The following is a 288358-nucleotide window of genomic DNA, read 5'->3' as shown; positions in this document are numbered from 1 at the left end:
TCATTGGTAAAAAGATAGATAAACATATCTGTCATCAAAACATGAGGTTGGGAACACAAAGAAGTTCCTTTCTGGGAAATAAATTTTCTTGTTGGCCATTACCTGAGAAATTGAGGCTTGGGATATAGGGCAGATGGATAACATGCCTATTTCAGTGGGATTTGGAGGGGCTTAAAACCCATCACTGAAGTACAAATGTCAGCACCACTGACAATTCCTGCCTGTTCCAGAAAGTCAGCTGTTTCTTCTCCATTTGCTCTCAGGATCTATACCACACAGTGCCCAACATTGTGGCTGCTCCAGAGCACCGTGCTTTGGTGTGCCTTTCTCAAAATGCCAGTAAACTGAAGAATAGTATTTATGCTAATTAACTTCTGTTTTCTAAATCAACTAGCAAGGTACCACCATAGAAGAAAAATGATACCGCACTTCTTGGACTGGAGCCCAGATGCTTTTTGTGATGGTAAATCAATCGAAATGCACCAACGTTGAAATTACAGTGGAAAACATCTCTAAATTCTTTGTGTGATACTGAATCATAATTCTGTAAATGAGTCCTATTAGCAATAATTTTGCCAATTCAGTTTTAAAGGTCAAAATCAAAACGTTGCTCTAGATTGTGATATTTGGAAGACAGGATCCAGAGAAACAGGTATTTTAGATGTATTCAGCAAAAAAGTAAGCAAGAGTTTCTAGATCCCTATGAACACAGAAGGGCCTTTTCTCATCAAAAAAACCCTTCCTGTTTCAATGGTGTCATAAAATGCAGTGTTATACTGGCTGCCCAAGACTGCTTTCTGGTTGGCATTTAATTTCTGTCCATAAGAAATATGACTTTACACGTGTGGCATATCCATAGGCCAGTTAACAGTTTGATCCAAATACCATGAAATTCAGAAAGAACTAGGCCAGGTCCTGGAATGGCAAAAGGAAAGAGGGGGAAAAAAAATGGTTCTTCAACTCTGCCAGCTGAGAGACAGCGGCATGAGTAACACAAATTGCATCCTTCCCCTCCGAGCCCGTACGTGTACGCAAGCGCCAGGAGCAAGGACGCTGGCGTGCCCAGCCTCACGGCCGAGAGGGCTGGTGCTGGGCCTTGCGGCACCATGGGTGGCTGGGACAAAGCCATTGCCACCCTTACCTCGACAGATGAGGGACAGCTCACGTGTTGCCTCCCTGCAGAAGGTACGAGCGGTTCGGCCCTGAGCAGGTCTCCACTGGGACCTGCCGGCATCTGCCCTGCCAAGAAGAAATCCCCGGGAGCGCTCACGCTCTCCTCCTGGTCACTGCAGCTTTGCAGGCCCAGCCCTCACCCTCCCTCGGCAACAAAAGGCAGTATTTACCCCTACCGCTCCCATCTGGCCCTCAGCAATTAATCTCTGCGCCTCGAGCGGCAGCGCATTGTGTGATAACTCTTTATGTTAATCCCATGTGTCAGTGAGCCACTTAAAGGCTTCCTTGGATGCAATTCCCTGCTTCTCTTCGGGAATAAAACCTAAGTTTTCCAGTGATACATATTAAGAAGCCACTAAATTCTCTAGCTTTCATATACGCAAGATTAAAGCCTGGTTGTTCCTGTGCCTGTAGCACAGTGTTCTCACCTAATTTCATATTTGGAATAATAAAATCAGGGGGACCTGACTACACGTTTGAATCCGCAGGCTCCCCTTCCTCTTTTAAATGCAAATCCCTAGGGCAGAAGCACTAAGGAATTAAACATATTTACAATATTACAAGCCATTCTGTGAGCAGCAGAACTAATGAAGCTTAGTTTTGTCCTATCTCTTCCCAGCTGCTGATCCTTCTGAATCTTTTAGGAACACCTTTGAGACCATTACTGCTTTCAGTGGTGTTTAAAATCGTCCAGTAGGCTAAAAGATTGTTAGGGGGTGGGACAGAGAGACAGACAAAACGGGAGGCAGTGAAATCAATTATGCATCCTTCTCTCTGGAAACCAAGCTGGAAGCCCTCTCGCTAGGTGTAAATTCGGTCCCTTTGCATTAACCAACCTGGGTTCAGCTTCCCTTCCACTTTCCTTTCCCATTTAATGGGATCGCAGCAAGGCTAAAGGCAGATGGTGAGACAATGTGTTCTGGTTTTGGGGGTCAGAGAGATTCGGGAAGCATAAACCGGTAGGGTCTGAAATGCAGCTGTGTTCTGGCACTGATGGAAAGAGCTTGAAGAGCTTGTTGCTGCTCTTGGCACGCTGCCCAAGCAGGCGAGGCCTCGGTCTCCTGCTGAGTCACAGCAGAGGAAGAGGGCATGGAGGCACCGACCCACCTCATGAGCACACATGGATTTGAAGAAGGAGGGGAGGGAGGGGGTCCTGGATGTAGAGAATAGCCTGTACTCCATTTCAGGAGACAGTCCCTCCAGGGCAGAGATACACGGCCTGAGAGGGAAGTAGCTTGAGGTGCTGCTGTCCTACGGCCACTGAGGCCTTCTGCTGATCCTTGGGCAATTTCCCTAAGCGCTCAGCCCCTTGGAGGTGCTCATAAGCTTCAGCAGCTCTTATGTGACTGAGAACCACTAAGGATCTGGAGTAAAATACACACAGTGCCTCTCCTAGTGTTAAAACATGCTCTCCAGAGGCCTGCACCAAGTCATGGACGTCATTTTGTTGTGTCACGGTGGCTGCAGGTCATAACTAACAGCGATTTTCTTTGGTTCTCAGGGTAGCTGGATCTCATACCGCTCAGGTCCCTGACTGAATGAAAATAATGGAGGAAAATAATGAAGCTAATCCAGACAATTATTTTTCCTTCAAAAATGTTTTTAAAAATTCAACTTGGCTACAATTCAGCTTAAAACAAACTGGAAACATTTGAACATTGAAATGATGGCTCAATTTTTCTCCTCTTCTTTCAACTAGATTAGGTGCGACACATTCTGCCTGAGCTGGCAAATGCGTTCAGGTGCCCCAAACTTGCTCTTTTTCTTCTTTTTAACTGAAGGTAATATTTCTCTGGCATAGTGTTATCTGACTGTAGCTAAGGAATACAGCACTGCATTTCACTTGTTTCAGCTAGCCACTGGCATAAAGACACAGTTAAAGATCTCTGTGAAACTGCCTTTGTGTTTTTTGTTTTTAAATTAAGGCTTTCTCTTTAGGGCTATTGTAGCATTGATATTCCACAGACAGAATTACACATAAGACTACAAAAAAATGAGAAATTGCAGGAAAAGCAGTGGGCTGAATAATATGCTCCAGATATGCTCTGTAATATCATGAGGCTAGCATATTTCCAATGCAGAATGAGGAATGGGTTTTCCAAAAGCACTAAGCTCGGGCCCAAAAGCTGAACCCCAGACAAAATTAAAATAATGAGGCTCCGAGCAATACTGCAATCAGCCAGCAGCTTCAACTCTTGCTGCTTTTAGCTTAATGTCAGGCTTCCCCACCACCTGTTTACATGTGACTCTGCTAATCAGAAAAGCACGGAGCCTGCAGATGAAAGAGCAGCATCCCTGCTATCATTGTCTAGCACAACAGATCTGGTCTGTCCACTTCCCATGGCTCTAGGTCTGCTTTTCCAGCCTTCTTCCTTGCCTCCCCTGCCACGCTTCTCAACCTTCATGCAAAAGCAATAACGGCCTATTACTTAAGGCATGCTTCCTTAGCATATCATCCCTCCCAACCAAAACACTGCTTCCCCAGCCTTGTTTTTAAACCGGCAATAGCTGAGGGAACACAAGGGCTCGTTAACCCCAGGGAGAGGCTGCGTGCCCAGCAGGGATACAGACTGAGCTCAGTGAGCTCCCCAGCCAGCCTCGCTGGGAGGCATCCAAGATCAAGAGTCCACCGACACAAGCTGGGGGCCTTCTGCTCCCTAGGGTCAGAAGGAGACGTAGCTTCAAGGCCTTGACAGCTCACAGGGCTCAGCTGCCTTCGACTGGCAGACCAGGGAGGGAGTTGAAAGGGAAGCTTGCTTGGGGCCACTGAAGCGCAAGGTGCAAGAAGGCTTCATGAACCACATTTCCTCTGAGCTCTTTCATGTTAAAGGAGGAAGGCTGATAAAACAGAGGTGGAAGACAAGCGGAACTCAGAGCACTCACCAGTGTTTCCCTGAGCACGTCTAACTGCTTGGGTAAGCACAGGTTTGAGTACCATCCTGGCTGAGACTTTTCCCACCACTTTATGGGGTGGCACCAAGGCTAACACTGGTGCCTTCCAGCAGGAACCAGCAGGGATGAGGCTCAGCCTGCTGCCTCCTAGACCCTGAGCACGCACATCTGTCCTAAGCCAAGCTTTGTAACTCTACTCTGAACAGCTATGGAGGCATGCACCTTGTTGGGAAAGCAGTGCTCCCTTCTGTGCAGGGGGCAGCAATGCCCAAAGGGTGGATAGAGACCATTGGTGCTCTGCTCCACTGTGCTTGGATCTGGGCTTGCCCGTGTTACAGGGATGGGCAGACAGATTGCTTAGTTAGGTCTGAAAATCATTAATGAAAGCCGTGGACTTGATGATGGAAAAGAGAGTTTTCTTATGTTTCTTGCAAGAAACAGACATCACCAAAACATTTCAGCACATGCTTTTAGAAGACCTACACAAGCCCTTTGTGGGTTTCTTGGTGTCCAGCACTTGCAAATACTGCTGACCATCCATCCATCATCTGATTTATGAAGAAATCCAAGATAGATGTTTTGGCATTCTATGATATCTAGAGTTTCCTGGCTTTCATGCATGAGAAATTGAAGTCTTGGATCAAAATTCCAAGAGGTCAGCAAAAAGCCATAAACCTACACATATCAATAGATGGGAATGAAGTCGTAATTTGTAGTGATGCTGAGTATTGTGAGATCTTCCAGTCAACAGCTAAAAGAGTGTGCTGGAAGGAAGGGATGTTATGGAGAGGAATCCTGTGATGGGAACACAGATGGAAACCTCACTTCCAGGAGAATGAAAATGTTTTTCTGCTAGGAACTTAGTCCTGACCAACCTTTCTGGTTCGCCTTTTCCCCCATATCATGATTTCATTGCTTTTATGGAACAGATTTCTGAGTCTGTCACTCTCTCATTGAGAAAGCAGGAAGATTTATGCTGAGATTATTGCAGGCAGCCGTTATGATTTCATTACAGAACACTAAGATCGTAATTTAGTGTGCTTATGCAGAATGTTTAATGCACACATTAAGCTCGATGTGCTTTATTTCAGTTTGTATAGCAGCCTAAATGGCATAACAGTATGATACGCTTGTTTATTTGGCATTAAAGCTTGGATTCAGTGCTTAAGCATCTTGCTCAACTGGAGGTCCATGCTGTGCTTTAATGATTCATATAAGAGTCTAGTTAGTGATCAAAACTCCTGGATCTGTGAGCTCAGAAGATTTTCAAACTAGTGAGAAATAGTGTAGTGCCAACACAGTAACCTTGCTGGCCTTTCCTATCCAAAAGACAGTAATTTTAATGAGGCCTGTAGGAAGTATCACACCCTTCACATGTCGGGTCACTCTGAGGACCGGCAATGTGAAGGTTTTAGGGTGAACTGTACAATTTTTATGGTGGAGTTTACTGTTGCAAACATGAACTGATTCAGAAAACTTATATTTCTCCTACTTTTTGATAAAAGTTTGATAACTTTTCTTTTTCCCTTCATATTGCTTTAAAATGTATTCCTCCCCTTTTAAAATTGATTGAATGCACAAAGTAGATATTCAACCTGTGTTACTTCATTCCAAAGCTTACTAAGATATCTGAGCCGATGTGGGTTTGGAAATGCTAGGACTGTATTGCTCTACTTATTAATAACACAACTACTATTTGGGCTCAGGAAATATAGCTGTTTAAGCACAAAAAAAAATAAAAAATAAAAAAAAATTCGCTGTTGATGGCTTCTAATTCCATAACCTACTAAGGTAAGATGTGATATGGTATCTTTCATAATGTTGAGTTTGTGTCTAAAAAAGATCCTTGCATTGGAAAGATCTCAGTTTTAAGAAAACAAGTTCATTTAGTGTTATGGGAAAAGCACATAATAGGCAGAGCAGATTCTTGCTGTGCATTGGCTGTGTGTTTAAACACCAAGGTTACTGAAATCCCGCAGCTGAAGGCTCAGCTCTCTTCCCTTCCCCCTAGCTATGCAGTGGTAAAGGACAGTACTGACTGTCATAAATTCAAATTAAAAAAGGTTGGACAAGGCACCCTTCTACCCTTTCTGCTTTAGACTGGCTGCCGTGAAGGATCAGTAGAAAATTCAGCAACCGAGGACTACAGGACTTTAACTATGTAAGGGGTAGCACTGTTTCAATCCAGTGACTCCAGCAGGGTCAAACTGATTTAGCTGAAAGAAAATATTAGGAGTTTGGGCAACAGCCAAGCTTTCTTTTTTCCCTGTGTCAGTAGTATTGCAAACAATTGTTGACATCTGCTTCTCCCTGAAGAATGCACTTCAGAACGTAATGGAAGTGCCTCTTCTAGCTTTGAAACCTACGGTTTAAGTAAGGCTTCACTGTTCTTCCAGCTGCTTCAGATAGGTGTGCTTCCTTTTTTAAACAGCAAGGTTGGTGTTACTTTAATATCTTGCACATATATTTTCCCCTTGCTTACCTTTAGGCTGATTTCGCCATTGCTGAAAACCTGTGACTGATGCTCAACAGCCACCTGCAAGATGCAGAGAATTACCAACTTAACAAAGATTTTCTGATTTGTTTTAAAACCTAGGCACTGCTTATTTAGGCTGTGAGACACTTCCAGATCTGTAAAACATTACGTGATAGCTCTCCGTAGACTGCTGACTGTTCTTGTCCAGGCTATGCTTGCTTCGTACAACAGCTCTGTGTCTGCAAAGGGCCGTTGTCAGGACAGCTGCTTCTGCCTTGTTGTGCTTCTGACCCTCAAAACTCCCATCCAGCCCTATTTTTTGTGTCAGTGGGTCTGAAACTTGAAGGAGTGGTTGCCTATTGCCTTGAGCAGCAGTGGGGATGCTGGGAAAATACTTGGGATGCCCAAAGAGCTCTTCTCCCCTCGACCCTGCTGTGTATGGGAAGGGAGGAGACGTGCAACTTGTTCTACAGGACCTTCCTACTCTGCTGTCAGGAGGTGCCTGCAGGCTTTTCCCCTCTGGATGAGATCAGGATAGAAAGATTTAGGTGACACTACTGAATTGACGATGAATTTTCTAACTTCCCCACAACCTCCTTTCCCCTTTGAGGGGAGAGTGGCATTCAGCAGCCTGGTTCCCAGGACAAACAGCTCTACTTATTAGGGCACAGGCTGGTTACTTCAGGACAGACTTCCAGCCTTGTGTCCCCACCGCTTCACCTGCCCCCCACCCCTCAGCTGGCCAGCTTAGGAAAAGGAGGTGACACAGGTACAGAGGGCAGATGGTACCCAAGGCGTGCACTCCATGCGGTGTCAGGATGTCAGGATGTTATCTGTGCCCAGAGCTCAGCTCCCCCAGTTGCTGTGGAGCCTGGACCACCACAGCAACATGGGTTTTCTCCTGTGATTCAGACTGTGACTTATGGCTTCTCAGCGGTTTCAGCTCCCTCAGCCACTCTTGTATCATGCAGCATATGTGTCCCTTACCTTAATGCGGTGGAGTTACTGGGTAACTATTTATTTTTGTGATTAGCTTTTACACTCATTCACAAGCTTTTAATTACTGAATTCCCCACATAGTTCTTTAATTCGGTTTGTTTTGACCTGTTAATCTGTTTTTCAATTATCAGGGAAATAAAAGAAAGGTGAAATCTGGGTTACACCGCTGTATTCTGGCATTTACAGCCGGGAGAGAGGCCCTGGGGCAGTGAGGAGGGGCACATGGGTTGAGCCGGGAGAGTGTGGTAGGAAACGAGGAAGAGTATTTTAGGAGCATTTTGTCTGCCCTGTGCATGCAGAGGAGAAGGGTTTGTCACATCTGCTGCCCGTCCTATGAAAGGTTGATACATTTGCCCAAGTGACCTGTTGTTTGCACTTTTTCCCCAGAAAGCAGAGGATTGATGCTGAAGTTTTTTCCACTCACTGTCCGCAAGGTCAACCCAGGCAGCTCTGTCGGTGCTCTCTCTGCCAGCACGTGCCCCACGAGCACAGCCCCGTGCAAACCTGCCCCGCCAGCCCGAGCCGTGGGACAAGGGACCGCAGGCAGAAGAGGCCCCTGAGGCATGGAGAGCTCGACAAGGTCACCGATGTTATACAATAACCATCCCCGGCTGTTTGGGGAGCTGATATGTGGCTTTCCCCTGAGGACAGCCCATGTGCCAGTCCAGCAGTGCCTGCGCAGGTGGATGTTTGGGATTCCACAAGGGATATTTGATCCTTGTCCAGCCAACCCTGATGGCTACGCGTCGGCTTGGAGTATTTGCATTCCAAGGTGCCAGATGAATGAATGATCAGAGAGATTAAAATCTGCAGGTGCAGCCTGGGTCGTCCCAGCAAAATCTCCACCTGGCTCTGCTAGGGGACTTGAACATGAGCCCAAAGGACCCCGCTTAAAGGTCCAGCTGCTGGCCTGGCCTGCAGGTTGTTCAGCGCCTGGCTTTTCCATGGAGATTAGCAACAGGATAGCTCTTGGCATTTGTCAGATGGATGGCCTTGGGCTCTGTCTTAGTTATGGTCCGGTTATGCCAACTTAACTTTCATAGACTCCTGATGCCAGAAAAAGTTAGGGTGAGATGGGAGGAGAGTTTGTTTTTTTGTGCACGTCCTTAATGTGAAAACAAAAACAGCCAAACAGCCTTAATTTTATTACATAATTTTTCTGTCCCAGCTTTGGCAAAGGGCTGATGAGCACAGAACAGACCAAGGGTAATTGGCCCCTGGGGGTGAGCTAGAAGACACGACTTGACCATTGTCCCAACCGCTGGGGACAGCCATGGGGAATTGGCTGTGTGGTCAGTCACAGCTGCTCAGGGAGGTGATGATCGCTTTCTGGCTGGTTCTGCTGGGATCTTGTTTGCTTTGCACTGGTGATTCACCAGAATGCAATTGCAATGAGCCTGATAATGAGTCCAACAGGCACTGATAGAAGCGGAGGAGCTATTATGTTGATTCCTAGGGAGATTTTCTGAAATTAGTTGTGTAAACAGGAATGGTCAGCATTCACATGGCTACATCTCATTTAAGGTCAATAAGGATTGACACGAATTCCTCCCTTGCTGTACAAGGACCCCCTATTATTAACAGGCTTTTGCATGTTATTTCTTTCCTAAGAAATTCAAACCCAGCAAGTTACTTTAAGTGGGTTTGAGACAGGTGACGTCAGATCCATTCTAAATGAATGGGTCTAAACCATAAAGTTTCAGTCTAAATCTGTTTTAAAACATGAACTGTTCCTTTTTCCAGATAGTACCATCAGAGTCCAGATTTGTTTCCGTTCTTCCTTGTTATTCTTATGAATTCTGAATATCTGAAATAATTTCAATATGTACTATAACTTAGTTCTGTTTTTATACAGGCATACAATGTATGAATAATGAATTGAAACAATTGGAAAGAAAGATTCTTAAAATTGTTATTAACTCTGGTTTCTCAAATATTGTCCTAAGTCTTCCCCTAAGGAACAGAGAAAAGATTCCAACTCCGCATGATGGAAAAGCTTTAATGCAGAGAGCTCTCCACAGGAATGTTTTCATTTTGCAGTGTATTTTAAACATATGGACAGGGCAGACTCTTAATTATTTCTTCTCCTTTTGGCTCAGTTCCATGTACAACTCAGCGAATGCGGAGCTCTACAGACTATTCAATGGACAATAAATGGCTCTGCATTTGCTGAGTGCTAAATAAAAAAGATGAAAGGGTGTTGTGACTAGCTCTCAAGGCACTTGTTGGCCCACAAAAAAACATCCTTGCCCTTTCTTCCTCCAGCTGCTCTGTCTTGACGTGACTAGAAGGGCATCCATGGCTTCTGAGGGACACGTGCAGGAGGATCCAGTCTCAACATCTTGAGACGTTGCAGCCCATGGCTGTGTGCAGGGCCCTTTGCTGGTGGCTCTCCAGCAGCAGCAACAGCAGACCCGCACCGCTGCTTCTGCTGCCTCCAGCTGCTCTCCTGCTGCTGCCGCGACGCAGTGCAGTCGGCAGGCACAAACCCGGGGGCTGCAGAAGTAGCTAACGTCCCTGCCTGCTGCCTGACTTAGGCTACGCAGTGCCGTCTCTGCAGTGAATGGTGGTAATGTCAAACAGCAATGATATCTGTAGTGGAAGGGGTGATAGGTGAGCTCCTCTGGCTCTGAGGGTGCCCTTGCCCATGGGTCAGTGGCCTCCCACAAAGGAGCAGAGTTTGTGGCAGTCTTTCACAGCTTTCCTCCCCACAGCGTCTTTCTGGCAATCGCTTTTACCCTCTCTGCTCCCCAGCAGTGCATGCTGTGTGGTGCAGAAGGCTGGTGCTTATCTTTGTCTCTGGGGACTGGCTAATGCATCTACACTTACCAGTGGGTCCTAAAATTCAATGAATACTTAATTACTGCAACGTTTGTTCTGTAAGAACACTTTTATTCTGTTGGAAAAAAACATTTTTCAAATACAATGAGGATGAGGTCCCTGCCTGATATCATTTGTAGTCTGAACATGTAGCAATAACCTGGAGAAAAAGAATGAACAGAAATAAACTGTTAGAGCAGTGGTTTTAGATGACATAAAGGAATGCTTGTGTTTTTTTGTGCTCGTTACTAGGATAACACATGGGGAAGGAGGGGAGACCCACAGATTACAGAGGCATTATTCATTATTAATTGTCTATTTTACATCATTACAACTGCTCTGAGATCTAGTTGTAGCTTGTATCCAGTAACAAATTAAGCTGCACAACAGCCCTTTGAAGTTAATTATGGAAGACCGAGGGTTATACACCCCTGGCGAGGATAGTAGGCTTTGTTTTGCATTCAAAGAAATGTGGGGAAGGTTTACACAAAGTCTAAATTTATTGTCCAAATTAGATGCATTCTCAGGATGGTGATAAGCATGAGTCACGACACTTAGATCTGCATCTCAGATACCCTCCCTTCTCTCAGTTTTGTTTCAGGACAGAAAGAAGTGGTAGCCATATCAGCTCCAAATCTTTCAGGAGTAGCTAGGGCTCTGAAAAATATTTGTATTCTCTTTGTGTTTCCTTGCCAAGAAACTGAATGCAACCTTAAATTAAGCAGATGGAGGCCCTTCCCTGTCCTCCTTTCAGCTGATCTAGTCATTTTTTTCTAGACAGAACCCCTGCTGATGTGCCTATACCCGGTGCTGCTGCCTGCTGGACACCCTGGCACTGCCAGCGGGTTTCCAAGGACGTGCCCAGCAGGACAGCATCATGTCCGAGAGATGTTATCTCCCTAGGTCTTCTGTGCCACCCCACATTGCATTGCATGTGGTCAGTGGGCACCGTGACCCACTGGGAGCAAAGGGCTGAGCCCCGGAACAACCCCAAGCCTGCTGAGAGGGAAGGAGCTCCTGGGGCCCTTTCCCGATGCAGCTTACTGGCTGCTGACAAGATGCCATGAGAAAGACAGTGAAAAAAGAATCTGAAGTGCAGAGGCCTCAGTCCTGCGGCCATGTCCAGGAGTCTTCTACACCACACATCAGCGGCAGTCTGTCCACCTCAGCAGGGTGATGGACATGCATCTCACACGTATGTGTAAATGCCCATTATTTGCATGCCTAACCAGCTTTCCCAAAGCTTTCCAGGCTTCAGGAAAGGTTCATGTGTTTATTCTGCTTTGCGTCTGAGTCAGACGTAACTCCTGAGCATTCAGTAGGGTGGCTCCTTTCAGTCCCCTGGGATGTGCTCTGCGGGATGCGCTGGCTGGGATGTTCTCCTGCCACCGGGCAGAATGAGCAGGTTGTTTCCAGCTGTGGTGATTCACCAGCTTTTGCTTTAGAAATGTATACCCTACTTTGCCCAGGGATCTTGGAAAGCACACAGGGTATTTCCCAACTGGGATTGTGTCAATGCCAACGGGATTTACTGAACCTGTCCATCTTGCCTCCCCTTCCTTTTCCTGCAGGATTTCAATGTGAAACAGCAAGTGAGCAGGAATTAGGACTGGGTCTCCCTTCCTCTCCGTGTCAGGGCATGGATACAAGGCAGGCTGTGCCTTCCCTGTACCAGGAGCAGGCCCAACCGCCCCACAGCATGGCTCAGCACAGCACAGCACAGCACAGTACGCACGGCACAGCATGGCTGGGGAGCCTGCTGGAGGCGAATGCAGATGGAGAAGCACTTGCAGCATCATGCCCTCGATCATTACAGCCAGGCAGGCTCGTGATTTGCAGGCCATTTTTTTTCACTGCGCTTTAGCTTCTCACCCCTCATGAGATTTTGAAAGGAAATGAAAACGTAAAGCCAGAGCACTGGCAAGCCAAGCTGGCAGCAGTGAGCAGCTGCCCGGCAGTCTGCAGTGCCATCCCTGCCCCCAGCCTCCACCAGCCCATGTGCCAGGCTCATTCTGATATAGCCTGTGTTCTGATTGTGATTTTATTTTCCCCCAGTTTTCTACCCATAGGCAAAATTCAGCTCTCATGCCCACATGGCACTTCTCTTTCCCCCAGCCCAGGGCTCCCACTGATGGGGTGCAGCAGCCAGCCCCAGGACGGCTGTCACCATCCTTGCCGAGGGACAAGCAGAGTGGCTTCCAGAAATGCAGAACAAGATATTTGGAACAGATACAAAAATGTAGAAATGCAAGACAGCGTGCATATTAGTTTGGAATACTGATTAGATCCAGAAATAAAGGGGTAGAGGAGCCAAATGTGCTGGGAAGCCAGCGTTTTGTCATTTATTATTCTTCAGCTAGCTTGAGTTGGAAGATGAACTGACCGAATGCTTAAGCATCGTGTTGTCACATACTGGTGCTGCTTGTGTCAGAGGTTTTGGCTGAGGACCTACACAGGAGGAGTCAGTGGGGAGCAGGCGTGCCTGATGCAGACCTGTGGGAGCAGGGCAGGGGACCAAGGACACCAGTAATAGCCCACGTGCTGGAGGCACCCTCAGGCATCTGCCAGGAAGGACCCTCACCCCTGTAGGGCTCTGAACTACAAACACATGCCTGCCAGTATAGCACTAGGTCAGAAAAAGCGGTCATGATCAATGGAGAAAGATGTCCATGGAAATATTTTTCTGCTAGGAAAGTGGGACATGGAAAGGTAACACCTGAAAAGGCCCAGACTTGATAAAAGGTTGCTCAGGGGTGATCTTGCCCTGGGCTTTGTCCTTCCTCTCCCTCCCTGCCCAGTTACCCGTGCGCACTTGGACGCTCACCAGGTGTTTCTCAGGGCTACCGTTTAATCCGCCTCTTCACCAGCTTCTGCAGTGTCCACCCAGAGCAAGGCTGGCATGTTAGTTGTTATTATCACCCGCTGGAAGCAAGGGGCCCAGGGGACTTTGCTATTTTTATCCAGAGTTTCTCACTCTGCAGACAGCTTTCTCACCTCTCATGAAGTGTCACTGGATGAGCACCAGTGTCACCGTGACACGGGGCATTCTCAGTGTGTCAGCCCTAAACTCACAGGAAGTCCTGCCTAGAAAAATGGGTGACTGCACACAGCAGGGCCGGGTTTGCAGTACTGCAGTGTATGTCACTGGAGAAAAAACTACTGCTAGCTTCCTTTTTAATTTATTTCCTCTGAAAAAAAAAAAAAAAAAAAAAAAAGTGGCAAATTGAAGGAGACACCTGAGTAGAAGGGCGTAGTGGCAGAGAAAGCAAGCAGCAGAGCTCCTTGCTATGTATGAAGGTAAAAAATATATTGTGTAACCTCTTCAACAGTTCTTTAAATGTTTTTTTCTAAAAACATACGCATTTAATTTGCTGTGCTTAGAATAGTTTGACATTATACTCTGGTCCAGTTTCTCTTAACAGTATAGTACTGGTGCATAAGACAGGGCAGAACAGTGTAGTTAAAAGGAAAAAGAATACTTTTCCTGGCATCCTTGGCAAACAGTGGGCTTGCAGAAAAGGCGGAATACCGTGGAGGGAATTCTAGTGCAGTTATGCACCTAAAGTCTTTGAGCAGCACATGGGAGTTGTCTCACTGATCCTTCAGCTATGCCAATGTAGTAACAATATTTATCATCAGAGATTATGAAGTCTCCTCTATTTAGAAGAGTCACTTTTGACAATAGACATTAGGTAGAAGGGTGTAAAATCAGTCTTAGGAGAAGATTTTTATCAATATATAATTAACGATACAGACTCATGATCACCTGGGGACTGGGTGCTTAAAGCACCGTGTGCATGCAGCTCGCATTACAAAACTCTGCAAGAGGGATTGAGGTGAGTGGGATGGACGGATATATATCCTCTTTGCCTGGCAGCAGGACTGGTCTAGGAATGAGTTTCAAACTCTGTAATCGTATCTACATCTTTCATTCCTACAGAAGGCTGACAGATTAAGGGATGTGATATAAACTCTTCTGTCATAATAGAAAAGGGCTTATATGGGTTTTGCAATGAAGATATGATAAAGCTCTAAGAGGGCTGTACAATTTTATGCTAATCCTTGGGAAACAGATCAATATCAAGGTAAAAGGCATAATGTTTTTGCAAAAGGAGGGATCAACACAGATGTACTCAGATGAAAGGCAAGGCTACAATCAAGTTGCCAGGTGATGCTTGTAGTACAAATCAAATAAGAAATGATTTCCTTTTGCATGCATGGTAAGCTTGTTTCTGTTCTTCAAAAACCATAAATGTTAAAGCTGGAAAAGTCACATTTGATCGTCTGACCTATCTGGATTGTTTAGTACATCAGATCTTTGAATTGCTTATTGCTCAGTGTCGGTGCATGGAAATTTATATAGCCTGGAGACCACTCATATACATTTATGGACATCATTAAAAAATTAAGTAACTTTTAATTATGCATCTCATGAAGAATTCATCAATGACAGTGGATATTTCAAACAAGAGTAGGTCTTCCCCTGCTGTAAATCCGTACACAGCAGTAGAATAAAAAATAAGACGAAAAAGTATGAGTATCTAATTTGGAGTGAGCACAGTAATGGAAAATGATGGTTCCTTGACTGAAAACAATTGGATTTTGCAGACATGCCCGGAATCTCTTATATATTTGTGTCCTTGAAAAACATATTTACTGAGTTACTGACTAGTAACAGCTTGTAAATTAAGAATATTTCTGATCTATTTTACAGGGAAGAAGAGGGAGCAGAAGGGGGGCCTAGAGGGAGGACCTGGTTTGGTGGAGGCACTCCGTGTGTTGTGCGATTGCGTAGCCTCATTTGGCGAACACAATGAAAAGAAGAATAGGGGTAGAAGTTAATACTGGCCTTGCCACAACAGATTAATTCCACAGACACAACAGATTATTTTCTTATAGCCCTGGGCTACTCCTCTCCTTCCCTCCGAGTCCTCCTGCCAGGGCCGGCTGCCCTCACCGGCCCACGCGCGCCCCGTTCTCCTCAGGCTTGGGGATGTCGACCAGAGGAGCATGAGGAGAAGAAATACCCGGCACCCCCAGCACCCCAACTGAGCAGAGATGAGGGGAAATGCCGTGGAGCAGCGGGCAGGGAGAAGGAGGAGGCCCGACAGCAGGTTGGGTGGGCAGGGTGAGGAGAGGACCTGGGAGCTGGGCCTTGAGCGGAGGGAAGGGAGCTGTGGCAATCTTCGCCCCGGGGGCACGGCAGGGCTGTGTGCTCACTGTCTGTCAGGGATTCCCACATCAGATATGCTCGCTTGACAAGTCAAAAGGCATCTCTGAAAATCTCCCCCAACAGCCACAGCCCTGCAAACACTACAAGGTCGCTGAATATGCAGCAGGTAATGCAGCTATCTCCATCACTATCAAGTCTGAGACAGGTCTGAAGTGCTGTTTTCCCAAGCTCGCCCTGCGGAGCCAAGTCAGCTGAAGGGGAGTGGGCTGGGTGCTGCTCCTTTTGTTCACAAACAAATGCTTCTAAGATCCTGTCAGATACACATCTGCACACACAATTACACATCCATCACCGGCAACTTAATTTGAGGAGAGCAGCACAGGTGTGAGCGAAGCACCTGTAGCCTGCCCAATATTATTTTTTACGAGCTTCGGAAAATAAAGTGTTCCATATTCCATGGGAACAGCTGGGTCGAGGTACTAAAATGTCCCCCGCCGCGCCATACAAGCACTTTCAGGAGGGTTAAATACTTTGAATTTAGGGACCCATAATTCTGGGTTTAAGTGAGCATGTCCTCTTTTTCAGCCTACAAATTTTGTACAAGCAGAGAAAAAAACATGGGAATTTGGACTTTTTCCAGGATTTGCAGATGCCAAATAAATTTTCTCTCATCAGGTAGCTTCACACTGGCTAAAGTCATTATACACCCCCCCATACACACACAGTCTTACAGCAACCATGCTCATGGCAAACCCTCTGTGTCTGTGCTGCCCAGCTGACCTGCAGTTCCTAGGCAAGTCCCACATGTTGCTGACACCCCTGATTTACAGCACTTAGCTGTACAGCACACATTTTATAAGCTCAGTTTGTCCCAGATTCCACAGTTATTATATATTGGTGTGGGATAAGTGCTACAGGTCTGGGATATCTAATTGACCCAGCACATGTATTTCATACCCTTATTTCCACTCAGGATTCCCTACCTGGAGAAATAGGAGCCATTGGAGAATAGCCTGACGAAATTATAGGCACCACTGGCATTCCACACATCCTGTCCAATGCAACCCTAATTTAGCTGGGGGCAGGTGGAGCTGGCAATGCAATCCTGAAGCCTCCACTGGCTCACGCAGAGATGCACTGCAGGGGATTCCTGGTAAATCGGCAATTGATGCTGCCGGTTATCGCAGAGCGCTCATTTCCTGAGATCCGTGAAGTGAAGACGGTAACTGCTAATAAACAGAATGTTTACTTAATTTCATCCACCCTTTTAGTTTAAAAGGAAAGGCAAGAGCAAAACAAACAGTGCTAAATGCATTATGATGGGGTTAGCTAATTGAACTCTTTGGCAATTTCAGAGGTACGTAACTGCACAGCCTTGCTGGTGGCATATAATTGCATGTTTGCTCAACTGCGTGAGGCAGCAGAAAGCTGCATGGGCTGGAGTTTAGTCAAGGGTTTCATCCTGTGAGTGAGAAACATGTTTGGTAATCCTTCATAACTCTGGGATTTTAAATTACATATCCCAAACTCATTCTTCTTTTCAGGGAGCCCTTCTGGTGCCACCAATGTGTTTTTCAGTGAGGTTTTGCCCCCCAAAATTCTTGAACAGTTGCTGCATTCACAAGCAAAAGAATGGGGATACGTTGTTCCTGCTGCTCAGTAGTGACTATACTAAATTAGACCCTGCTTTGGTGACTGCCCCAGCACAGCTGGATCTCTAAGGCTCCAGAAGGACCAGAGCATATATTTTGCCCAGCTAAATCACTGACATGACTGGGGCTTCCAAATCCAACAACACACCAACCTATCTTACAAAAAAAAAAAAAAGAAAAAAAAATCCCTCCCCTGATAAAAGTAAAATGCGCTTTGCGTATTTTTTCTCCTAGTAAGTCAGAAGGCATGAAGTTCTTGCAATGTTAACCCCCAGACCTTCCCTGCTGGCTGCAAATTTCCACACTCAGCTTTTAGGAGGAGGACATATTTTTTGCCCAGAGTGTGATGGGTGAGCAAAGCCAAGATACTTCGGAGGAAGTACATGTTGCCATTTTAAATATAAGGGCTATTGTGGTGAAAGCTATAAATTAGATTTACAACAGAAACAAAACTTGTACTGGCAGGAGATGGCAAATTCCAGTACTTGACAATGAAAAATTCTCGCACTAGGGGGAATCCAGCATTTCTCCCTAGTGAAGCTGTGTTCAAAATCTGAGCCATCCCTTGTTTTAATCTCTGGAAGCAGACACTATTTGCATCACCAGCTTTAAAAAGAATGTGGGTCTGAACAGCACTGGAGCATCCAAATGTCAGGGTTAACCTCAAGATTTCTGTTAGTCTTAGCTGGACTTCATCTTCTTCAGAGAAGAGATATTTTGGCCCAGTGTATTTCTGCTCTTGAGAAACTCAGTCATATCTCCTATGAACTAGACACAGTTCCCCTCTGACCAGATGATAAAGTTGCAGACAACAAACCTCCTTCGGATGTCTTCAGGGAAGTAGTCTACATAAGGCTGAGCTCAAGGGTTCGGGTGGGCCTTCCAGGCCTTGCCATTCTCTGAAACAAATGGGAAGCATGAAGCCAACCTTGTCCCCAGGTACCTGGGGGCCACAGAGGTGGCTGGTGGGGGGACATTTGCCCCTGCTTTGCCACAGGTGTCCAGAGGCACTGAGGGGTTTCAGGCGTGGGACAGGGCTGCACCATGCGTCTTGATCCCCTGACACAAACCGGGACCAGGCTTTGAGTCACTAAGGAGCAGTTTTGTTCAGATCTTAGCATAATGTATCACCATTCTCGAGCTCCTTGACCAGCCTGAGAATTACCATGGCCTTGTTGATCTTCCTCTGTAGACTCTGTTTTGGAAAAACAAGAGTAATAGCCAGGTTTCAGAACCACTGTTCCCCTAAGCATTCAGTCTGCTTTTGCCCTTCACACAGGGTGTATAGGTCACAAGTTGTATTATTATTGTTATTTCTAAATTAGCTCTTCTAGGTGTGTCTCCTGCCTTTTATAAATGGGAGTGTTATGTCTTGCAACTGAGCAGCTGTCTAGATTTTAGGATTTTTTTCTGGTTGCTCATGCCTGTGGCATCTCCGCCTGCACACAAGGCTCAGGCAGAGAGAACGAACTCCCCACTGCTCACTGCCCCTGCAATGCCTCCCGTGGGCTTGAAGCTAGTCCGAAAATGGTAAATGAAGGATGAAAATGGAGGGAATGGATAAAACTGGAACCAAGGAGCAGGAGCTTAGCTGATAATACAGAAGATAAAGGAGAAAAGGCTCAGCTCTCTTTCGAGGCTGTAAGGCGTTGGATTTTTTAGTCTGTCTCCGGCCTCTGAGAGATAAAGGGCTTCTCATCAGCGTGGGCAGGATCCCCCACGAGAAGAGCCCTTCCTGCTGCCTTCTGGGCAGGCTGCGGCTCTCCTGGCGGGGAAGGCAGAGGCAGCTCCCAGCGCACCCTGTGACTCTGCCTGTTGTCATCCGCCCGCTGCCCGGGGACTGGCCCGGCGAGTTCATCAGCTCCTGCTGCTGGCCAGTAGATACTGGTTAATTGCTGCTGGATTGTCGTGTGATGAGCAAGCTAGATAAGAGAACTATTAAGCACTGTTTCATCGCCACCCCCAAACCAGTACACCAGATACATCCTCAAAAAGTACTGTTTCATCCCAAATCTAATAAATGTGTCTATTTTAAACCCCGTCTGCTGTTATAGTGTTCCCTTTAATCAATGGGAATAAATGGTCAGTGTTAGATTTGATAGCTCGAGTGTAAGTTACCCTGTAGTAATATCTGGTAATTACCTGGAAAAAAAGGAAGAGGTAAGCACTTTTTTTGTATATTCAGTGCGATCAGATACAATAATGATTTTTCTAAGCCTTCAAGCCAATTTCCTTAATGCGTTCCCCATAATGCATTAAGACTCCCATTCAGCAAGAAACATAAACACATGCATAATCCCAGCGTAACAATCGGCAGCTGCCTGTGTTAACCATAAAATTAATGCCTTGCTGAAAAAGGGCCTCAGAGACCCAGGAGCAGTGATGCTCAGTAGACTCAGTAGCAGCACACTACTTCAGACCGCAGGTGAAATCCCACCCACTGAAGGCGGTGAGCAGCTTCAGCTTATGTTGTGTGTTCACTATAGGCTTAAATGTTGGTTGGCTAAAATGGTAATGTCCTCAATGGGTACGAAAGCTGTTTCTGCCCTGCAAATGATGCATGTGTCCTCCCAGTTCCCAGACCTGCAGATTCATGGGGCTAACTCCCAGGAACACGTGATTGCCCATACATCCTTGTCATTCCTATATCACTGAGGATAACAGGCATTGATTTGCACCATTTCAAAGCCAGTTTTCAGGTACAGTCCCCAGCATCCTTCTGTGTATTCTGGAAGACCAGACAGAGGAAACAAAAGGGAGTTATGGGGAGATCACCTCAGCGGCAGCCAGAGAGGTTACTGTCAGCACCCCCTGGCTGCTTGCCCGGGGCCAACGCCATCGGATCCACGTCTCCCTTTGGTGTGCCACCCTGCAGCATCCAGAGCAGGACTTCCTAGCAGTGATCAACGTGGCATGGGAGGTGCCGCCTCCATGGGTGGGGGTCATGTTTTGCAGGGCAGAAGATGCCGCCCTGCTGTGCGATACCCACCCTGCCACGGCGGTTGCACCCATGCCCGAATGCTGGGCAGGAGGAGCATTAGGGCAGCAGACTCCGTCACTATTTGTTGTCTGCAAAATTGCTGGCAAGGTGACGAAGGGATTATTACGGGCTTGGATAAAGTACATAGGCCACCAAGATCATCGTGATTAGTCCATACCCTCTGACAAGCGCATCCTCACAGCACAGCTAGCCAAAGGACTGGAAAGTCATTGTTTGACTTGGGGAAATCATAGAAACATCTGGGACGTGATCCATCTCTAAGTTTTGTCAGCAGTGTGGGAAGTCCGCAGTGATAGCTGCTGCAACTCTGTTAGCTGGTGCTCCATGGCACTTTGCTGAGGGGAAGTATTTCTGTTGTTGTGGTTCATTTCATCAGGGGCCTTGCAAGAGAACTTTGCTATGTGTCCCTAATTTAGACTGTAAAAAAAACAAACAAACAAAAAAAAAAAAAACAAAAAAAAAAAACAGCATCCACCTTTCAAGGGCAAAAATGACTCCATGAGACATTTTAATCTCAGTGTAGGTCTGCTGGATTATTATCACTTATAATTAGTTCTCTAAATGCTGTGACATGCCCCGCTTTTTCATCTGTAAAAATACTGGAGATTTGTAAGAATGAGGAGGGTTTGCCAAGACATCTGTATCAAGATTTGCAGTGTAGACAAGGAATAGGTATCCGACCTGGGAGGTTTGCTGTGTTTAAGCCAAGCCACTCTATCTGCACTGTATCCTCTATGGCTATAGCAGAGTTCAGTTTCAGCACTAGCTTTAACACTTCATTTTTTTTTTTAATATAATAACATACATTTTGAACCCTAATGTATTTTAACTTTGAGTTGGTGACAAATTAACTGACAGAGAAAAAGGACTTTGAATTCATTCCTGTAAGTATTTTTGCTGTTTAATGGTTTGTCCCACTTCTCTTTATACAAATCTAAACACCTTGGAGTCTGGACAAGCTTGTTGCTTCCTGTGTCCCAACACCCAGAGCATCAGTTGTACTGAGCTTTTTGTACCAGCTGAGCCTACGAGCCAGCATATGCCTTGTTCTGAGCCAGCTGAATGTAACTGTTATGATAAACAAGCTGACATATAAATGCCATCGCTTGCCAAATACCCCACTAGCCTAGAGAAAAGCTCTCTGGGCTGCAGAAGGGAAGAGCAGAGTCTGAGAGCTACTTAAATTCCTGTGCAGTTCTTCACTCTCTCCACGGGCTTATGGCACACACCCCACCCAGACAACAGCTTCAGAAGAGCTGTGCTCCTTGCTTTAACAGCTGCCTTGGTGGAATTGTTCGTTTTGCTGCCTAAAATAGAAATTAAACTAATGTTGGCTACCTTTTTCTAGTAGTTTAAATAGCAGCCTACCTCCTTATAATGCAGATGTTTTCGTCCCTCTCTGCTGCTCCCTAAAGGCAGTGGTGGTGTTCTACCTACACAGTTCTGCTGTTAGCAGGATGAGCCTGGACCTGCTGAGGTATCTTTGCAGGTTTCTAACGGCATATGCATGAAACTTGGCACTTTTTAATCAGACTTATGCAGAAAAGCAAAGTCTTCACTTTTTAAGGGCAGAGCAAATTCTCCAAGGCATTTTAATGTCAAGGCAGGTCATTCAGAATAGTATTAGCTCTAATAACCGCTCTGGCTGTTCTTATCTTCCTTACCTGCAGCCCCTTTCTTGACTGAAACGGTATGAATAATAGTTTTCTATCTCATCGCGTCAGTTTACTGAGTAGCATAATCAGGGACACAGCAGCAGCAGTAATATATGGGCTTGGAGTGCAGAGTTTGACCCAGGTATTGTTCACTGGATCTGTGATTCAGCATTCATTAATACCAGCTCTGTATCTACCACACCGTCTGGCAGCAGAGGTTTAATCCAGATCAGAAGCAAGCCCTCAGCTACATTTCTCTCAGGTTAGTAATTGTGTACTTTAGGGAGCCCGTGTCAGTTTGCCAGGCCATCATGACCTGGCCGCCCTGGTGTTGCAGTTGCTCTCTCTTTCTCTTCTCTCTTCTCTTTTCTGTGACTGGAGAGCACTGTCCCAGCTGCGTTGAGGGGATCTTTGGAGGTGGCACCTCCAGGGACCAGCCTCCCAGTTTTAAGGCCAGCACATGTGTTTCCACTGGTTACCTGCAAAAGGTCTATGGAAGAAGCTGAGCACTGTGTCCAGCAAGATATTTCCAAATCACGTCAAGTAACAGGATGAATCTACACCTCACTGCATCCCTACACCTGTCAGAGATGATTCACACAGCTCCTGCTGATTAAGCTAAATTTCCTGATGCCTTGCCTTGCCTGTAAAGGACTAAAGCCAGTCTAAGTATTAAGGGACGAGTTATCCACCACACACTGCTACTCTGCTTTAGTGTGGAAACTGGACAGCCAGCAAGACAACTCAGAGCTGCTTTATACTATCCAGAAGATTCTCCACTCGTTCTTCAGGGGATGAGCAAGTGGACAATGTGGCAGGCCTTGCTCATATGGGTGTCTCTAGGGTTGGGACTGCTGAGAAGAGGCAGATGCCTATCCTTTGCCTCTCTCTGTTCTCCTCTGTTCTGTGCCAGGACCTTGTGAATCACCATGAGTGACAATTGCTAGTTCGTTCTGCTGGTCTGGCAGGCTACACAACAGTCGGGTTTTCACATCTCTTGCCTGGCCGAAGCATCACAGCAAGTGTGCTCCTGTGATGGGGAGCAGTGAGGTAAATTGAGACAGTGTACGGCTGGTGGTTTTTCATGCTCCTATCTCTCCATCCTTTTCGGAAGAGATCAACTGCCTCCGAACAAAGGGGGTGAAAAATGCTCCCACAAAGGTTCTGTGATGATTTCAAGGGCTATACTTATGTCCCAGCTTGTAATGCAGTCCAATTCCTTTGCGCCAAGAGGACCAAAATACTTGGTAGCACCCATTGTTGCTGTGGGTTTTTGTTTTGTTTTGTTTTGTTTTTGTAGGGCCACCTGAGTAGGTTAATCTGAAAGACTCTACAAAAAGTGTTTAAGTTATCCCTGCGGGACAGTATGGCAAATGGTATTTTTCCACAGGTTTTGCAGTGACAGCCAAGCGTGTGGACATGTCTGTTGGCTCCATTGAGGCATGTAGTTGTATTTGGGTCCACTGGGATGCAGGTAGGACACATGGAAGGTGATTTCTGCCTGCAGACACAGAGAGAACAGTGGAGCCACACTCCCCATAGTATGCATTGGACACAACTGGAAACTGAGGCGTGTTGGCAGCAGACAGGGTGTAGGTAACAAGAAAAGACCATGAGATTTCCAGTCAAAGGCCTACAGACAATAACTCCTGCAGATCTGCTGGGAAAATGTTATCAGCCATTAGCACATCTGAATCAGCAGAGTCTAGTCAGACTGACAAACGTCCTGTGGCTGTCAGGTTTTTGACACAGTGCCAGGTGCCAAAAATTCCATTTCTCTACTCATGGAGCCATGGCCCAGGGGGAATCCAAAGTAACTGATTTTGGCCTTTTCCATGTAAGTAAACTTCTGTTTTATAGGAAGCGACCAGGAAAAAAAAAAAAAAAAAAGAGAGACAAAAAGAAAGAAAGAAAGAAAAGCAGTAATATAAATGTTAGCAGTGAAACGGATGATTAATCTAAATGCTAAGACTAGGGGATTCAATATTAATACGGAATCTAGGAGATAAAAAGTTGCTACAGCTGATTAGTAGGAAGAAACAAGTGTCTTCTCACCATCCTTTTTATTTTGGGTATGGTTCAGAAATAACTCACAAGCTCATGTATTTAAATGTCAGGAGAAGGCTTCACATCATTCCTCCCACCTCATAACAAGGAAGATGGACAAGGAGGAGAGGTGCTGGTAGGATCTGCAGGTTCAGCCCTGCACTGTCCCTGTATAGTGTCACCATTGTGCTGAATGCTGAAGGCTGAATCACCAATAAATACATGGCCCTTGCCAAGAACTGCAAATATTTAGCTGCTGCAAGAACAAAAGTACACAACAAAAGTTCACTTCCAACATTTTGGGTAATGACATGTCTTGAAAGGAGAGAAGGGGGCTTAAGAAGTGATTTTTCTTCCATGGGTTTTCCACTGAGGGCTATTAAATATTAATGCACCTCCTCTTTCTCATACAAACCCTGAGCCAAGAATCACTGGAAGCTGGGAAAATATTCCAGGAAAATACCACTGCATGCAAGCCCTGCTCTTGCACTTCCCCTGGGCACCTGCCACTGACTCCTGTCCAAGGCAACGTGCTGAGCTACAGGGCCCCTTGGTCTGATCCACTGTGCCTTCTCTAATATTTCTGAAGTAAGGAAATCCAATTAATTTCAATTTGAGGCTTTTTTTCTTGACCTTTATCCTATTAGGGGGTGTGGGTCTCATTTATTGTCTCTGAAACAAGGGAGACACCTTGCACTTCAGCCTAGCTGGTAGCCCAAAGCCTGACAGAAATCAAGAACATTTGGGCTAGCCAGCAACACATGTGGTTTTCAAATGCAGCACAAAATAAATCAGCATTTGCTGGATTTCACGTTGACATTCACCTACACATTTCTGGGTATTCTTTGCTGGCCTGATTATCCTCAGAACTTGTATCCTCATACATGTGCACAAAAGATGAGGCCAGGTTGCTCCCAGAAGGTTGCCATCCTACCAGATGCAGAAAGCATCAGGAGCAGAAAAACAACGGGCACACCTGCCATTACCAGGAGCTTCTGTGGTTTTAAATAAAACAAAAGGACTAGATGTGCACCCTTAATAAATAAATAATTTAAAAAAATTAAAAAGGAAAATTGGAAAGCTGGTATTGAATAATAAAACCAAATCACCCTCTGGAAAAACAAGTGTTCAGAAATCTACGTGTATATTCCATTTGGGGAACAATGACGTTTGAATTGAAGAAAGTAGTTAACTTTAAGCTAATAAAACAGAGGTAGGAAAGAATTTAAAAATAAAAAACAGAGAAGGAGGACAGGGACAGCTTGCCAGCATCCAGTTAGGCTAGTCTGTCTTGCTAGCTATCTGAAAAAAATTCAGCAGGGCATCCAGAATCTGAGGTAAAAATCTGGTATTTGCCTTTTTGATGCACAGGGTGTTGGCAGTCTTATTCTGCATACATCAAACGAGCTTTCGTTGGATATCTTTTTATATATATAGTTCTCCTTAAAGCTTTCTCTAAAGTAGCTTCATTGTACCTTCATTATCACTGTTCTAATCGACATGTAATTAATTCTTGTGCTGCCTACCTTAGTACATATAAACTAGAAAGGTGTTAGCACGCAAGGTCTTTGTAATCATCTCCATTTACCCTGGCCACTGTAAACGATATGTCTCAGCCAAGACAACAACAAAATAGCATCCTGTAGATCAAACAGTGAGCAAGATATAATATGTCAAGAGCTTTAGGGTTTTAACAGCTGGAAAAGGGACATTTCAGAGCTGACTGCCTCTCTCTAAAAGGCCACGTGAGGGTTGCTGCCTGGCATTCTTTCATTGGGATGGGATGTGCCAGCTGGGATTTTTACCGGGAACAACTTTTTTTTTGAAGAAGGTGTAAGAGAGAAAATTAGCCTAAAAACTGACATTAACTATGGAGCAGCTTCTGCCATTCTAATGTTTTGTCCATGTATCCTAGAGCAAACAATAAATCAGCTGCTGGAAGAAAACACAAAAACAAGTCAACGAATCTAGTTATAGCCACTTTCTTTTGCAAATTGTTTCTTCCTCTTTTCTTCCATATCCAGTTGTCTGAGAATGAATTCTGAAATCCCTGAATTTGTTTAGAGCAGATTCCTACAACTACCTAAGAAATATTTGTTTCAGAAGATGTCTTAGTGACCAGCTCAACTGCACCATAATGTCCCCTGCAATGTCTTTCATGTTTCCATGCAAAGCTTGGTTTTGAAGTCACTTCATGTATGTGTGTGTACATATTCAAAAAAGATTTTTCTATTTTGGCATTTTCTGGACTGCCTAAAAAATTTAATCACCAGCACATTTCAGAGAGTGGTCCTGCCCGTTGGTCCTGCAAAGCTTGTGCCTATTCAGAGAAGGCAGGGGCTAAGAGTTAAAATATGCAGAATGCCCTCAGGGGCTAGCTGCCAGCCATAATTCATCCAGTTTTCTGCAAGCAGAAATATGAGTAACATTTCCCATCTTTTCGCCACCCCAGAGAGCAATGACTTTGTCTTCATTCTGTGTTTTGGACACTGGGAGAACTGAGGAAGGTTTCATTTAACAAGCTCCCTGTTCATGTGATGGTTTTGGAAAACAGTCCCTTCACCAAAAAATAAGTTTGTTTGTCTTTTTCTAAGTTGGTTAGACCAAACTTGGGACACAACCCGAAGTCTGAATGATTTCACATCCTTTCTTAGAGAATGTATTTTCTGTCATAATTTAACAATTTTCAAAATTAATAAATATGCTGAGGAAGAGTAGGTGACCCTTCTACATCATGTGAATTTACATGGATGTGTATAGATATGCATGTATATATGCACTATATATATATATATAAAAATCCAAGATGGGTAATAAGCATGGCATTATACAGCAGACTGCATAAAACCCCAGCTATTACATCAGAAATATAAAACATAACAAAGCCAAGTTTGCATAGTAATTTATATCAAAGAGTGCAGTTAAAAATCATATTTGCTTCCCATCTCTTATAAGAGACTGTTAGTAAAAGCGATTAATAAAAGTAGTATTTCATCAGTCAGATCTGAATTGTTATGTATTTGTAAAGTAATATTGGAGAAAAAAAGAAAGGCATGTCTTCTGAAGAAGACTCAAAGGTGAACATCATTCTGCAGTCAAGCAAAATTGTCAGTGCAGGCTTTTCCTTCATTCCCAAAACAAGCGAGGTATTTGTAAAATTCCAGTTCACGCAAGGTCATAATGATTTCTCCCTCCACAAATTACACACCAATTTCAAAAGGAAAAATAATCTGAGCCCTCCTCTTGACTGTGCTGGAAGTAATAACACAGCCTCGCGGATGCTGGGCGTTTAGGAGGCAGATAATCACAAACGGTAAGCAGGTTTTCACTGGCTCAGTGAGACAGCCAGAGATCATGGAGCAGAAAGTTGAACTGCAGATTATGACAAGACTGGAGGAAAATAACCAGCTAGCTGCTCTCAACTTGATCCCGCAGCTTGGATAATTTAGTGCTAAAAGAAATAGGCTGCTTTATTTTCTCATCCAGACTTTGTGTCCATTGCAAGCTTTGTCATCATTGCAAATTTAAGATTCAAAAATCAGTGTCTTTATTTCACTTGAAGACCTAGTATCCCGCTGGCCCCCATTTGCTTTATGCCTTGGTCTGACTAGTCCCTGCAGCAAACTGCTGGTAAAATATTGATAAACCGACTGTGGAAAGTGTGCAACATGCAAATAGGTGCAGGTGAGATTGCCTTGATAATTGCATATCATAGGAAAGATGCAATCCTATACAATTTAATGTGATAAGCACATAAGTCCTAATTTTCTTAACAATTGCTCATCCGGTGTTTCAAATTTTCTTTTCTTCTTTTAATGAAGAAAATGAACTTTTTACCTGTAGGAATGTAGATAAAAAGTTATTTCTAGCAGATCCACAGTGGGTGGATGAGATCCATAAAACATACATACAAAAGTGCTAGGATTTACTTTTATTGGAAAAAGTAGTAGTGATATGCAATGAAAGGAGTCCTGCCTTTGTGGAGGTGGAGAACAGCTCATAACATTCCGAAGGCCTCTTTTTTTTTTTTTTCAGTACTCTTCCTGCATTTTTAAGAGGAGATCACATGCGTTCTTGTTTGCTTTTCAGTTTTGACTGAAGCCAAAAGACACAGGCAAGAATTCAGACCTGCATAAATCTCATTCTGCATTGCAAGGTTTGTGTATGTCCTCGGCTTCTCACTAAGACAGGGAAGCTGTGCCTGAATAAGAATTTGGTCTTGTAAATAGTCAGCATCACATATTTCAGTCAGCTTTGAGCATATTTATTATGTTTTATTTACTGGATGCTCTTTATCAATTGTTATTTATTTATTTATTTAATGCTATAAAATTTGTTAGTCATATAGCACGGTCACATAAACATTCCTGAAATGATCCTACCTTTTAGAAGCTCTTGTTTCTACAGTGCTGGCCCCAGTACCCTAGCGCTATTTTCTTCGACATTTTTTTTTTCCATTTTAACTAAACCTCAGCTGCTCTCTCTTGTCCTGGAGCCAGCATCTCTGAGGTCTCTCCACACCTGGCAAGCAGGTTTTCACACTCAATAACCAGGCTGCAGCTAGACATGAATCTCCTTCACCTGCTCAGCATGTCGGGGTGGGTGGGTGATGCTCTGAGGTTTGTTCTGCAGTGCATCCCTTCTGGCTGCACCCAGGTTACAGCTTCCACAACCAACATGTCCATGGGTTTTGTGCAATTATTCCAGCCCAAATGTATCCCATTTGGCAGATTTCTTAAAGGCACATCCAGGAAGCATTATATTTAAGCCAAAAAGCACTGATGAGGAAGGAAATTAAGAAGAAAACAGAGGAAAATTCATGGCCCATCAGTATAGCCACCCTTGGCTCCTGCCCTTCCCTAGCTCAGCTCAGGCAAGACTATTCATTTTTGTTTGCATGACAGTGAAAAGTGTGCCTGTGCCAGGGGTCAGCACAAGGCCTGTAGATCATATAAGACCTTGGGCTGGCCTTCTGGGCAGAGGTGAATTTTGCTCAGCCAACATCTTTACTGTCTTGAAGTAATCTCCCACCTCTTGGGTCTGGTGCCAGGTGGAAAAATACCTCTGCTGAAAAGTAAAAAAAAAAAAAAAAAAAAAGGAACAAACAAAAAAAAACTTCCCTGTTTATTTGAAAGGTCTAGACTGGATGGAATTTTCTTAAAATTGTTCAGATGATATATGTAACATTGTGATTTTGATCTATGTCTGTTAAGGATATACTCCTGCTTCCACCAGTGTCTGTGGCTAATGCTCCCTCGATTGCAGGGAAAGAAAAGCCCTCAAGCCGGAGGACGTTAGACCTCCATAGAAAGAAATGCAGTTAGAAGAAAATTCTAGCTTCATATCTGTGGTAATAAAAGAGAACAGCTCAGATAAAAATGAATTAAGGAAACATGAAAGCTTCAGGTTTTCAGGCAGTTTTATGGAGAAGGAATACAAAGTGTCTCTAACACGCTCTTCCTTAAACGTTAGACTAAGAAATCAAAGTTTGATCCAACAGTAAATCAGCTGGTTTGTATGAAATCTGATGCATTTAAAATCTGGCTTCATAAATATGTCATTTACTGATGCTGTGCAGAGAGACTGAATAGGCTGTCAAACACCTTCAAGTAGGTCATCTTTTAGGGATTAGTCTAAGTTGCTATCTGTTGACATTTCACATGTGACATCATAAGCTTCTTAAAATGAATGAAATTCTGTTTCTTTCTTTTTTTTTTTTTTTTTTTTTTTTCCCTTTTCTTTTGGGGGGGAGAGGCGGGGCTAAAGGCAAATGGTAGCTAAAATCTTGCAAGGTGGAAAGACTTGCAAAACTGGCTAGTGATTTGAGCTGCCTCTTATTTTGGCTTCCTACTTCAACAGAATCTGAAAAGCCTGTTTGTCAGTAAGTGCCTTTTTTTTTTTTTTCTGAAAACTGGACCCTTTTTCTCAAACTGGGACTCAGATCATGAAATATGACAGGAATGAATAGCATACTCTGAAAATCCTTAGATGTCATCTTCCAGTTAATGATGTATTGCTCTATTATTTGTCAGAAGTCCAGTTAAGAAGACTGATGTGAACTTGATCCTGCCACTTTCAGTATCAATCCCACTACTGATTTCTTTGTGACCTTGAGCAAGTCACCTGTGCTAGGATGATCAGAGGTGAATTATAACGCTCATCCTCTGGGCGTTATAACCCCCTTTGAAATGGTCCACAAAACTCTCTGTGCCTCAGTGCTACTGCCTGCATGACTGATGCTCCTACGGCAGAGGAGAAATGTTGGCACAATGTTCATGGGTATGGTACCATCCACATGCAAAATAGACCAGTGAGACCTACAAACTGGATCTACAGAGCATTGTTACGAGCAGATGCTTATTTTCCAGACTGTATTTCATTACCAGACAACATGGCAGGAACGTCTTTGAGTGGGACTTCGTAATGGGGCAGCGGAAGAGCATGGAGGAGCTGCAGCTTCTTCTGGTTGTTCCTTTCCTCTTTACCCCCCACAGTAAATGTGGGCCGTGGTGTTCAGGACAGGAAGACACACACCCCTACTCTTCAACCTGACATTGCTCCCTGCTACTAGTAAGGGGAAAACAGGATTAAACAAATTATTGGATTATCATGAATGAGACTAATAACTCAACTGAATGCAGTAAATTAAAATGAGAGACATCATACAACAGTGTTTATTTTTATTGTGTTGAAGCAGCATCATTTTATTGTGTGCTATGAATACTTAAAGCCTTTGTGTTGGCCAACATGAATGCACTTAAGGAAAACATCCTTATGAAACAACTTTCTTTTAAACCTTAACTGAAGAAAAAAGAACTAGTATGAATAATGGTATGCTGAGCATACTATTTATAAATGTCATTTATTTATACATCCTTTGTATATTTGTGTATTCATTGAGACCTTTATTTCTCAAGAAACTTATCTCTGTATCTTATTTACTTGTCTGCAGTGGCTTCCCCTTTTGGACCAGTAAACCAAACATGTAATTGTTTAGAAACTCTGCAGACTTGCCAAAATATGAACTCATGCACATGGAAGGGGGCAGGAGTTCAGATTTCAATCTGGCCATTTAGGGCGGCACGTGCTGTCCTAAGCCGCTCCAGTCAAGTTGTTCATCTTAGTTGCTCTCCAGAGGCTGCTTTACTGGGAGAGAAAAAAGAGCTGGCTGCCAAGAAGGAGAATGATGCTGTCTGCTGAGATGTATCAAGGCTCTAATAGGGAAAACAGAGTATTTCTTTTTTTATTCTTTCTCCCCCTGTTCTGAGGGACTGGGGAAGAGAATACAATCCGAGAAGTGGTAACTCCGTGCAGGGACATACCTTCACCCTCTGGGCCATGCTCTGGCCTTTCAGCTCACTGTGCTGGATGACCGGCTGCCCCTTTTTATTTTCTCTCTTTTCTATTCTAAAAGAGCCCCTAATTCCTGGGCCACAGCCTTCTGCTTGTCTTCTGTCCTCCTGTCTCCCGCTGACCCAGCAGCCCAATCCACTTTCCCACCTCCGTGAACTGATAAAACAGAGCCACTGTTTTTCCTCCATCTGTGGCAGGGATACAGCACATCCCACGAGGGATATGGCAAGGCAGCCTCCAGGAATGCTCTGCCTCATCCCCCGTCCCAGTTCCTTACGGGGAACTGCCAGCACCAAGAAGCTTGTGGCCACATCTTCAGCCAGCTCGCATTTCCCAGGGGTTAAAATATTTCAATCTCTCCACATCTGCATTCTTCACCCTGGGCTCTTGCTGTTTCACTGCTAAGGGGAGGGAAAAGAAAGTGCACAACATAAAGCATAGTTTGACCTCAAAAAAACAAACAACAAAAAAAAAACAGCACATTTAAATGATGGGACTCCTAGTAGCAGGTATAATCAGATACTTACCGTACTACTTATTACTTACTGTAATAAGATTGTCTATGTTTTTAAGTGTGTTTGGTCCAGACAAAGTTAGAAAAGGTGCAGCTATAGTTGGGTCTCATTAACTGTTCTGCCAAAGCACGTATTCAGTTTGGTGCCCAGTACCTGAATTTTCACTCTTCAAGGTACCCAGAGAATGAAGGGAGCATTTTTCCAGGGAAGAGGAAGAGAAGCAGAAGGAGGAACTTAAGTCCTTGTCCTGCGCATGCACTGCCCTTGCCAATTTTGGGTTACATGGGAAGTGGCATCTACCAAGCATCTATAATCAGAATCTCAGTCTGTTTTAGTGACACACAAGGATCTTCCAGCATCTTTAATGTAACTCAGGAGCAGTAAAACAATGGGCCAGCATGCAGCTCCAGAGTGGAACAGGACAAAAAAACTCCACTTCTCTTTCCTTGCACACACATTCAAAGGGCTGGTCACCAGCAGAATAAATTATGGATTCAAGGAGAAATAAAGTCTTTCACCTTTCCCCAAATGCAAGCAGAATGTTAATTATCAGCTGTACGGAGCAGAGAAAAAGGATCTGCTCTTCTTGGTTGTAATTACTCACTAACTGTGTGAAATCCAGATGATGAGAGAGCACCGTATAGGGCTCCTGTGCTGTTCAGTGCTTGGGAGGACCAGGCTTGGGAGAACCAGACATGGAGACCACTTTTTCTCCCAGGATTACACTTTTAGTGTGGTGAATCCGACGGGTTTTGGGTCTGCCATCTAACATGGGTCTGATGTCCCTCCAGATGTACTTAGCCCTATAGCTGGAGGAGGTCGATGGGCTGCTGGAAGACCCAGCCCAGCAGGCAAACTGCATGCCATGAAATGGCTGGCTGGGAGGAGGGCAGGATGGTGCAGGAGGCAGGGGTGCCATTGGCATGTTCTTTAAAAAGTCTTTTTGACACATTTTGGGAGATAGCGCAGCAGACACGCATATGCCACCTAGCACACTTCTGGTGGCATGGCAGGGATCCAGTGGAGTTGCAGACTACAGCTAAAATGGGAGCGGATGTCATCGCTCATTTCAGAGGTGTGCATCAGGCACTCGGGTCAAGTCCTCTGGGTACAATCTGTGACTAAAAAAAATCTCTGTGGGTGATTTTGTCATTTTTCTGGTATTAACGATGACCTGTATTTTATCTTGAACTGCAGATATTTCATCTCAGACTAATCACATCCTCCCTGTGTGCTACGAGGGGGCCTTAGATCCAAACTCGGAAGGAGTCCTGGAGAACATGTGGCAGCACTTTTAGGGAAGAAATCGGGGGATGATGTGGTCACAGAGAAACCTAGGTAACACTTTCTTGACCGGTGTCAGTTTCATTGATTTTATATGAAAGATCAGAACATTTCTGTGTGCCAGAGTGGTAAAAAAAAGGTAGTTGTTACTCGCTGCAGAGGTACTGGGGCTGGGAGGAGTCTCTAAATTGCAGTCACAATCCAGCCGTTTATCAGAGCTACCTGTCTGCCACAAAACACTCCAGCCTCTCCCCCGACAGTATCTTCTGAAGAAAGACAACTCTGTGAGCACCTCTGCCTTCCTCCTCAAGGTGTGGCATGGAGTCAAAACGCATCTGAAATCTGATGCAGGATTTCTGTTGGGGTTCTGGCAACCAGCCCACTTCTACACCTCTCTGATGTGCAGAAGTACCCCGTCAGCTTCCTCTCCTTGTGCAGCCCTGGCTTCCAAACATGTGCAGGTCTGTAGTCTTTCTAGGAGCATCCCACCAAGAGGCCAGCACATATCTTATCTCTCTGCTATTAGTATTATTCCCCATCTTCCAATTCTGCATTGCTATTGATTGATTATGTGCTGTCTGACTCTAATAGATAGCTTGTTCACTGCCTTTAATTGATTGCAAGTTCATCATCCTTCACCCACTATCCTAAGCTACTAGCAAGTTGCTATTAATTGCCATTTACTGATTTCACATCACTATTTATTGCCATCGTCCTTCACATTGGCTCTTCTCTCCCCCTGCCCTCCCACCCCCAGGGTCTCCCAGGGGGAGGAACAGGGAATTGACTTGAGCGACACAGGGCCCTGAGCCCTTCCTCAGGGGCTGCACATGAACTGCACAAGTCACAGTGCTCCTCGTGATGGAGGTGAGAACGAGAAAAGGCAAGAGGATAAAAACAGGCTTTCCTGCAGTACAAGGAATAAGGCAGCAAGACTGTTTTGGAGTGGGAGTATTTTCAACCCCTTGGCTGATCTACACTGCGGATACCAGCGTAGGGAGAGAAGCCCCAGAGAAAGTTTCTTGGAGGAAAAACTATGGATGAGCAGAAGTCTTGTCTCTTGGGTATTGACCCTCTTGCTGCTATGTGCGAGCAGTCTTTGATGCGGCAGTAGTGCAACCTCAGTAGGTGACAGTGGGAGAGTGGGTGCAGCATGCTGGTGGGCACCCATTACAACCTGTCGATAGCAGTAAGTCTTCCTAGCCATGTGTTCTGCCACACTGAATGCAAGTCCTGATAGAGCACAGCATGAAAAAACAGCACACTCGTCTTGAGTACAGTTCATCAGCATGTGCAAAGAGGCACCTCCACACAGCAGGGTGCAGCAATCGAGAGCCGAAGCCTGAGAGGGAGATGCCATGAAGAGTGAGTTCAGATATAACTCAGGACTTGACACCTTCCTCTATGTGCTTCCTCTCCTGCCTTCCCCCCGCCTTGGTGGTCTGGTCAGCAGGAGTGCGGCCTTGTCCCAGGCAGAGGCCAGCACAGCAGGCAGGAGGTTGGGCAACGGGCTGAGGTGCCCGCAGTGCTCCCCTCTGCCTCCTGCCCAGGCCGGTCAGGGGAAGGCTGAAGTCAGAGGAAGGCTTCACAGGCCACAGAGGCAGGCTACGGGAGACATTCAGAAGGCTCAAGCAAAATGTGGAAAAAAACACTCATTTTAAAAACTCCAAGTCTTGAGCTCCTGCATGTCTTCGAGGAGCTCTATTGCTCTCCCAGCCAAACCTTCGAAAACAGTCTGTGTTTTGAAATTATCGTGGTGCAGATAATCCTTCACTGGAGCACTGATAGCAAGGTGTGAAAAAAAGAGCAGACATGGATCTGGAATCAAAGGCGGGGAAGCTCTTTGAGATGTGTCGCTAAGAAGTGCTGTATAGATGCCACATCAAAAGGACTGGCAGACTTCTGTCTAAGCTGTTCCTCCTCCTGGATGCATTTTCTTTTGACATGAGCATTTCTCCGTCCACACAGTCCCTGTGACTGTGATGGTGTATTCCCAGAAGACCACATTTCAACCAGAGGTACGCAGATCTGGCCGACTTCCCTGTTCACACGTCCTTCTCTGAAGCCAGCAAGGTCAGCGCTCTGGTCCCTGACTTGTGCAGTGGGGCAGCCGGCAGACTCCACGTGGAGTGTCAGTAGGACAAATTAACACATATTTCGCTCCTCCTTTTGATCCAGGATCAAACAGAGCAGTTCAAAATCTACTTCCACCGATCCAAGTGGAGATGTTGATGTGGGTGGCTGCTGGCCGGGGTCCGTGGCTGCTCACTGGCCCTACGGAGCGAATCCAGCAGGCGTGCCAGCACATCGCTGCTGGGTTGGGTGGTCATCCCTTCGTGGGCAGCAGGCAAAGAGTGATAAAGGAACCCAAAACCTGTCTTTTAAGCTAAGCTCAGAAGATACCAATACACAAATTTCATTTTCAGACTCTTCACTCTGACAAAGCAGACTCGATCAAAACACAAATCACCGTTCTTATTATTTGACATTAGGGAGGAGAGGCAAAATTCTCCAGAGACAGCAAAGACATATGTCTGAGTTCCAGTGCAATATAAAGGTGCTTTAAAGTACTCTTCCTTAATCTTCATTTTTATCTTCCTTTAAATGAAAATAAAATTAAAAAAAAAAAAGATTTTTTTTTTAAATCAGACTGGCAGACATTAGGATTTGAACAGGAGAGAAGACACGTCCACCGTAAACAAATGACGGTTTGTGGACATTGGTATTTGACAGCTGTCTTCCAACAGGCAATCAGATGAAATAAATGTCGTGCCAGCTACCCACTATAACAGAGCTAACAATTGCACACAGGAAGATGTGACTGTTGGTTTTGATGGTTTCCCCTGTGGTTTTCACTTCCCTTTTTGGTGAAAGTGATGCAACTGTGATTTTTCTCATTTCCACCCTTTTCAGAATTTGTGAAAGTGCCCTGCTTGTGCTTCTTTTTATATCGGCATCTTCATTTTGCTGTCAATTCAGAAGCAAATCCAGTTGCTTGAACAGATTAAGGCTAAAATGGAACATAGCTGGAAAACAGCATTCCTCTGAATTGGTATTTTACCCATAAAATCACAGAGCCACAGAATCAGAGAGCCGCTGAGGCTGGAAGGGACTTCTGGGAACCTTCTGGTTCACCCGTTCTGCCCAAAGCAGCTGACATATGGGGACCAAAAAGTAGGAGTGTGCTCTGCCTGTCACTTCAGTGAAATGCATGCAACAATCTCTATAAAATGCTAACACTTTTTTAGCGTATCTAATGAGCACTCCCTGCTTAGATATTTTGGAATGCAGATGGTACTCAGAATACATAAAGCAGGCCAGAAGCACACCCCTTGTCTTCATCCCAGAAATTAGGAATAAAGAAATAAAATCGAAATAATACTTGTATACTCTGTTCAAGCTCATTCACTTTAGGGACAGCCAGTCTGCAGCAAGGCTCCCTCTATGTACCAGGTCTTTCCCATCTAATCTGGCAGCTGCAGACTCACCTGCCAAGTCTTTCTTGAGGTTAAGATGTTCACAGCACAGTCTGCTGTGATGGTTCCTGACCTCTCTGCCAGCCACCACCATTCCCACAGCAGAGTCGGCACAAGGGGCCGAGTCTCTGGTTTATGGGGAACGATGCCTTAGATGTCTTCTCCATGCCGACCACACCTGGCTCTGTGACACTTATGAATCAGGTCTGAGTTTCCGTGATTTCCAGCTAGGCGGTGAAAAGCAAACCCTTAGTAATTTTTGTTTTCTCAAGGTCTCCCATTGTGAATGGCAGCAGCAGGACAGTTTCATGAGTGATTCAGGCATTTGTGTGGAAAACAGGACAGCAGAGGCAGTGAGGAAGAATCTTTGTGAGTCAAGCCATGCTAAGCAGCTAAACTAACCCCATCCATCCATGCTGGTCCCCAGTGATTGCAGTGCCACATCAAAGGACATATGAACGGGCAGCTAGGACATTACCTTCAAACACTCATGGGTTTGGCACATCTTGTCTTTGGTTCAGTTTCAGTCTGTTCCTAAGTGCTTTCGGCTAAAGAAAATTAGTCTTTATCTTAATGCAGAACATTTTAAATTGAAGTATTTTAAATCAGAGCTTTTTGCTGTTCCTGATCAGCTTTAAACCAATGACTAAGTTCAATCAGCGCAGTTCAGCAGTTGGGAAAGTCTCAAGAAATTGAATGGGGATCAGGAAAAAACATTAGGGAAAGGTGGTCAGGTGTTTAGGTTGACCAGCTAACAGCCTCATAGGTCCCTGTTGTGAGAAATGAAATCCAGTATCTACTCTATTACTTACTTCAAACACTTAAGCAAAAGATGAAATATTGTTAAAATCCAAGTAATATCAATATATTAAATTTAGAATGAATTTCAACTGTCATACCAAAGTCAGATGAGTCTCAATATTATATGGGAATTTAATCAAATTACTTCAAAAATTATCAGTCCTTATGCATTTTAAACAAATCTAAGACAGATGTCCTTTGTTTAGAAAGTACAACTGGAGAATTTTACCAAAGCCTGTCAAGTTGTGATTGAAAATGGTAACCTTCGTGCTGACATAAAACTGCCATCTGACAATCTGATTGTCTCAGGGATGATTATTAAAGCTTTCTTTTTAGGATTATGTTCTTAAATGGGTAAGCACTTAAGTAGACAGCCTACTCATGTGCTATTGAAAATCATACAGACAACCCAGAAATTCTAGTTGTTACCTTTCCCTGCCTCCACCCTTTGCAACATTTATTGATTTGATAAGAAGTTTGAAAACTTTATTCACCTAGCATAATTGGTCGATTCATGTCAAACTTTTCAACATACAACAAAGACTGAAAAACAATCTTATAGAACAGTATTTGAACAGAAAAGCCATCTCCAGCTTGCTCCTACATGTGCTCATATGCATGCATTTGATATGCCTGCTTTAGATTAAGGAACATATAAAGACCAAGGCATTTCTGAGTGTAGAAGAGTAGGAAAAAACAATAATAATAATAATAAATTTCTAATGATATCTGAAGCCTGAAAACATAGCATCTCTTTCAGGCTTCTGGATTGTTTAAACGTAAGACCTAGGATTGCAGCCAATAAGCCAGATGGTGATCTGCTGGACATCACATCTCTTGAACAGACTTGGTTCAGTTCAGGATGACTAGTCATGTGCTGGTGGGGTGTGCTTTTTAGTCCTGTGACTTTTCTCTGTCCAAGGTGGATGGTCACAGAGATTTTGGAACATCAGTTTTTCCTTATCTCTTTTTCAGGGCTGGTTCTTTTTGCCTTCCAGAGCATCTTTCCAGTGTTTGGAAAAAATCTGGTATGAGACCTATCTCAAAGTTAGGCAAGTTATCACAAACTTTCAGGGCTACTCCCTAACCAATGTTGACTTTTAAGAGTTCTGCTTTAAAGCAATTTAAATATAGTCTATGTTTTGCTTCCCACAGTGCCTCCCTGCCCCAAATATATACAAAATTCATAGACAGAAGACCATTTTTGAGGAAACTGGCAGGGTCTTATCTGGCTAAAAGGTCTTGAGATAACATTGTGTCACCAATTTAGAGAAAGTTCAGCATAAAAATAGAAGTCACTACTTCAAAAGAACAAGTAACGTTGATAAACATTAGTTACTAAGCATTCACCCATCAGAGTAATTTTGCACAGTTATTCTAAAATATAAGTTTCATTACAGTGAGTTTTTTTCTCAGAAACGGCTGATACATAGTGTTTTCCTAACACACAAATGGGCTCCAAGTCAAGTTGTTTGTAAACCAGAAATTTCATTTTGTAAGGGAAAAGCTATTTTAAAATCAATCAGGAGTGAACTTCAGGTAAAGGAAAAAATGGTATATCAAGTTTGCATTCCTTAAATTGCTCTTCCCTTGCAGGAGGTCTAGGCTTCACGGGATCTCTGTTGCTGACTACCAGGAATCATTGCAGTATATAGCAAATACTGTAGAAGTTATTTACCTTGTGGTATTTCTACTGGGAACAGCATTCACAGGAACATTTCCTTCTCCCAGTACCACAGGTAGTAGAAGGCAGTATTTACATGAATCCACGGAGATGTTTACCTCATTCTCTGCTGGTGATACTGCCTTTGCATGCCATAGAGCAAGCCACCTTTTGTCCCAAGTCAGAACAAACAGAAGAAAACAAATACTGCGCTGGTGAATTTGCAAAACATCAAACATTACACCTGTGACAACTCTTAGATGTGAATAGAAGTAAAAATACCAGGTAATTCTTTGTGTGTCCTGAAAAAAAGAGCTAATCCATGCTGCTTGCAGTACTATTGTGATACATGTACTCTTACAGAGAAACTGTTCCCATGGCAGGCTCTCCACAAGGCAGATTTTGCCATTTATCTGCGATACGAAGAGCAAATCTGCTTGCTCACTTCCAAGACCAAGAAGGACCAAGGCTGCAGGCTGTAGGGGGACCCAGGGAAATTATCAGAGGGGCAGTGGTGAGAACCACAATTCAGAGATGTTTTCAGAGCTGTGATACCTGGATTTTGGTGGAAGGTTTCCCCTCCAATTGCTTAGAAACTATTTGTGTTTCTTTGGCCTCTGCCCTGACACAGTTTGGTGTCTCTCTCTCTTCCCGTGTCTTCTTTGCTTCTTAATCTTTCTACATGCTTTACCCTGCATTTCTTGTCTGCATTATTTCTCATCCTTCTCTCCCTCTCTTTTACTTCTCTATTCTTTACATTCATGTTTCTTCTTTCCTACTTTCTCTCATCTTTTGTGGTGTTCCCCCCTGTCCCAGCCACAACGGAAGGAGGCCTAGGCTGATGGGCCACTGCTGGGGCTGGCACTCATATCTATGTGAGCTGACACTGCTGGCTGAGCTACAAGTCCCATAACAATACAGAGGGAACATGAGTATTGTACAAACACCCACCTTTATCGGCAGATGCAGTGGCACCGTGAGCAGCACTTGTAAGGAATGAGTGGACTCTGGGTCGTTCAGTTGCATTCCTTTATATCAATCCCATGACAAACACTGGGGAGTGAAATGTATATTCATGCGTTTTAGTTACATAGCCACATGCATATGAGCTATAGCCAAATATCTAAATTCTTATGTATCCATGATTTCACACTGACTTTGCACTATATTTATGTCACTGCAAAAGAGCCTTTAAAACCTTACCAGATCTCCAGTTAGCATAAATCAGTGTAGCTCCACTGAAATGTGTGGCCTTGACTTTGGTGTGAATATATTTCAGACCTTGAATGACCTAAGCTGCACTTACATCTGAGTGCAAAACCATCATAAAACAACAAATGTATTTCCGTGTATCAAAACAACCTTAGGCAAAAGCAAGACAATGAGTCTATCTGAATATACTATTTTCTATGGGACTGACAATTTTTTGTTTGTTTGTTTGGAAGATGTGAATGACATATGAACTTTGCCATGGGAATCAAACATACAGCTGTTAAAATTGCCGCTCTGTTGCTAATGAATTCTTCCAGTTCTCATCCATACGACTAAGGTTTTTGCTTATCTGATTGCTAGAATCAGGGTATTATTATGCTTTGGTAAAGTAATTATTTTTATTGAATTTGGTAACAAAATAACAGGCTGATTTCTTCCAGTCTAAAGGACAGGTCAATTTGTATTGGATTTGTGTTGTTTCTCTTTAAAGCTCTTCTAAGAAATGCTATTTATTTATTTATTTAATGCATGCTTTTTGTAGGGAGCCATAAAGTAGATTTAAGATGATACTCACTGCCACTATGTAGAAGGCAAATTGCCAGCACTGCTGACATACATGAGTACATAATCTGAGTAACCCTTAAAACTCCCTCTGAGACCTGCAGTCTATTCCTTCTGGCATTGCTGTGTTGCGGATTTGGCTGCTAGCTCCTCTTCCAGACATCCCTCAGCACTCATTCATAAGGCGTAGCCTGAACTTTCAGGATCTCATTTCCACTCGGTGCCTAAACAGGAGCTTTTTTCTTTGATTTTAACTCAACTTGTTTCAGCCTTTTACTGAGTAAGTCACAAGAAGGTGGTGAAGTCCTGCCCGCAAGCAGTTGATCCGAGGACGGTGCAAGTCAGGATGCTGCTGCTGAGATCCAGACTCTTTCTTGGTGACTTCCCTTGCTAACAGATCCATCTATAACAAAACTCTTCACCTTCGAGTACTATGCCTCAGAAACAGATTGTGAGTGGGGAGATCCTCATTCAGAGTGCTTTTGGGAAGGATCTGAGAGCAGGCAGGCAGGTGGCATGCTGAGGCTGGTGCTGCTGCTGGGTATGGAAAATGTACTTGCACCTTCCCTCCTCTCCACCCGCTCTGTGGTTCCTCAGATATGGTGAGCCATTTGGACCAGCACTTACCTAAGTCCCTGGACACATCTAGGGTACATGACTTCAGCCCGGGGTGGCAACCACAGGTTCTGCCCAGGGACAGCTAAGAATAGGTCATTTACTAACACTTCTCACAAATGAGCGCCAAAAGCAGCATGATAGGTACCTACCAGCGGTGCAGTGGGTGAGCAGGTAAGGAGGAGAGAGAGGAGCCAGGAGCCTGCCTTCCCTTCCTGTTTCATTGATTCACTCTGCTTCTGCTTCCTCCTCTGTGAAAGCGGAGTTCCTAAGCTCACTCCCAGTTCTGATAGCTAGATGAAAAGAGGTAATGCACATTACGATTAATTTTCATACCCCAATTTTCATAAGCAACAATTAGGCTTGTTCATGATTTTGAAGAGCTCTGCCAAAGAGAAAGCCAGACTGAAATCATGATCTGACTTCTTACCCAGCTCTGGAGAGGCTCGGCAGTCAGTGAATACTGAACCTTCCCATGTGGCAGGCTTATAGCCCACTCTTTGAGGTATGGCAGTTTCAAAAAAGAAGGCGAACTCACCGGTTTGGCATGTTGGAGAAGAGGAGCATTCCCACAAGGGAACTTGTCTGCCCAACTTGGATATTCAAATTTCGTCAGACAGGATCTCCCTCTGAGGTAGACAAATTTCCTTCTATCTTGTCTAAGGAGCAGTGCAGGCATTTGTTTTAGGAAAACTGCTTCATTAGGTACTTAAGCACAGGAACAAGGCGGGAGCCAAAGCAGGGTGGATTGGAGCACACCCATGAAAAGGCCAAGCGATCGAGGATGCACCACAGCATGATGCAAGTCTCTAGCACAAACGGCTATTTTCTCCTCTTTCTCATTCCTCATGTATGTGTTTCCTGGTTCGATTCAGAACAAGTGCACCAGGACCCTGGGTCTCTCTTTCTTCCAACAGAGAAGCCACAGCTCCTCTGTGCTAAAGGCAGCCTTAGCTTCTCCTTATCATCTGAAGAAATCTTTGAAGATCCAAATTACAGCCTGACTTCACATAAACAGGAAAGATATTTAACTATATGCATAACTTAGCATGAGCTGAGTTACTTTCCTACTAAAAGGAAGTTAAATATTTAAATGCCTTCTACAATGAGAAAAAAGGAAGGGAAGGGAAGGGAAGGGAAGGGAAGGGAAGGGAAGGGAAGGGAAGGGAAGGGAAGGGAAGGGAAGGGAAGGGAAGGGAAGGGAAGGGAAGGGAAGGGAAGGGAAGGGAAGGGAAGGGAAGGGAAGGGAAGGGAAGGGAAGGGAAGGGAAGGGAAGGGAAGGGAAGGGAAGGGAAGGGAAGGGAAGGGAAGGGAAGGGAAGGGAAGGGAAGGGAAGGGAAGGGAAGGGAAGGGAAAGGGTAAAGAGGGAGGAAAATGAAAGAGGAAAAATGGAAGGGGGACTTCCTTCTGAAATTGACAGCTTTCTTTTTTATTCTACTCTTGTTCCTTCTCTGTGTACCTATTGCACATTCAATGCTGCTTTCATTTCATCACCGTGCAGTAACTATGCCAAATCCCTTTGCAAAAAGTCTTGAACCACAGATGAACCTCAATTTTATTCTTTCCACAGTCAATACCAAATACATTTACATCAGAGACTAAGGACTATGGCTTTGCTTGGAAAACATTAAATCAGCAGCAAGAAGGTCATTTTAACATGTTAGCCTGGATTCTTAACTGCTTAATTCAGTTTGGGTCTGGTGGTGTAATTTTATTTTTCTAGCACTGGTGCAAAACCTGGAACCCTTTTAAATCTTCTGTACAACTAATCCTACAGGCTGTTGAACAGATACCACAGCCACGCTGGGCAGCTGCAGTCTCTTTAAGATGTTACTTAAGGAAAACGATTATATTAAAAAGAACACTTTTTTTTTTTCCTTTCCCTCTGCTTTGTTATCACATCTATGTACAGTCTTGGGAGTCATTGCAAGCCATCTCTGGTCCACTGAAAAACACCAAAATTGCTTTCCTTAAGGATGCTTTAGCATTTTCTCTATAAGCAATCCATCAGATTATTAGGACTGAGCTTTAGACCATCGCTAATGTATATTAGCACATCACTTTTGGCCTAAAGGCAATACATGGAAAAAAAAATAGTAATACTGAGTAGACATTTATTTCTACAGGGAGACTTGTAAGTGTTTAGAAGCTCTGTTGCACTTCCAGATGTCAGAAAACCTTGTTTTAAAGAGCTAAATTAGCTGTAGTACTGCAGACAGAATTTAAATAGTTCCTCCTTAAACTATTTTACATTTGTTAATAAGATGCATGGCTAGAAGGACTACTACTGTGCACACAAAGGAATGTTTCCTTCATACATACTTTTTTATTGATCTGGTAATGCTCTGTACTCTGAGTTGAAACAGTGCAATTCAGCCAAGCAATTTGGGAGGCACCTGGCAGGAGATGTGCAGAGCTCACCTTTGTGCCCCCAAGGGCTTGAGGAGTGCTCCTGATCCCACAGCCAGAAAGACAAATGGGTGTTTTGCTGGGTACTACTATCCCCTTTCGGGAGAATCAAGAGACATGCCTGCAAGTGCAGTGAAGAGCCTCAGTACTTATTTCTGAGCTAGAAAGAGCACACTACACTGCAAGAGAGGGTTATCTGTTTAGCCAGTTAAAAAGAAGAAGATAAAGTGGTATCTTTATAAAACAGCAGGTAAGGTAGTGTGTTAAAAGGGAGAAAATATGAAATACCAAAGGGTTATTGAACGAAACAGAGAATGCGTGACAAGAGCTAGTGCCTGGAAGGTGAATTTGGACACAATCAACACGACACACCTTTTAGTGGCAAAGAAGATGAACCATCGGGATAACCCCCTTGAGGCCCTTTATCCCCGGTCTCTTGCCACCTCCAGTTCAACTCTTTTTGAAAGATGGGATTTCACCAAATGCAAGTCACTGAATTAATCCAAAGAACAGATGAATTAAATCCTACGGTTTGTATTAAACAACCAGAAGAGATCTGCTGTTCGTTCTGCCTCACAACCCATGGGTGTATCAAGGAGTCTTTCCATTACTCCATCTGCTCCAGGGCTTTTGTGTCACCACTCATGCCTGGTGCAGTGTTTTTTGTTCCATCTCTTCAGCGGGTGATGTTTCCTTCACCTGCTGTTGATCAAAAGCAGCAGTGGGAAGGAGCTGTAATATCATAAGGCTGTATTGCCTTGTGATGGTAACTGGTGGTCAGATTAGGGTCAGTAACTGCCAGGAAACCCGGAGCAGGCTGGGCATTTCAAAGCACCCTCCTTGAGCAGAGGTGCCTGTGCCATGGGAAGACCATCCTGGCCTTACAGCGCTGTTGGCGGTGTAACTGGAGGCCCACCAGCCTGACTTCTTGACTCCGCTTCATAAGGCTTGCTCACCCAGAGCAGTCATAAATACAAGGCAACAAATGCCAGGCAGGTAGGCCCAGCGTGGTTGGACTCCACCACGCACTGGAGGCAGGGCTGAGGAGCCAGGGAGGCCCAGAGAAGCTGTGGGTGCCCCATCCCTGGAGGTGTTCAAGGCCAGGCTGGATGGGGCTTTGGGCGACCTGACCCAGTGTGAGTGTTGGAAATGGATGATCTTTAAGGTCCCTTCCAACCCAAACCACTCTGTGATTCTGTGACCTGCAGCCTCACAGCACGTACCAAATGCCAGCATCGGAGCAGCACCCACAGACTCCAGGAACGTGTCACAGGACGCAGTTTACATCCACCCACCACAGCCGTTTCGGACAGGGTGAAGTTCTTTTCACAGAACCTTCCTGTTGAATTCCCGTATTTGGGGAGACGCTGCTGGGAGACGACACGTTTTTCGTGCCTCGCGGTCTAAATTTGTGAGTGAAGATTTAAAGGTGCCTTTGATGACTGGGAATTTACAGCATTTTGGAAAACAGGTCATTAATCTAGGTGCCTATTTCTGTGCATATGTTTCTAACTTTAGGCAGAAAGAGGGAAAGTGATGATCCTCCTGTTTTGAAACGTAGAAGTACTGTGATTCAGAGGATCCTCTGCCTGGAGAGCTGTCCTTCTCCATAATCTTTGTCTTAATGATCTGCTAATTCTTAACTTCTCATTTGATTGACCTGCAGTGCTGGATGTGGATAACCTTCCATGAATATATATATGCCTTGGAAACAGTACTTTGTTAATGCCAAATCTACTTCCAAACTGCTTATGGTTTTTGTTTGTTTGTTGGTTTGGTTTGGTTTGGTTGGTTGGTAACTGCTAAGTGCTCTTTACAACGTGAGCACAACAGTCTGTAAGCAGAGAGTTTGCATTTAGAAGAACTGCATATGGGAAGGTTTGTATAAGAGGTGTTGACCCTGAAGGTGCATATAAGGTAGAGTACACGTGTTGGAGATTTGCTTAAATAGATCCCCCAATGCCTTGCTGGGTGAGAGCAAGGATGGACGCCCTTACACATCTCTTAAATTATCTGTGAGGTTGTGTTGTACATTGTGGGTTCATTAACAACAAGCTGTAGCTGCCATTGTGTCAGCCTTCCTGTACTGCCAGGAGATGGTCCGATTTTTCCATTCACTGTCGTTGTACTAAATTGCACTCCTGGGACAAAATGGTCCAGCTAAACATATAAAATGCTGATGATTATTGTACCAGCGCCTGGTAGTCACACTTGCTTTCGAGCAAGCTTTAATATTTATCATGTGGTGATGGCCCTAGTGCTTTGTGTGGTGCTACATGCTGCGCATGTGTGCAACGAGGAGATGATCCCTGCCTCAAAGCAACACACAAATCCCTGTGCATATTGAAACACAGTAAGGAGGAAAGGACTATAAGGACCAGACAGAAAGGGGAAAGACACAGAGAACGAGGTAAAAATGTGAGGCTTGTGGTTAAAGTAACAAGCAGAGGTCAAAGAACACAAAGTACCTTACCATAGGGTAGTAGTTCACCAGCTCCATGACTAGTGAGTTCAGAAGGATCTGAAGGAAGCACCTGTGTGATACTGGCTGCGTCTCTTCCCACAGCCAAGGAGTGGCATGGGATGAAAGGTGAGGGTGTTTGAGGAACAAATGCACAGCCTTATATTAAAGGTTGGCCTCACAGAGAAGAGTCAGGGCTTGGTTATTTCAAAGCATAATTACCAAGTATTCTTTGTGCTGGCAGATGCGGTGTTGAGTGCAGATACCCAAGCGAGCTGTCTAGGACGTGAGGCAGCAGAGAATTTCACATGGATGAGTTCAGCCAGCCAAAAAGGACGTGCTTTTAGATGTAGCCCATGTATCTCTATGTCATGTTCTGCAATGCAAATAAGCTTTCTAATGTGCTTCCCCCCACACTCCACTATTCCTTTCCTCACCCAGTTGCACAGGGCTGAGCTGTGATATCTGGAAAGTGAAAAATAGGTGCTTCATTGAGCTTGATGAAGTTTAATGCAGATGGAGGGATTCTCTGTCTTCGTATAAATGAGATGGATATAGCATGCCTGATACGAAATGGCATCATTGGCTAAAGCAAAGGTGGGCTTCAAAGTGAAGCACAAAGAAAAAATTGAAGATTTAAAGAAGCTGAGGGACAGAAGCATTATTCTCAAGGATTCACCTCACTTCTCTGCAGCTGTGTAAAAGTTCTGGTATGGAACTAAATTATGAGCTGATTAACCCTGTCACAGGGGCAGACATCTGAATTCCTTCCCGGAAACATCTGCTTCTCTCCACTACCTATAGAGGGAGTCTATGCTCACCTTCGCTGAATAATTTTTAAACAATTCAGGTTAGATAAAAGAAATCTCACTGCAGGTTTCTACACACAACATTCCCAATGCTTTCTATTACTTTTTACTCTTACACACAAGCCTGTTTCTATTCCATGCTTATTCTGGCCAAAGACCTCAGAGAAGGAGAAAGCATTACTAAAGAAAATTTGCTGAGGGAAGGATTGTTTTTTGTTTGTTTGTTTATTTGTTTTTTTGCTGAGCAGGCATTTTCTTTGCACAGGCTTACCCCTTGTTTTCACTTACAAGCTTCCTGAAGTGTTTTCTTTTGAGCTTTTTTTAAGCTCTCTGCAGCCAGGACTTACCCATGTTCTACGATTTAAAAGAACAGCATTTTGTTGGGGCAAATAATTCAATATCCACTACATTCTTAGGTTATTGGTAAGATAATTTAAAGTGAAAATCCCTTCAGTAATTTTGGATTATTTCTAAAAAAGTGCAATAAATGCAAAAAGCCAATGGGTCTGTGCATGCTGATCCAGGTTATTTCCAAATCAAATTTTTCTAATAAAAAATGCTCAGATTCAGCCAAATGACTTCTGCTTGTGAAATGTATGAATGAGTTATAATCATTGTGTGAGTGTAAAAACAGATTAAAATGAATGCTCTTTTAATGTTCTATACAATGTGTGCTTTGAATGGTGGTGTTTTTTTAGTCAAGTAATTACAGGGTGGAGAGAATGCGTGGCCAATGGCGGTGGGTTAATTACAAGACCCAACACCCACCACATCTTGCTCAAAGAGCCTTGAAATGATTATACATTGTTGTAACTAATAGCCTAGTTTGGACCAGCGATTGGAGAGCTACCTCAGTCTAAAACAAATGTGTAACTTCTACCCAAGCATCCTTACCATTTATACAAATAATGCTGTATAGCACAGGGAGAGGAGCTCAGCTTCTGGATAGGAGATGGTGGTTTATTTACACCGTCTACTTGGCAGCTTTACATAGACTCTCTTTCTTTCTTTCTCTTCTTAGGGTCAGGCAATTTCTGGTCTTCTTTCAGGACACAGCAGTTTGGAGGAAAATAATGCAAAATAGAGATCTGTGATAAACAAAAATAAAATAAAATAACCTAGCACACGGCTTTTGTTGTATCTACAGCTTCTCCGAACTTTAACTGATTGCTTTTTAAATTATTTGGGATAAGGGCAGGCAAGATCAACTGCTAATCTAATGTGTATACCAGCCATTAAATTTCTCCTAAATGCCTTTACGTACACTCCCTGGGTAAAAAGCATTTTCCAGAAAAGCATACAGCATCAATCTGAACATACCAGGAGGATTCCAGCATTAGACTGACACTGACTGCAGGCATCTCAGTGGGACCTGATCTTCTTCCTGTGAGACAGACTCACATGTGCTTCTGATTTCCAGGACTGGTTCATCTTAAGACAGACATACATCTTGCTGAAGTCGATGTGAATACTCACATGCTCCAAGCCAGTCAAACTCTTGTCCATCTTGTTGCATGCAGACCAAAGAGCACGCTTTCATACAGATTGCACCGAGGCCGTGCGTGCTCTGGCCCTCCACACACAGGTATGGCTGAGCACGCCGTCTGGGTACAGGTCCCTGCCTTGGAAGTCAGCTGAGCTGAACACCTTCCAGGCTCTCTCCCCACTGCTAAATCAAACGTTGTCAGCATCTGGACCCACTCCTTTGTGCCTGGCCGCGTCTACCTTATGTTGTCAGCATGGTCCAGCTAGGAACTCCGGGGCACAGACTAGGAGACAGCACGTGCCAGGGACCACTCCAGCAGGCAATCTGCATGCAGCCACCAGGTTTTTAGAGCTAAAACCATTTAAAAACATGGAAGTATCCAGGCTAGGCCTGTTGGTCTAGGACTAGTGAAAGTCCCTTACGCCTTTTAGTTTATCAGTACAAATATAACTTGAGGGGTCTTAAGCTAAGAAATGTTTACATTATCTGGAAAGATCTTTTTTATTAAAAAAAAAAAAGCATCTACCTTACGGGAATTCTTTTGACAGTTTTTGTAATTCATCCACATATCAAACAAAGGATAAATTTATAAAGATATTTGATTAGCTGCCATTTATACAGTTTTCTGCCTCCTGCCCCCTAAAAATAGAGCGAGGCTAATTGAACTGAAAAACTAAAGATTTCCAAAAAATAATTATGTAACTTGCCACACTTGCCCTGCTTTCCCTTCTACTATCCTCCCCCTTACTTATTTTTTAAAGAGGTCAAGGTTGTTAAACTCTTACATTCATAGAGTAAGAAAAGTGGGATCTAAACATAAAGATTTTTCATGCAGCATGAATTTGCCCACGTAGGCTTTTTGTAGTGTGTTTGTTTACCAATTAGGCTATGAAATTGATACTTTGATGTATACAGTGTGTGCAATTCATGCAGGTGAGATAATGGCGCAACAAAAGTTTTTTTCCTTCCCTGACTCATGTGTGTTTATACCGTCCCAGGCTGCAATCCTTATTCAGGCTAATTTATTTACCTCAGTGGGTGTGTTGTCTATGTAAGGACTGCAGCTTGATGACCCAGGTTTGCAATGTTAATGCAGCTCGACTGTAAGCTTTTGCATTGCGTTATGCAAAATTACAACTCCGATGCTTCTGCTCTAGAAACGTGTGCACACTCAGGAAGCCATGGGAAGGGTTACTTCAACAATTTCAGTCTTATCTATGAATTTACAACTTCCAACAGTGCGCTGATTTATACAGTGTGGCACTGTATTTCGGACGCATGCTGCCTCAGAAAATTAATGCTGCATTCTGGCAACCATATGGGCAGCTGGCGGGCGGCCAGCAGACCAGCAGAGCACAGCCCTACCTTCACGCAAACCTTCCCTGCGCAAGAGAACCTTGGCCATCCGTGGCATGGACTGCGCTGGCCAAGGAGCCAAAATACAGGGACCCTGTACATTCTTGTGACTTACAACCACCGGCTTCTCCTGGGACAGATGCACACCAATATGATTAACGAGCGAAGCTGGGCAGACAAGATCCCCTTGCGGCAGGTAACCACATGGGCACTGCACTTCCTGATGTCCCACGGAATGGAAAGGATTGCAAAGGCCTCCCCATATATCCATGTTTCTTCTTTATGGACCTCTTTTGCAGTTGTGGCTCTCATCTGTGACAAAATTTATCTCGCAAGGTCTATGGCAAAGGGCATTTATGTTATTTGTTCTGTAAAATGCATATTATTTATTCTCTGAGGACTGAGAACAAGTAATCACAAAAATGGCTGATGGTAGCTTAGGTATCTTAAGCGCCTTAGAAAAGAAAAAAAAAAGAAAAGAAAGAAAATTTACACTGTTCAGTAAGGAAAGAAGTAAAAATCATTTTTCCATTATCACTTGCAAATAAAGCAGTTTTTGTTCTCTGTTCTTGTGCTTCTCTCACACTATTATTTCTTATCAAATATGTGATTATTCATGGACTTAATCTAACTCTGCCGCCGGCTTCAGTGGGACTACCTACAGGAATGCTGGGCTGGACTGGGAAGTCCTCAAATAAGATTCTAATTTTGTCTTCTCACTAGGTGAATGATACAGATCTCAGAAAGAATGGAGAAGACAAATTTCATTTAATGGTTTCAAGTAACTTTATGCAATACCTTAAATGGAAGATGCCTTGATGATAGCTCAAACACACAACCTGTTTATAATGTATTTTATTTGCATAATGCTTTCCATTCATAAATAGCTCTGAGATTTTTTTTACAACTGTTCACAGGAATCATGTCACTTGCTAGGCTTTACAGCAGCTGTTCTACTTCCCATTGCAGTAACCCTATGAAAAGAATAGGGATTGAAAGCGAAGCAGCACACATTTTCCACTGTAAAGTAGCTGGTACACTGCAATTTCATGCTTTAGCTCTCTGCACACTAGTTTTTCCAAGGAGACCAGAGCTTACGCTTTATCTCAAACAGTACAATCTCCATATACATACTGTCCTGCTGGTTCATTCAGACAGCTAATTCTGTGTGTATATTATAATTTTTCTTAAACCTTGATGTTGTACTAAAGCTGCTGCAGTTAGGCTGTTGATGGCAGTGACTTGTTCTGCAGGACAAGTGGGCCTCTCTTCTTTTAATACTGTTTCAGCACTGTCCAGCTCAGGGCACAGTTTATTAGCAGAGTGGTTGCTGCTGCTATTTGATCACAAGGAGCATTTCCAGTGCTCCTGCCACTACTGAAATACTTTGTAGTGATTTGGGATTTCTGGGAAATGACATCCAAACGTTATTAGCCTGCTCCAGCTCTGCTCAGTTTGAAGGACTTGCTTGTATCCAGACTGGAGTCTAGCTACAGTATAGAGAAATACAGTATACAGAAATGCTGACTAGCTGCAGTTAAAAAAGAAATAAATTAATTCACAGCTGATTATAACACCACGTGGGTACAGCACAGCGATAAGTTTATTCCTGGTGCTCCTCAGCATTTGAGAACCCAGGCATGCCAGCAATGCTAATTTAACTACTTTGGGTAGCCAGTTTTCCCAGTGCAACCACCTCTTTTCCCCAGGAAAAACACTTTTATCTGTGTAGCCAGCAACAGCAAAATGGTGATCTATGCACAACCAGTACCTAGAAGTGTCCTTCCTGATCTTGAAGTAATGCAGCCCCTGTTTCTCACCCTGTGTCTTGAACAATCCAGTTTTACCAATATCTAGACGCAGCCAAGCATCCAAATCAAGAGACTGTTCTCCAAATGTTGTCCGCCAGTGGAGCATGCAGCTATCTGCCTGGGTTCTGGGCTACTGAATTGCAGATCCACGCCGGTTCTTGAGCTTTGTAGGCACTGCCAGAACAACCTACGTTATCCGGTGGCACGATCTACCTGGATATGGGAAAAAAGCATCCAGGATAATTTTATATAAAGAATCTTTTTTTTTTTTTTTTTTGGTTCTCCCTACACTTTCCTTTTAAAAGGAGTAAAAGATATTTTTAGGAGTCTGATGTTACTAGAAGTGCCCTCCCTCGTCCCCCCCAATTCTCTCAGGGCTCTCAGGAGGCCTTTGAACATCTCCCAGAGTTCGGGACCTGAGAAATAGGCTCTCTGGCGTCCTTGGGGCTGCAAAGCTCCCACACGGCACAGTTACAGATGTAGGGCAGAAGTGTAACTGACCTTCACCTGTAAAACCAGAACTGCTGGTACTTATACGGGAGCTATACTGCCGGATAAAAACAATAATTTAATTGCTTAATGTAGACAAGGCCTCTGAGGAATCTCCTTCTTCAAATAACCCAGCCAATCAAAACTCCATCAGCAAAACCCACTAATCTGAACCCCCTCGGCAAAGAGCAGCTCGGAACGCTTGGCCAGGCACACCAAGAAGAAGCAGGACTTCCCCCTTTCATTTAACCACCTGAACCCCCCCCCCCAACCCAAAGAGGTGCACGAGTGCTCAGGTAACCGAGCCCCGCGTTCAGAGGACGCCCGGAGCAAACCCAGCCGCGACACCAGGGCTGGCCGCCGAGCCCGGCAGGTGACGAACAAAGCCGGACCCAGACGCCGGATCCCACACGCTGAGGCCAGCAGCCGGCCCGCGGCAGGCACCAGCCGAGCGCCCGCGGCCCGCCCGGCGCCGGGGGCCGCCCCCCGCCGCCCCTCACGGACCGGCCGCGGAGGGGGCACCGACCCCGTGCGCGCCGCCGCGAGGTGGCGGCCGGCGGGAGCGAGCGCGCGCGCGCACGGCGAGCGGGAGGGAGGGGAGGAGGGCGCGCGGGCCGCCGGGCGGGGGCGCGCACGGGACGGTGTGCGCGGGGAGGGGACGGGAGGGGACGGCAGGGCGATACCGGGGCGGGGAGAGGCGGCGGCGCGGCTCGGGGCAGGCGGCAGGGGACGGGCGCTGCCGAGCCGGGAGACACCGCGGCGGCCGCCGCCGAGTCGGGGCATCCTTCCTCCTCCTCCTCCTTCCTCCTCCTCCTTCCTCCTCCTCCTCCTCCTCCCCTCCCCGCCCCCCGCCCTTCCCCCTTTTTCTTTCTCTCCTTCCCCGCCGTCCGCCGGGGCCGATCGCTATCGGCAGCCGCGACCCGGGGCGTTTCCGCGGCGGCCGCCACCACCGAGGGCAGAGCCGGCCCCTCCCTCCCCCCCTCCCCGGCCGGCACCGGGGGACCCCCCCCCTGCCCGCCCCCCGCCTCCGCCCCTCGCCCGGGGCTCGGCGGAGAGGGCCCGGCCGCGGCCCCGGCTCGGCTCGGCTCGGCTCGGCTCCCCGGCGGCGGCAGCACCGGGCTCGGCGAGGATGTCGGGCGGCGGCGGCAGCCGGGAGGAGGAGCGGCGCAAACTCGCCGACATCATCAACCACTGGAACGCGAACCGGCTGGACCTGTTCGAGATCAGCGCCCCCACCGAGGTGAGCGACCCCACCGGCGGCACCCCCGGGAGCGTGTGTGTGCCCCCCCCCCCCCCCCCCGGGTGGCCCCGGCACCGCCTCCGGGGCACGGCTCGGCCCGGCCCGCCCGGAGGTGAAGCACCGCGCCCGGGCCTGGCCGCGCCCGCCGCCGCCCCCCGGCCTCACGGGGGGGCTCCGCGGCCCCTGCCCCAGCCCGCGGGGGGGCGGAGCGGGGAGCCCGCAGCCGCCCGCGGGCACCTCCGGGGGGGCCCCGTGTGTGTGTGTGTGCCCGCAGCCCCCCGGCACGGGCAGGGCGGCCGGGCCCTTTGTGCTCGGTGCTGCCGCGGCTTTGTGCGGGCAGCCAGCCCCGGCCAGGGGACCTGCCCTGCCCAGCGCCGGGGGGGGGGGGCTTGCGGGAGCCCCCGGCACCGGCAGCAGGTCCCCGGTTCACGTGTGGCCGTACCGGAAAAACACAGCGGGTCATTTCTTCCCGGCGAGATGGGCGTTTCCAGGGGTTCAGGCAGGCTGAGTTTACTTTTTAAAGAAAATATATGGAAAATAACAGGCCGTGCCCCGCAGCGCAGCCCCCCTCCGGCGTGGGGGCCCGTCACGCGTGTGCCCACGGCAGGAGGAGGAGGAGGAGGAGGAGGAAATTCACACTTGCTCCTGGCCTGGCCCTGATCCGGGTTGTTTATTAACACAAGTCTCCGGTGAACCGTGGAGGCTTGGCCTCGCAGCCTACTCCTGCGCCCAGGCTGCTGGGCCGGCCACGGAAAAGTCTTGGGTGCGACTCCACGTTGTTGGTTTTTTTTTTTTTGTTTGTTTTGTTTTTTTCCAGTCACGATAGCTTGAAAACGAGTGCCCTGGATGTTTGCGGTGCTTGTCGCACGCCGCTTCCAGAAGGCTGGCTGAGGGCGGTGTGGGGGTTCTTGCCCCTTGCGCTGCTCCCCGTAGCACTGGTCGTGCTGCTCGGGTTTTACCGATACTGCTGTTAGCTGGCAGTCTCTTGTTCCTGGAACTGGGCTGATAGTAGCACAAAGGAGCCTCCAGGGTTGTGATAGAGGAGACAGTGTTGTTGTTGTGGAGCTGCAGGTTGGCAGCTGGCTGTCCGCAGCCGGCTTGTTGTCTGGGTCATGCATTTGTCCACTCCCCGTGCCTTCCAACTCCGACCTCTTTTTTCTTCTTTGTGAGAAGTTGTACTTACATCCCTTTGTAATAGCTGGCTTAAAAATGTTACCATGTCCTAGGTCAGCCTTGTGTGTTTGTCATACTGAACTAGATTTTGCACAAAAGCTCTCGGCCTCATTGTAGTTACTATGCAAAGAAACATCGATTTTTGGTTGCGCTAGCTCCACACTTCTGTGGTTTAAGCCTGTGAACCTGTGCAGGAACATACTTACTGCTGTCAGCGATGACATTTATTTCAGTTGAACTACTGATAGTAAAAATTAAGTGCAGGGATATCTCTGAACATCTGAGCTTTTTTAGAGCACTGCGTCTAACGACTTCTGATAAGACTGCAGGTGTCTACAGTAAAGTGACAGCGGGTAACAGTTTTGGAGTAAAGTATATTTTCCCTCCAGATAATTACGAGTACAAAAGCTCACGCTTGTCTCGCCATTACACTGAGCTGATGCAAGTTTGGCAATATTTTCAACCCAGATGACGGTGTGATTGACTTGCACGCTATTTATCGGCTCAGATAAAAGCCCTTTTACCAGACTGCTTGAGAGATGCCAGCCCTCTTGCTGTTTTCCGTGCTGTTTCTGGCTCGGCTTGGAAATAAGGCACACCGTACTTACCGTGGGGGCTGCAGCAGGTGCAGCTTCTGTAAAGGCACAGTGGCTTGGATGTGGCTTTTGCTCGGGTGTACCTGGTCCGGCTCCGGTTGTGTCGTTTCAAACTGTTCAGGCAGGGCTGTTGGCAGGCTGCGTTGAGGCGGCAGCGAGCACGTGCCAGCGCTGCGAGCTGTCACCCAGGAGCTCCCGATTGTATATATCATGTTCCGAATATCGAGACCTGCTGCCTCACAGTCATTCGCCAGGCATCCCTGCAGTGTAAACAGTCTGCCTTAAGTGACTTCTCCTTTGAGTTTCCTGCGTACGGACGGTAGGCATTTCCAGAGGAGCTAATCTCTTCCTTAACAGCAGGGTTTAAGGTAGCTTTTATTCCAGAAAGAGAAGTGAAATCTAATGTAAAATGCTCCCAGTCCGTTGGGTCCGTGCTGCTTCAATGAAAAGTGTAAAATGTGATTTGGTTTTGGATGCCCAGAGTAGGGTTCTGAACCTAGCTTAAATGTGTGATTGTTTTTCAGGGAAATACTTCATGAAATGAATCAGTCTGAATTCCTGTTAATATTTCATTGTGTGGACCGGCCCTCAGGGATTAGGTATCCACTTCTCTATTTGCCTCTCTTCAGAGTTAGGCATGAGTTGTTTCTTAGAGCATACTGCCGGTGAGATAGTGGGAAACAAGAGCCTTGGGTAGGGCGTAGAGTTGAGTTGTATTACTAATTTTCTCCTGGCTTGTTATGTGATATGAATAGTTAAGTAAGTCATTCAGTGCCACTTTTCCTTAGCAAGACAGGGAGCAGGGGAGCTTCTGTTCAGTGGTCAAAAGTAAGTATTTTTCTCTCTGTGAGAGAAGAAATGTGAGGAAGAAAAGTGAGTCTTCTTGGGAGCGAGGGTTTCCTATCTTTACCTACTGACGCTTTCACTGAAGTCACAAGTCACGTGTGGGCTCATGCTTGAGAGCAAGATAATTTTAATGTTGTTAGGCTTTTACCTATTTTAACACTTGTGCTGCTCTGAGAAATCTGTGAATAGTTTGCATTCTGTTCATTCTGAAGACTTTTTAATTCAGAAATTAGTTGAGAGCAGCTCTATGGCTTGAGGGGCTTGTAAATGAATAAAGTCAAAGTTTTGTTTTTGAAGTTTTAGCAGCTAATAATAGTTAAACTCTAGTGTTGTCCAGAGTGGTGCTAGGTGCAGATCCTTGCTAAAGGGCTGTGTAATGCTGAGTAATTTGAACTTCATTAAAGCAAGCTTTATTGTCTCCACTTTAAATGATGAGACAGCTACTCCAGCAAGTCTAAAAAAGATACAGCAGGTTTTTGGGAAATGTGGGCTGAATCATGTTTTTGTAGATAACGATCAGATTGGAAATGAAACAGTATGTTAATCATTTTCTTTAAATCTGTTTCCCCTTTCTGTTCCACTTTCCCCTTGCCTTTCTCTGCAGTATTACCAAGTTTTTGGATGCTTTTAATATTTGGCTTGCTTTTTCCCTTTTTTTGGCCAAGAATGGAAACACAGTAAGAAATCTTCAGACCTTTTGCAATAGGAAGTAAATTGAGGCTTTGATCTTGATTTAAGTCTTAGGTGATTATGGTAACCAAAGTTTCCAAATGGGAAAAGCTTTGAACTTGTGACTTGATAACAAGTGTATAATGTTCAGAAGCTCGTAGATCAAAAAAAAAAAAAAAAGGCATAAATGCAATTTTTTTCTTCAATGACGTTGCTTATTGGAATTATAGTGATTGATTATATAAAGTGTGTATGGAGGCTTTGGGTGAGAGTGAGGAAAGCAAAAGCATTGGAGACCAGTGCATTTGTCACTCTCAAATACAGTAAACGTAAATTTTCTGAAAGCATTTAAGATTTGTTGGTTTAAGATGCCATACGTCAGCTGGGCATTTTAACTGTTGTTGATCTTAATGGCAACATACAGTTTCATCTTTAATGTATGCTTTGATAACTGCATAAGAGAAAAAGAGAAGCACTAATTTTTTCTGAACGTGGTTTGTGGATTAGGAATGAGAGTAGTGTGTGTTGTTTTTTTTTTTTTTTTTTTTTTTTGAGAAGGATGCTTTTTAGAATGGCTGGGGTTTTTGTCATAATTGCCCGAGGGCTCAGGGGTTGTTGTCAGAAGCATTGATTTGTTGTTGTTTCATTTTCTGATGGAGAAAGCTTTTCTGAACTGATCTAATATACCTCTGTATTAACAAATGTAGAAAAGTCTAATAAAAAAAACTCAGAGAAGTAACAGGCTTTGTATTGAGAATAACTCGTAATAGTGTATTTAATTTTTAAATGGCCCTAGCTTAAAACAAGCCAGAAAGCCATAAATGAAGAATTTCAGTGATTATTTTTTTTTTAATTTTATCTTTTTTGTTGTTGTTGTTGCCAGAGAACAACTTGTGTAGGCACAGCAGCAAGGTACTAGGAATAACTCTCCAGCTCCTCAGTGCGGGGGTGTTTCTTGGGTGTTATTTGGTGTTTGTTTCTTTGTTTTGTTTTTGATACCGACTTCCCCCATCTACTGGTACTGTATATGTGTTTGGTCTAGTCAGTACATTTTAAATTCTTTTCACAGGCTTTAAATACAAATAAGTAATCTATTTAAGGAAGGTGTTTACACAGTGCAGCAGATAACAGGATATATTAAGGCTGATACAGTTTTTGTGTTTATTCTTTGGATTCAGATCTGATTCTGGTTCACAGAGTGTTGCAAATAATTATCATGGGGATGCCTGGTATATGCCCTGAGTTTGTAGTCTTTTCAGAATAGTTAATGCAAGCTGGTTGTTCAAATCCCATTAAAGCAATAAGAATTTGGGATCTTTTAAGTTTTAAAACCCCTGCAGATTCTTATCTGCATGGTTGCTCACCCATTCGCTTTTAAAAATCTGCCTCTGTGACTTTGAAAGAACTCATGTTTTAAGATAGAGATTACCAATGACTGCCTATTGCAGTGGGGGCGAGACTGGTAGTGGAAGTGCAAGTCTGAAACTAGGTAATCATCATATAAATGGGAAAGATGCTTGTGCTTTCTCCATGCTTCGGATCCCACAACTTCTAGTAGATTTTAGTGGAACTCTGCAAAGTGTATGGATACCAAGAAGCCGATGAACAGATCTGACAATGAGATCTACAGTGCTATCTTTTTAAGTATACCAAACCCATAATATGGAAAATAAATTGTCTTTGCTACAAATGTTTAAGGTAATATTTAGACAGTCTGGAAAGGTGTCCTGGAAATTTAAAAGGTTGATGCCCGCACTGTTTAGCGAGTAGAATATATTCTGATTATCACTAAACAGGCGCAGTTAAAGAGGAGGTTAAAACACTGAAGCATTAGTTATAGGTTAGCAATTTCTAATTGCAGCTTACTGAGATTGTTGGCTTCTGCATTAAAATGTCTGAAGAAAAGAAATCATGGACAGAGGTCTTCTCATTTGCATTAAAAGGACTGCTTGGAGATCAGTTCTGCTTTAACTGAGTAAAAGTGAATAGTCTGTCTTACAAATGAAATATAATTGCTGCTATCTAGAGGGTGATAATAAGTTTGGACTAAGATCTCGACTGCAATCTTACAGACAACAAACATAATAGCATGGAAATACTTTTCTTTTAGGAAGAAGCTTTGTGCTATGCTTTTAGTATTCCTTATGTAAGTTATTTCTTGACTTAGTAGCAAATTACCAGGGTAATATGGACCACTTCTAGGTCCATACGATTCAGACATACTGGCTTTAAGAATTCCCTCCCGATGTGTGAATTTGTTGCCTGAGTAAAATGCCATTGACAAGTGTAATTTTCCAATTGAAGAAAGCCTACCCCTCTGGAAATGCCAGGGATTTACTTTGTTTGTGTAAGTGTGCTATTTCTGACAAAACTCTCTCCCTTTCAGAAGGGTTAAAACAAAATAAATGGAACACACTTTAATGATGTTTGTGGACAAACTTGTTTTATAATTGACAAAATTTCACCTTTTTCCATAAGAAATATCCATCCGAGTGGCATAAGGAGAACTAGAACTTAAATGGAAGGTGTTAAAATTTGACATGAGCTGATGTTTGTGATAAGGTTGTGCATCGTGAGAAAGCATTCTGAATTGATCTTTGTTTGAAAAGCCGCTTTGTTATAAATGAAGGGAAATAGATTATGGCTATCCAAAATTCAGAGCATTCCATTAAAGAATAACTTCAGGTTTTGGCCAATGTCTCTGTTGAAGATGAAGTTGAAAATCACAGTATGAATTAATAGGCTCAATGTTATGATAAACTTAAGTGAAGTCAAACTTAGCAGATATTCCAGATAGGTCATGGGGTACTTGCTCTCTCTTTCAAAATCTAGAACTTCAAGCTAATGCAGGCCTCTTCTGAAGTACACTTGAGTAAAGCATTGCTTAGATAATTTAGGGGTTTGGGAGATTTGGGGCTAGAAAAAATATTTACATATAAAATACGTTTTGAGCAATGCTTATTTCAGTGAGTAAAGATGTATGGGGTTTTAGTTTGTGGAAAAGATCTGAACCTGTTAATTTCTGCTGTTAAGATTGTTGCATTGGTTTTGACCATCTTTTCTTCTTGCAGAATGATTTTTAACTTAAAATAGTTGCTAGTAGCTAAATGCTGTAGCATTTTAGGAGGATAGTTTTATAACTGAGTATAAAATATCAACATAGTGAATGATTTCAATAAGTGTCAAATAATATATTCCAATAACGTTAATTGCTTCAGTAATTAAGACGAAGACAAGTGGGCAACACATGTTGCAGTATGTGTAGCTCATAGAGTTACGTATTGCAGTATAACCAACTAGCATGGAGTTTCTGCTGTATAGTTTTGTACAAGACTTGAAATGATTAAATAATGTTGAACATGCGTTTCACTGCAAATTTCTTGAGGTTTGTGTAAGAATAGAGCACGATGCATTTCTCTTGCTGAATGAAGTGCAAGTTCATTAAAAGGGAAAGTACTCAAAGGCCAGTGTTTTTTCCGAATTTTTGGTTTTTCTTTTCTCTCTTTTCTCTCCATATGTTCATTTCCTCATCTCCTTCCATGTTCCTTTATTTCAAGGAAGGAAATGTAACCTTTCCCAATTTGCATCAAGATGCTACTTTTATTATTTGCTAAACAGTTAAGAATATGGTAACTGAAGCTGAAATTTACAAGACCAACGCAAGTGTTTGGTGTTTTCATTCAGTTCAGTGGCCTCTGTAAATCAAGTGTTCAGATCTTTTCCAAGTTGTTGGTAGTGTGTTTTCTGTAGCCAAGCTGTATATCAGAGCTGGCTCTTTTATTGTCTTAGCCCCGTAGTTGTAAAGATAAAATTAAGATTGAAATATTCTTTCAATCAAGATAAACCAAACTAAGTGTTAGGTGGCTTCTCTGGTTCTATACGTGACTTAGCTCATAAATCATGTTGCCAGAGTTTAAACACTGCATGTTTTTTTTCCCCCCTAATCTTTAATTGTGGATAAAGGACTGCTTTTTTGTGACTGTACCTATCCAGAAATTTGGTAATCCAAGATGAAGACGGGAGGCAACTGAGATAAAACTCTATTGATGACAAATACTTCAGGTCTAGCAGTAACACTGTCTTCATGAGCCATATCATTCCTTGTGAACTGCTGCATAATGAGCAAGTTTTGTATGTTCATAGCAACTTTTTGCAGTGGGAGGGTAGGTTTTTCCATGTGGTTAGTTGCCCTCGATCATCTAATTGCTCTGCCTTTCATGGCTGTCTAGTTTGATCCTTCAGTCTCACAAGAGAACCAGCTTTGACATGAAGTCCACACACATCATCGTCGTCTTTCTTTCAGTACTCACCTGGGTTGCTGACGCATAGGTGACTTCTTTCTGTGTTAGGGGTGTATAACTTGCTAAAAACATTTTGTGTAGTACTTCGGGATTATGGCCATCTACCTCAGTTTCAGGTTTTAGTCTTAAGGTGATCAGCTGTGAAATGCTTGGTGGGTGTTGTTATGATATATTTCTTGACCTTCTGTAGAGCTGCTCTCTTTCCTTGTGTGCTCACCTCAACATTAGGCCCTTAGCTCAGCTCCTCTTCAGATTGTCTTCTAGCCTGGCTATTTCTTACTGCTGCATTTCTGAAGTGCATTTCTTACTGGTTTTTGAATCTCTTCATACAAATTGAGAAGTCTGGTAGTAGAATTTATGAATGTCCTGATGAAGATTGCGTATTACTCATCTTGTATAAGTTTGTTGCTCTCATTTGTTCCAGTCACACTTTTGAGAGCAGAAATCACAAATAATCAACTTTTGCTTTTTTTTTTCTTTTTAATGGTACATCTCGGTATGTCTTAGGAGTCTTAGGAGTAATTATTGATGATTTTCTGATTTTACTTGTGTACTCTAAGAGTAGAAGATGCATTAGTCTTTAAAAAATATTTAGGAGCTATTGTAGTAATTATATTCGATGACATTAGAAAACCTTCTGGTTTGTATTTTGAAGCTGAGTGCATGTTTGAATACGTGATTGCTAATGCTGGGTCAACTCTTGGGTAAACGTTCTAGAAAAGGTTTTGTGAAGTACAGCCCTGGTTGCTATATAGTGCTGGCACGATGAAACAAAAATGATGTTGTGTGTCAGTGGCTTCAGGGTTTGGTTTGTTTGTTCACTGGTTAGCACAACTCGAGTTGTTGTTTTCATGTTCCTCAGCTAGAACTGAGCAATATGAAAACTCCTGCAATAACTTACTATCTGGTGCTAGATTTACAATTTATTGATAATTCTCTTAAGACTTGCCCTCGATGAATTGTGTCCCAGGGCATGGCTGTATTTCTGGTCTATTGCATACTGAAAGCACCTTTATAACAGGGAAAAAGTGAAAGAGTTGTTTGTCTATTGGCCAGAGAAATACTGTTGCCAAAGTATGTTGCCCATAGCAGTATCTATGAACTAAAGTTCCAATGCCCATTTTTTTCAAGCACTGGAGGGGTGGCTTAGCATAGCTTTCTCTTTGTCAGATGAGTTCCCTTGTCAGTCCACCTTCGGGTATTCTCTTACAGGCAGAGACACAACTTAATTGGAGTGTCATGCTTTTCCATATATGATCATTGTATTGCTGACAAAACGCAGTGGAAGATCAGAATCCCCCTTCTCAATGCAGATTAGCGGCTGCTGCATAGCCTGTGGTTGGGCAAAAGAGTTCAAACAACAAAGAAAGCCTCTCCTCCCCCAGTGGCTACAGCAACAAAAGGTCCCCTTCTCCCCCTGCCCTCCCAGAAGCTGCTCTGCTTTGAGCAATGCAGCAGTTTGAAATTAAAATCTAATAGTAATAAAAAGCTTTTAACCGTTTTGTTGTTGCTTTCGTTTTTAGTAAAAGCAATTATTCTAGGTGCTTCATTTCAAAAGCATCAGCACAGTGCTGTCTGTGATTTCCTGGACAGGAAAATGCGTGTGTAGAAACAGACCAGGTTGTACGAGGTTTTGTTTTGGAAAGTTTGCATTGATAAAATTTTCTTTATAATACAATTTCTTTTATGTTGAGAGATCTGGAGAAATCAGTCGTACATGCACCTTCTCTCACACACATACACACACACTTATATATATTAGTAATATTTACAGTGTTTGGATTATATCCAGACATTTCATACTACTTGTAGAATACTGGGGATTTTATTAGGAAACATGTAAGTTGCTTCCATGTGAAGTGTTAGTCTTACTGTATATGAGTACTGCTGATTTCCAATGTGGACAGATGGAAATGTAAAAAGATTTCTTTAACACTTACTGTATGTATTCTGACAATTCAAAGACTGAGATATTTTTCACATCTAGACAAGGAAAAGAATTCAATATTTGTGGTGGAAAGACAATGCTAACGAAAACATTGCTCAATCCTGCTAATTGGTTTTGGTTGATTGCTTATATATCTAGTGTTTGCTGTATAGTGGGGAAACTAAAAAGTGGAATTACGTAAGATTGTTGCATTTTGTGTTCTAAGTCCTTTGCTTTGTTGAAATCTTTGATGAAAGAAAACAGTTGTTTTTTATAAATTTTTTTTTTTGAGATGTTCTAACGAAGTCCTTCTTTCATTTGTAATAGAGAGATACTGGAATACTTTTGATAAAATCTCCAGAAATACCGAAATTGCATCTATTATTAACAGTGTTTTTGTTGTTGTTGTTGTGCATCAAGGATTATTCCAAGAAATTCAGCTTCAGTGCCCGTAACAAACTGTTTTCAGGCAGATAAGGATTGATACGTAGGCTATGAAAAAAAAGAGACCAATAAAGTAATGTTATGCAGACTATTGGCGTATTCACTGAAGCCGTTTAGAAGTATCTAGAGACCTAATCATCCCAAAGTGATGAAATTGTTACATTCCCAGTAAGTGTTCAAGATGTGAGCTGGATTTGAAATTTCTCAGGTGTTTTAGCCTTTTGATGGGAAAAAATGTGGAAGAAGAGAGAGATTGTTTTTATCCTTGAACTTTGTCAGGATTTACAGTGAGAAATTTTTTTGTTACGTTTTGATTTCTGTCTATATGTATGCAGTTTTTGAAGAAAGTTGGCCTGTAAGGTAGGATCTGTGATGATCTTAGAGTGTTCAAATTTTATAACGTTCAAAACTTTAGTAGAATTTTCCAAAGTAGTAATGAAGAAAATCCCTTAACAATATGATACCTTCTTGTATCTTCAGTATTAGTTTTGAAAGAGTTGCTAATTCTTGTTGTTTCCAAATAAGTTGTTTGTAGTCTACTACAAACTCCAGAATTCTTCTGTTTGATCGATTCTTCTCAAGTCTTCAACTCGGAAAACCAGTGCATCAAGTTTATTAAGATTAACCGACTTTGAAAACTTTGGCTGCCTTCTCAAAGAAATATTCATTCATCTTGAGTGACAAGTGTCAGGGAGCAGCACAAAACTTGGACAGCATTGTACTGACATGAAACAGTCGTGTGCTAAAGCGAAGTATTGTACAGCACTCTGATAATGAAGTCTGAGGTTTGCAGAAACCTACTGAAACTTGGCACTTACCTGAAGCGTCTGTTTTTGGTGTTCCATATTTGTCTCCAGCTCTTTGAGTATCCTTGTGTGCATTGGATGCTCATAGGTACCCGTGCACATTGTTACGAATGCACTGATCAGCTCTCTCAGTACCAGTCCGCTTAGGACCCTTCTCTTCCACGCTTCCCTCCGTGCTGCTGGGAAGAGAATTCTGCACCACTGGGAAAAGTTCTGTCCTAACCACCTCGAAGGTCTTCGGGGTCGTACTCACAGCAGTCGGGCTAGAGCTAGCTTTTGCCAAATCGTGAGGATAAGCAGGGTGGTTCTTTCTGGTGCAAAACGGCAAGGGCATTCGCTCTGATCCGTGACAGGCATGACTTTTTTCCAGGTTCCAGGTCCCTTATGAGGTAATACCGTGACTGTATCAGATAGAGTAGTCTATTCCTCAGCTAAACGTTACTCTGGATTGCATCTTGGGAAGTCTGCATGTAGAATGAAATACCAGAATATTTCTGATAGCTTTATACTCTTAATTTCTGAAGTAAAATACTGAAGAACACTGCTTTTTGGCATGGCTGATGGATGCTTAAGCAGTCTGAAGCCTTTTCTAACTTCAGCAGCTGTAAAAGAGGATGAGTAGTACTTATATATGTACATATTCTGTCTACAGCCCCTTCTTCACCCAACTCTCATAACTTCTGAGGTACAGAAAGAAAGATGGCAGTGTTTGTCACCTTCTTTCCATCACAGCCACCCGACTGCCATCAAATGGGTTGCTTTCTGCATCTCGGAGCTGTCCATCTCTTTCTCTTCCAGGTACGTGGTGATGGGGAAAGGCAGGGATGCTTTTTTTCTGCTGCTGTTCAGCAGTTGCTGAACCTCATTCTTACCACTTTTACAGAATTCAGAGATACTGAATAGTAGCAGTTAAATTTGTCTGCTGCTATTTCCTGTGGCTTTCAAAAACTTTGGCGAGCCTTTTCTCTTCATTATCTTCCACTCCCAATGTCTTGCTGGTGTTAAATGATGACATTTTAATTGGTGCTTAGTTTATTTCAAAAGTTCCTTTCCTTACATACGTGAAATCTAACTGAAATGAAAAAGACATTTGACAAGTTAAGATCCTGCCAAAGCTTACCCCATTTGTTGGGAAAAGATAATCACTTGCCGTATACAAATGTTTTTTTTTTTTTTTTTGTATTACCGAGCTTTCCTGTTCATCTGTGTCAGGACAAAACAACACACTGTAGTCTACTTCTTTCTATATGTTAAGTAATGATTTAAGTGTTTCATAGGTAGAATAGCTATGATGGTTATTTTTGTGGGGTGCATGTTTTTTTTTTGGGGGGGGGGTTGTTTTTGGTAATGAGGAATTTTGAGTCTGTAATTCAGGAGAAGAGGCAAACGATTGAAAATGTTTGAAAACCATTGATATTGCTGATTGTTTTGCTTAGAATGCTTCCGGAAGATGCTATTAAACAAGATGAGATTTAAATCATCCGTGACTTCTATTTGTGTGTAGATGTGGCCTTCTCTTAATCTGTCTTGTGTTTGTTTAAAAGACATCTAGCATTCTCACTTTGTTGTAATAGCTACAGGACAATAGGATGGGAAAATAGCAGTGCATATACATGAAGCAACATGTTGAAAATGATGTAGTAAATTTGGTTACTACAGAGCCAGAAATAGACGCCAGATTTTATTCATGTATGCAGTTTGCTATTTGCTAGGTCACACTAATTTGAGATTTCATCTTATAAAACGTGGCCAAAAAGAGCTATTCGCATCTAGCATGTCATTTGTCCCGTCCCAGTTAAGTCTTAAGTTGACTTGTATGGCATGGCTGAGAATGCCCCTCTTCTCCATTTGGTACCTGCAAACAGTGTGAAAAAGATCATGCATCTTCATAGAAAACTTGAATCATCTTTTTATTTCTTTCTTTCAAAAACACTGAAATATCAAGCTTACATGAGATGGTCTCACCTTGGTAAACTGGTAACTGTTAACTTTTGAACTTGCTGAGTAATTTCTCTTCTCCAGATGTGTAACTTCCTGGTATTCAAGATGCAGGGAAAATTATATATACTTGTCTTAATTAACAGTTGATATGTTTTATTAATGTTCTTAAAGCGATCCCAAATACAGAAGAAATTCAAAATCCCCAAGTGATTTGTAATTATAAAACAAAAAAAAATCAACACTTCTTGAACTAGTTACTCAAAGTACCTAATGTTAAAGATGGCGCGCTTCTCTTTGCGGATAATGGTTTAAAAAAAAAAAAGGCACGTACATTCTTAGTTAACACCATACTAAATAAAACATCAAATACAGATTTTTTTTTTGGTTTTGTATTGTACAAATAAGCCTGGAAAAATTTGCAGTCTGCAGAAATAGGAAAAAGAAACAGTAGTTAGCACAAACTGCACTGGGAGAGACTATTGATTGCTGTTTAAATAAGAGAAAAAGGGGCTAGAGGTGCCTCCTACTTTAAACACCCTTCCACTTCTGTCTACTGCAGTCTTTGTTTCTTTACAGACTCTTTTTTTTTTTTCAGGTCATCTTTTCATATTCTTGTGACACACTCAGTCACTAACAAGAGGTTAGACCTGTCTTTCAGCACAACTTCACAGTTGCGTTAATTCTGATTTGCTGCTAGGATTCTTTGGATAATATCTTAAGTTAAAGCCTAAATTGTTTCGCAGTGAGTCAGAAGATACTTGAAATCTTACAGGGTAGTATCGCCTACATTAACTATGTTTTAATATCTGAGTAAGCCAAACCAAGTTACTAAATGCTTTTGTAATCTGAGCCTGTTTAAACTCGAAATACTCCTGTTCACGGTTAATCATCTGCATTAATGTTTGTATTGTAACTTGTCCTTGGTTCATGTGCCGCTGAAATGACAGCCCTTTGATAAGAATTAAATAAAGGTTATTTAATAGAACTGTACTTTAGAGCAAGAAAATGCTTGAAAGTAAGCAAGCAATTCATTTTTAGTCTTTTTTTAGTCTTTGTAGTTTTTGCAATGAAAGGTGGGAGTTTCTTAGCTGAAATTAACTGGATGTCTAAGTCATGTAACTGACTGCAAAAATAGCTACTGGGCAGAAGTGCACCACTTACTGAGAATAGGAATTCATGTATAATAGCATTGGGAAACACTTCTGGTGACTCCTGATTAACGTGGCTGCAGAGACCGGTTTTGCTAATCCAGTGCTACGTGATAAAAACTGTAATTTGTCATCTTCTAGAATAAATCCTTAAAATAGAGCCAGTAGGGCTTTTTTTTTTTTTTTTTTTTTTTTTTAAAACACAGCTCCTTTGGTAATCAAATGTGCCATATAAAGGGTGAAATGTAAAGGGTGGATTCCCCAGTACAAAGTTACTTTCCTGGCTGGGGAAGTGTTTTTCACTTTATGTAATTTTAAAAAGCTTTTCAATCAAAATCACCTTTCAAAACCTCGTTGAAAGGTATACATTGTATGTTCAGATTGAAAAGTATTTCAAACTGTTTCTTCCCAAAGCTGAAGTGTATTTCGGAGCTTTTGAATTTTTGAAGTAGTGAAAAATAGTTGTCAAAAAAACTTACTTTGCCTTGTTTTAAAAAGAAATAAATTGGTTCTGGACTTGATTATTATCAAAACCTGCTTTCTGAGATCCATTTCTTCTAGGAACAGGCATGAAAATGTTCATTGCTTTGCAGTGTAAACTTCACTGATGATAAAGAATGGGTCCTTCATGACACAAGAAGAATGTGTGTGTCTGAGCTCAGTGTTTGTTGATCACAGCTTAAAAAATGTGGATGCTGAAATTCCTGTTTCTGACTCTGAGGTTGCAAAGTAATCCATCTGACTTTTCAGTATGGTTCTGTCCAAATGGGAGAGGTTGCAAAATGGAGACCTGTATCCTTACAGGGAAAATTGGACTTGCTTTTCTGTTGTTCTGTAGAACATCTGGAAAAAAAAATGGCTTTGGCAAAAAAGATGTTCTGTTTGCTTTTCTGTTTCCCTTTAGCAATTTGAGACATTAAATAGCTTAAAATTTCAGGCTGAAGGCCTTGTGGAGGTGCCATCATTGGAAGTTAACATCTTGAGGGGGAAGAATTTTTATAATTGGTCCAGACTTCTTTATCATTTGGTTGTGTGTTTGTGCTCTAAAGGCACAAACGTATTTTGTAATGTATGGCAGCTTGACTTCAGCACAGAAGACTCGAGATTCCTGTCTTCTAGAATCAGTTAAACTAATTAGTCAACTTCATTATTCCTGGCTTCTGCTGTATACAGTTTTGATCTTAAACAATAATAATAAATCTGGACCATAACTTTTGGGAGCTAAAACATATGCTATCTCTTGGATATGCATTTGAAAGGAATGAATCAAAAAGACGGATAAAAGAACTGTTCTCTTTTCTTGACATCCAAAAAAAAATAAATCCAAGCTAGTCGTCTTCTTCAGTGCTTGGTTAGCTTAATCAGGTAGAATCAAGAAAACCCTTCCTTTTTACATCACATTATTTGCAGAGAAACCGATACCAAAAACTGATCACCCACCTGCCTTCTGTGTTGAGAATTTCGACGCTTCTGACAGTGAAGACCATGTTTTTGTTTTGCTTGTGATTTTTGTGGACGTTACCTATCTTTCAGACATACAGTGATAACCCAGCGACAACTACTAAGTGTCAATTTGCTCTTAAAAGACAACAAGGTGATCAAGATGTGAAAAGTAGTGTCAGTGGCGTGATCTTCTATGTTCTCTGTGTATGAGCTGTCATCTCGAATGCTCTGGGTATCCAGTTTACAGTTTGGAAACAACTCCTTACTGACAGATGGAGAAATACCATATTGTTTTTTACAAGGAATCACTGTTGGTCTAGTATCAAATGCAAGGGTTAGTATTTACCTGAGAATTTTTTATCACGAAATTATTTAGAACAACTAGGAACATCTTCGTTGTTAGTGTAGTTGTTTTCTAGAACCAGTGCTGTGAAAAATTCACATGGTGCAGGACCTAGACCAGCGTATTCTGAACAGTATCTCCTTTGTCACACAGCTGTAATTATACAGTGGCAGGTAGAAAATAAAAGACCATGACGTTTTTTGATTGCATACAACTTATTAACTACGTACTGGTGTGCCAGCTAAACTCAGTTTGCAGAAGAGAAGTCTTACTTTCTGATTGTAATTTAAGGAGAGGTTTAAAGTTGAACTGGATGCCTAGTATTTTCCGATTGTTAAGGTCAACCACAAGCGTACTATATAATTTTCTCCTTAGAATAAGACTGTTATCTTCTTTCCAAATTATTTTTGCCTTTCTTCATTGTTTTTTAAAAAAGGAGGGTTTTTTCCTCAAAAAAGAGGAAAGTTGCTCATCTAACTCTTGTGGATTTGGGGCCTTTTGTTTCATTTTGTTCTCTTGTTTGTGAGAACCTGGAAAAAAAAGACATTCTTTTTAACGTCTGAAGTTCAGATACATTTTGGGCCTGTTTCCGTCCATGATGTATCCTTGTTTGAAGTGAACGAGTTGATAAGCTTGAAACCGGACTGTTAACGTAATTAGACTAATGTTTCTTCATTCTTCTTGTAATCTCTCCTGTCTTGCTTTGCTCCACTTTCCTTTTGTTCCTGCTTTCTTATATTTTTTTTTTCTTCTGATACTCTATTGCTTTGTGTGGTTCACCTTCAGAAGTTGTTCTGCTGTGATTAGCATGTGATTTTTATTTTTTAAATATAAATCTGTCTGAAATCCTCTGGTAAACAAGCATGTTCAGAAGTACCATATACAACATAAGGAAATCTCACCAGTTTGAGGATATGGGGCAGAATACTTCATATTTTGGTTTCTTTGAGCACCTCTGCTTCTGAATCTTTGCCTTAAATTTCTGGGTGTGTCTTGCTTTTTCTAATCTTTCATTGCTTTATGGTTGTATAATCTTTCTTGAAGAATGAACAGGACTTACCTGTTAAAAGAATCATCCTGACAGCTACTGACAAGCTATTTATGTGATAAAGTATAACTTTGTATCCTTAAAGGAAAAATGAGTTAGAGGCTAGTCTTAGTGCTGGTGAATAGAGTAGGCAAGCTTCTTTTAGAGCTGCTATGTGGTGTTTCACCTGATGATCTCTGAGATGATTTCATTTCCATCTGGTGTGGACTGCATTGCATTAGATGGAGAAATGACTTGGGATATGTAGCAGAACCACACATGTAGGTTTCAGTGGCTTTCACGTCTGTCAGTTGGACTCACACCTGAAGAGAAATTGGAAAACATGATACTGCTACTGAAACTACCATATTTATTTTTTTCATCCCTTGTGTCATGGCCCTTCCTGGGGCATACGTGTTGGGATATCTCACTATGAGTGCTCTCCTGCTGGTCTAGTCCTTGATTATCCTGTGCTTGGAGCTCAGCTTGTATTAACTAAGGATATCTACCTATCTGGCTAGTGTAATAATTGTTTTCTGTAGAAGAATAATTTTGGAAAATCAGTCCAAAACCCGTCCTCCATGGATGTTTAAATAAGATCATAGGATAGTTTGGGTTGGAAGAGACCTCAAGGAGATCTCTAATCCAATCTCCTGCTCAAAGCTGGGTTAGCCCTGAGGCCCCTGAGGGCTTTATCCAGTGAGGTCTTGAAAACCCCCCAAAACCTGGGTACTGTACAACCTCTCTGGGCATCCTCCTGCACTGCTTGACTATTGTCATGGGGAAAAAACTTCTCCTTACATCCTCTTCTGCTTCAGTTTATGTGCATTGTCTGTTGTCTTTCCACCATCCACTACTTGGTGAAGATCCTTACTGCACCTTCTTGATGGCTCCCTAGATATTGAGGGCTGCTTTGTAGGTCTGCCTAAAGCCATCTCTTTTTCAGGTGGAACAAACCCAGTTTTTTCCAACTCTGCTCATAAGACAGTTTTCCATCCTTCTGACCATCTTGTGGCCCTCTGAACTTGCTCCAGTTTCTCTCTTTTTCCTGTATCAGTGACACAAAACTAGACTGATGAATAGAGGGGAATAAGCATTTTACTTGATCTACAGACAGTAATCGTGTTAATGCAGCTCAGGATGCTGTTGGCCGCTTTTGCCAGAGCATGCTTCTGACTCACCTTTTGCTTGATGCCCACCAAGATCACCTGTTCCTTTTCAGCAGAGCTGCTCCCTGGCCAGTCATTCCTGAGTGTATTCTTGCAATACATTACACCTTTCAAGGGCAGGGCTTCTGTCCACATTGAACTCCATGGAATTCAGAAATGAAGGAGGAAAAAAAAAGGGGGGGGCAAAACAAACAAAAAACCTTAAGAGCTCCCCTCCAGAAAACCCAAAGCAGAGAAGGGCAGGGGGATGCTACCACCAAATCCACCGTGCCAGAACGTTCCTTTTTTGTGAAACACCTACCTGTGTGCTTGAGTGCTTTGGATATTGAAATGTTTAGATGCTTTGTTGAAGTTGAGTACTTAAAGTACAGCTTTCTGCTACCTCTACGCTGCCCACCTTCTATGACCGAAAGTATTTTAATGTTTCGGGATATACTGTATAGATCCTTCGATATAGGCATACGTCAAGGGAGCGTAACTTAAATGAGAGCTTTTGGGGGGAGAGATTGAACAAGATTCTAATATTGCAGGACATGGTTGCACATTGTCTAAATCCCACTCTGCTCTGTTACTGTTTTCTGCTCCTGTATTTTCTCTTCCTCAGGACTGGAAGCCTGTAGCAGTTACTGAAGTAGGTGCTTGTAGTGGATGAGTTATACTAGATTTTTTTTTTAATTGTTGTTGATATGTCCTTATTGTAATATTTGCTTTTACTCCTCATTACTGCTAGTTTTATAACTCTGTATTTTGTGCAGTACAGAGTGTTAACAAGCTATTTTTTTCATATTGAATCTCTTGTTCTTTGTTTTGAATTCTGCTGTTGTGATACAGATCTCTGCATGATGTCTAAGAAAGTCTTTAAATACCAGCGTGCATTGCTTGGGGCAAGCAGTAGCTGCTCAATGTTTCTTGCATTTGTGATCTTTAAAAACAGAAAGTTCTATCTATGAAACGTTAATTTTAACCACAGAAAGATCTTTTTTCATGGTATCAGAACTTCAAAATGTCTGGTATAGTTGGTTAGATATGGAGATTAGGTCAATTGCATGGAAAAACAGTTATGCTGATAGTGTAACATTTTTCATTGAAACTAGTTCTTTAGAATTTCTTCTAAGTAGACTATAATACTATCTGGCTGCAAATGTTTAATATTGCTATTTTTTGCTTCAATGAAATATTTTTACCATTAAAATTTAAACTTTGAAACTTGGGTTTTATGAATCTGTTAATTCTGTAAATGTTCCAAGGACAGTATTAACATAGCAAGAACATAGAATTGAAATAAGCCAAGCATGCAAAATCCCCCAAATTCAATATTAAATGTTACATGTTGGTATTAAATTTAAACAAAGCTTTAAATCACCTTTCCTTCTTGTTTTATTAGAACCTGTATTGATAGAAACTTGTTATCCATTCCATAAGTAGCTAAGTTTCTACTTCAGCTGATATCCCCCTGCTCTGGATGCTTGTTCTTAGATTTCTACCTATAAACCTGGTAAAAAAAAAAAAAAAAAAAAAAAGGTTTATTGCACACTCTGGAAAGTCACTAGGTCAGGACTGGTCTGTCTCAGAAGTTCAGTGACGACAATCTGGAGTTCATCAACAAAAATACTCTTCCAGAAGTCTCCTTTCATTGATGGAGACTGTTCATCTGAACACAGCTGCAGCTATGCGTGGTAGAGAGGCTGTCTATATTATGACAATATGAAACCTTAACATTGAATAAACAAATTTGTGAAGGAAGCATTGAGTTGTACTCTATAGGATCTGTAGCCATCTGTCCTCTCAGTTCGAGGAATGAAGCTGCAGAGCTGCAGCTTTGTGTAAGTTAAAATACAGAAATGTATTGCTTGTTATTAACAGCATTATTCCAGACCAGGTGTGCATAGGAAGGGTGAAGAAGAAAGCAGTAATGGGAAGGATGCTCATGTGATGATTAAATATCTGGATTTTTCAGTAGTCATTGTTCCTATCTCCTCCTAGCTCCATACAACAACTTGTGTAATTGATCTGCCTTAACTGCCCTCTGAAACGTCCTTGGTCTTCTGTAAGCAGCCAGTGGCAGCTCTTGGTGGAAAAAGGAGCAAAGAGCCACAAAATGATGGGGCAGTATGAATTCAGTTGCTGACTTGTTGGAGTGGATTTGTTCTGATATTTAAATGAAAGGTGAGCAAGTAAGTTACTGGCTATTTAAAACTTTGAGCACATAATCAAGCGAATCAATCACATACTCATCCTTCAAATCCTCATTGAGACTAGAAGTAAAGCCTGAGTTTTATCTTACCTCATATCACAACAGTGATGATTCAAAATGTTCTATGTATTTATAAAGAAGTATTAATAAGTGGGAAAAGAGAGATCTTGCTGTGGTTCAGAAACAGAAATTTTTCATAAAATGAGGATAGTCTTGAACAGAACACTAAATCTAGTTAGAGACATAACCCCAACATATTTAGGAGCATAAGATCAACAATTCTAAAATAGTACCAAAAATGTTTTTGAACATGGGCATATATCTCAGCTCTATTGTTTAAAAATTTAAGGGTGATTTCTGCCCAAGTTCATTGTGACAAAAAATCCACATCAGTCTTTCTGTACCACATGGTATTTTTTTCTAGGTTATTTACGCTATTATGAAGAGAATTGCACAGGAAATGAGGAGCTTCCTATGTAATCAAGTGGTCAACTGTTGTTTCCCCTATCGGGAATAGAGTTGGCCATTACTCACACTCACCAAACTTGCGTTGTTGTCCTGAACATGGAATAGAGACTCTGAAGCAGTAGGAGGGAGAGAAAATGCAGTGGCCATGGTTCTAGAAAGAGTAGGTTTTGACTCATACCGTTATGAAGTGCTTTGAAGTGCTTCTTTGTTTTAATGACTTACTTTGTGACACAACTAAAGGTTATTTTTAGCAGCTTTAATTGAACTTTTACAAACACGTTTAACCTACCGTGTCTCTGGACTGACTTTCTCAATTATGATGGCTTCCTCAAATGTTATTTTCTTCTAATAATTTTGATTACTTTCCTCTTCTGGCATGTTTTGTTGAAATGATGCTACTGTGATCTCTGCAGGAAGTCAGAGACTCTCAGAGGACCATAAAACACAATGTTTGTGCGTGGACAATAGCTGATGTAGTATTTTGCAGAAGGTATCTTGGCATCGCTGAGTAACTCCTCTGCTGTTTGTGGCATTCCTACATTAACTGAGTCCATGTCAGTATTGTATTTATACATCCAGGACATGAAAAATATTTCTGAGGCTAGTATTAGCAGGTGGTGACTGTGGCTCTAATGTACTCTGTGTACAGTGGTTCCAAAGGGTTTTGGGGAAAAGATATTTCCAGTAGAAAATAACACCACCTTGGTATTTGATAACATTAATTGAACTGTGAGATAAGAGGAAACTGTATTTATTTTATGCAATGTTACTGTTAGACGTTAGATGCTATGTCCTTCAGTATTATAAACAAAAATGCTTCTATTCTCTTAAGTGATTTACTAATTGAAATATAGCCAGATTATACTTTAATAGTCTTTCTGAGGGCCGTTATATTGAGTTTCAAGTACCGTATCACTTTCAAAATGTTCTGTTTGTGGAGGCTTAGGCTGGTGAAATAGATGTTTAGATAGGCATGATGAAGTACCTCAGTTCCCGTGCGTAACCGGGTTATTACCTTTATATACTGCTAGAGCTGGCCTCTGATACGCGTCCCAGTCAGCTGGCCTGCTGGGTCCGCAGAGGTATTCCTTGCTTCTGTGAAATATTGTTCTTGGCTTTATTTTGAATACCAGTAGCTACAGAGGGGAAAAGTACAAGCGTGAGTCCATGTTCAGTTCTTCAGGTAGTGAAATGGCTTCCTGGCAGCCAGAGCTCCTCTGTCCATAGGGCCTCCTGTAAGCCCTCTGTCACGCTGGCGTTGGGTCGGGCCGGGCCTTACGTGAGCGCGTGGTGAGGTTCTTCTGAAAGGGTTGGTTGTCTTTGAGCTGTTTCAGAGGTAAAAGCCCATCAGGGTTCAAAGAAATGCTTGGGTTGAAGGCAAGGTAATGACAGAGGAGGCAGGGCAGAAAGGGAGAGGGAAAGCCCCTGCAAATGTCCCCGCTGCTTGCCCTCCGGTTAGCTTAGTGTTGTGCTCTCCCTTGCTGCCACATGCCAACAGGACGTGCAGATTAATTTTTCTGTCCAGTAACTGGCACTTGAGGACTTCCAGGGAATTTATTTCCAGGTTTATGAGTATATTACATTCTGTATTCTGCTCTAACAGTAATAATGCAGGGGATACGTAAAAGAAGAAACAGCTGAGGTACAGAGATTTTCTTGGTAAATGAACCTGTTTACTGAGAAGGACCTTTCCGCCGATAAACTTGCTTCCAGTCTGGCAAAATAGACATTATTGGAGGTGGGAACGAATGTGGAACCTCCTAGGAGAAAAGCAAACTAGTAAATAGTTGTAAGATTAAATGGTTTCGGATGAGAAGAGGGGTACCAGCTCAAAACACATCAGTAAAGCATGTTATTACATTGATAGCTACCACTATATCATCTTTTTCAGATCTAAAAATAGATAGTGAGCAAGTTTCACAGTGAAATGGGAACGAAAAGAAATACTTTGGTTGAATAAGTATGTAAGTATGAAATCTGTTTAAATGTTTAGGGCTACTTTGAACTAGCTTTTGTGTTAGAACGGAGGAATTTATTTATAGCATGAAAAGTCAAAGGGAAGCTTCACAAAAGAGTGAGTGCGGAATCGCTATCAGTTTGAAGATAACAGAGATGGCATTACTGCAGAGAAAGCCCCTTTTTAACTTGTCAGCAAGTTGCATTGTTTTTGAATGCAGCTAACTGAAGCTGAATGTCACTCAGCCAGCACAGTGCCTGGTAAAAATGTTGCCAAAGATTATACAACAGGATTAAGTAGGATTTGCAGGGAGAAGGCCATCAACAGATAAACTTTACCAAGCTATTACAACTATTGTAAAGATTTTTCTGTACTATCTGTGTCCTTGGATAGTCTTGTCAGACTCCATTAGATAACTAATGGCATTAATAAGCTGCTTCTTAACTTTTAAGAGATGACCTGATTCCTTTAATTGAAACAAAACAAAACAAACCCCAAGCCATTCAAACTGATGACTCCTGTAGGGTATTGTGAGTGACAGAATTAAAAAGAAAACCCAGCCTTTTTGGACACCCTCTCTAGTATTTGAAAGTTGCAATGTGGATCCAATTTTTCTTTTAAATGTTCCAGAAAGGTTATAGTTAATGCTTTAATTGTGACTAAAACTGTGCATTGTTTTCATTTGGCTACTTGTTTTGTATCTGTAGTGAATGAATATCTATTTTTTGGATGTATGGCATAAGTAAATGGAAGGCTGTCTTAGCTTTTGTGTGTTTGTATGCTCCAGCTGAAGCAGTGTGTAAGCACTGTGGTTGCACATCTCTGAGTGAGATCAGCTAACTGTGTCAGAGCCACCGTCATTCAGCAGTGCAGGCCTTGGATTTTTTGGTGGGTTGTTGGTTTTGTTTTTCCATTTGTTTGGTGTTGTTGTTTTTGGCAGAAATAACATTGTAGATGTTGGCGATTTTATAAACCGAAGTCGTTTCTCTTTTCTGAGAGAGACAAGTGGGGAAGGTAAGTATTTCAGGTAGAAAGTAAAAACAGCAGTAGTTCAAAAAGAGGTTCTTTCTTCGTTTCTATCATGAGCATTTGTTAGAGCAAAGGTTGCATTCTAGGCTACATTTTGAAAGGGTATTATTCCCTCAAACCTGCTTGACTGACTTAATATACGTGGAAAATAACTTTTTGAAATCCAGTCAAGTGCTGGATTTGAACCAACGTTATCTGGAATGCATGAACTTAATGATCGTGGACCAAATTCCAAGACAGTGCAACAATGGTTGTACAACTGGAACGAATTTAAATGTTGCACATTAGTGTCTCTTGAGGTACTTGAACTGTTAATAAGGTTAATGAAGCTGGCAACTGTTCGGTGCAGTTCCTGTGCTATCACATTGCTTTTTGGCAAGATCTTGACCCGCTATAAAACCTTAAGCAATGTCAATTTGGCAGTGAGCTCTTAACAGTGCTGTAAACAAGAGAATACAGATTGAGAGTTTTTTCTGTTTAGGACCCCTTTCTCCCCAGATTTATGTACACAGTACTCCTTTGTAGGTCTGTATATTTTGTTTTGTCTGGTAGCATCCTCTTATGTTTTCTTTAGCTGTATAATTCTTCATAATTGCACTGAGGTCCCTCAAAAAAGAAGTAAATATTTTTCTCCTTTTAAACTGTTTTTAAAATGGGCCTGCCCAGTCTTGGTGGATAGGTGGGGAAATGTGGGGTCTGGGTCTAGTCAAGAGATTTTGTATTAAGGTAAGGATCTAAGTGCCTTCTTGTGTTATATGGTGTGCTTTGTTTTTAATTTTGCTTGTTTGTAAAGCCTTCAGTGTTTTTTTTTTTTTTTAAGTTGATTCCCTGCTGCAGTTTTGTCTACTCTGGGAGAATCAGGTGCTTGTTTCCCATTAGGTTTGTTAGCATTCCTACTTCAAACTCCTGACTAATTAGCCTGGTTGCCAGAGCACTTGCATGCGGAGTATCAGATAGCAGCCACGTTTTTCTAGTTCAGTCAGTGTAGCTGGATGTCTTAACCCTCTATAGCGCAGGCTGCAGCTTATCCAACAAGGGTGAGAAACTAATGAAATGCAACCGAGTTTATCAGTGCAGGGTAGAAATTGGGGAAGTCAGTCTTTCCTGGCTCTGTCAGCAGAAGAACAAATACAATACGCCCCCTGGTTGTATTATGCAAATTGACCCTATTTCATGTTCTCTCTTGATGCCCTGTTGCATCATACTGAAGCCGGATACTAAAATAGTAAAAATACGCTGCTGATTGCAAGAAATTAATCCAAACGTCTGTGGGTTTAAAGGATTGTTTATAACACATTTTTTGTAGTGCAGTGAGTTTGTTTTTTTTTTTCCCCACAGACTATATGCAGTGCAAGTAAATGAATACTGCGTCAGACGGTTGAAGTTGGGGTCCAGGCCCGTTGGTGGATACCAGCTGGTCAAATGGGGTTCTTCATCGGTCCACTAGTTGTTAGATTTAACCTTCAGCCTACCTCAGGAATGTGAAGTTACTGCCGTGAGTGGTCAGAGACGAGACATGACATTTAGTTTCCACAATGGGAGAGCAGCTATAGTGTGTGTACTAAAGGTTGGACTAGATGATCTTAGAGGTCTTCTCCAATCTGAATGATTGTATGATTCTAGATTCTTGGACACTGGATAATCTACACAGGGAGTGAATAATTTGACTTGTGCTACCTCTAATAAAACTACACAATCAACTTCAGGAAGGACAGCCACAAGAAGCTAAACTTCATGGGTTTGATTGCTGGTGAAAATGTATCTTTTAATAATGTAGCTTTCTGTGTTAGCTAACAGAAATGCTGATTTACCTGCATCTATTGCTGCTTGTGTTGTTTTCACCTCAAGACCTCAAAATTCTATTTTCAGTTTTTAGCAGTTTCACTGATTAACTTAAAAACTAGTTTTACTGACATTTTTTATGGATTTAAGATGATTCATAATGATAAGTTTCTCTACCAAAATTTATTTATGCAGGAAACAATTCAATAATATATAAATTATATTATGAAATATACCTTGCAATATGCCTGTTTTGGAAATGCCATTAAGATTAGAGTATTCTAAACTTTAGTTTGTGACTTTTTGAAAGTTATTTTCTTGAATTCCATGCGTTTGTGGAATGAGCCTTCAAAATATTTGAGAGAGATGTGCTGTTTCAGTATCAGGTCACGTTTCCACTTAGCTTATCAGCATTGTCAGTCTCTTCTCAGACACTGCTCCACCATATCAGCGTCAGCATGCTCAGGAGACCTTTTTTATTTTTGGTGCTGATGCCACTGTAGATGAGCTAGACCTACTTTTCCCTTGAAAAACCTCCATTCAGATCTTCCCTTATTACATGGAAGTTCAAAACATTCCTTTGAAAACCTGTTTGCCTCTAGCTTTAGAAATTGCGCTTTGAACATCGGATTGTCAGTGTACACAGAAACACCTTATTGCCGTGCTGTTAGCCTCTCAACTACCTTCAGAAATGTATAAACACTGTGTGAGAAAACAGAAGCACAATTAGGGGTTGCCTGGCTGCTGTCAAGTCAACCGGACGTCCTGATGATGATGATGGTGCCATGTGGTTGAGCAGGTGTGGAATGGAGAGCGGTCAGATGGGGCTGGATAGATGGGCTGCTACAGCACGGCTCCCTCCTTTGGTCTGAGCTGCAGCATGCCAAGCCAGCGCAGCCTGAAACGAAACCAAACAAAAAATGTCCCTGCTGGCTTGCAGTGCAGCTGACAGTGCCGTGAAGTCTCTGTGCAGGGTCAGGTGTGTGCTGATGCTACTGCAAGAGTGGGAATGAAGTGTCTAGCTTGGCCAAGGCTGCTGTTTCACAGTTCCTTCAGGCTGATACAAGGTGCCAGCAGAAGGACGGTTTCACCCAAGTGTTCGCACTAACAGCTTCCCTGACAGGGAGCAGAGGAAGAAGAGAAAAAAATCCCTTCTGGATGCCTAACGCTGACTCACGTTGCTGCTCAGCCGCAGGATGCGGTGGGGTCAGCGGCTCGGTATGGGGAAGGATGCTGTGCAGCAGCTAGGGGGGCTTGCTTTGCGGTGGCTGGCTGCGTGCACACGCTTGAGTGTTAACATGAGCTGAGGGCAGTCTTTGTTGTGGCCTGCCTGGTGCCCAAAGATGCTTAAGTACTGGGGCTGCATCTCTGCAGGTCATTGCTACTTGCTAATGTCCATGAAAAATAAGACTTCGAGTGCCTGAACTTTCATTCTCACCCTTACCATTTTCATTTTGTGATTTGGTTTGAGGTGGATGTACTGAAGAGTTCCTCTCCCTCCAAATCAAAGCATTTAAAAGGAACAGTCTATAACACAATAATTAATGAGAACCCTGACTTAATTCATCTATTCATCTGGGCTGCCCAGGGAGGTGGTTGAGTCGCCATCCCTGGAGGTCTTCAAAAGACGTTTAGATGTAGCCCTTAGTGATATGGTTTAGTGGAGGACTTGTTAGTGTTAGGGCAGAGGTTGGACTGGGTGATCTTGGAGGTCTCTTCCAACCTAGACGATTCTGTGATTCTGTGAAAGGGATGAGTTCTATTTTAAGACCTATGTGAAAGGTGCTATAGTGGATAGTCTGTGCTTCTAATTTCTCTTAAGTGTTTTGGAATAGCTTGTGAGCACTCTGTTCTTAGCTCTGCAATGGTGACAGGATGCAGGCAGATAGGAAAAAGGTAAGCAATGTATCCTTGAGACCTATCAATATTAATTTTTCTGCTTTTGCTCTTATGTCATGACTAATTCAGCATAGGCTTGGTTGTGTTTTTGACTTCTTACCTATTTTCAAATATCAATGAACTCTGCCTGGATCAATGTTTATCTGTTGGAGATTGTTTCAGAGTACTTTGGTAGACCAAACATGTACATCAATTACTTTCACTTTCTGTCATGTCACCTTCTTTAATCAATTTTCTAAATAATAAGTTTTGAGATTTGTGTTTTTTTTTTTTTTCAAAGTCTCTTTATGATTACTGCCTGGTCCTCAGTATTATGGTGTTAGGAAAGTCATAGAATGTCAGTGTTCTCCAGTAAACTGTATCAAATTTCATTTTGCAGAAAGAACAGTCTGCATTTTCTTCTGGTTAATTGTGAAAAGATAAATGATGCTGTACACCGCAGCGTAACAAAAAGTATCCTGCAGGTGGCAGACAGTTGCTGTGTGTTGCAAGTGCTGTTAAGATTTTCTTGATCATTTACCATAGACTGGGAAATTAGAGGGTTAAGCCTATAGTGCTTTTGGGGAGCACCCTTGGCACTTTTTTCTGTTTTGTTTTTTTACGGTAGCTGCTTCTGGAGCTGTAAGTCATGCTTGAAGACGCTTCGTGATGCTTTCACAACAATGTCCTTTGTAAAAGGTTGTGAAAACCCGAGTGTTTTCAGAATAAAGCATGGTTGATTGCTGCATGCTGAGTCTGGCCTTGGCAAAATACAATTCTGAACTGAAATGCGTTTTGTTGTTGGTTTGAAGTAGGTATGAAATATTCTGGTAGCTTACTTAGTGTGGATGGGTCAGTTACGGAGTTCAATTTTCTTGAACTACAAGGTGTATCTTGCCAGGAAAATATTCAGGATTACAATAATGTTTTTCGTTTAATCCCAATAATTATTATATTAATCATTCTTATTATGTAGGTAGTTTACTGATGGCAAGTAGGGAGAATGCTTACAAGATATACATGAGAATATTTGCATCAGTGATGATTTAGAGCTTGAATGGCCATGTGGACCTTATTTAAGAAAGTAAATCCTTTCCTAGAGTATGATTTAGTTGTATTTATAGAAATGTCTTTTGACCTTAGTTTAACATTTTATGTAGTATTTGTCATAGACTATAGTGATTTTTTTTTTGCATTGACTTAATTGAACTACATGTATATTATAAAAAACATTTGTACAAAAACCAAACCCTTGTGTTTTGATCCTGAGTTTTCATTTCAGTTTGTAGTGAGGCTGGTTCCTAGGGCGTAGTTTTCTTCAGGAAAATAAAAGGTGAATTCTTTTGGTTATCCACCTTCTGCTGTGGGCTATTGATAATTCTCTCTGATAGACAACTCTGTTGTTGGTCCTGCTTCTGTGACCATCACAGTGTGCGTAAATACAGCTGTGGCAGAATGAGTCAGTCTGTAGTGGAATATATTTCTGTTGATCCAGGTGTCAAAGGTTTGGAAAAGGAAATAAAGCTGTTTTTTCATCTGTAGTGTTTTTCCTCTCTTCTCTTGGAACCATTTAAGGTGTTCTACCATTAATCTCCAAACTGCGCTTCTTGAAGGTGTTTGAAAAGTTGTAGTTTAGCAAAAATTTTGCTTTTTCCACTAGATGGAAAACAGTTTATAACATTTAACAGTTTGATATTTTTTTTTGTATTAAGATCATGTGTAATTCTTTTTAATAGTTGATTGTAGAGCCTGTGTATGAGAATATCATCTATCCTTTAGTTTCAAGTAGGTGTAACTGCTGGGAACGCATACTACAGCTTTGTCTACTTTCAGTGCTTACTACTTTATTGTTTTAATGTTAGTTTGTTTTAAAAATATTGTAGGAATTCTTTTTTCATGTAAATACTTGTTGGAATTCTCCTAAAAGCCTGAAGTGTGCAAAGGAAGCGATTCCTTTTTTTCTCCGTAGACTTACTCTGGGTTAGTTACTAAGGCGTTACGTGAATGTTTCAGGATATCCTGTAGTGATAACGTTGTTATGTTGACCTGTTATATCAATATTGTGACCTGAATTCATTTAAAATCAGCTTGTATTTGCTTTAGTTCTAATTGTTGCACTGTGGATTGGTTTTATTTTGATTTATATTCTGGTAGCAAAACTCCTGAGCAACAAGTACGTGTATCTGAATAATAATTGCAGCTTAGTTAGGAGTTACTCTTCTGTAGATTTTTGCCTGTGGAATTTGAATGGGGCAGGAAGAAAGATGTGATGTTCTTAATGCCAGTTTTTGGTATTTTCTAGACCCAGTCATGCAGAATGCAGTTTGAAAGACACAGTGGTATTAATGCAGCTAAAAAACCAGCCTCAAAGATACGCTGTTGGGGGGGTTACAGGGGTTATGAGGATTTCTGAAGGGAAGCCTGCATATTCTCTACTGCTCAAGAGATCAAACGGTTTTCCAAATAGATAGCATGTAATGTATTTACACTTCAGTATTGAAGTGTGTATTGATTTTGTGATTGATACCGGTGGGATAGCAGTTTAAAAGCCCACTGGTATTGCTTGCTTAGCTTGTGGGGGCAGTGATCCTGACCCGCGTTCGTTGCTGCATCCTACGTATTGGAATAACACTTTGTCAGTGCCTTCTCTGACACTTGAAAGGAGGGGTTTCCTTTCTCACGCATGAGCACTGCTGCGGATTACTGCGTCTGGCTGTTATTGCTTTGTTTGCAGAAGCCTCTCTTTCATGCTTCGGGAAGTCCAGGTTTCCTTGCTGCAAGTCCCATTGTATCATGGGAGGCTTTTTCCAAACCTCACCTACAGTGCATTATTTTCATCTCTTTCCACTTGTTTTTCTTTCAGTCTTTCTTGACTATACTCTCCTATGGTAAAAAGACTGGGACAGCTGGAAGAAAATAGAGCTGATTTTGTACAGAGATTTCCAAATAACTGAGAATGTTAACAGTTACAGAAAATCACGGTATTAAATACTTCAGTAAATTATTTACCTGGTCTCAGTAATCACAGACCAAAGCTTGAGATACTCTTCTCTGCCTCTCTGGTTTATTTGTGCTTCTGTATGTAACTTTGAATGAGTGATTGTCTTGATTATTCCTGATTACTGCTAAAAGCAGAAATACCTACTTGATAGGAAGTAACTGGGAGCTGGATCTAAAGAGGGGAAAAAAAAACTTAGAAAACACTTTGTTGAAGCTTCATGGAGAACTTCAGATGATGGTGTTTGCTTTGAAAACTTAACTTATATGCCACACTTTCAGTTTTAAATGTTACTTTAGTGGTTGTGTGACTCTGTTATGTATTCAAGTTTGTTTCCTGCTTTTGTAGTGCTGTTTTTCAGCTGGTGATGGTCTGAGGTCAATGAGGATGTCAGAGGAGGGCCATAGCACTGGCAGTGCAGGTGTTCTCAAGGAATGTTTTGTCAAAGCTTTTCACAAGACTTTGGAGAATTTTGAAGGCTTCATATTGTGAAATTGTTTTTCAAGTGTGCCACTCTGGTGCTTTTCTATGTTTATTTTCTTTTTCTAAAGGCAGACTTCTGGAACACTTAGCCTGTTGGTTTTGAACCAGTTCTTGCGTAATGTCAATGACAGTAAGTTGTAACTAAGTAGTTGAAGCAAGGATGTGATGGCAGGCATTCTGATCAGCCCTCATCACACTGATCCATCAGTCCTCTTATGCAGCAAATAGCAAGAAATAGTGCAGCTGCACAGCATCTTTTCTTTTTTGTGCCTGATAAAGACACAATACCAACTCACTTCCATTTCTTTGTTTAAAAAAAAAAAAAAAAGAAAATGTCAGCTAACTGGTATTTTTTTATTAAGCAAACTTGAAACTTCTTTTGTATATACACACATGCACAGTGTGTATATATATATATGTATAGTGTATACTTTTGGAAATTACTCCACATTCTGATAGTGATAAAAAAGTACAGTTGGTCTCATTATTTAAGGAAAATGTTCTTTATGATTTGAAGAGCTTAAAAGGAGCTGACTTGTGCTAAGTGATTTAAAATGTACCTATTTCATTGTGGATGATGAGAGTTTAAATGTGGAAACTGACTGTATTTGTGCTGCCAAGGACTGTTCTGTATCCTCATGTTCCTATCTATGTAAGGAGCCATGGACTTGCACAAGAGATGCATATAATATTTAAAACGGGATTAGATGAGAAACCAAAACTGCTTATGATGCTTGTAAATTCCTGAGAGAAACTTAATAGAGTGTTCATATAGCTACGTAATCAGTCTCTTTTGAAATCCAGAAAACACTTTTGACTTCTTTTTTAGCAATTAATAAATGGCAGTTCCTTATCTTTAGAGAAAGATTTGTAAACATTTTGGGGAGATTTATTCGCTTACAAGTATACATTAGGTAGTAACATTTGGATATTTGGTATATCTATTTAATTTATGATATATTGTTTTCTTCTTTAGGCTTTCTTCTTGACACGAGTCCATGTTATAGATTGCAGTGAACCTAGCTAGCAGTTTTGCCAAAGAAATTAAGAAGTGAGCAGATTTGGAGGTGAAATGTACCTCTCAAACTCCTTAATGCAGATTTAAGAGTGGAGAGTGGAAACTGAAGTCTGGTGCCTACCTTACCTTATGTTGTCTTGTGGGTGGTGGCATCAGTCTTTGTACGGGTTTGTTATCGATGCTCTTAAGCACTTGGCCAGGATGCTAAATGTGCCTTAAACTGGACATAAATCCACACATGATATATAAATGTAATAATAAGTCTGGTGTGGTTTTTTGTAGTCTCCCACCTTCCTAATTTTTTGAAATGTGAAACCAGTTGTTTCAGTGTTACTTGAACACTTCTATTTAAACACTGTAATACTGCAGTAACGCCCAAAGGCAGGTTGGGGTTTACTTCAAATGGAACATAAAACGAGCTAGAGCTTTATATTGGAAAGATGTATCTATATTGTGGAGTGTTGTGATGCAGTTGTGCAGCCTATCTTATTTTTAACAGAAAACTTTGGAAAATTGGGTTGGGAGGCAGAGCTTGTGGGGATATAGATCGAGAAGCGGACATAAACGAGGATGGGGGGAAATGGGCAGCCAGTGGTCAGCGCATTCAATTATTTTCACACCCAGATAGTCAAAGCAAGGCAACAAAACTCGCGTGAGAGTTATTTAGAGGAACACATTACTGCTTTTCTGAAAGGAGAACAAAACTCCCTTTATACTTGCACTGTATCTTGAGTATTCACAATACAGTTTTGTTGTTGCATCTCTGTTTTGTTAGTGCCTGGAAGGAGAAGTAAGTTTTAGCAGCAAAACTTCAAAACATAGTAATAAAGAAACCCTTGATAGATTGGAGCGCTTCTTGAGCTGTTTTCTAGATCTTCTCTGAATGGATCTATGTTGCGTTCCTTTGCTCTTGAATCTCTGCCAGTCACTGCTACGCTGTAGTAGAGTACTAATAAAATCTATGGGATTAAACACATGGCTAATGGACAGTGGAACTTCTCAGTAAAGTGATCTTCTCTCTTCTAAAAAAGAATAAAAAAAATCAGCTGGCTCTTTATCTGTGTGTAGGAACTCGCACAATACTTAACTCCTGGAAAAAGAGGCCTGCAGTGTGCTTGTTTTCTCACTTAATTCTTGCTTCAGCAGTACCTTGGGGAAAACCTTGTGTAAAGGGAAATAAATGTCGTAAATGGGATATGGCTACGTTTCATGACACCTCTGCAGAAAGCTCATGTGTCTTCTCCTTTTTTAATGACCAAACAAGCGCAGCAAAACCTTAAGTTGGTGATAGGAAATGGTCATGGCTGCTTTGTAACGCATCATGGGTAAGGGGTGCTCACAGAAGAGGCGACCATTTAAATCGGTGCAAACAGGTGTGTAAGAGGTGACTCAAAACATTACTGTCAGAAGGAGCTGCAGAATTTTCCAGCCCAACTGAAAATCCAGCATAGCTGCACTGGGAAAACTTTTTAAAGCTAAAAGAGGCAACGGGTAGCTAAGTACTTGCCACCTGCAGAGAACTAAAGATGCCATGCAGGAGGTGCAGACCGAATTCATGCCAGCTGTCGAAGGAAGCGTGAAAAGAACCTGGCTTGGCAGAACATCAGGCAAAGGTAGCTGTTAGAAAGCAGAAGTAGTATCTCAATGAGGAAAATCGTAAGGATAGAAAATGTAGCAAGTAAAATACAAAAGCATAAGAAAAACGAAAGAATTTGCTGCATTACTTGTGAAGAGTCTTTAATAATAACTTTCCTTCAACAGATTAGTAGTAGCAAATTTACCACAAGCCCCAGGGCAATGGGATGGCCACTTCATAGAAGAAACTTTCAGAAGGTGATAGCAGAAAAAATTTGCTTCTGTGTTCACTGTTGAAAATCTTGGACAAGTTGCCATGCCAAGAACCTTCTTATGGTAACTCATCAGAGCAGCTCTTTCAAATCAGTGCTCGTTAAGAATTCAGAGAACAAAGCGACAACATGAGAGCAAGTTGCCAGAAGCGGGCAATATTCATCAAATAACTATACAAAGTGAGAGATGAAGTAACTGTAACTGCTGTGCGCTGATTCTTCCAGCTAGCCACCCCTAGGCCCTTGGATATAAATGCAGTGTGAAGCTGTAATTAAAAGGATGGTTACCAAGAATGTTGGCTGTGCTGATTAGAAGCTATAGTAACTTGCAGACTTACTGGACACGTGATAGTTCTAATAAATTGTGGAAGGGTCACAGAATCACAGAATTGTAGGGGTTGGAAGGGACCTCAAGAGATCATCGGGTCTAACCCCCCTGCCAAAGCAGGTTCCCTAGAGCAGGTTGGCCAGGTAGGCGTCCAGATGGGCCTTGAATATCTTCAGAGAAGGAGACTCTGGGTCAGCAGAGCTTTGTGAAAAGATGGTGATTCTCAAGCCTTGTAGAGCTTGTGGAAGGAATTAGCAAGAATATCAGACATTTTGGAAGAATTAATGGAGGGAGTGTCAGTGGTACAGACTCAAATGCTCTGGGAGGAGCAGCGCCTATGGTTGTAGAATTTGTCTTCTATGTGTACCTACGTGAGTGAGATGTTCATCTTACAGTGTAGGTTATAACACCCTTTTTTTTTTTCTTGGGTCCTCTGATAGAGTAGTGTCAGTAAATGTCTCCACTTTTTGCTGTTCAAAGATAGTATTTTTTATTTTTATGTGATCAGTTGCAGTACTGGAAAGGACTGTGCTTATGCAAAAGCTGGCATTGCACCCAGCACCAGAGGATATATCTACTAGAAAGAAAGTCCCTGTTAAGAGAAGACAGGAGTAGTAATTATCAAACTGTAGAAAAAACTTGGCAGCATCAGAGTGTGTAGGGAGCTGTACTGAAGACTATCCCTTCTGAACATATAAAACAAAACACAATTCAGATGATTTAGCTTTCCAATCAGGCTCTTTCTTGGACAAACAGATGCCAACATAAGACAGAAAAGCACATGGTGGGGTGAAGCGGAGGGAAAATATGGTGTTTAGGACTGTTGCGAGTAGAAAGCTGTTCTCTTTGAGACACACTGCACTTGGTCAAGTATGTTTACCTTGTGTTCTTACAGGCATGGGATACAGAGGCAGGCTGTGGGTAACAAAATAGATTGAGACTGGTCTCAAGATATATTTCTACGTAGGGAAAAATGTATATTAATTCTTATTCAGGTAAACCTGACAAGTTAAAAAGTTGAATACTTAAAGATTCAAATTTTAAGTATTTCAGTAATGTAGGATACTTGATTTCTTCTTATAGAAAATTTGTATGTTTTTTTCATGTTTATAGTGTCCAGGTCAGTAAACTGTAGTGTCCTCAAACTTTGGAAAACCACTGCAATATTTGAATGTCTTATGACTTCATAAAATATTCCTAACTAACAAACTGAACTATGAAACTTTGAACTGCTAGCCATCAATCATATTTTTACTTTTATTTTTCCAGGATTTGGAGTTTCATGGAGTAATGCGATTTTACTTTCAAGACAAAGCAGCTGGAAACTTTGCAACAAAATGTATCCGTGTCTCTAGTACTGCCACGACTCAAGATGTGATAGAAACGCTTGCAGAGAAGTTTCGACCAGACATGCGAATGTTGTCATCCCCTAAGTACTCACTTTATGAGGTGCATGTCAGTGGAGGTTAGTATTTTTTCACTATTTCCTGCAGCCACACCACTTTCCTATACACCCCTCGCCAAAGTATCTTAAATTTTACTCACAGATTCTGAGGCACCAGACTTGTGTTTTTTTTGTTATTGTTGATGTCAAATACATTGCTACTAATTGTAACGTGAGGGGAGTGGTATTTCAAAATGTCAGGCCTGTAGTTCATGTAAATTTTGATTATAATCTGTTAAATGCTGTGCTTGATGTCCTATTACTTGTTGACATTTGTGAGAGGGTTGCTATTTTTAGGGCTAGTCGGTAAAGGCTAGACTTCTAATGGGAGAATGGAGGTGTTAAATGGGAGCACTGAGTATGTCCTCAGTTCTGTGATGTTGTGGGCCTTTCATAGGTAGCCTTATGATGTATATGCTCTTACTGCTAAATTGGAGGAAGTTCAACATAGTATTATCTGAAGCTGCTGTGTTTCTTGAGTAGAACCTTTAGGATTACCTAGACTTCTAAATAGCCTTTTGATGTTGCTAGCATTTGATGTCATTCCTGTCCTGTCCCCTTGTCCCACCCCCCCAGGTTGGAAGGAGGTACAATGGAACATAGGTATGAGAAATCATATTTCTGTTTTCTTTTTCTTAATTTTGGAAGCTTACACAAAAGTGGCTTAACTACCTTAAATTCTATTTTTGAATAACTGAAACTAATATAATTTGAGATAGAGAATGGAAATTTATTGGGGTGTATGTCACTTCTCATGTGATGACGTGAGTTACAAGGGATTAGAAAAAAGTACATGTGTCATCAGTAATTAAAGCAATGAATACTATATGGGTTTTCTGCTTTAAGTTGTTTGTTTGTTTTTTTAAATCCCTTTGCACCGTACCTGTACTCAAAGTGAAATTGTTTCCTTCGCAGGGCAAGTTCCTGATTAAAACATGGCTCATAAGAGAGGCACTTCATTCCATATGAGTGTTTCACATTACATAAAATATAACTGCGAAGACATCATTGTCTTGCTATGTGTATATATTGTCTCCTACTTCCAGATGGAGATCAAATGGCAAAAGTAGTTTAATTTTTTAACCACCCTCTCAGATTTTTTTTTTGTGTACTTAAAATAGATACAACACACTAAATGCAGTTTGTCTAGTATATTTGCATAATGATTTTTTTATTTTATACTCTAATCTGTTTTTGTGCAGTCTTTCAAGAATAGTAGTTCTTGAGTCAAAGTCAGACTCATTAAATTTAAAATGAAAAAGGTGAATATTTTGGGGGTCTCACTAAGTTACAAAGCTTCAAGTATTTTGGCTGCAGAAATATCTTCTCCTGGTTTATAATCTTATATTTCAGACTTCAGTTCTGATAGTGCACAAAGCTGCTTCCTGCGGACCTTTATGTTATGTAGATAGAGGGAATTCACTTAGGCTGGTTGCTGCAAAGAAGACATACATCTCTGTCTCCGGACTCCCCCAGGCTTTCTGTCTCTCTACCTACAGGAAAGCATCAACTGATGGTTTACAGCTCAGCAAAACTGTAACTTTGTTTTTAAATCTCTTTGCTCTTGAGATGCCAAGTAACTTACCGCTTTTCACTTTTTTGAAGAAGAAAGAAGATTAGATGTAGATGAGAAGCCTCTTGTTGTACAATTAAACTGGAACAAAGATGATCGAGAAGGAAGATTTGTTCTCAAGAACGAAAATGATACACTTCCTCCTAAGGTGAGGCTTCAAGGAGTATGGTAGAGGTAACAGTATTTTTGCAATTTGTGGGACATGCTCATATAGTAAAACTTCTACTTTTCTAAATTCCTGAGAACAATTGATGATGGTGATGATCTTGTATACGTAGAGCAAGTCTATTCAAATCCTTAAAATGGATCTTCCCAACACGGCATTTTTCTGATCTTTCAGAGGACTTCTGATGCTTTGATTTATGCAGCTGTCTGGTACTGCAGCATGTAGTGCCCAGAAAACTTAGCTTGCTTTGCTCTAATAAGATGAAGTAAAAGTACCCTACAATAGTATGAGATGCCAAACACCTAAGAGGTAATCTCACCTCTTGCGGAGCCCTTAGAGGGGGATGCCAGAGAGAACTGAGTAACTAAGAAATGTTACCTGTCTTGGTAACGACCAGTTTGTTGATGAAACTGGTGAGAGACTTTCCTTTGGGGGATTTTTTTTTCCTTCCAATATACACAAAGTAGTTTTTGTATGACTGATGTTCCTCTTTTTTTTTTTTTTTTTGTATTAGTCATGAAGCATTTCATTAGTAACATGAAATTAGATCAGATTTTGGCTCCTGAAGTCATATAACTTTATATATAATTTCTAACTTGGGTATTTATAGTTATGGAAAATATGCTGTTTAGTGTGGGGATATCTATCTTCAGACAAGTTTTTCATCCTGGGGTGAGCACTGAATTTCATTTACTCCTGGAATTATAGCTTTTTGATTTTAAAGTTGCTATAAGTACATAAGCTATTTTTATGCTTACACTATGCTTTTAACTATAAGATACACCTGTCAGACATGGGGAAAGAAAATTAATGATGTCTTGCACTACATTTACTGGTCTTGCTTTACCTTTTCATTGAATTAAGTAATCCGCAGTCCTCCTTCTGCGTTCTTCGCTTTCTGATAGATGAGGGGGGGAAAAAAGGAAAAAACAACCTGCATCATTTTTTGCTCATCTTTATTATTTTCTCCACAGAAGGCAAATGAGCATAAGATTACAGGTATCTTGTGTATACAAGGAGCAGGATTTGGAGAAGAGAACACTGGAAGGACAACTCAGAAAAATACATCATAGGGGAAATGTTCTCTCTAATGTTTTTCCTTCTGCAGTTTATTCTTATCTGATGTTCCAACACAGTTGTCTTGAAAACAGATTAAATGTAGTGTTGTTTCGTGAAGCAGTTTTTACTGGGAGGCGGAAATTGGTTTTGCAGCCTTTGGTTAATCTTTAAGGCTGAGTAGATAGTAGGCATTATTCAAGTAAAATTCTGGTTTTCATTTGCTTGAGTACATTTCATGAGTACAGGGTACTTAAGCAGTTCATACCTTCTTTGGAATATGAGATTATTTTGGCCTTTTGTCTTATTCCTGAGAGTTTCAGTCCCATCCCTGTGTAATGGAGTATTGTTGCCAGGAGTACTGTTTTCATGTTAGTGATGCTGTGTCTTAATCAGACTTGCATGGAAAGTTAAAACCAATACTAAATCTTCATTAAACTAAAAATGATGGAAATTGTTTTAAACTGGTTCGTTTCAGAAGGCTCAGAGTAATGGCCCTGAAAAACAAGAAAAAGAGGGAGTAATTCAGAATTTCAAACGAACTCTCTCAAAAAAAGAAAAAAAGGAAAAGAAGAGGCGTGAAAAAGAGGCATTGCGACAAGCATCAGATAAAGATGATCGATTTCTTCATGGGGATGATATGTAAGTGTTCTAAACTTTGGTCAGTTCGTACAACCTACATCTTACTTCAAAGGATTCCTTCTCTCTTCAAAATAAGTCCTTTTTTCTTTTAGAAGTAAGTAGTTAACCTAAGTATGATACCATCATAAACCAAAACGTGATATTAAATTCTGTGGTTTGTATGTACGTTTTGCTGCAAAGCTTATTTTCAAACCATGAACCTTTTTTTCACCTCTTTATCCTTGTACAAAAATCAACACATGCTTGGTGACATGGACTTCCCTCACTATGGTTTTTCTTGAGCACTTACTCTAGTGTCGGTCTATTCGCTTCTCTGATTGTTTTGCCTATTGACAGAAAAAGTAGTCTGTGTAGGTGGCTGCAGTTGACTTACCACCTGACTATGAGCTTGTTTTTCTGGGAGGCATGTTTTGATAGCCAGTGTTCTAGGTTGTCCAAATCTTACTCCCAAATATGCTATTCCTAATTCATTGGGGCAGAGCATACATTAATTTTGTGACACAGAGTCAGGCATGAATAAATATATGTAAAACTAGAAAGATGCAAAAAGGTCTGCATTAAATTCAACTTTTTCTCAGTTCTGTAGGCTTCATATCTAGTAGACCAGAAAAAAAGTCATTAATGGTATTTTTTAACATAGAAAATGAACAATGAAAACTTACTAATTGTTAACAGATTCTCAGGAGTGTAAGAAATTAGTTGACTGCTTGACACAGCCTGTTTCTATTTTTTCATTTTCTTGAGATCAAGATTGATTTTCATTTGTGTAGTACTGTTATGCATGAATATGCTTGCACTGTTCTTCAGATGTCAGCATGGGCTTTCCAGTGTTCCATACAGTTATTTAGCTTGATCTTAATTTTTTTAAAAATTGAAGTAGAAATGTATTTTAAGTGCGTGAACTAAAGGAAAAGCACGAGCTGCAAGCACATGCAAATTCTGCTTCCACATGACTTGCAGTATTTGTAACTCACAACAAAGTTAAGAGTATAATGTAAGGTTCTGTAATGCCTCATCTATTTGTTTGTTTTTTGCCTAGGAGATAGAAGGCTTCTTTATTTCTTGAAAGGTAGCAATCATGAGTACTTAAATTGCTGACTATTTCAGGTGTACATGAACAGTGCTAGACCTTGCAAAAGTGCAATTCATATAAAAACCTTCTACCAATAACTTAACTGATCTCCTATATGTATGGTTTCTACTTGCCTTTTATGCTTTATGAAGTGATGAGGTGATGTATTTTAAGCTATTAATGGCAATTTTTTTCTCCTTGTTTAAATTATCATGGCAGTGAGAATTCTCGCCTTGCAGCTGAGGTTTACAAAGACATGCCTGAAACCAGCTTCACTCGCACAATATCTAATCCTGAGGTGGTTATGAAACGGCGGCGACAGCAAAAACTAGAGAAGAGAATGCAGGAATTTCGCAGTTCTGATGGCAGACCAGATTCAGGTACATTGATTTCTTTCGGTTAAGCTGATGTTGATTTGTTTACTGAGAGAGTATTTTTAAGGCCAGCAGCTCCTGTACATTTGACTTAAATTAATCTTGAAGGACAAAAAAAATACTGGAGAAAGAAAAAGTTATATATAGTGTAATTGAATGAAAGATTTGTGGAGGTAAGATTCCGTGGGAGTGTATTGTGTGATTAGTGAGAGTTACGGGCAAATTGATAGGAGAGAATACGCTTATCGATCTTGCTGACAGTGCTAAGCCGGGGAAGAAGGAAGGACAGAATTAGATTTATGAAAGTGACAAATGGGAGAAGTCTTCTGAAATAAATGTGGTTCATTTTACTAAGAACAAACTGAGTGATCAGCACGTAAAAATGCAATCAGTAGCACAAATACAAGGTGGCACAGAATAATTGTTCAGCTCTGCCCATACGCTTCTGGTAGATATGGTAGATCGCAGTGATCGAGTATTTCATGTTGTTGGGGTAGGTGTAAAGATCATCGTGCTTGTGTAAACGTTAGCATTGTGTAAGACAAATGGAACAGTTTCAGTACTGATGAAACATCAAATAACGTATTTTACCAATGAAAGAGTAGTGAAGAACGAGTACAAGCATAGAAAACATTGCCTGGGAGGAAAGTCTTAAGTGGGCTTTTTAAAGAGAGGAGAGAATCCTAAGGGTCAGCACGAGCTGGCTGTTGAGATGAGAAGAATCAGTTCTTCATCCAGTTGTTTTCACTGTTTCATTTTAACTTCACATAAGAATGGTAAAGAGGGTGAAGCATTGGGGGAAAAAGCTTGCTTATAGAATAAAGCATCAGCAATGGCAGAGACACATTTTGAGGATTTTATGTAACTTATCTTGTATTAGTGGATTGACTAAATGATTTCTAAAGGCATTCTTTCTTACATTCTGTTTAAAAAATATATATAATAAATGGCTTTTTATGTATATATATTCAGTGGTAGCAATGTTTATTAAATTTTGTTTCCAAGGTGGGACACTGAGAATTTATGCAGACAGTCTGAAACCAAATATACCATACAAGACAATCCTGCTGTCCACTACAGATACTGCAGACTTTGCAGTTATTGAAGCACTGGAGAAATATGGCCTGGAGAAGGAGAATCCCAAGGATTATTGTATTGCTCGTGTAAGTAGTGTTTAAGTTTTATAAGAACATAAATCTTCCCATCTTAAATTATTACTTGCTATGTAGATGAACACTGATAATGAACGGAACATATTTCTGGTCTTGGCACTGTGGCTTTATGCCACAAGAGTGTTTATGCTTCACAGACGTATAAACTAATGGTTAATCCTGCAGATTCTGAAATTTGTGCTGTTTGTGCACAAGCTATTCCCCTGAACTAAATGAGTCTGCTCAGAGGCAAAAGTGCTCAGTCCATACTCCATTATAAAAGGTGCCTTATGCCTTTCAGTGTTAGTTTATCCTCATTGCAAATCAGGAAAGATTAAACATTTAACTGAAACTGGCACTTACTTTCAGAATTTCATTATTTTAGGAGTTCTAAGTTCATTTTATAGAACCACTATTTCTGAGAGGTAAAGCTTTATCAAATAGGCCTATGGACAGTGCAGATTAAAAATTACAAACTTTTGTCCATATCATCTTCTGAAGGAGAACAGTGAGACTTGAAAATGTTTGATCCTCATTTGATTCCAATCTTTGATTACATTTCTGTCTGTTAGTTGTCTAATAAACTTGGATTTATGGCTCCTTAAAAGGATGAAAGAAAGGGAAAAATGTTTGTGTCGTTACATTGCTGTCTCTTCCTTCCCCTGCCTCTTCTCCAGTACCAAAAGTGCCACTGGAGAGCAGTAAGAAAACTTGCTGTTCCCCACACCTTCTGTCTACTCTAAAGGATGTGGATATTTTGTCTTTGGTCTTCACATTGCTTTCAGATTTGTTTTTTGATAGTCCGAGAAATCTTTGGTTCTGTTGTGCTTACAGCCTGTAATGGTAGAATTAGTGTGGAATTGACATGCTCTTCTAATGTCTAATTAGTAATAAGGAAACTGTAAGGTAGTGCTTTTGTAGTTTCATGGCAGTGAACTAATTCTAGTTTTTGGTGTGTAAAGTTTTTGTTTTAGTTCTAGGCACATCTTTAATGAAGTTCTTGACGTTTTATCCGTGTCTTCGTTAACTTGTAATTGTGATTCCAACTGTTAAAGTTAACTTCAGTAAAATTTTAAATAGTTCTTTTTTATAAGAGGGAATCACTTTTAAAGTAATAGTTACTGCATTTTTTTTAATGACACAGTACATTTTAAAAGTGATTTTCAGTTCTGGCTGTGAAGTATTTTCTATGTATAGTCTTAATCATGCTAATTATTTTTCACATTGTGTGTTCTATAAATGAAATCTACAATTTGCAGTCATCAATGTTATTAAACAGGCTGCTCATTTGACGTGCTAGTTTTTCTGCTGTTTTGAGAGAGTTGTGGATTGCAGCAGAAACACTGTGACCGTCTTCAGAATTTGAAAGATAGTTTTCCATTGGTCCATTTTGTTTGGAGTTAGAGCGTATTATGATGTATTGCAGAATACTTATATTTTAGAAAATCTATTGAACTGATTGCACACTCGTATACAAGGAAAAAATTTTTGCAAGTTACTGTTGTGATGGTGTTTCTCCTCTTATACCTCCCCTTGTTCTCCAGTTGTGTGGGAATGTTTAATGTAGAAAATAGTCCAATAGTATCGATTTTGAGAGATTAACAAAGTTTTTGCTATGAAGTAAATTGCTTTAACGTAGTTTTTAGGAAAGCACTGCTGGAAAACAGTTTGCCTTTTCTGAGCAGCACATCTTCTTGGTACAGTAAATTTCTATAATGAAATAAGTTCTGTGTTCACATTTTAAATATTTGAGTCGTATTCGTTAGCTAACTGCAAATCTTTCTTAAATACCTCTCAAGTGCAGAAGACCTGACTGTTTTGCTCATCAAAAGTCATTGTCAAAAATCTATTCAACTATTCTCAGTGACTCTGTTCCTACAATGTTTGGGTTTAAAATACAATAATCCTTCCTGTTTTACTGAAGATGAGTATTTTAAGATAAACTAACTTTAAAATCTAGTTTTTGCCAGATACGTTATGAAGTTGCTTTCATTGCTTGAAATATTTAAAATACCCTAGGTTTAGCCTGACATGTCTTTCAGTGTTGTTTCCTTGGTTGGAAACCAACAACAATATTGGTAAATAGGTTTCAGGGCAGCTTCACATAACTTCACTGAAGAACCATAGCTGTTCTTTACCTCTCTCAGCGTTTTCCCCCATACACACTCCTTATTTTCTGACAGTTTACAGTGTGGAAGACAGATCTGTCTTGTCTATGTTGATATTTTTTACTTCTTGTTGAGTTAAAAGCAGTGTACAGTATAACTGTAATTTCCTATTGGTTGGGATTTGTAAATATTTTGTTCTCTTTGGGTGGCAGGTGAAGTTTTTCAAAGAAGTCTTAAGCCAGTTGACATTTACTTAACTTTTAAAGTAGATCTTAAATTATATGACAAGACCTTTATACGGCTGCATGAGTACCTGTAATAAAGTTCACTCACTTCTGAAGTTTCAATTGAAACGTGAACACTAAGATTTCTTCCTCTCAGTGCTTAACATTGCTATTTACATTAAGAGTTGTCAGTTTCCTGTTACTTTCTTTCATATCCCATTTTGCCATGTATCATGCTGCATCTTTATGCCTGGTTCCAAAGTGCTTTTCCATGTAATCAAGTAAACACAGGTTTGTTCCAATATACATTGTGTTTGTTTCAGTTCACTTGGCTTGAGTCCCCTGCGTAGTACAAGGTTCACTGCACATCTCTCAAGATGTCAAATTAATTAGACAGTCTTCCAAGCTACCTGTGTAAGTTCGCTTCATTAGGGCATAAGACTTGAGGCATGCAGCAAAGCAGTAAAACTTTTAAAGTGGAATAGTTTTTATCCATCTCCAGTTCCTACTGCATTGCAGAAATCAGGGGAGTGTGCGCACCCCATTTACTTTAAACTGCATCTTCTGTTTTTTTGGTATGAAAGCAAATCCCTAGCTGTGAGCCAAGAAATGATCATAATATAAACCTATTCCATGTTTTTCCATTATTCTGAAATATGGGGAATTTGGCCTTGTGTGAGAGAGAGGCAGCATTCACCTAAAACATAAAGACGTCTTCTAAAACTGCTTCATCATGATTGCGAGCCTCCGGCCTGCATAAGCTGAGTTGTCGTGTTTTGTGCCTTTGCTTTGTTCAAGGTTAGGTCACATGCTTTTTTTTTTTTTTTTCCCTTTCTTTTTTAAGCGGTGTATGTCTGGGCTCATCAGCTCACGTCTCTTGTGAAACAGAAGTAATAGTAAGTGACTGGAAGAACGAAGGGATTAGTGCTTTTGTGGCTCTTCTGTAACTTCACCAGTTGGCCATGGCTGCTGCTAGTTAAGCCAAACACCAGTAGAGGCGTTCATCCATGTTCCAAGGCAAAAGTAACAGCAGGGTCATGTTGTAGTCCTTGTGTTTTTCTTAGTCATATGTCCTCTAATTTCAGTGCATCTGCGTTTACTTTGGGTTGCTCTCTAATCCAGCATTGGTCAGCCCTTCAAAAAGCATGCTTGTAGTATGTAGCTTTTGGTTTTTAACTATTTAAATTCAGTCTTGAGGGCTTTGCAATTTTAAAGTAATTACTTATTGTACAAGGCTTGAAACACAATGTTACTTTAATAGCAATTAAAAATTCTCCTGTAGGTATAATGGATTTTAAAATCTGAAATGTGAAGTAGGAAAGAGTGGTTTGGCAAGATAAGATTCGAGTTCAGATGTGTTTCTGTTTCCCTTTGGTTTTATAAATTTTAATATTTTCCTGAATTTTGTAATATGTTGTCTATTTGAAAATCTAATTAAAGATAATGTAATTAGACCTATGTTTAGCCAGGTTTTGCATAGAAGAGGTTTTAGGGAAAGGCCAATGACTCAATTAAATACTTTTGATCTTAAATGTACTTGTTTCCTGCTTGGAAGAAGATGAAAGGAAATTTGAGGTGGATCTGTGGGAACTTAGTTAACACTGCAATGGGTGTGGAGAGGAGGTGACAAGACTTAGAAGCCTCTTGAGGGCTGCAGCACTGTAGCATGCAGCAGCAAATACTTGCCTTACTCAGAAGGTGTTACTTAGGTCATAGTTCAGAGATTGAAATAATTTTAAGTAGTTTGGAATAGAGCTGTCTATGAATTTAAATAACATTGTTAGGATCACAAATGAGGTAGTAAAGTGTCTTTTAATTCAGCTTTGAGAAATCTATTTTTAATTTAGAAGCTAGTCATGCACTGTAATAATGGCTGTCACTGGTTTTATGCTTTATCACTGTAGGGAGCAGTAATGCAAATGTGTATGAAATAGCAGGTTGCGTCTCCTTTAGAGTCAAAACTAATGAATCAGGGTTTCCCTCTTCCTCTGCCTTGTAAGGATACGGCTATAAAACGTATTAACGCTGAGGTTTGTTTCCAAAGCACACTTATTTTTGGTTCTTCCTCGTAGCTAGACAGCATAATGCATTTGTCAACTGCTCTAGTCTTGCACTTGTTCTCTGTGTGGACCAGGTGAAGGTTAGGTACAACAGGATACGGGTAGTATCACAATTTCTAAGGGTTCTTGCATGTTGCTTTAGTGGAATGGCTTTAGCAAAAAGAAAGGCTGATTCCCATGTGTAAGATGATGAAAGAAACTTTAGTTCTGTTTTTTAACTATCCCCTCCATTGATGTTTCACTTTTTTTTTCTCTCTCTTGACCATTTAGAAATTATTCTAATTTTGTTACTGGAAGATGGCTTTGTGTAGCTTAAGTGTAACTAGCTTTCCTTTGTTTTTTACATATGTCTGGTGTTCTGGGAAACGTGGTTAACCGCAACAAAAGGCAAGAAAGAGTTAGAAGCAGCCTTGGAAAGCAAAATGCATTCCAAGTTACTTACTTAATTTGCTTTATCTCCTGATACAACCTGAATAAATAGGAAGGTGTACCCCTGAATAATCCCAGTGTCTAGTAACACCTCTGAAAAATGATAATTGTTCTTTTCTAGGTCATGTTGCCTCCTGGTGCTCAGCACTCTGATGATAAAGGTGCTAAAGAAAGTATTCTAGATGATGATGAGTGTCCACTTCAGATATTCAGGGAGTGGCCTAGTGATAAAGGTATGTCTGAACAGCTTTAAGAGATTTTTGTGTATTGGGTGCTGTAAGCCATGTCTGTGGACCCCTGTAAAGCAGGAAATGCGAACATGTATTTTTGAACTGATTTGTTTTCACATGCTTCTAAGGATTTTATTTATTGACTGTTTTATTCAGTACTGGCTATAGTAGTAAATCTTTAGACAGTTTTACATTTCATCCTAAAGTTGTAAAATTATCTGCTATAGAGAAGCATTAATCTTTTAAACAGTTTTAACTTCCAAATAACTACATAAATGAACTTCGTAAGCTGAAAGTAATCTTATAGGACACTTTAAAAATGAAAAATGTTTAGATGTGTTCATTGATAGTAAGACTCAAACGATGTTTAATATGTTTTAGGAATACTAGTATTTCAGTTGAAAAGGCGGCCTCCTGATTATGTCCCAAAGAAATCCAAGAAAACAGCTGATGGAAAGCCATTAAAGGGGAAGGACAGAGTTGACGGGTCTGGCTATGGCTCTTGCCTTCCTCCTGAGAAACTACCATACTTGGTAGAATTAAGCCCAGGTAAGAATTCTGCTTATCTGGTAATCTAAATTACAGTATTTTGTAGCCATTTAGACTTTCTGAAAACAAGACTTTCCTTGAAAGCAAAAGTCTGATGTTGCCAGTGTAAGTGAATGTCACTTCAGTTCTTCTCATGTCAGTTTCTGAATTTGAAAATCTAGAGGCAGAGCTGCATATTACTGTAATATTGAAGTACTAGTAAAAAAAAGTCTAGAGTAAAAAATATGAAAGGGGGGAAACATTTAACTAAGACTTTGTTAGCATTGTTTCAAACGCATATGAAGTTTTAAGCGTTTCAAAAAATAAACAAAAAAAAAAAACCAGTCCTTCAGTCCTCACCTTCCTTTGGATATGAGGGTTTAAAACTTGATAATTAGTAGAACAGTTTAGTACGTTGTCCTGGGATTTAAGATGAGTAAGATTCTACCTTACTGCTTTCTTGTATCCACCACTTCTTATGGAAGACGAAGTGCACAGAGGCTTTGCTTTTTGAAATTTTTACTTTAAAAAATATGCATATATGTACGATTTTCAAACGCTTAGAATCTGTCAGTCCCACTTTTTGTTGTAAATATGTCTTTTTGGAAGGGGAGGGACAGAAAAGCATTGCTTAACTGTGATTTATCTTATGTTCAGAAGTATACTGCAGCATACCTAATAAGTTATATCTGACAGTGCTATACATTAAAAATACATGTTTAGAAGGACAAGCACATGAATGTTTAAATGGAACACGTGCTAAATAAAATTGCCAGCCTATGTGAAATCTTCAAATCGCTAGCAAGTCTGTGCTTTATTTTAGACTTCATTACAACTCTTTTTGCTGCTTTGTAATTACAATTTTATGATCTAGGAACATCTAGAGGAGCTTGTTTATAACACAACAACATTTAAAAACACATACAACTTCTCTTAATTTCTACTGTCTTCATGTTTAAAGGTTGGACCTGGACTTTTACTTTTTTGTGATTTAGTTACTTGCAGCTCTTTTTTGTATCAGCTCTAACTTGGATACACTCGGGTGTATCCAAACAAGTGATTCACAGCTTTAAGTTTGGCTGCCTACCTTTCAGGAAGCAAGGTTGAAATTGTTTCTGAAAATAAGGTTGCTCTAACCTTTTGTTTGTAGTTCTGATTATAGTCAAATAGTAGGGGGGCTTTTTGTTTGTTTTGTTAACAGACAAAACTAGCAGTGCACAGTATTAAATGCAGTTTGTATTGTATTCTAGAGGCTGAAGTTAGATTCACATGTGAATATTGTGTTTTTTAATAATACTTTCTATTGATGTTGTTCTCTGTTCTCTTCATGGTCCTAGTTGCTTTAGTATTAAAACTCTGTGCCTTGGCAGTGGAGCAAGAAATCCATTCACTGAGAAAGGAAAAACAATCTGAAATGACACAGGTGGCAAGGCTATGCACTGAGCCTTTGCACATTGCCTGTGGGACTGACCTATTGTTCACATTTTTCTTCTAACAGCTTGTTGTCGCTCTTCTAAACAATAATAGAAATTGTTTCATCCAGTAGCTTTGTAGTACTGATGTCTTTATATGCTACGCAGTTTCTAAAGTTGAATGAGTTAAATGCACTTCATCCTTTTAAATTGAGTAAGTGTCTGGCTACAGTTTCACCCTTTCCTGTCTTTTCTTTTCCTGCCTTCTTCCGCATGTTCTGCATGGTATCTGTCCTGCTGGTGCTGCCTTCACCTGGGTCATCTGCATGTGTTTCTAACCCCAGGGAGAAGGAATCACTTTGCCTACTACAACTATCACACTTATGAAGGTAACTCTATATTTAATACTTTTCTCGCATTAGTCACTAAAAACATCACTGGCTTTAAATCTTTTGTTTCTTTTTGACAAACGAAAGGCTATCTTGCTTATCTTTTTTCTTTTTTTCCAAGGGACTGCTTCTGTGAGATAGTTACGTCTTGTCAGGTGCAATTTAATTATTCTGTTTGTGAACAAATATCAAGTAGATTATTAATGTGCTGCTATCCAAAGAGCTCAGCCTTCCAGTTAAGATTAACAAATTTCATAGAACATTCTACAAACAGTATCGTGGTAAAAGAAATGGTTCTTTGATCCATCTGCTTGCAGAATTCATAGTTAAAAAGTGAATTGGGTAAGTGGCATGGAACTGTGCTCTTCAGTGTTTGATATGCTGGTGATGTAATCAGTGATGATTTTTGTTATAGGAAGTGGTGTTTGAACCAATGGAAAATGCCCTCAATTTTCAATTTATTCTGTGGGGTTCCATAGCATCCTTTTGTATCTCTAACGTCTGTTTTGTAGTGTTGTCTAACAGCGTACATCAAAGAAATTTAGCCACACTAGACAGCTGTCTTGTTAAATTTTATCTGTAGCATTTGAAATTTATAAGCTAACCTACAAATCATCACAGATCTTTCATTCTCCTTATAGGTAAGTGTAATGTACAGATATATCCTGTTTTTGCCAAATAGACAAGAATACAAAGCCCCATTCTTCTTGCATTAGGAATCAAGATGGTGAAATTTCTACCAAAATACTATTTCCTTTAATTAGCTTTTTAGCATCAGTTTCATCTTTTTTATTGTAGACTGCTATAAAATATCGTATATCTGTTGATGTTTCTCATCATTTCATGGCTGTGGGGTACAATAATGGGCTTAAAGAACTCTTCTGTCCCTCCTACTCAGTGCTCAACTCTGAATTCAGACTTCTGTTGCATTAAAGTCGTTACTGCAGAGAGAGCAGAAAAGTTTTGGCAGTTTGCTGAACTAATGAACATAGGTTTCTTTGCAGGAACACCTGACCATTAAGTAGAAAGCCCGGCATTTAGTTGTATCTCACTGGAGGGGGAGAGAAAACAATTTATTTTGTCTTATTTTGAAATAAGACAAAAGACACCTTATTTTGAAAAAAAAGTTCTTGGTACTTTAGAGTCTCTTTCTTCAGAGCAGTGCATTTCAAGATATTTGTATTTATTAGAGAAATAACTCCTGTAGAAGTGTGCTCCCATCAAAACACTGGACATCTCTGTTCTTGTAGAAGAACCTGGCAAACTTCAGTTTCATACCCTGTGCTATTGTACTAATTCAGTGTGTTTGCTACTGGGAGTATATCCCGTTTTTCTACTTCCTCACAGCTGCTTATATTGCTGGTTGGTTTTATGACTGTTTTATAGGCTGAAGATCAAATTCTGCACAGTACAGCAGAGGATGCACTTCAGTAGCTTGTGTAAATATGGCAGTTGGCAATTGTCTCTTTGTCTTTCAAGTCTTGTAAATTAACCAAGAAACATGTCTGATAGTAACAGAAATAGACTGAAGTGAGCAGCACTTTGAATGCTGCACTTTGAATAGCTGATACTCTCTAAATTATCTGAATATGGCTGCTGATGATTTCAAGGATATTATTAACTGCAGTTGTTCAATTACAGTATTTTAAGGGTGAGAAAAATGACAAAAGCCTCGGACATACATCCTGCCAGCCTAAAATAAAAATTGTAAAGGATTTAAAAAAAATCCCAAACCTCTAAAACATTTTTCTCTCCCTCATCACAAAAAAAAAAAAACAGCTCTGAACTGTAGAACTGACAGCAATGGGAGATGCTGAGAACATGCAGGTATAACAACTAAGAAAGAAGATTTACAAGAAGTTGGCAAAGCTTGAAAGCCTTGGCCAGAGCAGTTTCCCCAGCCAAACCTTCTTTCTGAGAACAGAACTGCAATAACACTTTTCCACATTACTTTTAGTTGTCTGTCGCATTCCTCTCTGAATCTTCCTTTACCACAGATGTTGACTGTTGGCTCTTTCTGGTAGCAATGCACATCTTGTCTGAAATTCAATAGCGCTCTTTATATCCTGACTTTGGCAAGATACTTTAAATCTGCCAAACCAATCTTTTAAACTTCTTAGAAAGTGCTAAGAGTTTAGATAGTAATTTATGCAGTAAATCTCATACTTTTTAAATGCAATCTTAAACAAAGTTTTAAGTACAATCCCTGTGGAAGTATTTCTGCTCAACTTTGGGCTCGTTTATTTTCTGAGATCTGTTTCATCATTTCAGTTAGTCTGGTTTTAAGCAGTTACTTCTTTTCCTCAGCATTGTCTCAAGCACTGGATTAGCAAAATCAGTTTAAATCATCATCCGTGTAGCGTTCACCTTTTAGTGGTGAATTACTGCACCGTAAAAGCTATATCCATGAAGGGAGACCTGTATTGTACATTTCTGATCAACAGAAAAAGACATCTATGTTAAAAATCACTGAGCTGATGTACTTAACAGTGATTGCTCACTCCCATTCATTACATGTTTTTGTAGCATTGTTTGAGGTGTAGTGTTGAATCTTAACTACTTTGTCTTAGGTAACAAGTTCTCCTTTCCGATTGTGGATTACCTCTTGAAATAAAAGATTTCAACATGATACGCAGATGTGTATGTTTGTGTATCCATACTTCTGTCATGGCTGGGGGGGAACAACTTGTGAGACTTATTTCAAAGGCAAATTGTACCAAGTTAATTTGAAGCTTCGTGTCGTGTTACTAGGAAAGCTTTGTCAGGTGGATAGCTAAGTTTAATGTATGGCTAACTAAGTTTCTTGAATAATTGTCCTCAGCTTTTATTCGTGAGGCAGATGCTCCAATTCAATTTTCTGAGTTTCAAAACAAAAAACCAACCAACCAAGTGAAAACACTAGAATCTGGGAATCTGTCTTCACCTGTTTAGCTCTGCATATGTTGTTAAGTCATGGGTGTCAGAGAATACAGGTCATCCATGCCACATGTTTACTTATGTGTGCATATAAACTGAACAAGTTTGTATGGAATTCATACATTACCTTTATACCTTTTGCTGCTTCTTCTGTATTGTTTATTAATGCCCATCTTTCCTGAAGACTTTGACCTGAAAGTTTGAAAAACTTCTGAATTAAAATAAAATAATTAATTTGTCAGATACAAACTCTAGATGTATGTTTCCATTATCTTTTTAGCTCAAAAAAGTTACCTCCGAATTCTGGACCTTAAGACATATGACTGAGATAATATGTCTCCTTTCTGAACCAGCAGAAGTCTTGTAGTTTGTCCCTCAAAGGCTAAGAAAAGCTTACTTGGACTTTGATGGCTGGGGAGCATGGACATTCCTGCAGATATAGCAGAAGCTGTTGCCTGCTGTAATACCTTTCAAACATTTAGATGAGCTTCTAGCTGTTAAAAATCAGGAAATACAAGGCTTTACGCTGTTGTATAATAGTCTTCCTACCTGCATCTTTCCCCTCTCCCAGAGCAAAATGGCACTTTCTTAAAGACCTTTTATACTTTGTGTAACTAGTGGTAATGCTCTTCAAGATAACCTTTTACTGTAGAAATTGTTTTACTGATGGATGGTTACTTATGTGCTCCAGAAAGCTTTCAGTAACTCCTAGATTTTTTTTCTCATCATCCTGGGAAAAAAGAAAATGTTTGTATCTAGTGCTGTAGTTTCTAAAGTAAGGTGGTTTGTTTCATTTTCCTTTTGGAGTGGATGCTCCAGAGAAACAAGTCTTAATTTGCCTCAGCAGAAACATTGTGGTACTACGATGTATTTCATATGCAAAAACAAACATGCAACATGCATCTGTATTGAGGCTATATGGTGGTGTGAAATAAACATTTGTTAGAATGAATTTGGTATTGATTGATTATTCACAAGTGCTAAACTCTGGGATGAGATCCAGAAGTTATCTCAAATGAACACTGCCTTACATAACACTTGTCATGCTTTTAACAATATTTCAGAAATCTGTAGGAATACTTTAGAACTTACTGTTTTTTAAGATGCCAAAAATGAAATAATAAGAGGTGGGGGGAGAAGTATGTTTAGCTTAGGAGTCAAACCACTACTGTAAAGCCTGGCCTCTAATTGGTATATAAAGGGTTTACAAGAAAGTGTCATAAGAAATTAAGAACAAAATCCCTAGGTAACTAGCCCTGAATTTTGTGGCACTGACTTTGAAATTCTGGTATTTTTGCCTGTAGGATAAATGTCTTTTGATTCCAAACTGAATTTTCTATCTTCTGGGTGTCATTTCAGTTAAACTAGAATGCAGGAAGAAGGAGGAAATGTTTTGGATTATAAATAAATGAATGAAAGAGCCATTCTAGGCCTTGACATGTGAGTTTTGAAGAGAGAAACTAACAAGAGAATTGGGATTAAGTGGCCAAATACATTCAGTAACATATTGCATGTCTGCATTTGGTGATGTTGAAGGTGTAGGTATATAATTTCTGCGTAGCATTGTGAAGTATTTAAAAACCGTACACAATTGCTGCAGATACTGTTAGCATTACCATGTTTAGCGTACGGTGTTACTAGCTGTATGTTTCTAGAATCAAATACTGAGATTACTAATCTGTGGACTATCTCTGCCTGATGTCTTGATGGCCCATTAACATCACAACACCCACAGAAGAAGGTTATTGTTAGGAACACCCATTACACTTCTTCCTGTATTATAATTTAAAATCCTGTTGGTGATTCTGTCCCCCTCCTTTCGCTTTGTTCTGTTTTTTTATCCCGTTGCCTTTGTATATTCTACTTGTGATCAATGTAAAGTTCTTAACTGTTAATTCTTCTCTGTGCTGTTGACTCTTAATCCATTTAAACAGTTTTCATTGAAGGATGGATCAAGTGCTTCATAAATTAAGTGAAAACTTTTGATTAAATGCCATACATTCTGACTTTAGTAAAGAGGTCCTGGTAGTAACGCTGGGAGTTAAAAAACAGATTTACAGAGGTTCTCTTTATGTTGACTTTCATTTAAAATTGACTAGTTTAATTTTCAGTTGACTAGTTTCATTTAAAGTTGACTAGTATTCTACTGAAGACAGTATCATTATGTGGCTTTAGTAATACTCTCTAATACTTTTTTGGGGATGACTTTAAACCATTGCTCTTGTCCATAGCTAAGACAGTCTTTGCCTTGCAGCCTCCCTTTTTTTGCATCTTCCCTTTGGAGGAAAAATTTGGATGGAAGTGAGAAGTGACAGTATTAGTTTAGTGTCTGAAGTATTTTCTGGGAAGTGGGGAGGATTTTACATACATGCCAAAACCCATCTGTTTGAGCCTATGAAGATAACAGCTAAATCCTATGCTGCATCCTGTGTATATTGCTATATTTTATTTTATTTGGAGAATGTGTATGTCTGGGGAGAGGAGGAAGGTGAACTTTGACCACATTTTTGTGAGATGAAAATGTTGATCAGTGGGATTCTAAAGATAAGGCCAAGGGTGCTACAGTCTTGTATATCAAGACTAAAGCTCTGTCATAGGTAACTTTCTTATTTATTTACAATTCTAATTTTATATCATCCTACTTCAGTATCTGTTGAATAGGAAACAGTTTGGCATGTCAGTCACATGACGGTGGATGTTGCTGATACGTGCTTTTAGTGAAATCTATAAATACTGTTATTACAGAATTCAACATACCTTATTTTCAAAGTCATTTAAAACAGTATTTGAAAACAAAATCTTAAGAGGTTAACAAAAATTGTATTGCTTAAACTACCAAGGAAATAGTTTTTCAAGGTATATTCAGAATAGTACTTCCTGATTACTCTGTTCTTTGCACTTGCAGATAACAGCCCTCTGTTGCCCGGGCTCTGTTTACTTTCCATGTTTTTAAACTATGATGAACTACTTTGAACAACCCAATAAATCTTGAATGAATGTCATTCTTTTTGAATTTTTTGGTGCATATTTCTACTCTTCAGTAAGACAATATTATTACTCATTTGAGCTTTAATAACTTGCAAAATATTTGTTGTTTGCTCTACAGATGGTTCTGACTCCAGAGATAAACCAAAGCTTTATCGTCTACAATTAAGTGTCACTGCAGTTGGAACTGAAAAGTTTGATGAGAATTCCATTCAGGTATGGAGAAAAAGCAGACTCAAATGACAACTGATCTGACCTTCAGTCAATTCTGTGTAACTGTGGAAATAAGTTAAATATGCTGTGAACTTTGAATCATGTAGTTTTTTTGTTTTTGTTTTTTAACATTGATCAGGCTTTACTATAAGGTTCATATTAATGAAGAGCAGATCAAGTTACCCTTCAAGGGTTGGAGGGCAGATTATAGTTCCAGGTTCATGTTAATGGTCATAACTCTGTTGTATTTTATATCCTCTGGCTTGCTTGAGGAGGAAAATAAGGTTTCCATTATTTTAAATGGAATGTTTTTTTAATCACTGGATCAAATAGTACCAGTACTATTAGTATTATCCTAACTGCTTAATGGCTTTCAAGTCCTAGTCTGTCAATCCCTTTGAGTGAGGTAGGATTTACTAAATGTATGAAGCAAGCATAGTTATATGAAGTTGATGCCAGGGGGTCTGTTATAGCACCCTGCGTCCACATCAGTGTGGCTAGTTGACTTCTAAGTACTTACATCATGAGATTTTATGCTGAAATAGCAAATGAAGAAAAACATAGTTCTAAACAGCATATGGATAAAAAGGTGAAAAACTTCTTCCATTAAAGGATTCTTGCTGCACATTTTAGTTAAATGAAACTTGACTGATTTTTAGTACTAAATGTTCATGTTGAATTCATATGCAAGTGGAATTCTGTTACTAGTCTGCAAATAGATTAAGCTGCAGCTTAATCTTGTTTTAATTTCTGCTGCAGTTTAATTTAATTTATTCCGTGTTAATTGTTTCTGTTTCCAGTTATTTGGTCCAGGAATTCAGCCTCATCATTGTGACCTCACTAATATGGATGGAGTTGTTACTGTAACCCCAAGAAACATTGATGCTGAAACATATGTGGAAGGTCAGCGTATTTCAGAAACCACTATGCTGCAAAGTGGAATGAAGGTTCAGTTTGGGTCATCTCATGTATTTAAGTTTGTGGATCCCACTCAGGACCATATTATTCCTAAAAGACCTATTGATGCAAGTCTTATGGTCAAAGGTCCAAGACACAAAACTGGGTGAGTACAACAACTTATTTTCTTCCATCTAAGGTGAAGGGGAGAGCTTTGGAAAAATAGAGAATGACAGCATTATAAATGGCCTATGATTACAGCATGATTTTAAATGCGTTCCTAGTAGCTGCTTTTAAGTATTAAATATATAATAACTATTTTAATACTTGAGCTCCACCTTGTGAATTTTTTTAGAATTAGCAAGTGTCTGCTTCATTATGAAGTATTCAGATAAGTTTTCCTGAAGCTCACTTTTCTGTTAAAAACAATTGAACGCGTTGTGTTAATGTATTTCAAAGCAATTCATCCAATCTCCAGGAAAAGTAAAGAGTGTGCTGATTTTAGAAAACTGTTTTTAATTTTTTCTTAGAAGTTAATTTTTAAAACTCCAACCGTTTCTATAGCACGATTACTTGTCTTCTAGTTTCTGTGTTGCAAGGACTAACAGTCCAGAAGTCCATGCTATTGCTTCTCTGTATATACATCTCTTTAACAGATGCATAATGAAAATATTGATTATGGTTTCAGTGACTTATAGCAGCTCAGGTATTCTATTCAGTGGCTATAGAAATGCTTAGAAGAAACAATCTTAAAATCAGACTGGATGGCATGAAATAAAATATATCATATCGTCCATCCTATCAGGGTCCAAATAAAGCTATCATAGTACATAGTAGATTAGAAAAGGAAAAAAAATGGTTTGGAGGAGAATGAAAGTCTCTTCTGGTTAATCTGCTGAATTAACATAGATATCTATTTTAAATATTTTTTCTTCAATTTATTTTAATGTGGAATTTTATCATACGCTTCCTTTAAAAAACACTGGAGAATTTTAGAGAAGGTGTTTTTCCTGTTCTTCATTATGAGTAAAAGACAGCTCATTCATTCAAGTCATCCATAGGCTATAATTTTTCTTGTGTCAAAGAAAATTACTGTGAGTTTTTGGAAGTTAATACCTCTACTTAAACAGTGTAGAATGTACCAAGCATGCAAAGAGGCACTTGCCATTTGGAAATAACTTGCATTTTTTTTAAAAGCCGGAGGCTGGCATGTCCAGTGATTTGCTTCCTCCTTGCAACAGGAAGAAAGCCCTTTGCCTCAGCCATACTAAAACTTGACTAATGACAGGTGAAAAAGTCCGTCTAGATCTTCAATCAAACTTCGTGTGAAAGTTCTAACACCTCTTTAGCTACAAAATGAAGGAAGCTTTATGCAAACAGTCAAAAAGTGACAGAACTTGGAGAGGGTGACTTTTGGCTGATAAGCTTTAAAATTGCAAGACAGTATTTTGGACTATTGCAGTCTTTAAAAACTCACAAGTTGATGGTCTTCCACTGAGAGCGTCTACTCCTTTTTCGTCTCTCTGAACCCCTGACTACTTGCTCAGTCCTGGTAATGAGTAAAACGCTTATTTTTAATTACTGGATTTGTTGTCCAATTTGAATGAAATAGGTATAAATACACAGTTCCATTCTCGGTCTCAGCAGCGCTAGGCTTTTTGTTACAGGTTCTGGAAACCTAGAGTGGTAGGTTGAAATTCACTGTGCAGGAACTCCTTTATTTCTCTTCAGGGTGTCTGTAGACTTGCTTTCTGGTACCTAAAGTCAGAGGGTTAATGATCTGTAAAGGGGACTTCTGTGTTACCAGAAGTTTGGTTATCACTGATTTCGTGGCTCTGCTTCCATCCAAGAAATTCTGTGACTTGTGATTACTTGTCCATACACGTTTGGGTACTTCTGAACATGAACTGCTTATCTGTAACAGGATGTCTTACATGTGTGCAAGGTTGTGTTACACTGGATGTCCCATCCCTGACCCTCACCCTCTCACTTTTATTTAGCTTTATCCCCTTGTTTTCTGTTCAGCTTACTAATGGCTGTAGGCCACTAATATTCTTGGGTTTTATGCTAATTTCTTGCCCAAGACAGATGAAATATAGGATGTCATAGAACAACCCCCTGAAAATCCATGTGCAAGTTTTAGTTGCGTTTGTGAACTAAATCTCAGATCAGGGCTGGATGTAAGAGCTGTCTGCAGGCAGGCTTCCAGCCATTTAACTGTCGTATGATGCTTCTAAAATCTTCAGTTCAGTCTACATCTAGCCTGCAGATCAATAAACAGTTCCTTTTAGAGGTTCTTATAATCAATTGCAAAGCACTGTACTACTGCAGAGCTTTGCCTGGACAGTAAAATCTCTGGCGGAGGGGTATTGCAGCTTGAACAATCAAGTTTTAAAATATTCATTCTTTAGAATAAACAGATAATAAAATGCACTACTGTGATTTATAAATGATTTACAGTAACACAGTTGTTGTACATTTAATGTTGAAAACATGAGCAAAACCAGTGTCTACTACAGTGGATATAATACACTAAAAATACTTAAGTGATTTTGGTATTTTCTCACTTGATTAGTAAAAGATGTAACTAAGAATTTGTTTTGCCAAAGATGATAATTTCTTGTCGTGTTCTTACATAGAGAATTGATACAGTGTGTTAAAAGGTGCTATTAATAGGTATCGTGGTATATCCCGCTGAGTTTTTATTTACTAATTTTAGCTGCTCTGTCCCTTGTTTGTTAAATGTTTACCTATATAATTTCTAAAGAGTACTTCAAACGTTGTCTTCTAGAGCTGTTCAGGAAACCACATTTGATCTAGAGGGAGATGTTCACAGTGGAACAGCATTACCAGTAAGCAAGGTATTATATTATAAATTACCAGCTCCTACCAATAATGTAATTTTGAGCTAGTGTGTTCTTTATTATTTATTGCTAAAGTGCTTCCAGTTCATTGTTCTCCCTACCCCATTTACTGTTTATATGGGATTAGGTATGATGTGTATTTATTATTTTTATGTATTTATTTTTATATTCATTATGTACTTTTTCTTCACCACAAGCATATTCTGTTTAAATTCAAATTGGCATTTGGTACACTTTCTGTGTCAAGAGTAATAACTTTCCTTTTTTAAGAAAGGAAAACTGCTCAAGTCTGGAATAAAGTGCTAGGAGAAATGGATTAATCAGAGGCTAATTACATGTGAATAGAGGTTCATATTAGAAATGTTATATGAATATCTCATATGTAACCTATGGCTAGCATCTGTTATAGGGCATATATAAATATGAAAGGGTGTTCAATTTTAATCTTAACTGGTCTTTTAAAATTTAATGGATGTGACTGTTGACTTCAATAGAGCTCCTGTACCCATATTGGAAAAACAAACTGTCTCTGCAATCATAGTTGTGAACATTTTATGAGGTGATGATCTCTTCTTGCCTTTTCTGCTGTCTGTCAATAGATTCTGTGCCAAAGTTGCATTTTTCCAAGAGTAAACAAACTGAGTAAAATGACACAACAGTTAATGCCTTGCTCTGATCACATGCCTCAGATGAAATGAACGAATGAATTATTTCAGCACTTTGTAATGTAGCAGTCCTCCCAGAAATGCATTTTTTGTTTCATTACTACTATTAACAAATTGAAATACTTGTAAAGAAACTTCATGATGTGGCAATATATGTATTAGTAATGCTCTGATAGCTTTTAAATATACTTATCTTCAATTTTTTTTCTTGCCACAGACTTCTGATTCAGTTTTTCTCATATCTTTATATCTTTTTGTGATAATGCTTTCTTGCATCTTGGATGCATTTTTTAACTCTGATAAGAACTTGAGTGACATTTTGAAGAAAGGAAGGAAAAAAAACCTGAAATATTTTAATGTCTCAAAATTGCTTAGAATTGGAGTTTGACATTATAACATCATCAAATAGTGCACCCCATTCTTTTCAAATTCACTATAAAAATACTTCAGTGAACCTAGGGAAGATTGGACAGCTTTTTTTTTTGAGCTGTACAGTTGGAGAATCTTGTTAAATCACTGGTGCATCAACAGTTTTCTAACAATTGCTCTTAGGATTTTGCTGTTTGGAAAAGGGATTAACAGTCGCTTTCTTTAAAGTTTGCTGAGATCTAATGATGAACAGTGATTGATAGTTTGGCATGTCAGTACTGGAAAGAAATATTTTTTTTGAATTCTCACAGTTTTTGATAGGTTTACTTGTGTTGAAGCAAGTTACTTAGTTCTAGAAATTTCTTAGAAAATGTGGAAGCACTTCATACTTTACTCATGTTTTGTTTTCAACTGTTTTATAGTGGGGGAAAAAAAGAAATTCTGCTGCTTAGAGCAGCATGTTTCTTCCTCTTCATGGTAGAATTTGACGTGTAATTAGAAAGCAGAAATCAAAAGCTTGCTGAACGCTGAAGAAGAAAATCTTGTGCATAAAAATTTGCTTGGTTTGAGTTGTCCCTTATCCTGGAAGATTATGTACTGTCTCGGTGAGCAAGCCTTTTTTGTAAGGAAAGGATAAATTACAGCCTGGACCAGTAGAGTAAGCATTTGGATAAGATGTAAATCTAATTTAAATAGCTTTAAAATCTTTTTAAGCATAATTTTTAAATCTGTGAAACATATTTAACTTTGTTAATGAGAACTTCAGATAAGAGACAATTCATTCTTAGTTTGTGTTGGTATCTATGCAACTTCTAAATAAAGATACTCACAATTTTACTTATGTTCTGGCAACACGTAAACAAATACCTGCTTTAACTGACCATTGGGATCCTTTGAGTTGCAAGAGTACCCTTCAATGTTTTTGTGATGAAAACACCTGTTTGAGTTGCCATATTGTGTGCTGCACTCCTCTGTTTTGCCATCACTTTTCAAGCCTCAAATTGTCACTTCATTTTAATAGTGCCAAGCACAAATACTTGTTAATCCAATGTTTGAATACTAAACACCTGTCCTGCTGTTTTGAATTAGAGCACCAGCAGGCTTGATGGTGACAGAACATCATCAGCATCCAGCACAGCCGAACGAGGAATGGTGAAGCCGATGATTAGAATAGAACAGCAAGATTATCGCAGACAGGATAGCAGGTAGGAACCATGTAATCTGTTACTTCTCATAATGGGGGGAAAAATTGGTGCGTTTTTGTGAAAGATCAATCAGTGTTAAAATATTTTGGGCTACCTGACTTTCCCTATGGAAAATGATATTTCCTTTAAGATCTCACTCCAAATAAAACGTAGGAGAATGTTTAAAAAATTGTATTCTTTTGTTTCAGTATTCTGTTTATAGTTCTCTTTTTGTAAAGCTTAAGCTGATAGTCTTGTCACATCATTGTTGACTTGCAGTCAAGGATGTCATCTGGAATGCCATTAATAACAAAAATACAATGATTTGATTTTTTTTCACTTGTCAGTTGCATGGTGATGTGACTGATTCTGGATAGGGAAATAGCCAAGTCATTCCTATTTTGATAACAATGTAGTTAGCAAATTGTGTAAGCAAGAATTTTAGCTACCCCTGAGTGCTTGTTGTGCAACGTTATATAATTCATAAGAATGGATAGCATCTTGATTTGTTTTTTCTGTTATAGTAGTAGTTAGGCAGATGAATGCCATTCCATTTTGCTCACAGTTGTTTTTTTCAGGGGCAAAATGCCACTTTTCATGCACTGCATATTCAGTTTGTTTCCAAAGCCCTGGTGGAAAGCACTGACTTAAAATTGTACTCTATTTTCCTGCTATTTAGTCTCCATGTGTCATAATATCTTGTTCAAATGCAGTTTGTGTCCATCCATACAGATTCAACTCCTTTTTAGACAGAATCTTGTATTATCAGAAACAATTTTTGAAGCAATGCTATTTCCTGTCATAAATAGAAAGGACCTGATGAGATGCATCCAAAGATGCTAACAGTTGGCTGATGTCATTGCAAAGCTACCCATTCATCTTTGAAAGGTGGTAGGAGAAGTACCAAATGACCGGAAAAGGGCAAATAACATACCCATCTACAGAAAAGTCAAAATGGAAGATCCAGAAAATACAGTGCAGTCAGCCTCACTTCAAATCCCAGGAAAATTGTAGAACAAGTCCTTGTAGAAGCTATTCCAAGGCACACAAAGGGCATGAAATGCATTAGCAAAGCCACTATGGATTTACCGAGAATAAAACACGCTTGACGAACCTGACTGGCCTCTGTGATGAAACAACTTGCATAGTGAATGAGAATAGAGCTTTGGGCATCATACCGTTTACTTGGTTTTAGCAAGGCCTTGATAACAATTTCCCAGAACAACCTTGTTAAGACAAAAACTGGCCGAACTGTCAAGCTGAAAGCATGATGCTTAATGGCTCAAGTCTGAACTTGCCAAACGGTTGTAATTTGTGTTTCTTAAGGTAGATATTGGATCTGATACTATTTGGTATCTGTATAAATAATCTGGATGATAGGATTGAATGTATCTTCACCAAGTTTTTGGAAGATACCTGACTTGGAGAAGCGCAAATAAGCCAGAAAAAAGCACCGCTGTTCAGAGAAGACCTATGCAGCAAACACATCATGACGCTTACGCAAAATAAGTGTGAATTCTGGGCAGGAGATGGAAAAATGCCAAGCAGTAATACAGACTGATGTCTGACCCTTTGGATTGTATCTCTGCTGAAAAGAACCTGATGGAGTCCTGATATACAAGAAGCTAAACTCAGGTCAGAAAGTGTGTCCGTGCAGAAATGAAGGCAAGCTGTGTCCTGGGCTACATCAGCACCAATACAGCCAGCAGATCAAGGGATGCATTTATTACAATTTACATGACTTGTTAGTTCACACCTGGAAGTGACCAGTTTGGGTCCCCCAGTTCAAGAAAGAGAGTGAAAAATTGGTAAGAGTCTTGTGTAAGGACATTACCATCAAGATGATTAGAAGATTGAACAAATTTGTATGCGAAGAAAGGAGGGATCATCTTTTTCAGCCTAAAGAGGAGATGGCCTGGGATCAGTCTAATCAGTCTTCCAATACCAAAAAGGTAGTTACAGAGAAGATGGGGTAGCTGTCATCACAAAGATGCTGGGTGATAGGCAATGAGCAGAAGTTGCTTCAGGAAAAAAAAATTGTCTGACTGTAAGGCAGAAAAGACAAATTTTTACAGTGACACAGTGAATTTTGGAATATGTTGCCCGGAGAAGTGGTAGAATCGCCCTCACTAGAAGTTTTCAGGATTCACTTTGACAGGATCCTGGATAACCAAATACAAAGCCCTGCTTACAACAGGAGATTGGACCAAATGATCTCTAGAGGTCCCTTTTAAACTTAGGCTTCTGTGTTACTGGTTTTCTCTGGAGTCTCATTCTTTTTATCAGAACTGACCTAAATACGAAAAGAATGACTGGGGACGCTGAGTTGGAAATTCATAGCATAGAGAGAAGAGATCTGCTCAGGGCAGATCTTACTGGTGTGTGTGTGTGTGTATGTTTTTTATATATATATATATATATATGAATACCTGATGGGAGGAAGTAAAGAACGTGGAGACAGATTCTTCTTAGTGGCGCCTGTTGACAGGACAAGAGGTGATGGGCAGCAACTGATCTACAGGAAATCCCATTCAAACCTACAACTTTTTGTGTGTGTGTGTGTGTGTTTTTACTGTGAGGGTGATAAAAACACTGGAACAGGTTGCCCAGAGAGGTTGCGGAGTCTCCATCCTTGAAGATACTCAGAACCTAACTGGACAAGGTCCTGAGCCACCTGCTCAAGTTGCCACTACATTGAGCAGACCGGTTGATCTCCAGAGGTCCCCTCACACCTCAGTCATTCCATTGTTCTGTCAAAAGAATTTCTTTAAAATCTTAATAAAAAATACAGGATTGTATATGGATTTGCGTTAGATTAATCTGCTTTTAAATTGAGCTGCAACTGCTATGATAAATGGATGAAAGGTATGGTATATGTGGTGCAAGCACAGTGGTTCAAATTGTAAAGCTTCTAGTACGTCGAGATGGGTTGTTATTATTCCCTGGACAGAAAACAGTGTTTAGAGATGTGAGTGGTAAACCAAAACAGAAAATTGTGCTTCATTCTGAATGGCATTTCTGATGATAAAATGCTCTGTAGCAGGGGCATCTTTTAGATGCTTTCAGTGAAGTTATGGTAGAATACAGCTTGGTTCTGCTCTGTACTCTTGTCAGAGAGCCTGGGCATCTTGAGTGTATTTTTCAGAATGTTTTCTGTTAAAGTTGTTGAAGATTTAACACCTCTCTAGTACAGTAAGTTGAATTATTAATATTTCAACTAACTTTTCTCTTTCATGAAAGATCAACACAACTTCCCTGTGAACTTTTTATAACCTGACAGTTCTTGGAGCTTTTACTGTTAATGTTTCTTGAATCTTAGCTGTTCATTTGTATGTGCATTATGTATTCAATTTCTGTATGCCTGCCTTTCAGTAAGAGTACTTAAAATAAGAGGATTTTCCTGCAGTATAATCGTATATTGCAAATATACAGGGCCACCTATGAGCTCTATGTTGGCTTTATGTTATTGTTTTAAAATTTTAAAATTCCTTCCAAAGAGAATGCACATACTAGTCTTACCGTTACTACACATAGTTTTTCTTCTGGTACCTATGTGTAGAAATTTTTTACAGATTTCCAAATTACTTTTAGATTTGTGATAGCTACAACTGCAGAGATCTTTCTTGTCAGCACCAACAATGATATTGTATTTGTGTGTGCATAATATGCTCATATAGTATCACTTCTATATACATTTTGATAGGGATATAGTTATTTTATCTAAACAAAGCATTTCTGTTACATGTTCTCTCTAAAATGTACTCACTGTGTTGAGATTATCAAATTATGTCAAATGAGGAAATGCTAGGCACTGAGTTACCGAGGTAAATTGAATTCTTCCCTTTTGTGGGTATATTGTGTGAATCTTTATTTAGGATTCCCTCTACGAAATTCTTGTCATTTTGTTAACTGTAAGGACAGGAATTGTGGCGTAAAGTAACTGCTGTGTTGCTTCAGTGTGAGAAGGGGGGATACCTCTCCACTGTGCAGTTCAGCCAGGTTTTTGTTACTGAACAAGTAGTCAACCCGGGTAGTGAGTGTCCTTTCCATTCTTCTTGTGTGTGTTCATCACTGCTGGTTGAAAGTAAATAATAAGGCAAGGAAGACTTCCAGTCACTTACTGAATTGGTTGCAGAGCAAAAATTAGAACTTGATTGCCTTATTCATTCATCTCTAGTCTCCAGGAGGAAGAAAAAAAATTGTAGATAATGAGTATTGAGTTAAGGTTTATAGTATGACATCCTTGTTAGAAAACTGACTTCAATTAGCATGAGTAAGCATATTATCAAAAAGAAAAAAGATAATTTTTTGCCTCAGATACCCTTCAGGAGTTCTTGAAAATGTGTTTGATTGAAATGAGAATAGTGGTGTGAAAGTGGTGTTAATGGAATGCAGACACTTTTCTGTTTCCTGATTTTTAACATGCCTTACAAAATTTATACATAGTATGCTGGCTAAAACAACCACCCTAGGACAGAGAATTTTATTCCACTACACAGTTTGTCTTATACAGTTAATTTAGGAGAATACAGAAATATCTGGGAAGTGTGTTGCTGTACTTTTTAATGCAATTTTAAAGTGTAATATTACCTGACACCATACTTACTAGAGGAAGGAGCCCCTAATACTGTGTGGCCTTGCTAGATATACCCTAACTAGACTTTGAGACTGCTCTAGCTCTGTGAAATTCATTACTTTACAGATACTGTTTCTATAAAAGCAGTAGCACAAAGACAAAATATACCTGAAAAGTATCTGTTAACAAAGCAGGTTGGCTAGCTGCTCTTGTATCAGAAGCACAGAGTTATTTTAACTTAAATTTCCTCTTTGCAAAATTTCAAGTGTTTTGTCTGTACTAAGGGAATGCAGAAAATGGTACGTTAGTTGAAGGAAACTCTTACTAAGGTGGCTAAAAGTAAATGATTTAGTGCAAAAGTCAACTTCCAAAATTGTCTGTAAGCAATCCTACACCAATACGTACCAGTTCTCTTATCTTCTGCTGCTCCCTCTCCTGTTGGAGGGAAAACTGATAATCCCGTTCCCTTCCTTTTTGCTGAAAGGGATCTCTAGCTCTTCATTCTGAAGAAAATAAAATCAGCATATGAAATATGTGCTTTAGCAGCCATTTTGTTGAAACGTTTCTGTGTCTTATTCCTATAATGACAAATGAAAGATATCTCTAGAGTTATCACTATAGTGCTATTTTAATAGTAATTACTCCTTTATGGAAGTGATTAAATTCTCAGTGAAGATAATGCACTTTCAGTGCTTTGGAGATAGTGAGAAATTAGTTCAGTTTAAATTTATAGCAAAAAAAAAAAAAAAAAGGAGAAAATGCTACAACCTAAACTCTAGCAAAGTGCTCTTAATAAGGAGTCTGCTGTCACTGTGGAAATCATAGAATCGTAGAATATCCCGAGTTGGAAGGGACCCACAAGGATCATTGAGTCCAACTCCTGGGTCCCCAAAGGGCCACACAAAAACCAGACCATGTGTTTGAGAGCGTTGTCCAAATGCTTCTTGAACTCCAGCTGGCTTGGTGTTGTGACCACTGCCCTGGGGAGCCTGTTCCAGTGCCTGACCACCCTCTGGGTGAAGAACCTTTCCTTACTGCCCAGCCTGACCCTCCCCTGTCTCAGCTCCTTGCTGTTTCCTTGGGTTCTAATTTGCCCTGTTCACTTTTGGAAGAGAAGATGAAAACAAGTGCATGCCTAAAACCCGAAATTAGATTTGAATGTCATGGAGCACATTGCATTTACGTTGCAAATTATAGGAGATTGAAAAAGCAAATACGAGGAGTTGGAAAAGCAAAAATTATTCATTTTTAAGTTTAAAAACATGTCATATCTCCTGATCAAGAAAAGCTATGTATGATGACATTCAGTGTTATCACAGTATCCTGAATGATGGCAAGCAGAATGCTACTTTTTCCAAGTTGTGATGAAAAAATGAAATACTAATAAAGACTTGCAAACAAACAAAAAATGAGATTTCAGATAAGACTTAACCATTTGAGTATATATACTGTGTCTGGATGTGTCCTGCTGTGCCTGGACACCTGTACCTTAACTTTCAGCTCCCCAGAGCTTAGTTTCACTGAGCTTTTCTTTTTATAATGTCATTATTTAAATGATTTAATTAAATTCTCTGATTTAATTTTGGAGTGTCCTGTCATTGCTTTGTGGAATAACTAAAATCTTTGCTTGTTTAGACTGATTTCTTAGGACTGTGAGGCTTGTGTAATCACTCTATATCCTTTTATTTCTCAAAGTTGCTGGGGTAAGAAGAAAGCTGCCTATTGGGTTAAATATGGTTAAAAATGGCTACCACATGGCAAAGATGTTAAGCTTCTACATGTTTCCTGAAAGTAGGTGCCTGACTACAGAGAAGAGCCCAATTAATTCTTTTGCTTAAGGGAGAAATGAAGCATGTGCTTAACGTTTGAAGACACCAGAAAAATCAATTTTCTGTTCATTTTTTTCTCCTCTTTGAGTTCTCTGATAGGTGTTGGTAGAAAAGAACTCTGCGGTCAGTTTAAGTGAAGAAATAGTTCTGGGGCTCTTGGAATGACTTGTGTTTCTTAATGTCATATTTCAGCAACCACGTTAGGATAGGGGCTAGATTTTTCTTCCATTTCCCTGCCAGAAAAAAGGATGAATAAGTTGACCAAGTACTTTTTTTTTTTGCTTTTAGTAGCAGAGCTGGTGCTTCAGGTGGAGTTTGATTCACTTTCTTTCATGTGTTTATGAATAATTTGCTATTTGAATTCTGTTGATGGCAGATGGCAAGCCGATCCTATCAGTCTTCCACGGAGCACAAAGGAGGGTGTTCATTAATAATGCAGGCTCCACAGTTCAAGTCTGTATTGTGATCTGTTGTGTTGTGGGCAAAAGTAGCTTGAGTGATTCTAGAGAACAGGTAAAGGAAAGGATTGTTTTGGGGAAAGCTGTTGTGACAGCAATTGGAAACAATCTATTTGAAATCTGTTGTTTTACAGTGAATTTAATATCACCCATGTGGATTGTTTGATTCAATTTTTGTCTTCTTTCTGTAGATCTCAGGATACCCATGGACCAGAACTGATCCTACCTGCCAGTATTGAATTCAGGGAAAGCTGTGAGTACATTATCAAGTTATAAACACTTACCTGTTGACGTGTTCTTCTGTAGTCTAATATTTCAGTTTAAGAACTTAAAGGTAACTTAAGTGAACACTAAAAAAAAAAAAAAAGATTGAACAGATGATAGCCTATCCATTAATATAATTGATTTTATTGGGGAGGATGAAGTGGTACTGAAGTAGTCTCATGCATATCTTACTCTAGTTGCATTTCAACTCTTCATCTGCAGATATTCAAACCTCACTTAAAGAAAATAAAATAAAATTTAATCCCACCTCCCAAAGAATAGATTGAATTCATTCTCTTATATAGAGTTCCCCATGCCATGAATACTACATCAACATGGATCTTGACCAAGATATATATATATAAAATCTAGTGAAGATTAAATTTTTGTTTAGTACTTAGATTTTCATTATCCTAGCCCCCCTATTTAAGGTCTCAGATCTGGTAGAAAAACACCATATCAGAGATTGTCCAGACTTCAGATATTTGAAACGAAGTAGATTTGTAAGCAAGCAAAGACAAATTTTTTTTACTAGTTTACAATATCCTATAATAAGGGAATTTTGTTAAAGTAGATGAGAGAAACCTTGCATTTTCTTGTTTCTTTGAAGATGCAAATTTTCAACAGAGACAGAAAATACTATAGAAATGTTTCCCAGTGATCACACTTTCTAGCTTTGTTATTGTGCCTAAGTAACTGTAGCACATGAGACACTTAATTTAGAATTCCTGTATGTTGCTTCTCTCTCCCTACTCTCCTCCTCAAGAACCTTCCACCACCAGTTATGAAATTGTTTTGTTTAATTTTGTTCCAGTCTTTGGCTTTATGGCATGTTTTTATTTTCTTCTTTCTTCATAGCTGAAGATGCCTTTTTGTCTGCCATTATAAATTACACAAATAGCTCAACAGTTCATTTTAAGCTGTCACCTACATATGTTTTGTACATGACATGTCGGTATGTATTGTCAAGCCAGTACAGACCTGACATCACTCCTACTGAGCGTACTCACAAAGTCATTGCAATAGTCAACAAGATGGTGAACATGATGGAAGGAGTTATACAGGTGAGTTTCTTTGCAAAAACAAATTTTGGAATTAAATATTTTATAGATAATTTGTTAATCTTCTTAGTCTTTTTCGTAGGGTTTAACCTATTATTGGTAAGAGTCAGACTGCACTGATTTCCCGTGTGAAGATTTGTTGTGTGTCAATGACTAATGTGAGCTGGAAAAAAAGCTCTCCTGGGCAATGTGGGAGGTTAGGGAGGGACTGTTGCTCTGAAGACATGTTCTATGATAAGAAGTTACTCTTCTGTTTTCTAGAAGATAAAACCTTTGCAAGCATTTCTTGTTGCAAGCTCTTATGAAACAAGTTGGATGTACTTATTATTAATAGTGAATGTTTGCATTGTTTGATGCTTGAAAGTAATATATTCAAAAGAAAAAATAATCCTGAATTTTTATGCTTGTTACTTTTACAATTTCTGTAATCACAAAAACGTTAACAAAAACGGACTTCTTGAACCGAGGTAACATAATTGCCCTAGAAAGAGAAATGTAAGTTCTCAAATGTTCCAGTATCTTATGTTTAGTGTGGTGATACGCAAGAGTTCCACAGAAGCACAGAGGGAGTTCTGTTTCCTGTACAGGATTAGATCCACTGGTTTGTCTACGAAACTAGACAATACCTTGCATTATTGAAATGTTGACAAACGTAGGGGTAATTTCTTAAGAACGCAAAGTTATTTCAGATATCCTTTCTAATCCGTTTTTTTAACTTCTTTGTCTGCAAATTTTCCTCACAGGAAAAAATACAAAAGATGAAAATACATTTTTGAAATACATTTTTATATTTATTAAAACATTCATTTGTGGCAAAAAATGCTGCCATAGTAGCCCATATAGAGCACGGACCCTACTGTGCTAGCCACTGTACAAGCATAACAAATATATCAATCCTACTGTAGAGAATTCACTATGCAAGTGTTGGAAAACAGGTTGACTAAGGGAAAAGAGGAAAGTAACACCAAAATAGTGGCGCGAATGTCACAGCAATCGCAATCTGTTCAGCTTTTGTTCAGGTTTTGGAAAGGTTTAGTGGAGTTTTCAGGAGGGAGGATGTTGTAATTAGGTAGTTCTGTAAACAGTTGCAATAGGCTCTTACCTTTCACAAGAAAGAACGGGAGAAAATGCCGATGTTGAAGACATTTCACAGTAAGAAAAAAAAACTAGACTTTGTATATGCTGGTGTTGATGAGAGGTTAAAGGTGGTTAGAATATGAAGTGAAGAACTGGTACACTACTTTGAGTGTTGATGCCATTGTAAATGGATATTTGATTAAAACTGAGATGGTGTCAAAAGTTAAAAATTCACTTCTGCTGTACAAATGATCTGCTTGTGGAAGAGTGAATTTGTTCAAGCTGGAGGGGAGATTATGATAGTAGTGGAGAATAGAAAATGCAAAGAAATTGAACATAAGCAATTTAGTTGGGAGAATGGAAGGGAAACAATGAAGGCTCCAGATATAACATGGAAGTTACAGAGCTGAATCAAAGAAAGTTACTCAGTTTATGTAACTGGTGTAAACTAGTAGCAATGACCCAAAAAAGTTTTGGGGTGAGAGGGACTGGGACAGTGGGAAAGCAAAGATAAAGCTGTACATTCTCTTTGTATTGAATTAAAATGGATAACCCTATAGCTGCTAAAAGATACTAGAGAGACAAGCTCAAGCATCAGTTTTCAAAAAAAAAAAAATTCAGAGCTCAAAAACAGAATAACTGTGAAAACGTTAATTTACAGCACTGAGAAAGACTTCCTAAATCAAGTCCAGCCTTGCAGTTGTTGCAAGCAAATGTATTTTATATAGTCCTGCTGATAGTATCATGAAACTGTTAAAGTTAAGTGTCTGTCTGGTCTTAGGACATTGTGAAAGGCCACTTCTCCAGCCTTGCATCTCTGTGGTTGCAATCTGGTCTCCAATCTGAAGTTTAGGGAAAACATCAACAGGGAAGTGGTAGTTGAATTTATGATTAATGAAAGACATTATCCAGTGGCAAGAAATAGACTGTAGGGACCTCTAGTTTGAAAACTGAAGAAAAATTGGGATGAGCTTCTTCCAAATCCCAAGCTGAAAAAGCTGGAGGAACAGGGGGAAAACAGGAAATCACAAATGTGATGGAAGAGTAGAACATCAGTGAAGATGCAGGCTAATGGGCTAGAGACAACAAAATAAAATCTTAAGTAGGTTGCATTGATTCAGATGCTTGAGCTTGGTAGTCTAAGCTTTTTTCCAATTTTCCAACTTAGATGATTTTATTCTATGATTTTAAAGCTTAACCAGGGAGAAGTCATTAATTTGGACCTGTCGTGGTGGGATATAAACGATACTAGCTAAGCTCTGTCAAATTATTTCATCTAGGTTGTAGAATAAGTGTTTGTGTTGATAGCTGTCACAGTTGAATTACTGTGTAATAACTTTGTGTCACAGATAGCTTTTTTTGTATGTCTTGGCTGTAAAGCATACATGCACTGAAAGGGATCTGAGGGTGTGAAAGATGGAGAAGACAGACATGGGGCAAGGAGAGAGTGATTCCCAAAGCAGAGCAAAAGTAAAAGGAAGATGCACAAAACCTTCTACTCTACTGGAAATAAGAAAAATTAGGATCAAAACTTCTGTCCTAGACCATAAGGAGACTTGCTAACTTTCTGAAGTTACTCAGGAAGTTTTTTGCTAACAAACTTAATTTTGTGGCTTTCTGTAGTCTTTGCATTAGCGGATGTATTATAGAAGAATTCATATGGGATAGGGATAAAATTGGAGAGAGCTCTGAAAAGGCTCAGTATTTTCAATAGAAATATTGGAGTAGAAAGTTCATATAAGCAAGTCAATTTTGTGTATTCTGATTTTTTTCAAATCATTCTATAGTATTTCTGATCCTCTGCAAATTTTAACAGCTCAGAAAGAGCAACATTCAGAGCAGCTCCTCTCAACCTGTACCAGCCCATCTTCAGTCAGAGTCCCTTGCTTGCTTGGTTGGAAAGGGAGAAGAAACAGAAAAGTAGCAGCTTTTTTCAGCTTTTTTGCCTTTTTTTTTTTTGAACTCCAACTAAACTTATAGTGACAGAAAATGATATCTCAGATTTTTTTCATCTAAGCGTACTGTGATGCAGGAGTGAGGAGAGTGATATTAGAAGTACAAAAGAATGAAGAGCTTAGTTTTAAATAATCAGACAGGCGTACCCGGTGGGAGTATGTGTTTTTTTGTTTCTTTCTTTCTTTGTTTTGTTCACTCAAGTGAATGTAGCTTATATATACAAGTATTTAAGCTCTTAGTGTGATATTTCATTTGACTCTGTTTTGTTGTTTAAAACAGTCTTTTTGTTCTTTAATTGAAAAGCCATGTATTAAATCTGTGTATAGGTGTTTTATGTTAAATGTGGTTTGTGCTTTTGTTTTTTGTGTGTTTTTTTGGTTTTTGGTTTGCATTTTCTTGTTTTTGTTTTTCGTTTTGTTTTTGTTTTGTTTTTCTAGTGGGGGGGTTCTGTCCCCCTTTGTGTGTGTACATTGTCTTCATTGCAGCAGTGTGGGCAACTAGCTCCCTGTCTGTGTTACTCATAGGGCTAGTTACCCTGCTGCCTGTGCAATGTGCTGCGAGGTCTCTGTGGTGCACTGAGTGTAGAATAACCAGCTGCTCCGGGATGTCAGCTAGCACAGGGCATTCCCTAAAGTAATCACGATGTGTGGGCACTTCAGTTCTTAGCTGTTGTGCTACCAGTCCTATTGAAAGAATTCCTTTTTTTTAAAAGGAGCTCAGTTGCATCACAGCTACTGATTAATGCATTTGTGTATAACTGTGAACATAAGTGTTGTACCTTCATATTTAGTGTTTGATTTCTAAAGCTATCATGATTGTTCACAAGTTTTTCTTCTATTCTGTTTGATTTCCTTCGTCCGTTTTTCTCCAGGAGGTAGACCAGGTTGATCAGGTAGGAAATATTGCTGGGAACTGATCCTAGCTATGTTGGCTTAGCTCAGTTTCTCATGCTGCTTCCATATCAAAATACAATACTCAAACAGCTGGACTTCAACAGTTCATAACACTCATTCAGCAACTGGAACATGCAGTACTAAAATCCTTTTTTGACTTTGCAACTTTTATGGCATTCCATAATTTCTGCTTAACGCACTTCAATGTGGATATGAAATGACCAAAGTTCTTTTTCTTCCCTTTATTTTCCTTTTTGTTGTTTGTGGTTCCTATTCTTTGGATTTCATCTGAGGTTGCCTGGCCTGGCATTTGTGGTCGGGAGATGGTGAGATAGATCAGTACTTGATACTGTACCACCTGGTATCAAAGCCAGTGAGTGCAGTATCAGGGTGGCAGGGGGCAACAGGGAATATGCGCTTAAAAGCGTACAGATTACCAGATACTGCATTCAGTTAAGCTCTCAGCACTGTATAACTAGGTACTTAATGCCGTGGCTTTATTGATACTGCTACTGGCAATTTAATAGAATTTTGTATGTTCAGAAAACATTAAAATTGAACTTAGCAGTTACAACAATTTGCAATGTTGTATATAAGCATTTTGCAAATATCTGGTATCTGGGGTATGTTTGGTGAAATGGGGAAACGTACTGGTCTATCTTTTGAAGTCTTTTTAAGCTGCAGTGTTTCATCAGAGGGCAATTTCTCTGTATTATTTCTTGCTTCTTTCTACTTACAGAAACAGAAGAATATTGCTGGGGCACTTGCCTTTTGGATGGCAAATGCATCTGAATTACTGAATTTCATAAAGCAAGACCGAGACCTTAGCCGAATTACTGTGGATGCGCAAGATGTTTTGGCACACTTGGTTCAAATGGCATTCAAGTAAGGCTAATGAACTTCTTTTTCACTTAACTTTCTATATGTTAATGTGACAGTTTATTTCTGTGTTTTTTAGAATATCTTCTCTTTTTCGCAAATTTTAGTTACAGCAATAATGTCTCTTATGTCTTGTTAAATGTCTGAGAGGAGGGCTTATAAGACAGACCAGACTACATTTTACAGTTTTCTATTTTACAAATAGAGATGACTGGGCTATGCCAGGAGTTTCATCTGCATCACTTCCATGTGTTTCTTCATTAAAGGAATAAGTCTGTCTGGATTTCCCATTTTGGTATAGGAAGTTTGGTAGGCTTTGAACCATAGCTAGTTGAATAAGATGTTGAGTGGCCAGTCACTGTTTTTATACTAAGCTTCTGTAGTTTGAAGTTTGAGGTTTTTTTCTGTAGCTTGATACTTGAATTGTTTTGGTTAACATTTGTTAACACATAGTTTTAATCTCAGGGCATTTAGAGAACTGCTTAATATTTTGTAGTTATTCTTGTGTTAGTTAACGAAATGTTGTTCAAATTAGTTTGCTATCTCATAATTTAAGGTTTTTTTAGAGGTATGGGGAAAGATTAGGTTTTCTGATAGTGTTTAAGTCTAGTGTTTAAGTACATGGACCTAAATACTTATGGGCTTGCAATGTAATGAACCTTGTGCTCTTCGGGGCTTCTAATTAAATTAATAATCTACTCCTTTCATAAATAACAATTTGCACAATGTTTTTCTTAAAAACGTAGTGTAAAGACAAGTTTAGGCTTGGGGTAAAATCAACCCATGTTAGTCAGCTCAAGTAATTACAGTACTGATTAAAAGAAAAATTAAATGAGGTACCCAGTGGGAAGGGAAATCCTCAGAGGAAAGGTTGCTCAAATAAAGATATCCTCAAACAAAGATAACAGCACTGAGTGAGCACGGTGATAATCAGCAAGAAAGGCTTAATTTTTGTCCTTTTAGTTTTATTTTTTGAGCCAGTATTGAACAAGTGTTTTTCAGCAAATTTGCCTTTGAAATTAATGTTTAGAGAAGGCTTAGTGTACCTTGGATGGCTTGTACACACCCTTCCCCCATTTGTAGGGTGTTTATTTTAGATACAAGCACAATAGATACTTTTTTAGATAAAAGCACAAATACAGGCTGGGCGGAGAACAGGTTGAGAGCAGCCCTGATGAGAAGGTCCAGGGGGTGGTGGTTAATGTGTGCACATAATCCAAGGTGCGTGTTTTCTTGAAAATACATGATTCTTCTTAAGTTAGTAGCTTGTGTAATTTCTATAGTTTATTATTATTATTAGAAACATCTAGATTAAGAACACGCTTCTCTACTCAGCACTTCAGACGTTTTGTCTAGTATTTACTCAAATGGGCTTAATGGCTTGGGATTGATTATTCAACGAATATCAGAGAAACGCTAAACTACTTTGCATGTACTAGCACAGTTTTTTTTAAAAAAAAGGAGAATTATGGGTAAATAAGATATAGTACGTAGCTATTTTGACAGTCTTTCCATTTTTATATCATCTCTAAGTGACTAATAACTGTTAATGAACCTATGCCTCTTCACCACAGATCACTTTTAATTGATGTCTTGCTACTTCTGTTTTCAATGACTGTCTAGCTAACTGAATACTTCCATGGCTGGAAAGAAATGGCATTGTATTTTACTCTGTACATGAGCAGGCTGGATGAGAAATGGTATTTATGAATTTTGGCTGTGAGTGAATTCTCCCCTAAGTGCACTGTAACATGGAAGATTTCAAATGGATGTATTACACTTTAGGATAAAAGAGCGGTGAAATGTATTTTTAGAAGACAAATAAGGAAGCATAACAGAAGCATGAAAAGAAAGAAGTCTGCTGTGAAGATGTTATTTGATGGCAATAACTGGCGTATACCAGAGTTGGCTGAAATTGCCATCCCTTTTGTTCTCTAGATGAAAATGTTACCAGAAACAGAAAGGGGAATAGTACAAAGCCATGAACTATTTACTTTGTCTATGTAATTAAAATTTGATTCCCTTTTAGTTTCAGTTCTTAACAAAAAAAAATGCATAAATGATTTGCAATAAAGCAGTGTTAAAGAAAATGCTTAATTATTAGAAGTGGAAGAATACTAAAAATTTTCGTTTCACTGGTTTGAAAGAGAAATGCAAGAGTGAAAGATTTATTGTCACAGAAGACTGGGACCATTTCAGGATCTTGTGCATTGGCTCAGAACAGGAAAATTATGTTTAGTGATCTTCTTGGTAGATTTTAAAATGGAAAAAGTGCATTTATGTTCAGGGGAAAATTACTTTTTTAATCTTACAGACCTAAAGATTGGTCTGACAGCATTCTTTGTGTAGCATATGACCTTCTCTTATATTTGTGGTAGCAATATTGTGTTTTAGTGGCTGTTTGTTCCCTGATGATTTAATTCTTCTTCCAGTATTTCTAGGAAAGTCATAGGAGAACTGGTTTCTCTGTATCCTTTTAAAAAAATATTACTCTGATCACTATAGTCACAGACCTAAGACTGATTTCAGCAATTTTGTAATTTTCCAGATCTCTTATTTAGAAGCATTAATAATAAACATATAAAAAATGTAAATGTTTAAATGTTCTTTTTTTCCCTTCTTCCCTCCCTACCCCCATTTGTCCCTTCCAGGTACCTCGTTCATTGTCTGCAGTCAGAGCTTAATAACTATATGCCAGCGTTCCTTGATGATCCAGAGGAAAATAATCCTCAGAGGCCTAAAATAGGTTAGACTGCTTGAACTTTTCTTGTGTATTCTAAACCATGCAATTAATAACGAATAAATAGAATTCTTCTTAACAATGATATGACAAATACAAGTTGCCCTAACCTGTAAGAGAGTTATCATTCATAACAAACTGATTCAAACAAGAAAGGACAGTAATGGCATATGAATGATCTGTATTGGCTTTTAAAATCACGGGGGGGAACTTCTGGATGTCATCTAATCTATCCTAATGCTCAAGGCAGGTTCAGCTGGATCAGGTTGTTCAGAGTATTGCCCAACCGAGTTTTTCAATCTCCATTCAAGGATGGAGATTCCATAACATCTGAGTAACCTGTTCCAACATTTGACCATCCTCATAGTGGAAATATTTTTAATATATCTAGTTGGAATCTCCAGTGCTCCAATTTTTGTTTGTTGCCTGTTGCTCTGTTATCACTGTGCACCTTTCACATGTGTCTGGTTCTGAACCCTGCTTTTAGACAGGCGAAGACAGCAGGAAGCTCTGTCCTTAGCCTGTTCTTTCCTCAAAATGAACCAAATCCACTTCTCCTTTCCTCTTTTATGTCCAGCCCCCTAATCATCTTGGTGGCTCACTTCTGAGTTTGCTCCATTAAATCAGTATCTTCCTTGTGCTGGGGAGTCTAAAACTGGATGCTTTGCTCCATGTGCAGTCTCACAAATCCTGAATGGATAGGAAGGATCACTTCCCTCCCTTCTGCTGGCTGCACTGCTGCTAATTTAACAGCTTAGTATGCAACTGGCCACCTTCCAGGCCAGGATATTCAATTTGATGTTTACCAGGTTCTCTTCATCATTTTCTGGAAGACTGCTTTCCATACAGATGGCACCCAGCTATGCTGTTGCAGTTATACCTTCCCAGAAGCCTTTGAACTTAATGAAGTTCCTGTCAGCTCATTACTCCAGCCTCTTGAGGTCCTTCTGAATAATAACCCTACCCTTCAGTACGTCAGTATTTCCCCCCAGCTTGGTATCTTATGTGAACTTGCTGAGAACGCACTCCATCCAGTCACCCAGGTCAATAATTAAGTCATTAAACAGTATCAATCCCAGCCTCAATCTATGAAGGAATCCACTTAATAGCTGGCTACTAATAACTATTAATGCTGGACTATATAACCACGAATCCACCAAGTCCAGTGATCCAGACACTTCTCTACCTGAGTTATCATCTGCTTATCCAGTCTTATTTCAATGATTTCAGTATTAGGATGCTGTAGAAAAATCTGACAAAAGCCTTGCTAAAGGGCAAGGCAAGGAACAACATCCACTGCTGTCCCCTTGTCTACTAAGGCAGTCATCTTACCACTGAAGGCAGTCAGGTTGGTCATGCATAATTTGCCCTTGGTAAATCCATGCTAGCTCTTCCAAAACACCTCATACGTATGCTTTGGAAGTGGCTTGTAGTAGGATTTACCCCATAACCTTCCCAGGGACTAAAGTTAAGCTGGCTGGCCTTGCAGATCCTTGGTCCTTATTTTTGCCCTTTGTGAAAATGGATGCAATGCCTCTTTCCAGTCATCAGGATCCTCCTCCATTATCATAGTACTTTAATAATGATAGCTCTGCAGTGATGTCAGCCAGTTCCCTCACCAGTTTGAGATGCATCCTGTCTGACCCTGTAGACTAACTACCACGTCCAGTCAGATGAAGTAGACCCTTATTTGATCTTCCTCTACTGCTATGCCCACAGCCTCTGCTACTATGCACAAAGGACCTTACTAGTGAAAACTAAACAAATTAAAAAAAGAATGAAATGAAGTACTTCAGCTGCTTTTTTTTTTTTATGTCTTTGTTACTAGGTACTTAGCTCCACTGAGCAATGGGCCCACATTTTCCTTAGCTTTCAATAAGCTGCTGGTGAATTTAATAGAAGCCATTCTTGTTGCACTTTGCATCCTTTGCTGCTAGTTTCAATTTTCACAGGTATTTGGCTTTCTAAATGCCATGCTTGCATTGTCTCTGTTTTCCTATCAGGTAACCCATCCCCACTTCCACCTTTGTATTTCTTTGTTGTGTTTGAGCTCCGTTGGGAGTTCCTTGTTTTCTGCCATGCTTGCTAGATTTTCTGCCCATTAGAACTGACGGTTCTTGTGCTTTGGTTCTAAATGATCAGCCAGCTATCTTGGGGCCCCTTTGCCCTCCAGGGCAGTCTCCCATGCCTGAACATGCCAATCTGAATAGATGAATCAAAGTATTCCCTCCTGAAGTCTGGAACTGTAATTCTATTATTTGTCTTTTTTTTCTGTCAGGATTTTGAACCCCTACATCTTACAGGCACTGCAGCCAAAGCTGCCTTCAACTTTCATTTCTCCAACCTCTTCCTAGTTTGAGCCGTAGGTCCATCAGCGTATGTCCTTGTAGCTAGCCTGTCAGTCACTTGCCTTTACTTACTTTCACTTCAGGAGTTAAATATTTATTTCAGCTGTCAGTTTAATGTTGCTTAATCTTGAAAGCCATTAAAGAGATATGAAGCAATACATTTATTTCTGAAGGTGTGTGTAACTTAAACTCATGTAGGTCCTACTTAGTATTCATTAACTTGGGTTGAGTGTCCATATGTCTAAGTATGTATGGCCTAAACCAGTTGTATGTATATCGTGGTATGTGAATCGACTTGCTTTGTTTTATCTCTGTAGATGATGTGCTGCATACGTTGACTGGAGCTATGTCCCTGTTGCGACGATGTAGAGTGAATGCTGCGCTGACTATACAGCTTTTCTCCCAGTTGTTTCATTTTATCAACATGTGGCTTTTTAACAGACTAGTTACAGCCCCAGATTCGGGGCTGTGTTCACATTATTGGGGAGCTATTGTTCGTCAGCAGTTGGGCCATATTGAAGCCTGGGCAGAAAAACAAGGTTTAGAACTGGCTGCTGATTGCCACCTAAGCAGAATAGTGCAGGTGAGTGTATTTCTGATTAACACTTGTCACACAATTCTGTATTTGAAAAGAATGTTTCTCCATTGTATGTTCTTAGAGAACAGCATGTAGGTGAGCATAGTTTGTATGACTTTATTCTGGACTGTTGGGGTAGCATGTAAAGATACAAAATGTATGTTCAACCTCATTAATATTAAAACTATGAGTAAAATTGATACTTAGTGACTTTAGCCAACATGCTGTTCTATTTCTGTTTATAACACTAAGTTAAATAAACACTGAAAAAGACAAGAGTACCTGGAAAAATCAATATGCCTCTTTTGCGATAGGTTTAGTGTTCATTTGTCTTACAGGTGCAGGAGATGTGTTTAGTGGTTGTTTGGGGGATATTTAAGTTGCTTTTGTAGCAAATCTGGCTTCTTGCTTTGTTTTTTCTCTCTTTACTAAAGAAAACTGAAGCAAGACTTAAGGTTTCATTCTGATTTGGATTTGTCTACTATGACTTTCTTCCCCTCAGGCAACCACGTTGCTTACGATGGACAAGTACTCACATGCAGATGTTCCAAATATTAACAGTACTTGCTTTAAGCTGAATTCTCTGCAGCTACAAGCTTTGTTGCAGAATTATCACTGTGCTCCAGATGAACCACTTATCCCAACAGTAAGTCTCTTCTATCACTTGCTGCACTATTTAACATACCTGAGGAACATAGACTAGGTGAAAACACCATGGCTGAAAATAGCTATCTTGTTGTTGTTGATTGATTTGGAATTGTTAGAAAAAGAGTCGGAGCAGGCAGTCTGCTCCCCATATGGTAAGCAGCATTGGTGCTACTGGCATGCTTCTGGCCACCAACTTCGTGTGTACTTCACTGCAATTCAAGCAGGATATTACCAAATCTTTCAGGCACCAAATCGGAAGGTAAGGTAACACCTGTACATCTTGAGCAAACTCAGGGAGGTGTAGCTGCACTTTATGGAATTTGTGGATGAAATCCAGTAAGGTGGTAGAAAAGAGGCACAAAGAGCACTCGACTTCAAAAAGCAAGCTCTGTGTATAACCACAAGGAACAAAGACTGAAATTTTGCCTGTAGAGATCAAATGAAAGAAGCTGGAACACTTTTTTCCTTTTTTTAACATGTGGAACATGAAAATCTGTGAATCTTGAATCCTTTCATACAAGCAGTGGACAACACCTTTGGATACATTGATATATGAAACAACTCTTATGTGTAGATGTGTTTGTATGTGCGTATATGTATATACGCACACACATACATATGTTGCTTTCTGAATTGGTTATTATCTTGCTATTTAAGATGAGTGACTATTCCAACTCTTATCCATGGGAAGAATCTTCCTGGCAAAAGCCAAAAGAGGTTTTTTGTTCCTTGCAGAAGTGTAATCATATGTGAATGAGAATTCTTAGGTAAAACATGATTACAGGACAGTTGACTGAAATCAAAAGTCTAAAAAGGTGACGATAATCCAATTTTTATGCAACTGAATCCATTGTGTACAAGGAGTATTTTTTAATAACTGGATATATCACTTTATTAAATCAAAAGTACTAATACAGTGGTTCTAAAGGTCTTCACTTGACTTGTGGCTTGGGTACAGTTGATTTTTATATATTGATTACCAAACCCGAAAGTCTTTTGGTGAAGAGCATAGCTTATATTTCCTGTTTACACATAGGTAGAATTCCACTTTTTTAATTATTGTTCTCTAGGGACCTCAAAGAACCACAGTACTAACTGTGGTAGAGGAGGATTATAGTGTCAGAGGAGGATTATAGCATGGCTAGTTTTTCCTGTTGCAATGAAGTGCTATTTGGTACTTCATTGTTCCTTGCTATTAAAAAGACGTGTACATTCAAACCCTGACTTACTGCTGCCAAATCTGAAAAATTTCACGTCTTGGAATCTGCTCAAGGGAATGTAAGTGTATTTATGCTTACATATTTTAGTTTGATGTAATCCTTTTAGAAATTAGCACCTTTTACAGTAAAAAGCTTTTCTCAGAGAGCACTTCCTAAAGACAGTCTGGATTTTTCTGACTTCCCCCCTTGATATTTGCTGAAATTGAACGTTCGGATGGGAACACATGTATGTTTTTGTCATGACTCTATGCTGCTTTGTGCCCAAATAATAAAGTTGTTACACTAGGCTTACAGATTCGGAGTGGCGCAATAGCATAACAGGAATGAGATTAAGACCCGGTTGCCAAGCTGGTTTTGGGAGCCAAGTAGAAGCTGTAGAATGAAACTGGAAATCACACACAAATCTTGAGTAAAGCGAATACTTACAGTTAGGTAATCTGCATGGAATATCTGTAGCAGCTTCAGGTAAATGAATTGTAGTAATTACAACTCAATGCCAGGAAAACCATACATCTCAGGGGTAAGTTCTATTCCAAAAACAACGCTAGCGGTAAAGTTACATTTAGGTATTGATTCTGCCTGTTCAGTTAGATTCAGTGATGAGTCAAATGAGAGGTGATTCCTTGGTTCCTGAGGTAAATCGCATAACTTCGAAGACACCAAGTGCTTGAGACTGATGAGTTGCATCACTTTAATAGTTGCCTGTTTTATTTTTCCTGTACAATGCAAATGTAACGACTGAAAACTTTCATGTTAAAACTTGTCTTTACCTGCCTAAGGCATTTAAAGTAACAGAAAAACAAAGGAACTGTTGGGGTGAGGGGAGGGTGGGAGAGAGCAGCCTTTTCATTGTGTACTCTTGAGTAATTTGGGATGAATAGAAGCATACAGAAACTGCATGCTGGTTGGACCTTTTTGTGAAGTTGTTAGGAAATTGATTTTTGTTAACTTCTGTATTAATCTTATCAATCCATACAATCTAGTGATAGGTACCCTGTTGAAATCTTACAGTTCTCTCAGAAATGTAGTAGGAAGACTGCTGCACACTATGTGCCACCACCGTAGCTACAACGTGAAGACCATACCAGTTTCACAGAACTTTCTGCAATACTAAGCAGAACAGTTGAGTGCCAAATGTAAAATCTGCAGCTCCTTGCTGCACCTTGAGTGATTCTACTCAATGTCCCTGTGCTTCTACTGTTATTTTAAAACTAGTTATGTATCTTAACGGGGTTCTCTGTATTGCACTGAGCTCAGGGCGTGTAGATTTAAAGACTTTGTTCTATAAACCTTCCAAACTAGGCAACTGTATATGCCATTGGCCCTTTATGGGTATGTGTGTCCTGATGGAGCTGAAAATACTGGTATACATAAGTCATGTGTTTCTTTCCTATATATTTAGTCTTACAGAGTATACTCAACAAATTGTCAAAATTTTAAAGTTGCCTGTGATTCCAACTTGCCTCTTGAACATGCGCATTCTATATTAGATATTTTTAAATGCACTTGTCCTATCAAGTACAAACGTGACACAATTTTTGAAAACACTGAAATAAAAACAAATACTGTTGAATTTTATTTGCTAACTGTACTATCTATGGGATTTGACAAATAAAGCAGTGCAGCATCCTTTGTGTACAAAGTAGAGCCAAAGAAGTTTCATCTCTGATATTCAATTTCCCAGATTCTTTTCATGAAGTCTTGATGTTTTCTTATTTTATTTTTTCCTTAAAGGGGTCATTTTAAATTTTCATTATAATAACAGTGTCTTTCTACTTTCTGTCCAGGAGCTGATAGAAAATGTAGTAACTGTTGCAGAAAATACAGCTGATGAACTTGCTCGCAGCGATGGCAGAGAAGTCCAGTTGGAAGAGGACCCTGACTTGCAGCTGCCTTTTCTTTTACCAGAAGATGGCTATTCTTGTGATGTTGTCAGAAATGTTCCAAGTGGTTTACAAGAATTCTTGGATCCTCTGTGTCAGAGAGGTCAGTTGTTCTGTTTTACGATGAGTTTCTTTTTTGGTGTAGTGAGCACAGAATGCAAAATACATTTTATTTAATTGTAAATGACTTTCTCTTTATGTGTATTTTGATTTTTTTATAGTGTGTTGTCTAATTTTGCAACCCATAAAAGCTATGCAGTGTTCTTGAATTCTTATACTTTTTCCCCATCCCTTTCGTTTACTTTCAAGGTTCTGAGAAAGCACTGCTTAGTTACTAGTGTCTACTGACATTTGGCTTTGCCTTTGCTCCAAAAGACTTTTGTTTTGTTTGTTTTTATTTTGGTGCTAGAACTGCAAAAAAAATACATAAATGTAAATTTTGTAATACTTCAGTAATGTCAACAGTCTTTTAAAGCTAATGAGAATTAAATAGGCATTTTTTTACACGTAAACTGCTTTCATATAACGTTAAAAAACACTTAAGCTTAAAATAATTCGTTAATGTTCATCTCACTGTAAGAATATATGGCTTGGGAATTTGCAGTCTAAACAAATCTCAAATGAGGAGCAGAGAGCTAGTATGGTTGGGTAAAACAAACTTGAGAAAGCAAAGTAGTGGGTCTGACTATCACAGCAATTATAGTGGATGAACAAGTTATGATGCTTATCTTGTGCTACTCAATTTTATTACATTTTTTTGTTACATAATTTCTTAAGTTTTCTGTTTTAAAACGGTTGTTCAAAACCTTCCACAGAAATATTGTGACAGGCAGAACAGAAGAGGAAGCTGTATACGAAGCAGAACTGCTGTGTCCAACAGAGGTTTTGCAATTGTCAGTTCCTGCTTAGTTTATAGAAATGCCATATTCTTGCATTTAAAAACAAACAAACCAAAAAAAAAAAAACCCAACAAAACAAAAAAAAAACCACAATTGCTAGGAAACTGAGTGTTTGGAAAGTGAGTTACAGAGGATATAGTCTTGAGACTGAAGAGGACTAGCAGAATAAAGTAATGAGGAAGTATAATTCATTTGCTTTAAAAATCTCTGTATAGTTATTGCATACAAGGCCTTTTTTGATGCGTATATGCAAATTTTTACTTTTAAGGTATCTCTTAAATTATGCTAAGTGACTGGTTTGCAGTAAATCAATGTAAACTGAATTGCTGAAAGATGATCTTTGTGAAGAGGAGAAGCTCATCTTTTTGGATGATGTGATTTGTAATCAGACTAATGTGGATTTTCACCCTCCTTGATTTAGGAGAGAACAATGGATAACTTTCAAAAATAAAATAATTAAATCACCTGGCTGAAGCACCTCATTTAAATTTCCGTCTCTGACACAGACGTTGTCAATGGACAAAGCACCAGCCTCTCAGTTGCTGTAGTTATTTATTTTTTATTCTGGAAATTGCTCAGTAAACAAAACCCTGTTTTTAGTGGCAGAATTGCACTGAATATTAAAGGCTAAGCGAAGCTTCACTTCTGCCAAATTTAAGCTTAGACTGGCTAGCTAGACTCTGTGCAAAGCAGAAGCTTTCCATGCTGCTGTCTTTTTTTGAGTGATAGCTGCTCATGTTCTACAAGAGGGATTGATATTTCACAGCTCCTGTTGGTAGAAGCTGTATTTTACAGCCCAAGAACTTTTTATGAGCTCTTAATGTTTTCATATAAATGTTTCTCAGAAGCAGCAGCTGTAGAAGTATAAAATTTTGTAGGTTTCATAAAATTGTAGTGAAGCACCTAATTGCATATAAGATACAAGATTACACATACTTCGAAATATAAAAAAGATGAATACATCTGTTTGATTATTTCCTGGTGGCAGGCTATTTGATTTTAATTAATCTGTTGACAAAATACCAAGCCTATGTTAACATTACTTTCTCCTTCAGGTTTTTGTAGACTAATACCTCATCCACGATCACCAGGCACATGGACAATATACTTTGAAGGTGCAGACTATGAAAGTCACCTGTCACATGAGAATGCTGAGCTAGTAAGTATTAATTCAGGGAATAACGGTGAAAATTGAATAGCGATTTCTTGGTAAGCTATTGTGTTGCGTGTGGTAAGTTTTAATTCTTGTCAGGAGGAACAGGCTTAATTAAACATATAGTTCATGAGTGATTTGGTAAATTTAAGGAACTATTTGCAGATTTTTGTGAGTCAGGTGTGGTTTTTTTTTTTTTAGGTTGTTGCATGATAGAATTCTCACATAAGATTGTTTGTTGTGTTCCCCCACCACTTCGGTGTAAACAGCAAAGAAACTCCTTTTAAACACTGGCAAAAGTGTATATGGACATGTATCTGTAAATAACTGTTAATGTGAACGTAAACTGGAATTTACCTGTCTTCCTACGGCCCTCTAAGAGAAATGCTTACTCCTCGGTATTCAGAGGGACTTGAAAGCTTCATTTACTCTGTTCAGAACCCAGCATTTGTTAGATGACATTATGTAGTATCCTGAAGAATGTGTTTGGGCCTCAGTCCCAGAACAGAAGAGAGCATCTCCTAAATCTATAGATGATTCATCAGTCCTGAACTGATTTGCTCTTCCTCTTCCCTTTGTTGCTTTAAAGAAATGCATTTTTTTTAGAACTAGTGGAATCAAGTCATCTGAAATTATGTACTAGGTACTTGCTGTTCCTCAAACTAAGAAAAAGTAGAGTTCTGGCCAGTGTGCCTTAAAAAGCTACACAAAGAAATGCAAGATGCTACTATTTAATTCCTCTACAGAAATCAATACCTTTTAAGATGGTCCAGATAACAGAATTTAGGCATTCTTCTCTGGTGCGTGTATGTTAATTGAATGTGCCATGTTTGAGAGCACAGTAAGTCTATTTATGGTGGTGGCCTACACACCACCTCTTGGTGCAACATGTCCACATAATCTAAACATTGGGTAAACATCCCCGTTTATAGTTGTGAGGTAGTCAGGGGTATTGCCCAGGATAGGTCGTCCTTCTCAGATCTTCACTGAAGAATTTCTTCTATTGTTAGACAAAAAGTAAAATCAGGTATAGACTAATGATGATGTTATGTTCCCAGTGGCTAACTTTTTCCAGTGTGTATGGTTTTTTTTGACTTACTTTAATAAATTTTCTACTTAAATTAATGGAATAAATCCTGATTACAGTAGAAGCAGATTCTGTACTTCTGCAGACTTTGGCACAAGAGTGCTAGAATCTTACTAGTTTGAAATCTACTTGCTTTTGTAGTATTTGAACTTACTCAGTGTCAATATTTTTTAAATTAATTTCCTTTGCTTTATTTCTACTTTCTCATGGGTCTTGTGGAGCTTGCACTTGGCGGGTTTTAATATGAACACAAACTAGGTTGCACATGAATAAATTTATATGCTTCAGCTAAATAAGACTGGCAACTTTTTGAGAGCAGGGAACTGGCAATATTGCAAAGATGCAAATAAATTACTGAAAACGTTTGGGGGGGTTGAGTTTTATTTGCCTTATGGAGTTTTCAGAAGTGAAAATTCTCTGAACATTCTTTCAAGGCTTCAACTCTTTGCCTTTAAAACTAATTAGCCCTTTAATATCTTTTCAAAATTATCTTCTAGATAAAGTGTTACAAACTGAGCTCCATGTAGAGTACCGTCATCTTTTTAACAGTGGCCTACTGAGTCGGTACTTCGGCTTTCATTAAAAGAAAACATTTTATAATGTTTTATAGATGTTACATTTGTACACATTAACATTTCAAATTGTGAATCACTAATCATCTCTTTACTGAATTGGAGGAGAACAGTGGGTAGATTTCATAACTTTGTTAGTGTTCAGAACACAGATGCAATACTTGATAACGTGAATTCATATTAATCAAGCGTTAAGGGATTCCAACTTGAAAATGGAGTTTCAGGCATGGTATCTGAGATGAGATTTAGAGATGTGCTGCTGCTTTAACAGCTTAGTTTTTATTGTAGATTAGCTGTTTTGCACAATAATTTTCATAGCCTGGTAGTGCATGTGAACTCCTGTCATCTTTCATTTTCTTTCTTTGCCTTGTTTGATAGGCTCAGCCTTTGAGGAAAGAACCCGAAATTATAACTGTAACATTGAAAAAACAAAATGGAATGGGCCTCAGCATTGTAGCTGCCAAGGTATGGAAGTCACTTTGTGTAAGTGTTATGGAGGAAAAAAAAAAAAATGTTTTGTTTGTGTGGTTTTTTTTTCGGGGGGGGGGGTGTTGATCCACCTTTCGTGGAAAACGTTAACTTGTTTCCTTTGAGTTTGTCGTGCATGTCATATTGATCATACTCTTATACCAGCTGGGAAATGTTTATGTAAAATACACAGACATAATGCAAGAAAAAACATATGGATGTAGTAGTTATGACATTTAAGTCTAAAGCTCTACTGCAGGTTTATTTGGCATTTTTCTAAGCCAAAAATTGGCAATGTTATTAAATGGAATTAATAAACTAGTTTATTTAGCACTTTTGCTGAAAACAGCAGAAGTATCTGGCTAAGAAAAGCAGTAAATAGAATAAAGTATGTGCAGTAATTTTTGTACTAGATGAATGGATAAAAATATCTAAAATAAAGTTTGTCTCTACTTTGCTATGAAGGCAAGGCCTTATCTTTTGCACAGTATATAGCTGCATGCATGACATCAGTTTTGCTTCTTTATAGTAGAGAGCTACAGCATATTATGTAGTTTGGTGAGGCAGGGATAACAACTCTTGCCCTGACTTACTGGAATCTTGGGTGTATGGTACTCCTGTTGGTGGTAATAAATAGAATGCACATACATCTCCAGCCACCAGGTGGAGGACTCCACTAATTGACTGACTTTTCCTTATCAGGTTGGTTGCACAGGAGGCATAATCTTTCTATTTTAAATTTGCTATGAATTATGTAACTGTGGTATCCAAAAGTCCTTTTTGTTACTGTGTAGTGTACATAGAGGTACAGGTAGAGCAAGTTTTTCTTTACATGCCTTCACTAGTACATGAAACTTTTCAGAACAATCTATTCTTCCTTGCCACTTAGTACCTGGGCTGAAGACTTAGTTGTTTTACATTTTTTAAGTTATTTCATGTAGTTACTTACTTCTAAACAGCACTACATTTTTTCCTGCAACTTTGCTCATTTCATAGTCAGTTCTTGAAATGATAATCTTGTGTGATACTGGCTTTTAAAGGCTTATTTCTGACATTCTGTAAAGGAATACCAGATGTCAGGTATATTCTGCTAACAATCAGTTATTACTGAGAAAACTACTCGGGACCTGGCAAATATAACTCAATATTCTGCTCCTGTTTTTATCGAGCAGGTTAATAATTTGAGAAGCAAATAGTAGATCTTACGATATGCCAGGCTAAATATGTGTCAGACTTCAGACTGCCTTCTGACAGCATTTCTGTTGAATGTTTCAAAACATGTAGTGGATTTTTTTTTTCGTTTTAAACTGTGGTATCTAGCTTCTAATGTAGAGAAAAGCAGGTTATCGGTGTTGGGGGGGAATTCCCACTTTCACTGGAGCTGTCTGGCTTCTCCCATACATTGCTTTAACTGACACTCAGAACTTCCATTATCACTACATAACAATGCTATTGGTCAGTGTGTAAACTTGATTTGAAATTTAGTGGGTTTTTTTATTGTTGTTTTGATAAATTATTTAACATATTTCATGATACTTCTGTCATGATCAGTGATGGAAGCAGCACTCTTCATTTTATGTGCAGTTGCAGAAACATTCAGTGGGCCAGGCAGTGACTGCCGGTCATCTTGGTGCTGCATGCCTGCCACGTATTGGAATTCTGCTTTTAAAAAGGTCATGTCTTGAATCTTGATCGTAAATAAGCAAGAGACAGATCTTTACTTTTAGTATATGTAGAATAGAAACTTTCGCTTAATTTAAGTCAGCAAGATGTTGGATAGACATAATTGTCTTTCATTGTGTTGAAATAAGTTGCACTGGTAATTAAATAGGATTATTTTCAAGCAATTAATTCAAGGGGTGTACGCTACTTACTGTAAGCAAGTAATAGCACATTTTTCCTGTAAAAGGCTTCCTAAAAACAGTAGGCTAAGGAAGAATACAAAGGCATTATTTTTTTTCAAGCTGAGCAGGGCAAAATATATTAGAGAATTGAGTGAGCGTGGCTGAGAAGCTAGTAATAATGAGAGGATTTTTTCCTTTCTATCATTATCCTGTTGATGTTTGCTAATAATTATTCCAACGCATCTCAAGTCATGTGTCTCTTGCCAGCATAAAAATTAAAATTTTCACTTTCTCCTTTGCTGAGGAAAGAAATTTAATAGACTGTTTAAAATTTTCTAAACTTTTAAAATATGACAGTATCTGAAATGAGAGGGAGAGGCAAGCATGAGAATAGATTTAGGTTTTTCCAGCATTAAAAGGTTGGCTGTCACGTGTTCCTATGAAGGTACCTTATAGCTGAAGAAATTAAAGCTCATATTTGGTTTCAGAAGTATGCAGTTACTGATGCCATGCATGGGATCCGAGTTAGATTGCAAACCCAGTTATCTTTGTTCAACTTCTGTTTTCCCTTGTGCTTCAAAAGTGCTGTACTAAAAGAAAATGCAGGGGCTGGTCAATAGGTGGCACTGTCCTAAACAGTGAAATACAACTCTGAAACTATTCAGCGTGGCTAGGAAAACAGTTGTTTTTTTCCTGGGATGTGACAAAATAGTTGCTGTCAGTAGCACGCTGTGAGAACGCTTTGCATGTTCACTGCAGACCTGCTTGTCATGTTAAGTCTGTGTGGGCTCTTGATACTTGTATCTGGCTTTGTATAAAGACGGTTAAAATGGAATTCAGAGAATCTGCATTTCTTACCTATCTCTAGATGTCTATAAAGAAAAATAACTTCTACTTTCTACTATAATTTTGACTGTTTCCCTTTTGTAGTAATCTGCTCATCCTCGAGGAAACATCTAACTAATTCATGCTTTGATAATTCTTTGGATTTTTATTAGTTTGCAGAACTTAGTAGGTAACTAAAGTCTGTGCCAATTAGGAGTTTTTAATGGGTAAGGTGCATACTATACCTTCCATACCCCTTCCATGCTAAATGTTCTTAATTACCAAGTGATGGTCACTCCTGTCCTGCAGCAATCTAAAAAGATTGTGTTGAAGCTAAGGTCATACAAGCAGAGAAGTGACACAACTTGCATTGAAATACTGTATACCTGCTTATTCTTAGCATAGATGGTTTCGTTTTGTGATACTGGTGGATTGATTGCAAACACAGTGACATTAATGTAAAAGCAAACCAAGAACAAGGGAGGTGAGTTAAGAAATATATGACAGCGTTACGTCACTGACAGACCCCCTGCTTGATCCTCTTTCCACCTAATGACAGGCAGAATGTTTGTGTGTTACTTCTACTTCACAGCTGCTCATATTTTATTTAATTAGAAGTTTTATAGGCCTGCCAGGAATGTAAGGGAGAGCACAATTGTTACACATCAGCTTGTTCACCTGAGTTTGCTCTAAGGGTGTTCTCTGAGGCAGGACAGCCCCGGAGCATAGTTGAGCAACCATACAGCAAGCATATATGCTGTATGCATGCATGCCAGATAAAACACGTCTCATTATGCAATAACTGTTAGGTGCCAGAGCACTGTAAACAGTTTTGTGTGTGGTTGTTTTGTTCTAAGTCGGGAAAATACCTAGCAGCATTTCTTAAACTGAATGCTTTATACGTAGATTTTTTTGTTCGGTTCTAAAGTTATAACTTCACATGTTAAATGACCTGAAACAGTGACTTCTTGTTCTACCTTTTCATAGGTGTTGCGTGTTTTCTTATAGTAATACTCGGGTAGCTTTATTAGCAGTAGCTTTTGTAATGGGTATATGGAAATTGAGGTGGTAGGAGTGGTCGGGCATCAGGAACAGTATTGCTTTTTGAGGTTGTGTGCAGAATTTGGTTGCTCTAACCCCGAAAGATGTTTTGATGTTAAAAGCTGCCTGACTTCCAACCACATTGCGGTTAAGTTTTTATGAAATCCAGATGATTTGGAAGCAGAGTGTGCATGCAGTTTACTTTAAAAATATATCGCTTTTTGGGGGCTTTTGCATGTGACTTCGTAGCCATCTGTGGGCCAGCACATTACTTCCTGTTTAATTTGGAGATTTTTTTGTCTTTTCTACAAAAGGGCTCCCTTTTTGTTTTTCTAGCAGTTTTCAAAGTTTAATAAAGCTTCTAAAGCAAATGAAAGTCAGAACGGCATAACTGATTACGTAAGAGTCTGAATATTGTATTGGTTATAGCTGGTGTTGATAAATGCTATACCGTGTCATAGCATCCAGCTCAGTTATCTTGATGGGTATCTTGGAAAATCCAGCAGACTAGAGTGGTGGTTGCTGTAGAGGGCTGAAAGAGAAGTGGAGAATTGTTCTTTTTCTTTCAAGGATCTGTAGTCCCGGAGATCAAAATGTGGTTTTCTGTTGTTGGAAGAACAGAATCCATGGTAAGTCTGTTCAGGTTTCTATCGGGACTGTTTTTCTCTTAAGTTTTAAATGCTATCCCTGTACTTTTTCCTGCTCTCTTGCTTGTTTAAACCTGCCAGTAGTGATTTGTTCGTGTAGCAACAGTGTAATATAGCATGCAGTTAAATATAGTCAGATGTTAATAGCTAACTTTCCAAAATCTAGAAAGAAAAAGCTTAACTAATTTTTTAGCTTGTTCTTGGTATGCACTTCTCAAACTTGTGGAAGTGGCTATTAATACTTAAAGTTTCAGGTGTGATAACTATTGTTTTACTGTGGAAGAGCATGAATAGCATGACCTGTGATATGTTTACTTGTCGTATTAGTTGGCTTTAATCCAGATTCCTCTAAAAGCCTGTTTTTCACTTAAAAGTCTTAGTAGAATAATAAAATTGACATCCCAAACGGTGTATGTAAGGTTTTTAATTCTCTTTTTAGACTCTTCTAAAAATACCAGAACATGTGAATACATTGCAGTTAGGATATCCTATATTTAACACATTCACAGACTAGAGGCATTTCAATTCTGTTCAGACTGCTGCTGCACGAGGGAGAGGATTCCAGCGTTCTTCCAAGTGTTAGAGCTGATTTTGAGGATTTACCTTCTCATGCTGGTTACATTCATTAATATTCTGCGATTGAGTTGTTAAAAATATACAGTGCATTTCTGCTTACTGTCATCCTTTTTTACTCTAATGGAAAAAGTTACCTTAAAATATATGCATGTACCTTAAAGTATGTGTGAATGTCTCTGTCCTACAGTAAATAGATCAGAGTATATTTTCAAGGTTTTTTTTAAGAGAGAGCCAGATCAAATATTTTCTTAGCACTTACTGAAATAGGGATAAGATGGTGATGTTTCTTTTTTAATAGAAGCATTTCAAATATTGAGTGGAACAGTTCATCAATAATTATAGTGGGGAAGGGGTTACTTTTCTAAAAACAAGTGTGTGGGCTCTTACTTGTAAATAGTTTGTGTTATTTGGCAACCTTGTTTGATCTTAAGGTTTAATGAAATCACCCTGAGATGACTTACTGTCTAACGAGTTCCTCATCATTTTATATTTAAGTCAATCTGAAGTGTTAATTTTAAGGAGGGTTTGAGATTAACAGGAATACCAATTTCAATGTGAAATTTTCCTGAACAAATACCTGTTAGGTGATGTATATAGGAAGAACAGATGTTAACATTAATTTTAAATCTTTTTTTTTAAATTGAAAGTTAGGGTTTTAGTTGCAAATAATACGGATAACATAATACATAACATAATTCTCTATACTGTAAGCTTGCAAATACAGAAAGTTAATGACACTTATTTTTTTAAATTGTTTATTAGTTCTTTACTTATGTTCCAGGTCTTTAAGACAGAATTTCAGACACTTCACTCTTCCCTCATAACAGCCTTCTTGTGTCTGCACATTCTAAATACTTAAGGAAAATCTTTGACTTTTCCTTCCAGCATGAATTAATACTACTGTTTTCTTATGCTGTGTAAAAACTAAAGCTTATGACAGTACAGCATGATTTTTCTTCTTACTAGTTGAGACCGCAACTTTGCTCAAGTAGAGTGTTTTTTCTTGCTTATATTTAGATTGATACTGCAAATGGGTCACCTAGACGTTGTATTTTATGTCTTCTGGAACAAAGGGTTTGTTTGTGTGGCTTTTATTTTTTTATTTATTATAGTGCCAATTCTTCCTTGTACTAACACCTTATATGCAAGCACTTGCTAGCCCACAAAAGTTACAGTGTGCATAGTCTTTAACTAGAATTACGCTACCAGGCTATGTTCCATTCTGGCATTCAAATAATCTAAATGTATTTTAAATGCATGTTAACGCAGCATTTTATTTTTAAATTTTCTACTCCCATCGATGAAGAAGTCTTTAAGAAATTAAATTCTGTGTTGACTTCTTCCTGTGTGAATAATACTCTCATTTGGGGTAGAGATTTAGATTGTTAATAGGGTCTGATAGTGTATCCACTGATACTGGATTAAGATGTATCTATCTACCTGAAAGTGAAGAAGCACAAATATGTGTGGAGTAATATACTGTATATTTTCTGCTGTAATTTCTCCTTAGCTACAGAGCCAAGAGCCATTACTTTGAAAAAGTATGCGTGCACACACACTTGTGCAATTATATATATTTTTAATTATTGTTATTTTCCCCTAAAAATAAATCAGCCGTGACATTCTTATTCTGTCCGCGGACCTAATTAAGCTGAGGCATTAGTTCTGGGTTGCCTCGACAGGGAAGTGTCACAGAGTGTTCAATACAACTTCTCCTGGTACTGAACTCTAACTAGCCCTTAGCATGCGCTGTTCAGAGACAATTTAGAGCAAACATACAGTAAAAAGTTAACTCTTGTTTGGGGCAGTAGAGCTCAAGCAATATGTATTCCTTGAACTCAGCAAAAGATTTTTTTTTTTCTTTGAAACGCAAGCTAGGTAGATTCAAACTGGCTTGTGTGTTTAATTTCTTTTGTTAAAAAATAAATGTGCCTTTATGGGTTTGTGCAATATCATATAAATCTGAAGTTGCAGCATTTATAACAGTGAAAGATTAAGGAAGACCACTGACTAAAACTTACGTAGTCTTTTACGAAGGCACTGTATGAAATTTTATGCCTTTACCTACTACTGTTTGTGTTTCATTAGAGCAAAAATAAAGTATAGTTAGGTAGAAACTGTTGCACGCTTGATTTCAGTCTCAGAATATGACTTTAGGCTAATTACTTCCAATAGTTGACGTAGTTGTGTTGGTTTTCATCCAGATATCTTTTGGAAGCCCTCAATTTTCAGCGTACAAGAGAAATCATGTTAGAGTCATATACTCTTGCCTAGCACAGACGATGTTACAGTTATTTATGTCTGCATGCCTGCTGCCCATGTTTATCTATTTGCCTTATGGGGGATTCTGAATGCTGTAATTTGGTTTAAAGAAAATGAAGAAAGTCTACATGCATGCAAGACTACATACAATACTATATAATCTATTGTGACTGTCTCAGGAAGTCCATTATACAACATATGAGGTTCTTTGGTCTCCTGGAAGGAGCAAACTTTAGGAAGATAAAAGATACATTTACTTACTTCCTTTGTACCCAAGTCAATCTTGATTTCAAATGTTCTTTTACTTAGAAACAAAAACAAAACAAAATGTGACAGGCACTTAACTGGAAACCCTTATTCCAGTAAAGAGAACAACAAACCTCTTCAGTCCTTTATATTTACCCCTTTTGAATCTATTTGTAAATAGAGCTTATACGTATGTGGATGAAAAGTTTCTAGGTTATGCTGGATGCTTCAGAATCCAGTTATATTGTACAGCTTGCAGTCTAGCTTTTCTCTGAATTGTAAGTCATGTATTTTTCATTTGTGCAATATATCTTTGCCTGCTAATAATGTTGATTTTCACCACAGGCTGAATCCCCATTTCCCGTTTAGTTTAATTGGAAATGTTTTCACTGCTTGTGACTGTACTTTGTCCAACTCTGAAACTGTTTGGTATTTTCCCACCACCACAGAGGAGAGTTTGAGAGGGGAAAGCAGACGTTTACGTATATGGAGCACGGGTCAATTTTAAAACTCTTTTTAATCCAGGCTACTGCTCGACTCACAGCAGCTGTGGCCACAACTAACAGACAGTAAGCTGCTTCACCTCATTTCTGTACAGCATGCTATAAAATATTTTGTCTAACAATGACAGGTTTTCAAAGCTTCCAAGTAGGTCTTGAGGTAGCAGAGGCCTTCCCTTCCTCTGCCAAACTTTTTTTTTTCTCTGATCTGCACGGGAAAGAAGGTTGCCCTTGCTGCAGGCAGGCTGGGCAGCTACAGAGCTGGCCTATGGACTGACAGCAAGTAGATCAGTGAATCGTAGGCATGCTATGTTCTGTACATAAAGCAGATAAATATGCTTTTTCTCAGCCAGATGCAGACTAGAAAATGCATTCAGCTTTAGGGAATGAGTGTTTGAGGCAGAGGGAGTGTTCAGAAACTTTTACTTTTTGCAAAGAGTACATTTGTAAACTGGCTGCATAGTTTAGTAAACTGGTATTCTTTAAAGTGCTTATAAGCTTGGATTATTTCAATGCTTCTGGACCAGCTACGTGCCAGGGAGGTCAGACTGAGACTTGACTCTGCTGCATAAACTTGCCTTTAAGGATGTTTATAAAAACTTACGAAGATCTTCTGTGTAAACTTAGAGTCTGGAATCAGAGAATTAGCCCTGATAAAAATCAGTACAATCTGCTCTGGGTGTAGGCAGATAAAAGATTTCGGGCCTGATAGCTAGATTTCAGTCATGGGGCAGAACTTTATGGTTTTCTTTAAACACACTTCAGTTGCAGGGTTTTCTTCTGTTTTAAACTGTAGTTTTTTTGAAGTTAAACATAAAATCAATGAAAAAGACCAACTTGGGGAAGCAGTGTCATCCTTGAACTATTATGAGAGATGCCAGGGCCTGATGGTTCAGCAGTGTGTGTGTTTACATGTGTGCAATCTACGTTATTCAAATACAGTCGTCTTTAATTTAATTTTTGCAAGATTATGCAAAATCCAAGCAAGTCTTGGAAATTTTAAAAAAATATATCTGGTTTCTGCAAACAAAACTTGCAGTCTGGAGTGTTTTGACAAGTAGTCTTGATAGTCTTGATAGTCTTCCTTTGGAAAAGGTTGGTAACTTTTTGGGGTTTTAATAGATTCAGCCAAACTATAACTGGAGAGTAAAGATGCCTACACTTCAAGACTGCTTTTACATGTTACAAATTATGTGATGCTTGCAAATATTTAAATATTCAAGTACTGAAGACAAATCTTCAAATTGGTATTGCAAGGTCATTAGGAAGACTTTCTTGAATTTCTTGTAAACATTTAATATAAAAAAAATATATCTTTTTATTGAAATGCATTTTTTTCTTTAATCAAACATGATTCCGGCGGTTTTTATTGAAAATTATTCATCACTCCAATAAAACTGCTCCAACAAAGCATATGAATCTAAACCGGTATGGGGAAATGATAGATTAGAACAAGTAATGACAAGACCTTACTGTCAGTTGTCTGGAGAATTACCGGTTTGGTTAGGCACAGTACCTGCAGATAGATATGCTTCACAGATGCATTAATTTTACCTTAGTTATTTAATACTACAATTTTGCTAACAACTGGAAAAGTGTTTGTTTTCATGTTTTAATTCAAGTCATGGGTATTAAAATAACTGGGTCACCTTACAGATCCACTGAAACAGCACGAATATTACCAACCTAGCAGAAAGTAGAGTTCATTGCTGTTCCACCAGAGCTTCTAGTGCAGCATCAAGTTGGAGGAGGATAGTAGCTTAACTGTTAAGGGGTTATCACCCCATCAGCCTTTAGCCTGGGGTACCGGTGGGACTGCTTGGTGTCTACTGGCTGTAGGTCTCTGCGTGGCGTGGGTGCTTGGCTTTGTGCCCCAGCTGCGTGTTGTTTCCACCGTTCCATCGTGGCTGCTTATCCTGGCAAGTGCAACATGGGGAGGGGGTGGGGGCGGAAATTTCTGTCTGCTTTTAATGGTTCCGTAGTGACTGAATAACCAGTCTAGGGGCTGGGTATGGTGCTGCCACTGGGGAGGCTATATCTGATGTTACTGTTCATGCTGTTGCGCTATTTGTTATGTTCCACTTGTATGGAGGATGTGATGTATGTGAGCCAAATTTTCCTGTGCTCGCTACTTACAAGGAAGTTTAATAAAACTCATCTGTCTTGTGGCATAGCGACTCTAGCAGTAAAATGTATTCTTCTTAAGTATTTGCTTTAATTCTGTAACTTTTATTAATTCATTAATCCTGTAGTCTTGTCCATCCACAGTTTTGTACTGTTCTGGTATGTCAGAGTAGTCGTCTTTTTTCAGATCACTGTAGTTTCATATTGTTTTCATTGCCACTGTCTGATTACTCCATAAAAATTACTTTTTTTTAATTCCCCCTCTTCTGTTTCTACAGTTCTTGTAAGTTTTGAAGCAAATGCAATGTTCTGAGCACAATCCTGTGAGACCAAGGAGGTGCTTGCAAAGCAATGCTAAATGTGAAAACAAGTATGGACTGTTGTGTTGTTTGATAGATGACACATATAAGCTGATGTAATAAAAATAATAATAAAAAAAAGGTTAGTTTGTCTCAAAATCTGGGGTTACAATGGTTGCATTATGCAGCTTGGTCCTTTGGCTTCATGGATATGATTTTTCACAATCATATGATTAATATGATTTTTTGTAGTCCAGCAGAGAATCATAGCAGGATTAGAAGAGAGAAATGTCCATTTGGACAATATGTATAAAATCTTTGCATAAGTTTTTCTGCCATAAATCTGAGTCAGCTGAGCATATTTTTGTATTTTTCTTTTGGTGCATTAAATGCATGATTGGCTTTTCTCAGTATCAGCTTGGTTTTTCTTCCATCCTTCTGCTCCCAGTGAATTAGCAGATTTTTCTGCTTGCAGCCTGTTTGACTTGAAGAGTTGGAATTCCTTAAATAAAGCTATTTTGGGGGGCTGGTATTTTTCTTCACCTTCCAGGTGCATTTTTAACGTGGAAATCTAGCATTTGAACGCCTCTTTTTCACCCCCCTGCCACCTCCCTCCTTCCCTCTTGTATCCATGGAATGACTTAAGTGTATTGTATCAGCATTCTAGAGACTGAAAGTGCACTGACCATAGATGCCAAAATTCTTCTGGAACTTGTGAGAAGTTGCCGTTGTTGCATGAGTTTTCTGTTCTTTTCTACTTTTGCAGACCTTTCAGAATGGTCTTCTGGTCAACGAATTTATTTCTTCATTTATTCAGTAAAATCTTGACTAAATTACTTTGGTGATGTGTCTTGGGATATTAGCTTACATTTTCCAGTTGTTCTGCTTATTTAGAAGACATTTATAAATGGCAGTTTACAGAGTTTTTGTTAATTTTTAATTTTCCAAATAGAAGTATTTACCCAGGGCTTACTTCCATGCTTTTTGTGGTATCTTAATTACTGGACTTCCTTTCTGTCTAGTAATTAAAAGAAGAAAAAATGCAAAGGCATACAAACAAAAGGCTCAAAAATATAGTATGCCATACCCATTACAATAGAGTTTGTCATCTTCTGAAACTGAAACTAGCTTGAATAATACAGAAAATAATTTGGTTATGCTTTTTTGAAATTCAATGATCAAGGAATAATATTTTCTGAAAAATGTTTCTAACAAGGAGCTTCATAATTGTGTTGGTTTAATAGTAGAAAAACAGTCTGTATTATTTTGATGTTTCCTTGAAAAATAATTTGCCTGGGCAGTTTATGTTAATTTACTAAGTGTAAGTCTGCCCTAGTGAAGTCAGCTTAAATTTTGAGATTTTAGGTTAGTAAAATTCCTATTTGTTACAGTTTAATGAACTTTAAATGTTATAGAAAATGTTTAGGGATTACTCTTCTCTGAATTAACGAAGAAAGTCAACCATATAAATGTATGTCTGTCATTCATATGTCAACATATATATTATGTATATATGTAATTAATAGTTGTTTCTCAGGTCAGATTTTGATACTGACCATTTTCTGCTGGCCCCTGTCTCTCCAAATTCATTGTTCATTGAGATAGCTTTTTGGAAGAGCTGAAAGCTCTCGCTGAAGTTGAAGTTGGTTAAGTGTGTTCCGCAGTCTTTTGTTGTATTTTCAGATGTTGTTCTCTTTGTATTGTAAATGTGTTTTGGTCTGTTTTTGTTGTAGTTGTTGTTGTTGTTTTGTTGATTCATCGTGATAGAGAAAAGATAAAACATCTTGTCCTGAAACAAATGAAGTGATAGCTATTGCTAATTTTTCTCTCATAAGCTGCAATTTTCTTGTTCATTAAGTTGTCTGCTATTTTAGTATTTATATGTGTTACTTTGTGGTTTGGGTATATAGTCTGCATTTTTAGTTTCTTCTTTTAACAGGTCAGGATTTCTTGCTTGAAAATAATTGGTTTAAGAAGTTTCATAAGTATTTTTGCAAAATAATCTGGAGGTACCAGTGTGGACTTGCCACTTTTTTTCTAATCAAATTTATAGCGTGTTTTGGGGTTGAATTTACACAATTTATGTATTTTATAGGGTCTGAGAGTTGACTTAAGATATTCGTGTGGACTTCATATGCAGAAGATAGCGTCAATTTGTATGTAGGGTCTACCCAGTTACTTAAGAATGTCCATTGTCAATTCAACTAAAAATCATCAGAAAGAAAAGTCTCTCTTGTTATAAGTAACTTTTCTGTATGTGCGTTTGACAGGGTTGAATGTAGTTGGATGTTGCTGAACAATAAACTAAGGCCTAATTAGTAATTCATTTGAAATTAAACGCAAACTTCAAATTATTGAAGAGTTAGATTTTCATGAGCTACGCAACCTATGAACAGTACTGATGTGATGCTCCCAACAATCGCATCCAAATGAGTGATAAACTCAGGAAGCGTTTCCTGTGTTTTACTTCCTTGCTTTTATTATCTCCATATCCTCGGGTTGTAATTTCAGACACCATCTTATAAGATGTTTCTGAACATGTTTTAGTTCTGCGATAAGAGCTCTTTGAAACAGGGCTACTATGGCAAAAATAAAGTTAGTCCTCTCTTCTAAAACCTTACCTGTCTTCTGTCCTCCTTTAAGTATTGTTACATGCTATATGTAAACCACACAGATGCAATAAAAACAGATGTAAGGGAAATAGAACTTCTGGTGACTTTTAATTGCTGGATTTCTTGGTGGCATTTCATATGTCCATTTCTTGCTTATTCTTTTGACCTGTAGCTCCTTTTGTTCTTGGTCTGTTTCTTGGAGGACAACTCATTATTTATTTACTTTTTACAATGCAGTCTTGTCACTTAAACAAATATTTTTCCCATACATTCTTTTCTTCATTTAGATTTAAGATAAAGACCTCAGTTACCATTCTAAGCAGACTTCTGTATGCAGAAGTATCCTGTGTTTGCCTTTACCTCCCAAGCAGGATTAGAAGATCTATTAAAATTCCTTCTAAATGCAAGAGAATGTTCCCCATTGTCATAGAATTCCTGCAGCAACCTGTAAGTCACAGCAAATTAAGGATTAATTATTCTAATACTCTTACTAAATTTAAGTGCATGCCAGACTTGCAAGTGCAATATGTTAACATCTTTCAACTTGTGCTGTCTTAAAGTATTAAATTACTTCTTAAGATGTGTAAGATGGTTATAAAAAAACAAACTTGAAGGTATTAAGTTGTTTGGAAATGCATGGCTTTGGTCTGGTTACTGGACCTAATTGTTTTCCTCAGTTTCCCACCTGAATCAGTTGTGTACATCCATCTTAAAGATAAGTGAGCTCAAGCATGAAGAAGATTACTTTCAAGAGTCTTTTGATGTTTTTGCTCAGAGCTCATTAAGGTTCCTGGAGGAAAAAAAAAAAAAAGACATTTATCCCATTGTGTAATTACATCAGTAAAGGTGTTTTGATTTTTTTTTTCCTTAACAGGATGTATTTTCTTCTGTTCTAAATACACTATTCATGTGTATCCCTTGCTAAAATTAGGGTAATTAAAATGTTTTATGTTTAGGAGGGGAATTGATGGGCTGTGGCAAACTTGGGAAGTGTCTTTTGAGTGTGCTTGCCATGCAGACTTCAAAAAAAATAAAGATGAATTTCAATCATTTGTAGTATATTTTTTCTTCCTGTTTAGTTTCTTTCTCTTTCAGGGTACATATATATGGCTTAGAGTGTGGGGTTTTTTTTGTTTGTTTGTTTTTTGTGATGTCCTCCCCCCCCCCCCCAAACATTTTGTAAATTGGCTTCCACTAGAATACTGTTGCTCTGCAGACACTAATCAGAGCTCTTACACGAGTAAATGGGTGACAAGCAGCAGGATTTAGGAATCTGATGTGGTTTAAGTTGCTGGGTTAAAACATCATGCTGTTCACGGAACAATGGAGTCTGAGGTTGCTGCAAAGCAAACCTGATTATTTTATGTCACGCTATTTTAACCCATTTGGAAATTGTTTGGGCAGTGTTTAAACTGAAATACCCTGTGTTAAGTCAAATTCCATTGGGTGTGTTTTGTATTGCTCATTAAAAAGAATACTTCCCTAGTGCAAGTTCACAGTGTGCTCTTTACATGGGTGAGCTGTTCTGACACTTTAAAAATGAACAGTTCTTGGTGATAATTTTCCTTCTGAAAGGAGGGCTTTTGGGTTTCTTACAGTAGAAATCCCTATTCGGGGTCTGGTGTGGAAGGGCTACCTGATGCCAGCCCTGTATGAAGGGAGGATGTCACCAGCCCTCCCTGATGGACCCAGGCCTCCTGGCAGCCCCCTTTCTTGATGGCTGTGATCTGTCTTACGCTAGGCTGTAAACAATTTTAGGAAAGTGATTTGGTTGAAGACTTAAGTGCTTATTTAGGAGCAGGGGTTGGGGAAGCAGGTCAGCTTAACCTTTGGATAGGCCAGGCCAGGCCTGGGGGCTGCCGCGAAGCGCCCACGCAGCTCCAAGCACCGGAGAGCACAAGCAGGCCGGTGGATTTTGGTCTGACGCTATGCGTCAGTGCCCAGCTAATGTCATCTTAGTGAATTTAACACATGTTCAATACTGAACCAGGTAAATATTGCTACACTGCTGGCCTTAAACTTTTTAGCTGTGCTTTATGTGTTTTTTATGACCTGGGCTGTTCTTTTGTACTGGTTGTAAAACTGTATTGTAAAAGCATGGAGTAGAGGTGTTCCTCATGTTGAAGCTTAGGTCTAGTGTACTTGAGGTATCAGAATACATAAATACCACGTAATAATAATTCCCTTTCTTCAGTCCAAAACTTACTGTTCTTCTCATTCTCATTGGTTAATAGCTTCTATATAAAACATTTTCCATATGGTTGTCTGCTTTGGCTACGCATTGTAGCAGTAGCAACTGTTTAGAAGTAAACAGAAAAGATCTTTCGGAGTCGAGTACTGGGCTCATGCAGTTCAGTTTAGGAATATTGTAACCTGTGGTGAGGCTTGTGTTGACTACTTCTGACATAATGATTATGCTCACTTTCTGTTAAGCCCCTCATATTTTACCAACCCTTCATACGTGGCTTTTTCAGCTGAAAACTGTGACTAAACAGTGTAGATGATAATTTGGAAGTAGCAAAGAAGCAGCAGTAGTTTTTATTTTGTTGGTTGTACACCTTGAAAAATGTCATAAATTATTACTTACGGGAAGCATTTTCCATTTTTTTCTCAAAACAGGTGCTGTTTATTCACTTTCTGCAAGGATTGTAAAAACAGATTGGTACCACTAGAGAGTTTACTACTGTAGATTAAACTATTTTGTTGCTTCTACAATTTACTGAACTAGTTTTTGAAAATGTTTTGGGGAATTGCAATTGTTTATATATACATATATATATATATATATATATTTTTTCTCAATATGTATATATATATAAAATATATATTCTCATCTGTATATAGATATATGAGAAAATCTGCTGTAGGTTACAATATATGAATCTGGAGAGGGAAAAAAGCATCTCTTTATGCTTACCACATTCTTGCATTCCACAGTCATTTAACTTCTCTACAGCTGTGTTCTTCTGTTCCATCTCACAGCTTTACAGGTAAACATGCATTTGGTATTCAGGATTGGAGAAATTAAAGTGGTCTGGAAAGAATGTTTTCAGTTTTACTGCTACTGGTACACGTAATTGCTTTGCTCATGGAAGAGTAATTTTAATTATGCTGACCTTCATATTTCTTTAAAAGAAAAACAGTTTAATAAGCAGTCTACAAAGAAACCTGTTCTACTGTAATGTCAGTAAGTGATAGGAGAAAAATTCACATGGTACATATGAGAATTTTGCTCACTTTGGAGGTTAGCATGCATGGCTAACTACATGTTAAGGACACAAAAAGGGTCTTAATAACTGTGCAGTCTCCTGGAAGATGGAACTGATGCAAAAATAAGTGTTTCAATAGAAATTAAGAATTTGGATTCCAATGACTATAAAGCTTAGGGGAAAAGTCACAGGAAGATAAGTTAAACTCGATGATGCTTAGTAAGAGGTCTGCCTAAGCATAAGTGAATATAGTAGGCATCTTGTTAGAAACATACTAATAAATGGTGTATAAAGTACACAGGAAAGAAAAGACGTATTTGTCCTACTCTGGGAGTAGATGTGGTAGACGCTAAAGATGTTCTATGTAATCTGAATAAATAGAGACTTATTTTAAAATCATTTTTATACTTTTAAAATTCATTAGCCTTGTGTTAAGTAGGTGACTTGGAGCTAATGCATCTGCTCATAACTTGTCTTAAAAAAAAAAAAAGGCACACAGGAGAAGGATCGACAAACTGTATAGGCTTCAAAAGAACACTTAGAAAAGAAGGAATAGTGAGCAAAATGTCAGCTCCCTTGAAACATGAAGAATCAGTGTAAGGTTTAGAGTGCAAGAACAGTTGGAGAAAAAATCCATCTGATGTGGTATCTTTCAGCTGTGTCTAATAACAGATACTTAGGCAGAAAGTGTAACAGAACACATGTAAGATGTTTCCTCCTAGTTTCTAGCTTTCTGTAATTTCAGATTTTTTTTCCAGTATGTATTACATCTGTATCACTTTTTCTGAAAGCCCTTGGAAGATATTACCGTGAATCTTTGGCCTCTGCAGCAGTCTATTGGCAGTTTCCCAACTGAATTATGAAATCCTTTGGAAAAAAGGTTGTTGGTTTGGTGGTGTTTTTTTTTTTTTCCCTTGGGGTGGTGGGGAGGAGGAATTGTTGACTTTATAAAATATGCTACCTGATAGCATGAGTAAGAAAGTTTTGTCTTGACTGACTAGAGAGATGATAAATAATCCTGTCTGCCATTCGTAATTCCATAGACCTTCGCTTCCTCTCTTGATTGTTTCTAAGCTGAGGAGTCCATAGAGTCCATATTATCTGGTTCTCTCAAGGAAGTAACCCCGTGTTCCTGATCATTCTTGTTATCCTCTGAGCCTCATGGTTCTGCTGGTGCCTTTTTGTAAGGGAATAATGAGAATTACAGTTTTCTAAATGTGAACCCTCTAGTTACATAGTGACCACTGTGTTTTCAGTTTTCTTTGCTCTTGTCTAATAGTTCTGTTGGCTCCCAGATGTTTGAGCTGATATATAAAGATTGCTCTGAAAACAGTAACTAAAAAGATGTTTCTTGAACAGTTAAAGCCAGTTTAGAAACTATTGTATGGGTATTTGTGCAGTTGCAAATGATTGTCTTAATCACTATTTGCAAAAACAGTGCAGGTAACACGGGCTTTAACAGAAGGTTCCAACTTCATCTAAAGTATATGATCATAGTCAAGGATAAGAAAGGTGACACATACAGATACAGTATGATGTAAGTCATGATTAGCAAACTCGTGATCCCCAAATTTCTTGATTAAAGTGTGCACTTTTTAAAGTGGCAGTGCTCTTCCACCAGCTTGCTGTTTCCACCTTATCTTTAACTGTGTTAGGCAGATCTTTGGACACTGGATCCAAGAGGGTGAGATTCTTGCTAGCAGCTGATGAAGCTAAGACTGAATAAAGCAGTTTCAGTCCCAGGTAGCTTTAGAGATATCTGATTAGTCTTGGTCAGTCTGGCTCCAAGAAAAGCTGTTGCTTCATCCCTGCAATTATATGTGACTGTGATCCATGGGGTTGTAACTTAAAGGGGGGTGGATGGGCGACTCTTGCTGTTGACTCTTTCGTCCTTTGGAACAGAAGGAGCATGCCTCTACGTATATTTAGTGGTTGGAGGCAGAGGAAGGAGGCCAATCATCTTAACCTTCACTTCCCAATAAGGAGAGGTGATAACTCTTCTGGGCTGTTTATGCCAAAATTGCCCTGATGGGGACCAGTCCCCCCTACAGGGTTGGAGCATTACTTCACATTTGGACCAGTAAAATGCATTTTCCCCTGTTACTCCAGTGCTCGGTATCACGTGGTTCTTCTCCAGCCCCTGGTTTTGACTGGTGCATTTTCTATCCAGCAAATTTAGTTATAGTATTGTTTGCCCTTTTTTCTGAAAAACTTGTGAGCCTCGTGAACAGCACATTCATTTAGGTCTTCTCTGATAGCTTCCATTCCTTGTGAAAAGTAAAAACTTCCTATCCGTTGTTGAACTAGTTACTAATGTGCATGGACAACTTCCATCTTATCCCATGACAACTTTAAATTCTTTAAGAATTCCTAGTAAGAGATCTTGCCACATACTTTTTGGAGGGCTAGATGTTCTGTCAGCCAGATCAGCATTTTCCATGTGCTTCTTGGTTGCTTGAGGAAAAAGATTTATGAAGCGTGGCTTTCATTTTTCATTGCGTTTATCTAGCTGTCTTCTGACTTGTATTTCTCATAACTTTAACTGATTCTTCTAGTATAAAGTTAAAAAATAATATGCAGTTGTCTGAATGTTTCCTTAGAGTCCTTTCAGAAAAAAAGTGTGTATTTATTTATATATATTTTAATTACCTTTATGTTCTTCCTAGACACAGAAAATGTCTTTTCTTTAGTTATTTTATTGAAGTTCTTTTCTTTTTTTCCCTTTATGTACAACTTATGCAATTGTTCTGAAAAATTTGGACATATAGAATGTTAATCTTGAATCGTGGGACTCAAAGTAAATCCTGTTCTGTGCCTTTTGAATAAACATTTGGAATTAACTCAAGTTTTAATTAATAAAAATTTAATCCTTCACCTGCTTAGAAAAATCTTGTATAATGCTTGCTTTTGAAGAAAATCTGTACTTTTCTACTTTATTTCATTATAATGATGGAAGCCATGAATGCTTTTGCTGACAAAAGAAGTAGAGTTGGAAAAGTGGGGGGGAGAGGATGAGGAATTTGCATTTTCAGTACAAAATCAACCTGGGTGTTATTGTAGAAAACAAAATCTGTGCTCTGAAAACCTAACAGTAGTTCTGTAGTGTTCTTCACAGTGACATGCGGATTAGTTTAAATGATATGGCTTGCTATGCTAAATAGTGTAGTCACAAGTGATTGTCTTACATTATAAGTGACAATTTAAAGGTTTGTGATACTAACGTAGACTTGTGTGGTGTCTTGTAAATTGGAGCACGTGGATGATGCAACAGCATGGCTTGAATAGATGCTCGCGTCCTCATGCCTTAAATCTGTTGGCTGTCTAGCAATATGTTAACAGTCCTTTTAAAATTCAGTGGGATACTTTGAGGCAGATTTTTATGAACAAAATTGTACGGTTCTGCAGTAGACTTAAACAGTGGTTTTGTTAACTCTGAAATACTTACTAGTTGTAACATCTACTTGTTTATTATAAAAGCAAAAGCACTGTTTTTTCCTCTTTGCTAGCTCATTTACTGTCCTAATAACTTTTACTGTAAAAAGCATTTTTTATTCCTTTTGGTCATTAATTCTCAAAGCAGAATAGGCAATCTGCAATTTATCTTGTTAGATTTGGGTATTAGCAAGGGTAACACTGCAGTCTTTTGGAACATAATACACAGGTATCTAAAATAAATAAACAGCATGCATACAAAAGTGCAAATAAGTATTTCTCATTAGAAGGGGATTAAAACAAACTCCTGAAGTGTAAATTTTAGTTGACATATTTTCTTGATTATTGAAGCTTGCATTAAGACCACATATTGTTTGCTTCTAACAGCTTGCAGGTTCAAGAGGCCTAATATTAAAGCCTTCTTTTGATTTTAAGTGACCTTAACTCTCTTCTATATAACTTTTTGTTTTCCTGGTTTGGGGAGGAAAAAAAACTTAGAGGTTTATCTAGCCATGTAAATTTTTAGTAAAATTTATGGAATGCTCAAGAGATTAAATATAAATGTAATAATATCCTTTTCTCTGTAGGGTGCTGGTCAAGATAAACTTGGAATATACGTCAAGTCTGTTGTGAAAGGAGGTGCTGCAGATGTGGTTAGTAATAGTTTTAAACATCAGAATTTCAGAGGTGGAAAAATCCTTTGCAAATACTTTTAAATCCTTTATTTGCTAGTGTGAATGAATTGTTTTCATTTACACCAAGTTAGCGTTGGTGCATGATTTTTTTTTTCTTTCTTGAATATGTAATTAGGATGGTCGTCTGGCTGCAGGGGATCAGTTGCTCAGTGTGGACGGTCGAAGTTTGGTGGGCCTGTCCCAGGAAAGGTACAGAATGCTTTCACTCAGTGTCTTTACATAGAAAAAATAATAAAGCTAGAGTAGTAGTTAACTGAAAAAGGTCTTGGGCTTCCCACCCCCATACCCCCGCCCCCCCCCATTAGGCTTCGTCTCTCTTCTTTGTTGTTTTTTTTTTTTTCCTTTTTAAATCTCTCTCTTTGTTATCTTAGTAACAAGAGTTTTCAGCTCAGAGATGATGTTACACATTTGGGCTGTATCTTTTAGCAAGCTGTTCTTAGCTCTAATTTTTAAATATTTTGGCTTCTGACAATTACCTGCAGAAGCTGGAAATACTTATATGTAAGCGTATCATCTGTTTAGTAAACAGACTAGCTTCTAGCTGTTGTTTTCCTATTTTTTCAACTGATTTTAAGTATTAGTCAGAAAAAATAGTGTTTTGTCAAACAAAAGGTAACTAGAACAAATATGAGGGAATTGTGACATTAAAAAATGATGACAAGGAGAAATAAGTAATACAGTGCCTGATTTTGTTTTATTTGCTCTGACTTCTATTGCAGGGCAGCAGAACTTATGACAAGGACAGGTTCTGTAGTAACACTGGAAGTAGCAAAACAAGGAGCAATTTACCATGGTCTGGCAACCTTGCTTAATCAGCCATCCCCCATGATGCAAAGAGGTAAACAAACAAGAATAATATTATATATAGCAATAACAGCTTTTTTATGACTTAGAATGCAGAAAACACAATAATTCATAGTAACTTGCCAAATACTACTAAAGCATTAAATCAGACGAAATTTAATTGCATAGAATGGAAGCATTTATTTTCTTATCAAAAGTTCATATGATTTTTAAATACTGCTTAAAATTATACTAGTCTAATCATTAATAAGTGTTTTGCATTTGTGCCTTTTTTTAAAAAAAAGAATTTAAATACAGGCCTGGTTTTGAAATAATTTCTATTTTAATTAATGAAATATAACGAATACAAACATCTTTATAACTTCAATAGCTTTTCTATCGCTTACATAAAAGCTTCCCTCCTCCTCATGGAGTATGACTTCCCTGTAACCAGAGAGTGTAATGTAATTACAAAGGGAGAAAAACAAAAACAGAAACCCCAGGAACATGTTTTATTTAGTTTTTAAACTAGAAATACTGAAACCTATCTTCTTAAGTTTGTGTGCCTGATCATAAATTCTTCAGTTTCTCCAATGTTATGTTTTTATCATTGTACTTCACAGAGCTAACATGCAAGTCTTACGTAAAATATTTTTATAAAGGAAGTCCTTTTCTATATATACTATAGAATAGAAAAGAATGGGTTAAAAGAACAAATCCTTATTACCACAGTTTACAACACCATCCCAGTTGCCATATGCCTCTATGAGTCAGCAAGAGACTTTTTAGTAAGGCACATTTGGCTTTACCAAATACTGTTTTATCTTTTCAAAAGCTCTTTTGAAGCCATAAAAATCAAAGGAATCCTGTACCGTTGATACAGAAGTGGAATTGCATATCTGAAGAAGCAAAGATTTTAATAATTGCTTTACCAGAAACTCATTTTTTCTTCTAAATGCAAGGGAACTCTTGGAAGGAGTATGCTAGACAGTAGTTAATATAAGTGAAAGGGGGAAAATATATATCAACTGTTACAGTTTCTGACCGCCGTGGCTCAGGTAAACCCCGACCAAAGAGTGAAGGTTTTGAGCTGTATAACAACTCCACGCAAAATGGGTCACCGGAGAGCCCTCAGCTGCCATGGACAGAGTACAGTGAACCAAAGAAGCTGCCAGGGGATGATAGATTAATGAAGAACAGAGCCGATCATCGCTCCAGCCCCAATGTAGCAAGTAAGAAAGATTATCCTTCTTTTAGAGGTAGATGCCTCTTCCACTAACTTTAAAGACTGTTGAATTCCAAAGGGGTGATTGTTTTTTTTGTTGTTTGTTTGTTTAAAAAAAAAAAATTGATTGTTTAAAATAATTATGTAGTAGCAATGTTTTTGGAGCAAGCCTCTTGTTAGAACTATTCAGAGGAAAAATCATACTTCTGTTGTGAATACTGTTGTTTGATTAAGTTATGTAAATTAATATTAACAGGCACATAAATGCTTCCTTTAACTTTCCAACAGATCAGCCTCCAAGCCCTGGGGGAAAGAATGCTTATGCATCTGGAACTACCACCAAAATAACCTCAGTCTCGACTGGAAATCTTTGTACAGAGGTCAGAAGTGGCAAGCAAAATGCTGGCTATTAAACTTTCCTAAGCTATCAATAGGATCAGTGTGCTTGAGTCAAACCAGTGTCTCACTTAAGTATTTCAGCATAACGCTGGTGCTAGTGACTGGGTGGGGGGTTTTGCTTGTTAAAGCTTAATGAAAGATTGAGAAAAGTTTGGGTGATTTTCATGAAATTTTGTTCACGAAGCTGTCACTGCAATTTCTTTGGCTTATGCCAATATTACGTACTTGTTTTCAGACCATAAAAACATTAGTCATAACCACAGTTTATATTTGATACTGGAAAACCTCCATATCTGTTATTCCAGACAAATAATACTCTCAGAAGGCAAAACAAAACTTATAGGAAATGCATGTTTAGAATAACATTCTGTAGAGATCTGCGTGATAAGAAAAATTCTATCTTACGTTCTTTCTACCTTTTTCAGGAACAGACTCTGCCTCCACGACCCGAAGCTTATCCCATCCCAACACAGACCTATACTAGGGAATATTTCACATTCCCAGCTTCAAAGTCCCAGGATCGAATGGGTCCAGCTCAGAGTCAGTGGCCAAATTATGAAGAGAAACCACAGGTCCAGGCAGAAAGTAATCACTCGATCAATAGTACAATGCAGGTCAGAAGCTATTTCTTTCACTGTAAGAAAGGAGGAGGGTGGAGGGACAGGGACAGAAACTGCTTGATTTCCACTTCCCATTTGCTGAAAGCATTTTTGCAGCAACTCACTATGATCTCAGAGCTGTTGAGGATAAACCATACCGCAGATGAGGGGATAACTGTGCTTCTTCCAAGGCTGACCTGGGTTCAGAAACCCTACTTTTTTACCTTCTTTTTTTTCTCCACAGAATTTGTGTTATCAAGTTATGTAGACCTGTTATCTCGGATATTTTAAGTCCCTATTACTCAGGATAATGGAGAGTCGACAGTAGTATGGTTTATCTTGTAAAAAGTTTTGTGGTTTTCTGAAAAGTAAACTAAACCTTCTAAGAAGGTTTATGTGGAAAAATCTCTTCGCTTGCAGGGCGCATTGGTTAAGTGACAGTGAAGTATTAAAAATTAAACAGAACAGTATTTTGAAACTTATCCAAGGTCTTCACTGAAACACATTCCCTTTTCAGATAAAAAATAAAAAAAAGGAAAAAACTTTAAAGCTGCATGATTTTTTTTGCTTGCATTGATCCTGCCCTGTTACCAAAATGCAGATGCTTCTTGACCTAAAATGAATTTACAGCCACTGTACCTTTATAAAAGTCAAAAGAAAGATAATGTTCTATTCTTTGTAAATGATGACTTTTCATTTCCTGTATGGATTTGAGTAATCTTGGTTGTCTGAATCCAGTCGCTGCGTCATCTTTTTTTTTCCTCCTAATGCACCAGAGACAGCATCATCACTCAAAAATACGTATTTAGAGAGAGAAATTGTTGTTGCTGTTCCTAATTTGTGATAAAAGCTGAGCCTCACACCAGGCTTGGTATGTTGTTACTTTTTGAAAAGCAATGTCATCTAAGTAACATTGATACTGCATCATAGAAGCAAAGGAGAGTAGTATCTCTGCCCTAATGGGATGAGCTGCCATCTGGACGTGCACCTCTCCCCTGCTTAAGGTGCAAGCTTAAGTGAGTAGCTTAAATGAGGCAGTTAAAACTGATGAGATGAACCCCATCTGTTAAAGTTCTTGACAGATGCTGAATTTGAGCTATGGTCTTAAGGCTGAGAACATTGAAGAAATGTTTTCATAAAGCAAGCAACTAGAAGCTTTTAGCTCCCTACAAGCATTGGAAGCGTACACAATTTTTCCCCACCATGCAATACTTCTAAGTTGACATTAGAGGAAAATAGATCTAATAAATAAATAAAATCTGTTAAATCTTTACAGTGAAAGCTGGGCTTGTAAAAGCTGCCCGAAGCTACTGACTGATGTGAAACGCCTGTTTTCTGTACTGAACGCATTAGCAAACTGTTTGCTTAGGTGCATCTTTACAGCAAATCTAACACAAATAGCTGTGTGTTCAGATCTGCTGGACTAACAGAGCATAAAAAATACACTTGTTCATCTCAAAGAAGGCATTCTTTTGAGGTCACAGTTAAGGTCACTGATGGGGGGAAAAAGAAAAGGAGTTTGCTTTGTTAGTCTTCTCTCGGTTGTTGATAATTGGTACATTATGTGTTCAGTGCTTAGTACTTCCTAACATTCAGAGCATGAACATTTGCTTCAAGAAAATCATTAACAGATTTGATAAGCCTAATTTATGGCCCAGTATTCCCTTTCAGGAGGTAGTACGGTGCAGTGAGACCTCAAGCTTGAATACAAAAAGACTTGGGTGTTTGACACACTAAGAAAGTGATAAAAGCACAGACCAAAGTCTGTGCCCCAAATGCAGGTAGAACTGGATGTGACTGCCCATATTCCGCACCCATGAATGACTGTCATAGTGAGAGCTTCCAGCTGGGTCATCTCCCTTATTAACGGAGGAGGGTGGGCAGAGGCTCCCTCGTCTTTCTGTTTGTCCTCCCAATAGGAAAAGTGTTCATCAAGCCAGCTGAAGCCTGAATGGCAGAGCTGGTGTGCTGGAGCTGCTGTGCAAGCTGCCAGGACTCTTGTGTGGGGTACGAGGGGGTGTCAGGGAGAGGCCTGAGAAATTGTGAGAGCTAGGGAAGTTTTTGGCTTAAGCACCATTTTGCATTCCTCCTTCCTCCCAGTCCAGGTTTCCAGCCATTTGAGAGGTTGCAAAATCTTCTATCACTTGTACGAGCTTAAAGAATGGAGAAGAGTATTTTATTATTGGTTTTGGGAAACTCGCTGGGCATGGAAATGCTGAACTTCACTAAAAGCAATTACCTTCACCAATAAGAATGCAGTTTGTGAGCCATTTAGGCTTTTAGGATTTCAAATATGTTTTAATATAGAAAGACCATGAAATAGATGCTTTGTTTAATTTTTTCCAGCGCGTGGCTCGTTCCCAGGAAGAACTCCGAGATAAAGTTTTCCAGCCAGACAGGAATCGTTTGGAAGTTGTTATACGGAAGGACGTGGAGTATATTGATCGGAAGTCAGACAGCGATCAGTGGATGAATTCATCTGTGGATTCCAGCACCTCTAGCCAAGAACACCTGAACCATTCATCCAAACCAGTTTCGCCTGGTTCTTGTTTAACTAAAAGTGGACCTGGCCGTTGGAAAACTCCGGCTACGAGCCAGCCCACTCCAGTGGCCATTTCCCAGCCCATCAGAACAGATCTTCCTCCGCCACCACCACCTCCTCCAGTGCATTATGCAGCTGAATTTGATGAACCACAAATGGATTTGCCTCTGCCTCCCCCTCCTCTGCCAAATCAGATAGGAACACAAGCGTCTTCCCAGGTGGCTGCTGCTGAGCGTAAAAAAAGAGAAGAGCATCAGAGGTGGTATGAAAAGGAAAAGGCACGCTTGGAAGAAGAACGAGAAAGGAAGCGTCGTGAGCAGGAGAGAAAACTGGGCCAAATGCGTTCTCAGCCCCTAATTCCTGCTCAGCCTGTGGTTCCTCCTGTTTCCCTCCAACAAGTGAAATCAGAAAAACCTTCAACTTTGCAGAGGCCTCAAGAAACAGTCATTCGAGAGTTGCAGCCACAGCAGCAGCCTCGGACTATTGAGCGGAGAGATCTTCAGTACATTACGATCAGCAAGGAAGAACTGTCCTCCAGCGATAGCCTCTCTCCAGATCCCTGGAAACGTGATGCTAAGGAGAAACTGGAGAAGCAGCAACAGATGCACATCGTGGACATGCTGAGCAAAGAGATTCAGGACCTTCAGAACAAGCCTGATCGTACAGCCGAAGAGAATGACCGTCTGCGCAAACTCATGCTGGAGTGGCAGTTCCAAAAGCGGCTTCAAGAGTCAAAGCAAAAGGATGAAGATGATGATGAAGAGGAGGATGATGATGTGGATACTATGCTCATCATGCAGCGACTGGAGGCAGAAAGAAGAGCAAGGGTAAAAGGGGATAATCCTTTCTAGATAAAAGCATAGTAAATGTTTATCTTGGTGGGTTCTCTGGATTTGTTTGAGTATTTTGATGTCCTTATAGGGTAAAGGAGGATGGAGCTGTCTTGAATGTCTTTGATTTTTAAAATCGCTATAGGAGCCATCACTAGCTTATAGTGGCTTTACCATTTAAGTGATGAAAGTACCATAGCTACCTATTAGAGAATCTAAGTCGGAGGTCAAATTTACTTTTCTGGTTGTGGGTGTAGAAATTCTCTTTAGATAAAGGGATTTTGCTGTGTAGCTGGAGCACGATTAGAAAGTTAAATATGGGATGGAATTTGTTTACAGGAACGCAAGCAAAATGATTTGAAATTACAAAAATCTGTAGCAGAATTGGGGACAAAAAAAATCCTGTTTTATTTCTTTTTTTGTTCCTCAGGTAGAGTTACCTATCAGAGTTCTTACTTATAGTCTTGTGCCTGTAAGACTGAATACCTCCTGTTTCCAGGGAACTGAGGTTCCACCATGTTGGTCCTCTCCAAGTAGAGGCTGGAGTATGAGGCAGACGTTACTTCTACATTTACCACCACCTCAGTGGGGTGACACTAACAGTGCTGGGTGGAAGCGTTAGTATGAGCCTTGTGCTTTTGGGGTGTTGTAACAACTCATGTACTCTGCCAAGGGCTCCAGCTCAGATGTAGCCAGATTTTGCATAGTGTACAGTTTAATCAGTATTTGAAAAGGTTTGCTTACCTTACCTTCAGTACCGTGACAGCTCATAATATAATTGAGATAATGCAACTGAATAGTATGATAAAGCTTTTATCACTCCACTGGTGGTGGTTGTCTCTCAGAATCTCTTAAATCTGTTGTTACTGGGAAGCAATTCCTATAGGAGAATCGGTTTCTCTTTTCTGAATAATAGCACTGATACCAAAGTTGCATACCAATAGCTGTGCTCTGAAAGGCTTAAAAACTAGCTCTGTAATACACTGTATTCTGTTTATCTTGAATAGCTGGCTTAGTTCTGTGATAAGCAGTTTTTACTTGTTGAGAAATGTTTGCATGTGTATTTCAACATTCAGAAATTGCTATCAGCTTGAGTAGGATTTGAGTTCAGGATTGTTTTGGCCGCTTGATTTCCTAAACTTACTCTTCTCACATTTGCTGCAGTCTGCATTGCTTTCCTTTTTTCTTGTGGCTAACTGTATTGCTGGTTAAAACAATAGATACCTCAAGCTTGGAAACTGAAGAAAGGAAAGTTTAAATGTATAATTGGCAAACTGATTGTGTTAATAATATGTTACTTGTAGCACATAGGCAGTTATCTGTAGACATAAAAATTATCCATATAAAACTGCCATTTTTACACACAGTCTTTAACGTTTTACTGTAACAAAACTTAAAAAAAGAAAAGTCTTTTGTCGTTAATAGAAAGCCAGTTGTGTTGTATAAAATAACTGTCTTCTCTGCAAGTGCTGGATTTAAAATACTATTTGTGCATAAAGGTCTTCCTTCATTTTGGAACATTTTGAAACTAAAAACCACTAGTTGTCTGTTTGCTTCAGTTGAACTGCATAAAGTTTGCATTTGAGTTGCATTTCACTGTCTGTACTACAAGAGATGCAATAAATAGCATCTCTAGAGAAAACCTGAGTTTCCAATGAGTCAAACCAGTACTGATATAAAAAATGGATTATTTGATTGTTTGCATTTCTTTATTTCAGGAATTTGCCAAATTCAGTTCCTTTTCTAAAGCAGCCGACTTAACAAATAAAAGAAAATGCTTTTAAAATAGAACAAGTCTAACCTATCTTTGTTTTCACTGTGCATCTCTCTTTTTTCCCCTTTCTTACTACCTGCAGCAGACTGCTGTGCCAGCAATCTCTGTTCTAGATTTGGTATGTTCCTTTCCCTTTAATATCTCTTTCACGTTTCAATTTCTGATTATTAATAACCATCCTATGTGCTTGGATGATGATTTGCCATCTTTGGGTGTTCAAAAATCATTTAGATACAATTAACAGTAAGTTAATTGTACGCATGCATTTGAATGTTTCCAGATGTGGTGACTCATTTCCCTGTGTTTCTCTCCTTTTAGATGTTATGTTCTGCTTGCAGGCTTGGTTTGTTTGTTGTAGCAGTGCTCTGATATAAAGCTATGTATTTGATGTTTTGTAATTGTGTTTATAAAATCTACTAAGCAGTTCATACGAACAAATTGTGAGGTAAGATTTCTTCCTTTCTCTTTCCACCCTTTCAGGCTTTAGAAAAGCTTTAGCAACACCATTCCCTTCTGATTTGAAGTGAAACTGTCCTGAGAGCCTACTAATACAGATCATTTAAATTCTGTTGATAACAAACTTACATAGCCTATTATATCGGCTGTCAGGTTCCCATCCTACCCTGTGATGGCTTAACACGCTCTTTCAGCACATGCTGAAACCTGCTGTTTACAGGTGTTAAAATCTTCTCATTAAAGTAAAAGTGGATCGTAAACTCAGAAATTACTTCTGAACTAATATTTCCAACTAGGTCATGTAAAAACACAATTACTAAGTTAGCATATCTTATTTTCTTAAATTTCAGTTTCAATTCGTTAATACCATTCTCTGTCATCTGAAATATGACAGGCTTTTAAACTGGGCAAGTAACTGCTATGAATTCAGTTAATTCTGTATTTCATTGCTCTTGGTGGAAATGGCTACGTGGATAAAAAAATGTGTTCTGTCTCTGGAAATATATCACCTTCATGGTGTATTCTCTGTAATTAGTGCCCTAGCTTGAAAAAAGGGTAATGCTTGCAAGTCCTGTTAGTATAATTAATCTGTGGTGCTGGAAAAAGCTGTAAATATCACTGCTCAAAATACGGATTTGGATATTAAGCACTTTTAATATGCATACTTCAGTAAATGTATCTGAGGTGTTCAGTTTTGTCTCTGTGTGGTATATCAGTGTCAAAGAGGTGAAGCATGTAAGCTTTGGACAAGCCAGGAGTCATGGAATTTTCAGACTTAGTATCTGTCAATATTTTTTTCTTATTATTGCTCCTTTATTTATTTGCTTTTTGCTTAAGCCTTGGTCTGTGGACCTGTGACCAGGTAGATAAAGTTCTTTGCCAAGCAGGCTGTAAACTTCTGGACCTTTCTGCTACAGAAGGTTGTGAAGGCAAACAGTATCAGCAGCTTTAAAAAGGGATTAGACGAATGCATAGACATCACGCCTGTAAGTAGCTAATCAAAGGATTACTCAAGGGTGTACCAGCTGACATCTCTACTACAATGCTGGGGAAATACTAGAGGAATGGACCACAGAAATGGCCAGGCTCACGTGCAGCTCTCCTTGCCCTTGTCAGACACGGAATACTGTGCCAAATGGATCAGTGGCCTGAATCAGCAGAGCATTTATGGTGATCGTAAATGTAGCCTTAAAAAAAAAAAAAAAAAAAAAGCTAGTTCTGAACTAGATTATGTTGAAAGCCATAACCAGCAAATACCTCCTTTTTTTTTTTTTTTTTTTTTTTTTAGAATTTCATTTTTTTCTGATTTTCATACTGTTCACATGACTGGGTATAGTTGCATCTCTCCTATGCCACTTCATATACTCAAGAACTTCCTTCTTTTTAGAAAAACAAGTACACTTCAAAATGCTCAATGCTTTTTTGTCTGTATGTTTGACATGAGCATTGGTGATATCTATTCTGCTAATTAAATGGCACATAAAAGCAGATGAATCAATAATGCATGAATTGACAGCTTGCCTAGTGGTTGTGTTTTTAAAATCCCTGGGCCACTAACAAGTCTGACCCAGCTTCAGTTTACATCTATACCTATTATTTATGACAAGTTCATCTGGAGCTTTATTTAAAGCATTCTAAGCAGTGCTTGGAGAAATTCATTTTATTTGGAATCTGAGACTCGCTGAATGCGTGCCAGTCCCATGCATATCTTCACATTTCTGATACTCCAGACTCCTCTCTACTTCTCCCTCCCTGTTGTTCTCCTCTGACCCTCAGCTGAGGGCCGTGTAGGGATCTTGAAACTGTGTGAGTTCAGTTTGGATTGCATGCTGTTGTATGCAACCACCAACACACATCTTTGAGCTCTCTGGCACGCCTTGCCATCCCAGTGCTCTCCCTGCCTTGGTCTGTGAAAGCTCTGAAGCAGAAACTAGTTTACTAATTGTTAAAGAAATGAACTGTCCCTCTGTGATAGCTGCTGTATTCCCACTTGTGCCTTGTATATCGTTTCTGGCCTTTTTCCTAGGTATTATGTTTAGAATATGTTCCCACTCAGATGGGTTGTCTTCCACAATTATTATGGTCACGTGTTGACATCGGTTCCCACATGGCACCCTGCCCAGTTTTCCTTTCTTTCTTTAGTTAAGGTCACAAGAAAATAAAACAAATCAGTCCTACTGCCACTTTAATTTACTTAGAAATATTTTCTTGTTCAAGTACATTTGAATAGGGGTATTTGCTACTAAGCAACAAGGTATCCACGCAGTAACTGGGGATCAGTAATTACTGTGTTTAGTTTTTCTGTAAATGGGATTGGGACAGAGTCAAGGAGTTCTCTGGTATTTTTTCTACTGTGCAGTTTTTTGCTTTTTTTTTTTTAGAGGAAATTACTTCTCTTGTATGAACTCTTCCAAATTAGTAGCTGTCTTTCCTTTTGACAACACTATTATCTCCTCTGCAAAAATAATGTCTTTTTAATAAACAAGACTGACAGGGTCTTAATGCAAGTAGGCAGTAGGTTAATTACTTTATTCCTTGCTCTATATTATATACTGAGCTTCATCTTTATGTGATTTTCAGTTAGGAATTAGAAAAGTTTTAGCTCCGAATAAGAGGAGTTTACTCAGAAGTAGCATTCTGGAGTATACGTTGCCCAGACTCCTGTCCAAATTAAATTATTATTTTGTTCTTTAGCTTTCAGGCTCAAACATAGTGGTTCTTAATACTTCCAATTGGAGGGGGTTTTGCTGTGGTTGGTCTGAATAGTTGCTCTAAGATAGATACGCAGTTGTTTTCAAAATGCTGTTGTATAAGGTCGTAAGATCACTGTTCACGTAGCATTTTTCTTACAGCTGAGGTAAATAATTACTAGAAAATTAGTAAAATTAAAAAAAAATGTTCTTTTTAGGACTGATTATAAAATTGATTTGAAAACCTTGGGACAGTATCTAATACAAAGTTCATATGCTTTAAAGCACACTTCTTAATTAAAAGGGCAGGGGGACGACACAACTACATGGAAGTTATCCTCGAAAAGTGTTATTAAAACTAAATTTCTCTTACTATCATGATTGCTTTGTGCCTTAAGGCCCTTTCTGTATAAATGTAACTGGACTGTAGAAACAAATCTAGAAATAGAGAAATAGCAGTATTAAATAAAGCGTGTAGTAAAGTATACCAATCAGTAGAAAAGATCTAATGAAAAAGAAAAAAATACTTTAAAACATATGTCACAGTAAGGAGCAAAGCAGCATGCAGTCCAGTTAGTTTCTATTTTTGAATATTATTGTGCCAGTGAGTACTCCCACCCATCATGAGCAGATGCTGTTAGCTTAAGAGAACCATGCAAAGTTTGGATTTTTGCTCACTTCTCTTATCTGCGCAGTGTTTATCACAAGCGTGCATGAAATAGCATTGTCTGTTGGACGTTTGTTCTTCTGAGCAGTTTAATCTGAATTGTCCAAGATTTCTTCGCCTTGCTCTCTGTTTTTTCCAAAACACATCTGTTGCAGATACAGTGGGAGATTTTATTTATCTCCTGAGACTATTTGCAGACTTGCTGAATGAGCCTGTTACTTTAAATGGATTGACCCTTTGACTAATGAGTCGTGATTTTCCGGTGATTAAATACTAATCCAAAATGAAAAACCAATTGGCTGCTGGAGTTGGGGGCTGTTGCTTCCAAGTATTTAATTTCACTTTGTGCCTATGAGACTGATTGCTGAAGCAGTCTGGAGCATGAGTCACATCAGTCTTTTGCTAGGGGTTCATATACGAATGCTAAAAATGTCTGTTTTTGCTTTTACGTAGTTCTGTGCATCCCTTCCCCCCCCTCCCCCTTTTGTTTTTGTAGGGACCTTTAAGGAAAACAGTGTAGTAAAGCATGCTTTCAACAGCTGAAAACTGTACTGTATCGGTAGTACAGCATTTTCTATTGAATTGAGTTATTTTTAGATGTAAATAATTGTGTTACGGCTTTTTGAACCACCTTATCTTCGTGAGGGATGGGCAATTAAAAGTTTGTCTCTGTTAGTTACAGGACGAAGAACGCAGACGGCAGCAGCAGCTGGAAGAGATGCGCAAGCGGGAAGCGGAAGACAGGGCCCGGCAGGAAGAAGAGCGCCGGCAGCAAGAGGAGGAGCGAACCAGGAGAGAGGCTGAAGAAAAGGTTATGGTCTCCTGAGTGCTGCAGGAGTTCTTATAGGCCTCTCCTCTTTTACCTGGCCAGTAACAGCTCGGGTTTGGGCCATCGGGGTTAAATGCACTAGCCTAGCAATTAAGGTCTGGGCCCATGGCTTCATTTTACCAATACAAAACAAGGTGATTCAATAAACGTGCCATTTGTGGTGGCTACAGGTCAGTGGTATTGCAGAAATAACACAGTAGGCATACCAGCTGGAGGTTTTCAGGAGTAAAAAGGACTTGCTTTCAGAGCCTTTTCTACAAGTTACAGCACAAATCAATTGTATCTCCTGGATTTCTGTAGCCCCAATGTGACTTCTGTAGTATAATGGTTGAGTTAGTGGTGTTGGGCTTTGCTGTGTCTCAGAGATGGCACTTGAAGTATTTTTTGCAGTAACTGCATTAGAGAGAAAAAAAATATGAAATACAGTGGAGTGGAGATGAGTACTCCGTATTATCTTTCCCGTTTCAACTGTGGGAGGAGAGAGAACTTCCTTAATTGGTTTCTAGAAAGGAAGAAAACTTTAGCAGATAAATCACTGTGTAAACAAATTCTAAAAATCCAGGCTTCTAGATTGCTTGAGAACATCATACATGTAGTTGAGAAGCTTTACTGTTCAAAAATAGGAGGTAAAGCACTTCATTTGACGTTTGGGTGATAGGTGAGAAGGAAGGAAGGTGTATCTGGACTCAAGTATGTAAACATACACTGTAGGAAGAAAAAAAAACAGCTCGCTGGCAGAAAAATTGTATCAAAACCAGCCTGTCTCGTTTTCTGACAGTGATGCAATGCTACCAAATGACACGTGGATAACATGCTTGAAAGGATTTTCACTGAGAGATCTCAACTAAGATGCTTCTACCAACTCAGAGCTCAGTGCAGTCTGACCACATTGATGGCTTTAGAGAGCAGTACAAGGAGATGAATTTCTTGTTTTTGCTGTAGATTAAACAAGATCAGATTTTCTTTTTTTAAAAATAACTGACTCAGGGTGTTGAGCAGATAGAGTGAATATTTTTAAGCACATGGATTAAAAACAAAAAGGAATGCTCAGATATTCCCAGCAGAGGTTATTCTGTGCTTAGACATTTTTTTTTTTTGTAACTCATGGTGTCCAAATACACATTTTCATTTATAATCAAACAAGCTACAGAATAAACCATTGTATAAATTTACAATGTGGCTTAGGCAAGAGCTGAGCAAAATTAAATGCTATAAAGTTTAAAACCAGTAGAAGTCTTAAAATGGAAAATACATAGGAGATATTTCACGGCCATTTAAATAGTCAGCAGCCTTGTATAAGTATCATTAGCATGTTTTTTTTATAAATGTGTTTTTTAAAAATGTTTGTTTTAAAGAAGTTCTTTGTAATTGGATTTTTATGTGAAAGTAGGTTTCCAGCTGATCATACTCAAAGCTTCATTAGGAGCCATCTATTCCAACACTCTGATTAATTGACATTGCATAAGGCTGCAGCAGAATTATAGAGTTCCTTTTTTAAGATGGTAGCTAATTTTAGTTATTTTCTCTCCCACAGATTCTTTACAGCATTAGTAAATATACTCATTATTAACTGTAGTTACATTTTCAGTAATAAATGCTGGAGTTGCCCTTGGTTTACTTATGCAAGTGCCTTAGTTACCACAGGCAGTAGTAAATGTAGAAATAACAGCAATGCTGTGTTACAGGACGAATGGTGTTTTTTTTCCTAGCAATAAATATTCTTTGAGTTCATATGGATGCATTGCTCATTGCCAAAAAAGGAGACAAAAAAGATGTTTGTAGCAGTGATGGAAAACTTAAATTCCTTAGGCTGAAATGTCTGTCTTACTGTGTTTTTTTTTTTTCCTCTGGACTTGCAGAGGCGACAGGAAGAGGAGTATTACAATCGCTTAGAGGCTGAAAGGCGCAGGCAGCATGATGAAGCAGAGCGGAGATTGCTGGAACCTGACGAGCCTGGTCTGTACAGACCTCCACTTCCACGGGAATATGAACTCCCATCCCCAACCCCTTCATCTAACGCTCCTCCTCCCCCACCTCAGCGAAACACCTCTTACCTCAAAACACAGGTCCTCTCCCCTGACACGATTTATACTGCCAAGTTTGTTGCATACAATGATGATGAGGAGGAGGAGGATTCCAATCTAGCAGGTCAGGATAAGTACTCCGGCACAAGAAAATCTTATGGTGACTTTCCTCCTGCCACCCTTAAGCCACAGCAGCCCTCCCGCCAGCCTCGCCCAGTTTCAGATGGCCTCTTTCTTTCCAACTCATTCCAGTCATCTCCAGTCAATGCCAACAGTACTGCTGCCAAAAAAAGCCAGCCCCCGCCCCCACCAAACAAACCGAGTTTCATCCATGCCAGCAGCTCTAAAGGTAGACTCTATGAAATCAGTCTTCTCTACGGAACTATCCTCGTGTCTTCAACTCTGGTGCTGTAGATCGAATCACTTCCTTTGTGATTTTTTTCACTTAATCACTATTTTCACTATGGTGATCTAACTTAAATCCAGATGTTAATGCGAATCTTCCAATTTTTAATTGTGTTGATCTCTCAAATTTCCTTGTTCCTTACCCCAACTCTTCAAAAGTAAAAATTCATCTTTTGCACACAATGAATTAGAAATTGTTTTAACTGTTACTACTCAACCAATCCAAAGTACTGTTGGTTTTGGCTTTCACTCTGTATCTTTCAGTGATTTGTTTTGTATGACTGACCATTGGTTACTCAGGGCATCTTGGAAGTATGTCTTTTTGAACACAGGAATCTTTTTTTCTAATGGGCTTGTGAACAGAGCTATCCTCTGCTTTTGGTTGTGGTACCAGGTTTCTATCTCTTATTAGAGTGTGCAAATGGCTTTAAAATGACCTTTCTAGATAAGGTTCTTAAATGTACAAGCACCAAGAGACATAGAGACCATGCAGTAAGTTTAATTCATTCAGCACCACTTCTGTACTTCAGTTTTGTACAGTGCAATTTTCTTGCAGAGAGGGACAAAAAGATAAATTTAATCTTAGTGCCTTTTGCCTCGCTCCTTCCCTTCTGTTCTGCGCCCTTATTTCTTTGCCTCCTCATCTTGTTTCTCTTACAACTCCAAGTGGGCAACCATAACGGAGTTAAATTTTGAGTGGAGTTCTAGTTGCCAGTAACTTCAGCATCACATTTTATCTGCAGAGTATCAGTTTAGCTACGCTCATTAATTCAACACTGATCCAGTATAAAGTTCCATGTTAATTTTTTTGAACCTGCTGTTGCAGGAGAAATCTTACATACTCTACTCTTTGAATATGTGTATGGATGGATCCCACACTATCTGCAGGTTATGAATATAAGATTTTGTTTAGTGTCATCTGCTAGCATTTTCCCTGCGTTTTTCTTCTTCTGTATTCTTCTGAAGGGAATGATACCCCTGACGTTCTCCTTGTTTGATCTTTTTACTTGTGTTAGAATTAAATAGCTGTCTTCACAACCAATTCCAGCATGTCAAATCATGCTTCTAAAAAAAGGGTAGAAAGGGTAGTAAGTCACCCGAGAAAGCAAAGGGAGGTGCTTATGCTGGCTTCTAGCTCAATGACTGTCTTGCTGACTAGATTGAAGTCTCGGTGACAGATGTGGAAGCCTATGTATGGCACATCCCTGTTTACCTTTTTGGCCACCAAATGCATTATGAAAAGTACTTAACTACTTCGATCAGAGAGGTGGTATTCTGTGGTCATAGGGAGCATGCTAGCTGCAAAATAGGTTCCGTTTATCAGAAGCATTTCTAATCCAGCTACAGTAGTGTATGAATATGATTTAGGATATGTATGAGACTATACAAGTATACAATGCTCTCAGCTTCCTGCTTGCATCCTTTTCAACTGAGGCTCAAGTTATTTTCCAGCAAGGTATCTTGTCCTTCACAGGACAAATTTGCTTCTGATGCAGACTGCTTCCAGTATCAAAGGGAGGCCCTGCACAGCATTGTGTAGCTTTAATATTCATGAAACATCTGTAGTTTAGCTCAGCTCTACTTACTGCCCAGCTGATACAGTTGACGCTTACCAGTTTCACTGTTTGGGGTCAGTACAGCACCCAAGTTGCATAAAAAACGTTCATACTGTTATTCATTTAAAGAGGGAAGAAAAACAAACATTACCCTGGTATTGCCTGTGAGACCTCCTGATGTACGAGTCCCTATGGATTCCAGAAGCCCATCAGTCACTCGTCTCTTGCTTTATCAGGAGTTCCAAGTTTTAAAAGAAAGCAAGGAAAAGTTTTGCTTTTCAGTGTGTTGTCATTAAACAGGACCATAAGTAGACACACTGTACAGTATCTGCCATGTGTACATTACAGATGCAGATAATTCAGTTCCATGTACCTATAATGCATGCAAGCCTACTGATAAACCCATAGCCAGTGATCTCATATCTTTGTTTTATATTAGAAGTAGTTTAGCTTTGAACTCCTTATATGGCACAGAATTAACGAGTTAAAGAACGAAGAGAAACATACAGAACATACAGGTTCTCTTTAAAAAACTGTGGCCGTCTACATTGCCAGCTTGCCTTTAGGGATATGCTGAAACAGGCTTCTGAAGTGGAACTTCTGTGCTGGATGTCTATACTGAATTTTTCTTCTTTCAAATTACTTTCTTTTTCTAGAAATTCGTACTTGAAACAGACTTGAGTGTAAAGTGTGCCTTCTGTCACAACACAGGCTTCCAAAGACCCTTTCTTCCCTTCCTAGTTTGGCACTTTGAAGGCTGTACATGTAATAAATTAAGTAACTATAGAGCCATCCATCACTAGCTGTCACCACCACTCTTGCTGCTTTCCATCATCCTCAACACAGAATGCCATTTCATATTTAATTGCATTCCCCAATCCTGCTTTCCGTGAACTTTTATGGAAAAATGAATCTCAGGAGAGTGAAATGTTCGGTGATGTTTTTGTGTGTTCGTTTTTTCCTGGAAAACAATCAGAAGGACAATCTGCAAAGACTTGGTTAGGTTTTTGGTAACAATTAAGGAGAACTGTAGTATGATCTTCACCTATAATAACCTAATTCATAAACCATACAACTAATTCTGAATACTCTTATTTCATAATTTTTAAAATAGCCATGAGAACAGGTTAACTTCACCTGATTGCTCAAGCTTCTATGAAGACTGCCTGCGTAACGTACAAAGCCGTTTGCACAAAATGCAGAATTCACTGTGCAGTTTACCATCTCCCATCTCACTGACTCTTGTTACATTCCTGTCCTTTATGGCTTTTCTCTGTTCTGAATGCTAACTCTAGTAAACCACGCTTCTGCAAATTTTGCTCTCGTAACCTTCTTCCACTGGGTTGCTTAAAACCATTGGCTCTGTCAACTAACCAAAAAAAAAGCCAACACCAAAATCAAAACTACTGTCAGAAAGTAGGCGGATGTGTGAACCACAACCTGTGGATCCACTTTTCAAAGTAGGGAAGGGTGGTATTGAATGGATGCATATAAGACCCATGTCTGAAAGGGAAAAAAAAATGCCTTCATACACCTGGCGTACCTATTATGATTTGATCTGCTACAAATTTGTGGTGAATAATGTTTAGCTAACAACACGCTAGCTAAATTTATCTGTCTTCCAGCTTCAAACCATCTCTTTTCTTTTATTGCTTATTTGTAAGAAGTTACATACACCAGTGGAAGAAGCAAACATTTCTTTCTGTATGAAAGAAGGTTCACAAGACATAACACGTACAATATTTGAGACTAGAACTGTCTGAAGACAAATCTGGCACTTAATTTTCACTCTTTTCCTGACAGTTGTTGAAAATATGGTCTTGAATGCAGATTAAATTAGTAAACTTTTTGATTGGAAAGAAAAGGTTTTGTCTTGTGGCCTTTAAAAAGAATTAATGTAATGTGCAAAACCTGTGTGTTAGTTATATCAGCTTAAACTAAAGGTGCAGTGCTGAAAGATACTTACTTGAATTTTTTTTTTTTAAAAAAAAAGGAGGGGGGGAGCATCTTCTGAGTGATACAGCTAATGCAATCAGACTAAAGAGACAAAAGTTCTGATTGCTGAATTGTAAAGATGCTATATACTAATCATGGCTTACTTTTAGCTTCTTAGAAAGAGCAGCTGCAACTAACTTATGTCCTGTAGAGCTTGTTACAGGACAGTGAAGTGTGTTGCTCTTTCCACCAGTCTCTTTGAACTTTTAATGTCTGTTTTGCTGTAAACCATAATAGGCTAAAGACCATGATTAGGTATGTCCTGGATAATCTAGACAAAATGTGTTCTGACTTAAATAAAATCAGGAATAAAAAGTTACAGCTGTTTTGAGGGGGTGGAATTCAGTAGTATTGTTTTTAAAACATTCTACAAGTCAGATGACCCTGTAAATTTAATTTCTGAGTCCAGATTGAGATTATTTCTTAAAAGAAGCACTGCACCTTTTTGAAGAAATACAGTATAAAATTTCTATGTTGTAACTGCTGTCCTTCAACTTCCTTTTTCACAAGGAATAAATTCATACACTGGATCTACAGGAGCAACTGCTGGGGCCCATGAAGTTTATCGGGATCCAAGAGACAAAAGATCTAAAAGGTGACATGCAGGAGTCTGTTAAGTGTTAACTTTTATTCATGGGATGTGGCTAACTTCTGCAGTACTTTCGGTTGTTGTCATTTCTCTGGGGGCTATTGAAGAGTTCTGCAGCTGTCTGTGGAGTGTCTTGGGTTATAATGAAATGCAAGTAAGGTCTGCACAAGTTTTTAGATGATCTGAAGTACTACTTTACAACAGCAAATTTCAGTGCTACAACGAAGTAAACATCCATAACAGCTTTATATTCCAGTGCTTTTTCCTAGGCACGTGCTGCTGTAGGAAAGCTTGCTAACTTAGCCATAGTAGTAATGGTATGCCAATATAGACAGAGCCTTTGTGGCACCTGTGCTTCACTTTGAAAATTGAAAGTAATGACATTCCAGAAATGGCCATGAGCTGCTTCTGATAATTTGTCTAAATGACAGCACAATGTCAAAATTAAAGGTATGTGTGGAGAACAAAACCTTGCAGCACGCTAAACTAAGCCTCTTTTGCTGTAATCAAAAAAGCTACCAGTCAATACGTGTCACTGAGAATTACTATATTCAAGGATATTGTAAATGAGAATTATAACGATGATTTTTTTCCCCTTTCTAGTCAAGATACAGATTTACCTGGAGCACCAGAAAACCTGACATTCAGGGAACGCCAGCGGCTTTTTTCACAGGGTCAAGATGTATCCAATAAAGTAAAAGCTTCTAGGAAACTAATGGAACTGGAAAATGAGTTGAACACAAAATAAGATTAAAGCACCTTATCAGATGTAACTGAAGATCTCTGAATTGAGGGATTGAGATGAGGGGCACTACTAATGAACAGAAAATGAATATTTTCTGAAAGGAGTGACTTTGATTCCTCTATATCTAAGACTGTTAATTAAGATTTAGAGATGTTGCAATAGCAAGAAAACTGATTACTTTGCCAGGAGCTTGTGGTTTATACAATGAAAGCACTGTAAAATTTTAAAGATATGAATCACGTGAAGGTAACTTTTTTTTTTTCTTTTCTTTTCTGTTTTGGGGGGTTAAGTTCTTGTGCACCAGACTAAGTAGCACTCGTCAAAGATAAGTTCTGTTTCCTGGTGTTTTACAGACACACTTTTGTTTTAGCTGCTGAGCAGAGAGAGTGAGAATAGCTTGAACTGCCTAAACTAAACTGTGCACTAGAAATTAGTATTTTAGGTTGTTAGTTAAGGCAACAATATCTGGGCCACCTTAAGACTTTATATGCAAGTTTTACATACTGTATGGTGTTCATACAACGATCAGCGTATCGACACAGATCTTACCGTTATTTACTATTGGAATAACACACATTCTGTAGGTAAAGCCTTGGAATCAAACGTTTTTACTCTTACATCTTTGTTGGGTCTAAACTGGTTGTGTAGGAGTTTATGTGTAGTTATGGAAAAGTCTGTATGTTGATGCATCCCCATTACATGTGCTTCAAATGTTTGAAAATGTGAAAATGAGAAAAACCTGGGGTATTTGTTTCATTAAAAATTATATAAGCAATAGATAGTAGGCTACACTAGTGACCCTAGGACCAAAATGTTAGTAACATGTTAAGAACAAGGAATTCCAGTTCCAAGGTTAGAAGAACAGATAGGTATGTTTTCCGAGAAAGGTAGATTAGAAGTTACAAAAAAACTAGAAATAGAATGGTATTGATCAGTCTGCTATTAGCAGTTCAGCAATATTTTTTTTTTCCTATGGAGAAGTGAACTGGCATATTAAAGAAAAAAACTGTAGTGTGAAGCATTGGATATATGATGCTGCTGGCTGGGAGTGGGAATGTTGGTGAGACCTGGTCTGCTGGCAGCGAACCATCTCTACTCATGCTGAAGAAGCAGTGCTAGTAAGCTCTTCTTTAGTCTAGCTGGCTTTACTAACATCCTGTTACTGTTGTACTGAAAATATTTTTGGCAGTTCAAGCTATTTTTTCACACTGTAATAGCCTTATTTAATTTTAAATTGTTAATCTTTTTCCTCCCACGGTGTCTTCAGCTATGCGTATGTGGCTGATGATGTTGGGAATAAGGACCTCATCAGAGTTTTTCTCATTGTGTGATGTTAAGACAATATATATTGTGATTCCAAACAAATTTTCTATTTGACAAAGCCCTTTACTGGCTTTAGATGATTTTTTTTTCCTGTATCATATTGTTCTCTTATAAATATATATTTAGGGAATTGTGCACACTTCCAAATACAAAGGGGTAGACTTTCACTGCCTTAGGAAAGAAATCACTTTTAATAAGAGTTGTATGATAAATAAATGCAAGTTAATGAAAATTGGAGTGTAAATATTTTTTACGTATTTCAGGTTTCTTATTTGAAAGTGTGCTTTTACCGTTTCACCTGTTAAATATGAAGTAGAAGATTAAACTGGTTCAAAGTGTTAATGAAGGATCTGCATGCTTGCTATGTCTGTTAATCAGGAAAAGCAAGCCTCTCCCAATTTATCTTGAGAACACTAGCAGCCTTACAGTGACAAATTTTTCTTTAGGAAAAAAAAAAACTTATGCTGTGGCTGAATTACTGTTGCTGCTAGAATCTGAAAAAGGCTTAGCGAAAAAAAAAATCTATAACCTTCAGTTGAGTGGATTTGGCCGCTATTGGGCATTTGGGTCAAGTGTGAATATGTGTAAAAGTGCTTTTCATATTTGTCTGTGCATTATTATGAAAAACATCAAAACTGCTGTAGTTTCCCATTTCTACTGTATTTCACTTGCAACCTATTTTTAATAAAGTTTGTATTGTATTTAACTTTGCATTAAATGTTTTTTGTACTGTTTGTTATTTGACTCTACGTTTACAGCCATATTATCACAAACCAAAGTGGCTTTTTAATGTTTAATGTGTTCAATACTTGCATCGGTGACCTGAACAAGTGATTTTTCCAGCTTATCCAGCAACTTATGAAATAGTAAGTATTGGTGGGATCGATTATGCAGTCTGTGGATTCTGGTGAACTTCGATCTCTTTATTTTGAACACGGAATAACTTTCTGACAAAGTCTCTGAAAAAAATTTTGTCTGATGCTGACGGCTGGAGGATTGGACTCAAATTCACTGTGTGGTTTTGCATGAAGGTTGAATTAAAGGACTTAAGAATGGTGGTACTCCCATTGTTGGATTAGTAATATTAAATGACCTGCTTCTTGACTGGAGCCAACAGTTTAAGTTCTGCTTGGGGTGTGGGGACAGCAGGAAAAGGCCCCAGTGAAATGCTGTAGATTCCTGCTGCTGTAGCTGAATGGCTGCTGTGGCCAGGATCAAGAGCCGTGTACAGCACTTTCCTGGTGAGTGCCTTCATCTTTTGAGTTCTGGGGTCTGCCGCTGGAGTTTTCAAAATTGATAATGAGGACATTCTGGGTTTTAGTATGAATGCATATAAAGGCAGGGGAGAAGCTATAGGAGTAACAGAAACCCAAAAGCACTATTTGGGATGTTGCAAGGAAATCAAAGCAAAAAGTGCTACTTTTTTTTTTTTTTAATTTGAAACTAGTCATTGCCAGTTCTCTGTCATGCAAAAAAACACAAGTGTAAATGGGATGGTGGTGGTAAAAGTATGGTATGCATCAGTGCTAATGCATTTTCAGTGGGAAAACTCACTGTTGCAAGTTTTGAGCTATGCCTTACACAGTTGAGGTCAGATTTGCAGAGTGAGTGTACTAATATAATGCTGTTGAACAGTGCAGCACCTGCTGTGTCTTAGGGATATGGAGAATCATCCTCAGTAGCACAGCTCTTGGTATTTTAGTTGGTTATAACCCCTACGACAACAGCTATGTGTAAATGACATTTAAATACACAGGCAAGTCTGCTCTCCCAACAAAGACTATCTTAAATGTGTCATATTCTCCCTTCTGCACCTCGCATTCACATATTGCTTTTATGTGCTGCTTGTACTAGTCTCGTTGATATTTAAGGGAGAGGAATTAAGAAATTGACAAAGTCCATGAGATGTATCCAGTTTACTGAAATAATAAACCATTTTCTTGATCATACAGATTGCTGTTTGTAGATCAAGCAATGAGTATACAAGCAGCAGAATAAGCAAGATCTTTCTCCTTTATGTCCCAATTCAATTAGTTAATTGAGTTACGAGAAATTACAACAAAAATTGTGATAACAGTAAGCTTCACTAAGAACAGTCTTAAAATTCATATAGTAACTCACATGATTTTGCTAATAAGACCAGGCAAACATTTGGTTCTTCCTCTTGTTTTGTGAAATGATAGTACTGTCTCAAACAGTCGCTTAGGGACTGCGTGGTGAAGAAGGCAAAGCCATACAGATTAAACAGTCTGACTTCTTTCCTGGCTGCAGTGGCAGATAAACTGCTTAGGGAGACCAACGTGTAATCCACCTGCTTGCAGAAAGCCAGTTTATTCTTAGTAGCAGATGGATGTTGAGGACTGCCCTACAGCTACTGAAGTAGATGTCTTGCTTAAGGAATGAAGTATTTACACCTTCAGTGAATGTTGTGTGTGCATGGATGGGTTAATTTCACTAATGTATTTTGAGTGTAAATACATTAATGTATGGAGAACGTGAAGTTCTCTATAAGTACATTCTTACTACCAGAGTAAAACTACCAGAGTAAAACTAGTTGTGTTTTTACTACAAGAGCTTTTTCTTTTGGAGCAAAGTGAGATAATTCTCTTGCAAAAATCTCTTCTTCAGACATAAAATTTCAGTAGCTTTTCCTCTCATGAGGTCAAGCATCCTCATGCTTACTCCTCACTCCCTCCTCCCTCTGTATAGTTCTCCTGGGAGCTGTAAGCTGCACATTGCTTGTAATTATCTTCTATAATGCAAGATGATAGCAGGACTTTATATGGAAGAGCAAAGGAGGGGGGAAATGATACAAACTAATAAAACAGATTTAAGTGCAGCTCACTTGTTCTTCATCTCAGGGGTTGGGGGGGAACGATGACAAACTATGTACTCGTCTACAGGAGATTGAACCAACCAACAGGTTTGTGAGTATTAGGATCACTTAAACGCTAGTAGTACTGTCAACACTTAGGGAGAACCCATTCAGGCAATTAGTGCCAGTTCTTTTCAACCCTTGGCTACAAGTGTGTCTGTCTAGAACAATGAGAGGCATTTAAATAAAATCGGGTTGAGAAATGAAGTGGATGGTGTCTTTGGAAGCTTTAAAGGATAGGATGTGTTGAACGTGGAAATGTGTTGTCATTTAGGCAGTAGAGAATATGAAGGCAAGCAGCAGAGAATCTCCGTGTTTGGCACAAAAGCAAACTTATCTCTCAGTATTTTTCTGGGTGTTTTTCTACCTATTTTGTTTGTAGTTGCTGCTTTGGGAATGGTGTAATGGCCAATTCATATCAGAATGCTGAAGCTGGGATCCCATTAGTGTTTTGTTTCCACTACTGGGGTTAACATGAAATGCATCAGCAGTATTCAACACAACGCTAATTTATTAGCTTTTATAATCCACTGTAGTGTTTCACTGATGTTAGAATTAATAGAGTAAAATGTGCAGTAGATTCAACGTCATGAGATTTCTGGCCCTCTGGTTCCCCAGAAGCATCTCTAATAAGGTAGGACTCTTCTTTTGCAGGGAGAAGACAAAATCAAATCGGTAGAAGTTTGTGGAAAAAATGAGACTTCAAAGATCAAAGGATCAGTGTAGAAAAGCATGCTGACATACAGCCGTGCAGTGTTTCCAACAGATGGATTTTTGTTTCTTGCCTAGATCTCACTGCCAGTCTGTTTTGTTCCCTGTCAAGCAGCTTATCCTGAGCTTTGGATATAGAAGGAACATCCCCAAAGAGAACTGCTGCAGCGAGGGTGAGTCACAGATCACAGGTGTTTTTTTTTTTGATACAGATGGGACTGAGCTTTGAGTACTATCCAACATTCACGTCTGCAAAAAGAAATGACTAAAGCATAATATATGCATGCCTGATTTGGGGCTGCTAGTTCAAAGTCAGTGATGATGAATGTTCTCTTTTTATGGCCTACAGGAACCACATTTCTAATCTTACTTATAGTGGCCAAAAAACACAGATTAGGGGAGAAAACCATTAAGCTTCAGGAATCATCCTCCTGAGGTGAAGCTGAGTTACATTGGGAAGACAAGGTTGTTCTGACGTGACTGCTGCGGCATCTACCAACCAGAGCTCCAGGGCAAGAATCGAGTTGCACCCCTGGGCTATTAAAATATTTCCAAAACTAGCTGCTGTTGATAAAAATCCTGTCTGACTCCTCATTTAAGGTCCTTAATATCGCACAAGTTGGGAACGTTTTCTTTTTAAAGCGGCTTGGAGAGGGGGGAGAAGGCTGCAGTAGGGGGGAGAGAAGGGCTGTTGGGGTGGACGTGTGAGAGACGGGTACTATCAGAAGGGGATTCCTTCGTGATTATAATGCTAGTTTGGGTTTCTCAAACAAAAAATAAATAAATAAAACCAAAAACGCCCGTACAACGCCAGTAGGGGGGAGCTGCCTGGGGCAGCCTCCTCAGCCTCCCCCTGCTGCCTCCGCCCCTCCAGCGCCCTCCCTGCGCCGCGATTGGTGGTTCCCGCTGCCACTCAAGTCGCCGCCGTAGCCGCGGGGCTACAGCTCCCGCCCGGCCAATCGCAGCGCCCGCCGGCGGAGGGGCGGTGCTTGTCACCGTGGCAGCGCCGCGGACGCCCCGGCCGCCTTTCTCATTGGCCGCTTTAAATCCCCGGGGGGCGGGGGGAGGAGCGAGGCGCGGGGCGGCGGGGAGCGCGATGCGGCCGCGCGGCGGGAGCGGCCCGGGGCCCGTGTGGGCACAGCGCGTCCGGCAGCTGGAGCGCAGCCTGCGGGTGAGGGGCGGGGCCTCGGGGTGGGCGGGGCTTCGGGATGGGTGGGCGGGGCCTCGGGTGGGGTGGGCGGGGCTTCGGGTGGGGTGGGCGGGGCCTCGGGTGGGGTGGGCGGGGCCTCGGGTGGGGTGGGCGTGGGCGGGGGGTGGGGTGGGCGTGGCGGTGTTACTCGGGTTGACCTGATGGCTCTGGCTCCTGCAGCGAGCCTGCTGCTCCTCTTTCTGCCCTATTAAAAATATATTTCTGAGGGTTAAAATTTACAGTCTGTTCGCATTTCAGCAAAGCTTTCGATACTGTTTCATGTAGTGTCCCTCTGGGCAGAATGCTGGGTACGCAGCTAGACAAAAACGACTTGGGTGAACGACTGGGTCAGGCTACGGTTGGGTTGTAGCAAATGGGGTCGCATCAGGCTGGTGGGCAGCCGCTGGTGGGGTTCTGCTGGGCTCCGCCCTGCGGCCAGTTCTCTTCAAGGTTTTCGTAAAGGCAGGAGTTGATGGCATATGGAGTAAGTGCACAGATGGCACTGAAATGGGAGGACCTGTTGACTCTCCCAAGGGCAGTGAAGCCTTGCAGGAAACCATAAAACGTTAGAGGTCTGGCTCATCACCAGTTGTGTGAAGTTCAACAAGAGCAAGTGTGTGATTCTGTGCCTGGGATGGGGCAGCTCTGGCTGTATGTACTCACTGGGGGATGAGAGGCTGGAGAGCAGCCCCGCAGGAAGGGAGCTGGGGGTTCTGGTCAACAGCAAGTTGAACATGAGGCAGTGGTGCACCCTGGCAGCCAGGAGGGCCAGCCGTACCCCGGGATACATCAGGCACGGCGTTGCTAGCTGGTAGAGGTGTGTGCTGCTGTGCTCTGTGCTGGTGTGGCCTCACCATGAGCGCTGTGCCCAGTTTTGGGCACCACAGTATAAAAAGGACATAAAACTATCAGAGAGTGCCCAAGGGAAGGCTACAAAGATGAAGACCTAGAGGGGACGATGCCTGAGGAGCGGCTGAGGCCCCTTGGTTTGTCCAGCCCCGAGCAGAGCAGGCTGAGGGGAGGCCTCGTGGCGGCCTGCAGCTCCCTCACGAGGGGAGCGGAGGGGCAGGCGCTGAGCTCTGCTCTCTGGGGACAGCGACAGGACCCGAGGGAACGGCATGGGGCTGGGACAGGGGAGGGTCAGGCTGGGTGTCAGGGAAAGGTTCTGCACCCAGAGGGGGGTCGGGCACTGGGACAGGCTCCCCGGGGCAGTGGTCATAGCACTGAGCCTGATGGAGTTCAAGGAGCATTTGGGCAGCACTCTCAGAAAAGTGATTTGGTTTTTGGGTGATCCTGTATAGAGCCAGGAGTTGGACTTGATGATCCTTGTGGGTCCCTTCCAGCTCAGGATATTCCAGGATTCAATGGGACCTTGCCAGGCCGTCTGATGTGGGGGATGGACGGCTCCGCCTGGGGCTGGGCTAGAAACTGGGCCTCAGAGCTGTGCCCGTCCTTCCTGGGCCCGCTGCTGGGCAGGACGGGGAGCCAGCTAATTCTGCAGACACCGCTAGTACAGAACAGGCTTGCTGCTATACCACTGAAGGTCTCTACCAGCGCAGCGTAGGAAACTGGAAACTTATGTGATTATTTATAAATAAATAACAGAGCACTTCACTAAGGATCATAGATCTGGAGGATGTCAGGAGATGATTTGTAAAGCAAAAGCAGTTAAAATTTTTTTACATATGCGTACTCACGTAAGCAGGCAAAATGAGCAAAAATATACACAATGAAGGAGCATTAAGAGTTCATCCTAATTTTATGTGCTTGTAGACAAATGTTATTTTGCTGGGAAGATTTGGGGTTGGTATTCCTTTGATTTTAGGAGATTGAGAAACAATGGTATGTAACAACAAAAAGTATATAATGAAGTAACATCAGACTCAAATTTATTTTATTTTTACTTTTGTGGGTTTGGGTGCGTTGTTTGTTTTTGTTTTTGTTTTCTTAGACCAAAGAAGAAAGAATAGTTGTCCTGGAAACTGAAAATGCTGCTCTTCATCTAAAACTTGCAGAGGTATTTATTTTTTGTTTTTCCAGAAAGAATTATTGTGGAAACAGAAAAAAAGGCACTGAAGTCAACCTTCATATTTTCATGTTTTGCAATCTTCCTGTTGGGGGAAATCTATGAAAAGATTAAGGCTCAGTGTTTCTTTATTATTTTAATCGTGAATGGTAGCAATAACAATAGACTGATTGATTAAGTAACTAGAAGCTGGGACACGTTTAAATACTTGCCATTGTTTTAAATCTGCAAAAGCGAACTGAGGGACAGACTCTACAAGAATGAAATACAGAATTTTGCTTTCTGCTTACAGTGAAAATGTTTGCCTAAAAGACGGGGGTAGATTTTGAAGAAATACTTTGTAGATATAATTTAGATGATGCTTTAAAAAACACTGTTCGTAGACTGCAGGAGCCATATTTCGTTGTGTGTAGGCAAAGATGTCCTTTTTGCATGTCTTAATAGCACTAATGCTAGAGCTGTCTAGAAAAGGCAGTGTTGTTGCAGAAGGCAATTACAGAGCACGCAGCAATAACGATGCCCTCAGTTCTTTATATCCTTCTTCAGAAGGAAATATTATTTCTAGACCATTATTGCAACAAGCAGTAGCCTGTGATAATGTTTGGTGTCTTCAAAGGTAAGACTTCAAAGATCTAGAGTACTTTGAATATTTATTTATACCTCTAGACTAGAGCCAGCTGTGAGATTTAGTTGCAGCAGAGACTGCTGGCCAAGAGTTTCTAATCTGCTCTGAAGCACTAAATGATTGTGTGACCTCAGGAAAGCCACTTGGCCTCCCTGTGGGTCTGTTAACACCTGTGGATAAAAGTGGGTTTAACAGTTTTCAAAGCCTGATTAGAATCCAGACGGTACATCTGAAATGAGTTTTGCTAGGTATGCAGAAGAATACTGTAATTTATTCTTAGAAAATGTTTCTGTTGATTTTTTCAGCTTTATCATATTTAATAAAAATCTTAAATATTTCAGCTTTTTTCTTACTCTCACAAATACAAGAATTTTTTCTAGTCAGTAAGGTGCTTCAGGTGTAGGACGTAGTTATCTGAGTATTAGATAATAAAGCCTTGTTTTCCATGGATTCATGCATCACAGTTAGTTGATTTTTAACTGCATTGTCAGGAGTCCCTGTTATACACAAGGGAATGTGCACAAAGTACTTACTGCCAGTACAGGGAAAGGTTTTGCGTACATATCAAAAATCTTCTGAGATTTACCATCTAGCCTGCAATCAAGCTTTGAAAAACATTTAATCTACTTTATCCTGAAGCATTTTCTACTGTTTGACGGGCTATTGTCACAGCCTTTGCAGAGCTTGCACCTCTAGTTTACGTTTCTGGGAGAACCCTTCAAGAGCTCAATGTGTCTGCAGGGGGCACCTCTCCCTCTGCTTCCTGCACACCCCCGGCTACCCTCCAAGCCCACTGAGTCGGTCCCGTTTCTCTCAACTTCATACGTTCCCCACTTCAGTGACACCTCCGTCTCTTGCTTTTGTTTGGCCCTTCTGCTGGGCCAGAAGCAGGAGATGGCACCTCTCACCCAGGCCTGGCTGCGTGCTGGCTGGAGCTACGTGTTGCCATTGCCCAGTGAATGAGCTCCACGTGCCTGCCGGCTGGTGAAACATAAGGCTTCCAGACCCGTATCGCTTGTGGGGATGTGCTGCAGAAATGCAGCCTTTTGAGACGTCTTTTTCCTCTGTCAGAGGTGATTGAAACCGACAAAAGGGTGCGGAAGGGCAGGCACAAGGACAGCACAACCACAAACGACTTTTTCCTTCAGAAACCATCAGTAGGTATGCATAACATAAGATTTCCTCCAGAGCCAGACACTTTGGATCTCTGTATGGCCCAGCTTTTCCATTACAGATGAAATGTGTAGCCGCTGGGGAGGGGGGGAGGGGGGGAATAAAAAACAAAAAACAAACAAACAAAACAAAAAAAAAAACACAGCATTGTTTCAGTTTATTGCAAAAGGTGCTGGAAGATATGAGCACCTACAGAAAATGAGCATACCAGTGTTATCACCATCAGTCAGAAGCAACGGCAAATGATTAGCAGAAATGCATTGCAATTAGCCTTGCACTGATATTTCTACTCAGGTTGTTATATAAATACACTTAAAATATTTATTTTACTTGGCTAATTTGGCCTAGGAATCTGACAGTGTGAACTCCACTAACATAAAATAGTTTTACCTTAATTGAAGAGTCTCTATTTAAAAGAAAACTGACCTTAATTAGATGAATATAAGGTTGTGAATGTTGCACCATTTCTCCCATTTTTTCACCAGTTATGCTGGTGAAGAAAAGCTGCTGCCTTCATCTATCCATCGCTAACCCTTCTGGTGTGCAGGTGAGCTGCCTGAATGAGCTGAGACGAGTTCAGGCGTAGTGATGGGGGTTAGCGGAGGTCTCATGCTTTACTTGTAAAAGCTAATTGGATTCATTTTGGCTGGAGTGAGATGTGGAGCTTTGAAGACAAACTTACGAGGACGGCCCTAAATTAGGATTTGCAGTGTAAAAGTTTGTCTGTTAGTTGCATCAATCTAATATAAATGTTATTTCCTGCTATAGACCTTTCCTTGCCTTTATCTTCAGGACAATCATGAATAAACAGCACTGCCACTGTTTTCTACAGCCTTGTATATTGTTTTCTTAGCAGCATATTATGAGTTGTTACTGAACGTAAAAGGTCAGATTCTTTGTCTGTAGGCTTACCTTTGCCTATTTGAAAACATTTCCCTACCTGCATACCCCTTGCTTTTGTTTGCAGCTCCCGAGGTCCTGATCCTGCAGACACATAAAGCCAAGTCTGCTAGAATGGGTCTGGTGGCAGAACTGAGACTGCAATTTGGATAATGCTGTTAAATAGTTTGTTTTCGCTTCTGTTTATAATAAAGCTATAATAAGAAGATTTATAGTCAGTTTTTTGTCTTCTCATGCCCAAGGCCAGATTTGCAAATTTTGACCTGCAAAGAATTCTGATGAATGCAAAAGCCATTTTAATGGAGAAAACCTCAAAACCACGGCAGCATTTGCAAAAATGCCAAACCTGACAGTGGGAGGGATGAGAAGTTGACTGCAGTGAAGGTAGAATTGACCATTGCATTTGTGTCCTCTGTGCTGAGAAAAAAAAAAAAAAGGATGGTCAGGGGGAACCTATGCAAGTGGTAGAAAACAGATGTTAAAAATACATTTGGTTTTTGTTAACTTAAGCTCATTTAATGACAACGCTTCAGTACTATAACTGCTTGTACATACCTTTAATTTTTGATATGTGGTTACAATATTAATTCTGGAGCGCTGCTTGTATGCATTTTTGTCAAGCACGTTTATAAATATTGTGTCTGAGTAACATGAGTCTTGCAAATCCCCAGAATAAGAGAACATAGGAACAGCAGTATAGGAGCTGTCTCAATTTCTGGGAGCTTAAAGCCTGTAATAAAAGAGAAGAATACTTTTAAAATAATCTCTTTCTGCTCTGTCTTTTCCATGTAAGCACTTTTTATATTAGCATTAAAATGTTATGTAGCTGTGCAGGGCCTCCAGTTGCATTTGCAAATAAAAAGGCTATGAAAAAGTTGGTTTAGACAAGTGAAATATTTTTCTTGGAAAATATTATTTTTCTTTATTCTAACATCTCCCACATATTATATTGTTGTTTTTGCAGATGTCATCTGTAGTTAAACTTCAAATACAATTAAATCTGCTTAGTTTTTTTCCTGTCATTGTCAGGTGATTGGAACTAAATCAAACTCCTCTTTCATGCCATTGTGCTTTTTCTGTCCTCTGTTAATTTAAATAGCAGGGAACTGCAGTCACCGAATTTATGCTCTGAATAAGCTAGGAAATCAGTATGGGCCAGAGACAAGAGCATCCCAAACGTAAGGAAGGAGACTGTCAGTTCTGGTTAAGGAATGACAGGTGTCGATGGGTTGCTGGGAAAGGTAGGTGAAGAAGTTGCAGCTGATTTTAAGTACCGGGGTTGTCAATAAATGACAAAAATGCAGTTTTTAATATAATACAGATTCTGTCATATTGCAGAATTTCACAAGTGCTCCACATAGATTTCATCCCTCTGTTCTTACCTGGACATATTTCAAGTTGTATTGTTTCTGTTATTCTTTTGATTTCAACATCTCAAAAATTTAGCCATAAAAATTGCTTTTACATAATGGGATATTTTAGATTACTAGAAAGCATCCTCCTCCACCTCCCTTTAAAAAAACCTGCTTTGATTACTTTGAAGACCCAGCTACGTGCAGTTTTGCACCATTGTAACTCTACTGAATGCGATGGAGTCGGTGCTGGCAGGCAGCTAAAGCGATGAGCACCAAGCTGGGGGCTGTGTATCATCATCCTTTCAGGACTTCAGCGGTTAGCTGGTGTGCCCCTCGTCCTGTTTTATGTCTTCTGAGACAGCTTTCTGCGTTAAATATAGTTGGATGCTAGCTATGTAAGCACCCTTCTCTGTGAGTGAAGGCATGGTTTTAGCTTAGATCCACCTCAAGCACAAGTACGGGGTTTTAAGTATTGCAAAAGCATTTTAGTATTCTCATGTTTTAGTAGTCTCATGTTGAGGTTTAACACCCTATAGAAGTAGAATATTGTGATGTTAGGCAGTTTACCTAGAAATGATCCTGAAAAAAAATAATGTAAAAAGCAAAGAAATTGTGTAATTAGGACATCATGTGTAATCAGATAATTGACTTACCAATGTTTAAAGGGACAAAGGGGACAAAACACAACAAAAAACAGGAGCACTTTGAAGTGATTTTTAGGTGATTTTTCCTTTTTTTTTTTAAACAGTATCAAGGGTTGGCTGGAAGAAGCACTAATGAAGTCTTGCAGCTCTACTCTGCTCATGGGCAGCAGCAGAAATTGCAGAGAGGTTCTGTTGTAACCCACCTACACGAGGCAATAAAGGTAAGGACATTTAATAATAATGTAGGTATAGTCTATGCATTAAACATATACATGCTTATGAAATATAGTAAAACAGAAAATGGTCAGATTTGAACCTGATCTATGGCTTTATTGTATTCATAGCAGTTCTTGCAGCAAGTGTCGCAGTGTCTGAGTTAGCTTAAAACTTGTAGTGATTTTGCTTCAATAACTGCAAAGCTATCTGGGAAGTCGGTAAGCGGCTGCTTGTGAGTTCCAGGATCTCATGTATAGACTGGTATCAATACCTGAACTAGATATTTTAGTAGTCAAAATCTTGAATCCCTGATATGACTATCATATAGACATTCCCTAAGAAACAATACTTGAGATATCATTTAACCAGGTAGCCAGATCCTAACAAAAGCAGTGGAGAGCTCCATTCATTTCACCGCGAGTTCTTCTGTTCTGGAGGACCTCGGAATCAGGATTAGTTCCCTGTTCTCTCAGTCAGGTTGTCTTCATTTGCAACAAAGATACTGGAACTGTTCTCCCAATACTAGTACAATAATATTTTTCTTTGTTGAGGTACATGTTCCTTAAGTTACTCCACAGAACACTGTGTTCCTTTTAGGGATACTTAAAACATCAGCTTTTCTCAGGGTAGCACTGAATAGCTTGGGGTAGCAAAAATAGATCAGGAAAGAAATCTGTTTCTTTCAAGCAAAAGGATTTAGCTTAATTATAGCAATACTTCTTGGCAGGTCTTGCAGTGGAGTTTTATATTTTAGGATAGCTAGAATGGCAGAACTGCTTGTGATACAATATCAGTGGCTGTGATGGTTTACAGCCAGAGATCAATGAATGCTAAAAGAGCGTAAAGCTCTCCAAGTAAAAGTCTAAATTAATAGCATTCCTATACCTGTAATTTAAAAAAAAAAAAAAAGTTTGCAGTTATGTTCTGAGAAGGAGAACTACAGTGATTTTCTCCCTTTAGTTTAGTTTATTGTTTTATCATTGAAACTAGTTAATTAATTCAAGGTCAGTACCAAAACTGGAAAAATAAAATGTCACAGAATAATATGTGACACTTTGTACAAGGCTGACTAATGAAACATCACAGTGTTTCTATGAGAGAAGGTATTGTTAAGTTCATCTTGCAGATGGCTTTACGTGTCCTTTCCAAGACTAAGATGGCATGAAGTGTCCTAATCCTAAAATCAAGTTCATTTATTTTTACTTTATTTGGACTTCTTAGTGAATGTGAGCTGTTCTTATAAACATTTAGAAGTTGCATCATGTATAATATTCTGAGTTACATTAATAATGAAAATATTTCATGAAAAATAAAGGTTTCTGATCTATTCAAAACACATCAGTTCTCGTAGGGAGGCATAGAACTGGCTCATGTACAAAATGACTTAGGGAGAACCTTAACATATACCTTCTGATCAAAGCATTGAAAATGAATGCTGTAAGGGATACATGGATCACAGTTTTACATTGCTAATTCTGGATATGTCTTTTAAGTGGACAGAACACACAAACTTGTTTTTGTTTGATGAAATAAGAACAATATTGTGTTATAGCCAAAGCTGTGTGATGGTCCTTGTATATCAAGTAAGATAGTAAGGATCCTTAAAGTCTTGCTGAAATCTTTAGGATGTGACATTGGTGAATATTTTGCAAGATCCTTCTCTAAATGTGCTGAAAGACAGACTCCTAAAGACTTCCTCTCATCAAGTAGAGGGTTCTTCCTGATTGTGATATCTAACCTCTGTTATTTGTATTGTGGTTATATTGATTCTTCCTTAATGGCTGTTTTTGTGTCTTTATAACATATTTTTTTCTTCCTGCTGTTAAGAGGCTTAAGCAAGACATGAAAAGCCTCCGTTCATTTGCTCTTGAGCTTTCGAAAGACTTTCAGCGTCAATGCAAGGCTTATCTTTACCAAGCTTTGACAGCAGTCCAAGAGATACAGCTGCAAAATGAAGCAATGCAAAGTAAGGCTCATTGCACTTACATTTCAAACGTGTAACATCAACAATGTCATTGGCAAATGTTAGTAGCATTGAAAGATTGAGTTTGATTCTGAGATATAAGCACTTGGTTTTGTTTGATGTTAGATCATCAGGGAGTCCTGAAATGTTAGAAAGAGTACAAATAACCCTGCATTTTCTCAGGGAAATGTGGCCGATAATTTGGATTCAGCTTTTGTGTTGATTGCAGCTGCTACTAGACTACTGAGTTAACTCAGCTGTAACATTTTTAAACCAAAGTTCTCAGGCTTCTTATCATGATGATTTTAAAATAGCTCAGTAATGTATGTGTTGCTTTAGCTGAAATTTGTCTGCTTTTGACTGTCCCAAATAAGGAATTAGGTGATTTCAGAGTTTTCTGAAAATAATATCTGAATTTAGGACAGACCAGATTTTAATATTTCTGTATATTTAGGAGAAAATTTTACTCTGAAATTAAAACCAGTCCCACTTACTGGTCTGTGGAAAACAACACCATAGGGAATGCTCTTTACCTAGAATTATCTAGGTAATTACCAGAATTTACCTGAATTCCGTTTCAGAATTCTGAATTCTGTTTCAGAATTCAGGTCCTCATTCATGTGTACATATAAAGCAGACCCTGCAATGCACTGGTACTCTCTGCCCTCATCATTGAGGACTAAGTGCATTGGTCCTATACCTGGTTCTATTGGCACCTGCTTCCCATCTAATCGATTCTGGTGGTGCTCCTACCAGGTCTGAGAACACGACACAGACCAGATTGTGACATGGGGCTTTAATTGTTTGAAGCTTATGAGGCTGATGAACTAACAACAAATACAGAAATTTGTAATCAGAGTCCCTGTGTGATTCTCTGATATCTTTGTGTTGCCATATAAAAGGTACGTTTTCCTCCTGCTGTACATACTTGAAATAATTTGGGGACTGGTTTGATTCTGATGGGGCTACTCACATCAACAGCAACAAACAGCATGCTCAGTGACAGGTGTTGCAGGACTTGTCCCTGTATGTTAGATATTATATTATGATTAAAATGGAGTAGATTACTGTATTATCTGTGTAGAGAAAATGCTTTAAAAAGTTACCTTTAAAACTGGAAAAAGAAAAAATATAAAATTAACCTTAGATGAAGGTGAATGTTCCCCTTATTGAAGCAGGGAGCTAAAAGAACAGAAAGGAGGTTTGATTTGGAACTTGAGCTAATGTGGTGTACATAAATGGTGAATATTCCTTATGAAGCCCTGCGAATTCCTGTTGACTGAACTGACCTTCCATTTTTTCTATGAAATTATAACCAGAAGAGGCTTTGTTGCCTGTAACAAAATTGTGCGTTGGTACATAGGTGGGTGACGTTTTTAATTTGGCCATTTTTCAGATCTCTGTCAAATGTTTTAAATGAAGATTCTCTTTTTAAGATATTAATATTACAGTCAGAACTGATGTCCTGAAATTAAATATAATCTTTCCTAAACAAAAAGCCCAAAGTGTGTATTCTAGAGAGAGCATATGTTATCAGTTTAATCCTAAAGTAGAGATTGAAAATGAGAGAACTATAGAAAAAACATTTAAGTAGGTTAATTTTCAGGCTGTAATAGACATGCAGCAAACTATACATTTTTTTCTGTAATAATTAGGTAGTCCCTTCATTAGAAATATTCAGTCATTGTCTGAAAATCAGGCTATTGTCATCTTTCCCAGTGAAATATAAATAGCAATAATTCAGATAAGAGAGAAGTGTCCAATACTCTTTTGTTATAGGCCTGTTTTCCTAACAATCTTTTTTTCTCTTTGAAGACTGAAAGGAGTAAGTACTCTTAGCACCTATTGCTTATCTTTAACTTTGCTCATACAAGAGAATTCAAGAATTGAAAGCTTGTGTGTGTACAAGTTTGTAAGTTAGCATACTTCTTATGGAGCTTATTTAAATAATGGATTCCCACCTCTTAAAAATACTGTATGATTTGGAGTCAGTGAATAAAAGAGTCACCTTTGACAATTTGTTTTTGTAGACTTGCATGTGGTTCTCCAAATGAAGACAAACTAATGTTAGTCCACATACAGTATGCAAGAAAAGCATTTATGCTTTATGCTCCCCAACTATTAACATCATGTTTCCCCTGTGTGCATGCGCTGTGAAGGAACATCGTGAGCTGGAGGTGAACAGCTTGGAAACTATAAAGACAACATCTGAGAAATCTCTAGTGCAGACAAATGTCCTTTGAAGTTACCTGATTTTTAATCTACTTCAGAGAACATAAATCATGTATGTGACATGCTGAAATTTTAAGTCTTTTTTTTTGTAAGGTAACACATTCAGGCTGGTGGCTATCCTGCTAACAGCTCTCAGGCCATGGTTTTGACTGCTTGCTACTCGTCATCTTTGAACTGTTTGCTAATAGCTGGAGCAATTGATTTCCCACTGGGGTTCCTAAAAGCTTGCTTTTTACACAAGTTTACAGTCACATTATGAGCCTTCTGGACTGTATGTTTGTTTTAGGCCTGCTCAGTGTTGATGTAATTGGGCTGAAATAAAACCATTTGTGAAGGTAGAAGGCTTTTATAATGCCCCCTACTGCTCTCCTCGGTTTTCAGAAGGAGACTTCCTAGGGTTCAAAAGATCAATCATTTTTATGAAATCCTACCCATGAAGTGAATGTACCAATCTTAAAGGGGAACCTTAGAGCTGTTTACAGGATTAGTAGCGCTGTAAATGAGACTGATGATAAATGATAGGTTAATGAATCTAATAGTCTGCAAATATGGCATAAACCTCACAAGTGACAGCCCCATCCAGAAGCAGATTGCTTCAGGCTTAGGTTTCAGGCTTCACTGACAGATAACATTATTCTAAGTAAGCTTACACATTTGAATTGCCTTTAAATGTCTTTTCTTTTTGATCATTTTTCAAAAATGCACATGTACCTGTGTTAGTTATCTTTAACTGTGCATAGACATTACATAGTGAGAAGAAATGGATTTTTTTTTTCTGATGCGTCTGGTAAATCAGGAACTAATCTTCCTAATTTAAGTTTGGAAGAAGTTAAAAAGTTTTATGCTTATATTTCATGAGGTACTATTGGAAAATTTATTTTTTAAAGTCACAGAGGTCAGTTCTTTGAAACAGCTTTCTTCTTCCAGTGTTTCAGATAAAAGCTTTTGATCTTGAGCAGTCCCTACAAGAGGTGACAGAGAGATATGAAAAAGAAAAGCAAAAGAGGAGAGTTCTACATAACAGCTTAGTTGTAAGTATCTTCAATGACAGAACATTTTCTTATTTTGTTGTAATTATACCAATAATTTCATCACCAATGAAACTAATTAATATACTTGTCCTTTATAAGTGTACTTACCACTCCTCACCCTCAGCTTTCTATATAAGGAGCATTTCTTTGCTGAGGCACTTTTACCTCACAGTAAGCCACAGTCCATTCTTTTTACAGAAGCATCGTCTAAACGTACTCCTGGATTATATTGCCCTAAGGAATATCATAAATTTTGAATAGTGAGCAAAATTTGAGTTTCTTTATCCCCTAAGAGTGTAGCTTCTGGAAAATGCCATTTCTCTTCTAGCAATTCCTCCACAATGTGAAATTCAAGCTTTATCAATTCAGGTTCAATTAATTGGAAATATACCTCTGAAATTGTTTTAGAATTCTTAAAGCAATCAACTTGAAATTGAAAAATTGTCTTCCTTTTTTTTTTTTTTGAAAATATATCTAGCTGTATCCTGCTCAGATGTTAGTGATGGTTTGTTTGAGATTCATTTTTTTTCCTTTTTGTTCTTTAACTTTACTCTTTCTGCCCATCCCCCAGATGACTAGTTTTGGGTTGCCTGATTCGGGACCTGATTTTTAGAAAGACAAGCCACTTTCAAGCAAGATTCGTCTAAATTTTTCTACCTGGGAAAAAGAAACTTCTTTGTTAAAAAGTACTTACCTTCCAAACTCTGCTTTGTGTTGCAGTTTACTGAGAGGATATTCCCCAAGGCAGTGTGGGGAGTTAATGCCAGTGTTCACTAGTCACCACAAGCAAGCTGTTTTCAGTGATACACAATGAGAAGAAATGATCATCAGGTTAGATAAGGAAAAGTCTGAAGCAGCCTAAAGGGAAAAATCAATACTAAAATCAATTTTAGTCATGTATGAACATACAGTGCAGAGGAAAAGGAACAAAATGTTTTATATCCTGTATCTTCCCGAGGGCTGGTTGAGGAGAAATGCATTGTTTAATCTTGGCTCTTGAGTTAATATAAGTGAAGAAGCTCAAATGAAGAGGAAGGAGATTGAGAGGAGAAAATGGCTCACTGAAAGCATCTTTTCTTTTTCATATAGACTGGAGAGGACTATACCATTTCAGAGCTCTGAAGAGATTATACTTTCTCAATTAAAGTTAGGAGAAAGCAAATGATACTGATACAATCTTTTTTTCTCCACAGAGTCTAAGCCTAAGGCTGCGAATTTGCCTGCTTTCTTAAACACATTCATGTCTGCATGAGTGTATTTGTCCTCTACAGTACTTTGTGTTAAATAATGTTAATAATCTAATCCTAGGAGCTGAGAGGAAATATCAGAGTCCATTGCAGGATCCGGCCATCTCTACCTTTTGATAATGCTGACGAACATTCAATATCACAAGATAGGTAATTTATTATGGCTGTGTTATATCTTGTCTGACTCATAATTAATATAAAGTGAAAATAATAGTCACATGTATACAAGAACAATTGTGTTCTATATTTTTTTCTGTTTTTATATGTGTCATGAGTGGTAAAAAACTAATTACTCTTTCTTCTTTCTCCTGCTAAATTGGCATTAGTCAATCTTAGCCCTTAGTCTAAAATTGTGTCCACCTGAACAGAAGTCCGTAGTTGTTTAACAGTCCAGGATTATCTGTGGATTGGCAGAAGTAACACTCCTGCAGTCAGTGTAGAGTATATTCACCGTCTGGTACAAAGCCTGGGATACAGTAATGTAATAGCAGCTGTCAGAAGTTACAGGTAGAGAAAAACACTCAGCATTTCAGTTGTTTTGTCATGCTGCAGAATGGATTTGCTGTCAGCACAAACACTGGTAATTCTATTTCAGTATAATTTGGCTCTACATCGCTAGTTTATAATACGCTTACTGTAACTGAAGTGTCAACACATCCCTAGAACCAAAAGGAAAAGGGGGATTAAGTGCAAGAATGTGCCACAACAAGCTGAATTCTCCATAGATGTCTACTATGAAAAAAGGTAGGAACTAAACATACACAACTGGAGAAGGAAGGGGAAAACTAGGTGGGTGGCTAGAAAACAGTAATATCATCATCTGACCCATCAGAAAATTACTATTTGGGGCATTTATTTTACTTTTACTAGCTGGTACTTCTAAAAGAGTGTTTTAAAATTTGTTCACTTTTGCCAAATCTTTAGGGAAAAAAAAATGTTTTAATTAAAATAATATGAAATGTTAGACAAGACAGCAATTTCAAAGAGCCTGAAGGGGAAACTTGCATTAACCTGTGCTTGATATACCTGGGAAGGAACCAAATCACTGTTTTCGTTGCTGTGTGGAATAGTGTTGCTGTATTCAATTAGGTGCCAAATCATGGTGTGAAACAGGATGGACTGGGCTAAATACTCAATTATTAAGACAAACTTTTCTTAACAGATCACAAAGAAATTTAAATAAAACTTAGTTGTGAAACTAAGGGCTGATTTTGAAAACACTTGAATGAAAATTTGAATGCATTTATGCACCTTAGCAATCCAAGTCATTTTTTGGACTAGTAAGGGTTGCAAAATTACTTCTGACTGTATTTGTAGGATCAGGGCCAAATACCTAAAAAGATGTTTTTCAGCTTAATGTGCTAAAGGGAAAACCTCCTGTTACAAACTCATATTACAATCTCAAAACAACAGAATGGTTTGCATGTGAATTAGTCTTAATTGGGTTTATTCTAATTTTTTTAAGAAGATTATTTTGCTTGATTGCATATTGATGTATTTTTTCATTATTATTATTCACAAATAACTGTGGTGTTAGCATGTTCATGTGGTATGATAATAATGGAAATTCTGGAAGGTATTATTTAGACTATGTGTAGTTCTCAGATATTTTGAGCATTTACTTTCCTGAGCTAATTGGAACATTTAGGTTGGAAATCTACCTTTTTTATCCCATTGGCATTTTTTTCCCTTACAGGCAAAGAAACTTCTCAGAAAAAGTGGCATATGCCATTGATGATGTGAGTATATTTGATGGTGAAATTCAAGAGCACATTTACAGATAGTCTTTAAGAGAAACGATGGGACCTGGGAACCATAGGTTTGAAAAGGAATTAGGTAATTTCTTGTCAAGTGGTGCCCAGCTTTGATCTCCCATGGGTGCAATAGCAGGTGATTTGTGCTGATTTCATCCTGAGTCTTTGTAGTAATAGTAGCTCCGAGCTGCTGCTGGTGCAGTCATCCATGAACTGGAGCGTGTATGTTTGCAGTAGTCAAACCGTTGCAGACTTGCTGCAATCAGTCCCTTTGAGCCACTTGTATTTACTGTAACCATTTCTGTAATTATGTTAGGCCTTTTTCATTTTATTATTAGAACCCAACTAATGCATTAGCAGAGAAATATGATATCTCCTGAACCACAACAGCCTACGTGGAACAGCAGTCAAGCATGTTAAAGTGTCCTGGCTTAGATCCATCAGGAGAAGGAGAATGAGCATTGAGGTTGCAAATCCAGATGACATTCCAGCATTAACTGAGGCCATTAGTGAGATATAAAATTTAAAAAGCCATAGTCGTGTGAGCTAAGGTCAAAGTATTAACTTGAGTTTTAATTTTCTTAGCCATCATGGTTCTTAGTCAGCTGCTCACTGTTACTTATATATTAGCCAAATTCTCTTCTATAGTATAACGCATAAAATATTGCTGAAGTGTGACCTAAAGTATGGTATGCATTTAAATCTCCAAAATTATAGCTTCATTAGACTGATCTCTGTTGCATAAAGTGGACACTTAGATATATAGATATAGATATAGATATATGCAATTAGGAAACTAATGGAGCTCATGAAGAGTCTGTTAAGAACAAGTAAATATGTCAGGAGATAAAAAGCAGGGATCTGTTATAGTAGATGTAGTGTTCTGGATGCCGTGATTCTATGATTTATTGTACTATAAAACGCCTTGACCATTTCTGACCTGCTAAATTTTATTATATGAAGATGAAATTAGGTAATGTTTAGGTTTTGGATTATTTCATATAGATATCTGATATATTACTGTATTTGTATTTTTATAGGCAAAGCAGTGTCTGCTTGCTTATGTCATTATATGAGTTTTAGGAGTTTTAGTTTGTATGTAACAGCGAACTGGTAACCTTCAAGATACTAACCCATTCTCATGTTTAAAAGTCTGTATGAGATATTCCAGGAAAATAAGTGTATGCATGGACTTAACTATAAAATGAAACATGCAAGATCATAGTATGACTTAGGTTGCAAAAGACCCTCAAGATTGTCAAGTGCAAAGATACTATCTCCCTGATTTTGGAAAAGATAATACTGCCTTTAAATGCTTTATTGGTTTGCCTTGACATTTATTTGGTTAAAATGCTTTCTAGTTCTGACCAAACACCTTGCATGTTTGTATTAGTTTCCTGATAGAATTTTTTTAATCGTGGTTGGTTTTTTTTGAAGCTCATGAGGGAAGATAAAGTACAACTGACTTTTTACAAAAAGCAGTAACTCTAGACTAAGCTAACAGAAGTAAAGGAAAACAATATTTATTGCCTGTTTCTTTTGCTTTTAACTACTGTAGGTGTTATGCTTGTGGATAGGCTAAATATGCAATTTTCAAATAAAATTATGGGGTTTGATTTGATACAAAGCTAGGGCAGGCACCTGCCCTAGCCTAATATCTGAAGTGATGTTGTTTGAATCCAACTTCCTTTGGCACAGGAGAAAAGAAGGTGGCTGCTTCCAAGTTACTAATTTCTTTCAAATTATTTTGAAAAGGTTTTCAGTTGTGAGTAGTGGAGAAAAAAAGGAATGGCAAAGAGGCTGCTCTGAATATCAGGGAAGGTGCAAGATTCTGCTGGTTTTTCAAGATAGGACTGGGAAAATAGGAATTAACATAGGAAGACTCCTTTTCTTGAGAGATAATTTTGTACTAGATCAGGTGGATGTAGCTATAGTAGTAGGATACATTATTACTCCCCAGGTGCTTATCACCATCCCCATCCGAAGGTTTCTTCCCCTGGTGCCTACCCAGCGCAGGGAATCCTTTAGGCTGTCCTTGTCTGCCTCAGTGCTGTGCCAGCCAGTGGCACTGAAGTTGACAGGGAAGCAGATGAGGAGCAGTCACAGTTGCCCTTTCATTGGCTGTGTTGTAGAGAAAAGCCTTGGGAAGTGGGACAATAGCCTTTACTAGATATGCAATAACAAGGGTTGGGAAATGATGATTATCACAGCTGGGTTTTGTGATCACATGTCTATATCCACAATTCCTTATGCCTCATTTAAAATTTTGTATTTTGCCTTATGGAATTTCACTTACTGAAGAGCTCCCCAGACTTGGGTATCAGGACAGTTTGTGAATGTTTGTGAATTATCCGTTTGCCATTTGCATGATTCATATTACCCTAAAAAAACTCAGACCGGGAGTATTCTGTGGCTCTGGGGTGAAGAAAAATATTCTTCAATATTCATGTGACACAGCTGTAAGGATTTCACAGGCACAATTGACAGGATCACCTTATGAGATTTTGTATGCCAGCAGCTGTCGCGGGTATCCTAGCCCATACTGATCTCCTCCTGAGAAGGGAGGGTCATGACAAATGCTCATATGAAACTTCTGCCTATTAACAATGCTTATGTTTCTATGTTACACAAATAGATTTTTTTTTTCTATCCCGTTTCTCGCCTTAGGGAAAGCTGGTCTGCAAGTAAATTTGACATCTGAATCAGAAAGGTGTTCCATAACCCTACGTCATTTTCCCGTTTGCTGTTGTTTTTTCTCCAGAGGCTGTTAATTACTGATCCTATCGCAATGTCTGTGTCAGGTCATTTTGTAGCAAAGCATTGTGCTCACATCCATACTGCTGCTAAATTTGCCTGTACTGGAATGGGTAACGTAGCTCATTCTACAGCAAATGTTGCTGCCATTAGGTAGATAATGGTCCACTGGCTTTCCCTAAAGAGGAAGAAATATTTGTAAACTTAAAAGAATAAATTTGGGGTTTGTTAGCTGTCTGCATGCTAGGCATACTGTTATGCTGTCATAATTTGCTCACCTCTTTACTACTTCGTTCAGTGGCAATGCTAGGTTGAAGGACATCAGTTTAGCACTCTAAGCTACTTGTTGGAAGAGCAGTACAAACTTCAGCATTCCTATCAAATGCTGTAATATAAGCAAAGGTTACTAAGCCAGGAAACCTCTTTGAACTGAGTGAAGCATTTTGTGTGCTGAGGAGCTTCCGTCTGAAATGTGGAAATGATAATTTTTTCTCACATTTTTTCTTTACTTTTTTCTGCGATTAAGCAAGACACGCCATGAGGAGCAAAGAGCATAGAATTTACTACGGGTAATAGCTTTTAAAGAGCTGCTGACACATTTGTCCAACTTACAAAACCACTATATAATCCATATGGAAAGTGATTTCTACTAAAAACTCATGGAAAATCTAGCAATTGTGTGACTGCAGTTCTTCCTCACAGGGTGGAATAGCGTGATATGCTATGAAATGTGCATCTTCTGCTCTGCTCTTGGCACAAACATTTACAAAAGCAATCTGAAAATGCACTGACCTCATAATAAAAAAAGGCTCTTTTGCCATTTTTCTACCTTTGGTGGTAATTAGGGAGGTTGGATTTACTTGCCTGTGTTTTTCTAGGCACATAAAAAGTTTTGGTAATGGTTTGGATCTTTCTTGTGAACATAAATGCACGCATTTTGTGTTGTTTGTTCTTTAACAATCTGAACGTGTTCTGAGATCCTTTCTTGCGGTCTTGCTAGTTCACTGCAGTGAAATAAATATTTCAGTTTTGCGCGTGACTGTGATATTAACTGTAAGTGTTTTGTTTTTCTCCTAGGAAACTGTTCTGGTAAAGTGTAGCCGTCCTGGTCATGCATCAATAAACAAGACTTTTCAGTTTGAAAGGTGGGTCGTCCTGTGTAGCAGTCTTGGTTGCTGGAAGATTTGTACAGTGAAGGTTAAATTTTTCGCAGACATTGGTTAGAAAGTAGTGTTCTTTTTTATTTACTACTTTTTTATTCTTATATGGTTTTCACATTCTTTCCAGTATAGAATAATGCACTTCGGGATATAGATGCCACCCTCAGTCCTCCTTCTCAGTGAAGAATAGTGATTTGCCTGAGTGTGAAACCTATCTAGAGACATATTTGAACCTTCTCACAGTCTGAGTACTCCTCATCTCCTCGCAGCATGTTGTGAGATAGCAAAACATTATCCATATTTTCAAGGTGCAGAACTGAGGTGGATTGCATGACTTCAGCATTAGACATAAAGCATTACTGAGCCAGGAGCCAAACTGAGGACTATTATGCTTCAATGTACAGTCGTGCTACTTAAAGTAGGCTGGAAATAGACAACCGGATAGAGTGGTGGCATGTAAATTAGCGCTCCCCTGAGAGAAAGGCTGTGATGTGGGTACTTTCCCTGTTAGATGCCAAAGAACCTGTACAGGTGCGAGAGATTTTGAATACACCAGCTGCGATAAGGGTTTTCGTTGGTGTTTGTGCCTTACTACACACTGGGGATTCAGCCCACAAAACAGAAACTGCAGGGAGTCAGGCTGAAAGGTGCCTCAGGTTCTTTCAGAATGGAGCTAACCTGAACCTCTGAAAACAGGAATGAAGAGTTAAATTAATACAAGATCTCTGTAAACCAAAAAATACAAAATTTTACCCCATGCCTTTTTTTCAAATGGAAATTTTGCTTTACTGAGCTATGTCTGTATGTTGCAATAACTCAAACAGTATGTCTTCTCCCCTGAACCACGCTTCAAAACCCTCTGGAAACAAGACATTTGAGCACAATCCCGTGCTTCCTTGCTGAAGGCAAACTTGATTTAAAGTCAAATTTATCCAACTTGAATTATTTGTCCCGGTCTAAACTTAAGTCCTGAGCCTCTTTCAGCCCAAAATGCTGTTGGTTGGTTAAACATTGTCAGTTATTCACCCTTTCTTTGAGGTGTCTTTCTAAGATGCTGCCTTTTTCTGCTCATGAAGACTGGGGACTGCTATTGTGTAGGCCGCCAAATGACTGAAAATTCCTGAGATAATGCAAATCTTGGGGAACCTTTACTCACCTCATAGGTTACAGGACTCCCTTGATACAGGGCATATGTGATCTCTCAAGGTGTGCGATCTCTCTCGCATGTTTGCTAAGCTACTTGAAGTAATTCCTTTCACCCTCTAGCTATACCTAACACAGCCATACCAGCTGAAATAAATGCAGAATAATGCTGGAATTCAGCTCCAGAGCAACAATGGTATTGAGACAGGATGCCAAAGCTGCTGTGACTCTGGACATGTGGTGTAGATCCTGATAATCAGGAAAAGGGTTAAAAAATGTAAATCCCCCAAAGAATGCAGTTCTTGGGGAATGTTTTTTCAGTGTCCCAGCACAGCTCTTTTTTATAAACAGAAGAGCATATGGTTCTTATGAACTCAAAAATGTTTATTTTTTTAGCAATGTTTTATGGAACTAATAAATGTCAAAATATTTGATTTCAGCTCAGGAAGAAAATTCCAGCTTTCAGCATGTTATGCTTTTATAATTTTATTGGTGAATCAGTTAGCAAAATAAAAAGAAGCTCAAAATTTTCAAGGTGAAATTAACAATAATCAGTACACAGGGACAAATCTGTCATCATTCTGGTAAAAATAACTGAGCTTATAGGAACAGATTCTCTGGATTTGCTATATCTTTCATGGTCTTGGATAGCTAATTGTGTGTCCCTGCTTTAGCCAGTGCTGTGATTACAGTGTAGCATAAACTAGTTCAAGCCAAATTTAAACTACTTCATTTGGGTCCTGGTAGTATTTGAAGCACAGCAGCTAAAGTAGTGGCACTAAAACGCCTTTAGGAAGTTGAGTAAATATTTGGAGTAGCTATTGTAACATGGAGCCCCATGCCTTTCCTCTGAACTGCTACCAGTACCTGAGCCTGGCATAGTTCGCTATGGCCATACTGCTTTGCAGTGCAAACAAGACCACAAAACATGGTTGGTTGGTTGCAATGTTTGCTTTAGTAGACAACAAAAGCCCTCAAGAGCAACTGAAGAATTTTTAAATGTTCTTATCCCCTAAATACGTTTTAAATTTGGTGGTTGTTTTTGTTGTTGTTTTGTTTTTTAGTGTAATATCTCTGAGGGAGATGTTTTGATGTGTTAAGAAAAAAATATCGTTTCAATGTGAATTAGAGCCCTAGTGGGTTAAAATTCAGGAGTTAGTGCTAATGAATGTTTCACTGATTTTAGATGATAAAGGAAGCAGAGAAAAGAGTTTGGAAAAATTTTTGCTCTTATATTGACCTGGAAGATTTGATGTGTATAACTTATTTTAAGCATGTGCATGTATGCATGCAAAGCAAGGATGGAGTATTCAGCGCTTGTGTCGTCCCAGTAAGAACTGTGCCACATCTCTGCATATTTGTTGGTTTCTCAGTTTAGTATGACAGCATGTCAGCGGAATGGCAAGACAAGCAGTATTTGTCTGTCAAGCCAGAAAAGTGCTCATTTCCTGATTAAAGAGAGTACATTTTCATACAACTTACAATTAGACTGTGGAACGCGTTGCCACAGGATGTTATGCCAGGCCAAGAATTCAGCAAGATGCAAAAAAAACCCTTGAATGCTAATGCTAATAGTTTTTTTTTTTAGTTTTTTTTTTTTTTTCAGCAGAGATTCAACTCATATTTCAGCTTTGAGGGCAGTTTACAGCTATTAAGGATTAGGATGAGACAGAGATTAATTATTCTGTCTCCAGCCACCATGGTGTTTCTCGTTTCTTCCTCTGGCCATTGTCAGAAACAAAATGCTGAACTAAGTGGTTTAGGTCTAATTCTATATCTGTTTATCAGTGATCCCTCTGTACAGTCTTATTTATGGAGAACGTGAAAATGAAATCTATGTTTGTGCAGGCTCCAGACTGTAGTGGCCAGATCCTGGTCAAACATACAAGGAGACTTGAGTAAATGCTTAAAAACAAACTGTGTTCTTCCTTAAGTTAAGCTCTTAGTATCATGTATTAGCGAAGTGTACTAGTATACTATATACACAGGGAAGTAACTACATTTTGTAATCTTTGCTGCTACCAAAATTCCTGTTTCCAGTTAGTCATTTTACTATCGCCTATAGAAAATACATGCCACTTATTGGAAAAGAGAGCTAATCAAACTAAACCAAACCAAACCAACCAACCAACCAACCAAAAAAGATTCACAACAGAAAGATGATAAAAAAGGAAGCTTTCTTCCAAAGGTAAAGATTCATACCTCAGATTGTTAAGTGGTGGTTATGGTATTCGTGTTTCAGATTCTGTCCATCTTCTATAAACAGCACTTGTTACAGGCCTTAGTCTTGGGGAAGTTACTTTTTGATGTGCTAGAGAAACAATGAATGCGTTAGGATACTCATGTTTTGTTATCAGAATTTCCTGCCTTTGATGATTTCTTATTTTCAGGTCTTGGCTTTATGTTGTATGAAGTTATATTTGAAAGGGTTGGAGGAAAAAATTCCTTGTACAGTCCTCTGTTACCTTATTTTTTCTTGATTTTGAAAACATGTACGTAATTGTGTTAGACATTATTTTGGCCCAAGCATTATACTGTCATTGCTCTTTTCTAACAGCTGGAATAAGTCAGTTAAATTGTCTTTCATTCACTTTAAAAATTAGTCTGAAATCCACATCATGACATAAAAGAAAGTCATCCCACTGGTTATCACGGTGAGAAATGTTTATCTCAGAAAAGGTAGTTCAGCAGGGGCGAGGATGGAAATACTTGAAGATGGTGCTGCCCGCAAAGGTGGTTTCAATGATAAACTTGACCTCAGGAGCCTCCGATTTCTGCTCTTCTACTGACTTTTCTGAGACAAGTCCCATAGCAGATTTGCAGCCTCTGTACGTCTTCTTTCACATCTAAAGGAGGAGCACAACTTGACCACTTGCTTTCTTAGTGTGACACAAAGGAAACACGGGCAGCAGGAATATCTCATAGTCTGGTATGTGGGAGAAAGATGGATCTGTACTGCCTGGAAAAGACTCCGTCTGCCAGAGAGGCTGACAAAAGGATTAAAACTAGCTCAGAGCACCACAAGTGTACACCTGTAAATCATTCCCTCCAGTGCAGGCAGCAGACACTCCAAAAAAAGCAGGAGAGAACACTGAAATTCTCCTTTCCAGTCCTCTGGGCTGCGTCACAAAAAAAAAAAAAAAAAACTTCTTTGGTGAATCCTGGCGCCTCTCCCGCTCCAAGGTTGTTTTCTGTAATGGACCAGAGGCATGTCAGGCATTCCTACACGACCTTTGGGACTTGTCAATGCACCGCTTTTTTTCCCTCTGCTGAACAAAGTGGTGACTCCCATGGCAGCTCAGCTCTTCCGCATTACCTTTTAATTTCCTGGCATAGGAAGTCAGGTTTAGAGCAGCAGTAAGCAGTGTTTGTATGCCAGCTTCATATTGCCCAGCTAAATAAGTCTTTGAAAACCCAATCTGTAAATGCTGCCATAGAAATGTCAGCAGGTCACAAGTTTTATATCATAGGCCTACATTTTCCCTAGTCTGTTATCCTGTATTATGACAACATACTTATATTTTTTTCTTCAGTTAATCATTGCACTTTGCTCCTCAGAGTTTACAGTGCTTTTGAGTCTCAAGACACAGTATTTGCAGACGTGGCCCCTTTGCTAACATCTCTCCTGGACGGGTAAGTTAAAAGGTGGGGGTAAGAAAGCTAAAGGATCATTGTCTGCTGAAATCCATCAGTGAAAAAGAATTACTTAGTAGTGGCTGTCCAGTCAAGTTCTGTGACTTTGCAGTTCCATTTTCCTGTGTTGTTTTTTTCCTGCTGAACACTGAGTGAATGTTGTTTCCTCATATAAGCATTGAAAACACTTTCCAAAGTTTAGCACAGCAGACAAATTTGGAAGAAAAGTGCTTCTGATGGAAGATGCTATCTTTTTTTCTTTGCTGTGTTTTGGTAGATTATGTTCTATAAATGTTTTTCAGTTGCATACACAATATAATATATACATCTTTTATATACATCTTTTCCAGCAGTGCATTTATATATAAAATGCCTGCTGGGACACTCTGTGATCATCTGTTCCGTTGTTTTACATAGCACAAGCCATGGGAGGTTGTATAATCAATTCTTGGTTGAACCAAAATTGAGCATCCTCAGCTGTAGTTCTAACACCCTTCGGGCATTGGGGTTAAAGCAGAATTCTGGTTCGAATACAGAAGTGATCAGCTACAAACACCAGCAAATATGTGTAATTACTTTTAGGCATTGAAGTTCATTAAGTGTGACTTTTTTTTCATTTATACCAGAGCAAACTCAAGCTATTCTCGCAAAGAAGCATTGAAGTGCCTGTTATTATAAGCCTTGAGGTTTGAACTAAGATTTAAGCAAAGCTTCCTTTCTAACCTTTCTTTCTCTCTCTTCTCACCCCTGCTCTGATACTGCTCACCTATAGGTGTTTGTTGTAGACCTGTCATGGACCTTCTGCTCCCTGAGGAGGGAAAGGCAGCCAGCCCCTTTCCATCCACAGTGGCACAGCTGAACAGTGGCAATCCTTGCTCCTGGCAGCCTGCACGTTGGAGTTTCCAAGTCTCCTTTTCTTGCTGATATTTAAAAGCAGCCTAGCAGATGCCTATCAGGATACTGTGGATATTGGGAAACCCCTGGTAACCCTTTACACATGCCACAGCAGGGCCCTTAAGGGCTGTCTGGGGTAAGGGGAGTCCTATATGGCCCATAAGGCACTGTCCTGTTTTACCAAGGATAAGTAACCACAGTTTCTGCAGTTGAGCAATCTAGGGACCACGAGGTTGAAGGATTTTGCAGAAGTCCTTATAACCACTGTTTTTTTCTCTAACCTTTCCTTTTGCAGTGAAATTAAGTTTGCTTTGGCTCAATATGTTGCCTATGTGTATTCGGACATACCCGATCTGTACCTTGATCTGCTGGACTGCCTACTTTCTAACTGGCACACTGAAAGAATCCTGCCCTAAAAGTTAGGATTTTTATATTCATTTAGGAAATGTTCTGTTATTGAAAACAAAAGAGCTGTCTTGTTCTTCCAGAAGTGTCATTTAAACAGAAGCAGATTTTCAGGGAAGGAGAGGCTGTGCATATGAGCCACGTTTCTGAGCAGCCTTCCCATCGTAAATGTGAAACAGACGTACTTAGTCTGAACCTTGAACTTCTTTGCTGCTCCTGAATGTTTTAGTCTGGTCTCCAAAGTGATCTGTAACAACCTAAAGCTTAAGTAGAAAGGAGCGTTCCACTGTTTTTCTTTATTTTTCTTTTTTAATTAATCAATTCATTTTTCAGTATAAATACACATGGAGAAAAGATTGTTCCATACGCAAAACAAATGAAGGTCAGCAGGCTTCAAAGTTTACAGTTAGCAATACAGGTCCAGCAAGGGACTAAGAAAATATTTGCTTTCTTTACAACATTGAAAAATCAACCTTATTTATTTATTTTATGGAATAATACATTTATACTCTTGATTTCCTTTAATAGTGGTAATTTTCCTCCTAGTGCTAAGTTCCCTATAGTGAACAGCCCCACTCTTCTCCGGAGTGGAATATTATGACGGTATTGATATTCTAATTTGACAATAAGATGTTTTTTTAAACAATAATATAACTAACAAAGTAGAGTGGAAAAAGAGAAATGTTGGCACATAGGTGAATCATAATCTGAAATTTTCGAATTAGAAGCCTGATGATACAAGTGGCTTCGTGCTCTATTTGAAACCGCTATGCCGAAAGCAGAACATCAGCAAAGTAGACTAGATAAATGTCAATCAGTCTTCTGCTGCTGCTTGTCCTTTTGTTGAATCACCCAAGTGAAAGTTCATTTGGGCTTGCTGAAATACTCTTTTGGATTTGGTGGAGAGGTTATCAATGGCTTTATTCCTCATTTGCATCTTTTTCTTCAAGGTTACAAGTACCATGCCTGTTTTGATCATATCATCTGTATATTGTCAGAACTATTTTGGCCAACACGTGTACTTTCTAACAAAAAGCGATTAAGGGAAATTTAAATACTGGACTATATGAAAGTATGAAAGCTCAGAGACTTCTGAAAAGCCTTCCATTCTGTTTTTCCTAAGGAATACAACTACTTGCAACCTTCTGGCTCCCTTTTTAGTTTCAAAGATCTCTTTTTGAATTTGAAGAGGGACTGGAAGTCTCAGGAAACTATGACTTGGCCAGCCAGTGTGCTATGCGGGGGGGGGGGGGGGTGCACTTTGAAAATCGCTTGTTGTTAGCGTAGCTGGAGACTACCAAAATTACTGGAAGCTTTTCCAGTGATATAAATGCAATCGGAGTTATGTCAACAGTCAATACTTAGGGAAATCCCTTGTTTCAGATTTACAACTCTAATTTCTAGCACATTTTATTTTGCTATACTGCTCTTGATTTTCAATTACAGTTCTCTCCTTTACCTCACCATACCTATGATTAGACTTCTAGTTTATACTCTGCTTCCTGAAGATGTGGGGAGATGTTATCATGGGTTCACTGCCTGCAACTTTGGCTTTGCTCCCCAGAAGGGGTATGCAGGTATTTGCTGTGTTGCCCACATTTCTTTCTAACGAAAGAAAGCTTTCTTAGTAATCCACCAAAAAGAATTGCTTCTAGGCATATTTAATATACAAAACAAACAAACAAACAAAAAAAAACCTGCAAACATATTTCTCTGCAGTGGCAATATAAGTATTTGATGACCTAAAACCATAAATTTAACACAATTAGATGAGATGTTCATTGAAATTTGTTGGCATGTGCTTGAAACAACATTTTTGATAAGAGGAGAAGCGTCAGATAACCAAAAGCAGCTGTTCAGGTCTGCCCATAGTGAAGCTAGAACTTAAGCAGTAAAATTTTACCTCCTGCCAAACAAGGAGCAAGCCCATTTTTGCAACTCTAGTTGGGCAGAAATGTCAGCATGCTGCAGAGCACTCCTAGCGCATGGAGAGCCTGCTAATGCTGTGTCTCCGAACAAACAAGCTAGAAAGGTAGACCAGTGAAGGAGCAGTCCTGTCAGCATAACTGCACGTCTTCCAAGAGTTTTTGCTGGCACAGGTCTGTGTTCAACACCAAGGTGCTGGCAGCTGCTGCAGAGTAGACACAGCCAAGCAGGGACTAATCCTCAGCTGCACAGGGCAGCCTTGATCCTCACTACGAAGTAGTACTGTGGCTGGACACAGCATACCTGCCCACTTGTTTTGCCTGTGATGTTTGATCCAATTACCTCAGAAACACCCTTGGGGATAGGACTCGTACATCTGAATTCAGATGCCACTGTCACAGCCCTCTACACCTGAGCTCAAGGCTCTGAAATTTATATATGTATATGTGTATATTCATTTTTTTCCAGTACAGAAAAAAAAAAAAATCAGAGTTCACATGTCTACTTCAGAAGATGATGAATTGTATTTCACAGGTGCCTGTACCTCTGCAGTGACATTGCACATTTTCACCTTCTACAAGTCCATGTCAGAGCAGTTCCTCCCACCGTTATTGCAGAGTAGTCGTGTTCATCCTTTTATTGATCTCATGCCTTTGGTTTAAAATTTGTGCCTCTTACTGTTAGGGCTGTCTGATCTTTTCCAGTGGCTGAGGGTTCTGACCGAAGAGCCTTCCTGAAACAACTGTGAGAGCTGAAGAGTTTACTGTTCCCAGCTGTTAAGACATTAGTGCTGCGGTTTGCAGCGCAGCACCGTAAGACAAATCAAACCCAGTGATGGTTTACTTTAAAACACTGTACTGTAAACCGCAGCAGTTCAGGAGCTGATAAACAAGAAGCTGAGTAGTGCATGAACTGGAAGTTGGGCAGACAGGAGGTCTAACATCATCGATCATTCCAAGCTAAGCATCCCTGCTTTTGTCAGTTCCTTGCCCTTCAAATGTGCTTAAAAAAATAAAAACACGTTTAGGAGATGTTACAAGCAGTACTTTAATTTCCGTCATATTTTTAGATAGCCAGAAAGAAAGCTGCAGGGGCAGTATATTTATTATATTTATTTCAGTTAGTGTTCCCAATTTGTTTGGGTTTTAACTTGGTAGTTTACACACACATTTGGTAATGGTAAAATAAATGAAGGCCCTTTTGATTTTCAGGTACAATGTGTGTATTATGGCTTATGGGCAGACTGGGAGTGGAAAGACATATACGATGTTGGGACCACAGTTAGAAGAGAACTTTGCATTTGCCTTGGAAGATGAATCAGAACTTGGAATTATTCCTCGAGCTACCCAAGAAGTGTTCAGGTAACACTAACCTGGTAATATCAGTAAAGGCTTGCTTACAGACTTTTCACCTTAAACTTTATAGAAAGGATGAAATAATGTTTGCAATGTATTTATTTTTACAGATACCAGTTTCACAACTGTTAATATTTATAGCATCTCTGACTGCCAATCCATATTTGAGATCCGATAGATTTCTAGTCTCTAGCTTAGTCTGTTTTTCTAAGAAAATAAGGCTATGCAATTATGCAATTTTACTGTGTACATCTGCCCATCTGTCTTTCAGGCTTCTTTAACTTTTGAATACGTTTCAACCATAGTTGTACAAGTCCAAATGATAATTAAGTTTTTAGAAGTTTTGTGAAAATTGACAGTTGGAATAGATGAAAAGGATCCAGGATAGAACCCAGTCCCCAAGAATGGTAGTGGAATTTTTAACCACTATCTGTTTTCTCTAGAAAACTAGATTTTTCAGTTGAACCTAGTGTGTGATTTGAACTGATGGGCTGCTATGTTATAATAGAAGAGTCATTAGAGTTTTTTTCATCTAAGCCTATTTCTTTTGGAGAAGAGTGAAATCGAAAGAGCCAACTTTGCACCAGAATAATTGTATCTAACTGTAAATACTCTCCTGAATAAAAAATCCCCTAATTAATTTATGAATTTTCTGAGCTTGTGGACAGATAACCCATTACAGATCTAGCTGGGCAGTTTAGCATCGCTCTCTGCTCATTGCCTGCACTCTGGCAGAGTTTATCATACCTTGAGCTCTGAATGCAGTAACCTCCAGCAGAGCAATGGTATGAAAAATTTAGAGGAGAGTGTGGGGTTAGTAGAGAAAAACAATTTAAGCTGGCACAGCTGTTTGGAAAATGAATGTTTACTTAGTGCTTCATGTATAATTTAACTGTATATTCTGATTTTTCAGCTGAACATTAGCATGTGGGTGAGGCAAAGTCATGACTGTGGATATTTAATAAGCACTTTTATCAGATTGTTAATTAGATTACAATTAAAGAATAGTTCTTTATATACAGATTGTCCACTTGAGGTTTGACTTCAGCTTTCTTCATTTGTTTTTTTTTTTCTATTTTTACTCTCCAGGCTTATTTCAGAAAAGCCACCAGGAAGTTACTGGGTTGAGGTTTCTGTTGTAGAAGTGTATAATAATGAAATTTTTGATCTTCTGGCCAAAGACAGTTGTGGAAAAGTATTTGGCGTCAAACGTGATGTTGTCACAACCAGAGAAGGAAAGAGCAACGTTCCATTGCTTACATATGAGTGAGTGCACAACTTGATCTTTATCATCTGATCATGATCCAGTGTGATGCACAGCTGTCATAAATTCCGTTTTAAATGTCAGGGATTGCTTCTAAACAATGAGTTCTTACCATATGGAAAATGAAAAACTGGATGGCTCTCGCTGTCTATGAGACTGCAAATGTCAAAATTCTTTCGGTATTAACAGTACAATGAGTTTTGGTCACACTTCTGCGTCGGGTACTTTACGCTCAGAATATCTGAAGACAGCTGTATATTTCATTGCTGCTGAATCTAGGGTGTCTTGTCAGCTGTAGGAAAAGAGGGAATTCCCCAGTCACAAAGCACTTTCCCTTTGGTCTTATTAATGATAAATTTTACAGATTATAGTAGAAATGGGTGTACTTTTCTTTTTTAGGTTTTAAAGCAGCTGTAAAGTTAGCTTTCCCTACACAAATTGGCTTTAAAAAATACTTCAGAAAGATCATTTAAAGTCATCTTTTAATATAAATACCCATCTTGCACTGTTTAGTATTCCGTTTTCATAACTGGAGGCATTAAAGTGGGAATTGATATGCTGGCATTTGACCCTTCCCAGCATGCAGGCATATGGTAAGATTGATTCTTATTTATGCGTTGTGGCATTGAAGGGAGACCTAAAGTAATTAAGACTACAGCTCTACTTGTTGTATTGTTTCCCTGTATGTCCTAAGCATTACAAAAGCTTGTCCTAGTGCATGTAGGAATGGCTCTTGATGTTACGTATGTGTAGTATACAAGGGAAATATATAATTCTTGTTATATATAAAACACCTTAACTAAATAGATGATGAAAATACCATGTTGATAACAATTCATATATTAACAAGAGTAAGTCTGTTTCAGATGCTTTATTTCAGCAACAGGTGTGTTGTTTATGCTGTTATTAAATCATCTTTAATAAAAACAAGTGTTGACAAGCAGCGCTTGTGGCACCAGAGAGGAGATGCTACCCAGTAGAATTAAGCTACCTGTGAGCGCCCAGAACATGAACAGATTCCACAAAGGAACATTTCTGCTTGTGCACGACACAGAGGTGTAGCAACTTTTAAAAAAAAATGTTCTGTTTTTTGGGCAGATAAATTTATAAAAAGAAGCATCTTGCCTTATTGAAACGTTAAGCACAGTTTTGCAGCATTTTACATTTCTGGGAGAAACAAGATTTTTTTCTGTACCTCTCTATCATAATCCTTGTCACAGTCTAATCCCTACTTTTCCAGGAGGAACTGGAAGTCAGATATGAGAAGCATTTTCCCTGCCTCTGAGTTAAAACAAAATGCATGTTCAGTAGAAATAACTGAGGGCAGTATTTTTATCTTGTGGGACTTATGCCACATAAGCAGAGTAGTTGTTGTTTGTTCACTGGGTTCATGATACTGTCATAAAGCCTTGATAAAAATACACTCTCACTGGCTTCTCCAAATGTCCATTAAAGTACAGAGTAGTCTCGTTTCTGTTAACATGAAAAGAAAACGAAAAACTCCTGCAGAAGTGATTGGTGCGGAGCCTAACCTGTGTGTGCTGAATCCTTCTTGGAGGAGCTAGCCTTGCACATTTGACTAGAGCAGAAAGGAACTGTATGACTTGGGAAATGAAAATGGGTGCACATAGCGTGGGTATGATGGAAGGTGAATACTTTTTCTTGCTTTGCCAGAAACTCCAAATAATTTTTAATTATGGTATTTCAAGATGCTGTCCTGGACTCATTCCTGAAAGAAGCCTACCCCCTTTCCCAAGGGAGCTTTGTATAGTCAGCAGGTGACCCATCTCTTTTCCTAAGCTTTGGAGTAGGGAGAGGTATCGCTGGATTTGTGCCACAGAGATAGGAACTAGAATCAGCAATAAGGTTTCATTTCATCTTCTATTTCATAAAATGGCTGCAATGTTTATTTCTCCAAATTTTAATTTATGGTTAAAGAACCTGGAGCCTTGAGATAAGCTTAAGATGATGTTCTCTTAAGAACACATCTCAATCACTTGGTAAATACTCAATTCTAATGCATATATAAATAAGTATATGGACTCGTATCTCAATTACAATGCAAGCAGCAAAAAGTCCAATTGATAAACAAGTTATATTAATAATTACACAGAAACGTTAATAAGAAATGGCAAATCCAAACAAAGTAAGGGAACCATTGAATGAAGCCACCCAGCTGCCTGAAATCTAAAGTAAACGGATGGTGCTTTGAATAAAAACACATCCTCATTTGTGATAATATTTCATCTAGAATATAGTGGCCTGCTGGGTGTCGCTGGCTTCTCCATATGTCCATTAAAGTACAGTAGTCTCTTTCCTGTTAACACGGACATCCTACCGAATGACAAAAACCTCAGTCTCTTTCTTCTTTTATGACTTGGTTGACTTTGGAGAGCATTCAGCATCAAATTTTTAACCTAACCACAACAGGGCTTCTCTTTGTAGAGTCTGGTTCGGGAACACGGGGTACGCAGAGCTTGATAAAGTAGCAGAGGCTCTTACCATCGCTCCTGCTGAGGAGCTGCTGTGACAAGCACGCAGCACTGGGCTGGGGACGCTGCTCAGCTCCAAAGTCAGTTGCATTTTCCTAGTAGGTGACCAGCACTGACTGCATGCCCCGAGGCTTATCTTCTGCAAACTGTTCGGAGCACAGCAGCTTGCAGCACTGACCGTTTGCCCGTGCACAGCGACAGCAGCTTGCAGAAGCCGACTGCCTGTTGCTGCGTCCTCGCGAAGGCTGCTCACCTCTGCGGGCATCCAGTCCTGGCTGATCATTCACTGGAGGACGCAGCTCAGAACTCAGGAAGGCAGGACCTGTCACCTCGGACTTGAGGCACCAGTCAGATTCCCCAGCGTGAGGCTCTGCCCTCTCTGACAGTAGGAACTAGAGCCACAGCTTCCCTGCTGCTGCCTGCTCAGCTGAACCAGGGAGACATCACGGGCACAGGGGCAGAGCTAGTGCACAGGATGCCAGCACTCGGGGCGTAGGATTGCTAGGCTGAAGTCTGTTGTGGTCATTTAGCTCCTGCAGCCATAGTTCAGTGTTGCTGGTTTACCGAGGGAACTGCTTAAGCGTGTGTAGGTATGGTGTAGCTAAGTGTTCTTCTCTTCTTCAGATGCTTTATTTTTAGAGCAAATTGTTTTATCTGAATATAGTTCTTTTTTTACTTTGAACTCTTCAAGTAGTGCTCTTCATATCACAAAGTATATTTGTGCCCGGTGTGACTTTCACAGCCAAATCTAAGGCAAGAAGGCCTTGCCTTTTATCACACGCTCGTTTTTGCTGATTGCAGCGATGTGGAACCAGGTCTGTAGTGAGCAGCCTGTTAGGAGAGTTACTGAGGGTTCTGGCGTGTTTCAAAGTATTCAGTAGCCAGGCTGTGCTATGCAGTCTTAATAATTTATATCCCCATCTAGATACTAATGTTTATATGATGCAATTTGAGTGATTATTGAAGAAAGTAGTGCAGCGAAAGGAGCAGGTAGGCAATCTTGCCTCATTTGTTTTTAACACTGCAAACCTGGGGAAAATCATAGTGTCTTTTTTACTTTGCCTAATCATTTGATTTAACCCTCTGCGTCAGGTTTTCTTCCCTACAATTGGCCATATTTGCAGTATTTCAGCTGGAAAATAAAATGGATAAAGATAAAATGGATAAGATAAAATGGTCTACAAAAACTGATGCCTGTCTATTCTGACACTGTGCTGGAGTCCCTGCCCATTGGACAGTGGAACTCAACTTTTCCTAAGGATTCTGGATTTAATTCCAAATGTGAACTGCGGTTTCTAAAGGTCCATTAAAATTCCTGTTTTTTTGCCTTAATTCTGTACCTCCGAAAAATCAAGAGCTACCTTAACATAAACTGGACAACTCCACATCTCTAAGACCAGAGACGCCAAGAATGTCTAAATCTGTCTTTTTTTTTTTCCAAAGTATGAAGGAGTAGTCGCTCCTGTTGCTGAGATACTGTATCTAAAGACCTGCAAAGCTGGCAGCCCGCTTGCTCAGCACTTTCATTCTACATCACAGCTTTTGTCTTGAATTTTCATCTTCGACTATATAACTCCCAATGAAAAAGGTCTATACCACAGCTGCTTGTGCAGCTCAAAACCGAGATTAGTTCTGGGGTAGAATTAAGAAGAGTACAAGGAGTTAGAAGAGCAAGAAGTGGAAACGCTCAAGTTCCAATCTGAGTTGCCAGCTTTCTCGTGTCATTTTTACTGTGAATCAGTTCAACCTTGTGCTTGTTTCTTAACTTCCTAGGACTGTTGAAAATGCATCTGAATTTTTGCATCTGGTTATCAGAGGCCTACAGCTACGAGTCAGGCACCCAACGCTAGTGCATGCTCATTCCTCTCGTTCTCATCTGGTTGTTACGTTGACCATAACCACAATTGTCTCTGGGGATAGCTTGGGTAAGTAGGATGTTACTAAAATACTTTGTGAGACAGTTCTTTTTGAAAAACAGCCTGTGGACTTTGAGATTTTCATAGCGGTCTTTCTTCCTTTTTCCAATGCTTAATATATTCCCTCAGTTCTTTAACTTCTAAATACCTTCTTAAATAACTGACCAGTTTGATTTCTCAATGCTAATGGTTTTCTTAGAGGCTTTCATAGAAACTTTTCACTTCACATCTCTTGACTTACAGAGTTCTTGAAGCTTTATAGCATGAAACAACTAATTAAATAAATAGTATCAGTAAGATAGATGCTCAAATAGAGTGGTTAAATCACTTTGTATCATGTATCATATTACTCATGCAAACTTAGCATTATTCATGCAAAGTCTGAGGTGAAGCTAACCGTGTGTTTTAGGGATCAGCATAAGCTGGTGGTGAGAAAACTATTTTCTACCTGCTGCCTTGCAAAAATGTCCATTAAATTTGGAATCTCTTGAACTGTTCGTAACAGGCCACGATAGGAACAGACAACATAGTTGTCCTATTTAGTGCGGCAAAACCTGTATTTCTACTTTTCATTACCACACCAAGATTTACCAGTTTATTGCTTTAGGAATAACTTGGGCTTTGGGGGATTAACTTTGTTTTCTTTTGCTTATGTTGTAATTAGACTCTGTTTCCAGTGCTGTGGTCCGTCTCCTTCATACTCTGCAACAACAATATGGTTTTAGAAAGTGGAAAATATTTAACATTTTTTCCCCTAGATTGCTATCGGAAATTAAACCGACAATATTAGCAAAACAGAACAAACAGTACCCTCGCTTACCTATGGCCCTTGCCAAAAGACACAGTTACTTCAGATGTTGCAGCTCTAACGTTCCAGATGTTAGCTCTGTCCAGTTCCAGATTCTTGTCAATCAGATGTTCTAAACACTGAGTGTTCGCACCACTAGCACACCAGCAATCTTGTCTAGTCCAGGCTTCCCTTTGCCCTTTCTAATTGCTGTCACCCTCCTACACTGTGTTGTCTGGCAACAAAACTCCATAGACACCTCTGGTTCGAGGTGAATGCAGACTCAGGCTTTCAGCTTATAGCACATGGATGAAGGTGAGCAAGGTGAGCAACACAGGGGAGGAAAGCAGCACTGCAAATGGGATCTCTGCAGCAGTTTGACACTGCATTCTGTCTATTTAAAAGGAGCAATTCCTGATTTACAATCCAGGTGCAATTGTCAAATATCTCAAAACTGGAGATCTAAGTCACTAAATAAAAAGTCTCTGATGAGTTCTGCACTGAAAGCCAGGTTGACAAGCAAGCACTTTTTCAGGTTTGATGAAGGTCTTCTAGCATTTTGTTTCAGTAATATCTACTGTTTGAGGAGAGGAGTTAGTTTTCTTCTTCATCTCAAACTGAAGAGGACTGAGAACACTTATTTTTGCACTGGTTGTCCTGAAGCCATTTATTTTGTGTAAACCAACACCCCTGCCCAGTCTACGGAGTGAACAGCTAGCTTGGGTATTAGCAACAGCCGAGCTGGAGAGGTACAGAGCTCTACAACCCAGTTCAGTCTCCTTTTTAAGTGTTTTTTTTTTTTTTTTTAATTTAAGTATTGTAGCTGAGAACTTTCTGCTATTGCAACTAGACTCTTAAGTCCTCAAGAGAGTCTCTTGTCTCTATTACCTATAGCAGAGGGTGTGCCTTTTTTCCTTATATGTCTTTCCTCACAAAAGAGAGGGTGGGCAGATGAAAAAAAACAATGAAGGAAAAAAACCTGTTTAGGGAAAGCCATTTTGCACACATTCTTCCTAAGCTGATGTCACAGCAGCTTTTCCAGAGAACCTGTCTTCCTCCTCCTTCCCGGCAGACAGAGGAAGCCAGATGCTGCTGCTAAGGAAGAGGAAGGATATGAAGATGCAGCAGTTGGGATATGATGGCTGAAGGAGGTCCAGAGGGAACTAAAGCAAAAGACAGAACAGAAGAGGCAGGATGAACTTTTTCCTTTTTTCTTTTCTTCCCCCCAGAGCACCGGCAGAGAATGTTTCAAATGCTGAGAAACAGATTTCAGAACTTACTGCTCCCAAGCATCCAAAATCACACTTTGTTTGCAGTCAGTCTAAAACATGAAAAAGTGCCTCTTTAAAGTCCTTAATGGACTCCTGTTCCTTGTCTTCCACGTTGAAGTGCAAACTGTGAGGATATTGTATACAATACAACCTACACCAAGTCTTGTTACCAACTGGTATAATCTGTTTGATAAGAAAAACCTTAAATAAGATATAAAAAGCTCTTCAGCCTGCCCATGCCATTGACTGACTCATATAATGCTTTAGTTAGGATAGCCTGATATTGTACTTCCCCCATTGATGCCCCACTTCTTTCCCCATCTCGATTTCCAGTGCCAATATGAAGCTCTCGTTTGTTTTTTCCATTAACCAGGTACTTCATGGGAAGACGAACAAATCAATCAGAGACTAAATAAAGAGTTTTCCTGCACCTATCCACAAAAAGCAAGAGAGAATAGATCCACCTCTTCTTCCAGAGCCTCTTCCCCAGCACAGCTTGAAGCAACTGAGAAACCGAAGCAAGTCAAAACCAGACTGCAGCTGGTGGATCTGGCGGGTAGCGAGTGTGTCGGTAAGCAAACGCGTCCGTTTCTGACAAAGCTGTTAGGAATGATGGGCATGGATCCTCCCACACGTGGATTAAAATATTTACATTGAGCTCTTCGTGTAGAAATATGTGCTACCCTGCTTTCACGCAGGGGTGGTTTAAACACAGATCCTGAAATAACAAAGTTTTGAGGCCCGATTGTTCCAGTTTTACACTGATACAGTTTAACAGAAAAGCTGACTGCATAAGCCCGAAATAAGCCCAGGGCAGTTACCCCTGTCATAAGTACATTATTGGTGCAGATTGGTTTTATTAGGCCTGTTTTTCTACTCTGAAAATTACCATGGCTTTGTACAGGAATGTTTAAAGTGCAGAAATTATTTAAATATTACAAATATCTGTAATAATTGATATCACTATTTTTCTGCCTTAGTGTAGAGAAAGTCTTGAAGGAAGAAGGAAGTTAGTGTTGAAAAGATAATATTGCTTTTGTTGTTTCTTCAAAGCTTTTTCTTCCTCCCCCTTCCTCTGTGCACACAATAATTTCAGAAACTTGATTATTTCCTAAAGGACAAGCTTTCTTACCAAGAAAAGCCATGCAGCCAAATGTACCATTCCAGAAATAATGTTTTGAAAACTGAACTAGTATTATGAAAGAGTCCTTTACATTACTGCCAAGAATTCTTGCTGTTCCTCACTGTTAAACTTTTGTTCTACAGAAAAGCCTAATATAATACATTATTTTTTCATTTGCTCTGAGTGCTGGAAATTGTTTGGTAAACATGTAATTGAGCAATATTGTGTGGGTTTTTCTTCTCTCAGTTCAATCAGGACAAACATTTACTTGGTTTGGGGCTCGGCAGGCTCACTTTCATCAGTATTAGATGTGGTCCAGCACATGTGGTAGACTAACCTCTGCCACTGGCTGCACTGGTGGAGATTTGAAGATGCCGGACTTACTCTGATAAAAGTGAGGGCAGCTATTAACTCGTAATTGTTTTTAAATGTAGACAAATCTAAGTGAGCAGAAGTACAGCAGCCATCACGCTCGTTTAAGATGTGCATCTGCACTTTGGCTTGCTAGTTCCACAGCCGTCCTGATCACTTACACCAGTTCCAAGCTAAGTGATCCTTTTTTAGCAAACTCAGGCTCAGTTTGAAAGCAGCTAAATGCTGTGGGGAAGTTCATCTGACCAAATACAGAGATGAGTGGTTTAAATGCGTACCCCCCCTGACCTATTTGCAGTTTTCTGCTTTACGGTGATAGCTACTCTCTTAGGAGCCCCTCTTCAGTCTAGGGATTGCTGTAGACAGAGGCCCAAGTCTACAGTCAGTCTGAGATGCATCGTATCTCAGATTATTGTCCACCCTGTGGCAGGGTTTTCCAAACGGTTTTGCTCTGTGCCTCTCTGCCAAGAGGCTCTACCATTCCAGCTCCATCCTGCCCCACGGTCACATTTCTACAGCCTTCTCTGCCCAGGCTTCTGTGGCTATTTTTGCTCTCGCCGTACCTTTCCACATTTGCCTCTTGAACAGTTCTCTTGTTCTCCCAGTTCGGAAAATGCTGCTCTAAAGGGACGACAAGATCCATGGCCTCTCTCTGTACAGCCTCTTTTTCTGCCTGGAGGCAGGACTGAAGGCAGTTAAGGAAACTGCAAGCCCCTTCTGACCCCACCATCAGCTCCGCTTAGCATGGATCCTGCACGCTGGGTAGTGATAAATCATTGCAGATCCACGTGTAGCTCTTCCACTATCCTGAAGAAAGGCTGAATTTGAATAATACGATGCTAAATGCTAATAGTAAGTTTCTCATCCCCAAATGGTAGAGTTAAGGACAGGAGAAATTACTCTCAACTGGACACTCATCCAGACTGATCAATGAGCTGAGCTCGCAGTGCCTTTGTAAACTGGTGCAACTTTGATGAGCAGACAACACCCTTTGCAGTGTTGCTTGAGGGCAATGTAGTTAGTCACATACCACCATGCTGGGTGGGTGGCAAAAGGGCATCGTTTTCCTGTGTGACCAACTGTAACAAATCATACCATAAAGAACAGCGTCTTACAGACTTTGGTGAGCGTAAACCTCTCACACGTATGGCTGCTGTACTGTTCGGTTTCTGCAGATAATGCTGTCAGTGCCATGCTTGTTCTTCCTAAGCGTTACAGGCTGGGCAGTTAGCAGTTATAAAAAGTGGTGGAACACACCAGTCTTCTCTCCCAAGGCACCGCAGCCTGGTGTTTTCAAAAGCAGTGTTGTCTTGTCCGACCTTACAGTGTTCCTACTTTCTCAGTTCCCTGTTTGTAGTACATATGGAGCCAAGATGCATTGTACAGCTGGAGAGATCAACTTCAACATGAGGTACTTCAAACCATCTGCAGGCACTGAACCTTCTTTAACCTTCCTTCAGACAAGCAGAAACGCTGCACAATGGGTTAGCGTCTGCAGTAAACAACCGCCGCATCTTGCCTGTGGCATGGGTGGACTGGAAGTCACGGCTCAGAATTTGTGTTTAAAAACATCGTGTCAGAAGTGTGTGATACAGCACCAGAATTTCTCACAGATTACAGTCGAAGCAGCTTTACTTACTCTTACTATTGCCTTTTTCTTAATGTGTTAGGTATGTCTGGAGTGACAGGCGCAGCACTGAGAGAGACGTCCTTCATCAACCGCAGCTTGTCTGCCCTGGCCGACGTCCTTGGAGCAATAGCGGAGCAGCGATCTCACGTCCCCTATCGAAACAGCAAACTCACGCATCTGCTCCAGGACTCTGTAGGTAAGGAAGTATTCTGACTTCTGTTTAACAACGCAGACTTAATTTCCCAATCTTTTCCCCTCCCTTGTTGTGCAAAACCAGAGGATGATCCTGTAGTGACGCTCCTCCTGTGTGGGCCTCTGTTCACAGGAGCGGTGTGACTACACAGCTCTGGGAGTACAGGGAGAGTTCTGAATTTGGCAAAGCCCTCCTGTTTTCCAAGGTTCAGTTTATGAATACATTTAGAATAATCACATCTCTACCACGACAGTGAAGGGTAATGATTGCACTTCACTGGTGTTTCAGCTCATGTACAGTCTCAAGTTAAGCTTCAGTCTTTATTACTACAGCGTGCAGTCATGCATTTGCACGTTCCTTAATATTGGGCCCTGAAGCCGTAACACAAAGGAGGGAGACTCCAGAACATATGCATGGTACAGTGCTACAGCTTTTTTGTATCTGGGTCACCCCTTCCTCTCTAGCTCCTCCTCTATGCAGAAATAATTTTAAAGCAAGTGGAATTCCCGCAGTACTGTTGGATTGGTGTCAGTCCACGCACTGGTCCGTTCTTCTTCTGCCGGAAAGCATCAGTCCTTGTGCTTTTAGTCTCCAGTTCAAAGCTTTGGCAGCGACTGAGGTAATAGCTCTGCAGAGTTTCTAAAAGACTATGCACTATGCTTGAACTTCTAATTTCACCTAGTGCTAGCGTCCATCCTGTGAAAGGGGAAAGCCAAAGAAACAAGTCTAGGAGCTAAGCTGTGTGGGCACCGAGCCTGGTTTTAACCTTGTCTGGTGCATGACCTGGGTGACACTGTTTGGACAAAGAGTTGAAAGTGGCAATTTCCTTGTTTGCTTAATCATTCTCTGAACCTTTAGTAAATCTGTTTTGCTTTTTTGTCACAAAGTTGACAAACAAATGTCACACAAAGACGACCCTGAATTTGCAAGCATTTGACAAAGCTTAATGAGGTGTCCAGACCTTAAGGTACATGCAGACTAACTGATGATGCTCTAAGGGAAAAAAAATCTACATTACAAGTGTTTGTCCTACTGAAATGATGATCCTACATCATATTGCTAGACATAGGCTTCATTTTAAGGAGTTGCCTGTTTTCAGTAGCCTTCTTCATGTTGTCTTCTGCTTCATAAAAGCACTGGCAGCCTGTGCTGGTCGCTATGTACATCAGTACATTACTGGCGCATAACTTACTGAAAATAACGAGATAAATGAGCATGTTTGGGCTTTTTTCTGCTTCCAGGAGGCGATGCCAAACTGCTGCTGATGCTGTGCATCTCTCCTGACCAGAAGTACTTGACAGAATCTCTGCAGTCTCTGGGATTTGGAACTCGTGCTCGGCAAGTTCAGAGAGGACAGATCAAGAAAAAAAATCTCCCAGTGCAGAGTAAAGCAAAATAAAACCTAAGACTCCCATGGATTAAAGTATTATTAATGAGTTCCTCAGGCTGAAATGTATATCGTTGTCCTAAAGGCATTCTTTTAGATGTCAACTGCCAGATAAAATAAACAATCCTCAACATGGCATTAGTAAGCCATAAACCTGCTGATAATGTTCTAGCTCCAAAGATAATAACAAGAATTGACAACAGCTACCAGCCATGGTAGACTCTCATAGAAATAAATCAGGCTTTCTTAGGAAAGCTACTTCAAGACATGGTTTTGGTGATGTGTTTCCTTTAGGCAAGTAAGTAGAACTAAGTCAACAGACCCCTGATTTAGGATGGCTCGCTTCTGAAAGGCCAAGGCTGCCTTCTGTTTTCTCAGTAGAAGACAGGAGTCTGAATAGCATTCCAGTGCCTCAGAGCAGCAAATGAAATACTTCCTCACAGCTTACATTAAAATGAGACACACCATCATGGCTTGCTCTTCTGTCTCGCACCGATGGGGTCATTCCCAGTGCACTGTTGACAGGTAGGAGGGTAAGGGACCCATCAGCTGTACCGAATGGAGCTCTGCTCTCTGGTTTTAGGTATGAAATAACAGCACTAGCGAGATGGAGAAAAAGGAGTAAGGCTATAGCTGCTATCCCTCTGGAATGGAGCTTGGGAAGCAAGTGAGGGGTCACACAGCTTTCTGAAAACACACTCAGGTTAAATGGTTGGAGCAAATCCCAGCAATGCTGGGTTCACTGTGACTACAGCTTTGCCTGTTGTTTTTGTTTGTTTGCTCACTCCATGAGTGCTGAAGGACCCAGAACTACAGCTCCTAATGGCTAACGGGACCCAACTCCTACAACCATTTCAGTAGCAGTCTTGCTTGTTGTTTCAGTTGCAGTGCTGAAGTTAGCCACACCACAACACTGCAGCTGTCTGCACACTCTAAAAGCGTAAATACATGCCTCCCATCTATCAGATGAATAAAACACCAAGAACCCAGCTCAAGATAGGGTGCTTGTCATCCTCAAGAGGCTTTTACACTCATTCACCAATAGTGAAACAACATCGCATGGGGTTTGTGAATGAAGTTATATGGACAGATGTTTCAGGGAAACTTAGGCAAGATGAGAAGTGATTCTGAGATGAGTAGGTGCATTCAAATAACAGCTGATGCGTTTTATGCACTGCTTTATAGCTCAGCAGAGGCCTCAGGATTCACTTTGAGTTTTTACCTCCAGCAATCACTCTGCCTCTAGCCTGGGAGAAAGGTCAGCAGAAGGTCACTGCAAGAAGGCTTAAGTTGCAGTGGCCTGCCCAAAAGGCTGGAGTTTACAGCACTCCAAGTCGCTTAACCTTCACAAGCATAAATATTTATCCAGAAATTATATAGCATACTATTATCGGAATTTCACCCTTGAATATATAACAGCTGCTGTGTTGCATGCGGTGCTCTGGTGCTCAGAACATTGGCATTGCAACTTGGAGAGCTGTAATAATACTTGTTTTCCTAAATAATGTCATGAGGTTAAAAATGCCTCAACTTTACCCGATTCCAGCAGTAGCAGAAAACGAATCTGGACACGGGACCTTATAAAGCTGAACGGTCACTAAAGGAATCTCAGATAAAAAAAGTGTCAGACTGAGGAATGTCAGCCTGTTAAATGAAATGGAGGAGCAGACATCTTCAAGCTTGCCCTAATCCCATGACAAGGCTACTAAATCAGCCAGGATTAGAGCTCTGAAAGTGGTTAAGTGACATGAGAGGGCTAGCTGAATCCACCAGCATCTCTAAGGTCCTCCAATATTTTTGAGGATTTTGCACTAAGTGTTGCATGTAACTTGTTGTGAACTGTGCTTGCTTTTCTGGAGTTGCTCTCTAAAACTTGGCCTTTATCTATCATCTGTGTGACAGGGAAAAAACTGCCATCCCTATTGTTAAAGCTGAGAAATAAAACCTTTAAATATCAGCAAATACCAAAAGTTTAAGTTTCTACATTAACATAAACCCTGCCAAATTGTGCATATGCAGCATTCCCTATTCCTGTTTTCCTTTCCAGTGTAGCATATTACTCCCTGGCCTACGCAGTGAAGCGTACAGGCTATGCAGGGCAGCACTGTTAATATTTTGCTCTAAGAACTTTCAGTTTTGGAATTTCCTGGGTTACAGGGACTTGATTTCTTAATCCCAGCGTCAGCTTCGATGAACTGAAGGAAAGAAGGGCAAAAGTTGCAAGGGCAAAATGGCTTTTCTCTGGTACCTGCGTTCTGTATCGCACCTTGCACTGTCCCCTTGCCTGCTGCAATATAGGCTGCAAAACAGGCACCACACAGCTGCTACCCGCTGAACTGGACTTCAGATGCTGCTCTAGAATTTATTCTGCCTTTTGCCTTGCCCTGCTGGTGAGCTGAGCAAACTATGCGAGCAACAGCAGCTAGCTGCCTGCACCCCTTCTCAGACCGTTATGCAAACCACAGGGCACACAAGGGAATTTGGCCCTGAGAATATTTCGGCATTTGAGTTTAGCATCACGTTGGCCAAGGAGCAAATGGTGTGTAGCCTGATGAGCTCAGCAGCTGCTGGGAGGCCCCTACTCATGCCCTGGCGTGAAGGGAAGCAGCCCTCACCTCCTCGTCTCCTACTCGCACGGCCTCTGACTCACCAGCTGAGCGCCCTCCAGAAAAGCAGACCATCTGGATCCGGGTTGGAGACGAAGAACTGGAGCTCACGTCTTGCCCCACGCAGGAGGTTGTCCAGCTCGTAGGACTTTCTGCAGATCTGGAGATGGGGTGCGGGAAGTGGGGCCCTGCCGGCCCAGTCCCCAGGTCCTAACACCAGCAAGCGTTTACCTAGGGTAAAGAATATGGACATGCAGACACACAGACCCATACAAAGTCAGCAGAAGTCTAGACATAGCACCAGACAAAGGCTTTCAAGGTACAAGCCCAAAATACAGCCCAGAAGTTTGGTGCCCACATTGGATTTATCCTCACAGATGTAACTCACCACCTCCAGTTGTTGGTTCCCCTTGCAATCAAAGAAAAGGGATCAAGGGGACAGAGCCACTTTCAGCAACCCTCCCTGGTCCTGAGAGCAAGTCCAGGCCACCAGTTTCATGTTCCCTTCGTGCCGGGCAGCTCACCTGACTGCAGGAGCTGCCTCAGGCACAGCACGTGGCCCCCGGGCTGTAAATTCACGCTGCAGCTCCCTACACCCTCTGCGGAGAAGCCACTGAGCTTCCCCCTGACCTGGGAGTGCTCTGAGCAGCAGAGAGCAGGGAAGAGACTTGATTTGCAAACGAGCACAATTGCTTAACAGTGCTGCAGCTCATCACAGGGTTAAAGAAATCAATCAATAAATAAAAGCGGTAATTAAACCCGCCAGCACCTCTGGCCAAGTCTGAAACGAAACCTCGACCTATGCTGAAGTTTGAATGTTATATATTCAATTTCCATGTGTGGCTTCATGCCTTGGCAGCAGCCACACCACAAAGAGAGGCTGCTCAGGCTAGGAAAACCATAATTAGCATTGGAAGGGTCACAAAAATGTTTAATTTGTTATTAAATAGTCATCATTGCCGACTCCATTTGACGAAGAGCTTTTCCAAACCTCTGCAGAAGGCACAGGCAAGAAGGAAGAGGTTACTGGGAAAGGCTTTCAGCTCCTGCTGTGGGCAAGCAGTCACAAGCCGACGGGCCTGCGACCCCTCTGCCACCAGAGGAAGCAGGAGCAGTGTCTACAGGCAGAGGAAAGACAGGCCCTGGGGGCAGGAAGGCTGAACGTACCCCGGCCTCTCACAAGCCCCGCGTGGCTTTTGAGCAATGTATTAAAAATAGCCCAGCCAGACGGCAACGCGAGCCACACACCATACAAAGGAGGGCAGAGGGTGATCTAATTGAAGGGCGTGAGCGAGGGGAATTGTTGCCTAGGATCTTTTCCTTTCCCTACATCCATTTTAACAAAGCAAGATTTTAATCTTGCAGTGTATTCGGTTTCTAAATAAGAGAGACAAAATCTGTGAGAGAAGTTGAGCTTTTTTGAATTCATGTACGAATCTGCCTGGGGGGAGCAGACAGCTGCATTCAGTTTTGTTTATTCGGATTCATCTTTAATAAAAGGCACGGTGCCAGCGGTCTTGACTGAGGTTGGCAATGTGTCCAAACAATCAGCGTCCTAAAACTGCGCTCGGCTGGTCCTTGGTGACATTCAGGGGCGAGCACAGTGCAGGGTGCCGGGGGGCGGCGAGAGGGAAGGCCGCAAGCTGCGGGGCACCGCAGCACCTGCCTGGTTTCGGCAGGAGCCTCGCATGTCGCAGGAACCGCGTGGGCAACGCGGGGAGTGCTAAAACCAGCTGATAATGCACCGCTGTGCTCTACTGCAAATCCCTCCCTGAGCTCTTGGACGAGGTTTTATACAGGCTGTTTAACAGCCTCCTTACCTCATGATACGAATCCTTTCCACCTGCGCTTTTACCTGAGATCTCCCATAAACAGAAGGGATGAGCCCTTTCCCCACACCCAGCAGTCTGGGACAGATCAGACAAAGCATTTGGAAGAGGAGTCCCAAACACAAGACTCAAATAACTTGCTGTAATGCCCCAAATCCACCTCATGTATGCGGTATGACATCCCTAAAAACTTGGAGATTAGCCTCAGAAGTCCTGCTGCAATGCTGAAGTGCCCAAGGACGTCCATCCGCATGTCAGTACTAACAGCGCAAACACCAGGGCCTAAACACCACAAGAGGAGAACTGCAGAGCTCCAGCTATAACAACAAGTATTTAGCAACAGCCTTGATAAGAAACAACAGGGGAAAAACCCAGGCCACGGTTAGTTACCAAACTCCAGGAACAAGAGATCTGCGCAGCCCGTCCACAGACTGCAGGCCGAAAATTAGCCCTCTTCTTATCTCCCTGGGGAGCCAAAGTGAAGCCAAGTTGTCAGCCCCTTGTTCCCCCAGCTCCTCTGGCTTCATGCTTGGCAGCACCTCCTCCAACACGTGTCCCCTCTCGCCCTTTTTCTGCAACATGAAATTACTGCCCTGGCAGGGCTGAGCCAGTGCCCAGCAGTTCACTTAGAGGCAAGCACCAGAGGCGTGTTATTCCCTCTCATTTTCCTCTGGACTGCACTAAATGGTTTCTTCCCTCTTCTAAACAAAGAAGAAAAAAAACAGCAAAAAAAAAAAAACACACCGCTATAAAAAGCTCTGGAAGCCATGGCAGAGGCTTTGAAGGTCCAAAAGGCAGAAGATGATATTTCCTCCCTCATGTCAAGGGGCAGGAAGAGATGGCAATGCCTGACCACAGCAAGCTGTACCTGCACCTTCAGCAGCACCAGGTCTTACATTTCCCCCCGAACAAGGAGAGAGGACTTGTAGATACTCCATGAAGCAACTCACAACAGCCACTTTCTGGACATGGAGTACAAGCCATAGGCCAACATTTTTTTCCAGTATGGACAGGTTTTAGCTAATCCTTTCTACCCCAGTCACAGAAATCCTGTCACACCAAAACATCACAACCCCGGGATGCCATCACAGCACACGGTGACCCCAAAACACTGGCTTCCCGGGCAGGACAAGGTGTCTACGCAGATTGGCAGAGACCTGTTGTCTGGGGACGCGTGGCTGTCTGCACCACGCCATTAAATTACATACACCACCGACACGGCCACTAACCCCGTCCAGCACCGGGGCCCACACGCAGGAGCTGCTCCCTCAGAGCACTGCTGGTCGGGCCCAGCTGGGGCTGCCATGGACACAACCAGGCACAACAGCACATGGGAAGGGACGGGACGGGATGGGATGGATGTGACAGGATTGCTCTTAGCAAGCCATGGCCCCCGGGCAGCTCACCCACTGGGCCACACCGCCAGAAGCCGCTGGTGACTCACCTGCTGGTGGGTCTGCGAGGACCTCTGCCTTTCCCCAGCTCTTCTCCGCAGAGGAGAGATGGTTTCCTCCACATTGATTGTGCTCACCTGTGGCACCCGCCCCCTGGACCTGCTCCCAGCTGTGCCAAGGCATCTGCCAAGCAGCCAGGAGCCCTCCCTGCCCCTGGGCAGTGGGGCGCACCTCAGGGCCACCTGCAAACCTCGAGCTCCTCCAGGCCCAGGGTGTTACCTCTGAAGCAGCTCTCCCCGCTGCCACCATGCTCTGTGTTTTATCTGTGTGTTCTCTGGATGAGAAATTGCACTTGGAGCCGTGTGGGCATCTGCCTGGTATTACTGAGGCTGCTCGGAGTCTGAGGGACTGCAGCGATGAAGCTGGGTCAGAGCAGTGGTAGCAGCGCCTGGGGCAGCAGCTTTGGGCCCTTCTTAAAGCTTGCTACCCTTAAAGGCGTGCGGTTGTCTGAAAGCTCACCCAGAGCTCTGGCAACGTCCACAGAAAGCCACACACATGAGCTCCTACTCTCTGTTGGGCTGCAGGACCAGAAAAAAAAGGATAAAGCCAGCAGGATGGCTGCAGGGCTCTCCCTTCACATGCTCGCCCCCACCCTGTGTTTTTCAGAAGTAATTCTGCTTTGGCTCTCAAAGTGGTTTGTGTTGAAGCAGATTGAAAAGTTTCGTGCCCTCTCTATTATTGGTAGTGCAAACATTAAGCAAAATTGCATCCAGCTGCTCCCACAGCAAATCCTGCTGCTCAGCTACTGCTGCAGGACAGGGCCAGCTGAATGCACATGCACAGAGCCAGGTGGGGACTGCAGCTCTCCAGAGGTGAGAGACAAACTCCTGGTGCTCACACACGTGACCTCAAGGTATTCCCCAAGTGTCAGTTTGGTTCTTGACATCCAAAAATATGCACGTATATTGGGCTTCTGGATGTTCTCTAAACACATCTCAGTGCATCAGCACTTTAAAAGCAGGATTATGGCAGCCTTCTGTTCACGTCTGGCTAGAAGGACCATGAGCAGAACGTTTGCATTAGCCATAGATCATCTGGGCAGAAAACCCCTCGTGGCCCCAGCAATACTCAGAGCAGGGGATGGGGCACTGCCAGTGCTGCTGGCCCCGCAATGCAGAGCGCTCAGGAGCCGCTTCAGCAGAGGCTGCATGGCATCTGTCCGCAGCTCCTGCTTCCTGCCATCAGGCCTGGGGTAAAGCTCCCCCACACACCTACAGCAAGCAATTTGATGCTAAATATAGGAGCGCAACCCACAGGCCAGACAAGAAAGATTTCAATACCTTGGCCAGGAACAACAACAAACTGCACTGCCTCTTACTTCCAGTGGTGGGTAAGCGCGGATGCCACAGCAGCAGGCAAAGAGCCGTCTCACTGTCATCCCTGGGTGCCAAATTACACACCGAGGACAGAAAAACACCTGGCTTCCTACAGCGTGTGGTTTTGCTCACAGATCCCCATCGCCCGAGCACAGACCAGCACATCCTCACCACACCGCTGCCTGCAGCAGTTGCAGCAAAGGGAACCAGGAGGCGTCCCAGCGGCACAACCCTGGGCTGAGCTTCAGGGCCAAGGATGGATGCTCCTGTGTGTGATCCCTCCCTGGGAGGGGATGCTTTTGGACACAGGTGTGACACTCGGGCCTGAGGTGGCCCAGCAGGAGGGCACTGGAGTCTGCACCTGGTAAGGAGCAGGGAACGACCGCTGTCTCCCCAGTACTCAGTGGCGTTTTCCTCTTGGGGGGCTGAGACTTAGGACCTGTAGCACATGCTGCATCCAGTTATCTCACTGGAAAAATAAGGACTGGTATAAATCTGTGAGATTTAAAATAAAAACGTGGGGCAAGTTATTTCCAGGAATAAAAATCAAGTGGAGTTGTAAAAGCCCACAGCTACGCTCTTCAACAGCAGTCTACCAGGAAGGCTAAACATCGCTTCCAGAGCCAGGCTCGGGGCCCGGCCGAGGGACCGAGGGGGCAGCGCAGCCCGGAGCGCCGCCGCCAGCCCCCCTCAGGCGCTGGGCTCCGCCCTGGCCCCGGGCGGCCCCCGCCGCGCTCCTCGGGCGCCGCCCCGCGCCCCGGCCCGGCGCTGCCGCCTCACGGCGCCGCCTCGGCCGGGAGGGGGCGGCCCGGCCCCGGCCACGGCGCCGGCTCCGGCATGGCCGCGTGTCTCGGCTCCGCTGCCCCGGGGGCATCGCTTCTTGCTCCAAAGTGCTGTCTGTCGGAACACCTTTAGCTTCCCGGAGCTCACTGCTCTCACTCAGCCCCAAACTCCCCCTCAGTCAGCCTTAGCACAACACGCTTTGCTTAGACGTCCTCAGGCCTTACCTCCGAGGACCTCCTGCGCTCGGTGTGCCTCAGCACCCATCGGGTGCTGCACCAAAGCGTCCCAGTCCCTTGCTGTGTTGCTTCATTCCTCCTGCATGCGGGATTTGCCGGTGCCATGAGAAGTCCTGTCTTCACAGACCGGCTCTCATATATATTCCAGGCAGCAGCATCCACATTAGCAGGCAAAAAGGTGCTACCACTCCATTACTTGTCCAGCGAAGCAAAAGAGAAACGACAAAGCCCTTGTGAGGCGGGTTGCTTAATATTTGACTATTATTTAAGTTTACCTCCATAAAAAACTCTGTTACCAAGCCCCTTAGCCAAAGTTGTGCGAGCCTCTTGTCCTCGAGCACATATGAAGTAGGTACACAGCACGTCCTCAGAAGGGGTGTGAAGTACAAGGGGGAAAAGTTGCAAGACTAGGGGCAACACTATACAATTGAAGCACATTTAAAAAAATACCTTTTTTAAACAAACCAAAAACCAAAACACTAGCTTTAGCAGTCTATAACATAGCCGGGGAAAAGGAGAAAAAGAATTTGCACATAAACTCCAGCCAGCAAGCTCCTTTGAGAAGAGATGTGAATAGCTATACTGGGGCACTCCTTCAGAGATTTTATGTCCCAAGAAAAGCAAAACTTTCCTTTCCCCACGCCAGACACTAGGCCAGCAGGTTAGGTGACTTTCAGCAGAGCTCTTCGGCAGCGCTTTGCATCACATGCGCTGGTGTGCTCGTCCCCAGATGCAGCCCCCAGGGGGACGCTGACAGGAGCTCTCTGCACCCTTGGGAGTTGTCCACACGCTGTTTTCTCGACCAACCACTGCGAGCAGCTTAACGTGTCCCGTGTCTCATTACTTAGATTCAGCCCCCATCAGTGCTCCAGCTGACTCCAACCGGCTGGACTGGGTCCTCAAGGTATGACAGAGGCCCCTCTGGCAACTTGCTGCCGAGGCTGGCAGGGAAGAAAAGGAGTTGTTCCAGTGACTGCAGTGTTTATGGTTTTCCACTGGAAGCTGAGCTCATGCATGGGTTACTGTCCAGCAGCACATTCATTTCCACAACCTATCTATCTCAAATGGAAGACATTACTGACATCCACCTCTTGGAAGGAAAGAAATTTGTATATACAACTACCTTTTTCTGTCAATACTTTATTGCAGGTGTACATATACTTTTTTTTTTTTAAACAAGAAATTCCTTTCATAGAAAGGAGAAACTTTTACCATTAAAATAGAGTGATTATACCACGAGTATATTACAAATATATACAAATATTGGCAGCTAGTTTCTAACATCAGCTGGTAAATGCTTACATGTTACCCTCTACCAATCTAATCAAACCAAAATAATAAAAGAAAGACAAAAAAAATCTACTACTAGCAGGAACATTTTTTCCATATGAATACAAAAACTTGCATAATGGATATTCACAGTGCTTGTAAGGTATTCATTGATTCATTCTCAGTCTACACACACAAAAAAAGTCTCCCCGTCACACACATTTGTGACTTACAGTGCTGGGGGAAGCTGCGTAGACCACTGAATGAAGACAGACTTGGAGCGTTTGCCTTCCTCACCAGCCATGAATAAATACAGGGAATCCCCACGTACATACAAGGCAATGGAGATTCATGCAAGAGCCGATTACACTGCTGTCAGGCACTGGTATATTTTGTGAACCAGCAACACCAGGACTGCAGCATTTCACCAGTTCTAGTTAATGTTTGGTAGCTGTGAAAATACCAAGCGGCTTAATGGTTAATAAACACTTCAGTAAACTGGTCAGGCTGAGGCAGGCATGACTGTGATTGTCTTTGAGACAAATGTGCATGGATGCGAGCACGTGGAACACATGCCTGTTTTGTGACACCTTTCCAAATAATGATACCTGCTGAATTTTAGAGCCGTCCCTCCAGCTCTGCGGCAGGTGCAAGAGCAAAGCTGCTCCCTGCAGCACTGCCACTTTCCTCCTGGTTCTTGGAGGTGCCCATCTCCCACAGCTTATGGCCAAATAGGTCCCAGGTATCAGAGAAGTCTTGACTGGACTGTTCACAAGCAGCCAGATGTCCTTTCACCATTTAGGTCCACTTAGGAGAGCTTTTTTTTTGATACTGTAAATTCAGGTACTTCAGGTAGTCTAAAGGTATTTTGGCTTTGCTTGCAAGGATGGAAAAAAGGCTATGGTGAACACACACATAATCGTTCATTAAGAGAAGAAAGAACAGCGTGATCAAAGAGGGCACAGTCAATTAAGCTGTGGTTACAGTGAGTTGTGTCCATCATTCATTCATTCAAACATACGGCTAAGAGTTTGTGCTAGATTCGTCTACGAGGATGTACAGCCACTGATGTCACTTCAGCAAATACAGGTGCATCTGGTGGCCTGATGTTGTCTCTACACCGCATTCGCTTGCATAGAAACAGTGAGATGACAGACCACAGATTTGCTATTTTGACAGTGTACAGGAATGCGATTCACCAGACAACTGCTAAGCCTGTCAAAGCAGCAGCTTGAGCCCTCCCTCGTTGTGGTCTGACTTCCTTCCTTTCCCAAAGCAGCCATCTTCATCTTCTGATTGATCAACACTGTACAACATACGTCCCCAATCAGCACAACAGCATCATTCGGCTTCTAGTTTGCCATAAAAAAACAGTTAGTGTCCACCTGCTGTCCAAAGCAGGTTACGTATGGATCTAAGTACAAGCTTCCCAAATGTTGGGAATTGATGGGGAAGGGGTAGAACAGCGGGGGAAGACAGGGAACGAAATCAAAAAACTATACATTTATTTGGATGTAACAGGGCAGCAGGGTGTTTTCCACACCAGACAAATGCCTTAATCAAACAGCATAATTACAGCTATTTTCCTGGCAAGAGCCAGCATGGCCAGCTCCACAGGACTCAAAATCACCCAATAAAATACCCCCGGTTCGATCTCCCCCGTGCCTCCATCATCACAGGCCCTACAGCATCGCTCACGCACACCTGCGTGACCCATGCAGGACAAAGTTGAACACAGCCACTAGGAACTTTGCCTATCCAAAGCGACTTTCTCCAGTCCACACTTGCCCCCCAACGCAGAGTAAAAAAATCTAAGGAATAGTTTTATGAAAAATAAAGAAAAGAACAACATAAAAAGTATGATTCAACTTAATGGGTGATCATGCCCGGACAAATTCTCCAGTCACACTCCTGTCTTCAAGAGCCAGTCATCTAGTGCTCTTATTTGTCCTCTGTAAGCTCACAGATGTCTGTTTGTTTCATCCCTTCCCCCATCTCTCTCCCACGGATATAGGGATTTATTTACCAATCTATACCATGGCAGTAGTAGAGACAGCTGACAGACAGTTCCATTTGTTGCATTAAAAAATAAAATAAAACACAGAACCTACATTGTATTTGGCTGGATGCTTACATCAAAACAAAACAACAACAACAAAAAACAAAACAAGAAAAACTCGTGGCAGAGCAAGTTTTGCTCCCAGTAAAGCAAACAGGCAACTTCTGTGCATTACAATCAGAAAAGGCTAGACTTTTCCATACACAGACATCCAAATACGCTCAGAGTATATCCTGGCCTGACAGCTGCTGGCAGTGTTGCAGCAGCACAAGCTCAAGACAACCAAACTATTTGTATAGTAGCATTAACATAAATGGACCACAAGAGAAAAGCAGGAAGCTAAACAGCCATGGACCTTGTAAATATCTTTCTGATAAATCAATTCAGACACAAGGTTTGTTTCACCAGCTCAGTATCAATTTTGGTCCAGTTTTGGGTTGTTTTGTGGGTTTTTTTGGTCACTACTAATGGTGCAGCCCACTTCCATTTTCTGCTTACCAGACCCTCCCAATGCCAACATTAAGTGCTACACTCCAGCTGATTTGCCCTGTAGTCAGGTCTGCAGAAGCGATGCCACTTACTGATTACGGAGTTGAGTAACAAAGCTGCCCAATCTCCTACAAGACCCAGTGACATCACACGTGTTAATGAGGTATATATTTCCATGGTGTGCTGTTTCCTGGTATGGAAGAGCTCCAATCTCATTACACCACGAACTCCTCTGGCAGCTGGTCCTCTCCCAGCAGATCCAAGGAGAGGCAGTTCATGGATCGCTTCCCGTAAAGGGCAGACTTGGTTTTGCAGTCCGCTGTGGAATAAACGCAGCCGTAGATAGACAGCTTATCCTCCAGGCTGCAGCCGAACGTGTAGCTGTGGGACGTGTCCGAAGATAGCGTGGCACTCAGTGGCGGGTGCCGGTGCTGGTAAAGGCGGATGTCATCCAAACTCTGGCTGTGCTGGTCCGTGCAGCTCCTGCCTTTGGGCGATTTGACCTGCCAGTTCAGTAAGATGCACGTGAATAACAATAATGAGCTCAGACACTGCCTAAGGATGCTGGCTATGCATGCTTCAAATTTTCCAAATTGTTCTTCCACTCCTTCAAACAGCCCCACCAGCCTTCTGAAGGATATTGGCTTAATGAAGAAGCTATGAAGTATTAAGGAATGACAAGTGTGTTCCGCCACCCTGCCTCACTGCACCAGATCCTAATCTCTACACACCATGTCCTCTGCATCAAGTACAGTGGACAAAACACTGGACAGGTATTAACAACATCTGAACAACCTGACACTTACACTGACTGCACGGTTCTGCTAATACGTGCATCAAAAAAGTACCCCAACTGTTTGAACACACCAAGATGAAGCTACTTGAAGTCTCAGGAGCTGAAAGGAAAGTTGAGAGCAACCATGCAAATTAATGGGTTAGCATCCAAAATTCACTAAGTGCAACATATACTTTAGTCTACATAACATTGCTCAGAAATGAAGACGACAAGAGCAACAAAGCAGCAGTAATTCCCAGAGAAAGGTGTCACGCTACACAAGCTGTTGTGATGTGGCCTCTAGAGAGGCATTACTGACCATCCAAGACATTTCCAACTTCCCCACCTGTTTTTTCTTGCTCTCTGTCTTGATAATCAGCTTCTACATGCTAATTTTAATATTAAGCCGAGACACTTCTGTTAGCACCACAGGGAAGCGCCTCCCAGTACTAAGTCTCTCACCTACACTGGATGGGAATTAGAAAACTACCCTGAGGAAATCCGTGTTGGCTCAGCTGTGCTCTCAGAAACAGGCATACACCGCATGGTCCATGCAACACTAAGCAAATACAGTATTTGATGTGTACAAGTGCCATCAGGGGGAAGAGATGTCTCTTAATTGCTTAAGCAGTCCTGTGCTGATCGGAAACACTCTTATAAAACAGATGCCTCCCGATCAATTAACGGCCTAAGTGTGTGTTGGTGAAAGCATTAACATAAAACCAGTACTTTAAACAAGATGCCTGCTCTTTGCCTTACTGTCTTAAGTCATTCAACTCAAATTCAGAAATAATTACTTTATGATTTGTACTGCACAGCGTTCAGCTTTAGAAATAAAAGCTTGGTTATTTTTTCCACCTCTTACAGCACTTAACAGAGTACTTTGCTGATAAGTGAAAATTCCTTATCATTTTTGACTGGGTCCAGTAAGAAGCATGAGAAGTGAAAAAAAGTCTTAAAGTGATTGAAGTCCTTGTTCAGAAAAAAATCTAGGAGTATAGGGCAAAAGGATGAATAGATTTTTAAAATTCTTTTAGCAGATAAGGCTAATGTGGATCAAGAAAGAAAACTAGAGCCAGAGGCTTTTTTTTTTTTTTACATAAAGAAACTAAACATTTCCACCCCTGCGGATACAAGCTCAAAAAGATATTGTTTGGCCTTAAAAAGACAACTTAATAAGCTTTTTCCAAAGTCCAACTTACGATATGACATATTTTACCATATATAGTTGTCTTTTCTCAAGGGTTGGATGAAAATAAAATGTTGACAACAAAGACTTCAGCATACACATAGTATAATCACACAAATGATAGCAATTAGAGCTTGAGCATCTGGTTTTGCTCTGATGTGAGCTCCTTCTGGCTTCAGGAGCAGGAAGATGATCAAGTTTGCAACCCACATCCAAACTGCATGGATGGTCTTGGCTCTACGTTGTGCTGAAAATTTGCAAGTGGTTTATTTTCCATTTCCTGTCTGGAAGCCTAAGGCAGATGATGGCTGGCTTGCAAGATTTCCACATTGGTCGCTCCAAACCTCTCAGTACTTTTCTGGACCCAAATGTTGCTCTCATCCTACTCCCAACAGCAGTCATTGGCCAACAGCTGTTTTCAGTTACACCATTTCAATCAGTCAAATACAGACCCATCAAGTTCACCTGATTTACAGCTGTCTCCATTACACTAGACTTTGGTTCAACGCCCGCACACAGGCCTTCCTGCCGAGCACCACTCCTTACCTGATGAAGGGACTCCACACTTTGACCTCTCATTTTTATTAGTGTGACTTGCACCACAGACAGTGACTCCTGATTTACAGCTGCAAAGGAGGAGGAAATAAGAAGTGTTACAGGTTTGAGTTTTTATTGGCAGAAAAGGGAAGTTGTTCTCACAGGCTACATTCAGACAGCGCTATCCTACAAATATGAGCATACATCACTAAGCACCCTCAATGTTCTGAGAGTTTTGCTCACAAATACTCCTTTTTGTCCCTAAGAAGCAACGTTTAAAAGCTCACAAGAAAACAGCTTTTCACCTACTTGTCCCATATTTGCCCATCTTGATTTGCTACGAAGCCTGTATGTCTTAAGGCCAGACAGCTTCTGCATGAACCCGTTGTCTAGCATTCCCCGTAACATAAGCCACAAAACTTGAACTATTAATTCCTGCAACTTGCCCATTAATCTGTGGTTGAACCCCTTGGCTGTCTTGTGGTATACAAGATTTTAAATCCTTCACTACAAAAGGTTTGCCTCAGTTATCTTTTTGTCGTTAACTGAGTATGAACACAGTAACTTGCTAAACTGGGAAAGGGGAGACCTTGAGGAGCAAAGGGGAAAGTAATACTGTACAATATACGGTGCTGGCCTTTAACCTCTAGAGGAGCTGACTTCAAATACTGCTGTGGTAGGACAGTAAGTAGCACTAGCACTTCGTTTGGAAGAAGACACAGCTTTCTTAGATCTCTCAGATTACTGCCCAAACATCTTCCTGATGCTACAGCCTCAAGAAAAGCACTCAACAGAAGCAGAAAGCCATCTCACCTTGGCAGCTATCAGCATCTAGAGGAAGAGATTCAACAGATTCTTCCACAGTGGTCTCCTCTAACTGGTCTCTCTCTAAAGGCTCGTCTACAGGCACCTCCTCTGGCTCATCTACTGCCAGCTCAAGATCTAGGAGGAAAAGAGTGGCAGGAGAAGGGTTAGCATTACACTTCTGCTCCGAGTTGCTTCACGTTTTCTTACACTCCGTTCTCCTGCAGAGAGCAGAAGCAGGCTTAGAAGTTGCTCTGCATCTCCAAATTCCTTACCATCATCCTGAGAGTCATCTTCAGCCCTCCCTTTACTGCCACTGTCAATGCCAGAGCTACCGTAGCTGATGGTCGAGCTGCAGGATTTCTCTTTCCTGTGCACTCGGTCGATGCCGAAGGGCTCATCCACCGACATTTCCACTGACACTCGGTGCCTCGAGTCAGCCTCAATGCCCGAGGTGTGAGAGCTGCCGTGGCTCCCCGTGGACTGGCGCGAGAGGCGGTTATCCCTCCGGCTGCCCACGCTGCTCCCGCTGCCGCGCGAGTTCTTGTCGCACGGGTCCAGGTCCATGTCCAGCGTGTCGCTGATATAGGACTCCCGGTAGCGCTTCTTCTCTGAGGAAGAAAGAGGAGAGAAAGCAGGGGAAACTTTAAGCAAGACGGAAGGAAGGGTAACAAAACTGGTAAGTTCTGGGACTGGCACAACCTGATGGTGAAGAAACAATGGCTGCAGCTACTGAACAAATAAATGAAGAGACAGTTTTGTGTTCTGCTTATTCTACAGACATTGGGGTCCCCCGCTGGTTGTAACAGAACTACAGTCATCCTTACAGTAAAACCAGTATCTGCTGAATTAGGACAAGCGGCTAGAGGCGGTTATGATACAGAAAATACTGTCTTCCAGAAGGAAGGAAATGCAAAAAAGCAGGAATTCTTTACCTAACCTAAATGTTCAGTCTTTAAAACAGAATACATCAATTTTTTCTCAAGAGAGTCACCAATGTGTGGAGACAGCTAAGAATGGGATCTCCATGGCTGACATTTATTAAGGATTTCTCCCATGGCTTTTCTGTTACCCGAAAAGAAGCACGCTGAAGGTGGACAAGAAATCCACAAGAAGCTAGGAGATACAAAACAATTTAGAAGAAATCTGTCCCACCCGAAGTGGAAGCTAAAAGGCAGGGGGGATGTACCAGGGCACTTCAAACACTTGTGTCTGGGCACCTGAATCACGTCCCCAGGTATTACCACAATGTTGTAAGATGTTTATTTAAGCGCTGAATTGCAGGCAACAAAATGTTAGCAGAGCTTTCCTGACAGTGTCTGGCAAGGAACAGGATTTCAAAATGCCAACAAGGACAGGGCAGCAGCTCTAAGGAAGCACAAGTCCAAGGAAGCCTTGCTGTCTGCCATGCCTCAGCCTTCTGAGAAGACGGAAATCTGTTCTTTGAAGGACAAAGCCAGGAGAAGCGAGTGCTCACATGAGCTAGCCTCTAAGAAGGCCACTACCAAATAGGAAAAACAAATAGCAGCTAATCAGGTGGCAGGATATATGCCAAGCAAGAGAAGCGGTAGATCTCAATTTGACTCCAGATATTTTTTGGCAACATTTTTAATACTGAACCTGTTTAGTTGCAATTATCACAAGCACTGCCATGTTGCTATCTGACCAAACAGTGAACTACAAAGGGTCACCAAAAAGGGACTTGAAGAATGCAAAAGCTTTGTGAAAGCAATCTGAGCCTTCTGCCCACACGCACTTGGTTAGTGAGCCTTTGTAAAGGTTGCTGGCACATGGCACTAGTTGTTCCCACACAGCTCAAGGCCACTTCTATAACCCCACTGAAGGAAAAGACAGAAATAACCAAGGTGGATGAAACCAATGGCCACCTTGCCTCGTACAGTGATTCCACGCAACCATGGGCCACCACTTCAGAGATGGATGTAAACTCCTTGGAGTTGACAAGATGGACATGGAGTGGATCCCCCCATCAGAAAGGACAAATTCTAGGAGTTTTGATCTGCTCTCAGATAGGAGCTGCAGGTGCCAGAAACAAACCCTTAACTGTTGGATACTACAGACTAAATTGCATACACCATACAGTAAAGAGGCACTAGAGATTTAAGACAGAGGCTCATAATTTTGACTGCTGCTTGAACACAAGAAAATACTATCCCAATGGGAAGCTTTCTATTCAAAACTACTTCCTTTCAGAAGTGTGTGTCAAACGTGCACAACTTCAGAGTACAGACAGCAAGGACCCCCTCTTACTTAAAGGGAGAGGCTTTCCCAGTACTGATATTTGATATACAGTATTTTCTGATCGCAGTCTAGGCAAGGCAGAAACCATAAACACTTTCCAGTAATGAATGTGAAACAAATCTAACACTTCTACTTCATCACCGTCTACCCAGTAAGGCAGAAACACCATTAATTAGTTAGAGAGCAGCCACTGTGAAGCAACGGCAGAGCCTAACATACTGTATGTACTCTTCCCCTTACCAAAGCCACCTGCTCTTCTGCCACATACCTTCAGCCTCCTCCAGTTTCTGGATCTGCTTCAACACTGGCTGGATATTCAGAAAGAGCCGGTGGCTGTTGCTGAGGAGTTGCAGCAAGTGCCGTGACCTGAAGGGGCAACCTGTGTAGTAAACTAGTTTCCGTGCAGAGGGCAAACCGTCTGGCTGGATCTCAAATTTTTTCCCCTGCATAAAGAGGAGAGATGCCAGTGAGTGAGCAAGAACACGTCTTTGGCCACGTGGCTAACTGAGGTAGCCGCGGTCTTGTGCGTATGAGTTACAGGACTTGACATGGCAATTTGGGCAGGCCGACAGCTTCGCCAGGTCCCAGGTGGGCAGCTCGCTGCCAGATGGCATCCGTTCTGTCACACTCACCAGAAACGCCAGCTTCCCGATGTGCGACCAGGGAAAGTCGTAGAGGAGCTGACGAACGTGGTTCACCTCCTGCAACACATCAAACTCGGGGTGACACAGGAACTGGCAGGTACAGGGTGGAGTCAGCGATGTGCAAAGAATTTGCAAACAACCAAGAATGCAAGATATGCGGAGCCTGCTGCTCACAGGGGAGGCAGAGGAGTGCTGGTGGGGGGAGGACAGGGGAGCTAGGCAGAGTTAATGCTACACCAGAAGGCTTTCATGGCAGTCTGTTACCTGATAGATGTGCATTCCTCTAAGGGTCAGGCCCAGGATAACTGTTGGGCGATCCTCCTTCTTATCCTAAAAGGACAGAAGAGCCTGGAGTCAAAGGTTAATCTACAAAGACCACGCTCTTGTTCTGGCACCTACTGCAAGAGAGGTAGCAGGACTGCTCATCAGACAGATGCCATCAGCTCATTTGCTTTTTATTGTTTCTAACAAGCATCTTGTCTTGTTGATCCCTGAAAAATTCTGAGATCAGAAACACCTACAAATCCCCTTGTTCTGGCAGTCTCCAGCTCTTCACCAGCAGCACATACCCCAAACAGCCCCACAGAGGGAATCCTGCAGCTTAAGTGATTTGAGGGCACAGACCATTACTGTTCCCAGAGGCAATTTGTAAGAGACTCTTACTACCACACGCCATCTCTGCTGTTTGCACAAACATTCACGTCTCTCGCTCTCCAGGTGACAGAGAGCCCAAAACAGAAGCGATGTCTGTCCCTTCTCCTTACCGCAGCACAGCTGTTCTCACCCTGGGACGTGCTGGACCTCAGGTTTACGTTTGCCAGGAGCGAGCTAATCAATGCCCAAAGTTGCAGGACTTTCCTCCTAACCTTTTCATCTCAGTGTTGGGAACAGTTTTAAGTGCTTAAGGCTGAACTGGAAAGTTGCCTTGTTTTTCCTCATGCAGTACCTTCATACCACATAATCTCTCTCTAATTAGGAGATTCCTTTGCTTAAAGACTGAAAACCAAAAATCCCCAAACTGTCCAGAACCAGTTCACTCAATCTCTCTACTGGCATAGCAGAGTCAGAGGGGAACATAAACTTTTCTTACTAGGAGGAGCAGAAGGAAGAAAATTGTTGGGTAAAAATTTCTGGAGTCATGGAGCTCAAACTTCACTCCAAGACTTTCTCACCTGGCTTGTCAAGATACAAGCCTCACACTGTCACATTTACCTCACCCTCTGTTAACACCCACGTCCAGCAGAACTCCAGCTGAAAGTCACTAAGAAATGCTTTCTGCCTCCTAAAGGCAAAGCGCTTTAATAAATCAGTGCTGGTCTGGAGGAGGGAGATGGTGCTCAGCACTGCCTGTTTTCTTTCAGAGTCCCCAGCCCCAGCAGCAGCCACAAGGAGGGAGCAAGACAGAAGTGACTGCTATTGAAATCTCATGCACCAACACCTTTGCCTGGCACCGCTGTGCACTTGATCAGGAGCTTTGTGGCCCAGGAGTCACCTAGGAGGAGGATGCCTCGCCACGAGATCCCTTGTGTCATGCAGCAGGAAGAAGAGCACATTGTGGAGTCAAGTCAGACGCAAGTTTGGATATTAAGGGCAACCAATTTCACAGCCCCACTGCCTTCAGATATAAATTATACCATGTCTTGCCAGCTGGATTTCTTATGGCATTCGAGTGTGACCAACCCGCTTATGACTGCATCATTAACAGCATTAGAATCAAATCAGAGAGGACAGAGCAGAGGTAGGGGGTAGCAGCTAGTTTGTGAAAAGACTGAAACTAACGCTAGACTGGAAACCAAACCGGAATTCATCCTTCGGAAAATGCAAGGCTCTTCTCTGTGTTTCTGCAGTAACTAGAGCTGCCACGTCTGGTCAAAGGAGGCAGAAACCTTCCAGACTGAATTCTGACCGAGCACAAACAGCCAAGAAGTTTAATCATGAGTCTGACAAGGTAGAGTATCTCCATTCGGAAAAGAAGTTCATGAAATTCCTAATTGCTAGAGCAGGTTTCACTCGCCTAGGTGGAATACAAAACTTCTCTTCAGTCCTATTTCTAGACTACACTCTTAGCACATCAAAGTGAAGCAAATCTGGTTAAAGCAGGCTTGGGTGGAAAGGCAAAGACTCAGGGACAAGCAACAATCAAGGAATCCAAAAACAATACAGCCGAAAAAATACCCAGCACTCCAATGGTGCTGAAGGGGGTTAAGAAAGGTGGGATAGCTCAGTGTCACCTTCAGTTACTACATGGTGTCTGTGTGAAAGCCGACTGACCTCCTGTCGCCATTTCAATGTGCTGCACCAAAATGCAGCTTCTCAGTCATTTCCCTGGTGTGAGTACACTGACAAGCAGGGACAAAGCAAAAATTAGGTTTTGCCATCCCTGTGGCCAGTTTGTTGGCTGAGGAACAAAACAATGTTCCAGCTACACCAATTGGAAGTAAATTTGTTTATGGGGACAGGTCTCACAGCCTGGAAATTTTAGACTTGTTTGTCCTCTCCAAATCAGAGGCAACTGTTCTTCAACTAGACAGAAAGTGAAAAACAAAACAGTACACCCAATTAAAGAGGAGAAAGATGTTTAAAATAAGCTCTTTGTTTAACCTTCTGCAGCCTGTAGAAGTGGACAGGCACATCTTCCAACAAGCAGGACTCCTTGATGAACTTCAGCACAGCTTCCTTTGCACTCAGGCCTTGCTGTTCTCGGTGCATCTCTGGGGCATGTTTCAAGATGTAGTCACTCCCCCTCTTTGCAATTATCTAAACCACAAGGAAAACAAACAAGTCAGCAACTCTTCAAGTGAAGCCCACGAGAGGCAGCTGTGATCAACAGCAAAGCCAAGACTGGAGGTGGAGGAGGTTCATGCATTCTCCCAAGAAGTTAGTCCAGGTTCATCTCTACCTCCCTGGAGGATAAGCATTTAAAACAGCTCCGATGATACCGATGTCTCCCAAGAGATCGTAGATGGTAAAATCGTAACAGAGACTGCAGAGCTCGTGTCAGCTCTTTTCATTCTCAAGTGCTGGAATTAGTTTCCCTAACTCTTGGCATCCCTAAATGCTTATGGGCAGATAACAAATACAGCTCTGCATGCCAACACAATCAGCAGCAACATCTCCCAACGCTGCAGAAATGCTAGATGGTTGTGGGGTTTTTTTGGTGTGGTTTCTTTTTTTGTGTGTGTTTTGCTTTGTTTTTACTTTAAAGACCAGAAACTACACATTAGGCTTATTTAGCATTTCCATCGTCAAAGGGGAGGGTAACACTATCTCAAGGTATTTTGTGTCTGTCTGGAGTGGTTGGCAGGCATGCAGCTTTGCTAAGCAGTAGAGAAACCTGCACTGGACCTTTTTTTACTCTTGCCCTGTGAGTGCCCAGTTCCTGTGCTTGGCCACATGTTCTCTCCATACAACACCACAGGGCAGCCCAGCCAGACTGGCCCCTTCCAGGCTGCGAGTAGCAGTGACAAATAAGAGGAGTGTTGGCTGAATTCACTTCACAAAATCCCCTGCCATTCAGGGTGCTTAATATGAGACCCCACCAGCTACCTGTGAACATCCTTTCAGAAGCAACCTGTCCTGCCCCAAAACAACCAGACCCCATCACCCAATTCCCACTTCCATTTTAAATCAAGCCCCTTGTTTACTCTCTCGAGTAACACCTCTGCTCTCCTTGCATGCTGTGCCAAATAAGCTGCCCTCCCGCAAGGAAGGCTGGGCTCGGGGAAGAACAACATCGATGCCATCAGCTGTGCAACATCAGCAGAAAGAAGTACAGCTCCACAGTTCAAAGCCAGGTTCCTCACCCTGGGGCAACACTGCCTCTCCTCACTAGCAGGAGGCTTGGGGCAGCTCTTGGCCAAACGATCTCCAACAACGATCTCCAGCACGTGTTGCAGAAGGACATGTTGGCGGAGGAGTATCTCCCCCACAGCAGCCCAGGGGCAGGGAGAGAGGCGTCCCTGTGACTGCCAGGTTTTGCTCTTTGTAGTGATAAATCACCCACATACTTGCTTGGGGCTGTGGCTCAACGCAGGTGAGCCAGGCTTTGCCTTGGCCTTTGCAATGTTTGCCAGATGAGCAATGGTCTACGATAAGACTTAACTGCCCCATAAACTGCATGCACCAGACTCAATTTTTCCAGCCCTTTGTTAGCTACCTTGTGCCAGGTGCCCCGTAGCAAGGAAGGCCACAGGATGAAGACCTGCTGGCACAGAAAGGAGCGCTTCTGCACTGCACGGCAGGCAGGCTGGGACTCGTGCCTGCAGACTCTGCCAGCCTTGACTCCCTCACACAACCCCTGCCACTGCTCTGAACATTATCCCCAAAGCAGGTGACAGACCTCAATCAGGCTGCAGAGGAGGCTACGTCCAGGTCCTGGGAAACATCCTGCCCCAGCAGGTATCAAAAAAGGACGTGTCCATAACATAGCTAGCTTCTTTTTCTATTCTGGATGCTGAAGTGCTTAAAACAGTTTTCTTGACCATTTCGCCACAAGAGAAGAACTCCCTGCAGGTAACCAGCTCTGACAGACTTTTTTTTTTTTTCAAACTCTTGTTTCTCAGCTAATTTGCCTTCATTCAACAATAAAAGCAACTCTTGGTGTTCCAAGCCATTTGTAGGTCTTGGAGGGCACAAGTCAATGTACACATGCTTACAAATAAGGATGTAAAACCATTTCGAGGCCCTTCCCTCTTCTCTAACTACAGTTCAGCCTCAAATGAATGACAAAGCAGGAACCAGAGGCACTGCACATCAGTTATTACTCCTTGGGGTCTGGGTCTCTCCATCCCAGAAGCAGGCATTGCAGAGCTTGGACCAAAGAGCCATATACTTGGCATTGCGGCCCAGAGGTTTTCCGTAGAGCTTACGTTGTGCAGATCTTTCAGATCTTTGCAGGTCAGCAGGAGCTGGGGAAGTTGTGTGGCTGCACCTAGGTACCAGCTTGACATAGCTCCTGCTGCATGCAGTTTGTTGACAGAAAGATCCTCTCAAACTTACCCATTGCGGGAAATATGCCTGAGGTTCAAAATATTTCCCAGCATGGACCTCTTCCCTGTAGTTGCCCAAGTCTGCCTGCAAGCTGTAGGCAGCCAACAGGAAGTAGATCTCTTCTTTGTGGTTGCACCGAGACATGAGCACTTGCTCTTTGAGATGACAGTAGTAAAGCTGCCTTGCCACCTTGTCACTGCAAGACACAAAGGCAGATTTGTGTGAGGAAAAGAAGAAAGGTCAGGATAATATAGGGCCTCTCAAACGCATCTTCCTTGAGAGAGAAGGGCTTAAACTCTGGCATCCCTGATGTCTGCCCATGCCACCATGACACAGTTAAGTGCCTGTGGGAAACCCCAAGCCAAGATCAAGGTCTTCTCACACAAAGCATTGTACAGACATGGGAAACAATAGTCTCTATCTTGAGGAGCACGAGATCTAAGAAGTTAGGGCAGAGGGTAGATGAAAGAAAAATCATATCACACCTGTTTTGGAGACTGACTACATCAAGCGCTTCTGTGTTTCTGGAAAGCCTGTAGCAGTCAAGAGAATCAACTCCCTTGGATCTCAGTCCTGCTTCTTGCACACCTGTCCTCCTTTCCCCTCTAAACCTGGCACTGCTTTTTCATTTCACCTTGCCTTAGGCTTAAGGTGCTTTTCAACTGCTAATTCCCTGCAAGGTAGATCAAAAGATGCAGGAGCCCTGGGCTTGTTTTAGTGTTCTTCCTCAAACTGCTAAACAGGCACAGTCTGATAACGCATTTGTATCACCGACAACGTGTACACACACCCTCGTAAGAGCTGAGGGGAAGCAGGCTGCTGACGTGTATGTACAGACAAAGTGCTGGACGCTACAGTCTGCTCAAAAAAACATGCATGTAGTTTGAAGGGGCCCCGTAACTACCTCTACATAGCTCCACAAACCTGTCCAATTAAATTACTAGTGCAAGAGAAAGTTGCATGTGATGCTAAAGGATATGTACTTAGGGGCTGGAAGAATGCTATGCAATCTTTGTACCTAAAAGCAAAATTAAACAAAAAACACTGAACAGCCAAACAGACTCCAGAAGACTCGCCTGCATTCAAAAAGAGAGGATAGGGTGGGGGGAGGAAGAAGAGGGAAGAAAAAAAAAAAAAGCTTTGTTCAAGATGAGAACAAATGCCAAAAAATTAAGTAAAGATTTTAATCTACTTGAATTATCCCAGCTCTTGGCTTGCCCTGGGGTCACAGCCACGCCAGCAGTGCTGATGCAAATTAATTCTGTCAGTTGTTCATTTTCAACTACCTCATCCTTTGTTCTCTACCATGCAGCCAGTGCGGCTGTGTTTTGAGTGCAGCCCGTATTCCACGTGAATGAATCACACTCAAATGCAAAACTCTTTAACTTATGAAGTCATTTCTTTTGTCCTATTACAAAAGTCCATTTCCAGGAGCAGACTGCACAGAGCACTGTGCAGATACAAAAACCTGAACCAGAACTGCTAGCATGTGCTCTGGAGTATAAATACCTATTTTTTGGATATTCATCTGATGCTTTTCATACAACCAAAAGATGCAAACAAAGGCTGTTAACCATATTTCAACACTGCTGTAATTCAACCTGCTCTCTAAACACAGATGGGAAAGCAGTTACCATCCTCCCAGGGACCTAGGGATAAGGAATGTGATACAGGGGGAAAACATGCACTGTTCGCTGAGGAAATCTGGGTAGTTCTTACAAAAACAAAACAAAAATGTAAGCTGAGTTTTTAAGAAGTGTTAATAAGGAAACACAAAGCACTACCAGAGAAGTGAACTTACCTTATTACCCTTCCATTTTCTACATAGTATTGTACTCTAAAGAATGCAACAAAAGGAGGGCTGAATTTCTCTGTTCCCTAGAGCAGAGAGAGAAGATTTGTTAAATAACGTTCAGCATTCAAAATTCCTCTTTCCACCTTGTAACATCCTCTTCTCTCAAGCTTGTCCCCTACACTGCTTTTCATTTGCTTATTTTAGCTCTTCATCAGTTTTGGGGAGGATCTGACTATCCCCAAGGCTCACATCAGTGAGGCACCATAAAACATTTAAACAGGCTGAAAGGCAAAACATCCCAGGGAGAGCTGAAGAGTTTGGATGGGTGGATAAGCCAGGTATAAAAGAGCCCCAGATCAGTCTGGGGATGCCCAGCCTGGCCCAAGTGACCCAGCTGAGCACCCGGCAGCACCCTGGACACGTTAGTGCTGAACGCAGCACGTTTAACGTGGCCTTCCCCGGCGCGCCAGGCAGGCAGCAGGCAACACGCCACGCCGGTACCGCTGCAGCCCTCCCAGCACACACCCAGAGTTATCCACGCAGCCCAGCTCCGCACCACATCAGACAGCGGGGACACACGCAGTGCTGCAGGAGATCTCAGCCAGCCCGTGCTGCCTGAGGCCGGGGCGCACCAGCGCAATATTAACTCCTTGCCTTTTGTCTGGCAGGGCTCGTGTTTAGCTGTTCGCAGCTTCCTGCAGCCGGGGAGCAAAGGGAGACACTGCTGTCTGCTTCCCCTCTGAGATGTCTGTTCGAAGAGAGCCAGCAAGGGTTCTCTTGTTTTGACTACAGCCTCCCCTTCAGACTTACAGGCTTGCTTAAACAGGAGGAGAGGGGGAAGAAGGAATTATTCTTATTAGCTCGTTCTCTCATCTTTTCTTCTTTGGCGCTCACTTCTAACGTTTGTACAGGTAACTCTGCTCACAGAGACAGTTCCAAGGCTTTGCTGCCCGGACCCATCTCACTGTGCATGGCGCATCTGACACTGACGGCAACTTCTTGATCATCAAGCAAATATTTACCTTTTTTTTTTTTTCCTGGATCTTGTCCAGAGTCACACTATTTTAATCAACAGGATGAGGCTTTCCACCTGAAGCCTCTTCATAGGAATTTAATTCCTGTCTCCTAACCCTGTCCAATAGTCTAACTCATTTCAGGCTTCAGTACGGCCAATGGCAACTCATTTAGCCTTCTGCGATTTTTTTGAGACTTTTGTGACTCAACGTTTATCCAGACGTAAGAAGCGTTTCAAGAACCCAGCCTCACAGCACCCACAAAGTACACCCCATACTGAGGTGGCCAGAACTATGTGAAACAGCTGCCCTGCAAAACCCTCTCTGGGGGGACAGACAGCTCTCCGTGTGGCTCGGGGTTGCTTCCAAAGTAACCCGCGCTTATTTGGGAGAAATGGTATTAGGTAAGGGATCCTCAAATCTTACTAGAAACCTGCAAAGTTCTGTACATAGCAGAAACAGCAAGCGTGCCTACTCTGCAAAAGAAAACCCTTGAGGAAAGTGGAAAAAGTTATAACACACCAATTAAGATATCAGGACGTAGTTATACAATACACTTTATTCGAGTCTGCAGCTCCTTCAGTAATAACAAACTCGAACAGGCATTATCATGTCTCTAAATGACCCGTGCTAGACAGTTACATAGGCTCGTCTTTATTTCTTGCAGTTTTTCCCTCCCTTGACCAGACTGGCTAGCCTCAAAGAACTAAGGCTCTTCTCAAACCAATCTTTCCTCTCTTTCCACTGTCCTTTCATGTATATTCTGGAAGTCATGGCTCCAGCCCTCTCCCTCACTTCAGCTGGGGCAGGGTTCAAGCCACACAAGGTCATTCTAGGTTTTTCTGCTTACGTATAACAGTGAGGTCTCCAGACTTTTCCCAGGCTAGCCTATCTTCAAAAGGAAGACTGACCAACTGACCTTCTCTCCTGCAGCAATTAAGCAGCAACCATGTCGTTACTATTGCTCAAATAAAGTTGTACAGGAGTTTGTTTTAGCTCTTTCAATTGCATCAACCATACACAAGTCACAGCATCTTGCTGCTGAACAGCACTCTGCAGACCACCTTCAAGAAATGCTTTATGGACCTTAGTTTAAGAGCTTTCATTTTAGTGAGCAGCCCAACACCAAAGCCATAGTCTCCGAAATTAAACACCTCTCTTACTTTGTTGGTCTCTTTCTTCCATTCCTTTGAGAAGTATTTGCTAAGCTTCTGCTCCAGGTCAATGAAAACATACTCATTATCTGAAAGACAAGAGAGAAAAGCATTTTATGTTAAAGTTCTTACTCACAAAGTAGTTAGATGACTACCCTAACTGTTTCCAACCAATGCCCAGTAACACAAAAGCTGACCAGGGAGCAGACAGAACAGGGAAAAGAGAAGGCACTGGGACTCTCAGTACATGTGCTGCTCCAGACACTATGGAAAGAAGTTTGGCTATGCCTTAAATCTAGAGATGCTGAGCTGGAATTTCCCAAACACCTTAGCCAAAAATGCAGAATCCTTGCTTTATGAAGCAAAGAGACACTTACAGAAAATAAATATAATCTTACCAAGCTAATCATGCATGCTGTCAATTTAGTGGACTAGTTTTTTTTATTACTAGTGGACAGGGCCAGGTATTTGACAGGTTTTATCTTTTGCATATGAATGGGATGCTCTGAAAGGAGGAGGAGGAGGAGGAAAAGGAGGATCAAACCCAAATGCTCACTTTAGAAACTGTGGTGTCTCCTGCTCACACCCAACTTCTTTCACAGAGCAAAAAGATGAATGAAAGGAAGGAAAACCTGGCCTATGCCTTGCTCTCCACCTGGACGAGTAGGAGGAAGAACAAGAGATAGTCTAAGCAGTGCATCATCTTGGAAGAGCTTTGTGCTGCTTTCAGAGCCGATACTTTGTAAGGCTACTGACCAATTATCAAATCCCATTTTTTTTCCTTAGCCTTCTCAAGTCTCTTAAAAAAAGACCCAATGAGCGTTTCAGCAGCAATGCCAGCTGAGCACGTTCACCTTGACTAGCCAATCCACTCTTTGGTCTTGCCCAGAAAAGTGTTTTGACAAGTGACAGAAGTGCCAAGCTGAAGAGCTTGTTCCTTACAAACATGAAAGGAGCAGGAAAAAAGAAGGGGGGAGGAAGAAAAATAATAAATTTAATAAAACACCCTTCTGCTCCTGAAGGCCAGCCCTGACTTCCAGGCTTTGGTTTTCTGATGTCAAACAAAAAGGAGGACCACGAGAGGTGAATTTTCCCCAATGGAAGTTTAGAGTCAAATGAGGGCCTGCACTTGCACCTGTATTGCCAATGCAGGACCGGCACCAGACAGCATTGCAGCAGGTATCGATGTATATGATATACATATTGATATATATATATGATCTATATATATCTGAGCTACACCACAGCCATCTGATATATATATATATAGATATTGATATATATATCTGAGCTACACCACAGCCATCTGATATATATATAGATATTGATATATATATATCTGAGCTACACCACAGCCATCTGATATATATATATATAGATATTGATATATATATCTGAGCTACACCACAGCCATCTGATATATATATAGATATTGATATATATATATCTGAGCTACACCACAGCCATCTGATATATATATAGATAGATAGACAGATAGATAGATATATCTGAGCTACACCACAGCCATCTTCCCAGAACATTCAAGATCCTTACAGATCAGCACCAAATACTTCTCTTTTGCAATATTAAAAAAAAATAAAAATCACACAAACACAACCAAAACAACCCCTATCACCATCTCCTTCAGCTCCCTCCTCAGAAGGAAGAATCCAGACCTGGTGCTGGCCAGAACTGGTCAACAGCCGCATTAATAGGAAGGTTTGTGTCAAGTACTAGCAACATGGGACACAAAGAAGACAATCCCAAGAGTCATGTTTCCCTCTGCCTCGTACCTATTACTGCTGTAATTTTAACATAATTATGTTTCTATTTACTTCTTTGCTTGATGTGTCACGTATGCATACAACACCGTACTTAACAGCACTGTTAAAACCGCTGGACAGAAATGCCAAAGGTTTTAGTGGTGAGAGTTAGTGCTACAGCACAGCAGGCGATACAGGAGTTTCTCTGCAATTTTGAGATGGAGAGGAAGATGATTGAGCATTACAAAGACTGCACCTTGTACCTGCCTCTTCACTTATGCGTGCATGATATGGGGCCTCTGGGAGGTGTATGCTCGCCCCAGCCACCCCTGTTTCTAAGTCTATTAAGATCAGGTACTGCTGCCTTGAAAAGGTTCCTAATAGTCCTAGCCAATCCCACCCCAGTAGAGACTTTTGTTACCTGCTCCCCACAGCCCCTGCTCATCTGTCTTATTAATTAGGTTAGAGAGACAACCCCAAGAGGGCCCAGCCACCAAGCAGGAGAACTTCGGGTCACCAGCAAGGTTACCCAGAGGCACGCACAAGCCCCTGGAAGAGGCCAGGCTGAAGGAGGAGGACACCCCATGCATGTACCAGCTCTCCCTGGTGGTCCCACTCCTCCCCAGCCCAGCCCAGCATCCTCCCGCTCCTCCCTCCCTGCAAGAATGCGGCGCCGCATTCCTGCTTTAATGAAGTTAATATTGCTGGAATGCCAACCTGCGGGGTAAGCCTCCCTCTACAAAAACAGAGAGGCATTTCCCTCCCCAGCACTATGCGGGTTGCGGGGTTTTTCCTTACACTGGATCGCTGGTGAAACCCAGAGGTCTTTGATGCTGGAACTGGCTGTGGCTTGAAAAAGAGCTTCTCTAAAAGAGAAGGGACCCTGTAGATGTGCACAGATGGTCGCCCTTCTAGGGCAGAGCTTGTCCGACCCATGGATCCAACCAGGGCCAGATGCTCAGCAGGTACAAAGCATCCTTGCTTCACTGGCCTTAGCTGAATGGCAGCCACCGCAGAGGCTGGCTCAGAAGCACACGTACAATCATGCAGACATCCACCAGCATCTACCAGTGCCGCATCCGTCGCTCTCGTCTCTGGCAGTGAACTTAAAAACATCACACCAGCTTCTCTTAAGAGGCTTGCAGCAATGCAACTTACACATTTCTCTCCAATTCAGCTTTCAAGCACCCCCAAATGAAATGGAAAATTCGTGCCGTAACAATCTCTCTCCAAATTAAGCAGGCACCAGAAATGCAAACATTCAAGTTCTCCTACTCTGCAAAATTAGCATATTTACATACTTAAGCAAATACCGGACATAAATTGTTGTAAATAAATAAAAATAAATACAAAATTAATGGGCCAGATCTCCAATCAGTATAAAGTGACAGTTTCAGTACGTTATGCAGATGTACAACAGGCATCATTCATTCACACTGCAGGGAAAACAGGAATAGAAGATTTTGACTGTAGTACATGGTCAAATCAATTCTGAGCCACCATTACTTTAAAATGCTTTATTTCATATTGACCAGAGCCTCTTTTTGTTGGTTTTGTTTTTAAATGAAGGCTAAGTTCCCAAGTAAGGATGAATGCCAGAAATTTGTTGTCCTCATGGGCCCGTTTTGGGCTAGGAGCACGGAGACATTCCAGAGGTAGGTCATACAGCCATCCTACCAAGAGGGAGAGCTCAGGCCCGCTTGGCAGCCAGGAATGTCCCACCAATATTTAAGTAATGTACCCATTTATTGTCTGTGTCCCTACTACCAGGAAGTGGCAGTTCTTTACTTCAGGACAAACTATTAAACCTAGAGTAAAGTTTTCTTCAGGCAAGCTGTGCTTGAAGTCTATAGAAACTGGACTTTTGCTTAAGTAAAATCTAAATAAGGGTCTCATGATATGACCTTCAGTGACTTTTACTGACTTCATTTTAATAAAATCAGCTGTGACCTGGATCACCACTCATTTGCTCACAATTCTGCTTTGTTCATAACAAGGGCCTTCCAGGTTACAAAGTGAGTACTGAAGAAATTATAGATGGTTAAAGTGTGCCAGAGGAGATCACTGAATTAGTGAGGTAAGGGAAAACAAATACAAAATCTAGCTGGATTAAAGGAAATCAGGCACACTTAAATGATGCATTTAGAGATTGTTTTTCTTCTTTTACACCATACATATGATGATGAAGTTGAGAAACACAATTTTAGTTCCAGGAGGTACCATGAATATACTAAAATGTATAGTTTCTCAAACATATTGTTCTGTGCCAGCCTTTATGTATGTAGCGTACAGACTGAAGTCGAGAGGGTTGTTCTCAAAATAACACACGTGCTTATATACATTGTTTGAAGTTGAACTACAAACGGAAAATAGCCTCTCTGAAACACCCTTCCCTGTCCCACCCTGAAACTTGTATCCTTCTTACCTGGTGGCAATTAAGTGTTAGCATGTTCCTGCTGTAGTGTTTGCTGTAGACCTCCCCCAAACATTAAGGTCATAAACAGTAAATTGAATGTTAATTAAATGACTGGAAATGAGGAATGCACTATTTTGGAGTAAGGTTCTCTGATGTAAGCAGCACTGCACATCTTCTCTTATTTAGCTCTTGTTTGAACAAAATAAGGTATTTTTTACAACGCATATAAAGCAGGGAATTCACAGAACACTTAGGAAATTGTTCTAAAGGCTAAACAATACTGCTGTTAAGTAAGTGTTTTATTTCTCGTTTTAATTGTCTAGCTTTGCTTAACAGCTTTTTGATCTTATTATATCTTTATCTACTAAAATGAAGAGTACTTTATCACCAAACACACCATCCTATATGTAGAAATTAAAACTCCAAAATAAGTTCTTACATAGTTCCCTGAAGGCAAAAATAAAATCACATCACATGTGAAACCCAGCAAAGTTTTAACATCCTACTGTGGAGATATCCAAACCCGCCTGGATGTGATCCTGTGCAATGTGCTCTAGGTGACCCTCCTTGGCATGGGGTTGGACTAGATGATCTTCAGACGTCCCCTCCAATCTCAACCCTCCTGTGATTCTCTGATTAAGTCCCTTGGTTGAATCAAGTGCATTTTAATATTATAAATATTTAGACAGTCCAGGAGATTAGGATTCAAATAAAATCTGAATTAGTGCAAAGCCAAGCTTCCACAAAGAAAGCATTTCCTGCCTTAAAGGAAGGTGGGAGGAGAACAGTCCTTGGCTATAGCACTTAATTTCCCCCAGATGCTGCAAGAAGCCTCATGGCAACTCCATTGCTCCCTTGAAAGGGAACAGATAGAGGGATGGGGAGAGTTGGTAGTGGGAAAGATGGTTAGAAAAGAGCTGAGGTAAACAAACAAAAACACATGAAGCAAAAAGACCTCACAGCACACGCCACAGATCTCACGTAACTTGTGAACTTCCCTGAATACCAGAATGTGGATTTTTTATTATTATTATTTTTTATTGAAGAAAAGAGGGCCATGTACTCCTTTTGACCGTAGAGCTCTGCAAGCTTTCAAGTTCTGGTGGCCTGGGAATGTCAGTGCCCATATGGCATCTGCTCCTACCACCTCTGCAGAACTTCTCAATGTTTGTCATCTTTCACACCAACAGGAAGAAACCTTGTCCACTTTTCAATGCCTGTTTGATTAGTAGAATAACTTGGTTTGGGATGACCTTGCATTTTTGGTTTTAGCTGGCAAGTACACGGACACCAAGAGAAGAAGGGAAGAGTCACAACAGAGGCTGGGAACAAAGCAAGGGAGGTAGCTGTGGTCGCTTACCTGAGACGGACAGAAGAATAAGAGGAAGCAATATCAAGAAGCCCAGGATAGTGTGGCTGTTAGGAACTGCTGAGATCTGAAGACTGAGACAGTGGCCCAGTCATTCCTGACGAAAGGCAAGTTCTGCAGGAATTTTATGTTGGCATCTTACAGCTAGCAACAAAGCATGTCCAGGCAACGCTCTCTGGACTTTTGGCAGCATCACAGGTGAGTCTTGTGCACAAGAAGAGCTGCAGAACCATACCCAGCACTCCTCACCAGAAGCAAACAAACCACTTGCAATCCTCAGACAGGAGAGCACCGTGCTGGATGAGGTATCGATGGATGGAGGAGAAATAACTGCCACCAGCTGTAGGCAAGAGAATGCCTTCCCAGGAAAAGACTATGGAAGCACTTCCAGGGAGCATTATATAAATTTTTGAAGACCTGAACACCTACATTTCCCCCTAGGTGGCATGTTTCTGCACACATTTACAAGCAACTCTTGTTTGAGATATTGAAGTAATCATTATCAGCTGTATCTTATTGTTAGGGAATAGAACAATTCATAAAGGGAATACAACTATCCCAGCAGATATTTGAGGGAAGAATGGCAGAAGCAGGGATAGTGGGGAAGGACTGGGCTGCAGAAATCAGTTGAGAGTACTTTGGAGAACTTCTGTTGTCATCTGCCTTCTTAAGAGGCATCTTGGTACACCAGATACCCACATAATATAACACAACAGCAGATTTTGTCAATGAACTTCATTACTGGAGGGTACACAGGAGCAGAAGAGGTAACTGGAGTCAGAGAAGTCCTGATAGAGTTAACCACCAAGCTCCTTGGTAAGCACACAAGCAGCGAGGACTGCGAGGCATGCCTCCCCGGGTCTGGCAAAGCCAGAGCTGTAATAACTGAAGGATGATCCCTGAGGCAAGGGAGCTGAAGCAAAGGGATTTGGTTTTGTTTGAAGCCAGCCTGACAAACTGGTACGAGCACAGTGATAGACACAGCGGCAGGGTGCAGGAGCTGAGTGCTTGCTCCTTCCCAGTCGAAGACTTCTATCTGCTTGGGTCAAGCAAGGTCTGCTCCTAAGAGAAGCCCAAGATTTAGGATTGCAGTGATTCAGGTTATAACAACAAAGGAGACACTGGCTGTTCTTCGTCTGCTGACAATCAGTTTTGTTTCGGAAGATTGAATTGTGGTGCTGCAAACACCTTCTGATAACAGGAGGGAAAATTCCTGCAGGGCAACGAGATAAGATTGACCCTGCAGGAGGAGCTGCAATACAAGACCCAGCTGCTGAAGCCTATGGAGCCAGCATGAACTCTGAATGGACTGCAGGGTCTTTCACTGAGCAAAATACCAAAAAAAAAAGCAGCAGAACACAAGGTATGGCCTGCTTGATGATCTGTGGCAAAACTAGAAGAGCAACATGTCCCAGGCTTCATGCCGGTGTGGCTTCCCAGTAACACATGCTCATGAACATAATTTTCAGAGGAATAAAACTCTTCTTACAGATGGAAGTGTTTTTCTCCCCTTTACAGCTTGCTGAATTGCTTTTCATCTTGAGAATAAAAAAAAGCACAAGAGCAAACGAAGTGAAAAACCCCGTCCCTCACTATTACTGTTGCCTTAAATCCTGAAGCCTGCCCTCAGCATTTGTAACAGTCACAAGTGAAGGAGAGCCTCCCCTTCGTATCCTTTAAGCAAGGAATGCTGGAAGACATGCTCCAAGACCTAGAGTTTAGATCTCACAGTACTTACGGCTTGCAGTTTTCACAGTGCTTAGCGGTGCTATTTTCGTTTTTGCCACACTTGGGGATTAAACTTCTGTTGATGATTTAGGAGGCCAACCTCTCCCCTCACACGCATACTACAGGCCCAACCGAGCATTAGCATACCCGTACAACATCTACAGGTCAAATGGGCTCCTAATCCAGATAATCCACAACGGGTGATTGGTTACAGTTCTGGAGAAATCCCTTAATTTTCATTCTCTTGCCTCTGCTGACAGTCAGGGTTTTGTTGACAAATTAGCAGCAAGGGAACAGATGCAGGTGGATCAGAATACCTTGTTCTGCATGCGGCAGTATCAATCAGGCTGCCAAAAACAGACACTAGGAAGGTGTGAAACGTGCCCTTATTAAAACAGGGCAGTAGTTTCTTTAAAATGGCATTTTAGAGCTGCACTGGCAGCAACAGAGATTGTCACCAGTCTGTTGGTCAGAACACAGGGGAAGGGGTGGAATCAAGTTGGGGAAAGGAAAACAAAAGAGTTCCTTTGCTACAGCTCTAAGTAATAAGCCTGGAGCTACTTAAATAAGTGATTTAAAAAAAAAAAAAAAAAAAAAAACTCTCCCACAGGACTCCAGTCAGCCAGTTACTAGACTTCTGTGGACTGAAGGCAGGTAGCAGAGGTGAGCAGTAGCAAACAGACCACGGTTGCTCTCTCTCTCAACAGTGGGCTGCAGCTTTCCAGGTGGCTGTGGCCATTCAGACTGAGAAACTCACTGCTGATACTTCTCTCCCTCCTGTTGTCTGGCCTCAAAAAGCCAGACAACAGTTTTTTAAACAAAGGAACAAACAAACAATTCTACTCCTCATTCAAAATCTTGACACCTGCTGGGGTGGAGGAGATGCCAGGGTTAGCACACAGAGCCTTCGATCAAACAGCTTTACTAACTGAACTACATCAAACAGGAGTGAGGAATAGACAAGAAAACAAAAAGGGAGAGGTCAGTTCAGGCTACAGGGCTCCTGTAACCCTTTCCCTTGTCATTTTGCTAGGAGCATTGGGAAGAATTAGCTCCCCTGAAAAAGAAGGGTGTTTTTCAGAAGCAAGAAAGATTGTCTATGTTTAAAGCTATAGGCAATATTCTCTTGAGTGCTACACAGGGCTGCCTGGAAGGCAGGGGGATTCACAGGAACACAGTCGGTTTGTGAAAAAAAGGCTAAGAGCATTCAGGTCTTCCTTACTGGAAGAGGAATAAAAATTGCACTGGTTTAAATCCACAGATAAATTTGTCACCTACTGGTTTAGTTATGTAGATGGAGTCTCTTGGAGACTCTCCAAGCCTTATGGAGATAAACAGCTTACTCCTATCTTAGCTTCAGTGCTATGCTCAAAAAAAAAAAAAGAGTTGTTAGAGAAAGAACAAAGGAAAACGAGACAAGTAAACTCGAAAAAGTTTTCTCCCATGTACTCATAAGCAGGCAAAAGAAACCTCATTTAGAAGGACTCAAAGAGTTATTCCCATTTCACTAATAGCATCTAGAGATGCAGTAGTAAATACTGAAACACTTGAGAAAAAATCTGGGGGGAAGAGAAGTCCATTCCATGAAGACCGTTCACATTTTGGAAATGTGGGAAGTCAGAATAAGGAGGACAACAGACCCATTACTATTTTCTAGGACGTCTGGGGGTGGGGAGGAGCTGATAAACACACCAGTCTTGAAACGTAATACCTCCTATCGGTTTGCTCCTTTATGGCTTCATCTTACACCATCCCCTGGTCAATACAAGACATAGGACCAAGCAGATTAGACTTCAACTCATGGACTAACATATTTCATATTTCCCACGATATTTCAAATACACAATCCCTCCACAATCCCTCCCCTCCATGCAATCAGTACCCTCAAACCATTCAAGTTTCCTCCCCCTATTCTTTGCACATTCTTTGCGTGTGGCTTCAGAAGAGAAGTAACACTTTCAGCCCCGAAGTCCCTTTAAAATTCACCTCCTGCTCAACTACTGACAGTTTTGAATTCAAACAGTGACAAACATGTTGGCTAGCAACTTAGCTACAGGAGAGAAAGAAAACCCCACAAAGAGGTAGCACAGAAGAACAAAGGAGGAGAACAAAAGGGCCCCCTTCTCCCAATTTGTCTGCCCGCATACCAAAGATCAAAAGAGTGCCGAGAAGCCTGCCCGTAATCTACATACTTTGTGACCTTATTACAATCGAATTCCCCGCAGGCACGGCCAGCGTGTGTATATGCACACACTGTAAATACACACAAGCGGGCCCTGTGGAAGTTTGCCAAGTCATTTGCTCTGTGCATTGAGTTTGCTTACTTTTAACAATGCTGAGGCCAAAGAAGTGAGGCTCTTTAATCTTCACTAAATCACAAACTTGCTGAAAGAGCTCCTGTCCAGTGGCTTTGACCTGAAAGAAATAACCAATCCAGCGTTACAGATGGCTCACACACCTGGATGGACCAATTCTCCTTCCTTACACTGGCCAACAAGTTTTTGGGTACCATAGCAGAAGAACCCCCACAGAACAAGATTTGTTTTCAATATTACTTTTATCACAGGATAATTACCAATGTGTTATTTTATTCCTTTATACTGCAAAGTGGATCAGCCCTGTAAGACATGAATTAAAGTTTCCTATTTATTAGCAGTTTTGTATAAGGAGACCTTGGACCACTTCTGAGGCACTAGTTTTGTGCAGTTATCTACCAGGCAGCTTGCAGGTGCTCCCACAGAAAGCATGTTTCTAATCAGAGGAATGAAAACACTGCTCTCTTGTAGAAATATTTTTTCAGCAGTTAAGAGAAACAAAAAAACTTTCATTCAGGAGAACTAAAAAACAAAAACACATAGACAAACCCAAGACTACATTTCTACACTGAGCAGAAATACCTTGTGGGGTACCGATGAGGTTGCTCTGTACCCCACCCAGAACGTCCCCTGCTGCCTTCTGGTCACGCAGCAATTAACATCTTCATTTGCAGAAGCTGTCACCAGTAAAGATCCGTGGCTCTACGGCACAGCTACTGAATGCCCCTTCCTATCAGGGCTGCTGGGAGCACAAGCTCCCGCAGCAGGGAGGTGATGCAGGCCACCTGCATGCACAGGCCTGGCTGTGTACAGCCACTGGAAAACTCCCCCATTGCGTGTCCTCCCACCTACAGCCTCGTTTCCCCTTGCCCCATCGTATCACTTCAGGAGCGCAGCCCAGACTAACAAAATCCCCCAAAATCTCCAACCCTCGGAGGCGTGGGGGAAGAAGTTTTGCTGCAGAGCAGCTGCAGAGAGCAAAACAGCGCAGAGGCAGACAACCTGAGTGCAGCCCAGGCTGCAGCGGGGTGAGCCACGACCTCTGAATTTTGCTGTGCTGCTGCTGGACAATGCTGAGCAGCAGGAGCTGCCTTCCTCAGGTAGGAAGGTACCTTCACAGCAGCAAAGAAAACAGGGCAGAATCTGATTTCTCAACTCACCTGAAATGTAATCACCAGCACTGCCACCATAATTTGTCAAGCCCTTTTAAGGCTGGCAGGCCATGCTCCCCACAAACAGGGCGCACTCTCCTCCCTGCCCCAGGATGTACCATGTCACTAAATATGGACAATAGGAAACTGGAGGTCATTTAAGTACTGTTTTTTTCCTACTTCTTCTTGACAATGCATCACCAGCCACTCACTATTGCTTTACCCAGAGCTTTGAAACCTGCACTACGCCAGCACACACACACACGTGTGCGCCCAACGTGTGCTCTGGGAGGGGAGGTGATAATGCACAACTCTGTAAGACCCAAAACCGTAAGGGTACAGTCTCACACCTAGAAGCAGCATTTGCTCAGCCGCCAACAACACGCAGATGTACCTGGCACAGAGATGTACCTCCTTTCTTAAAAAAGCAAGCTCTCTGCATGCTCTCCTGCCTGGGAAGGGCCAAGAGGTGAGCTACCTGTAGCCAGAATGATTGCGTGCATACAGCAGTCACCAGCAGCGCAGGACTATGCAAATCTATATGAACAGCTGTGTTTTGTAAGTGACATGCCTTCACACCTAAGGGAAGGCAGGGAAGAAAAACCTGCTGTAAAATACTTAGTTCTGTGAGACGAACACTGGAACATTTTGTGACACGCATCTCAAGAGCAGCATTTTAATCAGGTTTCTTGCACAGCAGGTATGTGAGCTACCACCTCATCCATTCTCCTTTTGGCACTTTCCTTCTGTATCCAGTTTTACTCCCAATCTTCAGAGCTATGCAATACTGATTACACTTGCAGTCTCGGTTCCCTCCTCCTGCATTCCCCTCTACTCAAAACAACCAACGTTTCCCTTTGCATTTTTTGTTTTTGCAATTCTTTGGCCTTTCCTCCCTTTACATGTGGTTTGTGTGCCAAGCTCCATCCCAAACACGCTGTGAATCATTCCTTCCCCTGACAGGCTTGATACTCAGCTTTGCTCCATGTCAGACTCAGGGCTTCTTTACACATGAAATTTAGTCCAAAGTAAAGATGTGTATGAGGTTACGTGTGCTACTCCAGAGTTATTCTGCATGCAAGTATTCATACATGTTGGTTACCCACCTCTATTTTCTTCATCTATATACTGTAAAACACTATCTCTGCTGCTCACAAAACAACTAGAATATTTCAGACCTATGCCTGCCACCCCCAGCACACTGACCACACCAGACTTCCTCTCCTCCCAAGTTTCTACTCATACTCCCATCTCTCCTCCACCAGCTAGGCAAGAGGCAACATCTGCTGTGGGTGCTTCGGAGCTGGCTCAGCACTGGTGGGGCAGCTGCTTGCCCTACTCCTCTCATGATGCAGTCTGACCCCTGCTATTCCAGGTCTCTGTCCTTAATTCAGCTGTTACCACTGAAGAAGAGTTTGAGAAGTGTTATTGAAGCAGTCACAAAAACTAGTTAATATTAGTCAGTGGGTTCAAAATTATCAGAGAAGGCGGAACACAAAGAGAAAGAAAATTGAACAAACTGGATATTGCTCCAGTTCTTATTATAACTGATACACAGTATTTAGAAAACAGCGTTCCTCCTCACCATCTCCTCAAATTAGCCTATACAACCAGCACGGTGGACACTAAAATTAAGACACATCTGATGATGGGGGATCAGACTTTGAAATGGCTCCTACTCTTCTCCCTTCAATGTCGGTATCTGTGGAGTGCATAAAATGAATCCATTTTAAAGAACAGGCTTCTATCTACATGCAACCACATAAAACACATATAGGAAAACTCTTATCTGGAAGGATGGAATTTATATGAGAGGGGGAGAAAGGAATTATGTGCATAAACCCTTTTCTTATCAGGGGAAGGATCTATAATTTATTCTGCTGGTAAGATAACGATTCCTACCTACCTCACTGAGCTGCAAGCTGATTTAATATTTGCATTCCACACTGAGGAGGTTAAAAGGCTTTGGAAATCCTAAGTAGTGGCATTATTATTCTAATAAATGCACAGACTATCATCTGTGGTTGTGCTAATTAAATTTTGGTTCTACTAATATTACTAGAAAATTGCCTTGATGTTCCTTTAAAAAGACCTTACCAGCTGTGAAATCTTAATTTTTGTTGTTGTTGTGAAGGGGCGTTGTGGTAAAAACCGAAGCCAAATGAAAAGCTGGATTTGGTGACTTGCCCAGTTGTAAGAGGTTGTGTTTCACTCTCTATGCAACTAGGACACAACTGTGTTTTGAGGACTCATGTTTTGACCCAGACAGCTATTCTCTTTCACACCCAGGCATCTCCACATACGTATTTTCACAACTTTATAGTCGCTGAAGCGAGAAGCAGCAGAAATGATGAAGGAAAACATCTTTAAAAGGTCTATTGATGGATGTGGTGCCGCAGATCCCTCCACAGAAAGGGGAGCAATACTCAAGGACTCTTAGTCTCTCTCAGGGAGGGCAGGTGAGGACAGGAACATGGCACCTTCTCTCCATTCCCACAGAGCCCAATGCAAAAGAACATTTCTTAAGCTTATTAAGCTGCTGCAGCCTGGGGCACTTCACAGACACATTTTGAATATAGGGTATAGTTATAGCCGCCTGCCCAGGTGAGCATGAACAGCAAGCTCTTGCAGGAGGCAGAGACTGGGGACAAGACCTCTTGACTGGCCATACCCCTGCTGCAGCTGGACAACGGCCCCAAGATCCTGGAGCCTGGGCAACCCTACAGCTATCATGTCCCCTTATGGGCCAGATGTGCAACGTGGCACTTAAAGTGCCTGCCAGATACACATATTGGGGCCAGAACTGGGGGAATGAGACCAGAAAGGGTTCAGGGCATCTCCAGTGCAGCTACTGCTCATCTCATGCCAAGCCAAACCAAACGGCAATGGCATCAGCCCTGCTCACATGCTGCTCTTCTGCATGCAGGTCTGCACCACAACAGAGGCAGGGCAGGCTCTGCTATCTCCCATCTTCAGCCTTGCTGATAAAGGCTATAAAAAGGTGAGATTTAGGGTCAGTCTCAACAGACCTTTACCCCTGGCCTGCACACCTGCCTGCAATAACAATTAAATCATCGTTTTGTGGCTTGTATAAAAGCCAACAGAGTGCTGTCATCTTTGAGGCAGTAGGTGGGCTGGATTTGAACTGATGACCTAGAAGCAAAGAGCCACAGGTTTTGTTGTTAAAGCCTTGTTCTGTCCAGCCCTCGTGGCTGTTTCTGTTAGCGATGCCACTTTTAGGCACAGCAGTAGGAAAATTCCTACGTGGATTTTGAAGATTAGCACGCATGCTTTCAAAAGCCTTTTTTTTCAACTCAGGTGCTTAAAACAGCGGCTCGCCTCACCTGTCTTCTTCTCCCCTCCCCATCCCAGGGGAAAACAAACACAAAACACAGCGAAAACCTCAGCAGCCCACACGCGAGCGCCTGCACACGCTGGGCTCCGTCACCTGAGCACGAAGCGTGTCTGCCGGCTGGGCTTCCGACAGGGGAAGGAGCAGCCGGCGTTACGCAGGGAGGCCGCGAGCCCGGCGGTGGGCACGGGGCCATGCGGGGCAGCCAGCCGGCCCGGCTCTGCCAGCGCTCCTCCCGCACACGCGCTCACGCATTCGAAGCGACGATCAAAGAAAGGAAAGCGGCTTACCTGTGGTTTTTGTGTGTACAAGTACTTAAAGAAGGGGGGGAAAAAAAAAGAACCTCGGTGGCTGTTGACACTGCCGTAGAGTCTTTGAAAGACACCGACAGGCTAGCAAAGCCAGAAGCAGCTGAAAGGCCAGAGCAAACGGTGTATATTAGGTGTGCTGGCTAAGTCATCAGGGCGTTTCAGGTTCAATTTTAAAAACCCTAGATTATCATTTATGGCAAAAACACTTGGTGAGAGCTAAAAAAAGAATAACAGCAGGAAGAGCAGAGGGGACCCCCCACCTCAGCAGCTTTAAGTAACTCCATTCTTTCGCAGCCACTCAAATAAAAAATGGAGTGCAGATTATATCAAACTAGCTAATAGCCTTTGGGCCAGCAGACCAGCACCAGCAGGCTTCGGAGGAACAAGACGAGCTAACGCAACCAGCCCCGGCCCGAAGCGAGGCCTCCCGGCACCCCTGGAGAGCCACTCACCCCCACGGTCAGGCTGAGCTGCTCCCGGTCGGGCAGGAAGACGCAGACGCTGCGGCCCTCGGGCTGCATCCTGCCGGCCAGCAGCGCCCTGCTCATGGCGGGCAGCTCGCGGCGGCTCCTCTTCTCCTCGGACGGCCGTCAGGCTCCCTTCATCCCACGCACCTGCCGGGAAGGTGAAAGCGTCAGCTCCATGCTGCCCGAGGACCCTGAGGCTGCAGGCACAGGGTGCTCGCCACAGACCCTGCCGGCGCAGCTCAGTCCCATTGCTGGCCGCAGGCAGTTGTGTTGTGCTGGAAGGCCAAACCCTGGTGGCACCTGCTGCATGTCCCCACCTCCCGGCTCACCCACTTTACAAGGCCACCGCTGACGTTTCTAATGGCGCTGCGGAGCAAAACGGGCTGAGCCAACCTTCACAGAGCCTGGGAGTTACACAGGGGACCATAAAGCAATCAGGTCTCCTCAGAATAACAAACCCGAAACGAGATGGAGACGTACAGAAGCGATAAGACAGATGACACCACAAGCTGCTCCCGAAAAAGCCCATGAGGGAGAGGGAGCACCACCTTCGTCAGCTGGGAGAACGCCTCCTCGCTGTCACCAAAAGAGGAGGTTTCGGAAAGCTGTCAGCACAGGGGACTTCATCCGAACCATCCTCCCCTCTCCCCAGCCCTGCCCCCTGGGACACCGCTGCCCTCGTACCTGAGCTCATCAGCTCCCAGGGCTGAACTGCTGCTTCACAGCCTTTGCTTCCTCCCCACAGCCGAGCCCAAGCGGCACAGCTTGGTGCTCTTCAGTTTCAGACAAAAAGGCAGCAGCCTGGGAGCTGCACAAGCACCTCAGAGCTGAAGCTACGGCAATCACAGAAATATGAGAGGGCAATTCAGCTCGCAACCAGGGGCGCAGCAGCCAACATCTCCTCCCTGTTAGGCGAGGTTAGGTGGAGTTCCCCCCAGCTACCTGTTGCCACCTTTCTGCCAGCGGTCGCTGCACAGCCAGCTTAAACGTTACAGGTTTTCTGTTTTGTTTTTAAATCAAATGCAAGATCTGTAAGAGACCTTCTGCAAGTGTAAAAGCTGCTCCATGCACCTGTTTCCTTGAACTGACATATACAATGCTTCTTAACAAAGCCATTTTTTTTAATACAAGTTCTTTCTGTCTCGTAGGAGAGGTTCTACATAAGCATACAAAAATTACATTTACTGTATTAACAAAATGAGGGGGAGTTATTAAAGGATCATATTATTATTATTACTTATCATCAAAATTAAACAGGAAATAATTTTTTAAAAAAGATTGCTCTAAATTATAAGCATGCAGGAAAGGAACATTTGACTTCGTGGATGGGGACAGGTAAAAGCTTCCAGTCAATGAAATATTAAGAGAAAAATCTCTCATTCATCTTCTCTTACTGATATGATTGTATCGATGATCTCTCCTGCGTTTCAGGCTACACACTATTAACAGCTGTATATAAATAACAGAGGTCTGCAGAATGACTTGAGCGGGACAGGTCACTGTTATTATTGTCAGCTGATGTCATACGCTCCATAAACTTTATGGATAGCATAAAGATGTCAGAGTATGAGCTCAGGCTTTCCAGCAAAAGGAGGTTTGTTATAATTGTCAAGCCACTGCACTGTGGCACACGTTCTCACTCACAAGGAGAGAACGCACCCAACAAAGACATTCGTGCAGCCTGTAACAAAAGTCAGAAAAATTAAAAGTAACCGTAATTAACACACACAGATATTTTGCTGTGGATAACTCAGGAAACTGAATCCCATTTCCTCACAGCCTCTATTAAAGAGGGCTTCAGGAAAGCTTTTCCTATAGCCTTGCACTTGCTTTGTCCACTTGATTTTTTACAGTAACAACTGTAGCTCATGGGAGAAGGGATGTAAGAAAGGACAGGGAGAAGGTGTTTTTCTTTTAATGTTTTAAAGCAAATGAGCTCATCAACCCCTCAACAGCAGGTAAGACGTTAAAGAAGCAATGTCCTTAATCTGAAGGGGGAGGTCAAACACAAGCCTAGATCAGCTTTCTCTTCTTCAGAGGTATGCCAGAATGCGATAAAACATAATGAATCATTAACTCGCTAGCATTGCATGTTTACACTTTAAAAAAAAAAAAAAAGTTGTGAGCCAAGAATAACTGCCCAACGAAAACAAGTGGCCAGAAGGAATGCTCTTACTTAAACATCCACAATTTCAGACTGCCCATATGCCATTCTTTTGTTTACCGCAGATTCCAACCTCTTAACCTCAATTAAACCCTAAAAGCTCCGGCAAATGCACCGCAGATGAATTAATAAAAGCTGAAGTCAATCATCGGCCTCTGGGACACTCTACAGTTTTTTTTTAGTTGTTTGTATGATTTTGAAATAAAAACATCACTTCAGGTTTTCGCTCCTGGAGAAGTGCATTTTGAGACGTAATTGCTTGGTCAAAGGCCCTGCAGCCTATCAACGAAACAGTGAAAGACTCTATTTGTGTTCTTCTGGTATCAGTCAGGAGTCTTATTAGTGCCTGGAGTGACAGCCCAGTTTATTTAGCACTGTTTATTTTGATTTGATTTTACCTAAACACACATGTACCAGAGCTTTGGACAATAAGCCTGTCATTAATTTCAAGACTCCTCTGATTAAACAGCTCAAACATGGCCGTAAAAACTAATTAGGAAGAACCCTAATCTTCCCCTCCGCTCTGCACAGCCCCACAAGCTGCCTCCCAGCAGCAGAGCAGAACCCTAGCACTAGTTTGGTAGAAGCAGGAATTGCTGGAGCTAGCAGCAGCAGCAAGAAATTGAGTCCTCTGGGGAAGGAAAGGATGCAGGAGCTTTCCTGCTTACTCGTTCATTTCCCCCCTTCTGGACTTCCACGGGTAGGTAAGTTTCAAACCCACCTTTCTCTGTTTTGGGGGAAAGAAAGAGTTACAAAAAGCAGCACTAGCCTCTTCTTTGTGACTTCAGGTCCCCAGGTTGAGCCTGTATGAAAGGACTAGCCCGTGCACTTGAACCGATTTGTGGTTCTGCATGAACCTGTGTTACAAGTACAGCTCCATTTTGCATCAGCCCAAAGCCAACTGTGAATTGGGTCCTAATCCTGATTTCAGCCTCCTGGACTGCCATTGCTACACTTGTAGGGGATAAAGCAAATGGATGAAAGAGCAGTGGGCTGCCAACTCAAAGCAGAACAAAATCCTCTCACCAAGAAAAAAAGCATGCGTAATTCTCTATTTCTCTCAAAAACATGCTGGAACGTAAACTGGAAACACACTTTGCAAGGCTTATTACAATAAAACATCTTGGGAAAGCTGGTTTTGCTACAGCTGACAGAAAATGAATATCAAGCATCTTCTTAATGAAACTGGAGCAGACTGGCCCTACAGAGTCCTGTCAAGAACCATCCAGAAATGTTAAGACTCTTCCTAACATTTTCCAGATATTACCCAGGGATGTCTCAGGCTCCTAAGACAACAAGGCTCAGACTGCAGTTTCACAACCAGCTTAGGGAGCTCTACTCAACCCAGCCGTGCAGCAAGACAGACAGACAGCTGCCTGGAAAGAAGCCTGCCTTTGGGCAGCAAGCCACGCTCACTCACAGATCTGGGAGATGCAACTGCAGCAGGCCTTCTGCACCTGCTAGCAACATCGGTTAGATGCAACTACAATCCTCTTGCAGGGACAGGATGCGGGCCCAGCTCCCACCTCTGCATTTTCCAAAGCAGCAGTGGCAGATGCCTCCAAAACTGCAGGGCTGTGGAGTCCTCCCAGGTATGTCCTCACCACATACCTTTTGGGACAGATGGGGAAGTTGCTAAGCATCGGGCTTAGATGCCAACCAACATCCTTTTTCTTTTCTTCCTGTACAAACAGCACTCTCCAACAACACTGAGCTTTAACAATAGAGAGGAAAATGCTTTGTCCTGAGTCCCCATTGCAGGATTAGACACAGCTCTTAGTTAGGCATGACTGCCCACACTCCACCTGCGTGCTGCGAAGCTCCCTGCCTCAAGTCGAGCAGTACGAGTGATTGCTAGAGTATGAAGGGCACTCTTGGGTTTGTAACTCTTCTTCTTTGCACTGCACCTCCCACACCATAGCCAGAATGCTCGGGAAGAAGGGTTCTCCCCAAATTCCCCACTCCTAACCTGGGACCACGCTGCTATGCTACTTCGTGGGCTGCTCTAGTCCTTCTGCTCAGAGCCAGCTTTCCTACATCCTGATGCTCTGTTCTTTGGAAGCCAAGTGGCACATGTTTGGGGGCACACATCAGACCTTACTACTGCCAGTCAGTCCCCAGGGAGAGGAAGAAGGCTCAGGTGAGGACAGAGCACCAGAGGACGTGCTCCAGCAGCACGTCGAAGTGAGAAGGCTGTGCAGGCAGGACCCCGCAGGGTGGCTGCCATGCTTCCACCTGGCTGTCCCCTGGGATGAAAAAAGCAACTCAGCAGTTTACTCCCCACGAGGACAGCCCAGCATGAATCATTTGGGTTTAATCCTTCCCTGAAACCAGAACTGAATTCAGGAGTCTTTGAGAGAAACAATGAGCATTACAGCCTCCAGGCAAAAAGGACTAAGCTTTCCCATCACGTCCAAGTGTGCACCTTCCAGTTTTTGTACACAAAGGTATGCAGCCTTTTAAAATGCATTGTTTTAGCAAATATATGCAAAACTTAGCAATATACGTTTGAAACAGTATTGAAACATCTGCAGCAAGAGCAAGCACCTCCTTCTCAGCATGCCTTTTTCCTGGGAGGACATTCTCCTGACAACATCAGAAAGAGCAATGGATCAACTGATCCTGCCTCCTCATTGATTGGCAACGTAAAAATAGCATTTACCCATCACATCTGACTGCCAATGTGAAGTTTCTTATTACAATGAATTTGTTTATTTCTGCATAGTCCATAACTGGACTCCTTTTACCAATTAAGAGTCACTTGCAGGACTTCCTCAGGCTTCATACATCAAGCACACTAATTAAAGTTTATGAGTGAGTAGCAACTAAGAGAATCAACTGGCTTATGCAAATGCGGAAGCATAGGAAAGAACCAGTGAAATACAGGACAGCACGCAAACCAGCCTCGGTGTCTGTGACACAACATGAAGGCACTGCCAAGTGAGCCCATGCAGAAGTGCACACTTGCATGACCAAGGCAGTATCACATGAGATCTTTCCAAGATTAAGGAAAAATAATTGTTTGAACAGCCATTCAATCACAGCAAGCTCACCTCCACGCAAACACAGGGGCACAACTCTTTCGAGACGGATCCTTGCAGAAAGCTCATTCACGGGCATATGCAGGCAGAGCCAGGAGCGCAGTAAAGAAAGTGTCAGGCACGGTCTGGCGCCTCAGAGTGAAGGAGAACAACAGGAGATACTTTGGGTTGCTCTCCCTGTGCGCTTCTGCCAAGTAGTGAAATCTTTCTTTACTACAGACTGCTCATCCTTTGTACTGATGCGGAACAGGAGAGGCAAAGCACGGGCAGAGAGCTACAGCAAGGGCTTTATAACAAGGAGAGCAGGCTGCTTTCCCTGCTCCTGCAACTGTCAGCGTGTTTAGGAAGTGCAGGGAGAGCACCAAGCAGTGAGACCTGATCTCTTTACTGGAGTCTCAGGAGAAAAGCATCTTCTATCATGCTATTTGGAAACAGGTGAGGTCTCAGGACCCAAAAGCCTATCAGCTATTTCTCTAACCAATAGCATACTCCTTTTTCAAGTCTACCAAGGCTATAAAGGTGTTTTGTGTGTCTTTTTTTTTTTCCCCCAAGCAATTTTATTAAACACTTGCTTAACCTATTATTTAAACTCTTGTTTAATCTGTTAAACAGCTGACAGACACTTCTGCAAGACTGCCTGTGCAGAAAATGTTCCACCATGCTCATGTTTTTACATTTGAGCAGGGTAGGGCTGAACTGAACAGACCACTCACCACCCAAGATATTTTTTTTGACAGCTCTGCAAAAGAAGTTCTCACCAAGACCTTATAGCAGTTCTAGAAGTAAACAGACTACGAACTATTTAAAAGAAGACATCATTATAACTTCACAGGCAATACCTGGAATTGCAGGGTGAATAAGAACAGACATGTTTTTAGCAATATATTATGTAAATAGCTCTTGTGAACAGGAATAGCCTTAGTACCAAGTAACAGCAAGGTAAAAAGAAAAAAGAGAGAGAGAGAGAGAGAGAGAAAGCTTACTTCTCCAGAGGAAGCAGAAAGCCCTCTGCTCATCTCATGGCACTGGAATCACGATCTAAACACTCAGACCGACTTCAGTCAGTTCCCCATCAGTCGGCTTCCAACTTTTTTCCCACTAAAAAGTGCAGCTGGTCCTAAATCAATACTCCTCTCCGCTCTGAGTATGTGAGATGGAGGGATTTCCAGAAAGGACAGGTAAAACCGCCTGCGGCACAGCTTGCTTCTACTACAAGCGTGAAAACACCGATCTGCCAATACCTGGACAGAATTAACACAAGCAGCGGGGTCTTTACGAGCAGACGCGGCTTCAGAGAGCACACACTACTGCCAGAAGTTACCTGCAGCAAATGGATGGGGAGAACTAAAGTCAAGACCCAAAAAAGAAACGGAATGAGAACGGATTTACAGAGAACAGTCCCTTTTCGTGGCGATGCTGAATTTTGCAAAAAGGGGACAGAGAGATGGGAAAGACAAAGCAAGCGTAAGAAACGGCTTAAAGAGAAGACCTTCCTCCTGCCGTTCTCCAAGCAGCAGCTCCTCCCAGTAACAGGACTTCTCCTGCACCCAGCCCACGGCTTGCCCACGCTCAGCTGCCACCCCCGCTGCCGAGAATCAGGGTGCAGCAGCCCACGGAGAGCCGTCAGCGGGGCGGCACGGGGCCGCGCCCCGCACCGGGCCAGCAGCGGGGCAGCCGCTTGATGCTTCGAAGCACCATCGGCGGTATTAGATGTACATATGCAGCACAGGCGAAAGCGCATATATGCTGTGTAGGTAACGTGCACACATGCGATACAGGCAACAGCACGTATATGCGCTATAGGCAACAGCATATACATGCAGTGTAGGTAGAAGCATGCATATGCAATATAGGCAAGTCTTACCCACACGGCACGGCACAAAGAAAACAAAACTTCTCTACCACCAAAAAAAACGATTTAAAGCCGACAAACCCACGCCAACCCCTTTCCGTCGGCTCACTCCAGGGAACAATCGCTACCTCTACTCGCCGCCGCTCACACCCCCGTACCAAAACCAGCCCCGGACCCCGTTCCCCCGCCCCACCCCGGGCCCCTGTGCCGGGCGCTGCGCCCCACTCACCGCGGGACGGCACCGCCGGGAGCCGGGCAGGGCCGGGCCGGGCCGAGCCGAGCGGCGCTGCCCCGCCGGGGAGCCGGGTTAGGGGCGGGGCTACCGCGACCGGGGGCGGGGCTACGGGGAGGGGGCGTGGCTATAGGGAGGGGGCGTGGCCACCCCGCCCCGCCCTGCTCGCCCTGGCCGTGGCGCCCACGTGGAGGGGCGGCCCGCACGCCCACCCGGCGGGTGCGTCAGGGGATTGGCGGAGAGGGGCGGGCAGTGGGCGGGACGCGGCCGCGGTGCCCTCTCTGGTTGGTGGGTGGCGCTGTCAATCCGCGCGCCCCGCCGCGGGCGGTGCTGAGCCTGAGGGAGGCGTTGGGGCCGCGGCGGTTACGCCCCTTAACGCCCGCTGAGGGGAGGGGTGGGGGGGGGCGCACAGGTGGCAGCTTGCCTCTGCCTCTTCCATGGTGGATTCTAATAACGGGGCTGCACAGGGAGCTCGGGGAACGTCGCGTCACCAGCCCTTTCTCTTCCCGCAGTGGCCTTCTGAGCAAAAATGCTGGTGGCTTCATCTGTTACCCCAGCAGAAGTGGGGGCGCCTCGCTTCATGGCTCAGGGACCGTGGGTCCGAGGTGGACGGAGGTGGCCCAGTGACCCATTTTGCATCCCCGTGCCCTGTGCTGTGGTTAAGCTGAGGCTGATACAGCCGTCCTTCCAGCGTCTTGGCTGTTCTGAGGAGCCTAATGTGCGGTTCCATGGGCCGGTGTAACAGCTCCCCTCTGCACGCACAAAGATGTCCCGGTGTCCCTTCCTCTTACTCCTTCAGCCCTCTGCCTCCTTCTCTCCCTTTCTTCATGGCTACAGCGCCTTCCTTGTGCCAGCTCTGGAGCACTGCAGAGTGCTAAGCTGATCCAACTCACTAAAAGGAGAGAAAATCCCAGCTTTTTGGGTGGAAGGGTACTCTATCATGCTGCTGATTAGATGGCCTCAGGGAGCGATCCCATCAGGCTGGAGTCAGCATCTTTTAATGTCATCACCTACGTCTCCTCACTTGCTTTCCAGCACGGATTTCAGAATTGAATGTAAGGGCAGGGAATCCGTTGCCTAAATTTAGGCTCTGCTGTTGAACTTGTTCTGATATAACCTGCCCGATACAAGGCATGAAGCTTGCAGCAAAGCCAGCACGGCACCGCGGTGCCGGTAGGGCTTTCTGTCAGCTAGCTCAGAACGGGAAATGTGAGCAAACAGCTCTCAACAGTTGCCGCATGCTTCCGGGCTTGGATCAAAGAAAACATTATGCTCGCTTACAAAATCCTAGTTCATCTGTCTGTGACAGGATCTTTTAGTGGGAGCAAAGGACTGCGCCTCGCCTGCTGAGGCAGGGCTGTGCTTCATGGCGTGTCACGTTAACCCACGGTCCTCATCGCTCCCTCAGGGACCACAGGGCTCTCGCAGCTGAGTTTCCTTCCCGCAGAACCTGAGGAGGGCAAGGAAAGCTTAGCTCGGCTGTGACTGCCAGGCTAGCCATGGACAGAACGGAATATGTTAGAATATGTCAGGTACGGGACTATAATTAGAAGTCTAGCAATTATCCTGCATAGCTGGTCCCCTAGGACTGGCAGAATTTGTGTGTCACCCTAGAGAAAACAAGCAGCATTTTGAGAAACATCAGAGCTGCAGGAAAATGGAGATAGCGTTAGCCTGTTTGTTTTTGAAGGAGACATCAAAGTGTTGGAGGAGACTGGAGATATCTGTGTTCCAAGGAGATACCGCTTCGTCTTCTGAACGTGTCGACTCCAGCTCTCCTACCTGCAGTGCAGATAAGCAAGTTCATCCAGCTTGCTCTGTAATGGAGAAGCCAGAGGGGGGATTTGTGGGAGAGTGCTAATAAACCGGTGTCTTCATTCAGAAAGTAGAGCTCCTTTTGTAAATGTGTGTCTCATGCAGAGTCTCACTGAAGTCATAGGGACTCCATGCAAAAGTAAAAGTTTGCATAAGCATATGTCTTTGCTCATGGTCTCGTCTGCACTGCATGTAGATGAAAGGATTTCACAGTGTAAAAGGGAAAGCTGGGGTTTGCCTTCACGGTCATGGAAAAGAATCCCTTTCCTCTTGTTACAATAATATAAAATATGCACATAGGAAATAGTTTTGTTACTGCAGTTTATTTTCTAGCTCATGAGCAGCACTGAGGCTCAGGGAGAAACTTGTTTGTAGTGTCTAGAAACAAAGGAGTTTTCACTAATGATCTCTGGGAGCTGAAGCTGGCTTCAAGCTGTTCAAGTCATGAGAGGATGACTCAGAAGTCAGAAATTCGAGGCATTCTTATGTCTAGCATTTAATCAACAGGCAAAGTGTTGGGAAGTAAGCAGAAGAAATCAATGGCAAATCAAAGAAGAATAGGTCAGCTATTCATTAGAGAGAGGATTGATCTCTGGGTTATTAACAGAAAAGAGGGCATGAAATGAATCCTAAAGAAAATTTGAACTAGCAGTGGCTGCAGTGAACTGACGGGGAGCCTTTTAAAAAATTACTTGACTTTCTTGCATGAAAGGCTGCTCCCAGTACTCTGCACCCTCCATTTAAATCAGTCAGGTCCCTGCTGCATGTTATTGAGACTTTCCAAGCATAACACAACTCTTGTAGTGGCAATAATTATTTGTATATATTTGTCATTGTGTACACAGACATCATAGATATTACACATGAGATGATAATGATATGTTCTCTGTTAGCATACATTCTGAGGCAAAATCTTATTTTGTGATGGTTTCAGTGCATAATAGAGCTTGATTTTGCTGGCTTTCCTCACTCCTAGAAAATCATTGATGGCATCAGTGGGACAATTCATCATACTAGGGCTTTTATGATTAACATTGCAAAACCAAGTTTACTTTTGACCTCTGGGACAGGGAATTATGTTTTTTTTCAACTTTAAAATATCACATGTATCTATAATAGCATGCAAACAATAAACACTAATAAAATTGCAGGGTGGCTTACGTGCTAATAACAGTATTTGTATTATTAGTTATAATTAGACATTATTATACCATAAGCTGTGCATAATGTATAGTTATAATTGATAATTTTTGAGATGTCAGTTTACATTAAATAAGAACCAAACGCACTGTATGATGAGCATCACCCACATGATGCTGCAGGCAAGGCCAAGGTAAGACTCTAGAGCTAAAAACTGCTTGTGGGCAGTTCAGGAGTGGCTCCTGTGCCAGGGATGTGCCATGTGACTGCGAGGAAGTAGGAAACAACTTTGTATTATACCCTGCTGTATCTGGTGTTTTACAAGCAGTGTGCATCCAGTCTTTAATCCCAGAGGATCCCGGTGTCCTTCCTCGTTTTCTTAGCAGAAAAAAGAGGGTTTATAATCTTTGGAAAAAAGGGCGGGCCACTGAGGAGGACTACAAGAATGTAGCGAGGCTGTGCAGGGAGAAAATTAGAAAGGCCAAAGCTCATCTGGAGCTCAATCTGGCTACTGCCGTTAAAGACAACAAAAAATCCTTTTACAAATACATCAACGCGAAACGGAGGACTAGGGAGAATCTCCATCCTTTACTGGATGCGAGGGGAAACCTAGTTACTAAGGATGAGGAAAAGGCTGAGGTGCTTAATGCCGCCTTTGCCTCAGTCTTTAGCGGCAATACCGGTTGTTCTCCGGACACCCAGTGCCCTGAGCTGGTGGAAGGGGATGGGGAGCAGGATGTGGCCTTCGCTATCCATGAGGAAATGGTTGGCGACCTGCTACGGAGCTTGGATGTGCGCAAGTCGATGGGGCCTGATGGGATCCACCCGAGGGTACTGCGAGAACTGGCGGAGGAGCTGGCCGAGCCGCTTTCCATCATTTATCGGCAGTCCTGGCTATCGGGGGAGGTCCCGGTTGACTGGCGGCTAGCCAATGTGACGCCCATCTATAAGAAGGGCCGGAGGGCAGACCCGGGGAACTATAGGCCTGTCAGTTTGACCTCAGTGCCGGGGAAGCTCCTCATGGAGCAGATTATCTTGAGGGTCATCACGCGGCACTTGCAGGGCAAGCAGGCGATCAGGCCCAGTCAGCATGGGTTTATGAAAGGCAGGTCCTGCTTGACGAACCTGATCTCCTTCTATGACCAAGTGACGCGCTTGGTGGATGAGGGAAAGGCTGTGGACGTGGTCTACCTTGACCTAAGTAAGGCTTTTGACACCGTTCCCCACAACATTCTCCTCAAGAAACTTGCTGCTCGTGGCTTGGACTGGCGTACGCTTCGCTGGGTTAGAAACTGGCTGGATGGCCGGGCCCAGAGAGTTGTGGTGAATGGAGTCAAATCTGGTTGGAGGCCGGTCACTAGTGGAGTCCCCCAGGGCTCGGTACTGGGGCCGGTCCTCTTTAATATCTTTATCGATGATCTGGATGAGGGCGTCCAGTGCACCCTCAGTAAGTTTGCAGATGACACCAAGCTAAGTGCGTGTGTCGATCTGCTCGAGGGCAGGAAGGCTCTGCAGGAGGATCTGGATAGGCTGGAGCGATGGGCTGAGGTCAACTGCATGAAGTTCAACAAGGCCAAGTGCCGGGTCCTGCACCTGGGCTGCAACAACCCCAAGCAGAGCTACAGGCTGGGAGATGAGTGGCTGGAAAGCTGCCTGGCCGAGAAGGACCTGGGAGTATTGGTGGATAGTCGGCTGAATATGAGCCAGCAGTGTGCTCAGGTGGCCAAGAAGGCCAACGGCATCCTGGCCTGTATAAGAAGCAGTGTGGCCAGCAGGTCGAGGGAAGTGATTGTGCCCCTGTACTCGGCTCTGGTGAGGCCGCACCTCGAGTACTGTGTTCAGTTTTGGGCCCCTCGCTACAGGAAGGACATGGACGTGCTCGAGCGAGTCCAGAGAAGGGCGACCAAGCTGGTGAGGGGTCTGGAGAACAAGTCTTACGAGGAGCGGCTGAGGGAGCTGGGCTTGTTCAGCCTGGAGAAGAGGAGGCTCAGGGGCGACCTTATCGCTCTCTACAGTTACCTTAAAGGAGGCTGTAGAGAGGTGGGGGTTGGTCTATTCTCCCACGTGCCTGGTGACAGGACGAGGGGGAATGGGCTAAAGTTGCGACAGGGGAGTTTTAGGTTGGATGTTAGGAAGTACTTCTTTACCGAAAGGGTTATTAAGCATTGGAACGGGCTGCCCAGGGAGGTGGTGGAGTCACCATCCCTGGAGGTCTTTAAAAGACGTTTAGATGTAGAGCTTAGGGATATGGTTTAGTGGAGTACTTAGTGTTAGGTCGGAGGTTGGACTCGATGATCTTGAGGTCTCTTCCAACCTAGAGAAATCTGTGAAATCTGTGAAATCTGTGAGGTTTGCCATCGAAACAGAGACACCTTCAGGCAGTAAGAGAGCAGCTGCTCACCGGTGCAACCTAACGCTGTAACACTTTGGGAACCATGTGGGCAATCTGGGTAGGCAGGATGGGTTCATAAATCATAAGGGTTCATTTGGCCCTACAGCACAGGGACTGTAACTCTTAGCCTTGACAGAGTCTCCATGGGACTGCATCTACTAACATGATCACAAGCCTCATTTTAGTTCTAAAGCAGAACAGAGAAATAGTGTCCTTCAGTAATCCCAATACATTACTATCATTATAGGCTCATGATTTTATCCTAGCTCTGACCAAATTCCCAGAGCCCTTTCCTGCTGCATCTTGTGCTTCCTTTCAAGGTTTCCTAACCCAAGCTGCATGCAGGCCCAGACCTGTGTTCATTACGCAGCCTCCTGAGATCACAGCTAGTGGTGACATGGCTGCTGGCCACGAGGAGTTTAAATCACCTCTCTGGTAGGACCCAGTCAGCATCGAGGTGTTATCTCTAGCTAAACACACACAAAGTGCATAAGGTGTTGGTGTGAGTTCCCATTTGGGTTCCCAGTAATGCCACTTCCCTTACATTACATAAAATATAATGATCCGTAGCAGTTCTTCCCCATCGGGGTTTGTCAGTGTTTGATACAGTACTGGCACAGGAGGAGTTGACTTACCTGACCACGTGCTGCAGTTTGAATTGCGAAGTTTTAGTTACATTAACTTTAAAACCACGTGAGTGCTGTTAATTCCCTGCCCAAGGATTCTCAGTGCTTATTGTGTTAGTGCTAGACTTTGATCACAACATTAATTATACATCTTTTGCATGGCAAATATGTACCTCATGTTGTCCATTTACTGCTTAAGGAAAAAAAATCTCTCCAGCTTTCTATTCCGTGCAAGTTTTCCTCTCAGCCCCTAAGGACAATCCTGCCAAAGCCACACTTCACAGAGGGGTAATGGCTTCTGCTCTATCTGATGATACACAGATGATGTGTTTCACATGGGCTTTGCTTTTGCTTTTATATTCTCTCAGCTATGTACTTATTTTTGCTCTATTTGGAATTATTTCTGTACTATTGTTCACTATTTCTTCCCTTTTTCTCTCTAACTTAAATATTTTTAATGCAAAAGAAAAAAAATAGCACCACTAGCTAATGGGAACAGCAAGGTTTTAGTTACAAAAACTAGTTGACTTTTGAAATAATTTGGAGCTATTTTCTCTGCTTAAGCTTATATATATATATATATATAAAATACAGGTTTTATTTTTCAACTGAATATCTGTTTTACATTTTCATTATATTCATCTGCATTTCTGTGATCTTTTCTAGATCAAATGATTGGAGTGCCTGCAATTACAAAGTGTTAGAGCAATGTTAGAGGCAGCAGAACTAGTAAGGATTCTTCTATAAAATAACTGTGGTGTTGTTTTTTTTCATGCCAAAAGCATTGTCCTTTCCCATTTTTTGAGAACGCGTTTATGTGTTCCCTCAGATTCACCCCTCAGCAAATCGGGATGTGGAAGAAATGTAATCTTGGCTGATGCGATCTTGCCTGCGGAGCGCCTTGTGGCTTCACACAAAGGAGAGCTGGTGTTTCTGGTGGGGGAGTGGGGAGGGGGCCTGCAGTGCATCACGAGGTAAACGTGCCTGGGAGCAGCTCCACAAGCTCCAAAGTCCTACGTGCAGGAAACAATTGTCTGAACAGAGGCCACCGCTTGCAAATGCCCTGGCCTTTCTCTACCTCCTGCCACCAGGCAGCATTTCAGATTCCCCCACCTTGGGAAATCCCGAGCCTGGATGAGAAAACGCTGGAAAAAAGCAGGGAGAAAACCAACAATGAGGATACTGCACTGTAAATTTAAGGGAAGAGAATAAATTCCCTTATGGGCTGTGTCATCCTGCTCCTTAAATAAGAAATGGATTATGAAAAGGGGGAGGGGAGAGGGCTGCATTTAGGCTGAATATTTCCATGAAGTAATGGCACAATTTGAATTACCCACAGGATGAATTCAGCCTGACGTGTAAAATCTATTTCTACCATTATCACTGCTAACCTAAGCCTATTCACAGATAATTACAGTCAAGTGCTTACCGTGCTCTTGCTCATCTGTTTTTCCCTCCTGCCCATTTAGTAAATGCATGAGTTATGCATTAGCCCTGGTATGCTGTGTCAAAGCAGCAAGAGCTTTGACATTAGACAGCAGGAGTGGAATATAATAAGGCAGGAAATAAACAGTGAAATCCGTAAACAAAGGGTTGTAAAAATAACAATTAGAAGTCGGTTATGTTCTAGTAAGTGAAGATCTTAGAGTGAAACAATTTGAATTTACAAGTGTCACTACAAATGTAGGTCAAATTTAGTATCTGGCTAAAGCATGTTTCTAATTTTTGTATTGCTCAAGGCAAAACATGAAGAAAAGGCATTGCCTCTACCTGACTTAAAACCCTATTGTAAGTCACAAGAAGTTATCTTCTGCTGTACAGATACATTCCTTAAATATTCTTGTTCTCCTCAGCATGTGCAGGATAAAATTTCTAAGGTGCCTAGGTCCCACTGCCTTCCTCATCACATTACCTGTGCGGTGAGCAAGGGGTTTGGATGAAATCCCAGCTCCTGTGCAAAGCCGGGGATCGTGGCAAACAGCGATGCGATATCTGCTCATGGGGGGCGTGACATCAGGCGAAGTGCCCTAGATACAGCATCAGTTCCCAGAGAGTGCATTTTGAAGTAAATGAGTCAGAGAAGTAACTGGGTCTCCCCTCATGGCTGGTGAGCGCTTTCAGAGCAGCTGGGTGGGTGTCCCAGGGTGGGGGGTGAGACAGTCTTTGCTTTCACCTCTGAAAGTGGGGTCGGAGTTAGTGGTGCTGCACAAGCCCCCGGCAGCCTCCTCCTGCTTCTCTTCCCCCTCTCCTGGGCTCTGCCTCTGTCCTTCACCACTAACACCTCGCTGGTCAGAGGCTTGGTTGTGATTCTGTAATAGCAGCCCTGCATACTTCTGTTTTTGCCGTGACTCTGGAGGGGGTGATGTGTCCCTTAGTGCCCAGACAAAACCATTACCTTGGAAATGAATGTTTCAACCTGTCATGCTCAAGGAAGAAAAAATGACTTGTTCCTGGAAAAAAATCAGAGCTGATTGAAAGCTTTTATCAAGAAATATACTCACATTTCACCAAACTGCAATAGTTTTAGGGGCTGCCTGGAGGTATTAACATGTCTGCTGCAACTCTCCTTGTTAAAGTATTTCTGAATTAAAAGCAATTTCATCACATTATAAACATTTCATCAAGTTATTAAAACAACTGAGGTATCTTATAAAAAGGTCTCGAGCACTGAAAACCCCTTGTAAATAAAGAATGTGGCTGTGAAACATAATCCTTGGTGGGATTGGTTTCTGTCCTTTAGAAGGGACGGTACTTCGAGTCACGCAAAGACAAGGTAAAAGCTGGAGATGAAGGGTGGGAAGTGGAAAAAAGCCTAAAGTAATAAAAAACTTGCACACAGGGGTTCCTAATCTGCAATGACTGCAAACATGTCTCAGTGTCTTCAGTTTTGAATAAATCATGCTATCTATACCAAGGTTATCTCCTTTTGTCATCATACATCAAGTAAAGATGAGAAACCCAAGTCAGCCTGGTTCACTTACAATTGCTTCCAAAACGTACTTAGAAACTTGAAAGGGTAAGGTGTTCTCTAATTTTATGTCGGTATCAGTTATGTCTCAAAAACTGTTACTGGTAGTGATTGCTTTCAATCTTCTGGTTCAAAATTGAGGGTTGAGTTTTTAGGTGGTTTTGTGGTGGGTTTTTTTGTTGTTGGTGGTGGTGATGGTGGTTTTTTTTTTTGTTTGGCTTTTTTTTTTTTCATTGTTCTCCCCAAAGGAAAATGTCCACAGCCTCTTGGAAGTGATCCCATGAATAAATGAGTCCTACTTTTTAAAATAGCTGGTTCTATTCCTTCCATTAAAATGACAAAGAAAATACTCATCTCATAGCAATGAAAGCAATTTTTAGAATTATCTCTTGCCATCTCCAGGGACAAAGCTGAGTTCTAGCAGGAGGAAGCCCAGCTAGTGTGGAAAAGAGCTCCTTGAGGGGAAAGTCTCATTCCCAGGTAAGTCAGTGGGCTCTGGGCGCTGCCCTGGATGTAGCATTTGGCCAGGGTAGACATAAGCAGGTAAGGAAGCTGATGGAAGGCCTTGTTTCAGCAGCCACCAAAGCACTATTAGCCAGGTATCAGGCTGTGGGCTCTTCTCTCTCAGGCCATTGAGAAATGCCGTAGTAAGGTACATAGCACATTATAATGCCCACCCCATTTTTTTTCTGTTGTTTGGCTTGCTTTGAGATGACAAATACTTTCTTTTCATCACTTTTTATGTTGCAAAGAATTACAAGATAATTAGAAATGAGTATTGATTTCCAACTATCTGACATATGCCAGTTGTGTGCATCAGCGTACATAAAGTTTTTGATTTACTGCATTGCAGTTCTACAGTGGTAAAAATAAGTAGGGTAAGTACTTCAAAGTAAATAGAGGTCCCTTTGTCACACTCTCAGTCGTGTGTCCAGTGCAGAAAGCCAGTCCCTGCCCTAAGAGGTGAAAAGTACTCTCAGATACTTACAGCATTTTTGCTATCTAGCTATTTAGGTCTTCCCCCACAAGCTCACCTCTGTGAAGCAGAAAATAGTCTTTCCAAAATAACGTAGGCTTGATCCACACATTTTACTTCGTGCATAAATACCTATGCGCATGCATCCAAGCATGTCCTATGTCCCAGAGGTGGCAGGGAACATCACTGGCACCAATATACCGGTGATGCCCATGGCAAAGAGTGCTCTCTCATGTTGCCCATGCATGACCTGAAAGCAGGGTTATCATGACCTGCTGAGGAGGCAAGCAGATAGTGTGGCTTGCTGCTGACCGTGTGGGCTAAGCATTGATCCTGGGTGACAAGGGGGCAAATTCCCCCATCTGTGTTTAGGCACCTAATTTACGGTTTGGTTTCAGCTTACAGCTAAGCTGGTCCAACCAAAAGGAATGCTCTGCTCCTCTTCCTCTCTCTGCCATATGTTTCTGCTGCTGTGGAGTGCAGTCTAGTGACTGTACAGCTGCAGGGTGAATCGATCCATTTGGCCAACCCCAGAAGACTAATCTTGGGGAAAAAGCGAGCTGTTTCTCTTACTATGGGCCAGATGAATCAGAGCACCTTCCTTGAAGGTAACTGCCTGTCAGGATATGGGGAGGGACAGAAAGGACCCTGCAGCTGGAGATGTTGCAGTGGCAAACAACCTTTCAGCGGAAACCCGCTGTTAATTAGGCTTGATAAAATATGAAATGGCACCTAACCCACTGAAATAGAAGGCTGATATCTCTGGGCAGTTGCATGTTTGCTGCATCTGATGTGAAGCAGGAGAGAGGGAGGGGGGTAGCCAGGGTAACTGCAATTAGGAGATTAGTCTGTCATGTTCCTAATGGAGCCAACAGAGATGCTGCTTGGGGGGTGAGGGTGGGGTCCTCA

The 288358-nt window shown here is 41.2% G+C and overlaps 3 protein-coding genes and 2 long non-coding RNA genes across 43 annotated transcripts; 3 read left to right on the top strand and 2 right to left on the bottom strand.

Moving 5' to 3' along the window:
• The first annotated feature begins 52986 nt into the window (after positions 1–52986).
• On the top strand, positions 52987–183243 carry AFDN (afadin, adherens junction formation factor). Of its 28 annotated transcripts, none has more exons than XR_010830301.1 (35): positions 52987–53428; positions 88513–88708; positions 90293–90408; positions 91961–92124; positions 93416–93576; positions 94576–94733; positions 99664–99775; positions 100154–100321; positions 102057–102101; positions 108124–108218; positions 109016–109278; positions 111904–111973; positions 114100–114215; positions 121249–121310; positions 122180–122385; positions 126287–126307; positions 127048–127193; positions 129839–129933; positions 132593–132858; positions 133355–133498; positions 136508–136706; positions 138558–138661; positions 140693–140779; positions 160987–161052; positions 161210–161283; positions 161814–161932; positions 162915–163109; positions 163391–163482; positions 163927–164115; positions 166447–167469; positions 169329–169364; positions 173736–173870; positions 175748–175844; positions 175955–176036; positions 180379–180463. XR_010830301.1 is itself a non-coding variant. In XM_066994094.1 (35 exons), the coding sequence occupies exons 1-35, from the start codon at positions 53318–53320 to the stop codon at positions 181203–181205; spliced, it is 5772 nt and encodes a 1923-aa protein (XP_066850195.1). In that variant the 5' UTR covers positions 52987–53317; the 3' UTR covers positions 181206–183243. The 28 variants fall into 28 exon arrangements, 27 of the variants coding, with proteins under 27 accessions (XP_066850195.1, XP_066850192.1, XP_066850193.1 ...); XM_066994094.1 differs by adding an exon at positions 181061–183243 and having other exon boundaries at positions 90296–90408; positions 91964–92124; positions 175748–176261; XM_066994091.1 differs by adding an exon at positions 181061–183243 and having other exon boundaries at positions 90296–90408; positions 175748–176261.
• On the bottom strand, positions 153933–156799 carry LOC106044574 (uncharacterized). The gene is made up of 3 exons (XR_001212348.3): positions 156676–156799; positions 154444–154548; positions 153933–154203 (listed from the first exon to the last, which is right to left on the bottom strand). It is a non-coding gene; the product is annotated as an uncharacterized lncRNA (long non-coding RNA).
• A 3913-nt stretch (positions 183244–187156) lies between the features above and the next one.
• Positions 187157–230830, top strand: KIF25 (kinesin family member 25). 6 transcript variants are annotated; one of them, XM_048045891.2, is made up of 18 exons: positions 187268–187282; positions 189252–189317; positions 191023–191112; positions 192267–192408; positions 193124–193265; positions 194128–194244; positions 196067–196205; positions 199362–199465; positions 200774–200862; positions 202409–202451; positions 206298–206365; positions 211082–211156; positions 215593–215742; positions 216826–217002; positions 221266–221417; positions 223840–224037; positions 226632–226787; positions 228026–230830. In XM_048045891.2, exons 5-18 carry the CDS (start codon positions 193236–193238, stop codon positions 228181–228183), a joined length of 1656 nt encoding a protein of 551 aa, XP_047901848.2. In that variant the 5' UTR covers positions 187268–187282; positions 189252–189317; positions 191023–191112; positions 192267–192408; positions 193124–193235; the 3' UTR covers positions 228184–230830. The 6 variants fall into 6 exon arrangements, with proteins under 6 accessions (XP_047901846.2, XP_047901848.2, XP_047901849.2 ...); XM_048045892.2 differs by lacking the exon at positions 192267–192408; XM_066994120.1 differs by lacking the exons at positions 187268–187282; positions 191023–191112 and having other exon boundaries at positions 189269–189317.
• Positions 230831–239152: 8322 nt separating this feature from the next.
• Positions 239153–277648, bottom strand: FRMD1 (FERM domain containing 1). 7 transcript variants are annotated; one of them, XM_048045912.2, is made up of 14 exons: positions 277530–277648; positions 270229–270390; positions 264972–265062; positions 255381–255460; positions 253211–253287; positions 251419–251605; positions 249022–249177; positions 246685–246750; positions 246409–246477; positions 246045–246219; positions 243793–244128; positions 243527–243655; positions 242723–242802; positions 239153–240715 (listed from the first exon to the last, which is right to left on the bottom strand). In XM_048045912.2, exons 2-14 carry the CDS (start codon positions 270322–270324, stop codon positions 240428–240430), a joined length of 1830 nt encoding a protein of 609 aa, XP_047901869.1. In that variant the 5' UTR covers positions 270325–270390; positions 277530–277648; the 3' UTR covers positions 239153–240427. The 7 variants fall into 7 exon arrangements, with proteins under 7 accessions (XP_047901869.1, XP_066850220.1, XP_013050112.2 ...); XM_066994119.1 differs by lacking the exon at positions 277530–277648 and adding an exon at positions 277313–277336; XM_013194658.3 differs by lacking the exon at positions 277530–277648 and adding an exon at positions 276938–276961.
• Positions 277649–278382: 734 nt separating this feature from the next.
• Positions 278383–285334, top strand: LOC106044555 (uncharacterized). Its single transcript, XR_001212341.3, has 3 exons — positions 278383–279064; positions 284172–284234; positions 284335–285334. It is a non-coding gene; the product is annotated as an uncharacterized lncRNA (long non-coding RNA).
• The last annotated feature ends 3024 nt before the right edge of the window (positions 285335–288358 follow it).

The sequence above is a fragment of the Anser cygnoides genome, chromosome 3 (assembly GCF_040182565.1).
Source record: "Anser cygnoides isolate HZ-2024a breed goose chromosome 3, Taihu_goose_T2T_genome, whole genome shotgun sequence".
NCBI lineage: Eukaryota > Metazoa > Chordata > Aves > Anseriformes > Anatidae > Anser > Anser cygnoides.
This window is presented reverse-complemented; position numbering and strand designations above follow the sequence as displayed.

Bases quoted from the DNA above. Each gene is read 5' to 3' on its own strand.
- FRMD1 (XM_013194656.3), bottom strand. From the start codon at position 270,772: ATGGGCTTTTTCGGGAGCAGCTTGTGGTGTCATCTGTCTTATCGCTTC. The intron at 243,656-243,792 runs GTAAGGAATTTG...TTTTCCTCCTAG, and splicing joins AGATGACTCTCAGGATGATG to ATCTTGAGCTGGCAGTAGAT. The intron at 242,803-243,526 runs GTGAGATGGCTT...CCTCCTTTGCAG, and splicing joins AGATGCTGATAGCTGCCAAG to CTGTAAATCAGGAGTCACTG.
- KIF25 (XM_048045889.2), top strand. From the start codon at position 187,208: ATGCGGCCGCGCGGCGGGAGCGGCCCGGGGCCCGTGTGGGCACAGCGC. The intron at 200,863-202,408 runs GTAATTTATTAT...TTTCCCTTACAG, and splicing joins CATTCAATATCACAAGATAG to GCAAAGAAACTTCTCAGAAA. The intron at 224,038-226,631 runs GTAAGCAAACGC...TTAATGTGTTAG, and splicing joins GGCGGGTAGCGAGTGTGTCG to GTATGTCTGGAGTGACAGGC.
- AFDN (XM_066994090.1), top strand. From the start codon at position 53,318: ATGTCGGGCGGCGGCGGCAGCCGGGAGGAGGAGCGGCGCAAACTCGCC. The intron at 111,974-114,099 runs GTATTATATTAT...GTTTTGAATTAG, and splicing joins CAGCATTACCAGTAAGCAAG to AGCACCAGCAGGCTTGATGG. The intron at 169,365-173,735 runs GTATGTTCCTTT...TGTCTCTGTTAG, and splicing joins CAATCTCTGTTCTAGATTTG to TTACAGGACGAAGAACGCAG.